The sequence below is a fragment of the Erpetoichthys calabaricus genome, chromosome 7 (genome assembly GCF_900747795.2).
Source record: "Erpetoichthys calabaricus chromosome 7, fErpCal1.3, whole genome shotgun sequence".
Lineage (NCBI taxonomy): Eukaryota > Metazoa > Chordata > Cladistia > Polypteriformes > Polypteridae > Erpetoichthys > Erpetoichthys calabaricus.
The window spans coordinates 8231090-8507245 of NC_041400.2; the positions used below are offsets into that span (position 1 = coordinate 8231090).

General features: G+C 41.7%; 4 protein-coding genes across 4 annotated transcripts in view; 1 reads left to right on the forward strand and 3 right to left on the reverse strand.

Annotated features, from left to right (window-relative positions):
* The window catches only part of tek (TEK tyrosine kinase, endothelial), a 113105-nt gene extending 27805 nt beyond the window's left edge, over positions 1 to 85300 (forward strand). The window contains exons 5-22 of the mRNA XM_028805049.2: positions 2981 to 3112; positions 3969 to 4106; positions 8186 to 8311; positions 8584 to 8738; positions 12273 to 12417; positions 18682 to 18972; positions 23226 to 23534; positions 26183 to 26340; positions 35272 to 35482; positions 47982 to 48092; positions 59105 to 59295; positions 60086 to 60199; positions 63682 to 63752; positions 70796 to 70836; positions 76379 to 76475; positions 77501 to 77600; positions 81225 to 81309; positions 84224 to 85300. Of these exons, the coding sequence (XP_028660882.2) occupies positions 2981 to 3112; positions 3969 to 4106; positions 8186 to 8311; positions 8584 to 8738; positions 12273 to 12417; positions 18682 to 18972; positions 23226 to 23534; positions 26183 to 26340; positions 35272 to 35482; positions 47982 to 48092; positions 59105 to 59295; positions 60086 to 60199; positions 63682 to 63752; positions 70796 to 70836; positions 76379 to 76475; positions 77501 to 77600; positions 81225 to 81299 (2465 nt within the window). The 3' untranslated portion in view covers positions 81300 to 81309; positions 84224 to 85300. The remainder of the gene's footprint in view (positions 1 to 2980; positions 3113 to 3968; positions 4107 to 8185; positions 8312 to 8583; positions 8739 to 12272; positions 12418 to 18681; positions 18973 to 23225; positions 23535 to 26182; positions 26341 to 35271; positions 35483 to 47981; positions 48093 to 59104; positions 59296 to 60085; positions 60200 to 63681; positions 63753 to 70795; positions 70837 to 76378; positions 76476 to 77500; positions 77601 to 81224; positions 81310 to 84223) is intronic.
* Positions 85301 to 96702: 11402 nt separating this feature from the next.
* On the reverse strand, positions 96703 to 130467 carry LOC114654476 (RNA exonuclease 1 homolog). The gene is made up of 16 exons (XM_028805048.2): positions 130207 to 130467; positions 121274 to 122559; positions 121080 to 121175; positions 120510 to 120720; positions 115016 to 115167; positions 114316 to 114453; positions 114073 to 114181; positions 113880 to 113939; positions 113477 to 113623; positions 113181 to 113294; positions 109877 to 109950; positions 109615 to 109725; positions 107916 to 108031; positions 106943 to 107081; positions 101768 to 101888; positions 96703 to 97546 (listed from the first exon to the last, which is right to left on the reverse strand). The coding sequence occupies exons 1-16, from the start codon at positions 130346 to 130348 to the stop codon at positions 97455 to 97457; spliced, it is 3108 nt and encodes a 1035-aa protein (XP_028660881.1). The 5' UTR covers positions 130349 to 130467; the 3' UTR covers positions 96703 to 97454.
* Positions 130468 to 149437: 18970 nt separating this feature from the next.
* On the reverse strand, positions 149438 to 239893 carry LOC114654474 (MOB kinase activator 3B). The gene is made up of 4 exons (XM_028805046.2): positions 239543 to 239893; positions 208809 to 209397; positions 163111 to 163313; positions 149438 to 156357 (listed from the first exon to the last, which is right to left on the reverse strand). The coding sequence occupies exons 2-4, from the start codon at positions 209224 to 209226 to the stop codon at positions 156328 to 156330; spliced, it is 651 nt and encodes a 216-aa protein (XP_028660879.1). The 5' UTR covers positions 209227 to 209397; positions 239543 to 239893; the 3' UTR covers positions 149438 to 156327.
* Positions 239894 to 252217: 12324 nt separating this feature from the next.
* Positions 252218 to 274703, reverse strand: thap1 (THAP domain containing, apoptosis associated protein 1). Its single transcript, XM_028805045.2, has 3 exons — positions 274489 to 274703; positions 263706 to 263901; positions 252218 to 252968 (listed from the first exon to the last, which is right to left on the reverse strand). Exons 1-3 carry the CDS (start codon positions 274557 to 274559, stop codon positions 252558 to 252560), a joined length of 678 nt encoding a protein of 225 aa, XP_028660878.1. The 5' UTR covers positions 274560 to 274703; the 3' UTR covers positions 252218 to 252557.
* Positions 274704 to 276156: the final 1453 nt, after the last annotated feature.

Genomic DNA, 276156 nt, shown 5'->3' on the forward strand with positions numbered 1-276156 from the left:
GATTGACGTTAAGTTATACTCAAAATAACCATCAAGAAATTAACAAATGAGGACATCATAGTTTTTATTCCATTCTTGAATAATCATTACATGTTGAAAAATACCAACGCACCAGATTCCTATAACCGTCTCACCTATAAACTAAAACAGGGCTACACGGCAGGGTGGAGCCTCTCCTGCTAGAAACAACACAAGTTAGGAAGGAACACCAGCAGAGTAGGGGCTTTGATGTTATCAGTCAGTCCTGACATAAGGCTATGCACCTCGGGAGAAAAACAGAATTCCTGATAAGATTCTGGGTAAAAGAGGGAGAAGGCACACATTTTTCACAGAATGAATAGATAGATAGATAGATAGATAGATAGATAGATAGATAGATAGATAGATAGATAGATAGATAGATAGATAGATAGATAGATAGATAGATAGATAGATAGATAGATAGATAGATAGATAGATAGATAGATAGATATGAAAGGCACTATGATAGATAGATAGATAGATAGATAGATAGATAGATAGATAGATAGATAGATAGATAGATAGATAGATAGATAGATAGATAGATAGATAGATATGAAAGGCACTATGATAGATAGATAGATAGATAGATAGATAGATAGATAGATAGATAGATAGATAGATAGATAGATAGATAGATAGATAGATAGATATGAAAGGCACTATGATAGATAGATAGATAGATAGATAGATAGATAGATAGATAGATAGATAGATAGATAGATAGATAGATAGATAGATAGATAGATAGATATGAAAGGCACTATGATAGATAGATAGATAGATAGATAGATAGATAGATAGATAGATAGATAGATAGATAGATAGATAGATAGATAGATAGATAGATAGATAGATAGATAGATATGAAAGGCACTATGATAGATAGATAGATAATTTTAACGTAGTTGGCAGGATTAGATAGATAGATAGATAGATAGATAGATAGATAGATAGATAGATAGATAGATAGATAGATATGAAAGGCACTATGATAGATAGATAGATAGATAGATAGATAGATAGATAGATAGATAGATAGATATGAAAGGCACTATGATAGATAGATAGATAGATAGATAGATAGATAGATAGATAGATAGATAGATAGATAGATAGATAGATAGATAGATATGAAAGGCACTATGATAGATAGATAGATAGATAGATAGATAGATAGATAGATAGATAGATAGATAGATAGATAGATAGATAGATAGATAGATAGATAGATAGATAATTTTAACGTAGTTGGCAGGATTAGATAGATAGATAGATAGATAGATAGATAGATAGATAGATAGATAGATAGATAGATAGATAGATAGATAGATAGATAGATAGATAGATAGATAATTTTAACGTAGTTGGCAGGATTAGATAGATAGATAGATAGATAGATAGATAGATAGATAGATAGATAGATAGATAGATAGATAGATAGATAGATAGATAGATAGATAGATAGATAGATAGATAGATATGAAAGGCACTATGATAGATAGATAGATAGATAGATAGATAGATAGATAGATAGATAGATAGATAGATAGATAGATAGATAGATAGATAGATAGATAGATAGATAGATTTAGCGTAGTTGGCAGGATTAGATTGATAGATAGATAAAGTTAACTAAGTAAGGAAAGGACTTGATCTGACTTGATTTCATTTGTTTTGTCAGAAAGGGAAATGTAGAGTTTTACAGAAGCTCAAGAAGCTTTACAACAAACAACAGTAACCTTCCTCAAACATGTGCAAGAACTAAAAAAAGTAGAAAAATGTCTAACCTGGCTAATGATCACAGTCCCAGTCCCAGTGAGGCACTATAAAGGCTTATTGTCTTTTGGTATTAAGGAGTCCCTGCAGCTTTTCTTGCCTCAGTTCTGCTGAATAATTCATTGGCTGAAAGTCCTCAGTGTTAGTGTTTCACGGAGAGGATGTTCAGCGTTGTTCACAAAGGCACTCAGTTTTGTCTCCACTGCTACCCCCAGCTGGTCCACACTGTGCTCGATAACCGAGCGTGCCTTCTTAATCAGCTTGTTGGTTCGGTGGGCCTCTCTTAAAGTGATCTTGCCGGCTCATCACAGTGTAGATAACTGCACTGGCCATCACAGAGTTATAGAAGATGTGAAAGATGTCTCTACCCATGTTAATGGAGTGCATTCTCTTAAGAGACAGAAGAAGAGTCTGCTCTGCCCTTTCATATTTAGTTCCTATGTGTTATTAGACCAGTCCAGCCTGTCATTGATGTGAACCCCTAAGTATTTGCAGCAGATCTAAGTAGCATTAGGTGATGAATCTACTAACTAACAATTTTGATTTAAAATCACAAATGGATGGTGTCTTTCATCTCAAATGAAATGATGATGATGATGATTGCACTATCTGTGGAGCAGTTTCACTAATTGGAAAACTGAGCAGAATCTGTGATCATTTTCAGAGAAAAAGTAAAGCGTGCTTTGTTTTTTTAGTGTACACCGCAGTTAACTCTTTGAGGTAATCTACTAGCATGGACACCTTCCATTTTGCACAGATCCCCTGCAGTGTGTTTGCTCTTTCGGTGGTAAGACAGGAGGGTGGTCATCTTTACAATAACTGTTTAAAACTTGTGTGAATGTAATCCTAGTACCTCAGGTATCAGAATTACATAGTTGAAAAGTATAACATTTCCAACAATCAGCCTGTTGTTTTAATTCTATACATTATTCTTACAAGTATTGTTTTGCATAAATTAAACACAGACACTGCTGCAAATCAGGATTCCACAAATACACATTTACAAGAAGTCAAATATAACGCAGTGAATCCCTATACTCTAATTTATATCTTTTTCTATCCAGATGGTTCAGAATGTTTAAAAAAAGAGAATCTTTTCTAGACACTAGCTTGAATTCATGTTTTCTTACTGTTTCTGAAAGTCATTTTTACTGTTGCCATTTTTAATAATCCCCTTAAGATTGTCCTGCTGGAAAATGGGGCCCTGACTGCACTCAAATCTGCACAGACTGTAAAAATGGAGGAATGTGTCACGACGAGACGGGAGAATGCATATGTCCGCCAGGATTTATGGGCGATATGTGTGAAATAGGTATGTTAATCTGCAAAAAAAAAAAAAAAAAAAATAGAATTATCTGGGGGGCTATCGTCATTTTTTTGCTGTCTTGTTGAGTGGTGGTGCACCTGCCTACAGGACTCACCCAGTTTTAAATGACTGTTCATTTCACAATAAGCCAGGCTTAGAGGTTCGGTAAAAGATCTGTGATCAGCCTGGCAAGAGCTGCTACAGTGCCTTCAGAAAGTATTCAGACCCCTTCACTTTTTTGCATTTTGTTATGTTGCAGCCTTTTGTTGAAAGGCCAGTACAGTAGCAGTAAGGAGACAACGGTTCGCCTCCCGGGTCATCCCTGCGTGGAGTTTGCATGTTCTCCCCGTGTCTGCGTGGGTTTCCTCCCACAGTCCAAAGACATGCAGGTTAGGTGCATTGGTGATCCTACATTGTTTCTAGTGTGTGTGTGTGTGTGTGTGTGTGCCCTGTGGTGGGCTGGCGCCCTGCCTGGGGTTTGTTTCCTGCCTTGTGCCCTGTGCTGACTGGGATTGGCTCCAGCAGACCCCCGTGACCCTGTAGTTAGGATATAGTGGGTTGGAAAATGACTGACTGACTGACTTTTGTTGAAAATCATTTGAATTCTTCTCTCCGTCATCAAGCAACACTCAATACCATAGAAAGTGAAAGCAAGAACTGAATTTCAGAACATTTTGCTATTATCACAAAAGTTAGAAAAACCTGAAATCTCACGCTAACATAAGAGTTTAGACGGGACAGGGGATAAAATGATCAAATATGAGACATGTCCCATATATAAGGGACATCTGGCAACCCTAGGTTATCCTCATTCTGAGCAAAATAGCACCGGTAACCTTAACAAAATGTAATTATATTTCAGCTTGTGGCATGGGCAGATATGGCAAAACCTGCAAAGAAACCTGTGAAAATGGATCCTGCCGGTCTCTTGTTTTCTGTCTACGGGATCCTTATGGATGTTCCTGTGCCACAGGATGGAGTGGACTCGAGTGCAACCAGTGTAAGTTATTTGTGATTTATACACATACACAGGCTTGACTTGATAAATAGATAAATCAAAGCCATCATTTTCTTTTTTTAACTCATTATTGGCCCTAAATTGTCCCATCCTGACATTTTTTTTTTTTTTTTGGAAAAGCGCTGTGGCAATTTTGAATGTATATTTACAAGAAAATGTAGCTGACCTGACTAAACGTTAAATATCTTGACTTTGTACAGTTTGTGATAGATCACAAGTCAAAATGAATTTTGAAATCACTGCTTTCGGTTTTCATTTTCATTTTCTATACTGTTCTGAGTTGGGGTTATAAAGAAATCAAATGTTTTATGAAAAACAAATGAAAATGTGGGCCGCTGGAGGTACAGGGAGGGGGGATGTTTAATTTGACTGTGCAGGTAAAATCAAATAGAACACTGACAGAAGTATAATGGTTTCTGAAAAATGATTTGCTGGATTGGCCAAAAATGAGAAATGCCCACACCTGCAGTGTCAAAAAAAATAGGAAATGGGCTTAAAATGCCCTCTTTTTTTCAACTTTTTTTTGCAAAAGTTCACTGACGACACTGCTATCGTGCGGCTACAACAGGAGTGGGCAGGAGGAGGAGTATAGGGACCTAATCAATGAGTTTGTTAAATGGTGCGACTCAAACCACCTACACCTGAACACCAGAAAAACCAAAGAGCTGGTGGTGGATTTTAGGAGGACCAGACCCCTCATGGACCGCATGATCATCAAAGGTGACTGTGTGCAGATGGTGCAGACCTATAAATATCTGGGAGTGCAGCTGGACGATAAATTGGACTGGACTGCCAATACTGATGCTCTGTGTAAGAAAGAACAGAGCCAACTATACTTCCTTAGAAGGCTGGCGTCCTTCAACATCTGCAATAAGATGCTGCAGATGTTCTATCAGACGGTTGTGGTGAGCGCCCTCTTCTACGCGATGGTGTGCTGGGGAGGCCGCATAAAGAAGAGGGACGCCTCACGCCTGGACAAACTGGTGAGGAAGGCAGGCTCTATTGTTGGCATGGAGCTGGACAGTTTGACATCTGTGGCAGAGCGACGGGCGCTGAGCAGACTCCTGTCAATCATGGACAATCCACTGCATCTACTGAACAGGATCATCTCCAGACTGAGGAGCAGCTTCAGCGACAGACTGCTGTCACCGTCCTGCTCCACTAACAGACTGAGGAGATCGTTCCTCCACCACACTATGTGACTCTTCAGTTCCACCTGGGGGGGTAAACGTTAAAATTATACAAAGTTATTGTCTGTTATACCTGCATTGTTATCACTCTTTAATTTAATATTGTTTTTTTGTATCAGTAAGGCGCTGCTGGAGTATGTGAATTTCCCCTTAGGATTAATAAAGTATCTATCTATCTATCTATCTATCTATCTATCTATCTATCTATCTATCTATCTATCTATCTATCTATCTATCTATCTATCTATCTATCTATCTATCTATCTATCTCTTTTGCTTCATTGTGATCACCTTTGTTTAAAGCAAGTGACCTGGTCTTGTAGGCTTAAAGATATTGTCACCTACAGTGCATCCAGAAAGTATTCACAGCGCATCACTTTTTCCACATTTTGTTATGTTACAGCCTTATTCCAAAATGGATTAAATTCATTTTTTTCCTCAGAATTCTACACACAACACCCCATAATGACAACGTGAAAAAAGTTTACTTGAGGTTTTTGCAAATTTATTAAAAAATAAAAAAACTGAGAAATCCCATGTCCATAAGTATTCACAGCCTTTGCTCAATACTTTGTCGATGCCCCTTTGGCAGCAATTCCAGCCTCAAGTCTTGTTGAATATGATGCCACAAGCTTGGCACACCTATCCTTGGCCAGTTTCGCCCATTCCTCTTTGCAGCACCTCTCAAGCTCCATCAGGTTGGATGGGAAGCGTCGGTGCACAGACATTTTAAGATCTCTCCAGAGATGTTCAATCGGATTCAAGTCTGGGCTCTGGCTGGGCCACTCAAGGACATTCACAGAGTTGTCCTGAAGCCACTCCTTTGATATCTTGGCTGTGTGCTTAGGGTCATTGTCCTGCTGAAAGATGAACCGTCGCCCCAGTCTGAGGTCAAGAACGCTCTGGAGCAGGTTTTCATCCAGGATGTCTCTGTACGTTGCTGCAGTCATCTTTCCCTTTATCCTGACTAGTCTCCCAGTCCCTGCCACTGAAAAACATCCCCACAGCATGATGCTGCCACCACCATTCTTCACTGTATGGATGGTATTGGCCTGGTGATGAGCGGTGCCTGGTTTCCTGCAAATGTGACGCCTGGCATTCACACCAAAGAGTTCAATCTTTGTCTCATCAGACCAGAGAATTTTCTTTCTCATGGTCTGAGAGTCCTTCAGGTGACTTTTGGCAAACTCCAGGCGGGCTGCCATGTGCCTTTTACTAAGGAGTGGCTTCCGTCTGGCCACTCTACCATACAGGCCTGATTGGTGGATTGCTGCAGAGATGGTTGTCCTTCTGGAAGGTTCTCCTCTCTCCACAGATGACTTCTGGAGCTCTGACAGAGTGACCATCGGGTTCTTGGTCACCTCCCTGACTAAGGCCCTTCTCCCCTGATCGCTCAGTTTAGATGGCCGGCCATCTCTAGGAAGAGTCCTGGTGGTTTTGAACTTCTTCCACTTATGGATGATGGAGGCCACTGTGCTCATTGGGGCCTTCAAAGCAGCAGAAATTTTTCTGTAACCTTCCCCAGATTTGTGCCTCGAGACAATCCTGTCTCGGAGGTCTACAGACAATTTCTTTGACTTCATGCTTGGTTTGTGCTCTGACATGAACTGTCAACTGTGGGACCTTCTATAGACAGGTGTGTGCCTTTCCAAATCATGTCCAGTCAACTGAATTTACCACAGGTGGACTCCAATGAAGCTGCAGAAACATCTCAAGGATGATCAGGGGAAACAGGATGCACCTGAGCTCAATTTGGAGCTTCATGGCAAAGGCTGTGAATACTTACTGTATGTACATGTGCTTTCTCAATTTTTTTATTTTTAATAAATTTGCAAAAAACCTCAAGTAAACTTTTTTCACGTTGTCATTATGGGGTGTTGTGTGTAGAATTCTGAGGAAAAAAATGAATTTAATCCATTTTGGAATAAGGCTGTAACATAACAAAATGTGGACGAAGTGATGAAGCGCTGGGAATACTTTCTGGATGCACTGTATCTGTCCCCAGGTATATTTACACATGCAGATACTTTTATATAACTCTGCTGTGCTTGTGTTGGATGTACTGTTGGTCAAATACAAATGTAGTGTCAGAAAAGGCCAGTATCTCCCCCTGGATGCTAGATTGTAGCCTCCCTGGGTTGCAGTGGTGCCTCGGACTATATTGCACCCGACCCGACACAGATTGGACACGGGAGGAACATGTTAAATAAAACAAATATTTAGTTTTCTTCGTCTATGGGCTACGCCTTCCTTGTACCCACAGACCCAACACAGTCCCAAGCTCTTCTTCTCTCTTCCACCACCACTCCTCCTCCTCCTCCTCCGCAAGCTTTGTCCTCCTTCCACCCGATTCTGGCCACTGAGTTGTGGTCGCTGGCTCCCTTTTATTGTGTTTGATTGCCAACATCTGGCTACACTTCTGGGTAAGGTGAAACCAGTGCCCAAAAGGGGCCGGCAGCTCCTGTAACAGCACCCCCTGGTGGCGCCTGCGTAACCCCACAGAGTTGCACAGAACTCCAACCCCCATGAAGCCCTGGGGGAGTCCGAGGCACCGCTGCAACCCAGGGAGGCTGCCATCTAGCATCCAGGGGGAGATACTGGGCTTCCCACCCTTGTCCCTCTGGCAGATGTGGTGAAGGGGCCAGGCATGGGCCCCGGCCATCCGTCACAGTAGATATTAAAAGTTAGAATAAAGTTTGTACTTGAAGAGAAAAATAAATGTGTGTTTTTGAGTCACACACTGTAAATATAGTCCAATACTTACTTTTAAAATCTTGTTACACTTTGCACATAAGTATACCTCACCTAAAGCTTGCTTCCAATTGATATGTTTTTAAATATATTTGTATATTGTGATTTCTGGTCTTTCAGCGTGCCCAGTTAATTATTATGGAGCTGACTGTAAACTGAAATGCCAATGTAAGGAAGAGGAGATATGTGATCGTTTTAAAGGATGCCTCTGTGCTGGTGGGAATGGAATAAACTGTGGAATACCAGGTAAGTGTCCTCCCACCGTCCAAAGACATGCAGGTTAGGTGCATTGGCGATTCTAAATTGTCCCTGGTGTGTGCTTGGTGTGTGCTTGGTGTGTGTGTGTGCCCTGCGGTGGGCTGGCGCCCTGCCCGGTGTTTGTTTCCTGCCTTGCGCCCTGTGCTGGCTGGGATTGGCTCCCGGAATCCCGAGTTGTTTCATCGTGTAGTGGGTGCGGCAACGCGCTGTACCAGTGCAGGCTCCCCAACTTGACTTGACTTGCTTACCTTCTGTTGCAGACTTTCCAAATGCAGTCCCAAAAATTACTAGTTCACCGTTGCCAGTGGAGCTGAATATTGGAACATCAGTCATTCTCAACTGTTCTGCCACCAGCTACCCTCCACCTCTGCATGGCGAAATTGTGCTGTTAAAGCCAAACAAGAAAACACTTGAAGTAGGTCCTTGTTAAGTCTGTTTATCTTGTACATTTAACTAGTAAAGTTAAATAAAATACTGTATGTAGATAGAGGAACACATTTTCTGGCTCCACCATGATCTTGGATATCTAGCTGGGCATGTTTTTCAAACTTTTGGGAACCTGATGTTATATGTCAAGAGAGGGTTTAGTGACTAGGCATCTAATGCCTGCTGGGTATTTTATGCAGAAACCTTGGGTTCAGAACAGTCTCTTATTTAGTTTGTTTTTACAAAGCTTGGTTCATACAGGGAGATTCACTCGAAAAAGACCCCGAAAATTCTGTAATAAATCTCATTAGGACGAAGCAATCTGAACGAAACAACATGCAATGTGCTTCTCCGTACAGTGCATCTGGAAAGTATTCACAGCTCATCACTTTTTCCACATTTTGTTATGTTACAGCCTTATTCCAAAATGGATTAAATTCATTTTTTTCCTCAGAATTCTACACACAACACCCCATAATGACAACGTGAAAAAAGTTTACTTGAGGTTTTTTGCAAATTTATTAAAAATAAAAAAATTGAGAAAGCACATGTACATAAGTATTCACAGCCTTTGCCATGAAGCTCAAAATTGAGCTCAGGTGCATCCTGTTTCCCCTGATCATCATTGAGATGTTTCTGCAGCTTCATTGGAGTCCACCTGTGGTAAATTCAGTTGACTGGACATGATTTGGAAAGGCACACACCTGTCTATAGAAGGTCCCACAGTTGACAGTTCATGTCAGAGCACAAACCAAGCATGAAGTCAAAGGAATTGTCTGTAGACCTCCGAGACAGGATTGTCTCGAGGCACAAATCTGGGGAAGGTTACAGAAAAATTTCTGCTGCTCTGAAGGTCCCAATGACCACAGTGGCCTCCATCATCCGTAATGTGGAAGAAGTTCAAAACCACCAGGACTCTTCCTAGAGCTGGCCAGCCATCTAAACTGAGCGATCCGGGGAGAAGGGCCTTAGTCAGGGAGGTGACCAAGAACCCGATGGTCACTCTGTCAGAGCTCCAGAGGTCCTCTGTGGAGAGAGGAGAACCTTCCAGAAGGACAACCATCTCTGCAGCAATCCACCAATCAGGCCTGTATGGTAGTGACCAGACGGAAGCCACTCCTTAGTAAAAGGCACATGGCAGCCTGCCTGGAGTTTGCCAAAAGGCACCTGAAGGACTCTCAGACCATGAGAAAGAAAATTCTCTGGTCTGATGAGACAAAGATTGAACTCTTTGGTGTGAATGCCAGGCATCACGTTTGGAGGAAACCAGGCACCGCTCATCACCAGGCCAATACCATCCCTACAGTGAAGCATGGTGGTGGCAGCATCATGCTGTGGGGACTGGGAGACTAGTCAGGATAAAGGGAAAGATGACTGCAGCAATGTACAGAGACATCCTGGATGAAAACCTGCTCCAGAGCGCTCTTGACCTCAGACTGGGGTGACGGTTCATCTTTCAACAGGACAACGACCCTAAGCACACAGCCAAGATATCAAAGGAGTGGCTTCAGGACAACTCTGTGAATGTCCTTGAGTGGCCCAGCCAGAGCCCAGACTTGAATCCGATTGAACAAAGAGGGAAAAGATGAATTGAATCCATTTTAGAATAATGCTGTAACATAACAAAATGTGGAAAAAGTGATGCGCTGTGAATACTTTCCGGATGTACTGTATATGGAGCTTCGAACAAGCCGGGATACCCCTGTGTCAGAGCGATGAGGTAGGTGCCAGACAGCCATTGCAACGTTTAACCTCCATTTTGCAACTTCTGGGTGCATACCACCCGTACCCCTTCACTCCGTCACTCGACTTCTCATCAGGGTGGTGGTGTACAGTATTGAGCAGCGCATCTTAAGGGTGCAAACCTATTGGGTCACCAATTCGTTTAAGCGATGCCAGAATCTACCAGATGATCATGAGTTACTTCTGGCAAGATGGAGCAAAGTGTCACACATTCACACTTCTTTGGCCACAGGGTCATTTCAAAGGATCTTTGGCCACCACGGTCACCGGGTCTGACAACACCAGACTTCTTCCTTTGGGGTCTGCTCAACGGAAAAGTCTGTCGGAACAAGCCTCGTACTGTGGAAGAGTTGAAGGAAAACATCCAACGTGAAATTGATTCCATTTCCCTCAAGACGCTTGCTGATACGTTCAGAAACATGCAGCGTCACGTCTGGCAGAAATGGAAACCACTTCCAGCATCGCATGTCATGCAATCGATTACACAGACGTCAAAGTACAGAGCGGATTTTTGTGGTTCAGATTACTTCAACCTAACGAGAGTTACAACGGAATGTTGGGGGCCTCTTTCGAGTGAATCTCCCTAAATTATTTTGTTGAAGTAAGACCTGCGTTTGTAAATAAAAAGTGTATTTATTTCCTTTCATTGACTATTTTGTTCAGGTAGGTGCTCATTTTTTGTATACTTTTCTGTGTGGTTCTCTATAGATTGTTAAATCACTATTACTTTTACTGTACATTCAGAGTTTTCCAACTCTTTAACTTTTTCACATTTTATTATGTTGCGTCCTTGTTCTACAATCATTTAAGTTCATTCTTCCTCACATCAAGCAGCACTCAATATCCATCCATCCATCCATTTTCTAACCCGCTGAATCCGAACACAGGGTCACGGGGGTCTGCTGGAGCAAATCCCAGCCAACACAGGGCACAAGGCAGGAACCAATCCTGGGCAGGGTGCCAACCCACCGCAGGACACACACACACACACCCACACACCAAGCACACACTAGGGCCAATTTAGAATCGCCAATCCACCTAACCTGCATGTCTTTGGACTGTGGGAGGAAACCCACGCAGACACGGGGAGAACATGCAAACTCCACACAGGGATGACCCGGGAAGCGAACCCAGGTCCCCAGATCTCCCAACTGCGAGGCAGAAGCGCTACCCACTGCGCCATCGTGCCGCCCATGCACTCAATATCCCAGAATCATAATGCAAAAACAGTCAGTCAGTATCCAACCCACTATATCCTAACAAAGGGTCACGGGGGTCCGCTGGAGCCAATCCCAGCCAGCACAGTGTGCAAGGCAGGAACAAACCCTGGGGAGGGTTCCAGCCCACCGCAGGGCACACACACACACCAAGCACACACATTAGGGACAATTTAGGGTCGCCAATGCACCTAACCTGCATGTCTTTGGACTGTGGGAGGAAACCCACGCAGACACGGGGAGAACATGCAAACTCCACGCAGGGAGAACCTGGGAAGCGAACCACAGGTCTCCTTACTGCAAGATAGCAGCGCTACCCACCGCGCCACCGTGGAGCCCCTAATGCAAAAACAGTATTGTTGGAATTAAACAAAAAACTGAACTATTGATAAAAATAACAGAATAATTACAGTAAATTCTAAATTAAATAACAGAGGGGACACAATAAGGAGTGTATAATGGCACAGGTTTTATTGTTACAGCAGATCTGATTTTGTGCATTTCAATCTGAGTGGTAGGCTACTGCCAACCTTTCTGACTCTTTTCTTGTTTTTTGCTGTCAGCCAGAAGATACTAGAACAACGTGGTCTGAATCCACGGCTATTTTTATTGTCAAGAAGCCCGAGCCCCAAGATTCTGGAACCTGGACATGCAGTGTGAAAACTGCTTTTGGAAAAGATGAAAGTTCTTTTCACATAAACATCCGAGGTAAGAAAAAATGAAATAAATGCAAAATTAGGAGAGGCACAATACGTAAATGCACATGTGCCCCTAAGTTGAGTTAAGGGTTTTGTGTTAGTCAGTCAGTCATTCACCAACCCGCTATATGCTAACACAGTGTCACGGGGGTCTGCAGGAGCCAATCCCAGCCAGCACAGGGCGCAAAGCAGGAAACAAATCCCGGGCAGGGTGCCAGCCCACCGCAGGGCACAAACACACCAAGCACACACTAGGGACAATTTAGGATCGCCAATGCCCCAGACTGATGTTTAATTGATTATGTTGACCTCTTCTGTAATAGATAAAAACATCTGTTAAGCAAATAAATGTAAATTTGAATCCATGACCTTTGAACTATCACTTGGCCTGTATTAATGTGAGGTAAAACTTTAAAGGATGTCTCCAATTCCTTTGGTCAAATACTGATAAAAGATCTCCAATACATTTTTACTTATTTATTTTAGAAAATCAGTCAGTCATTTTCCAACCCGTTATATCCTAACTACAGGGTCACGGGGGTCTGCAGGAGCCAATCCCAGGGCGCAAGGCAGGAACAAATCCCGGGCAGGGTGCCAGCCCACCGCAGGGCACACACTAGGGACAATTTAGGATCACCAATGCACCTAACCTGCATGTCTTTGGACTGTGGGAGGAAACCCACGCAGACACGGGGAGAACATGCAAACTCCACGCAGGAAGGACCCGGGAAGTGAACCCAAGTCTCCTTACTGCGAGGCAGTAGTGCTACCCACTGCGCCATCGTGCCGCACCATTTTGTGTTATGTAGAGCAAAAAAGTTCTTAACAGTTTTACATGAAAGAAGAGCAAAATATTACTACAAAAATACAATTTCTGACCAACCTGTTTATTATTTTGTTATTTTATAGCTGTGTAAGCCCATGCTGTAAAAAGCCCGGGCTCCTAGAAACTATTGAAATCATCAGGAAAAAAAATTGAAATGAAGAGTCTGGCGGTTTCGTTTTGCGGATGTGCTCGCCCCTCTTGTCTATCAGCGGCTAAGCGAGTTTGTCCTTCATCAGGGGTTTCACTTTGACGACGGAGTCGCTTTCTTTCAGCTTCATGCTGTAGCCTCGTACTTCTTTCTTCTTCCGACTCGTTAACTTGGGGCCGCCTTGTCGGCTCTTTGAGCTTCATGCTGTAGCCTCGCACTTCCAGGCCAGACAGACAGACAGACAGACACATGCACTTCCACGCATAGACGATTATATATAAGATTTTGAATGTGGTCGAAAAGTCAATGTTGTGGCGGAGTGGTGGCTCTGATGCTAGGGATCTGCACTGGCAATCAGAAGGTTGCCGGTTCGAATCCTGTAAATGCCAAAAGGGACTCTGCTCTGTTGGGCCCTTGAGGCCCTTAACCTGCAATTGCTGAACGCTTTGAGTAGTGAGAAAAACGCTACATAAATGCAAAGAATTATTAATGTTGTGTCACAACTCAGTAAACTCAGGTAGCACTGTTATCCCTCAATTGCCCCTTGAGAGCTCCCACTTCGAAGGGAAGTGTTTTGTGTTGGTAGAGTAATACGAGGTGTGATCAAAAAGTTCGGTGAATGTTGATGCAGAGCGCCATCCAAAAGCAACGCCAAACAATTCAATGACATGTCCATCCTAGAGCCGAGTTTGTGACAAGTTTCAACTTGTGTGATATCGTCACTCGTTTGTGAGCCACTGTTGCGTGTTTTTTAAGTTTGTTGCTAATAGCGGATATCGAGCAACGCATTAACAGGAAATTTTGTTTCAAATTGCATAAAGCTCAAGAAACCCATGAGATGTTAAAATCAGTTTATGGTGACACTGCACCGACAATTAACACTGTTTACAAGTGGCTTGATGGATTTCGTAATGAATCTGACTCGATTGAAGACAAGAAAAGATCAGGACGTCCTTCAACATCCATAACGGAGGAAACAGTTTCATTCTTCATCATGACAACGCTCCTTGTCACACAATCCCTTCTAGTACGACAATTTGTCGAATAAAAACATTTCGCTGTGTCCGCATCCTCCTTATTCGCCGGATCTGACACCGTGCGACTTCTGGCTGTTCCCTAAATTGAAAATGACCATGAAAGGCAAACAATTTCAATCCATTGAGGACATCCAGGCAGCCACGATACTCTCGAAAGAAAATGTCCAGAACTGCTTCACAAAGTGGCAGGAGCGTTGGGAGACGTGCATTCGAAGTGGAGGAGAGTATTTTGGGGGTGAGTAGTAGTTGGAAATTTTTTACTGCAATAAACGTTTCTTTTTTAAAACATTCACCGTATTTTTTGATCACATCTCGTATTTTACTCTGCTTTCCCCTTTTGTATTATTAATAAGTAGCCTTTGTCAGAATGCCTCAAATCTCACAGACTTATCACTGTTTATAAGGTACTGTACCATATAACTTCTCCCCACCTTCCCTTCTACATTTGTAACCTCAGGCAATTAGGTGTAGTAAAAGATGAGCAGGAGTTAAGTTACACTTTAAATAATGTATTTTTGATAATATTCATAAATAATAACAATGAGCAAAGTACAAGTGAATACTGGCAACCATACAACCTGATAAATGCTGATGTGTAGTTTCAGGCGGCACACAGACTTGGTTACTTAAAATGTCTCGAGTTAAGGCCTCATTTGTGGTCAGCTTACTTCAGAACGGGCCACACGCCTGACTCAATATGGCTGCCGAGTCGTGATCTTCATTGTGTTGTCCTCCTTAGTTCATGGTGTATGAGATGCTTCTTCATCAGTTGGTAAGACAGAGAGAGGGGGATAAAGCAAGCAAATGTATCGATTTTCTGTCCAACCCCCTACAGCCAATAGGGTGTCACGGTACTTAAAGGCTTCTGATACAAGCCAATTCCAAACAGCCATACTTCAGACCAATGGGGCGCACAGTACCTTTTACACCTGCCCCCAAAACCATGTGTTATGGTAAAGTGTGCCAGCTATGCAGTCTGGCTTTCCTTCAGGGGTTGACTGAGAGAATCCTGCAGAGAAACGTTTGCCAAACTTGTTTGAGGCACTCCCTCCAACCCTGTCGTAAAATTCACCTAGCGCAGCGTTTCTCAACCTTGAAGTATTTGCGACCCGAGTTTTCATAACAGTTTTAATCTCACCCCCCTAACGTTTTTTTGAAAGGAGCCCACATATACCAATTTGTTCTTTTTTAATTAATGATATATCATAGATGCATATTTTATTATACCTACTTAACTTTTATCGACATTTATCTAACTCTATATTTATTTTTATAGTATCGGAATGTAGTTTAAGTTAATTTGTTTTGGTTTCAATAGATGTATTTTTCATATTTTCAATTCTTGTTCTCTTTTTTTCACATCTTCGCACCCCCTCCCCCCCCCCCCATGGGGGCCCGCCCCACAGTTTGAGAACCACTGATCTAGGGGGTAAACATGAATGCTTCTCACTAATGTAACACTAATATTACATTTGCTTTGCCTTAGTTACAAATAAAGACATAAAAAATAGATAGATAGATAGATAGATAGATAGATAGATAGATAGATAGATAGATAGATAGATAGATAGATAGATAGATAGATAGATAGATAGATAGATAGATAGATAGATAGATAGATAGATAGATAGATAGATAGATAGATAGATAGATAGATATTTTATTAATCCCAATGGGAAATTCACATTCTCCAGCAGCAGCATACTGATACAATAAACAATATTAAATTAAAGATTGATAATAATGCAGGTAAAAAACAGACAATAACTTTGTATAATGTTAAATGTTAACGTTTACCCCCCGGGTGGAATTGAAGAGTCGCATAGTTTGGGGGAGGAACGATCTCCTCAGTCTGTCAGTGGAGCAGGACGGTGACAGCAGTCTGTCGCTGAAGCTGCTCCTCTGTCTGGAGATGATCCTGTTCAGTGGATGCAGTGGATTCTCCATGATTGACAGGAGTCTGCTCAGCGCCCGTCGCTCTGCCACAGATGTCAAACTGTCCAGCTTCATGCCAACAATAGAGCCTGCCTTCCTCACCAGTTTGTCCAGGCGTGAGGCGTCTTTCTTCTTAATGCTGCCTCCCCAGTACACCACCGCATAGAAGAGGGCGCTCACCACAACCGTCTGGTAGAACATCTGCAGCATCTTATTGCAGATGTTGAAGGACGCCAGCCTTCTAATGAAGTATAGTCGGCTCTGTCCTTTCTTGCACAGAGCATCAGTATTGGCAGTCCAGTCCAATTTATCATCCAGCTGCACTCCCAGGTATTTATAGGTCTGTACCCTCTGCACACAGTCACCTCTGATGATCACGGGGTCCATGATGGGCCTGGTCCTCCTAAAATCCACCACCAGCTCTTTGGTTTTGCTGGTGTTCAGGTGTAGTTGGTTTGAGTCGCACCATTTAACAAAGTCATAGATTAGGTTCCTATACTCCTCCTCCAGCCCATTCCTGATGCAGCCCATGACAGCAGTGTCGTCAGCGAACTTTTGCACGTGGCAGGACTCTGAATTGTATTGGAAGTCCGATGTATTTTGGCTGAACAGGACCGGAGAAAGTACAGTCCCCTGTGGCGCTCCTGTGCTGCTGACCACAATGTCAGACCTGCAGTTCCCGAGACGCACATACTGAGGTCTGTCTGTAAGATAGTCCACAATCCATGACACCAGGTATGAATCTACTCCCCATCTCTGTCAGCTTGTCCCTAAGGAGCAGAGGTTGGATTGTGTTGAAGGCGCTAGAGAAGTCTAGAAACATAATTCTTTTTTAATTATTTATCAACTTGTATGCAAAATTTCACACCACAACAGAATTCATAAGAAATTTCCCAGTGGGAATCCTTATATTTTCCTTTTGTCCAAAAGCATGTGAGTGCAGCATTTGAGATATGAGGGAGCCCATGTTGTTCCTTTACTCATTTATGCTGGTGTTGAATACACTGGTATTTAACTCCAAAATGTTTGAGCAAATATACATAAAATGTCTTATTTATGTGATGAAGCCATTTTGGTTTTAATTTTTCTTAGCCACTACGAGGGATTTTTCAGCCCTTTTAATGGCAATTTTTGGGGTTTCTAGAGGTGAGGATTCTCTTTTTCTTAGTTCAGAATCAGAAAACTTTATTAATCCCAAGGAAAATTGTTTAATGTTATTGGACATCAAATTCACATTAATGAAATTATTTTACAGCATTTCTGACACTATTTTTTTTGGATTATATTAACGACTTTTTGGCTGCGGCACTTTGATTGTTGTGTTTTGTTTTTGTTTTTTTGATGAATGAGCAGCTTGACTTACTAGTTTTGATCTTTACGTATCTTGTTTCCTGGTCCACCTCACAAAAACTCTCTCTTTCTCTCAAGATAGTTTAGATCAGCGGTTCTCAAACTGTGGGGCTGGACCCCCTAGGGGGGTGCAAAGTAACAAAAAAGGGGGGCGTGAAGATGTGAAAAAAAGAGAACAATTATTGAAAATATGAAAAATACATCTATGGAAACCAAAACAAATTATCTTAAACTACATTGTGGTACTTGAAAAATAAATAGAGTTAGATAAATGTCGATACAAGTTAAGTAGGTATAATAAAATATGCATCTATGATATATCATTAATTAAAAAAGAACAAATTGGTATTAGTGGGCTCCTTTCAAAAAAACGTTAGGGGGGCGAGATTAAAACTGTTATGAAAACTCGAGTCGCAAATACTTAAAGGTTGAATAACGCTGGTTTAGATTATTTAAGAATTGTCCCGTTCCTAATAAGTGAAAAGCCAAATTGTCATAAATTCCGTTAATATTATATACAGTAGGTGTTTAAATAGGTTTTGATACATTCATTTAAAGTTATCGTGTTATTAGAAAGCCTGCTGATTGGTCACAATATATATTCAGTTTTTTGATAGGATCAAATTTTTACTAAGACTGTCTTTCAATTTAATGGTAATAAAGTGTGTTTCTGATTTAGCTAATATACAGAAAGGAAAGCTAGGCAAGCATGTGTATCGGTGTGACAATGACGCCTGTGGCCTTGCCGTGCACACTGTTTATGTCACTAACGTGCAGTGCTGCAAATACTGAAATTATTTTAAGCAAACAATAACAGCAAGCCCACAAAAACAGTAGACGCCATCTAGAAACATGTTAAGAATTTTGAAAATCCTGACTGTATTAACTTACGGTAATTTCTTGTATAATTAAGATTTGTAAGAAAATGTGCTCCATGTTAAAAAGAAAAATTAAGGAATTTTTGATTTAATCTTGTAGAACTTCCTAAACCCTCTGCTGTTAAGATAATTCCAGTCAGCATGACAACTCTGAACATCTCATGGGAGCCTGTGGATGGACTTCCAAAAGAGGAGACTACATACAAGATTGAATATTTTAAAATGAAGGATGGGCCTAATGATTCTGTATCACTGAAGGAAGTCTGGAGTAACACAGCATGTGAAATTCCTGGATTGGAGCCTAAACAGAAGTATAGCTGCAAAGTCTGCGTCAAATATAAATCTTCATTACAATGCAGTGAACCTGTGGCAGCATGGACATTCAGCAATGGTAAGTTACGGACGGCGGTCACAATTATTGATGTGATATTTGTCAAAAGTACAATTTCCCGCTGGAGACAAATAAAGTTCTTTCTATTGTATCCGTCTTTATTCCCAATTTCTGTGTTTGCTTTGCTTTTAAAACAAATTGCAGAGCCTGCACAGCTCTCACCTTGCTAGTAAGATGGATATCATCATCTCTATATATATTGTCACAAAAATGACCATCAGACATTGAAAGGGTTTGGGGCAGCCACCCGTATAATTGTTCCCGGCTGCAAAACTGATTCAGCAACAAAGACATGTTCATTCAACTGAGTCCAAAACAGAACTGACTCTCTGGAGACAAACTGGCAGCTTTAAAGGCCAGTGGCGGAAGTGATGTCATCGATACCGGAACCGGAAGTGACGTCATTGGCTGCCCCAGAGCCAGGTGGGATTTCCCTAGATTGGTCTGCAAAAGATCGAGAGGGAAAATTAGTGCACTTCGCCACCCCCTGGTCTGGCATGGAATCACATGTATTCAAATCCTTTAGTTGTCTCCTAAACACACGTGTGTGACAATATATATATAAAATCCAACGCCTGTCTGCCCACTTTCACGAGAGAATGAGATTTACATTGTTTTTTTTCTATAATTTTCTTGAACATTCTGGTTGATTTCGCAACTTCTCTCATTGTGTGAATCATAGTGTGCTTGCAGGAGCGATATATTCACATTATTCTGAGACAAAGGCTGCGGGCTGAGGGGGGGGGAGAAGCGTGACATCCTGAGTGGGGAGTTGGACAGGGCCTTCCTCGCTGTCCTGTTTCACTACTACATGGGCGGAGACGGCTAATATATATATATATATATATATATATATATATATATATATATACTAGCAAAATACCCGCGCTTCGCAGCGGAGAAGTAGTGTGTTAAAGAGGTTATGAAAAAGTAAAGGAAACATTTTAAAAATAACGTAACATGACTGTCAATGTAATTGTGTTGTCATTGTTATGAGTGTTGCTGTCATATATATATATACATATACATATACACATATAGATAGATAGATAGATAGATAGATAGATAGATAGATAGATAGATAGATAGATAGATAGATAGATAGATAGATAGATAGATAGATAGATAGATAGATACCGGTAGATAGATACTTTATTAATCCCAATGGGAAATTCACATATTATTTATATTTATCTGATTATATGGGGTGGTTACCTACCAGGTAATGGGCACCGTGGCGGATGTTAGCAGACTTGCTGGCCAACCACAAGCGTTACCTGGTAGGTAACCACCCACACAATCAGATTGTGACACAGACTACGAATGCCATGAATGTAATTACCCCGATCTACATGCTGTCAAATAAACGAACCACACGCCGTGGCGCAACATTAGGGGCTTCGCCTCTGGCGCTGACGTCAGAGGTTCGATTCCCGAGAGGGAGTGCAGTAGAGTGTGTACGCCTGATGAGCCCAGAATGAGGGCGAAACACATGTCGCGTACTCTTTGCATTATTTGACAGTAAACTATTTCAACCATATATATATATATATATATATATATATATATATATATATATATATATATATATATATATAAATATATAAATATATAAAATCCAACGTATGTCTGTCTGTCTTTCTGTCTGTCCGTCCGCTTTTCACGAGTGAACTACTTAACGTGTTTAGATTGGGTTTTTTTCTATAATCTTCTTGAACATTCCGGTTGATTTTGCGACTTCTCTCATCGTGCTAAGAATCAGAGTTCGCTTGCAGGAGTGATATATTCTCGCTAATCTGAGACAGTGGCTGTGGGCCGAGAGGATGGGGAAGCGTGATGTCAGGAGTGGGGAGCTGGGCAGAACCCTCCTCGCTGTCCTGTTTTGCTACTACATGGGTGGAGCCACAGGGGATGACTAGTATATATATATATATATATATATATATATATATATATATAAAATCCAACGTCTGTCTGTCTGTCTGTTCGCTTTCACGAGTGAACTACTTCACGGATTTAGATCGGGTTTTTTTCTATAATTTGCTTGAACATTCCAGTTGATTTTGCGACTTCTCTCGTTGCATTATAGTTTCCTTGTGGCACTGATTTTTTTGCGCGAATCCAAGAGACACACAGCGGGCCGAGCGGAGGGGGGTGGGCCCCTCATTACTCATGCACCAGCCTCAGAGCGTATCTTAAATCTGCTTTGCTAGCGATTGAGAGAACTACTTAACGAATTTAGATCTTTTTTTTTCTAGAATTTGCTTGAGCATTCCGGTTGATTTTGCGACTTCACTCATCGTGCTAAGAATCAGAGTTCGCTTGCAGGAGTGATATATTCGCGCTGATCCGAGAGAGAGGGTGTGGGCTGAGGGGACGGGGAAGCGTGGAGTAAGAAGCCAGCAAGGCATGCCGGGATATGTAGTCCAGCAGAGCAGCCCTGCTGGGGTCACTGGGTGCCAGGAGAAGGTGCTGTATGGAGACAAGCTCCCTATTATGGACTTCAATGCGAGCCGGAAGTGATTTCATCGGGTGGTCGCCCTGGCACCGGAAGTACTCCCTGGTCTGTAATAAAAGAGATCGCATTCCCTTGTTCAAGCGAGTCGGAGCTTTGAGGTAGTGGAGCAACGCTTGAGTGGAGAAGGGCAGTGTGGCAGTGAGAAAAAGAGAGATATTGTGTGAGAGAGAGGGAGACCTGTATTTGCTTGTGCTTATGTCACATTTTGGAAATAGTTAAAATAAAAACCTTTGATTATTTGAACCCGGGACTGTACAACAGTGTTCGTGTTAGGGTTTGGGGCTCACTGACGCACTGGGTTTATCACACTAGCTTTACCCCATTACCCCAATTTTGGCTTCCCTTCACTGGCTTCCAGTTCGTTTTCGAATCCATTTTAAGATCCTTGTATTTGGTTTTAAATCCTTTGATGGTTGGGCCCCATTTTATCTGTCGAAACTGCTGCACCCCTTATGTCCCGTCTCGCCCTCTCAGGTCAGCAGACCAAACACTTTTACTTGTTCCTAAGGACGCGATGTAAACTCAGAGGTGGTCGGGTTTTATCAGTTGCAGCTCCAAAACTCTGGAACGATTTGCTGTTGCGCGTTAGACAGGCTCCATCACTTGCTGTCTTTAAAAACACACTTTTACTCCCTGGCTTTTAACCCCAGTATGATATGTTGACTATCTGTGTACTTTTTATTATGAATTTCATGAGCTCTTATGTGTTTATGTGTTTCTGTTTCTTTTACCCTTTGGTTTTTGTGTGTCTGATATGTTGGGTTTTATCGTACAGCTCTTTGGTCAGCCATGATGATGTTTTTAAAGTGCTTTATAAATAAACAAATAAATAAAACTAGCTGTGCTACCCGTCTAAGGCGGGCTGAGATGAAAATAATCGATGTAGACCTCAGGATTAACACATGCGGTGCACCATGGAATGCATATGTCTCTGTTATTTGCCATTTGAGATGGGATTCATAAAAGTAGTTGTAATGTTTATGATGCACCATCTGCTGGAATGACAAATGGAATGCATTTTATTACTAAAAATGTTTGTGATGCCCCATCATTTGGAACGGCAGAGGCACAGCAACCGGATGGACACACAGACAGACACGCAGACACTCATCCTTTTATTAAGGTGTATAACGGATTTAAAATAGTGAAGTGCATGCCATGTGGCCATCAGATCTTGGCTCTCTAACTGGAATGCTGCCTCACTTGGGTCACAAATGTGAACGCCTTCTCTGTATGTGTTTGTGTCATCCTTTCTGGACTCCCATTTGTAGAGACGTATTTTCTGCTACAGTATCCTGACAATGCTGAATTTTCCCACCCACTACCCTGAATTAGATTAAGCAGGTTTAAAACACTGCATGTTACTGTAGGCCTTGGCTCCTTTGTGAGCCTAAATGAATTAAGACCAACACAGTGGATATTATGGAAGAGTTTTATATTTAATCAATTAAAATGTGATTTCATAATTACTTTAGTATAAAAAAACAAACTAAAATGATATCCTAAGGAAGAAATCTGTTGAGAGCTTTTATACTCACAACAATACTGGTCACCAAGCACCAGTACTGGAAAGAAACCATTTCTATAAAATGCAAAGTTGGCTGTGCTTCTTTATATTGTATAAGGAAAATTACTACACAGGGTACTTCTAGCAGTGGGATAAAGTAACAGAACATCAGACACCTCACATAAAAATATTACTTACAATAACTTGCTTTATGTGTTTCTCCTACAGTCATCCCACCTCCTCCTTACAATATGAGAAGCAGCAATGTGACAGACTCTTCTGCTGTTGTTTCCTGGTGCCTAGAGGAGGGAAACTCCATCTCTGCTGTAGTTATCCGCTTTAATGGTACCAGAACTGAGGACTACAGCCAGCAGATTACCATAAATGTCTGGGAAAATTCCATCTCACAGTTTCAGTTGAATGGACTGAAGTCCGGGAAGACCTACAGGGTGGAGATGTGGGCAAAAAACAACATGGGAGAAAGCATGGGTAACCCACATGTGGAGCTAACAACAGGAAAACAAAGGGATCACTCTAGTGAGTTGTTTCATCATTCATACCATCTGATTATTACTAAAATTATTATCCATTTGACAGAAAGCTTTACACACTTCAGTAAAAGGGGAATAGTCACTGAACGTACATATTTGTGCTTTCAAGTTCGGGGTCTCTGTGACAAGTCTTTATGACAAGCCCACGAGTTCGATAAGTGCTACTAGTCCAAGGCGCTTTATACAAAGCTGTGTCATCGATCACAAGGTGAATGAGAAATGGAAACTGAGACAGCAGCCTTAAAAGTGTTTCATATGTACACCACCAAATAGAGACCTTGTCACATATTGGGCTGGTGTTTGTTTAATTATTAATAATGAATTAATCTAAATACAAGTTAACACAAACACTGAGGATTACTTGAATTTTTTTTATATTTTAAATACACCAACATTAGTGGAATTTAGCAGTCACAGTTATGTGTAAATTGGATCAGTCCAAACTCATACTTATCAAAAATAAGAATATGCAATATTCAATATGGGATAGCACTATTATAATGGCATATTAAATTCATTAGATGATAAGGGACAATAGCTCATATTCCTATCTATCTATCTATCTATCTATCTATCTATCTATCTATCTATCTATCTATCTATCTATCTATCTATCTATCTATCTATCTATCTATCTATTATATAGAGCCTTTCATATCTATCTATCTATGTAATCTTGCCAACTACGCTAAAATTATCACTCTACTATTATATACACCCTTTCATATCTATCTATCTATCTATCTATCTATCTATCTATCTATCTATCTATCTATCTATCTATCTATCTATCTATCTATCTATCTAATCTTGCTAACTACGCTAAAATTATCACTCTACTATTATATAGAGCCTTTCATATCTATCTATCTATCTATCTAATCTTGCCAACTACGCTAAAATTATCACTCTACTATTATATAGAGCCTTTCATATCTATCTATCTATCTATCTATCTATCTATCTATCTATCTATCTATCTATCTATCTATCTATCTATTATATAGAGCCTTTCATATCTATCTATCTATCTATCTATCTATCTATCTATCTAATCTTGCTAACTACGCTAAAATTATCACTCTACTATTATATAGAGCCTTTCATATCTATCTATCTATCTATCTATCTATCTATCTATCTATCTATCTATCTATCTATCTATCTATCTATCTATCTATCTATCTATCTATCTATCTATCTATCTATCTATCTATCTATCTAATCTTGCCAACTACGCTAAAATTATCACTCTACTATTATATAGAGCCTTTCATATCTATCTATCTATCTATCTATCTATCTATCTATCTATCTATCTATCTATCTATCTATCTATCTATCTATCTATCTATCTATCTATTATATAGTGCCTTTCATATTATCTATCTATCTATCTATCTATCTATCTATCTATCTATCTATCTATCTATCTATCTATCTATCTATTATATAGTGCCTTTCATATCTATCTATCTATCTATAAGAGGATGCTCCCAAAGGCTCCTGGGTGATTTAGCTCCATAACAAAGAGCTGATCATTCTTTTATCAATGCAGCATGTTAACCCACTTTTGATTTCAGCAGGAGATGTCATCATTTTGACTTGCAGATGCTCGTTTGTTTTATCAAGTCCTCCCATTAATTATTTAATCTCCTGGATAATCAACCATTTAAACGAGCACATTTAGTCTTGGTGAAAAGGTCCCTTACCATCAAGAGCCCCTGGCTGAGCACCCAGAATGCCCGCTATTGGTAGATCTATCGATAAGATGTATAATTTTTCCCATAAAGTCTTCCATGAAAGTAAAAGACCATGCCCCCCCGTAAAATATGTTGTCCACCAACTAATACTAGCAGAATTTTCAGATCAACATACAGCAGCTTGATAATCCTGAATGGATTCTCCTTATCTCTTTTAAAGACTGAACAATAGAATAATTTTGACAAGAACAGGACAATAAACCTTTTCAATACTACTTTATTTATCGAATTTGTCCAAAATAACATTAAGTCACGTTTTGAAGGTCCTTAAAGTTCTACTCTTTACCACACTACCTGGTAATTTAGTCCTCCTATCTGTGACAGTGTGAAGAAAAACTTTCTCCTTTTTGTTTAAAATCTACCTTTAACAAGCTTCCATCCGTGTCACCGTCTTCATATTGGAGAACCTATTTTAAAGTTGCAGCCAGAGCTGGGGTATCATAAGCTTCAGCACTTATTAGGGGCTTCACCCATCCTTTCTGATAATGCCATTAACTTCAATATATGCATTAGAAGGAAAAGTGGGACATTCACCCATGGAGTTTTTGCACATCTGTCCATTCATGTCAGAAAGTAGAATGGGAGGAAGAAGGGTTTGTTGAAGATCAGGGGCTGGAAACTTAAATCCATTGAATGGGTTGGGTTGGCGCTCAAAGATCAGGAACTAGAGCTCCGGAAAAAAATCTCCTCCAGGAAAGCACAACACCCATATATATATATACTGCATATACACACATGCTGTTATACTGTATATTGTTGATTTAACAGATCCGCGTGATTTTGTATTACAGGTGGCCTGCCATATTGCTTTTCTGTGGTTTACTAAAGATTGACAAGTTGTTCTCCTTCTATTTCTGTGTTTCTCTCTTAGGATTTCCTTTTCACGGTGACAGTAACATGCTGCTCATTGCAATCCTGGGCTCAGCAGCAATGACATGTGTTACCATTCTGTTGGCTTTCTGCATTGTGCTGCAGCTCAAGAGGGCCACCTTCCAGAACAGAATGGTCCAAGCGTTCCAGAATGGAATGGTATGCGCAATACTGTTACTTTAATTCACAAATAAAAACGGTTCTGTGATGGCCTGTCGTGGCTGTGTCCATCCTGAACCCATTGCCATTGAAGACCTCTCACATTTTCTTGTTTTGCAACTTTCGTGATTCTCCTGACAATGTCTTAGAAAGATTTTCATAAGATATCTAATTTATAATGGTTATGATTATGAAGCATTTTTACTTAATATACATTTTTGTTGGGGGACATGGTGGCGCAGTGGGTAGTGCTGCTGCCTCGCAGTAAGGAGACCTGGGTTCATTTCCCGGGGTCCTCCCAGTGTGGAGTTTGCATGTTCTCCCAGTGTCTGCGTGGGTTTCCTTCTACAGTCCAAAGACAGGCAGGTTAGGTGCATTGGCGGAAACACTGATCTAGGGAGAGCTTAGGTTGGAAGAGGTGTTGGTGAGGCCAGCAGGGGGCGCTCATCCTGTGGTGTGTTTGTGGATCCCAAAGCCCTATGGGAACCAGCCTTGATGGGGACAGACACCAAGACAGTTTATGTCCAAAACACACACAGTTTTATTTGTTTTATCAATACAGTGCACCAATCACTCACGGTCCTTCGTTCTTTTAGTTTTTTCTGGCCGCCTCCACTCCCCTCTCGTAAGCTTCGTCTCGCTCCTTCCCAACTCCGGTTCGTCGACTGGAGTGAGTCGGCACCTTTTATACAGTACCCGGATGTGCTCCAGGTGCTCCTTGATGATCTTCCTGCAGAACTTCCAGGTGTGGCGGAAGTACTGCCTGAGCACCCAGAAGCACACTAGGTGTATTTGCCTCCTGGCCTGGCAGCACTCCCTGTTGTGGTGGAAGTGCTGCAGTCCATGTCTTTGGGAATGTCTGAGAGGACCCTGGTGGTGGTCACATGCCCCAATCGAGTGGAGCTTCCCAGCTCTGAACGTGTGGCCCACATGTGAACCAAGGCGGCTGCCCTCTCGTGTCCCGGGGGACGTATTGGTCCTCTTCTGGTCCTTCCACTTTCCAAGCATCCCAGTGGTGCAGAAACCTAAGCCATCAGTCACATCCCCAAAGGTAAAAATTGGCACCATCCTTTGAATGAGATGTAAAACTGAGGTCCTGATTCTGTGGGGTCATAAAAGATCCCCTGGCATACTTTTTGTCCCCTACTTTAACCGCCACTTTATCGTGGTGGAGGGGTTTGCATGTCCCAATGATCCTAGGAGCTCTGTTGTCCGGGGCTATATGCCCCTGGTAGGGTCACCCAAGGCAAACTGGTCCTAGGTGAGGGATGAGACGAAGAGCAGTTCAAACCTCCTATGATGAATGAAAACTTTGAATGGCGTTTTCCCTTGCCCAGACGCGGGTCACCGAGGACCCCCTCTGAAGCCAGGCCTGGAGGTGGGGCTCGATGGCGAGCGCCTGCACCCATGGGGCTCGGCCGGACACAGCCCGAAGAGGCAACGTGGGTCCCCCTTCCCATGGGCTCACCACCTATGAGAGGGGCCAAGGAGGTCGGGTGCAGTGTGAGTTGGGTGGTGGCCGAAGGCGGGGACCTTGGCGGTCCGATCCTCGGCTACAGAAGCTGGCTCTTGGGACGTGGAATGTCACCTCTCTGAAGGGGAAGGAGCCTGAGCTAGTGTGTGAGGTTGAGAGGTTCTGGCTAGATATAGTCGGACTCACCTCGACGCACAGCTTGGACTCTGGAACCAATCTCCTTGAGAGGGGCTGGACTCTGTACCACTCTGGAGTTGCCCCCGGTGAGAGGCGCCGAGCGGGTGTGGGTATACTTATTGCCCCCCGACTTGGAGCCTTTACATTGGGGTTTTACCTCGGTGGACGAGAGGGTAGCCTAACTTCGCATTCGGGTGGGGGGACGGGTCCTAACTGTTGTTTGTGCGTATGCACCGAACAGCAGTTCAGAGTACCCACCCTTTTTGGAGTCCCTGGAGGGGGTTCTAGAGGGCATACCTTCTGGGGACTCCCTCGTACTGCTGGGGGACTTCAATGCTCACGTGGGCAATGACAGTGAGACCTGGAAAGGCGTGATTGGGAGGAATGGCCCCCCCGATCTGAACCCGAGTGGTGTTTTGTTATTGGACTTCTGTGCTCGTCACGGATTGTCCATAACGAACACCATGTTCAAGCATAGGGGTGTTCATATGTGCACTTGGCACCAGGACACCCTAGGCCTCAGTTCGATGATTGACTTTGTGGTCGTGTCGTCGGACTTGCGGCCACATGTCTTGGACACTCGGGTGAAGAGAGGGGCGGAGCTGTCAACTGATCACCACCTGGTGGTGAGTTGGCTTCGATGGTGGGGGAGGATGCTGGTCAGGCGTGGTAGGCCCAAACGTGTTGTGAGGGTCTGCTGGGAACGTCTGGCAGAGCCCCCTGTCAGAAGTAGCTTCAACTCCCACCTCCGGCAGAACTTCGACCACATCCCGAGGGAGGTGGGGGACATTGAGTCCGAATGGGCCATGTTCCGTGCCTCTATTGTTGAGGCGGCTGATCGGAGCTGTGGCCGTAAGGTGGTCGGTGACTGTCGTGGCGGCAATCCCCGAACCCGTTGGTGGACACCGGCGGTGAGGGATGCCATCAAGCTGAAGAAGGAGTCCTACCGGTCCCTTTTGTCCTGTGGGACTCTGGAGGCAGCTAATAGGTACCGGCAGGCCAAGCGGAATGCGGCTTTGGTGGTTGCTGAGGCAAAAACTCAGGCGTGGGAGGAGTTTGGGGAGGCCATGGAGAACGACTTTCGGACGGCTTCGAGGAGATTCTGGTCCACCATCCGGCGTCTCAGGAGGGGGAAGCAGTGCAGTGTCAACACTGTATATGGTGGGGATGGTGCGCTGCTGACCTCGACTCGGGACGTTGTGGGTCGGTGGGGGGAATACTTCGAAGACCTCCTCAATCCCATTAACATGCCTTCCAATGAGGAAGCAGAGCCTGGGGACTCAGAGGTGGGCTCCCCCATCTCTGGGACTGAGGGCACCGAGGTGGTCAAAAAACTCCTTGGTGTCAGGGCCCCGGGGGTGGATGAGATACGCCCGGAGTTCCTCAACACTCTGGATGTTGTAGGACTGTCTTGGCTGACACGCCTCTGCAACATCGCATGGACATCAGGGACAGTGCCTCTGGATTGGCAGACTGGGGTGGGGTCCAATTACAGAGGGATCACACTCCTCAGCCTCCCTGGAAAAGTCTATTTGGGGGTCCTGGAGAGGAGGGTCGAGCCTCGGATTCAGGAGGAACAGTGTGGTTTTCGTCCTGGTCGCGGAACAGTGGACCAGCTCTACACCCTTAGCAGGGTCCTGGAGGGTGCATGGGAGTTTGCCCAACCAGTCTACATGTGTTTTGTGGACTTGGAAAAGGCATTCGACCGTGTCCCTTGGGGAATCTTGTGGGGGGTGCTCCGGGAGTATGGGGTACCGGATCCCCTGATAAGGGCTGTTCGGTCCCTGTACGATCAGTGCCAGAGCTTGGTCCGCATTGCCGGCAGTAAGTCGAACCCGTTTCCAGTGAGAGTTGGACTCCGCCAGGGCTGCCCTTTGTCACCGATTCTGTTCATAACTTTTATGTACAGAATTTCTAGGCGCAGCCAGGGTGTTGAGGGGGTCCGGTTTGGTGGACTCAGGATTGGGTCACTGCTTTTTGCAGATGATGTTGTCCTGTTTGCTTCATCAGGCCGTGATCTTCAGCTCTCTCTAGATCGGTTCACAGCTGAGTGTGAAGTGGCTGGGATGGGAATCAGCACCTCCAAATCCGAGACCATGGTCCTCAGCCGGAAAAGGGTGGAGTGCCCTCTCAGGGTTGGTAGCGAGATCCTGCCCCAAGTGGAGGAGTTCAAGTATCTCGGAGTCTTGTTCACGAGTGAGGGAAGAATGGAGCGTGAGATCAACAGGCGGATCGGTGCGGCATCCGCAGTAATGCGGGCTCTGCATCGGTCTGTCGTGGTGAAAAAGGAGCTGAGCCGCAAGGCGAAGCTCTCAATTTACCAGTCGATCTATGTTCCTACCCTCACCTATGGTCATGAGCTATGGGTAGTGACCGAAAGAACGAGATCGCGAATACAAGCGGCTGAAATGAGTTTCCTCCGCAGGGTGTCTGGGCTTTCCCTTAAAGATAGGGTGAGAAGCTCAGTCATCCGGGAGGAGCTCAGAGAAGAGCCGCTGCTCCTCCGCATTGAGAGCAGTCAGATGAGGTGTTCCGGGCACGTCCAACTGGGAGGAGGACCCGGGGAAGACTCAGGACACGCTGGAGGGACTATGTCTCTCGGCTGGCCTGGGAACGCCTTGGGATTCTCCCAGAAGAGCTAGAAGAAGTGGCCGGGGACAGGGAAGTCTGGGCATCTCTGCTCAAGCTGCTGCCCCCGCGACCCGACCTCGGATAAGCGGGAGACAATGGATGGATGGATGGATGGATGGATGGCATATTTTGTAAAAAGTTAGGGTGCTTCCTGATGTCCTGGCTAAATCGCCCATAACACCTTGGTCATTCTGGCCCCTTAATCATCCCCTATCCATTATAGAATAGAATAGAATGCCTTTAATTGTCACTATACACATGTACAATGAGATTAAAAGCAGCTCCTTCAGTGCAGACATACAGTACTGTGCAAAAGTTTTAGGCAGGTGTGAAAAAATGCTGTAAACAAAGAATGCTTTCAGAAATATAAATAATGATTGTTTATTGTTATCAGTTTACAAAATGAGAAGTGAGCGAACAAAAGAAAAATCTAAATCAAATCAATATTTGGTGTTCCTACCTTTTGCCTTCAAACCAGCATCAATTCTTATAGGTCCACTTGCACAAAGTCAGGGATTTTGTAGGATTCTAGTCAGGTGTCTGATCAACCAATTCTAGCAAACAGGTGCTGATGATCATCAATGTCACACGTAGGTTGAAACACAGTCATTAACTGAAACAGAAACAGCTTCAAACTGGGTGAGGAACAGCCAAACTCTGGTACCAAGGTGAGGTTGTGGAAGACAGTTTCATGTCATGGCGAGATTGAGCACAGCAACAAGACACAAGGTAGTTCTACTGCATCAGCAAGGTCTCTCCCAGACAAAGATTTCAAAGCAGACTGGGGTTTCAAGATGTGCTGTTCAAGCTCTTTTGAAGAAGCACAAAGAAACGGGCAACGTTGAGGATCGTAGACGCAGTGGTAGGCCAAGGAAACTTAGTGCAGCAGATGAAAGACACATCGAGCTTATTACCCTTCGAAATAGGAAGATGTCCAGCAGTGCCATCAGCTCAGAACTGGCAGAAACCAGTGGGACCCAGGTACACCCATCTACTGTCCGGAGAAGTCTGGCCAGAAGTGGTCTTCATGGAAGAGTTGCAGCCAAAAAGCCATACCTCCGACGTGGAAACAAGGCCAAGCGACTCAAGTATGCACGAAAACATAGGAACTGGGGTGCAGAAAAATGGCAGCAGGTGGTCTGGACTGATAAGTCAAAATTTGAAATATTTGGCTGTAGCAGAAGGCAGTTTGTTCGTCGAAGGGCTGGAGAGCGGTACAATAATGAGTGTCTGCAGGCAGCAGTGAAGCATGGTGGAGATTCCTTGAACATTTGGGGCTGCATTTCTGCAAATGGAGTTGGAGATTTGGTCAGGATTAGTGGCGTTCTCAATGCTGAGAAATACAGGCAGATACTTATCCATCATGCAATATCATCAGGGAGACATATGATTGGCCCCAAATTTATTCTGCAGCAGGACAACGACCCCAAACATACAGCCAAAGTCATTAAGAACTATCTTCAGCGTAAAGAAGAACAAGAAGTCCTGGAAGTGATGGTATGGCCCCCACAGAGCCCTGATCTCAACATCATCGAGTGTGTCTGGGATTACATGAAGAGACAGAAGGATGTGAGGAAGCCTACATCCACAGAAGATCTGTGCTTAGTTCTCCAAGATATTTGGAACAACCTACCAGCCAAGTTCCTTCAAAAACTATATGCAAGTGTACCTAGAAGAATTGATGCTGTTTTGAAGGCAAAGGGTGGTCACACCAAATATTGATTTGATTTAGATTTCTCTTTTGTTCATTCACTGCATTTTGTTGATTGATGAAAATAAATGATTAACACTTCCATTTTGGAAAGCATTCTTTGTTTACAGCATTTTTTCACACCTGCCTAAAACTTTTGCACAATACTGTATATGTAAAACACAACAAGTAAATAAACAAATAAACAAATGCTGCAAAGAAGTTGCAGAAAGGTTCTGTGACGGTATATACATATGATAGATGCTTTATTGATCCCAAGGGGAAATTCACATACTCCAGCAGCAGCATACTGATAAAGACAATAATAAATTAAAGAGTGATAACAATGCAGGTGTACAGACAGACAATAACTTTATATAATGTTAACGTTTACCCCCCCTGGGTGGAATTGAAGAGTCGCATAGTGTGGTGGATGAACGATCTCCTCAGTCTGTCAGTGGAGCTGCTCCTCTGTCTGGAGATGATCCTGTTCAGTGGCTCCAGTGGATTCTCCATGACTGACAGGAGTCTGCTCAGCGCCCGTCGCTCTGCCACGGATGTCAAACTGTCCAGCTCCATGCCTACGATAGAGCCTGCCTTCCTCACCAGTTTGTCCAGGCGTGAGGTGTCCTTCTTCTTTATGCTGCCTCCCCAGCACACCACCGCGTAGAAGAGGGCGCTCGCCACAACCGTCTGATAGAACATCTGCAGCATCTTATTGCAGATGTTGAAGGACGCCATCCTTCTAAGGAAGTATAGTCGGCTCTGTCCTCTCTTGCACAGAGCATCAGTATTGGCAGTCCAGTCTAATTTATCATCCAGCTGCACTCCCAGGTATTTATAGGTCTGTACCCTCTGCACACAGTCACCTCTGATGATCACGGGGTCCATGAGGGGTCTGGGCCTCCTAAAAATCCACCACCAGCTCTTTGGTTTTGCTGGTGTTCAGTTGTAGGTGGTTTGAGTCGCACCATTTAACAAAGTCCTTGATGAGGTTCCTATACTCCTCCTCCTGCCCACTCCTGATGCAGCTCACGATAGCAGTGTCGTCAGCGAACTTTTGCACGTGGCAGGACTCCGAGTTGTATTGGAAGTCTGATGTATTTTGGCTGAACAGGACCAGAGAAAGTACAGTCCCCTGCTGCACTCCTGTGTTGCTGACCACAATGTCAGACCTGCAGTTCCTGAGACGCACATACTGAGGTCTGTCTGTAAGATAGTCCACGATCCATGACACCAGGTATGAATCTACTACTCCCATCTCTGTCAGCTTGTCCCTGAGGAGCAGAGGTTGGATGGTGGTGTAGGTGTTAGAAAAGTCTAGAAACATAATTCTTACAGCACCACTGCCTCTGTCCAAGTGGGAGAGGGATCAGTGTAGCTTGTAGATGATGGCATCCTCCGCTCCCACCTTCTCCTGGTATGTGAACTGCAGAGGGTCGAGGGCGTGATGGACCTGTGGCCTCAGGTGGTGAAGCAGGACCTGCTCCATGGTCTTCATCACATGTGACGTCAGAGCGACAGGCCGAAAGAGTAATAACTATTGAACCATTGTGTTATTGCATATAATTTAAATATTGCACAATAATGATGATCATGTGCAGCGAGTAGTGGATGTTGGACCCTGAGAGTAATGATATTGTACAGTATACAGCTATTACACAGTTATTATCAATACCATTTAGATATTGGATATTGCACAGTTGATGGATAGAAGGAAGTCCAGCGGTTGGGGGGTTAGACTGTGTAGTCAGTGCATGTGTGAGTTTAAAATGGTTATGGCTTTTGGGAAAAAACTGTTTTTGAGTCTCTTTGTCCTTGTTGTGATGCACCTGTAGCGCCTCCCTGAGGGCAGATCACAGATCAGAGCCAGGGTGGCAGCTGTCCTTGATGATGTTTTTTGCTCTGCTGGGGTAGTGGGAAGTGTAAATGTCCATCAAGGACGGGAGAGGGCAGCCAATGATCTTCTGTGCTGCCTTTACTACTTGCTGAATTATTATTATTGACTACCTTGGCTAAATCGCCCATCGCATGTCGGTTATTCTGACCCCCTTAATCATCCCCTGCCCATTATTGACTAACTATTTCTTTCACTAACTATTCCTCCCACAGTCCAAAGACATGCAGGTTAGGTGGATTGGCAATTCTAAATTGTCCCTAGTGTGTGCTTGGTGTGTTTGTGTGTGTCCTGCGGTGGGTTGGCACCCTGCCCGGGATTGGTTCCTGCCTTGTGCCCTGTGTTGGCTGGGATTGGCTCCAGCAGACCCCCGTGACCCTGTGTTCAGATTCAGCGGGTTGGAAAATGGATGGATGGATGGATATTTCTTTCACAGTGAGACAATAGTTTTATGACCAGATATGAGGATTGTTTGCATCTCTCGACTGACACAGACAACCTGACTACAGACCCTCATTGTATTAAAAAACTCATCGGAAATTTCAAAAGTGTTTGTTGGACAGTTATCTTATCCAAAGATCTTGACCAGACATTGTTCTCCTCCCTTGCTTAATGAATCTTAGCCTGAAGAGGTCTATTAATTGTTTACATTTAAGATGTCTCACTTAAAGTTTTTCCAATGTTTTATCTGTCCTGGTGTCGATATAAACACAGGGAACTCCACTTTCTGTGTTACATCTCACCTGAAGAAGGGGTCTGAGTGGCCTCAATAGCTTGCATATTGTTTTAGTTAGCCAATAAAAGGGGTCATTTTGCTTGATTTCTCACCCCCTTCACCACCTAATAACTAATGTGTGACGAGCATTTTTGTGCAAAATGGTTGCTGTTGCATCATCCAGGTGAGTGCTGCACATTGGTGGCGGCTGAAGTGGCTCCCCACTCTCTATTTAGAAACGCTATATAAATGCAATGTCTTCTTTGTAATTGTTACACACTCTGTATCTGACGCTGGCACCGGGTGATTCTGCCTAAAACACGTTTTTTCTTTTCTTCTTTTTGCAGAGAGAAGAGCCGGTGGTTCAGTTTAATTCTGGGACCCTCACAATGTCAAATAAAAATAAGTCTAGGCCAAAGCCATTAGTCTATCCCGTCCTGGAATGGAATGATATTAAATTTCAAGATGTGATTGGGGAAGGAAATTTCGGTCAAGTCTTAAAGGCCCGCATTAAAAAAGATGGACTCCGAATGGATGCTGCTATTAAAAGAATGAAAGGTAAAGATTTTAAGCCAAGGTAATCTTTATACACCTATTTACAGACTTCTTGTAGAATGTGTGTACACTGTATTTATACAGATTAGCAAAAAATGATTTTGCTTATCAGTAGACAATTGTTAGTTTCGCAGATTATGAGTTTCATTAAGTAATACGTCATCTTTAATGTAAAGCAGTGTGAGCATTATGAAATTGTACTTAGAGTAATCTAGACAAGGATATGCCATTCAGCCCAACAACGCTTGCCAGTGTTTTTTAACGAATTCTTTAAAATAAAATCAATTAAAGTTTTGAAGGTCCCGAAAGTCCTGCTGTCTACCAAACTGCTTGGTCACTTACTCTATGTGTCTGTGATTCTCTGTGTAAAGAAAAACTTCATAATGTTTGTGTAAAATTTACCCTTAACAAGTTTCCAACTGTGTCCCCATGTCCTTGGTGACCTCATTTTAAAGTCACCGCCTCGATCCACTGCACTAATTCCCTTCATAATTTTAAACACTTCAGTCAGGTCTCCTCTTAATCTTCCTTTTCTTAAACTGTAAAGGCTCAGCTCTTTTAATCTTCCCTTATAACTCATCCCCTGCAGTCCTTTTCTCTGGATTTTTTTCCAGCGTTTCTATGTTTTATTTTTATTTTTAAACTGCACCCAGTACTCCAGATGAGGCCTCACCAGTGTGTTTTAAAGCTTCAGCATAACCTCCTGTGACTTGAACTCCACACGTCAAGGCACTATATAATCTGACATTCTGTTAGCCTCCTTAATGGCTTCTGAACACTGTCTGGCAGTTGATAGCTTAGAGTTCACTACGACTCCTAAGACCTTCTCATAAGGTGTACTTTCCATTTTCTGACCGCCCATTGTGTATTCAAAGCTCACATTTTTACTCTTTATGTGTAATATTTCATATTTACTGACATTAAATTTCATTGTCCACAAATCTGCCCAAGCCTGTCTGCTATCCAAGTCCTTCTGTGATGATATAATGGATTCCAAATTATCTGCTAATCCACCTATCTTGGTATCATCTGCTAACTTCACCAGCTTGTTACTTATATTCCTCTCTAAATCATTTATTTATATATTAAAAATAGCAGCGTCCTCAGCACTGATCCCTGCTGGACTCCACACATCAAGGCGCTATATAACCTGCCATTCTGTTAGCCTTCTTAATGGCTTCTGAACACTGTCTGCCAGTTGATTATGTTGAGTCCACTACGACTCCTAAGTCTTGATCATAAGGTGGACTTTCGATTTTCAGACCCCCCCCATTGTGTATTCACATTTTTACTTCCTATGTGTAATACTTTTCATTTACTTCAATTAAATTTCATCTGCCACCAATCTACCCAGGGGAAGCACAGTGGGTAGTGCTGCTGCCTCGCAGTTAGGAGTCCCGGGTTCGCTTTCCGGATCTTCCCTGCGTGGAGTTTGCATGTTCTCCCCGTGTCTGCATGGGTTTACCCCCACAGTCCAAAGATACGCAGGTTAGGTGCATTGGTGACCCGAAATTGTCCCTAGTGTGTGCTTGGTGTGTGTGTGTGTGTGTGCCCAGGGTTTGTTTCCTGCCTTGTGCCCTGTGCTGACTGGGATTGGCTCCTGCAGACCCCCGTGACCCTGTTTTAGGATATAGCGCACGGGTGGGCAAATTCAGTCCTTGAGGACCGCAGTGGTTGCAGGTTTTTGTTCCAACCCAGTTGCTTAATTAAAAACCAATCCTTGTCAATTATTTTATTTCATGGCTTGTTAGTGCTTTAACTCTGCCATGTCAAGTCATTCTCATGTCCTAGATTTATTTTCCTTTCTAAGGATATCATCCAAATGATTTGAAGTCTAAAACAGACGAGTTATTCTCAGTGCTTCACTTTTTTCTCTTCACTTTCCTTCCAAGTATTTAATTAAACCCAATAGTGCATGATAAATACAAACAATGCCGGTTTCTTTTGTCATTTGCATCTTATTGCTAATAAGGAGCAATTAAAAACCAAGACTACAGCTGTTTAAAACTAAAATAAGCAATAAGGGTCCAAATCTTAATGAGCGACACAACTAAAGTGAAGCAGAAGTGTTACTCGAGCAATAAGGGCTTCTTATTAAGCAATTGGGTTGGAACAAAAACCTGCAGCCACTGCGGCCCTCCAGGACTGAATCTGCCCACCCCTGAAGCGGGTTGGGAAAATGACATGACATGACCAATCTACCCCAAGCCTGTATGCTGTCTATGTCCCTCTGTATTCAACAGATTTTAGATTATCTGCCAATCCACCTATCTTGGTATCACCTGCAAATTTAACCATGTTGTCATTTAAATTCCAATCCAAATCATTCATATATTAAAAATGACCACTGTGGAGCAGCACTCTTAACATCTCCCAGTTTTGAGAAGGTTCCTCTCATCTTCACCCTCTGTGTCAGTTCTGCACCCATATGTACTGTACATGCCACACTGTGAACTCCCACTTCTTTCAGTTTGATGCCCACCCTCTCATGTGGTGCCTTGCCAAACTACCATGGAAAGTATTTACTTCTCTGTTAAAGTGCAGATTACCTGAATACATCTTAGCATTACAAAAAGCATACCAAGGAGCTCCTAGAGTGCAGCATATCATCCATTTCTTAAATTACTCTTACACTCTAATAACCTTATATGGTTTAATATTATTCCTAATACAATGAATACGGGACTGATGTTTCTGTTGGTGACTAACGCCACATGTTTTCATCTACTACAGCTGACTTCTCAATCTTCATTTCTGTACAATGCTTTTTTTTAAACATTTTATAACACAACTAGACATTAAGGCGGAGTGGTGGCTCTGAGGCTAAGGATCTGTGCTGGTATCCAGAAGGTTGCTGGTTCGAATCCTCGTCACAGCCAAAAGAGATCCTACTCTGCTGGGCCCTTGAGCAAGACCCTTAACCTAAAATTGCCCAGGGGCGCTGTACAATGGCTGACCCTGCGCTCTGACCCCAAGGGGTATGCGAAAACTAACAAATTCCTAATACAAGAAATTGTATAAGGCGAAATAAAGAAAGAAATAAAGAAATAAAGAACAAAAAGCCCGTTACAATAACGGGCGCTAGAACAGTAGTCCATAAACATTATTAGGAACACTCTATATTAAATGGCAAGGGACCTTTTACCTCATTCAATTTTTTCCGTAAAATGTCTATAATTTTCTCTGACAGTAATACTGGCTTTGCTGTCCGTAATATGCGTTTAATTTTCTGTCACAACAGTGGGCAATCAGCAGATTCTCCCCAGCAACTGATGTAATGTGTGCAAAAATAAATCTACTTTTACTTTACACTTTACCGGGCCAAGCTTCGTAATCGCAAATCTGACATCCTCAGAGTGAACACTTGCACAACAATGGGGAAGCTGGTCTCCGCGTCTCAGTACCTGATTGGATTTTTTCGTGTTTTCTGTTTTAGGTCTTACCTCATTTACCGAAATCCGATTGGATCTGCCGAGTGATATTTTATAGGTCCCGCCCTCTCTGTCTTGTGTGACGCGTCAGGCGGCCTTTGAAGCACCGTGCCCCGCGCATGCGCACTTCACCAGAAGACACACACACACGGACACTGGACACACACAGGGGTTTAATTAAAGAGGATATGTGCTAAGGTGGATTCTATTTATCACCATACCAGTAACGGCGCACTGCACAATAACGTGCAGTGAATACTCTTAACGTATAGTTTTCCTCCTCTTTCTCTGTACGTTTAGCCTTCGTTTGCTCAGAGGTTGATGCGCTTGCTGCTTCCTGAGCAGTTCTTCTTCTCTCCACCCTAGCGGTCCTCTTCTTCTCTTCTTCCGGCGGCATCTTTTCGCATTAAAACTGATTAAGTCAGTGCTTATGTTGCAATTACTGAGTACGTTTTCCTTAATTTTTCAGTTAAACTGGCACTTAAATCATTCTTGAGGCAGATTGAAGACTTAAGATATGAAGAGGTAGGGGAAGTGACGACGAAAGTGGTAGGGATGAGAACGGCGCCCGTACGCTTGCGCCACATGGCCGGCCTGCTGGCCGCTGCCGAGAATTGATTCTACAATAAAATAAAGTAAAAATAAAAAGAGGAATAAACATCATCACCCTGAAAGTGGATAGAGGATGTCACATAGTATAAATGTACAAAATTTCAGGTCAATCGATCAAACGTTTTGCAAGCTACAGGGGATTTAAAATCCTGGACAGACAAACGGACAGCCACGGTTGCGTATTATATAAGAAGATGATGTTTTATCATGCACCCTGAAACCTTAATAATACCACATGACCTAATTTAACCCACATGCAGTGTTTGGAAATGCAACTTGACCCTAACCCTAACCCTAACCTTTGATATAAGAATACTAAATATGATCACAGTAGCATTGTTGTACGTACCTTTTATAAAAAGTATTACCTTTAGTCATATTTCATTATTGATAGATGATTCTTTTTTTGATCATCATCATCAGTTTAAAAGCCATTTTCAGTTGTCCCCCAAATTTTTGCCTCGACTCTTTGCGGTCCTTGGCTTTCTTTGAGGTCAGACCCATACTTTTTATAAAGTCTGACACCACCTCCAACCACATCTTCTTCTCTCTGTCTTTTCCTCTTCCTTTCTACCTCTACCTTCACCCAATCATCCACCACTTCTGCTCCACAAGCCCAAATCACCTTAGTGTGTTTCTTCTCAGCACGCCTCTTGCCTCTATACCAAAGGTTACATATACACTATCTCTCTATCATAAAAAAATATTGAAAGGAGACACTTTCACGTCCCGGAAGATGAGTCTTCATGCCGAGAGATGTAACCACGACCCTGTGAGACAAGAGCTTATGCAAAGAGATTTGGAAAAGTCCTGCCCACATAACCACGCACATGGTTCAATCATTTCTAATTTGTGTGAAAAGATAACATCATCCTAAAGTTTGCAGACGACATCGCAGTAATAGGACACATCGGTGCTGGGGATGAGGCGGCCTACAGGAGGGAGGTGGCCAGTCTGGTGTCATGGTGTGAGGACCACAACCTCACCCTCAACACAGACAAGATGAAGGAGATGATAGTGGACATGAGGGAGGAGAGGAGACCTCACTGGCCACTGTTCATCCAAGGGCTTGAAGTGGAGAGGGTGAGCAGCATTAAATACCTGGGCGTCTACATCAGTGAGGACCTCACTTGGACACTTAACACCACACAGCTGGTCAACAGGGCTCAGCAGCAGCTATACTTTCTGAGGAGGCTGAAGAAGTTTGGTACGTCGACTAAGATCCTCTGCAACTTTTACAGCTGCATTGTTGAGAGCGTCTTGACCAGCTGCATCACCATGTGGTACGGCAACACTATTGCTATGGACTGCAAACGCCTGCAGAGAGTGGTAAAGACTGCTGAGAACATCACCAGGACCCCACTGCTCTCTCTGCAGAGCATCTACAACTGCAGGGTCCGCAGGAGACCTGCCTCGATCCTCAGGGACCCCAACCACCCCCAACATGAACTGTTCACACTTCTACCCTCAGGCAGGAGGTAAAGGAGTATGAAATGCAGGACATCCAGGCTAAAGAACTCTTTCTTCCCCAAGGCCATTAGACTCCTAAATAACTGACTGGAGTTTATAACCGCGGTCCACCTCATTCTACCGACCTCACACAACTGTATTTGACTTGTCCATCACACACCTACCTGCACAATTACACTTTATACTTCTTTTCTGGTTTTATACTTCATGCTGCCTCTGTTACTTATTATCTATCTGCTACTTATTATTTATGTTTATCTTTATACATTGTTTTTGTCATTTGGTGTGGACAGCAAATGAATGCTGTTGAACTTGAATGCTGTTGTCAGACACATTTCTTGTACAATACAATACAATACAATACAATTTATTTTTGTATAACCCAAAATCACACAAGAAGTGCCGCAATGGGCTTTAACAGGCCCTGCCTCTTGACAGCCCCCCAGCTTTGACTCTCTAAGAAGACGAGGAAAAACTCCCAAAAAAAAAACTCTTGTAGGGAAAAAATGGAAGAAACCTCCGGAAAGGCAATTCAAAGAGAGACCCCTTTCCAGGTAGGTTGAGCGTGCAGTGGGTGTCAAAAAGAAGGGCGTCAATACAATACAATACACAGAACAGAACAAATCCTCACTACAGTATAAAAATAAAAATTTTACAAGTACGGACCACAATTTAACAAGTGGTGTCCGCTTTCTGAACAAGACCCCAAATACCTTCTCTACAACTATAAATGCATAATGCAGGTTCTTTCCTTTCTCCTGATGCGTTTCTTTCCTTTGTCCGACAATAAAGACAGCATCTATTGTTCTTTTCTCCGGCCTGAAACCAAACTGCATTTAACTATCTCGTGATCCCTAATTAATTTTTCAACCTCCTTAATTACCTGCTCCAAAAACATAATTGCTTAATAAGACCCACACCCCAATCGTCCACCACTTCACCCTATTTTCCCATCATACTCCCAATATTCCAAGGTGCATTGCTTATATTTTCTCCTTCACACCTCTTACTCACTGATTCACCTTTGTCTCCCATGCCACCAAAAGCAGCCTTTCCACAGTGCGTCAGGTCGAGGACAATCATAAATTGGGCTTTCACCACCTGGTCTAACCCAAATTTCTGTATAATGTAGACACGTTTAGGGCACTGACGGGATACTATGGGCTGTACCCCAGCCAAGCCTTCTAACTCATCATCAAGGCTGTATTTGAGTGTAATGTCTTTACAATCGGATGCCCTTCCTGGTGCCAAACTTGTTTTGTGACACACAAGAGGCCTGGCGCCCTTATTCTGACCTCAGATCACAGGGGTATTCTGCGGTGCTAATTATGAAAATGGCTGCTAAATCAGTGATGATATCAATGATGATGAAAATGGCTCTTTCAGTTTCAGCCTCATAATTTTTAGGTGGGGTGACCATATGATGATTCAGATAAGTGAAATTTAATTGCATGTTGAACAATTATAAAGTCAGAAACACTTTGTGTTAATTGTTGTAAAAGTAAAGTGAACTTTTACCTTGTACATGTTTCTTTTTGTCCTTTACCAGATGCACTTTCCCAATACAGTGGAACCTCGGTTCATGAACGTCTCTGAACACGTACAAATCGGGTTACGACCAAAAAGTCTGTTCACGACCACACACTTGGGTGACGAACAAGCCAGTTTCTCTTCCCTTCCAGTTCGTACGCGCCGATGATTTACGCACGTGTTCAGTCTCTCCCTGTGCATTCGCTGTGACTTCTTTGTGCTCTATTTCGTTTCCCTTCTGGTTCATACGCGCCGATGATTTCCGCACGTGTTCAGTCTCTCCCTGTGCATTCGCTGTGAACTCTTTGTGCTCTATTTCGTTTCCCTTCCAGTTCGTACGCGCCAATGATTTACGCACGTGTTCAGTCTCTCCCTGTGCATTCGCTGTGAACTCTTTGTGCTCTATTTCGTTTCCCTTCTGGTTCGTACGCGCCAATGATTTACGCACGTGTTCAGTCTGTCCCTGTGCATTCGCTGTGAACTCTTTGTGCTCTATTTCATTTCCCTTCCAGTTCATACGCGCCGATGATTTACGCACGTGTTCAGTCTCTCCCTGTGCATTCGCTGTGACTTCTTTGTGCTCTATTTCGTTTCCCTTCCGGTTCGTACGCGCCGATGATTTACGCACGTGTTCAGTCTCTCCCTGTGCATTCGCTGTGACTTCTTTGTGCTCTATTTCGTTTCCCTTCCGGTTCGTACGCGCCGATGATTTCCGCACGTGTTCAGTCTCTCCCTGTGCATTCGCTGTGAACTCTTTGTGCTCTATTTCGTTTCCCTTCTGGTTCGTACGCGCCGATGATTTACGCACGTGTTCAGTCTGTCCCTGTGCATTCGCTGTGAACTCTTTGTGCTCTATTTCATTTCCCTTCCAGTTCATACGCGCCGATGATTTACGCACGTGTTCAGTCTCTCCCTGTGCATTCGCTGTGACTTCTTTGTGCTCTATTTCGTTTCCCTTCCGGTTCATACGCGCCGATGATTTACGCACGTGTTCAGTCTCTCCCTGTGCATTCGCTGTGACCTCTTTGTGCTCTATTTCGTTTCCCTTCCGGTTCGTACGCACCAATGATTTCCGCATGTGTTCAGTCTCTCCCTGTGCATCTGCTGTGAACTCTTTGTGCTCTATTTCTTTTCCTCTTTTCCCTTTTGGTTCATACGTGCCAGTGATTTACACACGTGTTCAGTCTCTCCCTGTACAGTACATCGTTCTCAGTCAGACATGCATCGCGCAGATGGACTTTACCTCAAAACTGTAACCTCTTCTCCACCCAGTTCCTCCTCACTTCCTTCATGCCAGAACTCGACTCATGAAAGGTTACTTTTCTTGGTTGTTTATGGTTAGTTTTTGTATAAATTACGGATTTTTCAAATGTTCATTTATTTCCCTGTGCTTAAAACTCATTAAAAAAAAGTGTTTACACTTTAAGTGTGTTCGTAAGGCTGTAGCGTGAACTTGCAATGTTAGTTTTCTCTGTTCAAGGTTTTCTAGTTTACTATTTCTAGTTTTTTAGTTTACTATTGCACTGTGCATTCTATGGTATAATTAACTATTTTTGTGCTTAAAAATCTTTAAAAAAATATATTTACATACAGTTTGTACGGTCCGGAACGGATTAATTGTATTTACATACAATCCTATGGGGGGAAATTACTTCGGGTCACGACCAAATCGGGTTGTGACCAGAGTTTTGGAACGAATTACAGTCGTGACCCGAGGTTCCACTGTACATCATATTTAGCATTTGCCTTAATTAAGATAAGAAAATTCACCATATTATTTGAAAATGAAATAGATTCTTCTGTATTCATAAAGTCATATCATAATAATGGGTGGCACGGTGGCGCAGTGGGTAGCGCTGCTGCCTCGCAGTTGGGAGATCTGGTGACCTGGGTTTGCTTCCCGGGTCCTCTCTGTGTGGAGTTTGCATGTTCTCCCCATGTCTGTGTGGGTTTCCTCCGGGCGCTCCGGTTTCCTCCCACAGTCCAAAGACATGCAGGTTAGGTGGATTGGCAATTCTAAATTGGCCCTAGTGTGTGCTTGGTGTGTGGGTGTGTTTGTGTGTGTCCTGCGGTGGGTTGGCACCCTGCCCAGGATTGTTTCCTGCCTTGTGCCCTGTGTTGGCTGGGATTGGCTCCAGCAGACCCCCGTGACCCTGTGTTCGGATTCAGCGGGTTGGAAAATGGATGGATGGATATCATAATAATTGTTAGAATCCACTAAAAAAAATGTAGTTACATGTTTTTCTGCTTGTTTATACAACTCACTCACACAAATTTAATCCACTGCAGGCATATTTATCCATGGAGGACAGAATAAAACAGAAAGCCCCGACCTGGGTCCAGTCTCCTGTCCAATCATGCCTACCTTCTTATCTGTACCCTGCCTGGAAGTCAGAATAGTAAATACTTAGAAATTCCAAGTATTTTCAAGAATTTTCATGTGAGGCAAGAGTCAAGTTTCATATTTTGTCTCGAAAAAAAATATGTCTTCACATGTCTGTTTTGTTGAAAGAGAAACAAAACTGAAAATAACAGATGTCTTACTTTCAGCTTTATACTGAATCTGTGCATTGACCGCTCTCTAACCTGAGATATGAATCTTCTATCCAGAGATGTATTTGTACCCCTTGATAGGAATTAAAGGACCTAGAAGGTAAAGTTGCTGTCTCTTTCCAATATGTTTAAAATCCATCCATCCATCCACCCAAACCCGCTTATCCAGAGCAGGGCTGCAGGGCAGCTGGAGCCCATCCCAGCAATCACTGGGTGCAGGTCAGGAACACTTCCTGGACACAAACACTCACTCACACTCACACACATACACACATACTAGGGCAAGTTTGAACAACGTTAATCCTCTAGCATGACAAAAATTTGTATGAATAACTTTTCAAAACTTGGGTGACAAAATTAACATATTCAATTATGAACATATTATTTATGTCAGAAGTATTTGCATGCTGCAGTTACCCCCATCCTTAAAAAACCTGACCTGGATCCTTCCTTTCTCTCTCTAGTTACAGGCCGGTCTCTAATCTCCCTTTTTTGGCTAAGGTGATGGTTGCTCCACAACTCCATGCTTTTCTTCTAGATAATACACTCTATTTGCACACAGCACAGCACTGAGACGGCTCTTCTCCGTGTAGTCAATGATTTTCTCTGGTCTGTAGACTGTGGTTCACTTAATATTCTCCTCCTTCTTGACTTAAGTGCAGCATTTGACACTGTTAACCATGAAATCCTCCTGTCATGTCTCTTTGCTGTAGGCATCTCTGGCTTAGCAATTCAATGGCTCAGGTCTTATCTCTCTAATAGGCAACAGTTTGACACACTCGGCCGATAAAAACCCTCCACCTCACCTGTGTCGCGTGGTGTCCCTCAGGGTTCAGTCCTTGCGCATTTACTTTTTCTACTTTATATCCTTCCTTTGGGTGAGATTATTCGCAGACATGGCCTTAACTTCCACTGTTATGCAGACGATAGACAATTACAGTACATCTCAGTACAGACTCTCCTCCCAGCACACTCACTGACTGCATCACTGATCTTAAGTTATGGATGGAAAATCACTTTCTCAAACTTAATGCCAATAAAACTGAAGTGTTACTGGTAGGTCCAAAATCACAACTTTCTAAGGCACCCAATTTCTCTATTTCTGTTGATGGTCCACTTGTCAAACCTGCTCCTGTTGTCAGAAATCTGGGTGTTTGGTTTGATTCATCACTTAACTTTGAGCTACACAATAGGTCTCTTTCCAAAATTTAATTCTGTCATCTCTGTCATGTTGCCCACCTCCGTCCATGTTTGTCCTTGTCTGATGCTCAAACTCTGGTTCATTGTTTCACAATGTCTCGTATTGATTACTGTAATTCTCTCTTCATTGGCCTTACTGCTAAATCTGTAGATAGATAGATAGATAGATAGATAGATAGATAGATAGATAGATAGATAGATAGATAGATAGATAGATAGATAGATAGATAGATAGATAGATAGATAGATAGATAGATAGATAGATAGATAGATAGATACGAAAGGCACTATATAATGATAGATAGATAGAGACAGACAGACAGACAGACAGACAGACAGACAGACAGACAGATAGATAGATAGATAGATAGATAGATAGATAAGCGTAGTTGGCAGGATTAGATAGATAGATAGATAGATAGATAGATAGATAGATAGATAGATAGATAGATAGATAGATAGATAGATAGATAGATAGATAGATAGATAGATAGATAGATAGATACTTTATTAATCCCAAGGGGAAATTCACATACTCCAGCAGCAACTTACTGATACAAAAAACAATATTAAAGATTGATAATAATGCAGGTAAAAACAGACAATAACTTTATATAATGTTAATGTTTAACCCGGGTGGAACTGAAGAGTCGCATAGTTTGGGGGAAGAACGATCTTCTCAGTACAGTACAGAATGTATGTACAGAACCTACAGTACATTCAGAACTCCGCAGCCACACAAAGCGTTCTGCTCACGTCTCCCTTTGTTCTCTCCCAGCTTCACTGGTTACCGGTTCCATCAAGGAGTAAATTCAAGATCCTGCTTCTCACCTTCAAAGCCCTACATAACCTCACCCTCCTCTACCTCCCTCAGCTCTGAGCTCCTTACACCGCTTGTCGCTCTCTCAGGTCCTCAGCAGTCATCTCCTTACTGTCCCGCACACCAGACTCTCCACCCTGGCAGGCAGCTCCTTCAGTGCTATAGCCCCTCAACTCTGAAACTCTCTACCTCAGTCTCTCTGAGTTTGCTCCTCTTTCTGCACCTTTAAATCTCAACTGAAAACTTTCCTCTTCTATAAACTTTTGTCATCTGTATAATTTTTTTTTTTGCTCACTCTGTATGTAAAGTGAGCTTGAGTTTGTGAAAGGCACTCTATAAATGTAACTTATTATTATTATTATTATCCTTTGGTACTGTGTCTCTCCGGAAAATCCTTGGGTACTGTTGGTTTGACTTTGTGTTGCTCATGGAGTCCCGAGTGAGGCACATGACCTGCATTGTGAGGGAGCGTCAGTTACACCACTACGGCCATGTGGCGTGATTACCCGAGGGTGATCCGGCTCGCAGGACCCTCATTGTTGGGGACCCAAGTGGCTGGACTAAGTCAAGGGGCTGCTCACGTAACACCTGGCTGCGGCAGATAGAGGGTCATTTCCGGAGGGTGGGACTGGACCGCGTGTCAGCCTGGGGGGGTTTGCCAACTGGGATCCCGAGTTGTTTCATCGTGTAGAGGGTGCAGCAATGCCATGTACCAGTGCACGCTCCCCAACTTGACTTGACTTGATTATCACATGATGTAATAGACTGTTCTAATGCCATTTTTTACTTGTGCCTTTCACCCCTGTAAAATCTTTGCCGTAGAATTATTTGTATGTTTTCAATTAACTCATTCAGACAAGTTGTGCTTTTCTGCTATGTCTTGTAGAATACGCCTCTAAAGATGACCACAGAGACTTTGCGGGTGAACTCGAAGTCCTATGCAAACTTGGAAGTCATCCCAACATCATTAATTTGCTGGGAGCCTGTGAGCACAAAGGTATAGTACTTAGTTGTATTTTGAAGGGCAGGGCCGTCTTAACGCATGGGCGCCTGGGCAGTTGCCCACAATCATAGGGGTCCCATGCTAATCTATGTATGTTGTGACTTACTGAATGGTTGTGTAATAATAATAATACATTTTATTTATATTGATCTGTCCGCTTTTGGGAGGATGATTGACTGCCAAGGTCAAAGGTCAACCCAGGTAGGTCAAGATCAACAATCAAGTAACCTGTAGTCTGAAATTTGGTACACATATACTACGCTGAAACTCTGCACTGCAGATTTACAGTAATCCCTCGCTACTTCGCAGTTCACTTTTCGCGGATTCACGACTTCGCGGATTTTATATGTAAGCATATCTAAATATATAACGCGGATTTTTCGCTGCTTCGCGGGTTTCTGCGGACAATGGGTCTTTTTATTTCTGGTACTTGCTCCCTCAGTTGGTTTGCCCAGTTGATTTCATACAAGAGATGCTATTGGCGGATGGCTGAGAAGCTACCCAATCAGAGCACGCAGTTAAGTTCCTTTGTGCTGATTGGCTCAGCGACGGAGTGCTGCATTAACCAGGAAGTCTCATCTCACTCATTCAGCATTAACGTGCTACTGCTTCAGGGGCCGTGTCCAAGCGCCAACAGAAGATGCAAATGATTGCAGAAAAGGTAAAAGTTTTGGATATGTTGAAGGAAGGAAACAGCTACACCGCTGCAGGACACCATTACGGCATGAGTCCATGATTCTTTTTATTTAAAAAGGAGGAAAAGCATATAAGATCTACGGCCGCAGTGTCCTTTAACCAGGGCGCAAAATGAGTTGCAAGTGGACGTGATAAGACAGTAGTCTGGATGGAATCTGCTTTAGGAATCTTTGCAACAAGGTCGACGACGTCATGACCGCCTACAAGCTGCTACGTGTACTTCGCTATACAGTAAGTGTAAACTTATCTACCGATTTCATATTGCTTAGCAGTTGTCCCTGTTTTTAATAGAGTAAAGGGTGGGTTGTAAACAATACAGGGAGGGTTTAAAAACGTCCAAATACACGTTAAATAATTAAATAAATATGGTGTCCCTACTTCACCGAAATTCAGTTATCGTGGTCGGCCTTGGGACCTATCTCCCGCGATAAGTCAGGGATTACTATATATTAAAGTTTTGGAATTGTTCTTCTTTTTATTTTTATTTTATTTTATTGGAGAATCAACTCTCAGCAGTGGCCGGCAGGGCAGGCTGTGCGACGCATGTGTACGGGTGCCGTTCTCATCCCCTACCACCTTCGCTGTCACTTCCTGTACCTCAGGGGTGTCAAACTCCAGGCCTGGTGGGCCGCAGTGGCTGCAGGTTTTCATTCTCACCCTTTTCCTAAATTAGCTTTCACTGCTAATTAACTCCTTTTCCTTTTTCATTTTAATAGCCCTGTTTTAAAGGATTCGGTCCTCTGAATTGATTTGTTTCTTCATTAAATGGCAGCCAAACAGAAATGAGACGTGAAACAAGCCGACAGACGACCAGCTAAATTGGGGCTGCAAACTCCAACCAGTTTCTTAACTCTTAGAGGGCTGAATATTTTTTCCATTTTTCTGAAAAGCACACAAAGCAATGGTTTCACACATAGATCAATATAAAATGTCTTTTGCTGCATGCCAGGGCTGCTGTCAGCGCCCGTTCAGTGTCTCTGGCAGCAGTGGCTACAATGCAGCAGCTCAAGGACCAGCAGGAATACGCAATGGCTGTCTGTCATCTGTCTGGATGGGTGCCTGGCTGTCTCCGCACAGCAGTATCAGTCGCAGTGTGATGCAATCTGGTTTGTACCTCTTGTCATCGCTAAGAGGCTGTCCTCCCTGGTGAGGTGCGTAGCTGCATTAGCTACACGGACATGTTCAGCACCACGATCAGCTGATGCTGGCCGTTCACATTCATTTTCGATGCTCCAGATCACTTACATTAAAATCCGCCAACTAAGAGTCTGACTCAGTGATATGAAACACAAAATGTCGTCCACAGAGTATTTTGCTTTGTGCATTCGTTTTGGTCTTTCACCAGATGTCGATGCGACTTGTGGGGTTGTTTGCTCTTTGCTACTCATGCACGTGCTGGAAATCTCGGTCAAATTAACGAAGCTAACTTTAAAGAGAGTCGAACTAAAACATAATGGCAAGTTTTGTCACAGTTTACAGCTGATTCCCGTCCTCTACCCCTGAATTTCGACAAAAGTCGACATCCGCCCTGAAAGAGTTAATGAGAAGCCCATTCGTGCTGTTAATTAAGCCCGTTATTGAAAATCATGACCTGTTGCTGCTCTCATTCTGCCACAGCAGACATTTTCAAAACTGTTGATTTTCTGTTTTTTCTAAGAACGCCGTCAAGATGTTATGGTGACCTGAGCAGATCAACCTCACTGAGACCTCCACCTTTCTTCATTTTCAGATATTGTTAGACGGGCACAGGTGAGCTGGTCATGTGGCGGCTTGTTTTGAGTCTCATTATTGTTTGGCTGCTAATTAAGGAAAAACTGATCACTTATTAAGAAGATGGTTAGAATGAAAACCTGCAGCCACTGCAACCCTCCGGGACTGGAGTTCGACACCCCTGCTCTACCTCTTCATATCTTAAATTATTCCTGAAGCAGATTGAAGACTTAAGTGGCAGCTTAAGTGAAAAATTAAGAAAAACGTACTAAGTAATGGCGACACAAACACTGACTTAATCAGTTTTAAAGCGAGAAGATGCCGACGGAAGAAGAGAAGAAGCGGGCCGCTAGGGTGGAGAAAAGAAGAAATGCTCAGGAAACAGCAAGCACATCAACCTCTGAGCAAACGAATGATAAACGTACAGAGAAAGAGAATGAAAACTGTAAGTTAAGAGTATTCACTACACGTTATTGTGTAGTCTGCCGTTACTGGTATGGTGATAAATAGAATCCACCTTAGCACATATTGTGTTATAAAATCTTTAAAAAAACCATTGTACAGAAATGAAGATTGAGAAGTTAGCTGTAGTAGATGAAAAGATGTGGCGTGAGTCACCAACAGAAACATCAGCCTCTTATTCAAAACCATAAACTGTATTCATTGTATTGTTTTTATTAGGAATAATGTTAAACCACTGTGGTGGGCTGGCGCCCTGCCCGGGGTTTGTTTCCTGTCTTGTGCCCTGTGTTGGCTGGGATTGGTTCCAGCAGACCCCCGTGACCCTGTGTTAGGGTATAGCGGGTTGGATAATGGATGGATGGATAATATTAAACCATATAAGGTTATTAGAGTGTAAGAGTAATTTAAGAAATGGATGATGTGCTGCACTCTAGGAGCTCCTTGGTATGCTTTTTGTAATGCTAAGATGTTTTCAGGTAATCTGCACTTTAACAGAGAAGTAAATACTTTCCATGGTAGTTTGGCAAGGCACCACATGAGAGGGTGGGCATCAAATGAAAAGAAGTGGGAGTTCACAGTGTGGCATGTACATATGGGTGCAAAATTGGCGCAGAGGGGGATGAGGAGAGGAATCTTCTCAAGACTGGGAGATGTTAAGAGTGCTGCTCCACAGTGGTCATTTTTAATATATGTGGTGCAGTGCGCCGTTACTCGTTAAAATATATGAGTCAATTTAAATAGGTCTAAATATTTTCTATTGTAATAGACATTTGTAATAGAAATTCTCACTCTCTGATAGAGGTTCATAGTCAATGATCAAAAAATCAAAACTTACACCATATTTGTAATTAATGACCTTGCAATAGTCTAAAACAATACCCCATGTGCTTATTTTTGAAATTTGTCATTTTTAACCTTATGGGACTGGCTCTGAGAGGACTAGGATTACAAGTAAAGAATGAAAGATATGATCATATTTGTGATTAGCAACATTAAAATAGTTTACAACTACACTCCACGTTCCTATAATACCATTCCACATTTTTTCAAAGTTTTGTGAAAAGGAGTTATACTGAGCCCTTGTACCCATTCAGCGGGTGAACCCTTGGGGTTGGTTGATGTGGCATATGCACAACATCAGCTCCTTCTGATAATCTTTACTGAAGTCACCTATTGGTTAACTTTATCATAATGTCATTTTCAGCCCAAACAAGGTCCAAAAATGGCCTAAAATGAGTTTTTTGGGGTCTTGTGGGCCCCAAAAAGCTTGAGGTCTTGCGTAACTGGACATTAAGACGCGTTAAATGTTATATCAAATGTGCAGGTTTTCTTGAACGGTGAGTATGACAAAAAAAATGAAGCAATTTCAAAGCGGTCAGTAGCCATGAACGCAAAACTTTTATCATACAATTCAAGCCGATGGTGACCGATGCTCTGCAACAGGTGGCACAGTGGTAGTGCTGCTGCTTTGCAGTAAGGAGACTGTGGAAGATTGTGGGTTCGCTTCCCGGTTCCTCCCTGTGTGGATAGCGCTTTGAGTACTGAGAAAAGTGCTATATAAATGTAATGAATTATTATTTATTATTATTATTATTATTATTAACAGAAATCGATATGAGAAATGTCAATGAGAATTTTTTTTTTGCCTAAATATTGTTAAATAGATGTTTCCAGAAAAATCAGTGTACATTGGAGGTATCTACACTACTCCAAATTATTGAATTGAGGTGTTCCAATCACTTCCATGGCCACAGGGGTGTGACATCGAGCACCTCGGCATGCAGATGGCTTCTACAAATATTTGTGAAAGAATGGGTCGCTCTCAGGAGCTCAGTGAATTCAAGCCTGGTATCGTGATAGGATGGCACCTGTGCAAGAAGTCCATTTGTGAAATGTCCTCGCTATTATCTATCTATCTATCTATCTATCTATCTATCTATCTATCTATCTATCTATCTATCTATCTATCTATCTATCTATCTATCTATCTATCTATCCATCATATAGTGCCATTCATATCTATCTATCTATCTATCTATCTATCTATCTATCTATCTATCTATCTATCTATCTATCTATCTATCTATCTATCTATCTATAATATAGTACCTTTCACATCTATCTATCTATCTACAGTGGTGTGAAAAACTATTTGCCCCCTTCCTGATTTCTTATTCTTTTGCATGTTTGTCACACAAAATGTTTCTGATCATCAAACACATTTAACCATTAGTCAAATATAACACAAGTAAACACAAAATGCAGTTTTTAAATGATGGTTTTTATTATTTAGGGAGAAAAAAAATCCAAACCTACGTGGCCCTGTGTGAAAAAGTAATTGCCCCCTTGTTAAAAAATAACCTAACTGTGGTGTATCACACCTGAGTTCAATTTCCGTAGCCACCCCCAGGCCTGATTACTGCCACACCTGTTTCAATCAAGAAATCACTTAAATAGGAGCTACCTGACACAGAGAAGTAGACCAAAAGCACCTCAAAAGCTAGACATCATGCCAAGATCCAAAGAAATTCAGGAACAAATGAGAACAGAAGTAATTGAGATCTATCAGTCTGGTAAAGGTTATAAAGCCATTTCTAAAGCTTTGGGACTCCAGCGAACCACAGTGAGAGCCATTATCCACAAATGGCAAAGACATGGAACAGTGGTGAACCTTCCCAGGAGTGGCCGGCCGACCAAAATTACCCCAAGAGCGCAGAGACGACTCATCCGAGAGGTCACAAAAGACCCCAGGGCAACGTCTAAAGAACTGCAGGCCTCACTTGCCTCAATTAAGGTCAGTGTTCACGGACTCCACCATAAGAAAGAGACTGGGCAAAAACAGCCTGCATGGCAGATTTCCAAGACGCAAACCACTGTTAAGCAAAAAGAACATTAGGGCTCGTCTCAATTTTGCTAAGAAACATCTCAATGATTGCCAAGACTTTTGGGAAAATACCTTGTGGACTGATGAGACAAAAGTTGAACTTTTTGGAAGGCAAATGTCCCGTTACATCTGGCGTAAAAGGAACACAGCATTTCAGAAAAAGAACATCATACCAACAGTAAAATATGGTGGTGGTAGTGTAATGGTCTGGGGTTGTTTTGCTGCTTCAGGACCTGGAAGGCTTGCTGTGATAGATGGAACCATGAATTCTACTGTCTACCAAAAAATCCTGAAGGAGAATGTCCGGCCATCTGTTCGTCAACTCAAGCTGAAGCGATCTTGAGTGCTGCAACAGGACAATGACCCAAAACACACCAGCAAATCCACCTCTGAATGGCTGAAGAAAAACAAAATGAAGACTTTGGAGTGGCCTAGTCAAAGTCCTGACCTGAATCCAATTGAGATGCTATGGCATGACCTTAAAAAGGCGGTTCATGCTAGAAAACCCTCAAATAAAGCTGAATTACAACAATTTTGCAAAGATGAGTGGGCCAAAATGCCTCCAGAGCGCTGTAAAAGACTCATTGCAAGTTATCGCAAACGCTTGATTGCAGTTATTGCTGCTAAGGGTGGCCCAACCAGTTATTAGGTTCAGGGGGCAATTACTTTTTCACACAGGGCCATGTAGGTTTGGATTTTTTTTTCTCCCTAAATAATAAAAACCATCATTTAAAAACTGCATTTTGTGTTTACTTGTGTTATATTTGACTAATGGTTAAATGTGTTTGATGATCAGAAACATTTTGTGTGACAAACATGCAAAAGAATAAGAAATCAGGAAGGGGGCAAATAGTTTTTCACACCACTCTATCTATCTATCTATCTATCTATCTATCTATCTATCTATCATCCATCCATTTTCTGACCCGCTGAATCCGAACACAGGGTCACGGAGGTCTGCTGGAGCCAATCCCAGCCAACACAGGGCACAAGGCAGGAACCAATCTCGGGCAGGGTGCCAACCCACCGCAGTCTATCTATCTATAATATAGCGCCTTTCACATCTATCTATCTATCTATCTATCTATCTATCTATCTATCTATCTATCTATCTATCTATCTATCTATCTATCTATCTATCTATCTATCTATATAATATAGTGCCTTTCACATCTATCTATCTATCTATCTATCTATCTATCTATCTATCTATCTATCTATCTATCTATCTATCTATCTATCTATCTATCTATCTATCTATCTATCTATCTATCTATCTATCTATCTATCTATCTATCTACGAAATATCCCACGGTCAACTGTTAGTGGTGTTATAAGAAAGTGGAAGTAATTGGGAATAACAGCAACTCATCCACGATGTGGTAGGTCACGTCAAATCACAGAGTGGGGACAGCACATGCTGAGGGCGCCCACTTTCTGCAGAGTCAATAGCTACAGACCTCCATAAACTCAGGAACAGTGCAGTGTAGAGAGACAGAGCTTCATGGAAAGGGTTTCCATGGCCGAGCAGCTGCACCCAAGCCTGACCTCACCAAGTGCAATGCAAAGTGTCAGACGCAGTGGTGCAAAGCAGAGTAGTGGAGACATATCCTCTGGAGTGACGAATCACGTAATCCGATGGACGAGTCTGGCCAGCAGAACGTTACTCGCCTGACAGCATTGTGCTAAGTGTAAAATTTGGTGGAGGGGGGATTATGGTGTGTGGCTGTTTTTTAGAGTTTGGGCTTGGTCCCTTAATCCCAGTGAAAGGAACTCTTAATGCTTCAGCATATTGTCACAGGTGGCTGGGGGTGGTACCCAGCCGGGACACCCCGGAGGGCCGGAGGAGGACTTACGCCTCCCCCAGACCACGTGGGGGCGACCGCCCTGGTGGCTTTAGGGACCACGGGTACAGAACTTTGAAACTCAACCCTATAGGGGCCCGTGGTCACCGCCAGGGGGCGCCCCAATGCCTGAGGAGCCCTGGCCCTCAGAACTTCTGCCACACCCGGAAATGCTTGGGGAAGGAAGAACCAGGGACACCCGGAGTGCTTCCGGGTGAGCAGCCGGCACTTCCGCCACACTGGGGAGTGCCGGCGGAAGATTGTTGGGAGGCACCTGGAGCACATCCGGGTGGTCATAAAAGGGGCCGCCTCCCTCCGTTCAGTGGCTTGAGTCAGGAGTGGAGAAGGACGGAGCTCGGGAGGAGAGGCCAGGAGGTGGCCTGAAGAGAAAGAGGCATTATAAAGAGGCCTGGACTTTGGGGGGAGTTTTGGGGGATTGTCTGCTTCACTACTTTAGTTAATAATGTATAATAAACGTGTTGTGGGTGAAGCAACAATGTTCGTCTGTCTGTGGCCAGGCCATGTTCCACAATATGAAGCCAGTTTGGACAATTTCATGCTCCCAACTTTGGGGGGGGAAGAGTTTGGGGATGGCCCATTCCTCTTCCAACACGACTGCGCATGCACCAGTGCACAAATCAATGTCTAAAAAGAAATGGATGAGCAAGTTTGGTGTGGCCTGAACAGAATCCTGACCTCAACCAGACAGAACGCCTTTGGGATGAATTTGAGCAGAGACTGACAGCGAGCCAGACCTTCTCGTCCAACATCAGTGCCTGACCTCACAAATGGTCTCCTGGGGCCTCATGTATAACGCCGTGCGTAGAACTCACACTATAACATGGCGTAAGCACAAAAGCGGGAATGTGCGTACGCACAGAAAAATCCAGATGCAGGAATCTGTACGCACGCAAACTTTCACTTTCTTCCACTACATAAATCCCGATCAGCGTGAAAAGTAACGCACGTGCACGCGCCTTCTGTCCCGCCCCAACTCCTCCCAGAATTACGCCTCTTTTGAATATGCAAATCAATATAAATAGCCTTCTGTGAAAAGACAATGGGAAAAGCACAGGGGAAAATATAAGAATTTCAGCGAATACCAAGTGGAGGCAAAGGAAAAACGTACTATTTGTTGGTTTAAACTGTGGGATAAACAACAAAAGGAAGTTGATCGAGTGACAGAGTGTCGGAGAAACTCGAAGGCTCAACTTCACAAAGTCGCACAGTGCCCAAAATAAAAAAGAAATCACATATCAAAGTCGCCGTGAAAAGGCAAGTCGTAGCCCACCGTCTGAGTGTCATATGAAAGCTTATTAGGGTACAAACAAAAAACATAGGCACACAGTGGGGAAAAAAGCACGAAATGTCAACTTTAATCTCGAAATTTCCACTTTAATCATTTTGTCATTAAAGTAGAACATCATAAACTTCATCTTAAAATCGTTTATTTTACTAGTTTCTCAAGTAGCACTTTAAATGCTTTGTTCTGTATTTGATCTTCTATGTGCTCTATGTGTGTGAATCACTACCTGCTTCTGTTCTTTCTCTTTCTCCGACAGGACACAGAATCCATTACATTAGTGATATTACAGCTCTCTGAATAATTAAAATACTGAGATGTATACATGATATCTTTTTCATGATGATAGGAATGAAAGCATGTTATTAAACATGGGAACACGGTGGCGCAGTGATTGTTCATATCTCACGCAAGAGGCTTGCTGCGCCATGTGCGATCTTCGATGAAATAATTTATTACAGAAGTACTGTCTCTTTCAAATGTACTAACCTCCAATTCCTGTGCTTACTTTTCTTTCTCCAAATACCCAATCACCACAATCAGCTCTGTAATAGACGTGAAGCCATTTGTAAGCTTAGAACGCCGATTCTTCAAAACTTTTAAGGAACATTGAAAAATCTTCGTAGTACATGTTTAATTATTCTATCCGTCTATCCTTCCAGTGTCGCGTCAGCACCAGCAATAATACAACGCAATGCAGGAACAATCCCTGAACTAGCTAGCGCTGCGGCACCGTGTCCTCACATGTTTAATTATTAACAATACAGATTATTTAAATGAAGTTAAAGTTTCATCTGTATACTATAAGCAATATATTTTGCTGCATTTCATCTTAAAAATTATATCGTCATCATACGCGCTTTATAAAGTGGCGCAGGTTGTGCAATATTATAACTGTAGTGCAAGTTTACAGTGAGGTAATTGTACTTATAAGTACAAACAGTTCTACAGGGAGCGCTTGATTGAATGCGTTTATAGTTCTTGGGATGAAACTGTTTCTGAAACGCAAGGTCCGTACAGGAAAGGCTTTGACGCATCTTGCCGTGGCTGAGGTAGTGTGTGCTTGAAACTGTATACCGATAATTCTCTTTCCGATCAGCTGCTGCTGTGATTCCCCACTCAGATACAGTGATATAAATACTCCGAGTGGTGCAGTGAGAGTAATATGGAAAAAGATGATCTGCTGTGGCAACACCTAACGGGAGCAGCTGAAAGAAGAAGAAGATGCAGTGAGCGTAACAACGCTAAAGCAGTTATGGTATTTGGAATACTATGGCTATTCCCTGGACCATTATATTGCTACAGGTTAATTACAATCAGATGCATTACACTAATAAAGAATATGCAGTTAGTTTCAGTGTATTTATAAAGCCGCGTCAGGAATGTGGGTCTAAGAAAGAAAGGGTAACCACACAGGAACAGTAGCACTGCTTTGATGCTGGGTGCCGCCAGTCTGCAAAACCGAGCGGAGAAATTGCGTACGCCAGGGTATGAGGTACCGTGGAAATGTGCGTGGCTTTACACCAAGTTTAGGTTTTATACATTGTGATTTGAGCATGGAAACGTTCGTACGCAACATTTCTGTGCGTACGCACCGTTTATACATGAGGCCCCTGGTCACAAATTCCATAAACACACTCCTACATCTTATGGGAGGCCTTCCCAGATGAGATGAAGCTGTTAGAGCTGCAAAGGGTGGGACGACTCCAGATTAAAGCCTATGGATTAAGAATGTGATTTCATTAAAGCTTATGTGTGTGTAAAGACAGGCGTCCCAATACTCTTGGTAATATAGTGCATTGACCAATGCTTTAGCAAAAAATGTGTGTGTTTTGTGTGTTGTGAGCAAATAACTGGATCATTTACATGTGGATTTATCTTTTTCCGTGAAGGTTTTTCATATCGTCATTGATCCCCATTACCTTGTATTATACAGTATGATAAACTTTTTTTACCTCCACAAGATTAAAACATTTTCTTTGACGTCACTACAAAACATATGGGGAAGGTAACATATAAAAAATATAATCATATTTGGGTGGAGTATTCCTTGAACAAATGGTTAGCATTTTGTCAGCTTATTACGGAATATCTTTGTTTTGTCCAGGATACCTATACTTAGCAATTGAATATGCTCCACATGGAAACCTGTTGGATTTTCTGCGGAAGAGCAGAGTGCTGGAGACGGACCCCGCCTTTGCCATCGCAAACAGCACAGCCTCCACCTTGTCATCTCAGCAGCTTCTGCAGTTTGCTGCTGATGTGGCTAGAGGCATGGACTACCTCAGTCAGAAACAGGTCTGTTTGAGATGTCTTATTCTTTGGTAGTACTATAGTGCATACCTGAATGATAATTGCTCAATGTCGATTTATTAAAGCTGCACATCCTGGTATTTCTTTCATTTATGAGGAAGGTCTACAGGACGGTAGTGAGACCAGCTATGTTATATGGGTTGGAGACCGTGGCACTGACCAGAAAGCAGGAGACAGAGCTGGAGGTGACAGAGTTAAAGATGTTAAGATTTGCATTGTGTGTGACGAAGATGGACAGGATTACAAATGAGGACATTAGAGGGTCAGCTCAGGTGGGACGGTTGGGAGACAAAGTCAGAGAGGTGAGATTGCGTTGGTTTGGACCTGTGCAGAGGAGAGATGAGGGGTATATTGGGAGAAGGACGTTAAGGATAGAGCTGCCAGGCAAGAGGAGAAGAGGAAGGCCAAAGAGAAGGTTTATGGATGTACTGAGAGAGGACATGCAAGTGATGAGTGTAACAGAGCAAGATGACGAGGACAGAAGGATATGGAAAAGGATAATCCGCTGCGGAAACCGAACCTGTTCTCACCCTGATAATATCTCGCACTGCCACCTGGTGGAATCCTCCAGATTTACGTCAAGTACGCCCACAAGTATAAACAGTACAACGCTTGCGTAGCAGGAGCATCCACTGGAGCATGTATCGTGTCGCGTGAAGTATAAACCCGGCCTTAATGGGAACAGCTGAAAGAAGAAGAGGAAAATCAGGACAATTTACTTGTTTAGACTATATATAAATATCTATATTGAGCTGAATTTATTTATTCTGTTCAGTTTATTCACAGAGATTTAGCTGCCAGAAACATTCTTGTAGGCGAAAACTTTGTTGCAAAGATTGCTGACTTTGGATTATCCAGAGGACAAGAAGTGTATGTGAAGAAAACAATGGTGAGTATAAAATAATGATTTATAGTCGTTCATACTCTTTATGTGAGACATACTAAGGTGCTCAATAGGGCAGATAAAAGATAATTGCGAAAATACACACGTCCCTGTACTCCATTTATTCACAGCCTGTCTGCATACATGTCTGCGTGTATTGCATTACATCTCCCATTTTGAATCTAAGCACATTTGTGGCTCAATGATTCAGGAATTGGGAACTTTACAAAATGTATATTAGGAATATGATGTCCTGGTGGATGTCAGACACCATCAAGGGTATGTGTTGTTATTTTTTTTTTATTTTATTTTATTATACTTTATTAATCCTGAAGGAAATTACTTCGTTTTTCACATACCCCTTGGGGGTCAGAGCGCAGCACTGGGGCGTCATCAAAAGTGCCTGAAGGGCTATTTACAGACACCCTCCCTGCCAACCATATCAAGTGACGGACAGTCCAGCAGGCCAACCCGACTGTCAGGTTATGCAGCCTTGCTACAAAATCACCTTAAATATGTCACAACAAAAACAGAAAACACAGGGTTTTCTCTCCTTACTCTAATTTCTCTCACCACCGCACTGCCCTCCTCCAGTCAAGTGTTGCCTCTCTACCTCCCAGCTCCAACTCACCTGGATAAGGGAGTGCGGCCCCTTTTATTACAGACCCAGGAGTACCTCTGGTGCCAGGGCAATTGCCTGATGGATGCACTTCCGGGTTACACGGAAGCAGGACGGTGACAGCAGTCTGCTGCTCCTCTGTCTGGAGATGATCCTGTTCAGTGGATGCAGTGGATTCTCCATGATTGACAGGAGTCTGCTCAGCGCCCGTCGCTCTGCCATAGATGTCAAACTGTCCAGCTCTGTGCCTACAATAGAGCCTGCCTTCCTCACCAGTTTGATAGCCCTGTTTTTAAGGATTCGGCCATCTGAATTTATTCCTTTCTTCATTAAATGACAGCCAAACAGAATTGAGACATGAAACGAGCCAACAAATAACCAGCTAAACTGCGGCTTCAAACTCCAACCAATTTCACTCCAACCAGTTTCTTAATAAGAAGCCAATTTTTGCTGTTAATTAAGCCCGTTATTTAATTCTACAGCTTGTTGCTGCTCTCATTCTGCCAAAGCACACATTTCCAAAACTGTTGATTTTCTGTTTTTTTCTAAGAACATCGTCAAGATGTTTTGGTGACCTGAGAGATCAGCCTTACTGACACCTTCACCTTTCTTTATTTTCTAATATTTTGTGATGGGCACAGGTGAGCTGCTCCTGTGGTGGCTTGTTTTGTGTCTCACTATTATTTGGCTGCTAATTAAGGAAAAAGAAAATACTAAGGGGTCTGAGTCAAGTTAATTAAAATGAATGCTAAAGAAGTTAATTGGCAGCAAAAACTGGTCACTAATTAAGAAGATGGTTAGAATGAAAACCTGCAGCCACTGCAGTCCTCCAGGCCTGGAGTTCGACACCCGTGGTCTAGTGGCTCTGTGTTCAAACTGCACTAAATTGACATCTGATTCAGGAGTGATCTTAATATGAAGGTATTCCTGTCTATAATCCTCAGCAAATTCAATGAGGTGCAGAAAACGGATGAGGACAGTTTTATTGTCCATGAAAACACTAAGCCAGGGGTGTCCAACTCCGGACCTGATGGGCTGCAGTGGCTGCAGGTTTTCATTCTAACACTTCTCTTAATCAATGACCAGTTTTTTACTGCTAATTAACTTCTTTCCCTTTCATTTTAATAGCCCTGTTTTTAAGAATTCAGTCCTCTGAATTGATTCATTTCTTCATTAAATGGCAGCCAAACAGAAATTAGATGTAAAAAGAGCCAACAGATGACTCCAATCAGTTGCTTAATAAGAAGTCAATTCTTGCTGTTAATTAAAGCCAATATTGTGACTCATTGCTGCTCTCATTCTGTCATAGCAGATTTTTCTGTTTTCTCTAAGACCACCATCAAGATAGATAGATAGATAGATAGATAGATAGATAGATAGATAGATAGATAGATAGATAGATAGATAGATAGATATGAAAGGCACTATAGATAGATAGATAGATAGATAGATAGATAGATAGATAGATAGATAGATAGATAGATAGATAGATAGATAGATAGATAGATAGATAGATAGATAGATAGATAGATAGATACTTTATTAATCCCAAGGGGAAATTCACAATGTCAATGTGGTATATTGTGAATTAAGGTTTTAAATAAAGTTGTTATAAACCAGATAACCAAGTAAATATATGAATAAATAAAGGGTGTGGTTAGTAACGGAGAGTAATGGAGACGGGCGTCTTTCATAAAGTTCTGTTTCATGTGCTCTAATAAATTAAACGCTTTTCTGAGTTAACCATCTGCCTTGCACTGAATCATTTACGGAAGCTTCCAGAGCGAATAAAGAATATTACAGTCAAGATGCTTTGGTGACCGGAGCAGACCAACATGACTGAGACCTTCACCTTTCTTTATTTTCAGGTGAGCTGGTCATGTGGCAGCTTGTTTTGAGTCTCATTATTGTTTGGCTGCTCGTTTGGGAAAAAGAAACAACTAAGGGGTCCGAGTCAAGTGAATTAAAACTAAAGGCAAAATAAGTTAATCAGCAGAAAAAAGGGCTCACTGATTAAGAAGATGGTTAGAATGAAAACCTGCAGCCGCTGTGGCCCACGGGGACTGGAGTTGGACATCCCCTGGTCCACAGACTCCAAGGTTAGGCGACCTGGCAACACTAAATTGGCCCGGGTGTGTGTTTGGTATGTGGAATTGCGTGTGGGTGTTCTCCCTGCAATGTACTGGCAGCACCCCCCAACCTGGCTCTGGGCTAAGCAGGTAAAACAATGACATGACCTTTTCAGGTTGTCCTTTTTTTAATATGGATATGCAAAAGATGCGTTGACATCATATGGAGATATCTGGTGTCATCAGCAAAAATGGCTCACTAATGAAGAAGATGGTTAAAATTAAAACCTGCAGCCACTGCGGCCCACCAGGACGGGAGCTGGATACCCCTGCACTAAGCAGTACCACTAAAAAGAAAGACGCTACTGTAATTATATTTTTAAGTGGCTGATATTTATTCTAAATAATAGCTCTGGTATCCCATGGCTCTGAATTGAATTAGGCAGGTTTAAAACTGTTATGTTTGATAGAAATCTATATCTGAAAATTTGTAAAATCAATTATGTAATTTTATATTACGCTATAATTCATGGAGATCTACTGTATATTTGAAAGTTTGTAGAATCAACTAACTATATTCTAAAGATAAAAGTGCACAAGGTTAAGTATAGATGTCAGAATCTGGAAATAAAATTTGCGTAGGAACTGGAAACCCCATAATGGAAAAACAAATTTTCACAGGTTGTAGCCATTCTGTTTCTAATTCATATATAAATACAGCAGTACAGTTTGCAATGATATAGAAGTTATCATTTAAGTTGCTATAGACAACAATTTCAACAATCTTTCCTTTTCAACAGGGACGGCTGCCAGTTCGATGGATGGCGATCGAGTCTTTGAATTACAGTGTCTACACGACTAATAGTGATGTGTAAGTGCGCAGCTGTTTTAATCACAATGCTAACCTGACTCACTTTCAAAAGAAGTGCAGGCCTCATTCTGCTAATCCCCAAAGATATACTTTGGAGTGAAATCCTTTTTTGTATATCATTTCCGTTATCATCATTATATATAATACGCTACTGTGGCTGTTCGTTCGTCTGTCCAGGATTTTAAATCACCTGTAGCTCACAAACCGTTTGCCCTAATGATCTGAAATTTGGTACACACGTCCTACATGACCTCTATTATCCGCTTTCAGGGTGGTGATTGACCTCCAAGATTATTCCTCATTTTATTTTTATTTTATTTTATTATAGAATCAACTCTCAGCAGCGGCCAGCAGGGCAGTCATGTGGCGTATGCGTACAGGCGCCGTTCTCATTCCCTACCACCTTCGCCGTCACTTCCTCTACCTCTTCATATCTTAAATCATTCTTGAAGCAGATTGAAGATTTAAGTGCCAGCTTAAGTGAAAAATTAAGAAAAACATATTAAGTAATTGCAACACAAGCACTGACTTAATCAGATTAAATGCAAAAAGATGGCGAAGAAAGAAGAGAAGAGGGGAGCTAGGGTGAAGAAAAAAAGAGCTGCTCAGGAACCTCTGAGCAAATGAATGCTAAACATACAGAGAAAGAGGATGAAAACTAGGAATGCTGGAGTCAAGTGTATTCACGGCACGTTATTGTACAGTCCGCCGTTACTGTATTTTAATAGATAGAAAAACCCAATACTCAGAAAACACACTGATGGGTGCCATCATCTTAAATAGGTGCTGCCTTCTACTACCAGAGCTGGAGAAGACATAGATAGATAGATAAATAGATAGATAGATAGATAGATAGATAGATAGATAGATAGATAGATAGATAGATAGATAGATAGATAGATAGATAGATAGATAGATAGATAGATAGATAGATAGATATGAAAGGCACTATATGTTAGATAGATAGATAGATAGATAGATAGATAGATAGATAGATAGATAGATAGATAGATAGATAGATAGATAGATAGATAGATAGATAGATAGATAGATATATGAAAGGCACTATATGTTAGATAGATAGATAGATAGATAGATAGATAGATAGATAGATAGATAGATAGATAGATAGATAGATAGATAGATAGATAGATAGATAGATATGAAAGGCACTATATGTTAGATAGATAGATAGATAGATAGATAGATAGATAGATAGATAGATAGATAGATAGATAGATAGATAGATAGATAGATAGATAGATAGATAGATAGATAGATAGATAGATAGATACTTTATTAATCCCCAAGGAGAAATTCACAACAGCATACTGATTAAAAACAATATTAAATTAAAGAGTGATAACAATGTCACTGAAGCTGCTCCTCTGTCTGGAGATAATCCTGTTCAGTGGATGCAGTGGATTCTCCATGATTGACAGGAGTCTGCTCAGCGCCCGTCGCTCTGCCACGGATGTCAAACTGCCCAGCTCCGTGCCTACAATAGAGCCTGCCTTCCTCACCAGTTTGTCCAGGCGTGAGGCATCCCTCTTCTTAATGCTGCCTCTCCAGCACACCACAGCGTAGAAGAGGGCGCTCGCCACAACTGTCTGATAGAACATCTGCAGCATCTTATTGCAGATGTTGAAGGACGCCAGTCTTCTAATGAAGTATAGTCGGCTCTGTCCTCTCTTGCACAGAGCATCAGTATTGGCAGTCCAGTCTAATTTATCATCCAGCTGCACTCCCAGGTATTTATAGGTCTGCACCCTCTGCACATAGTCACCTCTGATGATTACTGGGTCTGTGAAGGGTCTGGGCCTCCTAAAATCCACCACCAGCTCCTTGGTTTTGCTGGTGTTCAGGTGTAGGTGGTTTGAGTCGCACCATTAAACAAAGTCCTTGATGAGGTTCCTATACTCCTCCTCCTGCCCACTCCTGATGCAGCCTACGATAGCAGCATCGTCAGCGAACTTTTGTAGGTGGCAGGACTCCGAGTTGTATTGGAAGTCTGATGTATATAGGCTGAACATGACCGGAGAAAGTACAGTCCCCTGCAGCGCTCCTGTGTTGCTGACCACAATGTCAGACCTGCAGTTCCCGAGACGCACATACTGAGGTCTGTCTTTAAGATAGTCCACGATCCATGCCACTAGGTATGAATCTACTCCCATCTCTGTCAGCTTGTCCCTAAGGAGCAGAGTTTGGATTGTATTGAAGGCGCTAGAGAAGTCCAGAAACATAATTCTTACAGCACCACTACCTCTCTCCAAGTGAGACAGGGATCGGTGTAGCATATAGATGATGGCATCCTCCGCTCCCACCTTCTCCTGGTATGCGAACTGCAGAGGGTCGAGGGCGTGATGGACCTGTGGACTCAGGTGATGAAGCAGCAGCCACTCCATGGTCTTCATCACATGTGATGTATATGTAATAATACACATAGTTGCTGTATGTAGAAAGAATGGATTTGTAAATGGTTTGTCTGTTCACGGCTTTGAACATTTTTAGATATTTCTAATTAAAAGAAAATTTTGCAGAACTATTTCATGATGAATAGGAAAGGTTATAAGCATTTTGCAGAATCCTTAACTGTAGACCACCTTTATGAAGTCTATTGCAATTACAGCTGTAATGCTTTCTGTAGAAATACAAAACAACATATTGTACAGAGACAAGATCACATTTTTTCTGATAAATGTTCAAACAAAGCTAATACAATGCTAGTTATCCATGTAATGTGAACACACTTCACTGGCTGCACACATTATTCCGTATTCATACTTAAGATTGTACCTCCTTTTTGTTATAGTTTTCTTTCTTTTGAAAGTTTCTTAGTTTTCCCATGCTCCCCTATTATTAAATTATTACTTACTAGACATTTAGCCCGTTACAATAACGGGCGCTAGAACAGTAGTGCATAAACAGTAGTAGAAACAGTCTATATTAAATGGCAAGGGACTTTGACCTCATTCTGTTTGTTGGTCGTATTTTTCGTTCTTTCAGCCTTTCTTTTGTTGTTTACTTGCTGAGCTGACCGTTCTTCGTGGGCTGCCGCTGTGTATTGTGTGTCTTTAATTTTCTGTGACAGTAATTCTGTCTTGTACATCTGCTGGCTTGCACGTCCGTAATATACCTTTAATTTTCTCTGGTGGTAATACAGGCGTGCGCGTCGGTAATATGCCTTTAATTTTCTCAGACAGTAATACTGGCTTGTATGTGGCTGTAATATGCGTCACTGTATTGTGTACCTTTAATTTCCTCTCGCAGTAATACTGGTTTGTATTTCCGTAAAACGCCTAGAATTTTGTCTGACAGTAATATCGCGCATCGCACCGTGCCCTGCGCATGCGCACTTCGCCAGAAGACACACACACACGGACACCTGGACGAAAACAGGGATTTTATTAAAGAGGATTATTTGGCTGACACCTTTATCCAAGGTGACTTAAAACAATTGTGTCATTAACTTGGGGTTTGTAAGCCCAATCAGTCCCAAAAATGACAAACAAATGCCCACGGTTTGGGACAGGTTGGGTAATGGGGGCTGGAGGAGACTATCAAGCCCAGCTAGGCAGGAAAGGGCAACATGGGATCTTTATAAATATAAGATGTGCTCAATGAGAAAATAAGCTCAGAAGAGCACAAAGGCAATAGAAGCTACATGAAACAAAAAGGCAATCCAAGGCAAACTTGTCACAATACACAACTGCAGAAGACAAAGTCAAAAACAAGGCATAAGGTCAAAAATCCACTACTTTCACATAAAACTCCGAAGAATCACAAAAAGAAACTCACATTCAATACATCACAAGGGATTGTGGGATTTCCTCAGCCTTTATAGGGCTGAGTGCGGCCGCCTCTTGACAGGGTTAGTCAGGTGGCCCTGCCTCTTGGGGAACCACCCACAAGATACATGGAACGTAACAGAACAAGCACAGACACACTGAAATGAAACAATACACAGAACAATGCAGATAATTATCACCAGGAACATTAAGAATCAAGAATGGACAAAAAGACGTTAAAAATAAATTTGAACACCAGTGAGAGGAGGAACCCTAGCTGAAATACGGTTAGGTCCATAAATATTTGGACAGAGACAACTTTTTTCTCATTTTGGTTCTGTACATTACCACAATGAATTTTAAATGAAACAACTCAGATGCAGTTGAAGTGCAGACTTTCAGCTTTAATTCAGTGGGGTGAACAAAACGATTGTATAAAAATGGGAGGCAACTAAAGTCATTTTTTGAACACAATCCCTTCAGTTCAGGGGCTCAAAAGTAATTGGACAATTGACTCAAAGGCTATTTCATGGGCAGGTGTGTTCAAGTCCGTCGTTATGTCCTTATCAATGAAGCAAATAAAAGGCCTGGAGTTGATTTGAGGTGTGGTGCTTGCATGTGGAAGATTTTGCTGTGAACAGACAACATGCGGTCAAAGGAGCTCTCCATGCAGGTGAAAGAAGCCATCCTTAAGCTGCGAAAACAGAAAAAACCCATCTGAGGAATTGCTACAATATTACGAGTGGCAAAATCTACAGTTTGGTACATCCTGAGAAAGAAAGCAAGCACTGGTGAACTCAGCAACGCAAAAAGACCTGGACGTCCATGGAAGACAACAGTGGTGGATGATCGCAGAATCATTTCCATGGTGAAGAGAAACCCCTTCACAACAGCCATACAAGTGAACAACACTCTCCAGGGGGTAGGCGTATCGATATCCAAGTCTACCATAAAGAGAAGACTGCATGAAAGTAAATACAGAGGGTGTATTGCAAGGTGCAAGCCACTCATAAGCCTCAAGAACAGAAAGGCTAGATTGGACTTTGCTAAAGAACATCTAAAAAAGCCAGCACAGTTCTGGAAAAACATTCTTTGGACAGATGAAACCAAGATCAACCTCTACCAGAATGATGGCAAGAAAAAAGTATGGAGAAGGCGTGGAACAGCTCATTATCCAAAGCATAGCACATCATCTGTAAAACACGGTGGAGGGAGGCAGTGTGATGGCTTGGGTGTGCATGGCTGCCAGTGGCACTGGGACACTCGTGTTTATTGATGATGTGACACAGGACAGAAGCAGCCGAATGAATTCTGAGGTGTTCAGAGACATACTGTCTGCTCAAATGCAGCTAAATACAGCAGTCAAATTGATTCATGATACAGATGGACAATGACCCAAAACATATAGCCAAAGCAACCCAGGAGTTTATTAAAGCAAAGAAGTGGAAAATTCTTGAATGGCCAAGTCAGTCACCTGATCTTAACCCAATTGAGCAGGCATTTCACTTGTTGAAGAGTAAACTTCAGACAGAAAGGCCCACAAACAAACAGCAACTGAAAGCCGCTGCAGTAAAGGCCTGGCAGAGCATTAAAAAGGAGGAAACCCAACATCTGGTGATGTCCAGGAGTTCAAGACTTCAGGCTGTCATTGCCAGCAAAGGGTTTTCAACCAAGTATTAGAAATGAACATTTGATTTCCAGTTATTGAATTTGTCCAATTACTTTTGAGCCCCTGAAATGAAGGGATTGTGTTCAAAAAATGCTTTAGTTGCCTCACATTTTTATGCAATCGTTTTGTTCACCCCACTGAATTAAAGCTGAAAGTCTGCACTTCAACTGCATCGGAGTTGTTTCATTTAAAATTCATTGTGGTGATGTACAGAACCAAAATTAGAAAAAAGTTGTCTCTGTCCAAATATTTATGGACCTAACTGTATGTGAGTCTGGTTACATTTCTTTCATTTCTCTAATTGGAGCACAGACAGGTAAAGTGAGTTGCTCCTGGAATAGCAGGATTTGAATCTACAATTGCAGGGTTTGAGGTCCAAAGTCTTAACCCCCACAGCACACTGCCTGCTTATTTGCTTTGGATTTTATCTGAAATTTTGAGTTCCTTTCTGCTCAATCTTTCATCTTTATCTGAAGAGTCCTATTTATATCCCTCTGTTGCCTTAATTCCTTGCTGAGGCATTACTTAACTCCTTCTTTTTGTTATTTGGTTGCCTTTTGTGATCACCTTTATGAGTTTTGTGAACCAGTTTTGTTTGATTTTCTGCTTCGGGATTTTGGCTCTTGCTTTCTTCATTTTTTAATTGGTTTTGACGACTTGGTTTTGTTATTTCTGGATTGCCTTAGTTGTTTTGCTCTTTACTTTGATATTTTGGGTTTTATTAAAAGTATATTATTCTTTAATTGTAGTCTGTCTTTCAGAAATAAAAAAAAAATTTTGGGATTTTTCTTATTTAATTTAATAAATGTAATAAAAAATTGTTTTTTGGGGGTCATGGGGGCTTTTGAGGTTCTTCCCTCCCATTTTTGTGCTTTGAGTATTTTTAAAGATAGTATGATCATGGAAGGAGATTAGCTGAATATTAACTGTATTCATAATCATCACATGGTAGTGTAACACAGCCACTCTCACTGCTGCCTCACGAATCGCTCAGCCTTTTACTGTCTGTGTGGAGTTTGCCAAGTTTTGCTGGTTTCCTCTGATTACTCCAGTTTTCCTCCCGCATCCCTAAAGAAACACATCCATTAATCCATTATCAAACCCGCTATATACTAACTACAGGGTCACGGGGGTCTGCTGGAGCCAATCCCAGCCAACAAACCCCGGGCAGGCTGCCAGCCCACCGCAGGGCACACACACACTAGGGACAATTTAGGATCGCCAATCCACCTAACCTGCATGTCTTTGGACTGTGGGAGGAAACCCACGCAGACACGGGGAGAACATGCAAACTCCAGGCAGGGAGGACCCGGGAAGCGAACCCTGGTCTCCTAACTGTGAAGCAGCAGCGCTACCCACTGCACCACCATGCCGCCCTAAAGAAACACAATTTAGGTTAATCATTGACTTTGACTTAGTCTGAGTTTGATTGTGTGGGTGTGTGTGTGTCCTGTCATACATCAGGTGTTGTTGGGATATTTTCTGGCTTCCTACAATCCTGAATTGATTTAAGCAGATTTGAGTAATTCTGAACATATGACTATCAGAATATATCATTATCTCATTTCCATTTCTCTTTTTCTCAGTTGGTCCTTTGGTATACTTCTATGGGAGATTGTAAGCTTAGGTAAGTAACATGTTCAGCCAAACTCAATCTTGAGACTATGGTTGATTTTATAAAGTCTAGTGTTGTTGATGCCAATCTTCTTCTTCTTCTTCTTCTTCTTCTTTCGGCTGCTCCTGTTAGGGGTTTCCACAGTGGATTATCTTTTTCCATATCCTTCTGTCCTCGTCATCTTGTTCTGTCACACCCATCACCTGCATGTCCTCTCTCAGCACATCCATAAACCTTCTCTTAGGCCTTCCTCTTCTCCTCTTGCCTGGCAGCTCTATCCTTAGCATCCTTCTCCCAATATACCCCTCGTCTCTCCTCTGCAGATGTCCAAACCAACGCAATCTCGCCTCTCTGGCTTTGACTCCCAACCTGAGCTGACCCTCTAATGTCCTCATTTCTAATCCTGTCCATCCTCGTCACACCCAATGCAAATTTTAGCATCTTTAACTCTGCTACCTCCAGCTCTGTCTCCTGCTTTCTGGTCAGTGCCACCGTCTCCAACCCATATAACATAGCTGGTCTCACTACCGTCCTATAGACCTTCCCTGTCACTCTTGCTGATACCCGTCTGTCACAAATCACTCCTGACACTTTTCTCCACCCATTCCACCCTGCCTGCACTCTCTTCTTCAAATCTCTTCCACAATCCCCATTACTCTGTACTGTTGATCTCAAGTATTTAAACTCATCCACCTTCGTCAACTCTACTCCCTGCATCCTCACCATTCCACTGACCTCCGTCTCATTTACACACCATTGATCCATCCATCCTGTTCTGCTTTTCTGAGATCGGGTCGCGGGGGCAGCAGCTTGAGCAGAGATGCCCAGACTTCCCTCTCCCTGGCCACTTCTACTAGCTCTTCTGGGGGAATCCCGAGGCATTCCCAGGCCAGCTGAGAGACACAGCTGGGTCTTCTCCGGGGCCTCCTCCTAGTTAGACATGCCCGGAACACCTCACCAGGGAGGCATCTGGGAGGCATCCCGATCAGAAGCCCAAGCCACTTCATCAATGGCTCTACTCTGAGCTCCTCCCGGATGACCGAGCTTCTCACCTTACCTTTAAGGGAAAGCCCAGACACCCTGCGGAGGAAACAAATTTCAGCCGCTTGTATTCGCGATCTCGTTCTTTCGGTCAATACCCATAGCTCATGACCATAGGTGAGGGTAGGAACGTAGATCGACCGGTAAATTGAGAGCTTTGCCTTCCGGCTCAGCTCCTTCTTCACCAAGACAGACCGATGACAGAGCCCACATCACTGTGGACAACGCACCGATCCGCCCGTTGATCTCACGCTCCATTCTTCCCTCACTTGTGAACAAGACCCTGAGATAACTTGAACTCCTCTACTTGGGGCAGGATCTCGCTCCCAACCCCAAGAGGGCACTCCACCCTTTTCTGGCTTTTACACACATGTAATTAATTGTTGTTGATGCCAACCATTTTTATAATGTATATCCAATTTATTTTCAACTATTGAAGTATGATACATGATAACGTTTGCTAGTTATGGACTTGAAGGATTAAGACATACTGGATATCTGACTGTTTTGAAGACTTTTTACAATGGACAGTGATCAAGCAAGATTGTCAGAGCAGTGACCTGCGGTAACCCATTTAGAGACCCACCAGCAACACACTACCAATATAAACAACAGCGGCTCACGTCCCACTGGTAGCAGCCCACAACTCAGTAGTTGAGAAACACTGATTCAGACCAATCTGCACTTTGCAAAGCTCCATCTATGCCACTTGGTGGCCCTGCAGTTCTTGTCAAGGACACCATGATAGGTCCTACTTTACATCCTATGGGAGACCAATCATTTCACAAATGCCTAAACTTTTCTTTTAGGGTGATAGTCTGTCATTTCCAATGGCTATCAGACCTCAAGGTTGGTTTAATGATTTAGTTTTTTATTGATTATTATTTGATGGCATTCGTATAACAAGGAATTTACATCCTTCTAGAAAGCTACTAGAAAGTGATGTTAGTGCAATATCTCTGCATTCTATTGTTATGGAGTTCTGTGGTGACTCAACTCAATTTCAATGTCAAACGTGCAACTTTTCTCAGCTCACAACTTGCCTCATTGAAATTAAAACCTGGGTGGAGCAGAACTCTTTAAAATTAAATTGCAACAAAACGGAACGCCTGCAAATTGGCACTAAAGCGCTATTTAAGACAATGAGCTCCTTCACAGTCACTCTTGACGGCGATCTCATCAGACCTTCTTCTGATGCAAGGAATCTTGGTGTCATCTTTGATTCCTCCCTTTTTTATTCTCCCCGCATAAACCACATTAAGAAACTTTCTTCCTTTCACCTCCATAACATATCCTGTGTTCGATCATTCCTCTCCTTTTCTAATGCTGAGAAACTCGTCCATTCTTTTATCACATCCTGCATCAATTATTATAACTCACTGCTGGCAGGTTGCCCCTTCTAATCTTATATCACAGCTCCAGTTGATTCAAAACTCGGCTGCAAGAGTCCTTAGACGAACCAGCAGCAGCGAGCACATCACACACATCCTGCTCCGCCGGCACTGGCTCCCTGTGTCTTACAGGATTGAATATCAAATTATATTAATGACCTACAAAGCTTTAAATGGCCTTGCACTGCACTACATCAGTGACCTTCTAAATCACTAAGCTAAGGTCCTCTGATTCTGGTAATCTTCTTGTGCCCCACACTAATCTACACTCTATGGGTGACAGCAGGGCCTTCAGCTCCATAGCACCCAGACTTTGGAATGAAATCCCAAAATTAATGAGATCAGCCGACTCCATTCATTCTTCAAACTCATCTATTTAGGAAGGCTTTTAACTTAACTTAACATTCTGCCCTTTCTTTCAGTTTACCTCTCTGTTTATAATTTGTGTGTCTGTTATCACAAATTAGGTTGTTTGTTAGGTTTTTCTTTTAGTATTGAATTTAGTATTTTACTCTGGTTTATTGTCCTTTATTCTATTTAATGCTTTGTTATCTGTTTCAATGTTCTATTCAGGAAAACATTTGTATCCAATGCTGCATACAGTGCATCCGGAAAGTATTCACAGCACATCACTTTTTCCACATTTTGTTATGTTACAGCCTTATTCCAAAATGGATTAAATTAATTTTTTTCCTCAGAATTCTACACACAACACCCCATAATGACAACGTGAAAAAAGTTTACTTGAGGTTTTTGCATATTTATTAAAAATAAAAAACTGATAAATCCCATGTCCATAAGTATTCACAGCCTTTGCTCAATACTTTGTCGATGCACCTCTGGCAGCAATTACAGCCTCAAGTCTTGTTGAATATGATGCCACAAGCTTGGCACACCTATCCTTGGCCAGTTTCACCCATTCCTCTTTGCAGCACCTCTCAAGCTCCATCAGGTTGGATGGGAAGCGTCGGTGCACAGCCATTTTAAGATCTCTCCAGAGATGTTCAATCGGATTCAAGTCTGGGCTCTGGCTGGGCCACTCAAGGACATTCACAGAGTTGTCCTGAAGCCACTCCTTTGATATCTTGGCTGTGTGCTTAGGGTCGTTGTCCTGCTGAAAGATGAACCGTCGCCCCAGTCTGAGGTCAAGAGCGCTCTGGAGCAGGTTTTCATCCAGGATGTCTCTGTACATTGCTGCAGTCATCTTTCCCTTTATCCTGACTAGTCTCCCAGTCCCCACAGCATGATGCTGCCACCACCATGCTTCACTGTAGGGATGGTATTGGCCTGGTGATGAGCGGTGCCTGGTTTCCTCCAAACGTGACGCCTGGCATTCACACCAAAGAGTTCAATCTTTGTCTCATCAGACCAGAGAATTTTCTTTCTCATGGTCTGAGAGTACTTCAGGTGACTTTTGGCAAACTCCAGGCGGGCTGCCATGTGCCTTTTACTAAGGAGTGGCTTACGTCTGGCCACTCTACCATACAGGCCTGATTGGTGGATTGCTGCAGAGATGGTTGTCCTTCTGGAAGGTTCTCCTCTCTCCACAGAGGACCTCTGGAGCTCTGACAGAGTGACCACCGGGTTCTTGGTCACCTCCCTGACTAAGGCCCTTCTCCCCCGATCGCTCAGTTTAGATGTCCGGCCAGCTCTAGGAAGAGTCCTGGTGGTTTCAAACTTCTTCCACTTATGGATGATGGAGGCCACTGTGCTCATTGGGACCTTCAAAGCAGCAGAAATTTTTCTGTAAGCTTCCCCAGATTTGTGCCTCGAGACAATCTTGTCTCGGAGGTCTACAGACAATTCCTTTGACTTCATGCTTGGTTTGTGCTCTGACATGAACTGTCAACTGTGGGACCTTCTATAGACAGGTGTGTGCCTTTCCAAATCAGGTCCAGTCAACTGAATTGACCACAGGTGGACTCCAATGAAGCTGTAGAAACATCTCAAGGATGATCAGGGGAAACAGGATGCACCTCAGCTCAATTTCGAGCTTCACGGCAAAGGCTGTGAATACTTATGTACATGTGCTTTATCAATGTTTTTATTTTTAATAAATTTGCAAAAACCTCAAGTAAACGTTTTTCACGTTGTCATTATGGGGTGTTGTGTGTAGAATTCTGAGGAAAAAAATGAATTTAATCCATTTTGGAATAAGGCTGTGACATAACATCCATCCATCCATCCATTTTCCAACCCGCTGAATCCGAACACAGGGTCACGGGGGTCTGCTGGAGCCAATCCCAGCCAACACAGGGCACAAGGCAGGAACCAATCCCGGGCAGGGTGCCAACCCACCGCAGGACACACACAAACACACCCACACACCAAGCACACACTAGGGCCAATTTAGAATCGCCAATCCACCTAACCTGCATGTCTTTGGACTGTGGGAGGAAACCGGAGCGCCCGGAGGAAACTCACGCAGACACGGGGAGAACATGCAAACTCCACGCAGGGAGGACCCGGGAAGCGAACCCAGGTCCCTAGGTCTCCCAACTGTGAGGCAGCAGCGCTACCCATTTCTTTAAAATGAACCCAAAACAAACAATAATTTCTAGTATAAATGCATATGTATGAAAGAATCATCAGTTACAGAGTTGTTGCTCACCATTAATGATTCAGTTTGAACTCAAAAGAATCCTAATTGAAGTGAAAGAGAATTGTAAATCAGTATCTGCATTTGCAATTTACAGTCATATGAAAAAGTTTGGGACCCCTTCTTAATTCTTTGGATTTTTGTCCTTAGTGTGTACTTGGTGTGTGTGTGTGTGTGTGTGTGTGTGTGTGTGTGTGTGCCCTGCGGTGAGCTGGCGCCCTGCCCGGAGTTTGTTTCCTGCCTTGCACCCCTGTGTTGGCTGGGATTGGCTCCAGCAGACCCCCGTGACCCTGTAGTTAGGATATAGCGGGTTGGATAATGAGATGGATGGATGACTGGGTGGTTGGTATGTCTCAAGACGTAACAACTTTCTTTTAAAGAAGCCATGAAATTCAATAAATTGAAAAACAGACAATATTTTAAAATGTGCTCTCATTTGACTGCTCAGGCGCACACACGGTGTGCTAATTCATTTTCCTTTGTATTTCATGAATCCCAATGCTCTGTAACTGTCTGATTGAAGGTGGCACACCTTACTGTGGGATGACCTGCGCTGAACTGTATGAGAAGCTGCCTCAAGGATACCGACTGGAGAAACCCCTCAATTGTGACGATGAGGTGTAAGTTAAAAACAAACCAAGCTTACAAACGGAAATAGACTATTCGCTCCTTCTCATTTTAATAAATTTACAAAGACGTATTACATTTTTAAAATCCTGTCCTTGTCATTCTGGGATATTGAGTGTTGCTTGATGAGGCAAAAAAATGAATGCAACTGATTTTAGCTCATGACTTGCATAGTGAAATGTGAAGAACGTGAAGGGGTCTGACTACGTTCTGAACCCATTGTACAGTAATCCCTCGCTACTTCGCTGTTCACTTTTCACGGATTCACGACTTTGCGGATTTTATATGTAGGCATATCTAAATATATAACGCGGATTTTTCGCTGCTTCGCGGGTTTCTGTGGACAATGGGTCTTTTTACTTCTGGTATTTGCTTCCTCAGTTGGTTTGCCCAGTTGATTTCATACAGGAGATGCTATTGGCGGATTGCTGAGAAGCTACCCAATCAGAGCACGCAGTTAAGTTCCTGTGTGCTGCTGATTGGCTCAGCGACGGAGTGCTGCATTAACCAGGAAGTCTCATCTCACTCATTCAGCATTAACGTGCTCTTGCTACTGCATTCAGGGGATTATCACCTTCATCGTCATCATTTTTACTGCGCAGCATATTCATCACCATCATCACGTCATATATAGCTACGTGTACTTCGCTATACAGTAAGTGTAAACTTATCTACCGATTTCATATTGCTTAGCAGTTGTCCCTGTTATTAATAGAGTAAAGGGTGGGTTGTAAACAATACAGGGAGGGTTTAAAAATGTCCAAATACACGTTAAATAATTAAATAAATATGGTGTCCCTACTTCGCGGTAATTCAGTTACCGCGGTCGGCCTTGGAACCTATCTCCCGCGATAAGTGAGGGATTACTGTACATTTTATTGGAGACATGATTTAAAATAAATAAAAGTCAAAGTAAAATGATCAAAACATAATGAGCTTGTTATTTTTCACTTATAGTATTGAATAGAACTAAATACATGTGGTATTGTCTCTACTGATATCTTTATTTAATGGAAAGGTTTGACTTGATGAGGCAGTGCTGGCGTGAGAAGCCGTATGAACGACCATCATTTGCACAGATCCTGTTATCACTGAACAGAATGCTAGAAGAGAGAAAGGTATGTGATTCCTAAGTGGCTTTTAGTCACTGCATTCCTATAATTTGATCCTGTATTTTTTAGACAAACACACTATACTCTATTGCAAATACACGGAGTGGTCACTTATTTACGTACATCTATCAGCTACCATACTTTGTCCAAGACTGGTTTCTGTCTTGTGGTCATCCTGTGCCCCTAAAATGTGTTAAACAGGACTGAGTTTATAATCCAGGATCAGGTAGGAGCCACATTTTCCTTTGAAGTGCCGGATTCATCAAGGTCAGGTCAGGTCAGGTTGGGAAGCATAGACTGGTACAGCGCGTTGCCGCACCCTCCACATGACGAATCAACTCAGGATCCTGTTTGGCAACCACTCAGGCAGACACACAGTCCAATCCCATCCTCCAAAAACGACCCTCTACCTGCCACAGCCAGGTGTTACATGGGTGTCCCTTTGGCCTGGTCCAGCCACTCTGGTCCTCAAAAATGAGGATCCTGCGAGCCGGATCACTGTCGGGGAAATCGCGCCACATGGCCGTAGTGCCGTAACTGACGCTCCCTCACAATGCAGGTCATGTGCCTCATTCAACACTCCATGAGCAACACAAAGTCAAACCAGCGGGACCCAAGGATTCTCCAAAGAGACACACGTGAAGGAGTCTTCATCTCAGGTCACTGGATAGCATCCATGTCTCACAAACAGGGAGCACCAGCACTCTAAAGATTTGGACCTTCATCCTTTAGCAGAGATACCAGGAGTGCCACACACCCCATCTCCAGTGACCTCATGACTCCCCATGCTCTCCCAATCCGTCTACTGACTTCATAGGAAGAGTCACCAGAGACATGAATGTCACTGCTGGGGTAAGTAAACCTCTTGACGAGGTCGACACTCTCTGTGCAGACAGACACACTGCTGATGGCCGTGCCCAAGAGGTCATTAAAGGCCTGGATCTTGGGGCTCAAAATATTCCTTAAGTGTGTTGATTCATGCAGATTCAGTAGCACCATGCAGTTTCTACAGATTGTTCAGCCACACATTTCTACTGTGAACCTTCTACTCATGGGATTCATTATGAAAAAAAACAGTGCAAACACTAGTAATGGGCGATTCAACAAGAGTGCGTGATGTCATAAGTACTATGTTTTGCAGGGAGATACAGTCATATGAAAAAGTTTGGGACCCCCTCTCAGCCTGCATAATAATTGACTCTCCTTTCAACAACAAAGATAACAGTGGTCTGTCTTTCACTTCCTAGGAACATCTTAGTACTGCGGTGTTTTCCGCACAAAGATTTTTAGTGACGCAGTATTTAGTTGTATGAAATTAAATCAAATGTGAAAAACTGGCTGTGCACAAATGTGGGTCCCCTTGTCATTGTGCTGATTTGAATGCCTGTCACTGCTCAATGCTGATTACTTGGTTGATGAGCTCATTAAGCCTTCATAGACAGGTGTGTCCCATCATGAGATATAAAGGGATTTAAGGTGGTCAATTACAAGTTGTGCTTCCTTCCCTTTGACTCTCCTCTGAAGAGTGACAGCATGGGATCATCAAAGCAACTCTCCAAAGATCTGGAAACAAAGATTGTTGAGTCTCCTGGTTTAGGAGAAGGCTACAAAAAGCCATCTCAGAGGTTTAAACTGTCAGTTTCTGTAACTGTAAGGAATGGAATCAGGAAATGGAAGGCCACAGGCACAGTTGCTGTTAAACCTGCAGGTCTGGCAGGCCAAGAAAAATACAAGAGCGGCATATATGCAGGATTGTGAGAATGGTGACAGACAACCACAGATCACCTCCAAAGACCTGCAAGAACATCTTGCTGCAGATGATGTATCTGTACATCGTTCTACAATTCAGCGCAATTTGCACAAAGAACATCTGTATGGCAGGGTGATGAGAAATAAGCCCTTTCTGCACTCACGCCACAAACAGAGTCGCTTGTTGTATGCCGATGCTCATTTAGACAAGCCATATACATTTTGGAACAAAGTGCTTTGGACTGATGAGACAAAAATGGAGTTATTTGGTCAGAACAAAAAGCACTTTGCACTTTGAAGAAGAACACCGCATTCCAAGAAAAACACCTGCTACCTACTGTCAAATTTGGTGGAGGTTCCATCATGCTGTGGGGCTGTGTGGCTAGTTCAGGGACTGGGGCCCTTGTTAAAGTCGAGGGTCAGATGAATTCAACCCAATATCAACAGATTTTTCAGGATAATGTTCAAGCATCAGTCACAAAGTTGAAGTTACGCAGGGGTTGGATATTCCAACAAGACAATGACCCAAAACACAGCTGGAAATCTACAAAGGCATTCATGCAGAGGGAGAAGTACAATGTTCTGGAATGGCCATCACAGTCCCCTGACTTGAATATCATCGAAAATCTATGGGATGATTTGAAGCAGGCTGTCCATCAAATTGAAGTGAACTGGAGAGATTTGGTATGAAGAATGGTCAACAATACCTCCATCCAGAATCAGACTCTCATCAAAGGCTATAGGAGGACAGCGTCTAGAGGTGTTAGATTTACAAAAGGAGCCTCAACTAAGTATTGATGTCATGTCTCTGTCGGGGTGCCCACATTTATGCACCTGTCTAATTTTGTTATGATGCATATTGTATATTTTCTGTTAATCCAATAAACTTAATGTCACTGCTGAAATCCTACTGTCTCCATAAGGCATGTCAGGTATTAAAAGGAAGTTCAGCCAATGACAAACAAAAACCCAAAGAATTAAGAAGGGGTCCCAAACTTTTTCATATGACTGTAAATTGCAAATGCAGATACTGATTTACAATTCTCTTCCACTTCAATTAGGATTCTTTTGAGTTCAAACTGAATCATTAACAGTGAGCAACAACTCTGTAACTGATGATTCTTTCATACATATGCATTTATACTAAAAATTGTTTGTTTTGAGCTCCTTTTAAAGAAATATATAAACAGTCTATTAAACTAATGCATCTATGTCCCATTGTACGTTCAAGTAATTAGTCACATAAAATGAAACATTATAAAATAATGTAGAATAAATTCTGTTTTTCTGTATTAGATTTTAAGGAAACTCTAGCATGTAAAATTGGAGTACGCTGGTTTAGTAAATGGATGAATGGGCTATTAATGAATAGGACAAGAAAAATCTTAATATTTGATGTATATGTAAGCAAAATCAGTCAGTCAGTCATTTTCCAACCCACTATATCCTAACACAGGGTCACGGGGGTCTGCTGGAGCCAATCCCAGCCAGCACATGGCGCAAGGCAGGAACAAATACCTAGGCAGGGTGCCAGCCCACCACAGGGCACACACACCCACACACCAAGCACACACTAGGGACAATTTAGGATCGCCAATCCACCTAACCTGCATGTCTTTGGACTGTGGGAGGAAACCCACGCAGACACGGGGAGAACATGTAAACTCCACGCAGGGCTCCTTACTGCGAGGCAGCAGCGCTACCCACTGCGCCACCATGCCACCCCTTGTAAGCAAAATAAAATATTTAATTATTAGCCTAAGCAACGCCAAATGGAAAATGTGCACAGGTTATTTTGTGGCATATATCAAAATCTTAATAACTTACATTTCTCTTGTTTGATAGCTCATAAATAAACATTTTCTTCATTTCATTTTACAGACCTATGTCAACACAACACTGTACGAGAAGTTTACGTATGCTGGCATTGACTGTTCAGCTGAAGAGGCCGGCTAAATCAAAAAAGGTAATTTGAAATAAAGGACTGACATGTGAAACGTTTATCTGACTTCATTAAGAGTTTGACTCTCAACCTTAAATCTGGAAGGAATGTGAATCAAGGTGTGTGTAGCTGCGTTTACCCAAAATGACTAAAGTTCAGCAGCTCTAGTTTGCAAAATGGGGTTTTGGTGTTAGCTTGATACGTTAAAATGATTCCACAGACAAAAAATGTTCATTTTTTAAAGCTATAGTAAAAATTCAAAGTGAAACAGTTCACACAAAAATAGAAAAAAGAAATTGATAAAGCAACGAAAGGAAAGTTCTTGTTGAACCATTTCCATGCTAACCATGGGACTAATTCCAAATACAAACGGACTCAATTAACACACAGGGGACAGAGCTGGAGGTGGCAGAGATAAAGATGATGAGATTTGCATTGGGTGTGACGAGGATGGACAGAAATGAGGACATTAGAGGGTCAGCTCAGGTTGGGAGACAAAGTCAGAGAGGCGAGATGGTGTTGGTTTGGACGTATGCAGAGGAGAGATGCTGAGTATATTGGGAGAAGGGTGCTAAGGATAGAGCCGATTGGTAAGAGGAGAAGAGGAAGGCCTAAGAGAAGGTTTATGGATGTGGTGAGAGAGGACATGCAGGTGATGGGTGTAACAGAGCAAGATGATGAGGACAGGATGATACTGAAGAAGATGATCTGCTGTGGCAACCCCTAACGGGTGCAGCCGAAAGAAGAAGAAGAAGATTACTGATTATAGCAGGAAATTCTATTTCATGTTCTATTTCATCTCTAATTATTTTATTAATTTACAGGGGGTTAAAGACTATACCATTTTCTAACAGCTATAAGAATTAGGGCGGAGTGGTGGCTCTGAGGCTAAGGATCTGTGCTGGTATCCCGAAGGTTGCCGGTTGCCGGTTCGAATCCCCGTCACTGGGCCCTTGAGCAAGACCCTTAACCTGTAATTTCTCCAGGGGCGCTGTACAATGGCTGACCCTGCACTCTGACCCCAAGGGGTATGCGAAAACTAACAAATTCCTAATACAAGAAATTGTATAAGGTGAAATAAAGAACAAAAAAATATATATATTGTATTCTGTTCTACTGACTCTACTTCGTTGGGCCCTTGAGCGAGGCCCTTAACCTGCAGTTGCTCCCTCCTGGCTATGACATTAATCCAGCTCTGCACATAGGCCCTCCAACCTGCAGGTGGCAGAATTTTTTTAATTTTGTTTTGTTCTTTATTTCGCCTTATACAATTTCTTGTATTAGGAATTTGTTAGTTTTCACATACCCCTTGGGGTCAGAGCACAGGGTCAGCCATTGTACAGCGCCCCTGGAGCAATTACAGGTTAAGGGTCTTGCTCAAGGGCCCAGCAGAGTAGGATCTCTTTTGGCAGTGACGGGGATTCGAACCAGCAACCTTTGGGATACCAGCGCAGATCCTTAGCCTCAGAGCCACCACTCCGCCACACTCCAGCCACCATTAAAAAACCTCCCATCTGAACTAGTGAGGTGCTGAGGTGCCACCCACTGCACGGCTGCACTCGGGTCCTAATCTGGGAACCTGAGTTGGTTTGTCATGTGGTGGGTGCGTCAACACACCATATCAGTGCCTGCTCCTAACCTCCTCCTACTTAAGCAAACACTAGTATGAATTTACAGTGCATCCGGAAAGTATTCACAGCACATCACTTTTTCCACATTTTGTTATTCCAAAATGGATTAAATTCATTTTTTTCCTCAGAATTCTACACACAACATCCCATAATGACAACGTGCAAAAAGTTTACTTGAGGTTTTTGCAAATTTAAAGGTCACACAAACAGCAGACTCCAATTCAAGTGATGCAAAAAAATCGATTGATATCCGATTGTCAATTGGTGGTTGTAGGGGTTCTGTGACTAGAAGTTCAACAGAGATTCTAACTCTCCATTGGGTACTTCATCCATCCAACTATACCTGTACATTATCCAACCTGCTATATCCTAACTACAGGGTCACGGGGGGTGTCTACTGAAGCCAATCCCAGCCAACACAGGACGCAAGGCAGGAAACAAACCCCGGGCAGGGCGCCAGCCCACCGCAGGGCTGGGTACTTCATGTTTAAGTTTAAGAAATCTTATGTTTAAGGGCAAAACCAGCTGTGTTGCCTGTCTAAGATGGGATGAAACTTAAGTAATCAACACAGACCTCAGAATTAAGGTTTCCAGTTCACCTAGCAAGGCATATGCCTCTGTTATATGGCATTTTGTATGGGATTCGTAAGAGCAGTTTTAATGTTTGTGATGCGGCATCTATTGGAATGACAAAGACATAGAAACCGGATAAACAAAGAGACACTTATCTGTTTATTAAGGTGAATTGTTGGCTTCTTTAATCCAGGATGGAGAGCAGGTCTGGAGTTTTGACAATAAATGATAGTGTCAGAAAATCCTGAATCATTAGATAGAACTTTATTTATTTATTTCTCTGTAAAGAGTCTACTCCTGAAGCAGTCATTACGGGTTCACGGCTGACTGAAACTGAAATGCTTTGTGGCGCTAGTCCATAGCAATATTTGGGAGGGAGGTAATCATTCATTAACAGTCAGTCAGTCAGGCAGGCAGGCATTGTCCAACCTGCTATATCCTAACACAGGGGCACGAGGGTCTGCTGGAGCCAATCCCAGCCAGCACAGGGCGCAAGGCAAGAACAAATCCCTGGTAGGGCGCCAACCCACCGCAGGGCACACACACACACACTAGGGGCAATTTCGGATCACCAATGCAGCTAACCTGCGTGTCTTTGGATTGTGGGAGGAAACCCATGCAGACACGGGGAGAACATGCAAACTCCACCCGGGAAGCGAACCCAGGTCTCCAACCTGGTGGCAGCAGCGCTACCACTGCGCTTAATGGTTTTTCACTTTTTTTTCTCTTATCAGACACAACTAAAGTGGTGTTGTAAGTGATCCGTGGGACACTTCCAGAAGAAGGCAACATCTTTGTTGGACTACAGAAAAAAAACAAGGTAATATAATTGGAATGTCGCATAAGGATTAAAAGACTAAATCAGCTACGTCAGTTACCGTGTGTTTTGGAAGACCAATCTGCCATGGACAGATATTTTCATGTTGCAAGTGTACATGCTCAAAAAGGCTTACGTGAAATGAAAGTTTTTGTAAAATAATCCAAAAAAATCAATCAAATTGAACTTACTGTACCTGGATTTTTAAGCCAATTTTCCCTGCAAGTCTGTGAATGCTGAATGTGTATTATATAACTGCTGGGCTATGGCGTCTTCTCACTTCCTCTCCAACAAACGCCCTTTGGTACCTCAATCTACTTTCGTACATCCTGAGATAACTACAGTAATATTTGTGACTTTTTGATCTCGACCTGCTCTTACATTTGCAGTTCATTGGGTACAAGGAGCCCCAAACAGTGGCATATTGTGACTCCTGCAAGACACTTCTAATAGTTTGTTTTTTTGTGATGGTGCCAACTGTGAAATAATCTGCATACAAAATCAATGTTTTGCTGCAAGTGGTCAAGCAAGATTGGCCCAAAGAGAGTGGCAACCGAGGTGACACTCAGGACTCGAGTGGTGAGGCTTTCTCTTTACATTTATGAAGCAATACAACATGCAGAAGATGATGTTCTAACTGAAACTTAGGCTGTTTTGTTAAGCAAATAATCTGAATATATTTTTTATAAAAGTAAGTACTGTTTATAAAAATATCCAACCTTTTGTTGACAGGATTTTATTTTCTCTTGCAGTGATGGCTGGCTTTGTTTATCCACTGCTGCTTCATGTAACACCATAGGACTGCTTAGCTGTGTTGCAAGTAAATTAAAAAATATATATATATATATATATATATCTGCTTGTATATCCATATGGCGTACCTAGAAATTAAGTGGAGAAATGTTTATTACTGACAATTGAAGAACTCTGTGCATTTTGTGTTACGCTGTACAAATGTTAATATGTTTATTTTTCAAACAGTAAGCACATTAATAATTCTTTACATTTATATAGCGCTTTTTCTCACTACTCAAAGCACCCAGCAATTGCAGGTTAAGGGCCTAACAGAGCAGAGTCCCTTTTGGCATTTACGGGATTCGAACCGGCAACCTTCCGATTGCCAGTGCAGATCCCTAGCCTCAGAGCCACACATTTTACTGCAATATCCAACTACAAACTCAACAACTAATGTCTCAGTTGTTTCAGTAAAATTATGAATTTGATTTGTTTAATCATTTTTACTATACAGCTAAATATCTTCTTCTATGATACGTCAATGCAGTCTGTCCAGGATCTTAAATCACCCGTAGCTCACAAACCGTTTGACTGATTGACCTGAAATTTGGCACACATACAGTACTGTGCAAAAGTTTTAGGCAGGTGTGAAAAAATGCTGTAAACAAAGAATGCTTTGAGAAATATAAATAAATAATGATTGTTTATTGTTGTCAATTTACAAAATGAGAAGTGAGCGAACAAAAGAAAAATCTAAATCAAATCAATATTTGGTGTTCCTACCTTTTGCCTTCACACCAGCATCAATTCTTATAGGTCCACTTGCACAAAGTCAGGGATTTTGTAGGATTCTAGTCAGGTGTCTGATCAACCAATTCTACCAAACAGGTGCTAATGATCATCAATGTCACACGTAGGTTGAAACACAGTCATTAACTGAAACAGAAACAGCTTCAAACTGGGTGAGGAACAGCCAAACTCTGGTACCAAGGTGAGGGTGTGGAAGTCAGTTTCATGTCATGGCAAGATTGAGCACAGCAACAAGACACAAGGTAGTTCTACTGCATCAGCAAGGTCTCCCCCAGACAAAGATTTCAAAGCAGACTGGGGTTTCAAGATGTGCTGTTCAAGCTCTTTTGAAGAAGCAGAAAGAAACGGGCAACGTTGAGGATCGTAGACGCAGTGGTCAGCCAAGGAAACTTAGTGCAGCAGATGAAAGACACATCAAGCTTATTACCCTTTGAAATCGGAAGATGTCCAGCAGTGCCATCAGCTCAGAACTGGCAGAAATCAGTGGGACCCAGGTACACCCATCTACTGTCTGGAGAAGTCTGGCCAGAAGTGGTCTTCATGGAAGAATTGCAGCCAAAAAGCCATACCTCCGACGTGGAAACAAGGCCAAGTGAGTCAAGTATGCATGAAAACATAGGAACTGGGGTGCAGAAAAATGACATCATGTGCTCTGGACTGATGAGTCAAAATTTGAAATATTTGGCTGTAGCAGAAGGCAGTTTGTTTGTCGAAGGGCTGGAGAGCGGTACAATAATGAGTGTCTGCAGGCAACAGTGAAGCATGGTGGAGGTTCCTTGAACATTTGGGGCTGCATTTCTGCAAATGGAGTTGGAGATTTGGTCAGGAGTAATGGTGTTCTCAATGCTGAGAAATACAGGCAGATACTTATCCATCATGCAGTACCATCAGGGAGGCGTATGATTGGCCTCAAATTTATTCTGCAGCAGGACAACGACCCCAAACATACAGCCAAAGTCATTAAGAACTATCTTCAGCGTAAAGAAGAACAAGAAGTCCTGGAAGTGATGGTATGGCCCCCACAGAGCCCTGATCTCAACATCATCGAGTGTGTCTGGGATTACATGAAGAGACAGAAGGATGTGAGGAAGCCGACATCCGCAGAAGATCTGGGGTTCGTTCTCCAAGATGTTTGGAACAACCTACCAGCCGACTTCCTTCAAAAACTGTGTGCAAGTGTACCTAGAAGAACTGATGCTGTTTTGAAGGCAAAGGGTGGTCACACCAAATATTGATTTGATTTAGATTTCTCTTTTGTTCATTCACTGCATTTTGTGGATTGATGAAAATAAATGATTAACACTTCCATTTTGGAAAGCAATCTTTGTTTACAGCATTTTTTCACACCTGCCTAAAACTTTTGCACAGTACTGTAGCTACTCTATTATAAACACCCTGACTGATGGGAGTGTTATTGTCTAGTATATACCCATCCTTCCATTATCCAACTCGCTATATCCTAACTACAGGGTCTGCTGGAGCCAAGGTTTTTCCTCTTTTCATTTTTATTTTATTATAAAATCAACTCTCGGCAGTGTCCGGCACATGCGTAAAGGCACCGTTCTCATTCCCTACCACCTTCCCCATCACTTCCTCTACTTCTTCATATCTTAAATCATTCTTGAGGCAGATTGAAGATTTAAGTGCCAGCTTAAGTGAAAAATTAAGAAAAACGTACTAAGTAATTCAATCCATCCATTATCCAACCCGCTATATCCTAATTACAGGGTCACGGGGGTCTGCTGGAGCCAATCTCAGCCAACACAGGGCCCAAGGCAGGAAACAAACCCTGGGCAGAGCGCCAGCCCACCGCAGACTTATAATATATAGGAAATATATTTATATTTCAATCAAAATGCAGGGATAATACATTGAAAACATATTTGTGATATATTTCAAATGTACATACAACTCAAATATAGCATACTTTTTGTATATTATATCCCAGAAGTCCAGTAAGATATACTTAAAATGAACTTAATAATGGGCAGCATGGTGGCACAGTGGGTAGCGCTGCTGCCCGGCAGTAAGGAGACCTGTGGTTCGCTTCCCGGATCCTCCCTGCGTGGAGTTTGCATGTTCTCCCTGTGTCTGCGTGGGTTTCCTCCCACAGTCCAAAGACATGCAGGTTAGGTGGATTGGCGTTTCTAAATTGGCCCTAGTGTGTGCTTGGTGTGTGGGTGTGTTTGTGTGTGTCCTGCGGTGGGTTGGCACCCTGCCCGGGATTGGTTCCTGCCTTGTGCCCTGTGTTGGCTGGGATTGGCTCCAGCAGACCCCCGTGACCCTGTGTTCGGATTCAGCGGGTTGGAAAATGGATGGATGGATGGATGGACACTAAAGTACTCAATGTATTTTTAATTAGTACATTTGTATTATCTGTGGTGGGCTGGCGCCCTGCTAGGGGTTTGTTTCCTGCCTTGGGCCCTGTGTTGGCTGGGATTGGCTCCAGCAGACCCCCGTGACCCTGTAGTTAGGATATAGCCGGTTGTATAATGGATGGATGGATGGACATTTGTATTATATTTTCTTTGCACTTATTTTTAGCACACAAAAACAATGTGTTAGAAATGTAATTTCCGATATTAAAGTATATTTTTAGTACAAGTAAGTTTATTTTATTTTTACCTGGGCTGACTTAATCAGTTTTAATGTAAAAAGATGCCAACGAAAGAAGAGAAGAAGCGGGCCGCTTCAACCTCTGAGCAAATGAATGCTAAACGTACAGAGAAAGAGGATAAAAAGTAGGAATGATCACGTCAAGTGGATTCACGGCATGTTATTGTACAGTCCGCCGTTACTGTATTTTAATAGATAGATACTTTATTAATCCCCAAGGAGAAATTCACAGCAGCATACTGATAAACAATATTAAATTGAAGAGTGATAACAATGCAGGTATAACAGACAGACAATATCTTTGAATAATGTTAACGTTTACCCCCCGAGTGGAATTGAAGAGTCACATAGTGTGGTGGAGGAACGATCTCCTCAGTCTGTCAGTGGAGCAGGACGGTGACAGCAGTCTGTCGCTGAAGCTGCTCCTCTGTCTGGAGATGATCCTGTTCAGTGGATGCAGTGGATTCTCCATGATTGACAGGAGTCTGCTCAGCGCACGTCGCTCTGCCACGGATGTCAAACTGTCCAGCTCTGTGCCTACAATAGAGCCTGCCTTCCTCACCAGTTTGTCCAGGCGTGAGACATCCCTCTTCTTTATGCTGCCTCCCCAGCACACCACCGCATAGAAGAGGTCGCTCGCCACAACCGTCTGATAGAACATCTGCAGCTTCTTATTGCAGATGTTGAAGGACACCAGCCTTCTAAGGAAGTATAGCCGGCTCTGTCCTCTCTTGCACAGAGCATCAGTATTGACAGTCCAGTCCAGTTTATCATCCAGCTGCACTCCCAGGTATGCGTTTTAATGCAAAAAGATGCCAACGAAAGAAGAGAAGATGCGGGCCGCTTCAACCTCTGAGCAAATGAATGCTAAACATACAGAGAAAGAGGATAAAAAGTAGGAATGATCAAGTCAAGTGGATTCATGGCACGTTATTGTGCAGTGCGCCGTTACTGGTTTAAAATAATTTCAAAGCACTGGGGTCAATGCTGCTGGAGTATGTGAATTTCCCCTTAGATAGATAGATACTTTATTAATCCCATCTATCTAATTTTATAAAAGTTGCAAATTAAATAAAGAGAGGTTAGGAGCAGACGCAGAAACAGCGCATTGCTGCACCCACCACTTGACAAACCAACTCAGGATCCCAGATTAGGACCCACGTGCAGCCATAATAAATAATAATTCATTACATTTATATAGCGCTTTTCTCAGTACTCAAAGCGCTATCCACACAGGGAGGAACCGGGAAGCGAACCCACAATCTTCCACAGTCTCCTTACTGCAAAGCAGCAGCACTACCACTGCGCCACCATGCAGCGGGTGACCCCTCAGCACCACACTAGTTCAGATGGAGTGGAGCAGTGGGAGTTTTTTTTTTTTTTTTAATGGTGGCTGGAGTGCCAATTCTGCCACCAACCCCCAGGTTTTTCCCAGCAGGTTGGAGGGTCAACATGCAGGGCTGGATTAACGTCATACCCAGGAGGGAGCAACTGCAGGTTAAGGACCTCGCTCAAGGCCCCAATGAAGTAGAGTCAGTAGAATAGAATACAATCTTCTTATGGCTGCTAGAATATGGTATAGTCTTTAACCCACTGCAAGGTAATAAAATAATTAGTAATGAAATAGAACTTTCTTGCTATAATTAGTAATACAGTGGGCCCAACAGAGTAGAGTCACTTTTGGAGTTTTACAGGATTCAAGCCAGCAAATGTCCGATTGCCAGTGCAGAGCCCTAGCCTCAAAGCCACCACTCTGCCCTAATGAAATAAAAGAGGCTTGAAATATGCATATGCAAATTTTCAAGCAAATGTTGGGATTTACAAAATAAATATATAAATAAATAAATACCAAATTAAAAAAAAAACACATCAGGGGAATGTGCATATATTTGCAGTGAATCTGACCCGTGCGTACGCAACATTTCAGAAAAAAAACTGGGAAACGACAACACCCTTGATAAAGTGTCACACTTGGCTCGCAGAGTTGCACAGATACACACAGGAGATGCTAGAGACAGAAACGTTATTCAAACAATTCCAACAAACATAAAAGTTTCTAGATCTGGGGACCTGGGTTCGTTTCCTGGGTCTTCCCTGCGTGGAGTTTGCATGTTCTCCCCGTGTCTGCGTGGGTTTCCTCCCACAGTCCAAAGACATGCAGGTTAGGTGGATTGGCGATTCTAAATTGGCCCTAGTGTGTGCTTGGTGTGTGTGTGTGTTTGTGTGTGTCCTGTGGTGGGTTGGCACCCTGCCCGGGATTGGTTCCTGCCTTGTGCCCTGTGTTGGCTGGGATTGCCTCCAGCAGACCCCCGTGACCCTGTGTTCAGATTCAGCGGGTTGGAAAATGGATGGATGGATGGATAAAAGTTTCTTTCAGGAGTGAATCGAGCTCCTTGTGTACCCGGAGGGCACAGCTCTGTCTCTCAATTAAAAGAGCAGAAAAATCTTCCTGTTCATCGGGGCGTGCCTCAGGAGCAGAGGATGTCTTGGGGGAGAAGAGAGACAAGGCAGTGAGACAAAAGGACAGCTGCTGTACAGGCTTTTAAATGTTCGAAGCGCCGCATGAGATGAAGATCACCCGGCACGGCCGGAGCAGCAGCAGCAGCAAGCCATCAGCTGATCGAGCAAAGAGGAGGTAAAAAAAACATTTGTTTTCCATTGAATCACTGTTTCGGAGGAGCGACCCCATCTCCTTGGGGCTGCAATCAGCCCCCCCTCTTCGCAAAAGTAGGAAAGTGCAGACAAATGACAACTCAGGCCTATAATAATTCATATTACTGAACCGTTATTGTAATGTGCGTTGACGTGACAAGCAAATGATGAATTTGATGCACAGACTGCATTTTAGTTCCGCTTTAAGAGGGACAATGCTGCGTGTTTGGACTTCATAATAATTTGTCAGTTTATATCGAGTTTATTCCAGTTGTCACTTCTCAGGGAACTGGCTAACAGGTCAGGATTATCTCAGCCATGTATGACTCCGTCATGACCACCATGCTGGAAGCCATTAACTGACTGGTGAGGCACTACATCCATTTTTCGTATGCTGTGGGTGCACATACATAAAATATAGCATGCTTTTGCCAACATGAAAAAGCAATTTGAAGCAGCATCCGGTTCTACTAATGTAACACTGGTCTACAAAAAAATATTTTTGTTTGCTACTGGGAACTTCAGAACAGCTCTTTATTAAGTTTTTTACACTGATTTCATATGTGAAATCGGAATTAAGCTAGCACGTCACGTTCTGACACTTTTGAATATCAATATATCAACACGATATCTGGAGTGAGTGGCGCAGTGGGTAGCGCTGCTTGCCTCGCAGTTGGGAGACCTGGGGACCTGGGTTCGCTTCCCGTGTCCTCCCTGCGTGGAGTTTGCATGTTCTCCCCGTGTCTGTGTGAGTTTCCTCCAGGTGCTCCAGTTTCCTCCCAGTCCAAAGACATGCAGGTTAGGTGGATTGGCGATTCTAAATTGGCCCTAGTGTGTGCTTGGTGTGTTTGTGTGTGTCCTGTGGTGGGTTGGCACCCTGCCCGGGATTGGTTCCTGCCTTGTGCCCTGTGTTGGCTGGGATTGGCTCCCGTGACCCTGTGTTCGGATTCAGCAGGTTAGAAAATGAATGGATGGATGGATATCTGGAGTTTGGACTCTGTCCCACCAAAATTGTTTTGATGTGTTTAGATAGATAGATAGATAGATAGATAGATAGATAGATGGGAAATTATTCTGAAAACAAACCAGAAGACAACACCAGAGACACGTTAAAGTCTATTTATGTCAATTTACCTCAATATAAAAGTGAAGTCAGCGTGCCTAAAAATGTTGGAGGCCCTCGCTTTTGCGCTTGTTCTGCACATCCGTCTCTCTTTGCAAGAACCAACAGTAGTCATTCATCATGCTCGGAGTGAATTTTTCTCGATTTTTCAGTTTTCCATCACCTTTATATCTTGATGAAATCCTTCCCCGTGCTCATCGCTGACATTGCCCAGATTTGGTGGAAAAAATGTAAAAAATGCGTCTTCAGTGACATTTGGGCTCCCATAAGCTGATATACTTTCAGCAGGTTCTCCACAAGCTCAGTATAATTCTCTGCTCTGTGACTGCCAAAAAAATTCTGGACAACCCGCACGAATGAGGGTGCGGATTCAGTGGGCTTCAGCTTAATTTTTGAACTCCTCATCAAGCATCAGTTCACGGATTTCAGGGCCAACAAAAACACCTTCCTCAATTTGGGCTTCACTTTTCTCGAGACCAAACTTATTTCTTAAATGCTGAAACGCATCGCCTTTACTGTCCAGTCACCCTAGTTGTCCAAGACCTGGAACATCATAACTAAAAAACGGGCCATGCTGGATGGAAATGGTTTTCAGATTTGGAGTCAGCAAGTGAAATTTGTTCAAGTACAGGTGAAAGAATCCCAGTAGCAAAATGCTTGTTGACCAGTGATAATCGGAGCCATTGACTGCACTCGTATTGCAAGAAGGGGACCAAGCGAGAAAGAAGCTGCAGTTGTTAAATGTAAGCAATGACATTCCATTGACACACAAGTCATCTGTGAGGATAAGATGAGACTGACAAACGGCGTGGCTTAGGGGCCAGACTCAAACTGCAATTCAATTATTTTGAAGCAAAGGGACGGTGCTGCATGTGGTGGCTGGCTTGGCATTAAGGTAACTGGCTGCACCCTCAGTGTTTTATATTGCCTGTACTATTTACTGTAACAGCAATCACGTCAATACATGTGCCAGGTGTTAGTGGCTACCCGCTCAGACACCGGTGCCTTTCCTGGACCCCCACAATACAGAGGAGAGGCGCTATAACACCAAGGCTGATCTCAGTTAAAGAGCGTAGCCAGATACTCTTGAATGCAAGTAGCAGGGTCTCGGGGTGTCAGATGGGAGGCTGCTCCACCCGCCAATGAAGTTCTGCAGCAACGGGATTGTATCTGTATGAGGGTGATGAGCCATCTTCATAGATAATTATTTTTGGGAGGCATGTGCACATACGCATATTTACAAGGTGATTGTGATCCACAAAGGAGTAAATTGTGCAGAAATACGTATGCACCAGGTTTTACAAGGCAGATATGCTTATATTCACTCTCAAATCCCCGCCAAGTGTTACAAATGTCTCCCATGGTGGGCGATCTTGTGTAATAAATGTAAAAAGCTTAGTACATCACTGTGCTTTGTGCAAATGTATTTTATAAAGCTACTTTTCTTTCTACTCGCATGCACAGTTGACACAGAGCCAGATTTAGCAAAGGGGCTCATCATTTCGAACTGCTAGGCAAGCATTAGAAGACAAGACAAGTTAGGGACAACTGCAAAATGGACAGTCACACTGAGGATCATTGCATACTATTTTTGTGTGTCAATGTCAGCATGACATTGTATTGCCTTGTTTGGAATGGCAGGATTCACACGTGGGAGCCTGCACACGAAGGAGGAGTATAAAGCCTTGGAACATTGCCCGGCGCACCTTTGAAGCTGACGACAGATGAACGATAACATCATCTGCTCCTAAAAATCCTTCCAACGCAGCGGTGAAAATTAGCAGACTCTACACATTGGGCCCCCACACCCGAACTGGGGTTCTTGCCATTGGCTTCCTTCATCTGTTATGCAGCATAAGCCATCATTAAAGAAAGCGAAGTTATTTCTCCTATGTGATTTCTTACTGGGGGCAACATAGTGGCGCACTGGGTAACGCTGCTGCCTCACAGTAAGGAGATCTGGGTTCGCTTCCCAGGTCCTCCCTGTGTGGAGTTTGCATGTTCTCCGTGTGGCTGCGTGGGTTTCCTCCCACAGTCCAAAAACATGCAGGTTAGGTTGTGTGTGTGTGTGTGTGCCCTGCAGTGGGCTGGCACCCTGCCCGGGGTTTGTTTCCTAGCTTGGGCCCTGCTGGGATTGGCTCCAGTAGACCCCCCCCGTGACCCTGTAATTAGGATATAGTGGGCTGGATTTCTTACTGCCATATCACTAAAGGAAGGGTATCACTTTTTAATATTATATCTATATAGATTCGGGTTATGGAACACGCCGCAGTTACAAAAGAACTCATTCCAACAAGGGAGCTAACAGCTCCTGCTGGATACACCTTGGCTACAGGTTTTAGTTCCAGCCACTTCCTTAATAAGTAGCCAATTATAGCTGCCAATGAAAAAATACTACACCCCAAAAATATTTATTTTACTTAACCCACATGGTGTATAGAAGAAAAGAAGAAGGAAAAAAAAATACTCATCTTTTCATGGAAAATGTAGATCATGTTTCTAATTGACGCCTGTGGTGACCAACACAGACGAAACATTAAACAAAAATGTCCATTAAAAAAAAAAAATTATTATTTGTGTCACACAAAACTGCTCCTCACACGCAGGAATACAGCCAAATGGAATAAGTGATGAAGGAATGGAGTAGACAGCACCAGTTTAAGGACCTTCAAACCTCAGCTTAATGTTAAGATTGGCAAACTTGAGCAGAGTCTTAGCAAAATTGTGCTAAAAAGGAAAAATAAATAAATAAATAATGCTAACACACTCTTGAGATCAGCTCTCCATCTACAGGTGCTGGTCATAAAATTAGAATATCATGACAAAGTTGATTTATTTCAGTAATTCCATTCAAAAAGTGAAACTTGTATATTAGATTCATTCATTACACACAGACTAATGTATTTCAAATGTTTATTTCTTTTAATGTTGATGATTATAACTGACAACTAATGAAAGTCCCAAATTCAGTATCTCGGAAAATTAGAATATTGTGAAAACGTTCAATATTGAAGACACCTGGTGCCACACTCTAATCAGCTAATTAACTCAAAAGCCTTTAAATGGCCTCTCAGTCGAGTTCTGTAGGCTACACAATCATGGGGAAGACTGCTGACTTGACAGTTGTCCAAAAGACGACCATTAACACCTCGCACAAGGAGGACAAGACACAAAAGGTCATTGCTAAAGAGGCTGGCTGTTCACAGAGCTCTGTGTCCAAGCACATTAATAGAGAGGCGAAGGGAAGGACAAGATGTGGTAGAAAAAAGTGGACAAGCAATAGGGATAACCGCACCCTGGAGAGGATTGTGAAACAAAACCCATTCAAAAATGTGGGGGAGATTCACAAAGAGTGGACTGCAGCTGGAGTCAGTGCTTCAAGAACCACCACACACAGACGTATGCAAGACATGGGTTTCAGCTGTCACATTCCTTGTGTCAAGCCACTCTTGAACAAGAGACAGCATCAGAAGCGTCTCGCCTTTGTGGGCGAGTGGGCCAAAGTTATGTTCTCTGATGAAAGTAAATTTTGCATTTCCTTTGGAAATCAAGGTCCCAGAGTCTGGAGGAAGAGAGGAGAGGCACAGAATCCACATTGCGTGAGGTCCGGTGTAAAGTTTCCACAGTCAGCGATGGTTTGGGGTGCCATGTTATCTGCTGGTGTTGGTCCATTGTGTTTTCTGAGGTCCAAGGTCAACGCAGCCGTCTATCAGGAAGTTTTAGAGCACTTCATGCTTCTTGCTGCTGACGAACTTTATGGAGATGCAGATTTCATTTTCCAACAGGACCTGGCACCTGCAGAGAGTGCCAAAGCTACCAGTACCAGGTTTAAGGACCATGGTATCCCTGTTCTTGATTGGCCAGCAAACTCGCCTGACCTTAACCCCATTGAAAATCTATGGGGTATTGTGAAGAGGAAGATGCAATACGCCAGACCCAACCATTCAGAAGAGCTGAAGGCCACTGTCAGAGCAACATGGGCTCTCATAACACCTGAGCAGTGCCACAGACTGATCGACTCCATGCCACGCCGCATTGCTGCAGTAATCCAGGCCAAAGGAGCCCCAACTAAATATTGAGTGCTGTACATGCTCATACTTCTCATGTTCATACCTTTCAGTTGGCCAACATTTCTAAAAATCCTTTTTTTGCATTGGTCTTAACTGATATTCTAATTTTCCGAGATACTGAATTTGTGACTTTCATTAGTTGTCAGTTATAATCATCAGCAGTAAAAGAAATAAACATTTGATTAAACATCAGTCTGTGTGTAATGAATGAATCTAATATACAAGTTTCACTTTTTGAATGGAATTACTGGAATAAATCAACTTTGTCATGATATTCTAATTTTATGACCAGCACCTGTACTGCTGGCATTGAAAGTTATATCTAAATAACAAACTTGATGGTGAAGCAAGGTAGGCACCACAACACAGTTAAGAGTGGGGACAGTCAAGACACAAGGACAATAGAAAGAAAACCCACTTTAATTTTTGATTAACAGATGGTGACGAGAGCACAAAAGCAACAGCTTACATCAAACAGAAGATCATCCTGTAAAACACAATGGTGCAGGGTCACAGCGTAACAGGCTAAAGGCAGGGGGTATTGAACAAACTCATGGCAAGTGCGATGGGTGATTTTTGGTCTTTCCCTAAATTTGTTTCAAGTGCATTTGTATTCCCTCTACTACGTGAATATCTAACCATCCACTGCCTTTTGGAGGTAGCGGCTCAGACCAGCGTGTTGGCTTAAGCACAGCTTTTAGAACGTGAAAGACATGGTTCAGGCTCCCACGGGTGGCTTCCTAAAGAACTGAGAAAAGAGTAAATCACAACTTCTCTAAAAAACTGCAGCTGATGCAGTCTTGGTTGCTCCATAGAGCTGAAATTGTGATTGCGGGGTCGTGGGGTCCAAAAAAAACAAAAAACGCACACAAGGCACTCAAGTATTTTAATGAGCAGCTTACATGTTGACGTCTTTAACTGCATGAGTTGTATCCAATGTATTAAATTTATCAAACATTTGAAATTAAAGTTAGCCTAAGCTAGGCATATTGCTTATAGTCAAGTAATTTCACTCTGGTATCCTTCTGCTACAGTTTAATATAAACTTCAAAAAACAAAACCAAAAAAAGCTTCACATCGAATATGTGCACAGTTGCAGATATTTTCATTCAAGTAGATATGGAGGAGCCAAAAAAATAAAGTCACCATCGCTTTCCTTTTGCATCCTCTTTTACTTTCCAAAGCATCAGCTCCATACAAGCTGTAGCATCTTCACTGGAATCATGACCTCCCACTGCAAATTCAAAGTAAGATAAAACTTAAAGGGGTTTTCCGGTTAGAGGGAGACAACTTAAAATCTTTTACAAAATCCACTTAAAATGGAAAAAACAAAGGCCTGAAGAAACCCAGTCCCCATTAATTATAATTTTTTTCAGAAACTGTACACTAAAAAGTCTCTTATCTTACTAAAAACCTTCAGTTAAACACTTGAATTACCAAAGCCCACGAAAACTTGTAATCCTGGCCCACCTTAAATCCCTTTGCACCTCTCCAACAGCATCTTTTGTGTTGTAAATGGGTCGATCAACAAAAGCAGATGCTATCCCATTCCCCTACCAACATAGAAATGGCAGAAAGTTCTCAGTTCAAGTCTGTTTACCTGCATGCGAGTTGCCTAGCGTTGTATAGTCCGGCATCGTCCAACCAACTATATCCTAACATGGGGGGGTCTACTGGAGCCAATCCCAGCCAGCATAGGGTGCAAGGCAAGAACAAATTCCTGGGCAGGGTGCCAGCCCAGCACCGGGCACGCACACACGAGAATTTTAGGATTGTCAATGCAGTGAACCTGCAGGTCTTTGGACTGTGGGAGGAAACCCATGCGGACAACATGCAAACTCCACACTGGGAGGACCCGGGAAGCAAACCCAGGTCTCCTTACTGCGAGGCTACCACTGCCCCCGTGCTGGGCAGAGTTGTATAGGGTAAATAATATTGTTATTTGGAATACATGCATGGGGAATGGGATAGCAGGCAGCTTTAGTTGATCGACACATTTGCAACACAAAAACAGGTGCGAAGGGATTTAACGTGGGCTGGGATTAGGAGTTTTTTTGTAGGCTTTGGTAATTCTAGTGACAAAAGGTGGAGTGAACAGGACTTTAAGAACTGGATCTGGCAACAGATGCTTGATTTAATTCTGTTACCAATAGTTTCAGAGAATTCCTGGCCATTTGGGCTAGTGCACTCATTTAGAAACGACATTTTCACAGCCACCTCTGGCTTTAAAAATTTGTACAATTTGTATAAAGTAAAGGACATACCAGCAAGCAAGCAAGCCAGCCTTTGCCAAGCATCGACAAGAGGTGACAAAGCCTGCAGTGCCTAGAAAGCGGGATTATGCGATTACAGTTTACTGTACGAGTGTGGTAGAGGGACATAAGAACTTTATGACAAGGCCATTTTTCATTCTTTAACCCTAGTGTCATCTTTACTTTGCAACCTTTCTAACATTCCTAACCAAAAAATTAGTTTGCCATGGCATTTGGGGTAGTTTAGGTCCACCCTTGACTTTACTGAATTTTTCCACTGCATTTTGGGGAGTTTATAACTCACAAAAAACCAACACCCAAAATGCCATTGTCTGAACACGTCTCGGCCGAAATATTGGATTGAACGTCAAGGCACGTTCAATAGTTTCCAAAACATCCACATTTTTGTAGAGCTGTTGAAAATTACACTGCAATGTCCTTCGGGTCAAGTATAACCTCCCATTTTAAGCTTGAACTTATGTAAAATTTCACACCGAGACAAATGTATGATCTACTTTACTAGACTTTGTGGCGCTTAAGGAGATTTGGTCATTCACAACCAATAAATTTCCTAAAATGTCACTTGTTATAAAAAAACTTCAGCTACTAGGACAGGTTAAGAGAGAGTGTCCAAAACATACAGCGGGGAAATAAGAATTGAATGCTTCAATGTTTTTCTCAGTAAAAATTTCAAATGGGGCTATTAACATGAAATTTGAAGCCAGATGATCGATAACCCAATTTACACATACAAAAGAAATCAAAAAAAAGTCCATAAAAATTGTGTAATAAAGTAGAATGACACAGGGAAAATTAAGTACAAATGAATACCAGCTGGTTTAGCCCTAACTGATGTCCTATAAAAAGGTTTCTCATTCCCAAGGTGTCACACAAGAAGCATCTCATGATGGGTAAAAGCAAAGAGCTCTCTCAAGACCATCGCAACCATATTGTTACAAAAAAAACAAAAAAAACAAAAAACAAACAACATACTGACAGAATTGGCTACAGACTTAAACTTCTGAATGTTCTGGATTATGGCCCCAACAGTGTTCACTGGAAGTGGAAAGATCATTTCACCATAAAACCGGCCATGACGAGGTGCTCCTTGCAAGATTTGATGGAGGAGTCAAAAGAATAATCAGAAGAGTCATCCAAGAGACAAGGACCATTCATAGTGAGCTTCAGAAAGACCTGGAATTAGCAAGTCCAGTTGTTTCAAAGAAAACAAATAATGCACTCTTGCGTCATGACTCCACTGCTGGAAAAAAAAGCACGCTGAAGCTCATTTAGAGTTTGCTGCACAACATTTGGACAAGCCTATGAAATACTGGGGGAGAAGAGAGTCTGGTCAAAGGAGACCAAAATGGAACTCATCGGATGTCACTGCACACACCATGTTTGGAGGAGAAATGGCACTGCACCTCACCCCAAAAAACACCACAGGTGTTAACACGGTAGGGAGCTGACAGACTTCATATAAATTGAAGTAAGGATGAATGCAGAAAATGTACTGGGCCGTTCTTGAGAAGAACCTGTTGCTATCTACCAGGACGCTGAAGATGAAACGAGGGGGGACATTTCAGCAAGAACCACAGAACGGCCCAGTCAATCACCGGACTTGAATCCAATTGAAGATCCATGGAAAGACCTGGGGCCTCATGTATAAAACTGTGCGTACGCACAGAAATGTTGCGCAAGAACGTTTCCACGTTCAAATCGCGCTGTATAAAAACCTACACTTGGCGTAAAGCCACGCACTTTTCCAAGCATTTAATGTGCTACTTTAGTTACGATGGGATTTGAGAAACTAGTAAATTAAATGATTTTAAGATGAAGTTTATGATGTTCTACTTTAATCACGTAGATTATTTTGTCATTAAAGTGGAAAGATTAATGTTGACATTTCGTGCTTTCCCCGACACTGTGTGCCTTTTTTTTTTCCCCTACGAGTCGCCTTTTCACGCCAACTTTGAAACGTGACAACTTTTTTTTATTTCCGGCACTGTGCGACTTTGTGAACTTGAGCTTTCGAGTTTCTCCGACACTCTGTCACTCGATCAGCTTCCTTTTGTTGCTTATACCACTGTTTAAACCAACAAATAGTACGTTTTTCTTTGCCTCCATTTGGTATTCGCTGATATTTTTATTTTTCCCTCGTACTTTTGCCATTGCCTTTTCACAGAACGCTGGGCTGAAGGGCTATTTATATTGATTTGCATATTCAAAGAGGCGTAATTCTGGTAAGAGTTGGGGTGGGACAGCAAGCGTGTGCACGTGCGTTTATTTCCACGCTGAGCGGGATTGATGTAGCGGAAGGTGGCGAACGCACAGATTCCTGCATCTGGATTTTTCTGTGCGTAAGCACATTTTGGCTTTTGTGCTTACGTCATGTTATAGTGCGAATTCTACACATGGCGTTATGCATGAGGCCCCTGAAGATCAGAGTTCAAAAGGAGAGGCCCTGGAACCTTTGAAGGACCGTTTGGGCAAAACACACACCCGAGTAATGCATGCGACTGGTTTCTCCATGTAGAAGAGGTCTTGAAGAAGTCGTTACATGGTAGTGAAGCCTTTGGTATTAAAATTTCAGTACACGTGTTCAATACTTATTCCTTGTGTCATTCCACAATTTTACAGACTTGATTTCTTTGTATGTGTGGTTTACCTGGGTTGCTACAGACATATGGTGAAAGTTTCAGGTCAATAGCCCTATTAGAAATATAATTTACGGATAAAAATGTTAACTCGTTCAATACTGATTGTCCCCGCTGTACTACCACCACCAACCTGGAAGGCATAGCATGGAGTTAGCACTTGATGGGGATTTTTAAAATTTATTTGGGGGACGACCAACACTCACGGTAACATTTCACAATTAAATCAGTGACTAGCACCGAAAATGAAATTTGCTTGGATTTTCTACATTACAGTAGAATATTTGGTTAAATAGCTTTGAGAAAGCAATGCTACAAGTGATCCAAAGTCAGAAGGGGCTAGAATCCATCAAGGCAACTCTACGTAGAGAATTCATTTTTAACTGGCAGGGAAAGCAGCCCCATCAACACCTTTCCCACTCCAAGGGTGAATGTTTACAAGACCACACTCTTGGTTTCAGCATAAAACTGTTAGACAATTTCAAAATGTGTACATTAAAGACTTCCTCTCCCAGCCCCATTTACATGACACATCACACAACCTACCATTTTCTTGTATGATTCGTCTAAGGTATTCTGCCATAAGTGTCCTAAGTGCTCTTTTATTGGGTAGACCCAAACGATGTGGAAATACAATAGACGTGTCAACAACAGTGCTGTGAAGGAGCTGAAAAAAATCAATTCAAGAGGTCATTAAACAATGCAAGTTTGTCCCAATATTTATGAAAGAGCCTCTACATTTTCTACCAATTCCTACAATTGATTCTTGGGCTGCTACCTCTTTTTAATGAGCCAGTCACCATTAAGATTACTTCATACATTCATTTTAGTCTAAATTTATATAGCACATTTTTTATACAATGAAGGTAGGTCACAAAGTGTTAAAATCACTTGCAAAGGTAAAAGTTCTTAAGTCTCAATATTTACAGCAGACTTGAACACATCCTCCAATGTAAATAAGTGATTTATTGCAAGTCCCGGGTTCTTCTTTACTTTTATTCTATGGTAATTATTGTTCCCAATTTTAATTTAGTGTTATTCTCTTTCTCCATCACGTAAAGCACTTTGAGCTACATTCAAGTGAAGTTGGCAAGCATGCACTGGTATAGCACGTTGCCACACCCACTACTCATCGAAATGGCTCGGGATCCCGGTTGGCAACCCCCACCCCAAGAGCAGAAACGTGGTCCAGTCCTACCCTCTGGAAATGACTCTGCCACAGCCAGGTATTACGTGGGCGACCCCTTGGCCTGGTCCAGCCACTTGAGTCCCCAACAGTGAGGATCTTATGAGCTGGATCACCCTCGGGGAAACGCACCACATGGCAGTAGTGCCGTAAGTGATGCTCCCTCACAATGCCGGTCATGTGCCTCATTCGAGACTCCGTGAGCAACACAAAGTCAAACCAGCAGTACCCAAGGATTTTCTGGAGAGAGAGTACTGGAGGAATCCAATCTTCACCTCAGGTTACTGGATAGCGTCCATGTCTCAACTACAGTGGTGTGAAAAACTATTTGCCCCCTTCCCGATTTCTTATTCTTTTGCATGTTTGTCACACAAAATGTTTCTGATCATCAAACACATTTAACCATTAGTCAAATATAACACAAGTAAACACAAAATGCAGTTTGTAAATGGTGGTTTTTATTATTTAGGGAGAAAAAAAAATCCAAACCTACATGGCCCTGTGTGAAAAAGTAATTGCCCCCTGAACCTAATAACTGGTTGGGCCACCCTTAGCAGCAATAACTGCAATCAAGCGTTTGCGATAACTTGCAATGAGTCTTTTACAGCGCTCTGGAGGAATTTTGGCCCACTCATCTTTGCAAAATTGATGTCATTCAGCTTTATTTGAGGGTTTTCTAGCATGAACCGCCTTTTTAAGGTCATGCCATAGCATCTCAATTGGATTCAGGTCAGGACTTTGACTAGGCCACTCCAAAGTCTTCATTTTGTTTTTCTTCAGCCATTCAGAGGTGGATTTGCTGGTGTGTTTTGGGTCATTGTCCTGTTGCAGCACCCAAGATCGCTTCAGCTTGAGTTGATGAACAGATGGCCGGACATTCTCCTTCAGGATTTTTTGGTAGACAGTAGAATTCATGGTTCCATCTATCACAGCAAGCCTTCCAGGTCCTGAAGCAGCAAAACAACCCCAGACCATCACACTACCACCACCATATTTTACTGTTGGTATGATGTTCTTTTTCTGAAATGCTGTGTTCCTTTTACGCCAGATGTAACGGGACATTTGCCTTCCAAAAAGTTCAACTTTTGACTCAGCAGTCCACAAGGTATTTTCCCAAAAGTCTTGGCAATCATTGAGATGTTTCTTAGCAAAATTGAGACGAGCCCTAATGTTCTTTTTGCTTAACAGTGGTTTGCGTCTTGGAAATCTGCCATGCAGGCCGTTTTTGCCCAGTCTCTTTCTTATGGTGGAGTCGTGAACACTGACCTTAATTGAGGCAAGTGAGGCCTGCAGTTCTTTAGACGTTGTCCTGGGGTCTTTTGTGACCTCTCGGATGAGTCGTCTCTGCGCTCTTGGGGTAATTTTGGTCGGCCGGCCACTCCTGGGAAGGTTCACCACTGTTGCATGTTTTTGCCATTTGTGGATAATGGCTCTCACTGTGATTCGCTGGAGTCCCAAAGCTTTAGAAATGTCTTTATAACCTTTACCAGACTGATAGATCTCAATTACTGCTGTTCTCATTTGTTCCTGAATTTCTTTGGATCTTGGCATGATGTCTAGCTTTTGAGGTGCTTTTGGTCTACTTCTCTGTGTCAGGCAGCTCCTATTTAAGTGATTTCTTGATTGAAACAGGTGTGGCAGTAATCAGGCCTGGGGGTGGCTACGGAAATTGAACTCAGGTGTGATACACCACAGTTAGGTTATTTTTTAACAAGGGGGCAATTACTTTTTCACACAGGGCCATGTAAGTTTGGATTTTTTTTTCTCCCTAAATAATAAAAACCACCATTTACAAACTGCATTTTGTGTTTACTTGTGTTATATTTGACTAATGGTTAAATGTATTTGATGATCAGAAACATTTTGTGTGACAAACATGCAAAAGAATAAGAAATCAGGAAGGGGGCAAATATTTTTTCACACCACTGTATATAGTAAGACAGGAAGCACCAGGACTCTGAAGACTTGGACCTTCGTCCTTTGGCATAGATATCAGGAGCGCCACACATCCCTTTCCAGCAACCTCATGACAAACCACTCTCCCAATCCGTCTAACCAACTTCACAGGAAGAGTCAGAGACATGAATGTCACTGCCAAGGTAAGTAAACCTCTTGACGAGGTCGACACTCTGCAGACAGAGACACTGATGATGGTCATGCCCAAGAGGCCATTAAAGGCCTGGCTCTTTTGTTTTTATCCAGGACACTCACAAGCCCAGACACTCTGTCTCGAGTGCCGCGATCAGAACCTCCATCGACTCCGTGAAGATCACAGCAAAGTCAAGATCTGTGAATCTTTCTCCAACAGATGATCCACAGCTGCTGGACCCCACGACCCTGCCCAACACCCAGTCCATACAAGCATTGAACAGAGTAGGAGCAGAACACACTGCTGACGAACCCCAGAATCAACTGGGGAAAAAAAACGCAGAGGTCCTGCCTCCACTCTGCACAGCACTCACAGTACCAGTGTACAGGCCAGCCATGATATCCAGTAACCTCGAGGGGATCCCGTGAGCCCTCAGGATGTCCCACAGGGCAGCTCGATCGATTTGAGCTACATTGTATGAAAATGTGCTCTAGAAATAAAATGTTGTGAATATAAAGCTATACAGACCATGTCAAAATACCCCACCACCATTGTTTTTCAGCACAGTTCCACAATTTGGGAATACCAGGTGGTTTTCATGTTTAGTTCTTTGGGACCTCTGGAGGTGGAGGGATTTTATTCCAACCAACCAGTCTGAACTTTTAACTGATCTCATTGTTGAGTGAACTCTATTTTGACAGAGTAAGGAAGTCTTAAATGGTTAGGTTTCCTTTACCAATGACAAAAGAAACCGATGAAATTAAAAGTTGTAGTTGCAATATGTAGTATTTGCCACTCTATCGAAATTAGGGTCTCCAACTGCAGTCCTGCAGAACTACTATGGCTACAGCTTTTCATTCCAGCCCTTTTCTTAAATTAGTGACCACGGTTTGCTGTGAACCGATTTTTTCCTTCACTTTAAATCAACTGGTTTCTTTTAGCATTCAGGTCTACTAAATTGCTTCTATTTTTCCACCCCTCCATTATCCAACCTGCTATATCCTAACACAGGGTCATGGGGGTCTTCTGGAGTTAATCCCAGCCAACACATGGCGCAAGGCAGGAAACAAACCCCGGGTAGGGCACACACACCAAGCACACACTATGGACAATTTAGGATCACCAATGCATCTAACCTGCATGTCTGGACTGTGGGAGCAAACCCACCCAGACACAGGAATCTTCTATCCCCCCCCCCCCCAAATGGCAGCCAAACAAAAATGGTGAGACAGAATAGCAGCTAAATCGGGGCCTCAAACTACAACTTTAATTAGAAACCAGTTCCATTTGTTAAACCAATTGATTCCTTAGATTGTTGGTGCCCTCATTCTGCCTTGGCAGAAACTTCCAAAAAACCAACCCGATGATGTGCCTTCGTCTAGGAACACAGTAATGTTGATCTGCTGTGGTCTACAAAAGTCTGAGACCTGTACCTTTAAAATTTTCAGATATTGTATGGTTAATACACTTTGAGATTCAAACTGAGCCAACACATGACCAGCATTGTTTGGATGCGAATTAAGGAAAAATTTAATTAAGGGGTGTGAGTTTAAATAGCAGGTTTGTTAAGGCAAAAAGTTAATTAGCAGGAAAATACTTGTCACGATTTAAGAAAAGGGTTAGATTGAAAACCTGCAGCAACTGCAGTGCTTTAGGAGTGGAGTTGCAGGCCCCCGATCTGAACAAAAAACGGGCTTGATGGACCAATTGGATACAGAAGACATTTGACAAATGAGAAATGACCAGAGTTTTAAAAAAAAAAAAAAAGTACTAAATGATCTGCGACACATACACATATGTTTAGAATACATACATTTGTACAAGACCTGCTGAAAGTTATTTTGGCAGCTGTGACAATACAAGTATTGTAAAAATTGGGCTTTAATCAAATTAGTGATTGGAACAGGGGAGCCTGAAAAGGAGCACATGGAATATATCCCATCAAGCCTGTGGCTATGATAAATGCCTGCAACTCCTCCGACAAACACAAACATCCTAATGAAATAGTATAAGAAAATGTATTCGTCCATGGCTTCTCCTTGGTGGTATCTGTATTGTATACGGTAGTGTATATTAGGACTAAAAGCTGCCTTTAAAGTCATTAATCCTTTTTTTCCCTGTACACGATTTATGTTGTCTTAAGATCTCTGGTTACTGGGAAAAGATAGGTATAGGCTCAAAGTATGAGCTGCAATCAAAAGGATATTCGCAGGGAGCATGAATCTCACTAGAATACAAAAAGATTTAAGACACACACCATACTATAATAATCAAAATTAATCTGATGTGTTCACCAAGTCTAAGGAGGGTTTTCAATCATCTAAAAATTAAAATGGTGGAATCAATTGGATAGCTTGCTACAGAGCAGTTAGGCTCACACAAAAGCATTTATATATTTCACTTCTGAACAAATCCTTTTCAGCAGTAGAATGAAAAAAACACCTACCTTAAGTGCAAATAGATCATTTTCAAAACTATGACCAATTAAGATCGTTTCAGCACTGAACAGATTCAGCAGTACAGCCTGAACATCACGGATTGTTGAAGAGGCTTGCTTCAAATCTTCCTCAGCGACTCCAGAAAATCTAATTAAAAATGAACATACAGTTGAGAGATTTCCTCTGAATACCTTTCCCTTTGTCCATCCATCCATTATCCAACCCGCTATATCCTAACTACAGGGTCACGGGGGTCTGCTGGAGCCAATCCCAGCCAGCACAGGGCACAAGGCAAGAAACAAACCCAAGGAAGGGTGCCAGCCCACCGCAGGGCACACACACACACCAAGCGGACATTAGGGACAATTTAGAAAATCGCCAATGCACTTAATCTGCATTTCTTTGGACTGTGAGAGGAAACCCACGCAGACACGGGGAGAACATGCAAACTCCATGCAGGGAGGACCTGGGAAGCAAACCCAGGTGTCCTTACTGCGAGGCAGCAGCACTACCCACTGCGCCACCATGCCGCCGCTTTCACTTTGTATTATGCCGAAATATATTAAAAACTGAACAATACCTTGAGAATTAGACATTTATACTGGTAATAAGAGGTTATACCCATAACCACTAGCATCTTCAAAACAGCATTTAAAACTGGGATAATAGAGAAGTGACAGTGCCAGAAAGGCCTACATTCTTTCCATGGCATACTTTAAAACACTAGAACAGATTCATTCCATTCATCACAGAATCAGACCTCAGTTCATAAAAAAGTTAAATATAAATGTGATGCAGAGAATTTCTGCAATACACCACACAGAGTTGGAGTGCATATATAGCATCGAGGTTAACACCTCTTCCATGGTTCCCCACCAACAGATTCCATTAGCACCCTCCAGCTTTAACCCAGAACTACACTAAACAGTTTTGAGAACTGCACTTCGAGGCTTCATTACCTTTTACCTTAAAAAAAATTACCTGGTGTTGTAGTCAAGGACTTCATTATCAGTTTTCACAAAAGTATCATATACAACTTGAAGCCCAGGGTTTACAACTGTAACTCTTGCAAGTTCAAGACCTTGAGTGGTATAGCACTATAAACAAAAAGGGAGAATGCATGCATATATACTACCAAAAATACAACCAGTCTTAAAAAAAAGGATATTTTAAAATTTACACGATTTCTTCACAATCCTAGCTTATATTAAATTTACCACATGAAACTGTTCTTCAATGGGGCTGAAAGTGTTTGGGGTCCAAATATGAAAAACTGCCTGAAACACCCACGACTCGCCACAGCTTTCACATAGGAGGCATCTTTGTTATTCAATAAAAGAAAGCTTGAAATTCAGATTCTAAATTTTTCTTGAGGCAAGAATACATTCCTTGTTCGCTTGTCTGTGCTCAGCAGCAATTGTGGGTGGAGTTTTGACAATTCTCTCTCCCCCGTCCCCCCCAAGCATACCTTGAATGCTGGCACACATTCCCGCCACTCCAAAATTTCTTCAGTTTGCTATTTTGTAAACGTTGCATTCTGCCAATGTTAATTCTTTGCATTTATATAGCGCTTTTCTCACTACTCAAAGCACTCCGCAATCGCAGGTTAAGGGCCTTGCTCAAGGGCCCCAACAGAACAGAGTTCCTATTGGCATTTACGGGATTCGAACCGGCAACCTTCCGATTGCCAATGCAGATCCCTAGCCTCAGAGCCACCACTCTGCATGTGAAATGTTATAGGCATATATTTAGTTTTAAATCAGGTCAAAGTTTAGTACCGATGTTTTAACATCTGAGTGGTAGTGCAGAGCAGTCATTCCAGCCTCTCTGAGGCACAGGCTGCACATCCTCCCTATGCATTTATGGGCAGATGTCGGTCGTTGTCGTTAACTGTGGGTAGTACTAATTGATGCAGGATACTGAAAATGTCTCGGTAATACTTGGACTAACATTTTTTGTTAATGGACGTTATGTGCTGTGAAGTAAGTTACACCTATCCCCCTTTTATCGGGGTACACAACTTGTGTATGAAAGCATAAAGACGGAGTTACCATCAGATTTTTTTTTTTTTACCCCCAGTAGTTAGTCCATCTGTTGACAGACAAATTCTCATCTAGGTATCAACATTCAAGAACAAAAACAGTGCTTGGAGAGGATTTTTCAAGGTGAAGAGTATATGCTGGAGGAAACTACACTCCATGGGCTGAAAGGTTGCCACAGAGGAAGACTAGTAGTGAGGTGAAGCACACACACAGTCAGTCTCCTTTTAAAAGGGCTCTGACTCCAAGACGTTTAGCTTTTTCCTTCCTAAAAATGGTAGATACCACGGTTTTATAATATGTATGATGACCTCTTAAGACACAGAGCAATACCGGACAACACCCTTGGGATTTGGAGGAGGTAAATCCTTGGGTAAGTTTAATAGTTTTTGGTTTCATACTAGAACCCTGGCCACCATTAACCCCACTGTTAACTACTAAACAAATTAGGTACGCAACATTTTATAAAATATTTTAACACAATTAGGTGGCAAAATTAATGTTTATTCCTAATGCTGATCGCACATTACCACACAACAAACCACCTGGATTGGGACCAGAGTGGAATAACCATGGTATATAAATTGAAAAATACAAAAAAAATTATCCTTGGACTATTAGTATCCCCTCCAGATTCTCACCATTTCACAATCAACTGCAAAAACACCAGGGTTCCCATTATTAGGGATTGGCTTGGAAAAAGTCTTCACAAAGCCTCCAACGTTGTCCCTCTGACCATCATGTACATGGAACTGTTTGGTGTAGTAGAAAAGAAGTGAAGGGGGGGGGGGGGGAAGGAGGAAAAAAAAAATTAAAATTCAGGGCATTTTTCTAAACAGAAACTAAAACCCCTTTGTCACTTTCACTCCAAAACTGGTTTGGAAATCGCAAGCACCAAGATACCTGAAAAGTCTCACAGCCAGGGGTTCCCACTGCTCCTTCACAGCAGCTGTAACGACAGTCTATGCCACCGGGTACTACAAAGACAAGATTGAAAAGGAAACAACACTTAAAAATGGAAAAAAAATTGTGCAAATAGTGTAGCACGAGTCTATTTCAGGAGAAATTGGTCTCCTCTTCACCTTTACATTAGTCAAGTTGATTTTTTTTATTAAATGAGAATGCTGTAAAAAGAATTTTCAGTCTATGCTAAATAAATGACCTGTACTGTATCTGGTTAACATTTTAAACCTGTCCAGGCATTGTTTGTGCGTTGCACCCACCGTGTTTGCTAGGATAGGAGCCAGCTGACCTGCTCAGCATAAAGTGGATTAGAAAATGGAGGAATAGTTCTGAACACAATAGGATTATTCTAATCTACTCAAATGTGGACAACCTCATCTGTACCCTTCAGAATTACAGTTTAAAATGCTTCATTTAAACAAAGTCAAATACTACAGTGGTGGGAAGTTTGGGATTGGTAGGGTGGGACTTCATTCCCTATTGAAGTTTTCAAAACTGTGTGCTTTTACCTGTTAAGTCTTCAGGTTCACTTTATAAAGTGAATTAGTTTGACAAAACACATTTGAAAGTCATGCTGGTTTGTAATGCTGCAGAAAATATTCTAAAGTACAGCCCGTTACTGTTTTAAAACACACATCCCAGAGATGTAGAAGTGACATTAGCCAAGTTCATTCAATAAAAAGGCAGACCAGAACAAGAATGCTTGCAGTTTTGGTGTAAGCAAAATAATCCAGTCAAATCAAGTTGGGGAGCATGCACTGGTACAGTTTGTTGCCGCTCCCACTACACGACTAAACAACTCAGGATCCCCATTGGCAACACCCCCCACCACAAGCAGACCCGCGGTCCTGTTCCACCCTCCGGAAATGACCCTCGATCTGCCACAGCCAGGTGTTATGTGGGTGACCCCTTGGCCTGGTCTAGCCACTCGGGTCCCCAACAATGAGGATCTTACAGCACTATGGCTATGTGGTGCGTTCCCCCCCCCTCTGTGGGTGATCCAGCTCGTAATTGATGCTCCCTCTCAATGCAGGGAATATGCCTCATTCAGGACTCCATGAGCAGCACAAAGTCAAACCAATGGTACCAAAGTATTTTATAGAGAGACAGCACCAAACGAGTCCAGTCTTCGTCTCAGGTCACTGGATAGCATCCATGTCTCGCAACCATATAGCAAGACAGGAAGCACCAGGACTCTAAAGACTTGCAGCTTTGTCCTTTTGCATAGATATCGGGAGCGCCACACACCCCTTTCCAACGACCTCATGACCCCCCAAGTTCTCCCAATCCGTCTACTGACTTTCATAGGAAGAGTCACTGTTGAGGCAAGTAAACCTCTCAATGAGGTCGACACTCTCTCTGCAGAGAGACACTGCGGATGGCCGTGCCCAAGAGGTCATTAAAGGCCTGGCTCTTGGTTTTTAATCAGGACCCTCACACTCCTTGCTCAGTTTCTCAAGAGCCCCCACGAGAGCTTCCACCGACTCCAAAGATCACAGCATTATCAAGATCAGTGAATCTTTCACCAACAGATGCCCCACAGCCACTGGACCCCATGACCCTGCAAGCATTGAACAGTAGGAGCAGAACAGACCCCAGAATCAACTGGGGGAGGAAAAAAACCACCAAACCAACCCACAGGTTCTGCGTCCACTCTGCACAGCACTCACAGTACCAGTGTACAGGCTGGCCAGGATATCCAACAACCTCGAGGGGATCCCGTGAACCCGCAGGATGTCCCACACATTGTGGAAAGGAGGCTCAATTTTTAAAATGTGTGGTGCGTTTATATTCCTATTTAAAACGGATACACACTTAAAAGTTGTAAGCAAGAGATTGTAGAGCTCATAATGGAATTGTACTTTTGATGTGCTTTTAGGAAGCATGTTGTATATTAGGAGAAAATTTGAGGGCTGAGGAGACTTGTAAAAATCTCGTAGTATACAGCAAGTATTCTATTTTACACAAGATTCCAGGGAGGGTATCACAATTAGTTTGGCAACACTAAAATTCACATTGTATTTAGCTACATGGTAGTGTTAAGAGTAGCCTCAGTGACAAGACCGACCACCGATAACAGTAGTCAAATTTTACTACGATGAAACTCTTGGTTTGACACGATACCATGCTGTTTTAGTAATTTTCCACATTAGAATTGCCTCCAAAAAAAAGTGCAAGTATAATTTAGGTTTGGAGGTGGTGCCAGCACCCTGGGTAATACTTCTAGCACTGCTGCCTCACAGTAAGGAGATCAGGGTTCACATTCTGGATCCTTCCTGCATGGAGTTTTCATGTTTTCACCACATCTGTCTGGGTTTCCTCCAGTTGCTCTGGTTTCTTACCATTGTCCAAAGACATGCAGGTTAAGTGAAATGGAGATGCTAACTTGTCCCTTGTGTGCATTGATGTGTGGTTGTCCTGCAATGGACTGATTGCTCAGTCCTGGTTTTGTTCTCACTTGCGTCCTATGCTAGCTGGGATTGGCTCCAGCAACCCTGGTTTGGATAAGCAGGACATTTCGGAAGGCTTATTCCTTGAAGCTTGCCACTTTCAAAAGCATCCCAACGATCACAGGTATCAGTCGATTCAAGATGGTCGTCTGGTAAAAGTGAACCAACCAAGAATAAGCTTGCAGTGTAGACACGTCTGGTTTCTCTACAAACTACAGAGATATGCAAGTCAAGATGAAAGTTCTTTACTGCCTCACCAAAACAAATTTCGTTAGAAGTTGTCAAGGGTTTAGGGTTCTTTCTCACCTGATCAGAAAGGTCCTGCAGGAATGCAAGGGGACAATGTTGTGCATGTCCACACAAGGTTAATAGACTATGTTATTGATTAGGGACAATAAAAAAAAAAAAAAAAAAACACCACTTGAGGCATGTACAGTGCCTTCTATAAAAAAAAAAAGGTACAAACACAAAAACCACTTGCTTGCTAAGGAGCAGCATTTTGCCTTTATCATGTTAGCATAGGTTTTAATCTAAAAATTAATGCGCTTATATGACCAGGATTGGGGTTCCCCAATTGGAGGGGGAGAGAAGGCATCAATACAGTGCATTGCTGTACCCACCAGATTAGGACTTGAGTGCAACCACGCAACGGGTGACACCTCAGCACCACACTAGTTCAGATGAAGTTGAACAGTGGGAGGTTTTTGTATGAGATAGTACCAATTTAAAAATCTTCATATCTAAAGAACATTATTGCTACACCACCTTCCAGACCCACAAAAACCCACACCTACCTTTTCTCTTAAGGACTCTGCCAGAATGGTAGGTGCACTCCTCCTTTCGAACATGCTTTCCACATGCGGTCACAGAATAGGTTGCTCCACACCGGCAACATATTCTTTTAAAGGCTTAGAAAGCAAAAAACACATACGGTAAGAAGATGGTTCACCTGTTCAAGTATTTTTGGCCAAATTTAATCAGATACATTTAGAAGGTGATGCAAGATTGCCAAGAAGTTTGAATAAAGATCTTGAGACTTACAAAAGAAACAAAAATCACCTTATCAAGCCAGTGACCAAACGCTACTTACCATCATAAACAGTCTTCTTAGGTTCTTTGCAACATATTGCGTTTCCTGGCTTTTCAGGATGCTGAACAGGAAAGCCACCAGCTCTTAACATTTCCCAGGATAGGACATGTTCTTTTAACTGTTCATAAAATGATGTCCAAGTAGAGTCTGAAACAAACACGTAGCCCTCACAAAAATCAGATTTTGATGTCTTCTTCCCTACAAGCTTAGAATTTTAAGCAATCCAGCTATTACAAACAAAAACCACTCAACAGTTTAGTTTTCAAATAAACTTGCTAGCTTCAACTCAAAGAATTAGTAAGCCACAACCACCATCTTCACAAGCATAAGCAATTAAGTGCAGCTTTATATTCTTGCAATGGTGGGATGCACTTAAAAAAAAAAAAAAAAAAAAATCAGTTACCGATAAATCCTCCTACATCGCCAACAGATGTTTCACCTCTGGTCATTTGTAGGTCTTCAGCTTCCATTACAGAAAGTTAAAGGGGGTGGGAAGACAAAAAGAGTTAAAGAAAGAAACCTAGTGCAATTTAGAAAGGTATCATTCATGCCTCATAGTGCCAATGTACACATCTAGTAAAGGTTTATGAAATTACATAAACAGCTGGTTTGGTTCTTAATCTTCTTAAGGGCATTCACAGCAATACTCAAATATTTCATTTTGTTGCTGCTACGGTCAAACACGGCTTTTTCTTCGTTCAGTGCCTATTATGGGAAATGAGAAGTTTAATGGGTTTAAGAGATTCCTGTGGTAAAACACCTTTTTGAAAACTGCAGCACGTTTTGGCCAAGCTTAATTTTTTTTTAAATACATCTCCAAAAAACCCATCAATACAAACCTTTTCGAAAGCCTCCTGAACAGTCGAGGAGGTTTTAAGAAACTCTTCAACAAAACAATTAACATAACGCTGTCTCACGTCATGTGGAACCTTCGAAGTGCTCACAACAGCTTTCGTTTTCCTACGACTGGAGACTGCCTATAACAATGAGAACTTTATAAACAGAAATAAAAATTTACAAGAACTATTGGCATTTAAAACTCATTGGACCTTTGAAAGACTTAAATTAGTTAAACTGCTGGAACAAGTACAATTTTAGGCATGAAAAATTCCCCGAGATGAAGTTTACACTGGTCTACTAATCTTGAATGATCTTTTGAGACGCTATCCAGCTTAATAAAAAAGGAGAAGGGACTGTGTCCATTCAATTGCTAGGTTTTTCATTCCAGTAGATATTAGTAATACTTTATTACTACAAAAATGTAGTGTCATCTGTTGACATAAAATGCATTGAATTTGTTATTCCTATATCCATTCCAAAACAGATTCCAATATATTGGTGCACTGCAAAGGTTAATGAAACATTAACAACGCAGAGGTCTACACTGACTTCTTAGATTTCAACCCGTTTTAGAACTGTCCGTTTGAGATGGACAATTCCCACTGCTCATCTTGCCGCTTCAAAAACAAGTATGAAAGCGCCAGTGCTAGCATTTTAAAGGCAAAAATTCTTGAATATAGCAAGTAAAGTAAAAAATACCTTGGCAGGGGTGAAGGTTGTTCTGTGCACAGACTGTGTGGCAGGGACACTTGTTACTCCATTAGGAACGGTGCTCTCTGGTATAACAACTTGCATGTTGGCACCCCATGGAGAAATGGCCAATGCAGGAACTTGCACCATATTTAAACAAACTGAGAAGGAAGATGCCACATTTTAAAATTAAAATATACTCCCCTCCCACTCCTTGATATTCAATTTAGTGTACAGGGTTAGTGAATGCCTGAAAAACTTGTTCAGTTTGGAACAGCAATTTAGGGATATGCAACATTGAAATAAAAAAAAAAATAAAAGGGTGTTGGGAAGTTTTTCAAAATGGATCCAGAAAGACAGATTTTTAAATGATGCACTTCATTTTTGGCTTGGATTTAAACACAGAACAGGCTCTAAAAATAAAAATTACTCAAGCAAAGTTTAGTGTAAAATCCAAAAGGGGTCTCTTAACTGGGCTGGAATTATAAACAGAATCCATCACCTCTTCTCCCAAGAAATTATGCACATCTAATTAGCCTTTTGACAATTATAATCCAGATGTGGCATTCTTTGTGCAAAGAATTAAAACACAAACAATACCATTGTGCAATGTCTTGTTTGTGTTTTAAATTCTTAATTTTTGAAATTATTTGTACGTCATGTTACACTGTGGACCCTGAACTTCGCAATTTCATCTATCTGTATACACTTGTATATGGTTGAGATGACAATACAGTTCACTTTGACTTTGGAATCATTGGAGTCAAAGTACCTACAAAAAAAGAATTCACCCCTTGGACATTTTCATATTGTTATGCAACACTGAATCATAGAGAGCTTAAAATTGACTGACATTGGTCAGCAGATTTACATCACTTTGCAGAGATCCATTTTCACATCAACATTAAAATATAAAAATAAATTAAATCAATCAAATCGGTGGCCCACTTTAAAATGACCTCTAACCCATTGGTTCAGCAAATTGACTTAGGGGACCCATTGAAGTAATTGTGTGACTGCCTGTCTAGTCAAGGTGTTTCAATGGACTGCAGTATAAATGTATCCAACTAATTTTATTTGTATTGCACTTTATATTTTAGCAATCTCAAAGTGCTAGAGTGTCAAAATAAAATTCTATAAAATACTTAACAAAATGTCTTTCTAAAAAGATGAGTTTAGGTTTCGTTTAAAAGCATCAGCCGACTGTGGGGCTCTCCGGTAATCAGGGAGGGTGTTCCACAGCCTCGGCGCCACAGATGAAAAAGCCTGATCACCCATGCTGTCGAGCTTAGTTCTAGGCAATTCGAGGGCATTAGTGTGTACAGAGTGGAGGGTACATGAGAAGTTGAGGGGTGAGAAGGGGGGCATGTCCATAAATGCACCGATGGGTAAGGAGGGAGACCTTGTACTCAGAGTAGGACAGGGAGCCAGTGAAGGGTTTTCAGGATGGGGGTGATGCGATCAAGCTTTCGCACCCGCATCAGGATCCTGGCAGTGCTGTTCTGAATATACTGAAGTCTCTGGATACTCTTGCCAGGAATCCAGATGAGTGCATTACAGTAATCCAGCCTGGAGGAGCACTCATCTACCAGGGTGAGTGTTGAGCAGAGTTTGGCGATGTTCTTGAGGCGATAGACGACTTACGGAGGTGTTTGATGTGGGTGTCAAAGGCGAGTTGCGAGTCCATTTTAACACCCAAATTGGTGACAGATGTGGAAAGGGGGATGTTTTGGCCAGAGAAAGTAATACTGGTGATGGCAGAAGAGTGGAGATGGTGTGGTGTGCCAACTAAGTTGGCTTTTTTTGGAGCTGTTCAGCTGAAGAAGTGGAGCCTCATCTATGCCTCTATCTCCTCCAGGCAGGTAGTCAGTGTAGATGTTGGCAGAGGAGCAATAGAGGAGGTGGGGGTAGTCCTGAGGTAAAGCCGAGTGTCATCGGCATAGCAATGGAAAGATAAACCATGTCCGTTAATGACAATTCCAATCGGGAGCATGTAGATAGTGAACAGGATGGGGCCTAGCACAGAACCCCGCAGGAAACCACAGGTGATGTGGGGGTGATATTTTGTGCTACCCAGGGCGACATGCTCAGTTCTGCCGGTCAGGTATGATGTTAACCAGTTGTAAACATTTCCTGAGAGTCCAATAGTGTATTGCAGGCGGTGAATGAGGATGTTGTGGTCTATTGTGTCAGAAGCAGCTCTCCGGTCAAGGAGGATGAGTAGAGAAGGGGAACCAGTATCTGCTGTCATTAGAAGGTTATTCGCGACCCTGACCAAGGCTGTTTTGGTGCTATGGCCAGGGTGGAAACCAGACAAATCTTTTCAAACAGGTTATTCAGTTTGAGGTGATCATGAAGTTGTGCTGCAACTGTTTTTTCCAGAACTTGGAGAAAAATGGAAGATTGAAGATGGGCCTATAGTTGGAGAACTTCAGGATCCAGGGTGGGTTTTTACAGTAGATGTCTGATGACAGCAGTTTAAGTGCAGAAGGAATATGGCCAGCCAGAAGGGAATGATTTATAATCCTGGTGATAAGTGGAGAGACGGCAGAGATGTTGGCCCTCTGCAGGGCTGAGGGAAAAGGGTCCAGGGAACTGGTAGACTGTTTCATTTTCCTGAGGACGTCCTCCACCTCTTCCCATGTGGCAACAGAGAAGAAGCAAAAAGGGGCTGGACACTCTCAGACAGTGGGTCGACAGTTGGGAAGGGCAGGATATCCTTAGTGGAGAGGTGTAAGCAGAGGTTATCAACTTTGTTTGGGAAAAAAAAATTGATGTGCATGTTGCACCTCTCATCGGTGGCCTCGGAGTGAACGGGTGGAGGTTTGAGAAGGCGATTTATAGTTGAAAAAAGTTTTGGGATTCCTGGAGCGGTTTCTGACAATGGTGGAATAGAACCTGGACTGTGCAACTTTCAGAGCTTCTGCATACACCCTCATGTTCTCTGTAAGCCTGTTTGTGGACAGTCAGCCCAGAGGCCTTGAGCCACCGCTCAAGGACACGCCCAGCCGCCTTCATTTTTCAAGGCTTGCAGGTATACCAAGGTGCGGAGCATGAGAATGAGACAGACCTGGATGTTAAGGGGGCATGGAAGTCCAGGAGACTGCTCAGGGACTGGTTGTAGAAATCCACAAGGTTAGCAATAGAGGGAGCTGATGTTCTTCAGATTTCTGAAATGGATGTCGTTTTGGTTTGGTTTTTTTGGGGGGGTTGGAGAAAAAGGGCAGCTCCATTGACACTGTTTTGTGGTCTGAAATACCAAGATCGTATACCTGTAGGTTACTGATTGGGGCAGAGTTTGAAATTACCAAGTCAAGTGTGTGACTGCTGGAATGTGTAGGGACATCAACATGTTGTAGTTTGAGAGAATCTAGCAGTTTAAGGAAGTGAACAGTGAGAACCTTTGGGATTATCAACATGAATATTTAGATCTCCTAGGATTATGATGTTGGCAGAGGTAGCACAGAGTGTTGTGAGAAGATCAGTCATTTCCAGAATGAAGGCAGAGTTGGGTTTTGGAGGTTGATAAAGGAGAACAGTCATGGGACAAGGGGGCTTACATTTAAATGCAAGGCACTTGCAGGAAGATGTTGCAGTTATTGAGATAGGACCTGGGGTTGTCCCCTGATGGTGGATGATAGCTAGGCCACCACCAGACCCAGTGCTGTGAGCTGCCTCCAAGTAACTGTAGCCAGGCTTCATTTAGGGCAGAGTAAACCTCTGACTGGTGCCAGGTTTCTGTCAGACACATGAAGCCAAGTCCTTTCTCCCGGATGTGTTCTTCAATCAGTATGGATTTATTGCAGATGGATTGAGAGTTGAACAGTTCAAATTTGAACAGTGACTGGAGTAAATCTCTGTTCAGGGTGCAAAACATTAAAATCCACTCTACGCAGCTTAGAAACCACTCCACAAAATAAATCCAGCTGGGGATGCGAGGATCTCACAGTGTTTTAATGGCTCGGGTGTTTCCCCATGCTGGAGTGCAGAGATCTCGCGATACTTCCAGTGTTGATAGTAGTTGGATCAACGGTGCTCCGATGACACTTCAGACGTACGACAGGTGACCAAAGATGGAATGTTGGTAGCAGAGCACTTTGGCTTGTTATGGAAGATGAACGTTCGACCAGAGCCTCTGAGTGTAATGAGCACAGAGAAGGAGTCCAAGTTCTTTAATGATGGGGGATGTTAATTTCAGGAGTGGTTGCGGGATTAAGTCGGCGGAGTTGTGAGCTGGAATAGGGAGGGAGGGATGCTATCCAGACAGCGCCGTAAAATCCAAAGCAGATGGTAAAACCATATATCCGGGCAACAGGCGAGTAGACAGCTAAAACTTGATAAAAACCGTAAAATCCATGTCAGACGGTAAAACAGTACAAGAAAGCTTTCAGAAAAGGTATGAAACTTTCTAACTAAAACTGTAAATTAGTAATAAGTAGTATTAGAATCGGAGAGGACGCTGGCTTTGAATGTTCGCCGCTTCTCCCTCTAACTATAGCTTATATGATGTCTTGGTCAAGTATATCAACAAGGTCCGGCTTGGGAGTAAATATAGTAGCCTAACCCACACAATGAAGGCGAACAAACAGTCCAAGCAACTCCAAAAAAAGCACAAGTTAGGGGTTGGAGACAATAACCAAGTCACCAAATATCCCTTGTCTAGTTAAATTTGGTGGGGGGGGGGGTAACATAGCATAGATTTAAATCTGTTACAGCAGGCCATCTACAGAAAAAGTGCAATTTTGCAAGAACAGGACTAGCAAGGGAGGCCACCAAGAGACCTGCACAAGTCACAAACTATGGTGGAGATTAGGGACTATTTAGACATAATGCAGGATACATCACTAGTCTGCTTCATAGGAGAGAAATAATATGCACCGAACATCTTAGCAGAAGGCATATGAGAGATTGAAATCCAAGAAGGAGACCAAAATGGAGCTTAGGCCAGTTACACAGTGCATATACACATGCATCAAAAACACACCAGCTCTCCAGTTAAGTATGCTGGGGGCAGCGTGCGATGTTGGGATGCTTCTCTGCAGGAGACCCTAGAAGGCTTGAGGGTAAAATGAATGCAGCGAAACAAGGGAAACCCTGGAGGAAAACAAAAGCAACATTACACCTTAGAAGCAAAATGCTCTCCAGCAAGACAATTCCAAGCATAAAGCGTCACAGGAATTGCAAACAAATGTTAATATACAGTTATGAAAAGAATGGAGAAAGTGTCCAGATGTATAAGAGACAAAGACTTAAAGCGGTCATAGCAGCCAAAGGTACATCTAAATGCTGATCTGATGAGGTGAATACTTGTGAACAATTGCTGTGTTTTACACTTTGTAGTCTCTTCATTTTGACATTTGATCTCAAAGTAAAGAATCCTCTTATTAGCAAATTAAAACCACTGTAATTCAATTAAAACTGCCAAGATGAACACTTTTGGTAGGCACCACATCCGCCGACTCAAAGCACATTACTGAAATGTGTTCTAATTAAAAATACTTACCAATTTGTCCAGTATTTGGCAGCACAGGAGGGTGAGGATCAGCGACAATTTTTCGTTGACTATTACTTGCAGCAATAAATGCCTGGCCACCTTTCACTGCAGCAGTGAGAACCGTAGCCTTATGCTGCAACTGCTGGATGCGTGAAGGATTACCCACATGGGACATTGGTCCCCTGAATGGCACAATTATCTGCTGTCTGTTCGATTTGACCTGTGTAGAGAATAAAAAGTAACACTTTCCCCAGTTATCAAGCGCCGATCAAATACAGCAAGAGGTGTAAGGATTTAAGAGATATTTACTACCATAAGTGTTAATAAATCAATGAAGGACAATGGGGGTTATGCTGGACAGAAGACCATCTTAAGACTTGCTCTATAGTTTGAATTCTTAAAAATGTATTCAGACAGTTGTTAGTTATGGGGGTAGGCTTTAAGGTCTCATTTTAGACCAAACATTAAAACAGCAACTGGTTACAAATACATAAATGAAACAAAACAAGCATGTGGAGATACGATACTAGCTTTCAAATCCCCATTTCCTAACCTAGAATCAGTAAGCAATGACATTACATTATACTTTGACACATGTGCAACTCTCTTCTTCTGCCCTGGGAGTAAAGTCTCTTTTCTCTCCAATTCTCTTTGATCTGCATTAAATTCATTTTCCTAGGAAGGAGGAGGAGGAGGAGGAAGAAAAAAGTAATGTGAAAATGCAATTTTTGGCACAATCTCAAACAACATCTTTTAAAATGTGGGTTACTTACAGCATGGGCATTTGCTTCCTGGTTCAACGCATTATCTTCCAGTTTCATCTCGTTGGACTCCATAAAAATTCGATAACATTCCTCCATTGGGTCAGTATCAGACAAATCAAGCTCCATATCAGAGTAGTTTGCTTTAGATTCTGAATCACTCTTACCATTTTGCTCAGTTTCAACACTAGGGCTATGCTGCTGGTCAGATGAGGTACTCGTGCATTCTACAGCTGAGGTTTCATCAAACCATTCTTCTACTTGAACAGGCAAACCAAGACTTTCCTCCGTTAGCAAGCTCACTTCCATTTCAAGTTCATCCTTCATAACTCTCTTTTCAGTTTCACCAGTTGCTTTCTCAGATTTCACTTTTAGTGATAAACTTTTATTAGTGGTCTGAAATGCAGCATTGCTTGGAGTTGTGACCAGTGTCCCACATCCAGATACATTCGGGTCTTCTCCAAAAGAGCCAGTCATACTTTCTGCAGATGAACCTAGTAAACTATCCACAACACAAGATTCTGTTTCACTCCATTCAAAGAATTCTTCAACATCAGCATCAAACTTTTCCAACAACTGGCATTCACCTTCATCCTTAGAAACTCCAGGGAGGAAACTAGAAGATTTTGGAACCGCTTTACTTTCCATGCATAATGAAGATGATAATCCCTTTTGTTCAGTGGTCCCATGAAGTCCAACATCACAATCTCCATTTTTACGTCTTTTAGAGGCATGGGAACGCTTCTCATTCAATGGTGGGAGATCAATAATGAGTGTATCAGAGTCTTCACCTTCCATCTCTTGCTTGGATACCTTACATTTAGAAATGGCCTTTTCTTTTACTGCATCTTTCTTAACCCTTTTAACACCCTTGGTCTCCATGTCACACTGCTTTCCACTGCTGTACCCAAGATCAGCAGAATAATTGGACAATGGATCATATTCTAGGTCAGTCGCCGGTTTGGATTTATCCAACACATATTTAGTTTTTGTGGCTACAGTCGAGATCTTTTCATTTCTACACTGACCCATTTTCTTTCCTTCCGCTTCAATGGAGTGAACCTTTACTTCTGCATAATCTTCTAGTGTAGGGGTAGCGACAAAGGAACTTTTTCTTTTTATGCTTTTATAGTGAGACAATTTCTTCTGTTCTTGTTCGACTTCAGATTTTACCATCTCAATTGCTTTATTGATTTTCTCCAGTTCAGAAAGGGCAGCTGCTTTGACTTGCAATTCATGCGGCATAGTTTGATTTCTGGGTGTACTCTTCAAGGGCCTCACCTTGGTCTTTTCCACCTCTACATGGAAGGAAAAGGCATACTTAAAAACTAAAACCCAATCCCAAGCAAAAAACACATTTTACAAAGGCAATTACTATAGCTTAGAGCGGCGATTTCCAACGTGGGGCACATGCCCCACTATGGGTCAATTCGAGAATTTAGGAACATTCATTTATAAAATGAACACACAGAAATTCACTAAATGAGAGATATACATTATATATAATTAGAAGGGATGGTGAAGAACTGGTGGGTTGGCACCCTGCCCGGGATTGGTTCCTGCCTTGTGCCCTGTGTTGGCTGGGATTGGCTCCAGCAGACCCCCCGTGACCCTGTGTTCGGATTCAGCGGGTTGGAAAATGGATGGATGGATGGATGGATGGTGAAGAACTCCGATTTTACTACTGGCTTGGGTTTTTCTACTTCAAAATCGTTTTTACCGTTAAAAATATATACATTTTATAATCATTGTTACAATTCATAACAAATACAAAAATGATCAAAATATTATAGAAAAAAGCTGTCCTTAAAAGTTTATATTTATGAATATCATCTCTTATTATATGTTGTCAAAACTATTTGCTGGATTTTCATATTACTTCATTATTTAACAATTTTAGTGATTTGTCAGTACTTCAACTATCCTTTCCCTCTTGTTTCCATGTTCTTTGGAAGCGTGTTTAGACTAAATTAATGACATTATAGGCTTCCTCCATGCGAGTACTGTAGTACACTTTTTGAATAGGTAAGAATAAAGAATAAGGTATGTTACAGTGGGGGACATCATGATTTTAGAGAGGAATAGGTGGGGCACGGCCTAAAAATGGTTGGGAACCACTGGCCTGGAGCAAAGATCTCCAACTCCATTTCAAGGAGGCTGCAGTTCTGTTTTTTAATTTACATTTTTTCCTTAAGCAGTCAGTTAAGAGCAAGTACTGAACTGGAGAAAAATTTTTTTAATACATATCTCAGAATATTATAAAATGTTTAATGTTAAGGGAGACTGCCAACAAGGACTTGATTTTCACTTTAATCAAACAATTAAAATTGTCTTTTGGTGCAAATTGTGTGCTCTTATTAAAAAAAATAAGTCACTGTTGCACTTTTAGGGTTTAAGATGGGTAGATACAAACAGCACAGACAGACAGACATCTTGGGAGGGAAAGTAGGAAAATAAGATCTTCTCAGAAGACAATTTAACGTCACGCGAGACAAGGCATTGAGACATTTTAAACAAGTTCACGGACATCTAGCAGTTGTTGGAACGTTTTTCGCAGACATACTTCACGTGCTCCCAGCTCTTAAAACAACGACAAGCAGAACAGACAGCTTGCCAGCAGATGATCTGAGCACCTCTCCTTAGCGTGCATTCAGCCCCATCCTTCACAACGCAAGCGGCAGAGACACAAAGTGGCAAAAGGACAGCTTCGGTTTTTAAACGATCGACACGGAGCGCAGCAAACTGCACACACGGCTCGCCCAAAAAAAAAAAAAAAAAAAACACAACACACACACACCACAAGCAGCATTATACGTCCTGTGAGAAAGATTTAACCATGCCCGGAAATAAAGGACAAGTATTGTTTTTATAAATGTTTTAAAAGGTAAAAGTGAAAATGCTGCATATGTAAACAATTCTCACAAAAAATCTCTAAATTGTATATCTGATAAATCAAACCCTGGGGTTGGGCGAGGAAAGCCCCCTAGTGTGTGTAAGTATTAAACATGTGGGTTTTTGTTTCTACTCAACTAAGATAGAGAGATGGAGATATCTACTCTTAGTTGAGTAGAAGCAAAAACCCACATGTTTAACAGTACTGGTCAGGATTAACCAGATTTATAAAGAATTTCAAGCCTGAGAGACACTCCATGTTAACATGGAGGTCACGTACAACAGAAGGAAGGTTCAGGGACACAGCAACACTATACTTTAGCTGAAGGACAGACTTAAACCTAGTCTAAAGCAGGGCAACCCCTGACTCATGAAGCGATTCTAGAATGAATTATAAGTAGGGAACTTTAACACTTTTCATAATCGGGGTCTTATTACACCGGGGGAGGAACTTGGATTTTAGGACCAGCATGAAAACAGAGTGTGGGGACAAAAAGGAAAAGGAAGGTCTTGGTGCCACCTTAAAGATATTACTCCCAGAAGTATTTAGACCCAGACAATTCATAAATGAGCACTCACTTCATAAATCTCCAGCAGGCACTCCTGTTACACTTTGGCTAGACAAGGAGATTATGGAGAACCTAATTATGTAATTACCAGGTGTGTCTCTAACCCTTACACCCCTCCACCCATGTCTAAGTAAACCTCAGAAAGAAGGTTATAATTTTTTATATTATATATTAGTCCAATATTGAAATCCCTGGCTGGTCCACCTTGCATGAATTTCATCATGACAACTCCTAATGCGACTCAGTAGTGTTATGCCCCCGCCACCTTGTGCATAGATGTATGCCCAACATCATCCAAGCATGCTCCTGGTAAGATGTTAGATGGTGCCTGGGTAAATCTCCTCCCAGACCTGGATCAGGGTTTCAGTGAGCTCCTGGACAGTCTGTGGCTCTACCTACTGGTGTCAGATGCACAGAACCTCTAGGATGTTGCGTCTCAGTTGGATTCAGGTCTGGGGGAAAATGTGCAAGCCAGTCAATGGCATCAATGCCTTAGTCATTCAGGAACTGCTTGCACACTCATGCGGCCACATGACGCCAGCAGGAACCCAGAGCCCACTGCATCAACACAAGGTATGACAATGGCTCAGAGGATTTAATCCTGGTACCAAACAGCAGTCAGGGTACCACTGCCTAGCATGTGGAGGTCTGTGCGACCCTCCATAGATATGCTTCCGTAGACCAAATGTGACCCACCTCCAAACCAATCATGCTGGATGATGTTGCAGGCTGCATTAATATCATGGGGGGTGAAAATTGGGCTAATAACCTGTCCTCATAAAAAAAATGAAAACCGTTATGGAAACAAGCAGAATCTCAACAATGAAGTATTACCCAAGCCAAAATTAAATTCAACTTTTAAAATGAATATTTGTGGCAAAGTTTTCCTGTCATGACGACAATTGAACGATTCATTTTTTGATACAATATTTATGCCAAATGAAATGCAATGCAAAGGAGCACTGTATTTGACATCCCTTAGATCACAAGCCAAACTAAAAGCAAAGCTTATTCATTGCATTGCACCTTTTCTTGGAGTATTAATTGTGCCAAAATTAATGCCATTTGATTGATTTTAAATTTAAGAGGCGAGGCAGGAGGGCTCACTGAAAGATTTATCGTCTGAGTAATTAGTCTAACATTGCTACTATTATTGGGATCATATCTTAAATCGCAAACAAATATATTTGTCAGTGTTAATTTGACCACCAAGCTGGGATTTTAAAAAGTGTTTATTGTATTAGCCAGATTAAGTGCATGTCACGTTTGGGAGGAATTAAGAATCTTCCGATAGCCCATTACTGAAGTGCAGGTGGTGCAGTGGTAGCACCGCTGCCTTGCGGTAAGGAATCATGTCCTCCCTGTGTGGAAGTGCTTTGGAGTACGGAGAAAAGCACTATATAAAAATAAGGAATTTTTCAGTTTAAAAAAAAAAAAAAAAAAAATAGAACTTTAGTTTTACATAAATCCTTTAATATAGTAGTCAGAATTAAAGACACGCCCTCATTCTGCCAATTCAAACTATTTTGAATGCTCTCCAATAATGCAGATACTGCTGCGACATCTGTCAGGCAAGGAAGATCAAAAGTTTCAATCCAAGACCGTTATATCTACTAATTGGTGTGCTGGAGGTGTGTTGATTAGCACTTGCAAGCAAGAATTTCACAGTACTCCGTCCATGACAAGAGTTCTCAAAAACCTTTGGTTCATAGATTTCAATATGGATTGAGAACATACAATCATGAGACTCTTGGATTAGTCTTTCGCTTTAATTTAGTTCTGGTATTATTAACATGTGATCATGGAAAGTAATGCAATTCTACACACTGCATACCATATGAAAGAGTCAGGAATATTTGCTGGATTTCAATTAGAACATAAACCTGTGCTATAATTAAAATACAGTATACAAATGTGTTGCATGTCAGATTATTCTCCTCCACAACCCCCTTCCAGAGGTGCACATAAAATTAAAATATGTAAACATTAGGGTGGAGATTAAAATATTTATGAAAGTCAGGGTTTAATAAGTACATTTGCAACAGTGATGTCATTAGGTACAATGCCAAAGTGGGGCGAGTCAAAACAAAAGGCACTTACAGGCTTCTGCATCCATACTGAGCTGGGTTTCTTGTCCTGACATTTTAAAATACAAAGAATACATTTAAACAACTTGATATTGGCTAACCCTAGCAAGCTTGACAGACTGAGTCTCCTCTCATATGTCAAAATTCTTAAAACATCAGTCTCCTGAAAGGTAGTGTTAGAACTATTCTCAATATTCACAGCATAATCTTTCAAACGCCAAGCTGTTCCCTTTGAATTAAGGTTGTTAATTATCTTTTTTTTTTTTGTAAAAACTGTATGGAGTGTTATTTCATTTTAAAAAATTCAATAAATCCCTTTTTGGTTAGGAAACCAACCAAAAGGGTTCCAAAAAAATGACCCAGCGGGGCAAGACACTACCCACTTACCTGGCAACAAGTAAACATACTTTGGGTCATTTTATCTTCAGGTCATTTAGTTTGTCGAGGACCTTTAAGCATTAACCATTACAAAGCGAGGTGTAAAATACATTTAATACCTGAAACGTTAAAAAGCACCAATGAAAACGTCATATTCAGTGGCGGTCCGCCCCGGGCAGCACTTTTTGAGGGCGGCATTATTGGCCAAAAGGCGGAGTACAATTCGTGTGTAACCAGCAGGGTTCGAAAAAAATATCACTCATGAATGAAAAGTAAAATTTTTACATTTTATCCACAAATGCTTCAAAAATCAATTTTCAGACTGTCCTTCTGTGACGGCATCAGACACAGCAGTTGAAATTTATGAGGCAATAACGAAAACAAACGTTACACCGATAATTTCTTGGAAGATAAACAACTAATTTACAATTTATAATTTCGTTTCGTTACCAATCCGAATGCGTTCTTGCTCTGCGTATAAAACATCCCCACATTATCACTTGTACTCTACACTGGTTCTGGTTTTCGCAGCGTAATTATATTAAACTAATAGTATAGACGCACTGATAAGCCGTGTTCTATATTCTTGTCTAGTTGATGCTTATAAATATGTGAAAAAATTGCAGTTTCTGCATATATGAATCAATTTATGCAAAAATTTATTTTTTCTCTATATGTCATTTTAAATTTTCTATTTAAATAGTGAAAAGTCAAGCAAAAAGGACCCCTTTTATTGGCTAACTAAAAAGATTACAATATGCAAGCTTTCGCGGCAACTCAGGCCCCTTCTTCAGGCAAGATGTAATCTATTTAAATAGGTTAACACAGGGGTAGGCAACGTCGGTCCTGGAGTGCCACAGTATGTGCAGGTTTTTGTTCCAACCCAGTTCCTTAACGAGAACTCAATTATTGCTGATGAAGCACATATTGCTTAAGTGACATTTTAATGCTTCATTTTAGTGGTCTCGCTTGTTAAGGTTCTCCAACCTTAATTGCTTATTTCAATCTTAAACTGCTGCAATCAGTGTTTTAATTGCTCCTTATTAGCAATAAGATGTAAAACAGGGGTAGGCAATGTCGGTCCTGGTGAGCCGCAGTGGCTACAGGTTTTCATTCAACCCAATTGCTTAATTAGAAACCAATCATTGCCAATCTCAGACCTTATTTAAATTTTGTGGCTTGTTAGTCTGTGCAATGTAAGGCTTTTATATCGTAGATTTTTTTCCTTTCCAAGGATATCATCCAAATGATTTGAAGCCTAAAACAGATCATTTTCAGTCTGTCACATTTTTCTATTAAGTGTTTTATTAAATCAAACCGTGCATGATGAACACACACAGATGTAATTGGAAAAAAGCTAGCTGGAGAACTGCTGGCTGCTTTGTCTTTTACATCTTATTGCTAATAAGGAGCAATTAAAACACTGAATGCAGCAGTTTAAGATTGAAATAAGCAATTAAGGTTGGAGAACCTTAACAAGCGAGACCACTAAAATGAAGCATTAAAATGTCACTTAAGCAATATGTGCTTCATCAGCAATAATTGAGTTCTCGTTAAGGAACTGGGTTGGAACAAAAACCTGCACATACTGTGGCACTCCAGGACCGACGTTGCCTACCCCTGGGTTAACATAACATATGTTGGAGGTCGGAAAATTGAAGCACCGTCCCGCCCCGAGCGGCACGAACTCGAGCTACGCCACTGGTCATATTTTAATACAACTTAACAGTTCCTTTATAATACACACCTGCAGAAGTGCCGTTAGTACACAGAGTACCGTACCTTTCATAGGGGCCAATCCGTCCGACCTGCAGCGAGTCTCCACTGCCCAGTCATGATAACCAAGAATTCATTCACCGCACAGTCCCACACAGTCCTGCCACATACCGGACACTCGTGATGTGCGAGACGTACCGGTAACAGCCAACATATTAAAATTTACGGACAAGGACATTTAAAGCCCGCTCTGTAACATCGTTGGATTTTGTTTTCCTCGATAGTAACATTTTCTTAACCCTGGAACTCCCGTGTGACGTTACAGAACGGTGAAGATGGACATCCTGGTCTGCATGTGAATTTCCCATTGGGATTAATAAAGTATCTATCAGTCAGAAAACGCATCGGTAGGCACGGAGTTACTGCAGAGCCGTAACGTAGGTTGTACGAACTGTGCACCCGCACCAGGCGCCGATCGACGATGTAGTTTCGGATTAAAACGAAAAAAAAATTACTGAAAAAATTAGTAAAACAATTTATTGATATTCCCTTTACTTTTTACGATTTTGTAAACAACGTGAGCATTGAAATATGTTCATATGGTCTTTTATATTCACAGCCGAATTATTGGAAATAAAAGTGCAGTTCTAAGTAAAATAAAATGAGAATGACGCACTGCTGAAAACCCCCAAGCCACTAATATGTAAACGCCCAACTAAGCGGTACATTTGCATTTTTATACATTTTGTAATTTTTTGAAAATATTGTAAAATGTTTTGTTAAACAATTTTTTGATTTGCTCCCCTTCCCCCAGCACAACACATACAGTATCACAATGTGCGGGGAAGTCTGATGCGTACAATTTGTATTTATTGACAGATTGATGAAATTTGATAGCTTCAAAGGACCGTATTTGGAATTCGGATACTTTGATTAGGCCCGATAGGGCACAAAGAGTTTGGCTGTTACAACCGGCCGAAATTTTATTATTTTTTTCAATAGTGTAGTTTATCAACAGTATTGTAATTTATGTAAATAAAATTCAAATACATTGCGTCCTTTATGAATAAAATAAGTTTGAAATAGGCGCTCTTCTTGAATAAAACACTTTTGGCATCGGCCGTCGTTATGCCACGCTACGGCGCTGATAACTAGCACCATCAGTGTTCCCGGAGAATAGTTGGAGAAGTCGATTTCTTCCAGTTACATAAATTACCGAGCATAAAACGATAAAAACAATCGCCGATCTGAAAAGCGCCCGCCGTTCACGGTTCAACTTCGCGCCATGCGCATGCGTACTTACCCACATTCCCCAGCGGTGCCACGTGATCCAACGCGCGTTCCGCTTCGCGGTCATGTTTGTAATGACAGTATGGCCGTTCGCACCTTCCTCGTTTGAAAAAGGGGCAGTCTATACGGATGAACAGCTTGGACGAAGGTAACATTAAGTACCGCTGGCACACACTTCATGCGCATACTTCATTAAGAACCAACAGTGTTTAAGCAACGTCTGCCGCAATAATTCCGAACTATGGTATGCAGCTGGTAGCCCGCCTGTTACATGAAGTCCGCTAATTGAGTAATTTAAACGTTTTCACGTGATTCGCCGCAAACGTGCAGATTAATTAAGTAGATTTTAAAATTCATGGGAGGACTTGTTGGATCAATTTAAGAGGGTATGGAAATGATCATCTTATTAAAAATGTGTTGGAGGATTGCTGGGAAGATCACACATCAAATAAAATTAGGTGGATGTGTGCTCAAGATTCATGGGTTTAATGATTTAAACAATAAGTCCGACTGTAGCTTAAGCTTGGTTATTTCCAATGTCTGTAGTTGATCGAATTCCGTATGATGTAATTAATAAAGTGATTCTCAGAGTCAGCACTGAGGATTCTCCATAGCTGCAGGTGTTTGTTCCAACCAGGTTCTCAATTGGCAAGCAGGTGGCAACTGTGTTCAATGACCAATCTCTAAGGCAGGGGTGGGCAAAGTCATTCCTGGAGGGCCGCCGTGGCTGCAGGTTTTTGTTCCAACCCAATTTCTTAATAAAGAAGCACTTATTGCTCTAGAACACTTCTGCTTCATTTTAGTTATCTCCCTCATTAAGATTTTGAACCCTTATTGCTTATTTATGTCTTAAACAGCCGCATTCTCAGTTTTTAATTGCTCCTTATTAGCAATAAGATGCAAATGACAAAAGAAACCAACAGTTATCCATTTTGCTTGTTACCCTTTACGCCTGTGTGTATTTATCAGGCACTATTTGGTTTAATTAAATACTTGGAAGGAAAGAGAAGAGAAAAAAGTGAAGGATTGAGAATTACTCATCTGTTTTACACTTCAAAGTATTTGGATGATATCCTTAGAATGGAAAAAAAAATCTAGGATATGAGAATGAATTGACATAGCAGACAAAGCACTAACAAGCCATGAAATGTAATTATTGGCAAGGATTGTTTTCTAATTAAGCAACTGGGTTGGAACAAAAACCTGCGGCTCTCCAGGAATGACTTTGCCCACCCCTGCTCTAAGGCATGATGAAAAAGAAACTAGGAATCTCTGTATAATGTCATCGCCTCTTTTGCATATACATATTAAAAAAGGACAACCTAAAAAGGTCATGTCATTGTTTAACCTGCTTAATCCAGAGCCAGCTCAAGCTGGGTGGGGGGAACTGGAGCCTATCCCAGCCAGCACAGGGCTCAAGGTAGGGGCAAACCATGGACAGGGTGCCGCCAGTCCATTGCATGGAGAACACCCACACGCAATTACACATACCAGGGCCAATTTAGTGTTGCCAGCTTGCCTAACATTGGAGTCTGTAAACAATGGGAGGAAACCTCTGTAGACATAGGGAGAACATGCAAACTCCATACAGGAAACAATCCTGGTCTGCATACTGCAAGGCAGCAATGTAACTACTGTGTCACGGTGCCATCATAACTAAAAAGGTTTTACTGAAATTTCAACACATCATGGTGCATACAAATATCCATCCATCCATTATAGATTATGTAGATTATACACATCTATACATATTCATTTATTGGTAAAAGTAAAAAAGGGCAGTTTTAGTACATATTAAGTAAAAGTAACGTAGAAAAATAAATTTTTTTGGTTCTGATTGTTAGTGTGGATTGCTTTGAAGTTATATGATTTTAATTTTTCATTTTGTTTTTGTGCGGACATTGCTTTTTATGTCATACAAATTAGCATAGAAGTGTGTCTTGCAGTAAAGAAAAGGGGTACTCAAGTCCAGTAGTGGAGGTCCACAGTGGGTGCAGGATTTCACTCCAACCAGTTTTGTAATGAGAAGCCAGGCCAAGCAGATAATGAAACTTGGTATTCAGATATGACTTCATATAACTACTTCATATATGTATATACATTTATGTACAGTGTGTATATATACATATATATATATATATATATATATATATATATATATATATATATATATATATATATATATACACACAGTACTGTGCAAAAGTTTTAGGCAGGTATGAAAAAATGCTGTAAACAAAGAATGCTTTCAGAAATATAAATAATGATTGTTTATTGTTATCAATTTACAAAATGAGAAGTGAGCGAACAAAAGAAAAATCTAAATCAAATTAATATTTGGTGTTACTACCTTTTGCCTTCAAACCAGCATCAATTCTTATAGGTCCACTTGCACAAAGTCAGGGATTTTGTAGGATTCTAGTCAGGTGTTTGATCAACCAATTCTACCAAACAGGTGCTAATGATCATCAATGTCACACGTAGGTTGAAACACAGTCATTAACTGAAACAGAAACAGCTGTGTAGGAGGCTTAAAACTGGGTGAGGAACAACCAAACTCTGCTACCAAGGTGAGGTTGTGGAAGACAGTTTCATGTCATGGCAAGATTGAGCACAGCAACAAGACACAAGGTAGTTCTACTGCATCAGCAAGGTCTCTCCCAGACAAAGATTTCAAAGCAGACTGGGGTTTCAAGATGTGCTGTTCAAGGTCTTTTGAAGAAGCACAAAGAAACGGGCAACGTTGAGGATCGTAGACGCAGTGGTCATCCAAGGAAACTTAGTGCAGCAGATGAAAGACACATCAAGCTTATTACCCTTCGAAATCAGAAGATGTCCAGCAGTGCCATCAGCTCAGAACTGGCAGAAACCAGTGGGACCCAGGTACACCCATCTACTGTCCGGAGAAGTCTGGCCAGAAGTGGTCTTCATGGAAGAGTTGCAGCCAAAAAGCCATACCTCCGACGTTGAAACAAGGCCAAGCGATTCAAATATGCACGAAAACATAGGAACTGGGGTGCAGAAAAATGGCAGCAGGTGCTCTGGACTGATGAGTCAAAATTTGAAATATTTGGCTGTAGCAGAAGGCAGTTTGTTTGTCGAAGGGCTGGAGAGCGGTACAATAATGAGTGTCTGCAGGCAACAGTGAAACATGGTTGAGGTTCCTTGAACGTTTGGGGCTGCATTTCTGCAAATGGAGTTGGAGATTTGGTCAGGATTAATGGTGTTCTCAATGCTGAGAAATACAGGCAGATACTTATCCATCATGCAATACCATCAGGGAGGCGTATGATTGGCCCCAAATTTATTTTGCAGCAGGACGACGACCCCAAACATGCAGCCAAAGTCATTAAGAACTATCTTCAGCATAAAGAAGAACAAGAAGTCCTGGAAGTGATGGTATGGCCCCCACCGAGCCCTGATCTCAACATCATCGAGTGTGTCTGGGATTACATGAAGAGACAGAAGGATGTGAGGAAGCCGACATCCGCAGAAGATCTGGGGTTAGTTCTCCAAGATGTTTGGAACAACCTACTAGCAGAGTTCCTTCAAAAACTGTTTGCAAGTGTACCTAGAACACTAGAAGAATTGATGCTGTTTTGAAGGCAAAGGGTGGTCACACCAAATATTGATTTGATTTACATTTCTCTTTTGTTCATTCCCTGCATTTTGTTGATTGATGAAAATAAACGATTAACACTTCTATTTTTGAAATTTTTTTTACATTTGGCAAATGTTTAAACCACTGCTACCAATAGACAAATTGATGTCACAAACAGTGCAACAAGCTAATGTATCTTTATTTTTAATAGGCATAAGGCAAGGGTACACCTTTATGTATTCTGAAAAAATTTTTTTAGATGCTTCTCCATTTTGTCATAATGTGTACATGAACATTGAAAAAGTAAAGTGCAGCACTTTGGATGCATGCGTGGCATATGAGCAGTGAGCAGACCTTTGGCAAAATGAAGGGGTTCACTCAGAGAACAAAACAGTGGAAATTAAAATAAATAAATTGTAACAGGATATTTCCAAAATAACTGGGACAAAGAGGGATTTCCGGGAGACTAGGGATCACTTGCAGGAGTATGGGAGATGGCCCTGTTTTCCTGGTGACTTGGAATGGCTGCCATGGGTGGAAAAAATTATGCCACCTAGGGTTTATATTATTTGGCTGATGCCATTTCTCCAAGACCGCTTGCAGCATTTCAGATACAATCAAGTTACATTTCTTTTGTTCTTCCCTTTGGAGCACAGGCAGGTAAAATGACATGCTCATGGTCACACAGTGTCAGTATCTGGTCGCACAACCTTAGTGTTTAAAGTCCAAAGCCTTAACCACATATGCACTTATGCAGCTGTTGATATGTTTAGTTTCTTACTCAGGATAAAGAATATTAAAATTGATCAGTCTAACTGAAGATTGATTTGTTATTGGAAATCAATAAGATAGTATTTTGCCTGCAAAATATAGGTTTATATGAGTGATTCTTGTAGGTTCCTGCACTTAAGGGAGTGGAAAAGGATGAGAGGGTTGATTGTAAAGCTAAAAATGTTGTTAAAGGTCTATTGAGTCTTTTTTTCCCTTCTTTTCTTTGTATTTGTATCATTCCTTTGTTTTCTCTGTATTGATTTTGAAGTAAAATTAAAGTGCAGCTTTTTGGATGCATGTGTGGCATGTGTGCAGTGAATGAATCTGCTGTAAAATGAACAGAATAGTGATAGAATGGAGTAGTGAAAATGTTCAAAAATTGTACTGGGGTATTGCCGAAATAACTGTTGTATCTGTTATGTTATTGTTTTTTGTTTTGATTGAGTAGCATGTCATTGTAATTTACACTTTTTGAAAATAAAAAAATTAAAACAAGGTCTATTGAGGATATAGAAATTTCATTTAGCAAATCAGAAGCTAAAGAATTAACTGAATCAAAAATGACTGGAATTTGACAAAACTTGTGAGGTAATAATAGAAAAGGGGCAAATCTGTACAGAATAAATAAAAGTGTTGGATTTGTGGGGAAAGGTGGAAAAACAAGGAGGGGGGATCATTTTGACAAGATTTAAGAATTGGACACACAGAAAATAGCAACCCCATATAAAAATGGTTATAGCTGTGGAAGAAGAAGGATTACTTATTTTGCTATATCTAACTGGAAAACATCATTCAGGGTTGTACAGACACTTATCAATGTGAAACCTGTAGAAATGAAATATGTTGATCTTCTTCTTCTTCTTTCGGCTGCTCCCGTTAGGAGTCGCCCCAGCGGATCATCTTCTTCCATATTTTTCTGTCCTCTGCATCTTGCTCTGTTACACCCATCACCTACATGTCCTCTCTCATCACGAAATATGTTCATACGAAGCATAAAAAGAAGAAAGCATTTAAATTTAGGCATCAATACAAGCATTGGAGTGGGTGGGTTTGCTGGGAAAACTTTGTTTAGTCATGGAAGTAACTTTAGTTCATATCATAGGATTTTTTTTTATTTGAAATCTGCAGTGCTTTTTGCGGTAATTTAATTTAAGTCAAAATAATGGTGTTTACCTCACTCTATTCCATCACTATAAGTGGGTCTGACATCTAACATAAAAAGATAAGGAAGAAGAAACAAAGGTGACAGTCAATGATGGGCAAAAATGGCAAATTGATCCGTTTAAAATTAAATCTGCAACACAATAAAGTGTGTAAAAAGTGAAGGGGCCTGAATGCCTTCTGAATCCTCTGTATATGCTTTGTAGGATGTCTCCCTCTTGTGGTGCAAATCAACAGATACATTATTAACGACCTACAATACACCACTGTCATCCATTCATCCATTATCCAACCTGCTACATCCTAACTACAGGGTCACGGGGGGGTCTGCTGGAGCCAATCCCAGCCAACACAGGACGCAAGGCAGCAAACAAACCCCGGGCAGTGCGCCAGCCCACCGCAGACACCACTGTCATTTATTTATTTATTTAGCTGATAACTTTATCAACAACAACTTATAAATCACAAGTGCATAGTATAATTTGGAGTTCTCACTTTATATATATTTGGTAGTCACTACAGCCTACTTTTACTTTCTCATGAATAAAATGTACCTTGACACATTTATTTTATAGTTCAATGTAATGACAGGTTAAACCTTTTAACAAATTGTACACTGTGGGGGGGTAGCTGGGCGCTGTACCCAGCCGGGACGCTTAGATATGTCGGGAGAGGGACTTCGCCTCTCCTGGACCACGAGAGTGCGGCTGCCCTGGTTTGTATGGGGGCCACGGGAACTGAGCTTGGAAGCTCAACCCTATAGGGGCCTGTGGTCACCGCCAGGGGGCGCCCAGAAGACTGTGAAGCCCTGGATGTCAGCACTTCCGCCACACCTGGAGGTGCTGGTGGAAGTATTACCAGGGACACCTGGAGTGCTTCCCAGTGCTCATACAGCACTTCCGCCTCACCAGGAAGTGCTACAGGAAGCTCATCGGGAGGCACCTGGAGCACATCTGGGTGGGAATAAAAGGGGCCACCTTCCTCCAGTCATCAGCTAAAGTCGGGTGGAAGAGGATGAAGCTCGGAGGAGAGGAGAGGAGTGGAGGCGGTGAAGCAAGGCTGGATATTGAAGAGGCCTGGACTGAGGGTGATTGGTTCAGGGGCACTGGGTTGTGTGCAGGACTTTTGTAAATAGTACTGTAAATAAAACGTATGTGGTGTTTGGAACATTGGTGTCTGCCTGTCTTTGTCGAGGCTGATCTTCCACAACACATAATAATACAACATTCACAAACTTGTTTAAGCCCATTCACGTTCATCAGGATACTGCACATAGTAAGTGATGGGTTTTCTAGATTTGTTTTCAATAACTGCATTTCATTTCATTAACATCAGCGCTTTTTGTAATCATGTAATATTTAATTCAGTTTTTAATTTTTCTCATCATTCCATCTCTCCATCTTTTTTCAGAATATACTTCGTCTATTACAATCACAGCAACCTTAAGAGAAAATGTAGTAAACCATTCCAGATGGGAAGCTAGCAGGTCAATATGACCGTTTGAATTGGAAAAGGCATTTTTGAAGCACAAGTAAGCACACTAAGAATATGACTGGGTGGAAAAGTGAACCCTGTCCCTGGATCAATGAGTCAGCAGCTCAAGTGCTAACCACTGCAACACCCTTTTTTTCTTAAGATGAAAAACTCAAACCTGCTTTCCCCAGTTCATGGTGATGGGATGTGCGCCTGTTCTTGCAACATCAGGCTCTGGACAAGGTGTCAGTCCATCATTCAAACTCACATGGCACTGATTCTGTTAAATTTCAGTCGATCATAGAAAATTCTATCCATCCATTATCTAACCCGCTATATCCTAACTATAGGGTCATGGGGGTCTGCTGGAGCCAATCTCAGCCAACACAGGGCGCAAGGCAGGAAACAAACCCCGGGCAGGGCACCAGCCCACCACAGGGCACACACACCAAGCACACACTACTAGGGACAATTTAGAATCGCACCTAACTGCATGTCTTTGGACTGTGGTAGGAAACCGGAGCACCTGGAGTAAACCCACGCAGACACAGGGAGAACATGCAAACTCCACGCAGAGATGACCGGGTTTCCTAACTGTGAGGCAGCAGCGCTACCCATTGTGCCACCGTGCCGCCTACAAAATTCCAAGCATGTTCATATTTATCAACTGTCAATGTGTCAATATTACAGGGCCATAAGATTATATTTTGTTAGGCATATGGTTAAAATGGCAAACGGAAGGCTACAGTGTTTTGTTTACTGTTTTATTTGGTAAGGGAAATTAATTTGCATTAAATATTGACAAACTTTATGTTTGTTGATGTTTTTAGTCTTTTCTCAGATATTTAAAAAACAGGTAATACATTGACTGTACATTTAATTTTTGTCAAATTTTTTTAGAGAAAAGCCAAGCAAAATGACACCTTTTATTGGCTAACTAAAAAGATTACAATATGCAAGCTTTCGAGACAACTCAGGCCCCTTCTTCAGGCAAGACTCAGAAGGGGCCTAAGTTGCCTCGAAAGCTTGCATATTGTAATCTTTTTAGTTAGCCAATAAAAGGTGTCATTTTTCTTGGCTTTTGTCTACATTCATAATGGCTAACAGGGTACAACACCCTAGTAACAGTTTTAATTAAATAATGGCTTGTTTTGTTGAATGATTGTCACTTTTATTTTAATTGTCGTGGTAAAGAGTTAAACTGTTGACATACTAGTAATAGTTATAGAAACAGAGCCAGGACTCTTGTCTGTCCATTTATCCATCCACTTTCTGAACCTAGGTTTTGTGATACAGAGTGACAACAATACAGACTTGGCAGCCACAAGCCCGAGGCCGTAGACCACCCTGGAGTGGAAAGACATTTATACAATAAGCATGCTTAATATTTAGATTTCATATTTAACAATTTGACTGACTTTTACCCCCATTCCCTGCCAATCAAGATCATTTGTAAGGATTTTTGTCCTTTAAGTCTTTTATGACTAAAGGCTATCATTGCAATCTGTCTGTTATTTTGTTGTGAACCCCTGCTTTTAAAGTAATCCCTAAATCACTTAGAGACCTGTTTTATATTTTGCTCATTGGTGACCTATATTAGAGTGTTAAAATTTAAGAGCATTTTATAATGGAGCTATGTTTATGCTGTTTTCTTTGGGGATGATCAGTTGCTGTATTTTCTGTCTGTGTAATGTACAACACAACTAAATTGTGCTAAACAAAGACTGGCATGAATGACACATCACTAGCCAATTCTATTAATAATGGTGCATTTTATTTATATAGCATCTTTGCCATGCTCAGTTTTATGTACAGTACATTATTACATTTATCAACAGTATCCATCCATCCATCCATTTTCTAACCCGCTGAATCCGAACACAGGGTCACGGGGGTCTGCTGGAGCCAATCCCAGCCAACACAGGGCACAAGGCAGGAAACAATCCAGGGCAGGGTGCCAACCCACCGCAGTATCAACAGTATGTTGGATGCTTTTTAGGAGCTGATGATTCAAAAGCAGGTTTTCATTCCCTAAAGAATCACTGCTAAAGTAGGTATGTATTCTAAAATTCTTTAAAACAAAACACACCTCTTATTGTTGTTGTTAGAAAATATATAATTTACCAGTATGATTTACCTTGACATAACTTTATATTTTCAAACCCCCTTAATCCAGTTCAGGGTCTTGGGGCTGGAGTGTTTCCTGGTAGATAGGAAACAGCCTTGAATAAAATTTCAGCCCATCTCATCGTCTACTTAAGCAGGTACCCACATTCACACAAGGCCGATGCACGTCTTAAGGGATGTGGGAGGAAAAGTTGAGTACTTGTAGAAAACACAAGGGAAAACAACTAAGCATTTCACTACATATTGCGCTGGTTGTTTAATTTGTATGTGACAAATAAGATTTGACTTTGAGTTTGAACCTGCAAAAACCTACACCGGCAATATACAGGCTTGGGATTCAAAGCCAGGTCTCTAGAACTATCAAGGCAACAGTACTACCCACCGTACAAGTAATGTTAAATTACAATGTTAAAGATTTATTTGCATGACATTATTTCATTATGTATGCACTTTACATATTTTATTTTAAAGACTAAAACTTCAATTCAAATGGATAGACCACTGATTATTTTTCATGTGCTATGAATATTTAAAAGGAATAACACAAACCTTTGATCAAATATATTACACCTTGTTTCTTAATTTTACAAATGTATGATATATAAAATCATTTTGATTATTTAAGTGATTTCAAACCAGTTTCATAATTTACCTAATTATGTTGTTTCACTCCTTCATTACAGCAATATAACCTTGTTGTGTACAGCTGTCCAAGCATAGCATGATTTACAGAAAGTGCATTCCAACATTTCACGTACAAACAGATTCTCCAACTTACTTAGAGACACCCGGAGAGCAAGGTGAAGCTATGACCTCACATTTTTTGGTCTTTAGTGTATTCTTAGTTATATCATGTCCCCCAGCCTCTGGTCTTTTCCTCTTCTCTTTGATGAGCTACAAATATATTTGCAGCCTTTTTAATATGAAGTGCATTTTGTTTGTATCTCAGAAATTAGTTGTGCAGGTCAATACAGTTTAATACCAGGGTGCTCCACAGATTTAGTATATCTCACAGCTTCATCTCGGTTCTGTAGTATTTGGGGTGACGTTTGTGCTGTTGAGTTAAATATCCACTAGTAAGTGACAAATCAACATAATGTAGAAGCATGGCCTATTTGTTATGGCCTGATTTAGTTTTCAGTTTCCATCCAGGCTAGTCAACAAGCTTTAGTTTCATGAGGGCACCAAGCATGGTGTTCAGCATGATCTCTCACTCGGTTTCCATTAAACACCCCATCCCATCTTTAAAGTTTAGCAGATGGAAGCTCGGAGCAACTTTCTTTTTGAGCCAAAGCAATACATTCCTCATATATGCGGAATAAGGTAAATACAGAAGCCACAATAAGGGAGCCTCCAAGAATATACCACCAATTAAAAATCCCAAAGGAAACAGCTTTGATGATGCAGTAAAGTCCAAACCCCACCATGGCCATAAGGGAAAAAATCTGGATGCACACCGGGGGACCGGTGTGTTTGTTAATCATTGCTGAAGTCTGGAAAAATATTCCCCTTTTACTGCTTGATAGTTTTGGCAACCAGAAAATGCAGCAAAGAGTGCATGCAAGCAAAGAAGATTCATCGGCTAAACCATCACTCCACTTAATATATCGCAGGCTGGCTATCATGAAAATCCACTGAGATGGGATAAGGCATCACTTTGTGAAAATTCATTAGCCTTTATGAGGATTGTAAACCTAAACCTTAGATCTCTAATCTGTTTTTTTGTTTTAATGCCTCAAATGCCAGATTGAAAAATATTCTGTTTAGTTTTTGATGCAGCTTGAAATATAGTACTAGCCATTAACGATTTTGATTTAGTTTTATATTACTGTATATATTTCTTCACATTTCTTTTGTTTCATGTGTCAAGAAAAAAGGTATGAATATATTTAAAAGTAAGGATACAGAGATTTAAGTATGCAGAATTAATATACAGTATAGTCTCCCTTTGTCTACATAGGTTTTCCTCCCACATGCAGAAACACCGAATGAATAATTTATTGGTTTAAGTATTGCGATGGCCTGACATCCCGTCCTGGGTTGGCTGCAGCCTTTCACCTGAGGCTGCTGAGAGAGATTTAATTTTATTGATTTTATTGTTATCACACAACATTCCATACAAATAGACCAATTGTTACAAAAATAGGATTGAAAACAAATCAGCCCCCACCCCTGAGAAAGAGAGCATGGCCAGCTGAGTAAAACTTAAAGCTAGTAAAAATAAGTAAATACTGTAGATGAATTAATAAGTCAATAAAGATACATGGAGAAGAAAAAGAAATAGGGAGAGAATCTGCTTCCTCAGTGCTTTAAAAGCTTATTCTAAAATGTTATTGATTAAATCCTGCCAGGTTTTGAAAAAATTGTGCACAGATCCTCTAAGTGAGAATTTTATTTTTTTCCAATTTCAAATAGTATATAACATCAGTTACCCACTGACTTAAAAGAGGAGAGTTAGGATTCTTCCAGTTGAGCAAGATAAGCCTACGTACCAACAGTGTAGTAAAGGCAATCACAGTTTGTTTGTCCTTCTCCACTTTAAGCCCATCTAGAAGTACACCAAACACAGCTGTTAATGGGTTAGGAGGGATTGTGACACCAAGGCTGTCTGAAAGTCATTTAAACATTTTGGTCCAGAATGATGTTATTTTGGTGCAGGCCCAAAACATGTGACCCAGTGAGGCTTGAGCTCGATTGCAGCGTTCACAGGTTGGATCTCGCCCTGAAAACATTTTGGACAAATTTAAATGAGACAGATGTGCTCGATATATAATTTTGAGTTGAATAATTGTATGCTTTGCACATATGTAGCTCGAGTGAATTCTCTACATTGCTACCTTCCACTCCTTTTCTGAGATATTGTATGATAGATCCTTTTCCCACTGTCCTCTTGGATCTTTGAAAGGGAGGGGCTGTCAAATGATTTTATATATTGCAGAAATGCTGTCTGAGTCCTCGAAACTGAGCAATATTCTTTCCAGCATAGAGGGAGGTGGGAGGTGAGGAAAATTGGGCAGGTTTTGTTTGACAAAGTTTCTAATTTGAAGGCAGTGAAAGAAATATATTGCTGGAAAGTTAAATTTGGAATGTGATTGTTCATAGGATGCAAAGACATTGTCTATGTACAGATCTCTTAAGTGATTTTGATGTTCACCCATTCCTTTCCCTGAAGTCCACTTATGTAAGCACATGAAATGGATATTTAGTTCTTTTTCAGTTATAGATATAAGTTTATGATTGTGAAGATGAAATATGCAAAATGAGATTTTATGTCTCATATTCACACTAAACATAGTAACAGATGTTCCATCATATCTTAGGATCTGATATTCAGTAATACAAGGATTACATTCCTTATTGCAGACTGATTACACGAGGTGCATTAGTTGATTAGCTAAACCTGGGAACCATAGTGTATGTTTAATCTGGGAGGGATTTAAGCCTCTTAATACTACTATAACTGTCTCATAATAAATCAGTTTAAGCTAGTGATTGCTACAGATACTTTTTTTCCATTAAGTTAAAGAAGAATTACTTTTCTTTCATAACAATTAATTATCATCATAATTTGCATCGAAGTCTGCCATTAATTGCTGTCTCACCCAGTTATAATCATTGCCACTTGCCTAATGCTGCTGGGATAGATCTCTACTCTCTGCAGTCTTATGATGGGTTAGCAAGTTGGGAAAAAGGATGGAGAGGTCGGTGAATTCCTGAAAGGAGTTGAAGGGAAGAGAAGACCTTTGTCAGTATTTAATGTGTCAAACCGAGTTAAGTAGGGTGGCAAAGGAGTTAAGGTGTTGGACTGTAAACCAAATGGCCTGGTTTAATCCAAAACACATCTCTAATTCATTATCAATTCACTTAACCTGTTTATGGAAATGACTTGGACGACAGTTATGTGAATATTTAGGTGGTGTTCAATTCAAAGAGTGTGTATTATATCTAAATTGTGTCAAATTAATTTCCCATTATAATAATAGAAAAATTGTGATGACAACAAGCCATTCATCCCAACAAGCTTGTTCATGCTGTAAGAGCCATTTGCTAGTTATTTAAGTTATATAAATGTTTACCTAAATATTAATGCATAGTCTATGGCAGGTTCCTACAACCTCCGATAAGTTGAATAGAATTGGTATATTCTAATTATTTCTAGCTTCTCTGTCTATACATTATACAAAGTTAGTGACCTGCCTTGCCCAGTGTAAGGTGTTGAGGGCACATGGTTTTAAACCGGGCCTTGCGTACCTTACGTGTCAAGTAACATGGAAGACAACAAGCTCTATTGAATGTGCAGTGCCTTACATTTAAAGCGTATGGAAGATAAAGTTAAGCATCCTTAAGTATAGAAACAACTAAAGTTTAACGAGAAAAGTTAAGTTTTAAGAAGATACATTTTTTCTAATATTTTTGCCTTTTATTCTACGTATGTAACAACCTTTTTTCTTTATTCTTGTGTGGACTATTTGCTTTGAATTTTTACTAAATATTTTAAAACAAACTTTTGGACTGAGAGATTTCTTTCGGCACGCATTTTACCTGTGCTTGAACCCACCTTACACACCCTCAGCTACACATCCTATTCACCGATATTGTCTAAAATAACATAAACTCGAGATCTGAAGGCCCCTAAAGTCCTACTCTCCACCACACTACTTGCTCATTTATTCCATCTGTGTGTGGTTCTTTGCCATAAAGAAAAGGTTTCTAACATTTGTGCAAAATCTGCCCTTAATAAGTTTCAGACTGTGTCCCTGTGTTCTTGTTGTAGAATTTATTTTAAAGTAACAACCTGTGGTCTACTGTACTAATTCCCTTTATTCTTTTAAACACTTCATTTATTTCCTATCTTAATCTTTGTCTGCTAAATTCAATCTCTTCCCATATCTTATACCCCCTGCAATCAGCCTAATCTCACTTTTTTGGACTTTCTCTATTGCTTGTATGACTTTTTTGTAATGTGACATCAAAACTGAACACAGTACTCCAGGTAAGGCCTCACTTGTGCATTATATAACTTAAGTATACTGTACCTCCCTAGATTTATACACCACACATTATGCTACATAACCTAATATCTTGTTAGCTTTATTGACTGCTTCAACACACTGTCTGGATGTAGATAATGATGAGTCCACTATGACTTCCAGGTTCTTCTCATAAGAGGTAGTTTCAAGTTTCAGAACACCCACTGTGTATTTAAATCTATAATTTCTAGTTCTTATGGGTAATACTTTACATTTAGTTAACATTAAATGTCATCCGCCACAAAGCTGTCCAAACCTGTATGTTATCCAGGTCGTTCTGTAACAAATTAGGTGATTCTCCATTATCTGCTCTTCCAGCTATTTTGGTATCATCTGCAGACTTAACCAGCTTACTAATTATATTCCTTGTCCAGATTGTTTATGTATATTAAAGAGAGTAACTACCAAAACTGATCTCTGAGAGACACCACTTTTAACATCACCTAATTCTGAAATTCATCTTTTATTTGTGAGACAATAGATGTGTGTGCATATGTGGAGTTATAAAGTCAATTTAATTTGTACATTAGAACATTAGAAAAAAATTTGATGAGAACAGGAACCCAACAAAGCTCTCCAGTCCATTCCCACCCATTACCTCCAAAACCACATCAAGTCAAGTTTTGAATGTCCCTAGAGTCCTGCTGTCCACCACCATTATGTCCCCGTGTTCTGGTTTAAGTCATTTTAAAGTAACAGTCCTAATCTATTGGACTAATTCCTTTCACAATTTTAAGCACTTCACTCTTGCTTAATCGCCATTTACTTAAACTGCAAAGGGTGAACTTCTTCAATCTTTCCTCATAACTAAAAGAACACTCCTTTTTGTAGCCCAGAGACCAAAACTGCACTCACTACTCCAGGTGAGGTCTCACTAGTGTGTTATAAAGCTTAAGCATGACCTGTTTTGACTTGCATTCCACACACTTGTATTCCACACATCAGGGTGCTGGATAACCTAACATTCCATTAGGCTTCTTAATCACTTCTGAACACTTATCTTGATGTTGATAGTGATAAGCCCACCATGACTTCTAGGTCTTTCTCATAAGGCGTACTTTGCCCTAATTCTTTTCCTCTTCTTGATCTCCAACAACATCCTACAGACCACCATCCTATGCTGCTTAACTACACTTGCCCCTGCCACCACTTTGCAGTCTTCAATCTCCTTCAGATCAACTCTTCTGCATAGGATGTAATCTACCTGTGTGCATCTTCCTCCACTCTTGTACGTAACCCTATGTTCCTCCCTCTTCTTAAAATACTTATTCACCACAGCCATGTCCATCCTTTTGGCAAAATCCACTATCCTCTGACCTTCTTCATTCCTTTCCTTGACACCATACCTATCCATCACATCCTCGTCTCCACTGTTCCCTTCACCAACATGCCCATTGAAATCCACTCCAGTCACCACTTTCTGTCCCTTGGGTACACTGTTCATCACTTCATCCAACTTACTCCAGAAATGTTCTTTCTCACCCATTGCACACCCAACTTGCGGTACATATGCACTAACAACATTCATCATCACACCTCCAAATTTCCAGCTTCATAATCATTAGTCCAGGGGTGGCCAACCAATCAGAGACCAAGAGCCACATTTTTTACTGTGTTACCGCAAAGAGCCACATCATACACATGGGCACACATGAACATCCAATCCCTTCCTCACACACACACACACCTCTGCTCAGCCAGATTTATTGTAAATGTCACACACCAACATGATAATGACAGAAATTAACTCCTACAGTACTAAAACCACAGGCCAGTCATTTTCAACAATGAACATTGTGTGCACTGTTTCACACACACAAACTCTCAGTTCAACCAAGTCCATAAACAAAAATATAATAATTTACAATAGCGTTTTTCTTTTACTATGCATGTTGCCTAGTGGGACTTCTGGCATTCCTTGCCTTGAACAATCCCCTTCAAATGTGGCTTGTATTCCGTTGTTGCCACTCGAAGCAATTCTTTCACATGGGTGTCAGTCAGAACAGATCGATGCTTTGATTTCACGTGTTTCAGAGTGGAAAACACAGACTCGCAGACGTATGTTGACCCAAATATTGACAGTATCTTAAGCGCAGTCCGTTTGACATTGAGGTATTTTTCCATTGACTTTTCCAGAACTCAATGGTCCCTTCCCTTAAAGCAGGTTTCAGTTGGTCCTCCTCACAAAGATTGATCATCTCCAACTCAGCCGCAGCCTCATCTGTGACTAGCGGGGCTTTCAAACAGTCAGTCTCCGCATTAAATGGGTCAACGAGGAACGTAATCTGTGGCCTTTTCAGTTGTAGATCATGGAACTTGGTCACAAAGCTTTCGTGCAGGTTTTCAACCAGTGTTGCATATCTGGCTCTTTGCTTATTCAGGGCGGCGCTGATGACTTGCACGCTGGCTTTTAGAAGAGCTGGAAAATGCGTTAAATCTCCCTTTTGAATATGCGCCTTGAACAGCTTCAGTTTGTTGACAAACGCAAACACACTTTGCACCAGGTCAGGCAGCATTTTTAACTTACCCTGCAGGGTCAGGTTCAGTCTGTCCAAGTGACACAGCATGTCGACCAAAAAGGCCAGATCCATAATCCACTTGAGGTTAGAGAGCTCGGGATAGTCCTTGTCGTTCTCTTCCATTAACAGTTTCACGGCATCCAAAAACTCAAAGAAGTGAGAGAGTACTTGGCCTTTTGACAGCCACCTCACCGTGCAGTGCAGCGGTAGGTCACCTGGAAGCCCTTGGTCCAGCTCAGCGATGAGATTCTTGAAATGCCTGTGGTTAAGCGCATGTGTGCGGATGTAGTTGATGATTTCCATCACAGGCTTCATGACGTTGTCTAAATTCAATGATTTAGACATGAGTTGCTCCCTGTGGATGATGCAGTGGAAATTCCAAAACTCTGGAAATGTTTGGTCAGCTTTGCACAGCCCCACAAGCCCGTTCACAGATCCGATCATGGCTGGCGCTCCATCCATGGCTATTGCAGTTAGTTTTGGTATGGGCAGATTTGCTTTCGCAAATACAGCCATCATTGTTTCTTTCACATCTATGCCACGGGTTTGTCTTTTAATGGCACAATATCAAGGAGTTCTTCTTTGATCACACAATCGTTTGACACAGACCGTGCAAATATTGCCAACTGAGGCTTGTCTTGTATGTCACAACTCTCATCCAATGCGACACTAAAATACTCACATGCTTGAAGGTCAGAGTGCAACTGTGATTCAATAGCCGTGTTAATGTCCAATATTCTGTGTTCAACATTGTGGCGGGACAGTTGGACGTCTGATACCATGCGTTTTAGTTTGTCATTTTCAGGAGACAAGATTTCAACAACGTCACCGACGCATTTTTTAACAAACTCCCCTTCATTGTATGGCTTTTTAGCCCGTGCAATGTTCCAAGCCAGTTGATACGATGCAAGCGTTACGGTCTCTGAGCGCTTCGTAAATTTTCAGAAAAACTTTATCTGCTTTTCTGCCTGAGTTTTCAAAGTGACCAACTTGTGCTTGCAAAGTTCAGTCCCTTTTGGAAATTCCTGGTCGATGTTAGCATGGAGTGAGCTGAAGTGGCGCTGAAGATTTGAAGCTTTGAAATGTGCTAATGACGCCTGACATATAAGGCAGAATGGCTTGCCATTACGTTCAACAAAAAAATATAAACTCTCCCGCTCTGTTAAAAACGTCCTGTGTTCATCTTCATATTTTCGTTTTGCTGTGCATTTTTTCCCTGCCATTTTGAGGGCGAACTTGACACAAATTGTTTACTTAAATGATCTAGCCCCTACTAGGAAACTTTGCGGTATTTTCATCTCACGCACATGCGTATTTGACGAAAATATCGTATTGAACTCAAGCGAAGTGAACACGAACATTAAAAAAAAAAACACAAACACAAACTTCGATATGAACGTAAGAGCCGCATGACACCAGGCAAAGAGCCGCGGGTTGGCCACTCCTGCATTAGTCTGTCTGAAAATCTTTTCACCTCCAAAACACTCTTGACATACCGTTCCTTCAGAATAACTCCTACTCCATTTCTCCTTCTATCCACACCGTGAGAGAACAATTTGAATCCACCTCCGATCCACCTGGCCTTACTCCTTCCATTTAGTTTCTTGCTAGCACAATATATCAACCTTCCTTCTCAACTTCATATCGGCTAACTCTCTCCCCTTACCAGTCATACTGCCAACATTCAAAGTTCCTATCCTCAGTTCCACTTTCTTTACCTTCCTCCTGCTTCTGGACACGTCTCCCCCCTCTTCTTCTTCTTTGGCCAACTGTAGCCCAATTTCCGCCAGCACCCTGTTGACTAACAGTACTGGTGGCGGTCGTTGTTAACCCGGGGCTTGACCGATCCGGTATGGAAATTTGTATTGTTGTCCATATTTTACACCGGATGCCCTTCCTGACGTAACACTCCCCATTTATCCGGGCTTGGGACCAGCACGAAGAAACACACTGGTTTGTGCATCCCCTGTGGCTGGATTCCAGGGGGTTTTCCACAATCCCCATTATTTGCAGATTATGTTGTATTCTTGGTCTTATTGTACTTTGATCTCTAGGGCACACTAAAATGGTCTGCAACCGAGTGTAGTGGGGTGTGGTTGATTTGTGGCTCCTCCACAAATTTGAGGTCAAGGTCTTCTCTCAGAAAACAGTGACTTATTCCCAGCAGGCGAGGGGAGTGCAGCTGTATCTTAGGGTCCTGTTCACAAGTTGGGGTAAAGGGAAGGTGATAATGAGGTAGACAAACAAATTGGTGGCAGCAGCTGTAGTTTTACAAACTGTGTGCCAGATCATTGTTGTGAAGCAGAAATAAAAGGACATTGTAGTAAAAATGCCCACTGGTAAAAGCCCTTCTATAACTCCTCCGTACAGAAATAATAATATCATATAATTCTGTGATCCCTTTAAGCCAATTCATCATCACAAGGGACCAGAGCCTATCCTGACAGTGCTTGGCACAATGCAATGTGGCAATCCATTGCATTGCCCACTCATTGACACAACAGCACAAGGGTAAATTTTGAATTGCCAGTTAACCTAACGCACAGTAAATAACCAGACAGCCATAGTTTTAATTTTATTGATATGTTTTATGGGTTGATTACACTGTTTTATCAACCATCAAAAATATTTACATCCAGTAATGTCTAGAATACACAGTTGGACAATGTAAAAATAAAAATCATTATAGTTTATTCAAGCATATTTTTAATAATTACTTTTCAATCAAGATAATTGCCCAGTATTTTAGGAAATGTTTAATCAGTTTAACGCATGACTCTGACATTACAGATTAAAAGCCTTTCAATTTTCCTTATTTTTTTAGTAACATAAACAGCAATCTCGCAAGTCTTAATTTTTTTAAAAAGTCATGTAAAACATTTAGCTAACCAGTAATTTGAACACACAGGCAGAAGTAGTACCAATTAAAAAATATAGTGCAGGTGGGTCAGACACTACAAAATTTCAGTTGCATATTGTACTTTCTGCTGTCAGAAAAAAACATTTATAACATATATAATATTGCTTAATTACTTATGTTGAGAAGGCATTTTCTTTCTGATGACTTAATCTTGACAATTCATTTTACAGTCATTTTTCATACAATGTAGGTCTATCTGACCAATGATTGAGACAACCATTTTCTGCAACATACACTCTGAATGTTGCAATCAGAATATCTGAAAGGTCTGAATCTGAAATGAGTCTCCCACACAGTGTGTTTATGGGAAATGGTTTGGAACAATATCTTATGAAGCATAATAAGGCAGATATCTGGTAATTCATTTTATCCCCTAAAATTGTTTATTATCAAGGTTTGCCCAGGAATGATTTCCCTCTCCTTGGCCAGGTGAGGACCATGGCTGAGGGTGTCCAACTCCAATCCTGGAGTGCAACAGAGGCTGCATGTTTTCATTAGAACCATTTTCTTAATTAGTAACACGTTTTTGCTTCTGTTTCACTTCTTTTGTCTTAACTTAACTGACTTGCTTTTAAAGACTCAGTCCCCTTAATTCTTTCTTTTTTCCTATATTAGCAGACAAACAATCATTAGATACAAAATGAGCCAATATGTGACCAGCTAACCTGTATCCATCATACAGTATCTGTAAAAAAAGAAAAGTAACGGTCCCAGTAATATTGACCTGTTCTAGTCATCAAAACATTGCTCTTAGATTGAAGAAAATCAACAGTTTTAGAAATGTCTGCTGTAGCAGAATGATAGCAGCTACAATTCATAGAATTAAATAAAGGGTTTAATTAACAACAAGAATTGGCTTCTAATTAAGAAACTGGTTAGCGTGAAATTGGTTGGAGTCTGAGGCCCGGACTTAGCTGGCTCACTTCACATCTTATTTTTACTTGGCTGACATTTAAAGAAAAAGTAAGCAATAAAGAGGACTGAGCCTTAAAAACACAGCAATTTCAATGAAGGGAGAAGATGTCGGTTAACAGCAGAAATTGGTCACTGTTGAGAAAGTGGTGAGAAGGTGCGCTGCAGCCCTCCAGGTTCGGAGTTGGACATTAGAACTGTCACTTTGTTTCTTCCAACCAGCTGTGGAACCTCCTTCTCCCAGTTCCCAGGTTTATTTTTACCCAGTAATGATATGGAGGACAGTTTTTTTTTCTCCTCCATCATTAAATACCTACATCTTAATGCTGAGGGATTTAATAATCTCATGATCTGTTTGTATTATTAACATTTATACAAATTCTTAATTGCAAGGTGCTTAGCATAATTAAATTTTGAATATAGATGTCTCATACTTTATTAATTCACTTTTTGTGCATTATAGTTATAAATAAGTTTAAGCACTCAGCCAATACTCTATACAAAATAAATTAAACAGAACTGAATATAATTTTATACAACCATGCATGGTTGAAATGGTCTTTCTTTTTAATATGCTTACACAAAGGTTTCCAGACTCAAAAGAGGGCCATTTAAAGAAATTCCCCACACAAAAATGATAAATTTTTTAATATGTTACTTAACCCATAGTTTATAGTGGTGCTCCAGAAAAACTTTTAATCTCATTGTTTCATGCATAATGGAGAGAAAAAAAGTTTTTGACATAATAGAAGTCAGTAGTGACCAATACCTTACAACAGCAAATGATGTGAAAAATGTCTACGGAAAAAAGAAAAAAAAATCTCACGTTACTTGTTTTGCATAATTCACATGCCTGTTATCCAAATTGTATGATCAAAATGTGAAAAACTTCAGCTTTTTTGCTAAAATACTGTTAAATAGTTACTTCCAGAATAACCTGCGAACATCCTAAACATGAAACTAAGACTCATGGGAGTTACTTTTTGAATTTAAGACAAGACACTTGAGTAATGATTAAGGGGGAGAGGTGGCTCTTCAATTAAAAAAATCAATCCCATGAACGTTTTTCATACTCTTGTACAGCATTGGTCACTATTTGCTTCTTCTACATCAGACTTTTCTCTTTCAGTTCTGCATGACTTTAATTCAAATGGTGAATCCCATGAGTTTTAGTTTCATGTTTATGATGTTCACAAATTATTCCTGAAATAACTATTTAACAATGTTTTAGCAAAACAGCATGCGTTTCGAACATTTTCGTGATACAAATTGGATAAGTGACATGTGGATTGTGCGGCACAAGTAACATTTGTTTTGTTTTGTTTTTTTGTTTTTTTCCTGACCATGGGCACTTTTCACATTATTTGCTATTGTGCAGCATTGGTCATGACTGGCTTCTGTTACATCATCAACACTTTCTCTCCATTCTGCCTGAAAATATGAGTTTAAACAATTTCCTCAGTAACCACAGCAAAGCACATGGGGTAAAAATCTTTAAAAAATACCAATTTTCAGAGGTGTATTTCTTTAAAGAACTCGGCTCCTCACAGCTGTTGTTACAAGAATATATTATTTAGAAACAAATTAAAAGAACAAAAGTCTATATTTGGTTAGAATCTGGTTTCAAACACTGTAAGTTCACTCCTGGAAAGTGTTAAAATGTTTAAAAACATCTGAATGTATCTGATTCCGATCCTCATTTTCAAAGCTCGGAATATCAGAAGTTGACCTATCCAAAAAATACTCTGCCTTCTGAAAATACTCACAACTCTTCACTTTTTTCACATTTTGTTATGTTACAGCCTTGTGGTAAAATTATTTAAATGTATTTTATATAACAAAAAATGAAATATCAGTTTGACACAAGTGTGCAAACCCAAACTCGGTACTAACTCTTTGCTGTGAGTTGGTGCAGGATGCTTCAACTCTCATGTCCTACTTTGAGGTAGGACAAATTCTTATCCTAGTCAAACTATTAGTGCAATTCCTAGGAATAATTCTGAGATGCTTTATAAATGGCACTGGTCTTTGAAAGCAACAAAAGGCTCAGGGTTGCAAGATCTCAGGGGACAAAGGGGACACAATGTGCTTTCAAGATCCTGAGATTTCTAAAGCCTCATTCATACCTGAAAGTACTTAGTTGAAGCCCCTTTGGTGACAACTCCAGCCTGAAGTCTTGTTAGGTCTGACGCAACAAACGTCACACACGTGGATGTGGGGATTTTCTGACACTCTTAATAGATTTGCAAAAAAATTCTAAAACTCTGTTTTTGCTTTGTCATTCTGGGTTACTGAGTGTTGCTTGATGAGGGAAAAATTAATTCAAGTGATTTTAGCAAAAGGCTAGAACAGAGCGAAATGTGAAGGTCTGAATACTGTCTGAAGCTACCAGAACATCCCTCAAGAACTGCAGTTTACAGTTGTTCAGTGAAGAACAATTACGGAAATGCACAGATGGTGGAAAACAAAGATTAAACTACTGGCTTCAGTTAGATGATAAAAAGAGGAAAGCATTTCTTACATTTGGCTTCATTGCCAGGGTTTACATTTTTCTTTATATTTCATGTAAGGATAACACTGAAAACAATATGATGTGATTAAATTTACAACACCGCTACAGAAATACAGTAGACTGACTAATTAAGGCACTACTGTGTAGGTAAAATATTTTTAACTCATTCACTTCAAGTTTTAAGAAAAGATATGCAAAGTATTACAGATAGCCCAGTGTCAAAGAGTCTTGCTCCCCATTGTTCTGAAAAGTGACAGGCCAAGACTGCTGTTTAAATATGGATAACAGATACAGACAATGATCAGAATTTTTTGACACGCTTACTGATTTTTTAAATTGCACACAATTGTCAAGTAAAATTTAACCTGATGTACTACTCACTACTCACTCACTTGAGACAACCACTTACAATTAAAAAAAGTAAAAGAAGTCTACAAATGTAAAAATAAAAAAGTAAAATAAATAAGTAATTATGCAAATAAATAAAAGTACTGTGAAATGGGACAATAAATAAATAATTACAACATGAAATGTGAGTATTAAATAGGTTTTGGTTACTAATTTTGTAACAAAATAGGTTTTGGTTACTAATTTCTTTATGCATTTATTGAATTATTTCTTCACTTACTTGTTTCAGTGACACACCACACAACAAGAAATAAGCCCAGAAATGAAAACTGTCACTTTTCACTCATCAAAGTTGAGAAGGTGGGCTGGCTCTACCAAGCACTCTTTTTTTTTTTGAGTTGTGAGTCATCCGCAGAGTGGATGTATGCGCTTTGCTTGACTTTGGGACCCTGTGGCTCAAGTTCTCATTTGAAGTTGTGACTCTGCACGTCAGATACAAGTTTCCCAGAATTACTGTACAAAGCAGCCATTTTAATTCAAATTAATCATTAGGAGTCTGCATCTGAAGTGTTTCCTGTAAATGTGACTCTTGATGGCACTTGAAGGTTTACTCCCACTCTGCCAGTGATTCACCAATGAAAAAACAGAACTCGCTAGTACCTGCCCGCTCAACTTTGACAAGTAAAAGTTTTCACTTCAGGACTTTTTATTTTCATGTTGCATGAAGTGTCACTGAAATAAATAAATGAAGAAATAAATAAATGCATAAAAAAATGCAACAAAATTATTTTCTATGACACATTTAATTATTTATACTAACATTTAATGTTGGTTGTAACTATTTATTGCCACATTTAATTGTACTTTTATTTTTTTTACCTGTTTGTTTAATTTTGTCTGAATATTCCTCTGTAAATTTGGGAATGTATTTTGCTCTGTATATGGCACAATATGGTTCAGGAAGACAGGTGCTAGCTTGAAAATATGCACACTAGGGACCCACTATAGCCCAGCTGTGATTGTAATCATGGATATGAAATTATTTGGTTATATATACTTAGTGCTGAGTGTCCACTTGATTAGATTTGTTCTTGTCATTAATGCACACAACCAAACATGTGCCTGCAGCACAAATTGGTGGAGGATGATGTTGTTTATGACGGGCAGTGCTATTCTTAATACTTTCAATGTTCCCGTATTTCTGTTCAAAATATTTCTTGGGTGCAGTAAATTAAATGGCCTGATGTGAGCACTGAGTGGAACAGCTGGCATGTACAAAGATGCCTTTGTAACACCCAAAGCTGCTGCCATTTACTTGGCTGTAGACAGAATTAGTCGCATGCATTGATCTTGTGCATGGGAGGCTTTTAATGGATGATCCCAGATCACCTCTTAAAATTGTCACAATCTGGCAGATAACACTTACAACTGGCCAGCTTTAACTGCTGATCAGAAGTCCTTGGTTTCTCCATAATGTAGACATTACTATTTAACCATGCAACTCCAAATTTGAAAAATTAAGTTACATTTTTCAGCCTGTGTGTGTTTTTTTTCCTCTCCGATAGAAAGTGTTAACAAAATTATTTAATCCCAGCAAGCAATGAGCGCATCCCCGGATTGATGGATGTAATCATTACACATCCATTTTGGCAAGGTGTCCTCAGAATTTGATGGAAGTTTCGGGCACACACATTGCATCGCATGAAGTATAAACCCAGTCTTAGGCGCCCTACTTTTCAGCTGACGATCTTGACTAGGGCTTATTTTTGGGGTAGGGCTTATATTACAGAGTAGCCTGAAAATCGTGCTAGGGCTTATTTTTAGAGTAGGTCTTATTTTTGGGGATATACGGTATTAACTTAAAGAACAGAATGTTAAATACTTATTGGGAATGTGGCAGTCCGGTTGTGTTTGTAGGAACTAAACTAAAGCAAAGATATGCACAGATTCAAGCTGATGCCAAGGATATGACAGATTTACCTCTTTCCTTTACACTCCAGCAGTCTCCAACCTGACTCTGTCTGCTAACATGCTCTTTAAAATGGACCCAGAGCTCACCACTCTTTATTGACCAGATGTAAGCAACCCCACTACACTTGACCTTATAGAGGGCTTTTCCAACCTGGACTCTCCTCTTTTTCATATTTTTTTTGTATTTATTTATAGACTAATATTTCCAAGAGACTTCCAGTTCAACATAATGACAAGAATGCTGCTCACAAATAATGTGCAGAAGCCAAAGTTCCACAGTTGGTGTTGTTTCTTGTTGGGAAAACTGATTAGCCAATGGTGAGTTGAAGTTATGTGATCATGCCACTTATTAATGCTCATCACACACAAGACTCATGGCTGCGTCTCCATGTTTAATAAATAGCAAACATTAATAAGTTTAGTGCTGTTTAGAAAGATATTGGTATAAATCAGATGAATCTTTCTATTTCCCGATGGACTGATTGTACAAGATGTCATTACATTAGATAGGACATAATACAAATTTGTACGGTGAGCTTTGTGGTAAAAATTCACACGAAGGCTCAGTTTTCTTTGTTGATTAATGTCCGACTTTTTTAGTGTGCTAAAAAAAAAAAATCTCTTGGGGCTGCCATATTGGATACTAGCGGTAGAACCATGGCACAGTTGCTGAATCTCATTATTTCTTCTCATACTGAGAGTGGTAGAAACGCCATATCAATGTTCTCTTCAACTGCTTGTGTCTCTCCCAGAAAATAAAATGTTTTATCATTCGTTTGGGCCAGCTCATCAGTGACACATTCTTGCTGTCATCTCTTTCTGTTAAAGTAAAAACAAAAAACTCAATGTAAGATACATTTCCAGGATCTACATGCACTATTGACATACCACTATTTAAGAGTCAATGCAGTGTAATTTTAGAGACAAACACAAGATGGTAGTGTAACAAGCCTAGTTTCTTGTTTTCATTTTCATAGTTTACACTTTTTTGCTGTTTATATGTATAAATACACACAGGCTATCAGAAAAGATTGCCTGAATTTCAGAATGTCATATCACTTTAAATGCTAAACTAGACAGTTCGAAAATGTGTAACATTTCTCAAAAAGAATCATATTTTCATTTCATTTTAACATGACAACATATCATCCTCACATCTTCTTTATCCAATTCAATGTCACAGGGGTACTAGAGCCTATCCATTTGCCACAAGACAGGGACACTTCTTGGATGGAGTACCAGACCATTGTGAGATCCACTAACATACATTGCTGTGTTGAAAGATGAACCATCATCCAAGTTTGACGTTATATGTACTCTGGATCAGGTTTTCTTCAAAGACCTGTCTGTATTTGGATGCATTCATCCTTCCCTTAACACTAACCAGTCTCCCTATTCTTGCCACTGAGAAGCAAAACCCCATAGCATAATGCTGCCACCAACCTGCTTCACCGTAACGATAATATTAAGCAGATGAAGAGTAGTACCTGGTCTTCACCAGAAATAATGCTTGGAGTTCTGCCCAAATTGTTTTGATAATCTCTTTCCTCCTGCTATTAGAGAAACTGTCCTATGTTGCTGAGATGGTTTCCATTCATACAGGATTCCCCATCACAGCAGAGGACTTCTAAAGTTGTTAGAGTGACCATTTGGTTCATGGTCACCTCCCTGACCAAGGCCCAATTACTCAGTTTGGAAGAGTCTTGGTGGTTTCACAATTCTTCCATTTGAAGGTTATGCTTCTGCTTCTGGCAACACTCAAAGCTTTAGAAAAGGTTTAGAAAATGTTTTATCCCTTTGCCCTGATTTATGCCTCACCACAATTTTATCTGTTGAGAGTTACTAGGACTTCATGACTTGGTTTTTGTCCTGACATGCAGTGTGAATTGTGGGAACTTCTATACATATGTGCTGTTCTAAACAATGTCCAATCAATTCAGTTTACCACAAGTGGACTCAAGCTTCAGAAACATTCCAGGTAGGACTGAAGCAAACAGGATGAACCTGACCCCAATTTGCAGTGCAACGGAATAGGGGTCTGAATACTTGTATGAATGAAAGATGTCATTTTTTTATTTTTAATTACCGTATTTTTCGCTCCATAAGACGCACTTTTTTTTCCCCAAAAGTGGATGGAAATGTCTGTGTATCTTATGGAGCAAATATTGCGTTACACACCATGATGTGTATTACCTAACCTGTCAGCGGTAGCGACAGCTGTTAGAAGAGGAAGTGGTAGGCCCCTGGGGACGCTTAACACTAGAATTACCAAAGCCTACGAAAAAACTCTTTTCTCAGCTCAAGTCTGTTTACCTGCATGTCAGTTGCTTAGAGTTGTATAGAGTGAGAAGTCAACTGAGGTGAACTCGGATGATGACGAGCGTTCTGTATCGGAGAAAGAATGCATGTTGCACTTTTGCCGTCGCTGTACTTTGTATATGTACACGGAAGCTCTGCAGTCTACTTGTGACTTTACGCTATAGGAAGATAAGTAAATAAATCAAGGTAAGTAACATTCGACCTGGCTCTTATATACAAAGTACAGCGACGGCAGCTTCCACCTGCAGCTATAGACTCTTCAGTACGCGAGCGACTCTCCACGCTCGTGTTTAGATCTGGACAGTGTATGTGCCCAAAAAAGAAGTCTGATTGCATTTTCGTACCATTGCTTATGAACTGAAGTGTCAGCATGCACTTTTCGTGGCATTACACGTGTATTTTTTGAGCATGCCCATGTCGATCAATTACAGGAAGCTCTGCAGTCTACTTGTGACTTTACGCTGTAGGAAAACTAAGTAAATAAATCAAGGTAAATAACATTCGATCTGGCTTTTATATAAGTAACATATAAATGTTAATGTTATGGGCACATGCACCGTCCAGATCTAAACACTAACGTGGAGAGTTGCTTGCGTACTGAAAAGTCTATAGCTGCTGCAAGTGGAAGCTGCCATTAGCAATGCCTTAGATGGAACTGAAGATAGTATCATATATGAAGACAGCGAAGAAAGTGATATCAGTGATTGTAAGCAACTGAGCTTCATAAATTCTGACACTAGCAATGAGGAGCTCTTGGGGTTTGCAGAATACTAGAAGAGTGCTTGAACCTTAAAGTCTCCTCATTTGTTAATGACAGTGATGATGGTTCTTAATACCGCTGTTGACTTTACATGGTTGAAATATTATTCTGCTATATTTTATTAAATATCATTTGATTCAGAATATTTTTTTCTTGTTTTCCTCCTCTAAAACTAGGTTCGTCTTATGGTCAGGTGTGTCTTAAGGAGTGAAAAACACAGTAATTTGCAAACCTTTGTGAGGACATGATTTCACTTGTCATTATGGGCTATTGAGTGTAGATTGATAGGCAAAAATTGCAAATATATACATTTAAAATTAAATCTGCTAAACAATAAAGTGTGCAGAAAGTGAAGGGGTCTGAATACTTTCTGAATTCAACATTGTCACACAAGTGCGCATGGGAAGTAGCAAAAGGGCTTGAGTAAGGGCAGTTCTGAGTCATACCGGGATGTGGCAGAGTGCACGGACTCTTTTTCTCCCTTTCCTGCAGACAATTTACGGGAGTTTCCGCCTGGCCCTCATGACGTCACTTCCGGGACGAGCCTATGGAAGAAGACCTTGCCGGCTTCGGCCCCTGTGATGTCACGTCTGGGCTCGAACCTATGACTGAAGACCTTCATGAGCCCGACCCCTTTGATCTCACTTCCCGTCTACCCCTTTAACAGCCTCCACCTTTTCCCTATTCCATCAGTTCTGTTTTAGACTCGGTTTTGTGCACAGCAGTGCTATCATTTAAACGTCAATTTGCAGCCAGGAAACCAAATATACGGGTGGCTGCCCCAAACATTGCTATGGCTCTTTGTGGAGTTTGTGACAACATATAAGTCAATTCAATTCAGTTTTATTGTCCAAAGAGGGAAATTTAGTTTGTCAGCAGGTTTAACAGAGAGACCAAAACATAATATTACAAACACATCAACAGAGAAGACAGCCATCAAATATAAACTTTGTACAATTTTATAAAATATTGCAGTGAGCATAATACTTGTGGTGAAGCATTAGATCAAGCATATTAGACATAATAATTAAACATTCAACATCAACTTGACTAATGATTGATGCAAATGCTAATCCTATGATTTAAGCCTATGGATGTTAATTAAAAAAATTAAACTTAATTAGAAGATTAATAGCAGTTGGAATGAAACAGTATTTAATCTGGTTGTTTTTTTATCCTTGGACCTGATGGCAGCAATTGGAATTGTGAATTTAGAGGGTAAGTCCTGTCTGCTTTCCGTAATCCTTGCTTATTAAACAAGATTTGCGTGTTGAAACCTTATTATTATTATTATTATTTTTTTTACAGTTTGATTTTGTTCTGTTTTTGTTGCTTACATTAAGAATTTCAATTTCAAACCAGGCCAGCAGAACATAAGTAAAGACAGGCTGAATACAAGAGATATAATAGAAGGGCTCACATTAAAAAGCTCCTTAAACAGATGAGGTGCTGCTGTGCCTTTTTGCAGAAGGCTTTATTTGTCAGTTTTATATATACTGTAGTGTACATAGCCCTGCAGACGTATTCAGACCCTTGACAAATTCTCTGATTTTACTGAATAACAAAACCTAACCTAAACTTTTATTATTTTTTTTAAACACTGAAAATCAAAATTAGTTTATGTAATCCTGTTTTATGTTAGAAAATAAAGCTTACTTACTTTTAATCCGACTCAGAGGCACACTTAGCTATGTATTTATGTACACTGTACACAGCTTTCAAAATGTACTGTATTATTTTCCAGGTAGCATTGAGCCTGAGGTACAAAATAAACCTATACAGGACACCAGTTTATCTTGGGGCACACACACACTCACACAGCACACTACACTGGCATGGCCTAAACTACATAACTTTTTAGGAGTACATAGGAACAACATACATAGTCTGCCTAGGTTACCAATGCTATGAAGGTTAGGGCTAATGCAGTTTTTTAAGCTTAAAATATACTGTATTTAAAATAGTAAACCTGTTTAATAATAGTTACAACAATAATGAAAACAGAATGTGTATAGTAGAACACATGACAAAAGATATTTTATGGTACTGACTAGATACAGTCAGTTTCATATTCACAGCTGAGCTGTGTTACCACTTCAAGGTGAAGCCTTTGTAAATAATGATGTTGATCTATTAGTTGATGATTTATTAAATGAAAAAGTATGACCAAGGAAACTGGCAAATAATCAGATTTTGTAATGAAAAGCCACAAAGAGCACAGTTATTGGTTGTTTAATCCAGGCTTGGCCCATTTTTTTATTTAACTATAAGAGCTCAGTTTCAGTCCCCAGCCACCCAAAATGGGTCACTATTCACTAGAATTGTCAATATACTGTATATAAGTCTCACTGCTTACCTGATCCTTTAAAGAAAACAAAAAGACATCTCAAGTAAATACCCATCTGAAAGTAGCACGTTTCACCCTTGGACTGAAGTTCATAGTTTTATATCTGAAAAAAAAGCTAAGTTTGAAAGCTGCAAGACCCACAGTCGAGATTTCAGGTCGTAAATTAACCACTTTCCCCACATAGATCCCAAGACAGGACCAGGGTAGCTTGACCAGAAATTTGGTGGTGTTGATTCATTTTCACTGACAAAGACAATCCATCTTTTTCTGGGTCAACAGCACTTTTATTAGTCAACGTTTGAAATGAGAATCACTGGGGGAGGGCAGGGTCCTAGATGTTTTGTAAAAAGTTGATGACCACCAACATTCCAAAGAGTCTTCAGTTTGTTTATGACCCAAGTCCTTTTGTTTCACCATGCCAGGCTCATTTAGCTCCTTTGTAATTAGGCTGCTGAACCTTTTGTTTTTCCCACAATTGCATAACAATTTCCCTCTGGCTCAGATAAAGATTAGCGCCTGTGTTTAAGAGTCTGTTCAATTTCCAGACATTTTTCATATAATTACTCCTGCCAAACAAACGAAAAAAACATTAAAAGTCCAACACTTACTTGTGCAAACTTAGATAGTTGCATATTAATTGCCCACGTCTCAGGGTCACTCACACTAACATCAATGCATTTGAGTTAAAGCTGTCCTGTCATTTTATGTGCTGGAACTGGACATTCCACGACTTACTTCACGCATAAATCAAGAAAGTAGATTCCCAAGAATTATACCAGGTCTTGGATAGTGATTAGTGATCCCTGATAAATTTGCTTCACGTCAAGTTCAGCGAAAACTTGAAAATGTTCTGAAATTTCTGAGAAGCCTGCAAAAGGCATTGAAGTCAGTGGGGAACGAGAAACTGAACTAATTTTTTTTTTGAGTAGATAATGATGGTGCAAAGGTCTTTTAAGTGTCCCTGAGGTCTAGGGAAGTGTCAGCAAACTATGCTGAACCAATTTGTGTGGTCGTAAATGTGACCTGAGCTGTGACCAATTATTGTGGCCATAAATGTGACAAGAGCAGTGAGGCAGTGGTGCTAACCACCCTGATGTCATGCTTCTGTGAGAAAAATATCCTCTAAGTCCATAATACTTAAGTCCTTTATCTCTCTCTGCATCTCTTGATCTCCTATCACTCCAACTAACTTAACACTCACATAGCCTGTGATATAATGGGTCAGCGTTATAAACTTTGTGGAATGGGGGGTGGCTGTCCCTGTCACTAAGCAATCAGCTTTACCTAGCAAGTAGTATAACATGCTTAATCCAGCAGTGAAGACACAATGTACAATGAATCTGTGCTATACAACAAAGTACTTTCATAATATTTGCATTATGGTCAGCTAATGTACCCCTCAAATAAAAATACAAGTTTTTATTTTAATGCATGCAGTGTGGAAGGCTGGAGTACTCATCGAGTTATGACATCAAATGCCTGAAGCAGATTGGCAGTGATCTTAAACTATGCATGCATGAAAATTCTTCACATGGCTGTTTCAGGTCTATGATGTCCTGCTAACTTTGCAAAGCATCATGGGGTACTGAGAAAAAATGTTTGTCTAAGCCAGACACACAGTGAATTTCTAGGAAAGTATTCGGGAAACAAAGTCACCAACGAATACAACATATTTACTATGAAAAGCGCTTTGGCCACTAACCATGACTGTGGTCATCACTTTGGCTACATTGTCCACTTTTTCAAATGGATATTGTATCTTGTCACAAAACACATTATCTTAATCTGGTTGCTGAAACATCACAGTGACTTCAATTTTCTCCGGTGGTCTATAGTTCTTAATGTAAACGTAGTAGAGCTTCTTTGGGATGAGGAGGAACAGAAGTTCAAAGCATGAATGTGTAGCCGAAAATTCTGAAGAAGTTGTGTGATGTTTATCAAGTCAGCTGTTGTGCCACAGTAATGAAAATAGGCATAGAAAAAATAATTGCAATAGGAACCAAGAAACAAGAGACCATTAATTCAAAAAACAAGCACAGGTCAAAACCAGGAAATCAAAAAGAACAAAAACACTAAAGTCAGCTCTTTAAGAAAGAATTAAAGTATCAAAAAAATAAAATCACGTAGGGATCATGAGAATACCTACCAATGGCTCCAGCTCCTTACGGTCTAGAAAATTGAATTCAGTTCCAAAGTAATAAAAGTGCTTGTAGCAGGTGTTGACATGGGCCTCGGCACCCATTAAGATCATTCGGTCAAAGTGGTGAATATAGACGTGAACAAAAACTCGAAAAAGGCGGCACAGGATCTTCTTGCAGATTGGAATGAAGTTCTTTGGGAAAGGAACACCTAGAGAGATAGAGAGAGAAAGAAACAAAAATCAACAAGGACTTAGCTGATGTTAAATCTCGGATAATAATGTCTGCTTATTTGGTGTGGCCCCTCCCTTATGTGTCTGCTGCTTCCACCTGTAGCGTTCCTTTGGCCTGCTATTCAGCCCTGGTCCCTCTATCCTGTGTCTGCCCAAAACTCTCCTTTTACCAGCTCTTTGCCCCTAGAACCTCTTGCTCTACAGCTCTAATTAAGTAGCAGTAATACAATGAAAGGAGCAGAGAAAATAAAAATGCTGACACATTGTGACCAACGTACATGTACATTTCACAATAAAAACCCTATGAACTATATTCCTCTGGTTGAGTTCCTGTAGTTTAATCACTTTTATTTTGTGATTGTGATTTTGGGTCTCTGTAGCTGTACTGCCAAAGGTGGAAAATGGCAGGCCACACGGGCTGATTAAAGAAAGGATTGGGAGACAATAACACGCAAGTGTCAAAACTGGAAAGACACTACAGTCGACCCTTGATATACGACTGGCCTGACATGCGAACAACTTGCTTTACGACCAAAACTTTTGTTTTGAATTACGACCAACATCTTGCATTACGACCCGAATGCGGTCACGTGTATCCGCTTGTGCAATTGTAAACAAACAGCCGAGAGCGTTTGTAAGCGTCAGTCAGAGCCCAGATACATGTGTTTGTGGACGTAATTTCGGTGATTTATATAATTTATTTCGATAATTGCTAAGGAAGGAAGCGAAGGAAACGAATATAAAGAAAACGATCACAATCAAAACGAAGAAGGAAATTGTGTGGAAATATGAGAGTGGTGTTCTTGTGACCGATCTCGCTAATATGTACAGCATGTCGAAATCCACCATCTCGACAATTTTACAAAGAAAAGATTTGTATAAGGAAACTCCTTCCAAACAATAACCACCTTCCATTTCATTCTCCTCCTCCTCCCTTCCTGCAGCCCAAAGATGTCAAATTAAATGGTGAGTACAGTATGAAATTGTTGTTTCTGGTAGGCTAGGCATTTTTTATAACTTTTTGGTTAGTACATTACAAAATGTATTTGTGTTTTTGGTAAATTATGCACATTATACAACCCTTTTCTATTAAAAAAAGTTAAGTAAGTGTTGCTGTGGGCGGTTTGGAACACATTAAGGGCATTTCCATTATTCCTTATGTGAAAAATAGTCTTAACTTACAACCAACTTGAGTTATAAACAGCCCTCGCGAACGAATTGAGTTTGTAAGTCAAGGATCCACTGTATATGTAAAATGTACATGCTAACATTGGATTATAAATCAAACTAACAATGCAGTCCCTTGGCCATTTCTCCACACAAGCAACATCTGTGAGCAGTAGTTCAAATATGTTGGTTAAAGGTCACAGTTCAGTCACATTTGCTGACACTTACCAGAGTATAGAAAATAGCAGTTTACTGTAGTTTTAGAAAAATACCAAGTCAAAAAATGTCAATTTGTCTCTGTAGCACACTGTTTTCCTCACAGTAAATTGGTCTTTAATGAAATCACAGGTGTGACATGCCCCCTCACAGAATACAGCATTTTAACAACCAGTTATAAAATTTGGATTCTTGCAAATGTCACCATTAAATCAACTTGATATTAGAAAAATAAATAAAAATCATAATGACAAATTAAATAGAAAAAAATTTCCCTTAAATGCTGACACTAACCTTTTATTTGTAACAGACTAGGGGACTTCACCCCCTGCTTGCTTCGTTCGCCAACCCCCGTGTTTAGTTTTCCGGATACACACTTCAAAGATTTTTTTTCTGTGAATTGTTGCTATTTCATTAGTTTCACTTTTATTTCAGAACTTCTGTAAAAACAATATTTGTAATCTTGCGAGTCCCACTATGCTGAATCTTTTTAATGAGGTCAGGACAGGTTTCTCTGTTTGGAATTTCAGCACAGACAAAATGATCTACATCATCAGCAGTTAATAATTTTTTTTTACAAAGTAAAAAAGTAAGTAGAGTTCTGCATTGGACTCCTGTCTGTAAAGTCGTGCTATTTTCCTCTCACAGTTCCAAAAGTACATGGGGTTACCAAGGTGGTACCCCAGCTTTTGTCTAGATTTTTGAACAAGGGCTAGAAAGAACATTTTTGACATTTTTACCTGGGGTAAATTTAGCTTTTTAAATAAGCAGACAGATAAATATATATACATTAACAAAGTAACCAATAAATCCATGTCCGGTAAACTCCGTTTTTGAAATTCTCAAGATTCTTTATTTGTCACATGCATAGCTTTACAGGACAACACGCAGTTAAATACATCCTGATCCGCTTATCAAAAACTGTGCAAAGTTAGAAGAATATCAGTTAGATTAACAAAAAGTCATAGATTGAAAGATAACAGTATAGTAGGACATAATAAATAAGTAAAATTATGTGAATAAAGTAGAATTAAGTGTTAAGGTGCAATAGTGTAGTAATTATTGTGTCAAAACCAAAGTAAGACTGGTGCATAGTTAAATGAGGCAGTTTGTTTGCGCTACTGCGATCTTTACTTTCTTTTATTATATTTTCAAATTTTCCTACTTTCATATCCTTTAACTTTCTCCACATGTGTATAGCGCCTTTCTAATTTCCCTGGTTTCATAGTCTCTAACCTGCTCTGCATGTGTTTAGCGCCAACGTTTGCAAACGTCTTTAAGAAGTTCTACTTTGTCTTTTAATTCTGAGCCGGATTGGACGTGCTTTTTTTTAATTCCACTTGTTCCGGGCTGATAATTACTTTCTTTATTTTCTGAATTTGCACCTCGATTATTCTTTTTGCTCATTTTTCTGTCCAACGCATTTGATTCTCTTTTCTCCACGCTGCTTTCTTCTTCGCTTATATGTTGACATTTAATTTATAACGTACTGTCCTTATACGGTTTATATGCGCTGAGAGCCGTGGATCTGTGTGTGCTCAAATCCTTCACAAGACTGAATGTTTTGCTGCCTATTGTCCTATTTGATAGATTGTCAGTAAGGCATGTCTTTGGTCTCGCGGGTAGATTGTAAGTAGGGCGTGTCTTTGGTCTCGCGGGTCTTCAAAATATCTTCCGAGAAGATCACGTATCGTAGAATTGCTTTTTGTTTTCCAGGACAGGATTTCTTTTTATAATAGATACATTATTCACAGAGTAATTCCAATGATAGATCTGACTGATCATCGTACAGGTAGCTGTTGTTCCTACTTCCTGCCTACTGCACCTCCACCAATGCTCATGTGTTCTACTGACCCAAGGCGAGACAATGAAAATTTGTAAATGGTATCGGGAGAAAAGAAGTGGTCAGAAAACAGGCACAGGTCAATACCAAAGGACTGCTGACTGATCATCAAATAATATTCCAAAGATCTAATGTCAGAAGTACAATTTGTTTAAAAAACCAGTAAGATGGTCGGTGAATATAGCTATGTGTAATCAAATAAAAAGCAAAGAAGTTGACAAAACTCTTGTATCCAACTTCCACAGGGTCAGATTCCAACCATCCTTTTGGCATCTAGCTGCTAGATCTGAATACTTTGATCTTTACCCCTCATGTACCACAGACATTCCTTCCTCCCTCAGCTCAATAATAAGGACCTTCTGTGCAGCTGTTGACCACATCACGATGTCTGGCCTGAGAATAGTTGTTGTGATCTCAGTTGGAAAAACACACTGCCTCCTGAGGTCTACACACATTTCCCATACCTTACCAGAAGGGAGCAGGGATGTTGGTTTTCTTGCTGCACTCTCTCATACCTGTCTTTATGAACTGTACGTATTTGGGTTTTGCAACATTTTAAGGTGTTATTTGCCTTCACCCTGCAGCTCTCCAGAAACTCGGCTAGCTTTTTCAGGACCTGCTTGCACTGCCACTTGAAACACCCTGTGTCAGTGCAACCTTGCATCCTGAAATGATCTGTTGTAGGCTTGAATTACTATTGTTACAGAGTAGGCAGTTGTTTTTACTTCCTAACCAGTGACAGAGGTTCCGGGGTGCACAGTAGGGTATCATAGGGTGCCCTTCTGAGGAAGCTTAGCTGTGCTTATGGGTTTTTCCATATATCTACCCAGCCAATCCCTCTACTTATGGTAGTTTTCCAGGCTCCCTGACAGCACTGTGGCACTGTTTTCACTAAGTAGCACTCTTGCTATACTCTGGTGACCTCCTCCACAATCATGGTCTTCCTCTGCATGACTGGCTTGCATTCTTCAGCGAACCACTCTGCCTTGTAGCCTACTTATGGTTTAGTCCACTTCCTTCAAGCCAGAGCAGGTGGCCAACTTCACATTCTTCACAAGATGATCAGTGGATTACCTTGGGTCTAGGATGAGGCAGTGTTCTTCTTTTCTTCTATTCGAGGCTAAAGGATTTTAGCAGGATCTTTAAGTTTTCTTACCAAAGAGGCCAGAGTCGGAGAGGCAGTAGGGCAGGCACTTATCTAGTTAATAAATCACTATCTGGCAGCAAAACATCATTTTGAGATGCCCTTTGTGGATACACCGCAAATTCATGGTATAATATAAAGCCTGTAATTTACTATCTCAATGCTGTAGCCTGAATGCAGCTCTAAAAAGTACCTATATTGTGGAACAAAACAAATAATTATCTACAATTATGGTGAAGAACACCTTACTTAGAAATCAAATCTGTTCACAAAATGGTAATAATTATTCACAAAAGGTTATGTTTTTAGGTGAAGTTGAAATTCAGGTTCAAGTCCAGTGGTTAGATTTATAAAACTTGCATACGCACAAAAACAGACTCAAAATGTGCATACACAGCTTTCCATGCAATTATCGGGATTTATAAAAGAAAACTTGACCGCAAAACTTATATTTATAGCAGCTGTCATCTATCCGTACAAAACATTTCAGAGAACCTGGAAAATGAAGATACCCTTGATCAAGTAAGGGAATACAGCCAAACCAGCTAAAGGACAACTCATACATTGAATAATTCCCATCACCAAGGTGTTATTAGAAAATGCATTGACATGACAAATATATTAGACCTTAAAAGTGATGAATACGATGTACAGACTGTATTTCTGTTCTCTTTCAAGAAGGTCAATGCTGCATATTTGAACTGAACACATTTTTTGGTTTTTGATAAGTTTCTATTGGCCAACTGATAAGTCAGGAATATCTCAGCCAAGCTTGACTTTGTCATGCCTGCCATTAACCAGCCAGTGAGGTGCTACATCCAGTTTTTGTATGGTGCGGGTGAACTTACATAAAACACAACGTTTTACTAAGATAAAAAGGCAATTTGCAGCAATGTTCGGTTCTCTTAACATAATCGGAGTAGTTTACTACACTCATATTACAATAGGGGCATCTAGCGAGAATGAAGCTGCGTTTGTTTACTGTAAGCACTTACATTCCATTAATGCACAAGCCATACATGATGCCAAGATGAGACAAATGTCATGGCTTGCTTGCCTAGATTATCCTGAGATTTATTTATTTTGAGGCAAAGTAGCTTTGGCAGATGTGATAGTACTTTATACAATGGCTGGCCTGTTGGCAAAGTAACTTTTTGAACCCTCAGTTTTTCATATGACTTGTACTATTAATTATAATAGCAATCATGTCCTTACATGTGATAGCCAGGTAATAGTGGCTACCTGCTCTGATGCTGGCACCTTACGCCTTTAACGGACTCTCAGAACACAGAGAACAGGCAATATAATGCTGCGCATGATCTGGCTGAACTTGTGTGGTCAGTTGCGGAGCGCAGCCAGATACTCTTGAATGCAGACGGTGGGGTCTTGATGCATCAGGAGGGAGGCTGCTCTACCAGCCAATGAAGTTCTGGAGAATTGTGATTGCATGTGTTTGAGGTGTAAAAGATAAGATACAACACAGATGAAGGGGTGTATAATAAATGTGCACTGAATAATTTGCACGAAAATAAATAGTATCGTCTTTCCAGAAACAAGTCCATGTGCAAGACTGGCTCAAATAGTGGTCATTATGTGGGTTCTGCTTGGGAAGGGGAGGCGCTTAGTGCATTAATGAGAGTGTCTTCAGGGGTTCCTTGACTTTCAGCTTCTCTGGTCTGCAGATAAAAGAGGAGAATATGTGAATGACAGTACCCTCTCACATCCTGGGGTGGGATTACATTTGGTGCACAGGCCCTGGGTGGGACTGCCCCATACTCAGGCATGTGTGACAGAAGTTGATCAGCATAGTCCATGTATGGTTGTTTTGAGGCGGCAACCAGGAGGAATTTAAGGGGCAGTCACAAACGCACACCTACAACATGACTAATATATAAACGTAAATTTTGTAGAAAGGTGTATAAGCCAAAATAAAAATCTGATTTATAAAATCCGGAGTACATATTTTTCTGTTTTTAGGCATTTGCAGATTTTCATACTTGAATCCATGCAAGGACTCAGGTCTCCGATCTTGGTTCAAAACAATACTACCTACTGTAGCCTCCACTAGCTTTATATAGTCTTAGAAATGTTTCTGACACAACTAAATTATATATACTGTAGGCTATACAGTGGTGTGAAAAACTATTTGCCCCCTTCCTGATTTCTTATTCTTTTGCATGTTTGTCACACAAAATGTTTCTGATCATCAAACACATTTAACCATTAGTCAAATATAACACAAGTAAACACAAAATGCAGTTTTTAAATGATGGTTTTTATTATTTAGGGAGAAAAAAAATCCAAACCTACATGGCCCTGTGTGAAAAAGTAATTGCCCCCTTGTTAAAAAATAACCTAACTGTGGTGTATCACACCTGAGTTCAATTTCCGTAGCCACCCCCAGGCCTTATTACTGCCACACCTGTTTCAATCAAGAAATCACTTAAATAGGAGCTGCCTGACACAGAGAAGTAGACCAAAAGCACCTCAAAAGCTAGACATCATGCCAAGATCCAAAGAAATTCAGGAACAAATGAGAACAGAAGTAATTGAGATCTATCAGTCTGGTAAAGGTTATAAAGCCATTTCTAAAGCTTTGGGACTCCAGCGAACCACAGTGAGAGCCATTATCCACAAATGGCAAAAACATGGAACAGTGGTGAACCTTCCCAGGAGTGGCCGGCCGACCAAAATTACCCCAAGAGCGCAGAGACGACTCATCCGAGAGGTCACAAAAGACCCCAGGACAACATCTAAAGAACTGCAGGCCTCACTTGCCTCAATTAAGGTCAGTGTTCACGACTCCACCATAAGAAAGAGACTGGGCAAAAACGGCCTGCATGGCAGATTTCCAAGACGCAAACCACTGTTAAGCAAAAAGAACATTAGGGCTCGTCTCAATTTTGCTAAGAAACATCTCAATGATTGCCAAGACTTTTGGGAAAATACCTTGTGGACTGATGAGACAAAAGTTGAACTTTTTGGAAGGCAAATGTCCCGTTACATCTGGCGTAAAAGGAACACAGCATTTCAGAAAAAGAACATCATACCAACAGTAAAATATGGTGGTGGTAGTGTGATGGTCTGGGGTTGTTTTGCTGCTTCAGGACCTGGAAGGCTTGCTGTGATAGATGGAACCATGAATTCTACTGTCTACCAAAAAATCCTGAAGGAGAATGTCCGGCCATCTGTTCGTCAACTCAAGCTGAAGCGATCTTGGGTGCTGCAACAGGACAATGACCCAAAACACACCAGCAAATCCACCTCTGAATGGCTGAAGAAAAACAAAATGAAGACTTTGGAGTGGCCTAGTCAAAGTCCTGACCTGAATCCAATTGAGATGCTATGGCATGACCTTAAAAAGGCGGTTCATGCTAGAATACCCTCAAATAAAGCTGAATTACAACAATTTTGCAAAGATGAGTGGGCCAAAATTCCTCCAGAGCGCTGTAAAAGACTCATTGCAAGTTATCGCAAACGCTTGATTGCAGTTATTGCTGCTAAGGGTGGCCCAACCAGTTATTAGGTTCAGGGGGCAATTACTTTTTCACACAGGGCCATGTAGGTTTGGATTTTTTTTTCTCCCTAAATAATAAAAACCACCATTTACAAACTGCATTTTGTGTTTACTTGTGTTATATTTGACTAATGGTTAAATGTGTTTGATGATCAGAAACATTTTGTGTGACAAACATGCAAAAGAATAAGAAATCAGGAAGGGGGCAAATAGTTTTTCACACCACTGTATATATATTTTGTGAAGTACCTATTTAACATGTTAGTTGCTAACAAAACAGTATAAGTGGATATAGTGTTTGGTATACATTTCCTGTTTAATACAAGGATGCCAGTGGCAACATGGAAAATCACAGTGGAGCATTCACAGTTATTCCTAAATGTCAGTCACCTAAGAAATATTTACTGGGACTGCTTGGTTTTTATGGAGTAAGGAACACTTTACTTCTATAATGAACACTGGTGCTGTCATTTCCCTGTTCTATGTCCAAACTGGTGACATGGATGCCAGGGATCTGTCATTTGAAACCTTAGAATTCTGTTTTAAAATAACCCATAAACTCTTGTGGCTAAATTGATGAGGCTGCTGGTTAGGACCCTCAGTGTATAGAAGGGGGTTTGAAGGGCCTTAGACCAAGTCAGAAATGACTTAACCTGTGTAAACGGCAGTGGGCTAGAGTCACAGAGCCAGATGTATAATATATATATGTCTGGAGACCACCATGAGTGAATTCTGCTTAAAAGTGGATGGGACCAATTAGGCAATTCACTGGGCTCCACATTTCTAAACCAATCCATCGTCTCCTGAAGGCAGAGTTCAAAAAAGAGGCAGTGATTTTGAATAGCAAAATGGTCTAGTCAATCTGGTCTGACAGAGAGCAAGCTTTTGCATACAATGAATTGTCTACAGCAGAAAAGTTTCCTAAAAAGAACCTGATTAAATACAAAAATATGTGGCATGTGTACGAAGAGCACATTGCATGTGTTGAAAAACAAACATAACTTGTTGCAAGGGAAAAATCTTTCTGCGGAATGAGGTTATACTTTAACTTTCGCACACATCACTGGAGTGAACGATGCACTGCCTGTGGCTGTTTGTGATCAGTGTTGGTAAAAATTAAGACGGTATAGTCAGAGTCAATGAGGTACGATAAACGGACAGCTATGTTTGTGGGGAAAAAAAAAAGCTTTTCAGTATCTGTTTGTATTGAACAGCGTGCTGTCACACCAAGTGAAAAGGAGGTGAAAAGAGCTCCCGTTAAACAAGGTCTTTTTGCTATTGATAATGAAATGCCATAAGAGAAGCAGATTTCGGGACACGATACACTGGAAACAGTTAATGTGCCAGTAAACACTCTAGCATTACCACAAACCACGGATGATTGTGCACAGTGTACACCAATAATGAAAGTAAGTTAACATTACTTTCTAATAGGAAATGTCAAACACACCATAATATAATATAGATTTTTGATTTGATATACTTTGTTAATTTTCACATGACCTTTGGGGGTCAGAGCACAGGGTCTGCCATTGGGGCAATTTTTATGGTTTAAAAAAGGATTTGAACTGGCAACCTTCTAGATACCAGTGCATATCCTTAGCCCCACAGCCACCAGTACTCCTCATAGTCAGCAGTGCTTTAACACGTGCTGTATATAGACCACAATACCCCTCTAAAGACTAGTTGCTGTTCCTATACCAAGGAGGGATTTAAAACATAAGTAACATGATAGTTAGAATTAGATACTAACCCTCACCTATTCAGTTTCTCTTCTCGGTACTCAAATGTGGCACTTGGTGCCACGGCCCACCTGCCAAGTTGTTTTGCCTGCCTAAGGTAAAGTCATCCCTGATGGAGGATCGCAGGAATCGTGGGATTGGCTGGCCCAACACTGTTTCAGCCGTGGAATGGCCAAATGGGGGAGGCAGCTTGATGGATGAGATCTCCAGGAGTCTAAAATTATCCAAATCTTATTATGTGATATCATGCACTGTTAAATTCTGCCCCGTACTTCTAAAAAATTTTATTTTTTATTGAGGATTTGTTCTGTTCTGTGTATTGTGTTGTATTGACCCTCTTCTTTTGACCCCCACTGCACGCCCAACCTACCTGGAAAGGGGTCTCTCTTTGAACTGCCTTTCCCAAGGTTTCTTCCATTTTTTCCCTACTAGGTTTTTTTTGGGAGTTTTTCCTTGTCTTCTTAGAGAGTCAAGGCTGGGAGGCTGTCAAGAGGCAGGGCCTGTTAAAGCCCATTGCGGCACTTCCTGTGTGATTTTGGGCTATACGAAAATAAACTGTATTGTATTGTATTGTACTAGTCCAGTGGTTCTCAAACTGTGGGGCGCGCCCCCTAGAAGTAACAAAAAAGGGGGCGCGAATGTTGCCATATATGTGGTGTAATTTCGCTATTTGTAGGAAAATTTTAAACTTGTAGTGGTGTGTCGGCAGCAAAAAATATAGGAATTAATTTTATTAGGGTTTCAAAAAAATGTTAGGGGGGCGCGATTAAAACTGTTATGAAAACTCAGGTCGCAAATACTTAAAGGTTGAGAAACACTGCACTAGTCAAAGTGATAGAGAGACATATAAATTAATCTTTAAGCTTTCCTGAATTTGTGTTACTCTGCTCTTTAGTGGACGGCAGCAATTGTAGCTTTTATTTTCTTTCAGTGTCAAGTCTTTTGTTCAGTTTCTTTTATAACTTGCTTCACTTGTGTTTTCGACTGCATTGTGGCCGTTTCAAGTGTGCAGAATGGAGGAAATTGGGGGGCAGGATTTTAGGAAGAAACCCTGTAGACAAAGACTTTTTAGCAGCGGATTTCTCTGCTGTTGACTGCAAACTTTTTAATGAGTTGTCCCCAGATTTGTATACTCATTAGATAATCACGTCTGGCACCCACGAGATAAGTAGTGGACTGACAGACTGTCCAAAGTTAATACTTGTACATATTATAACCAGGATAGGTTGTAGGTCTCTGTGACCCTGGCAAAGAGAAAGTGGGTTTTAATACGGATAGATATTCAGCAAGAAATTCAAGTAATTAAAATGGCAATAGATTTTAATCTACAGTAGTATTTGTTTAGAAAAATACCATTTATTATTATGTGTCAGTTTTTCAATTGGATGTTCAAGCTAAAACAATGCATGTCACTACTTTTCCCACAGCTTATCTCACTTAAACAGCCCACAACGCAGCCATGTAATTGTTATTGTTTTAGTTGTCTTCATCCTTATTAATGTGTCTGTATTAATGCTAAGCTTTGTCTCTGTCCATCTTAGTCATGAAGCATTCTTCTAGTGAAGTTTCTGACTTCTGCTCCAGCAAAATGACAAACAAAACATTGCCCCCTAAGCCACTGACTTTTACAAGGAGGAGTGGACCTTTGAACAGCAGCCAAATATAAAACCTTCTCAAAAATATGCCAGTCTCGTTTTGCGTGTTTAATCATTAAAGTGAAAGAAAGCAGCTTGAACCACGTAGGCGCCCAGCAAATTTCCATCTGAGACGCAACATCTGTTAAGGATCCTAGTGCACACTGAGCTAATATTTTGCTCTAGAGGCTTTTAAATATAATCATTTATTCATTTTGTAGGCTCATATTTTACTGTTCCAAAAGATATACTGCACCTACAGTAAGTATTCAGCCCCCTTTACATTTTTCACATTTCGTTATGTTGCAGCCTTGTGCTACAATCATTTAAATTCATATTGTCTCTCGTCATGCAACACTCAATACCTCTGATTGACAAAGCGAAAACAGAATTTTAGAAATCTTTCCAAATGCATTAAAGAAATAATAACAACTATCCCATTGACACAAGCACCCAGACTCTTTACTTAGTACTTAGTTGAAGCACCTTTGGCAGCAATCAAAGCTTGGAGTTTTCTCTGGTTTGCAGTAACAAGCTTTACACACCTGGATTTGGGTATTTTCTGCCATTTTGTCCTGCAGATCTTCTCAAGTGGTGTCAGGTTGCATGGAGGCCATCAGTGAAGAGATATTGAGATCTCTACAGAGACAATCGATTAGGTTTCAGTTTGAGTTCTGGCTCGGCAACTCGGTAACATTCCCGGAGTTGACCCTAAGTTACTCTGGTAAGTCTTTGCTTTGTGCAGAGTCATTGGCCAGTTGGAAGGTGAATCTTTGGGCCTTAGCACATTGGAACAGTTTTTTCACTAAGAATATCTCTGTAGTTTGCTCTTTTCAGCTTTCCTTCAACTCTGTCTAATCTCACAGTCCCTGATGCTGGAAAACAACTCCATAGCATGACGCTGCAACTGCCTGTTAGGCCGGGTTTATGCTTCACACAACGCACGCTGCAGCGGACGCTCCTACTACACAAGCGTTTTACCGTTTATACGAGTGCACATACTTTACGTAAATCTGGAAGAATCCACCAGGTGGCAGTGCAAGATATTATCACAGTGAGAACAGGTTAGGCTTCGCTGTGTTGTGAATTGCCTGGAACACCCATTAAATTCCGATGACACCTTGCCGCAATATCTCTGAAAAGGATGTTTAATGATTAAATCCATCAATCCAGGGATGTGTCCATTCCAGCTAGCATTGGGTACGAGACAGAAACAATCTCTAGACAGGGCATCAGCTCATCGCAAGGTGAATACAAGCACTCACATTCACTGGCGTCATTGTAGTGTCACCAAATCTGCATATCTTTGGAAGGAAACCGGAGCTCATGGTGGAAACCCAGCAGGAAAACATGCAAACTCCAGGCAGGGAACACCAGCAGCGTGACTCCCCGAGAGATAGCAGCCCTACCGCTCCGCCACCGTGTCACCCCCATGCGTGTAATTATTAACAGTATTCATTATTTAAACAAATTAATGATTTATGTGTAAAATGTAACATATATACTTTAATGCATTTCATCATGAAAGTGATATCAAGTATAAATCTAAAGATTCTAAATTTGCAGAGAGTTGGAATATCATACATTTAATGTGTTCTTTGTGGTGATCTATTGCCATTTGCTGCTGCTGTCAGGTCAGGAGGAAGTCCCAGAAGCTCGTAGCGATTAAAAACTGGGGTGATGTTTACGACGGTCTGCTTTAATGATACAGTAAACTATGTGGTTAAAGTGGACATTTTGAGATTAAGGCTGAAATTTCCACTTTAATCACAAAATACACCTTTTCACCATGTCCTTAATTTTTTTTCTCTGTGGCTCAAATACAGTGCTGTACATTATGTTGCTGTTGTGAAGTTGCAAAAAAACAGACGGCACAGAAGATGATATGTGAGACTTTTAAAATGTATCGTGTCATTACGATGGGGAATATGAGACGCTTAAATATAAAAACACCACGAATGCATCTGTATGTTGGCATTTTGCTTCACCACATCGAACCATTCCCGTAGGATCCACATAGCAGCTTTCTGTCACGTGCAGATAGTAAACAGAGACTCTGACATCACATTCCAACTTTTATCACACTGCACCCCCCGACTTTTTGCTGGTACTGCAACTCGTGCATGCGTTGCGTTAAATTCTGAGGACCTGCTCAGAGGACATGTCAAATGAACGCTGGAAACGCATGGCAGCCATAATGCGTGCACGTACGTGTTCTGAGCATGAAGTATAAATGAGCTCTTAGAATGGTACTGCACAGGTGATGAGTGGTGCCTATTTTCTTCCAGATGTGACACTTAGATTTGAGGCCAAACAGTTTCATTTTGGTTTCTTTAGAGCAGAGAATCTTGTTTGTCATAGTCTGGGACTCCTTATTGCAAACTCCAAGTGGGTTTATATGTGTTGTCTGCCATAAAGCCCCAGATTAGTTGAGTGCTGTAATGGTGATTGTCCTTCAAGAAGTTTCTCAGCCAGAGTGAGCACTCTCTTTCTATGTCAGTTCTCCTCTGATTGCTTAGTTTGGCAGGGTGGCCAGCTCCAATGAGAGTCATGGTTATTCCAAACGTGTTCCTTTTAAGATTTATGGACGCCACTGTGCTCTCTGGAACTTTCAATGCAGCAGAAATTCTTTGTAGGCTTTCCTAGATCTATGTCTCGACACAATCCTGTCTAGGTTTTGAAGGCAATTCCTTCCACTTTACGGCTTGGTCAATTTTAGGATCTTCTATAGACAGGGGAGTACCTTTCCTAAACAGCGCAACCAAGTGAACTGACCACAGATGGACTCTACTGTAGAGAAAGTGTAGAAACATCTTAGTGATGATCAACTGCACGTATGACATTGTGGTCAGCAACACAGGAGCGCCACAGGGGACTGTACTTTCTCCGGTCCTGTTCAGCCTATATACATCGGACTTCCAATACAACTCGGAGTCCTGCCATGTGCAAAAGTTCGCTGATGACACTGCTATCGTGGGCTGCATCAGGAATGGGCTGGAGGAGGAGTATAGGGACCTAATCAATGACTTTGTTAAATGGTGCGACTCAAACCACCTACACCTGAACACCAGCAAAACCAAAGAGCTGGTGGTGGATTTTAGGAGGCCCAGACCCCTCATAGACCCAGTGATCATCAAAAGTGACTGTGTGCAGATAGTGCAGACCTATAAATATCTGGGAGTGCAGCTGGATGATAAACTGGACTGGACTGCCAATACTGATGCGCTGTGCAAGAAAGGACAGAGCCGGTTATACTACCTTAGAAGGCTGGCGTCCTTCAACATCTGCAATAAGATGCTGCAGATGTTCTATCAGACGGTTGTGGCGAGCGCCCTCTTCTACGCAGTGGTGTGCTGGGGAGGCAGCATTAAGAGGAAAGACGCCTCACGTCTGGACAAACTGGTGAGGAAGGTAGGCTCTATTGTAGGCACGGAGCTGGACAGTTTAACATCTGTGGCAGAGCGAAGGGCGCTCAGCAGGCTCCTATCAATTATGGAGAATCCACTGCATCCACTTAATAGTATCATCTCCAGACAGAAGAGCAGCTTCAGCGACAGACTGCTGTCACTGTCCTGCTCCACTGACAGATTGAGGAGATCGTTCCTCCCCCAAACTATGCGACTCTTTAATTCCATCCGGGGGGGGGGGGGGGGTAAACGTTAACATTTAACATTATACATAGTTATTGTCTGTTTTTCACCTGCATTATTATCATTCTTTAATTTAATATTATTTATTGTATCAGTATGCTGCTGCTGAAGAATGTGAATTTCCCATTGGGATTAATAAAGTATCTATCTATCTATCTAACTGAATGCAAGGTGCCTGAGCCAAATCTCAAGCATAATTGCAAAGGGCTTGAATACTTAATGTAATATTTCAATTTTTAAAATTTTAATAATTTTGCATAAATTCCAAATTTCCCGTTTTAGCTTTCATAATTTTTCCATTTTCAATTCAGCCTTGACCAATTCAGTATCATGGGATGCCAGAGCTGCTAATTCTGTAGGTTCAGGCTCAAGATAAAAACCCCAAATGGATTATTAGTGTACTACAACATCACTCATTAACCTACTTTAACTCCATTTATTGGAAAGTGGGATGAAAACCCACACAAGCAAAGAGATAACACTCCACATAGGCAGCGCCTGGGCAGTGATATAAACCAAAGTCCCAGGACTCGTGAGGCGGCAGCAGCCTCCTTGCACCACTGAAATAATGATTTCCTTCGCTGTAACTCATAAAAAGAAAAAAACATAGTCGAATTTAAATAAATAAACCCATAAAAACATTTTTTCTTTTCCTGATGAGGCCCTGGGCAAGGCATTTTTAAATATTTGTCACCCAGCAGGCTGAAGGACACAAATTTAGCTTCTCTAAAGGTGGACGGAATGCAGCATTTTAGACTTTATTGCAGCAGGCAACACTCTGGCTTCCTTCCTACCAGGAAATATGGAGCTGGGATCAAAGCTCCAGAAACCTGTGTGCCAGAAACCCAGCAGCTGTCTCCTGTGTTGACCAGCCCCCCTCTGCTCCCAGCCGGGACAGGCCTTACCTCCACTCTGGTTGTGCCAGATGTTCAAGCTTCATAGCCCTCATTAGGCAGTGACACAGAAAGAGATGCTCTAATAGACATCAGGCAAGGATCTTTGAAATCTCCCAGGGAATCCCCTTATTGTTTTGTAAACACTACATATACAGCATACTCAGTGATGTAAAATGATGAACTATATTTATATTCTTTACTGTATGCAACAATAGAAGCACCACGGCTGATGCAGATTTCCTTTGTGATTTTAAATCTTTACTTACATTTATTTATTTACCCAACGCCTTTATCCAAAACGACTTAAAACATTTGAGATACCATTAGTTACATTTCTTTTTCCAATTAGAGCACAGGCAAGTGAAGTGACTTGTTCAGGGTCACACAGTGTCAGTGGCGGGATTTGAACTGAGAGCCTCAAGGTTTAAGGTCTAAAGCCGTAACCACTGAGCCACACTGCTTGCTTATTAGTTCTTCATTGAGCATTCCAACCCCCCCAACTTCAATGACTTTTCCTTATAACAGCTGTATTACAAATGGCCATTTACTTGTAACTCTAAAATTCTATTCAGATACTGTAGCATGAATGATTGTATTTTTGTAATCATCCAATTGTTTGGATCAAGTCACTTGCAGAAATTCTCTGATAATTCTGCACTAATGGGGTGTCTTGACAAGGACAATGAGACAGAGGAGAGGAGTCAGATGGAGAACTTTGAGAATTTTCTGCAATTCCACATAAGACAAACAAAGGAACTGCTTATTACTTTAACCACACCAAAGAGCTTCTACACCCGATTACCATTCAAGGAAATGTGGTGTATTGCTACAAGAACTTGGGGGTCCACATCAATGACAGGATAGACTCGTTTCGTAACACACAGAAACTGTAGAAAAGCTGCTGAGCAGACATTGTTCTTAGGAATCTGCACTCCTTTAATACGAGTAATGACATTTTTTACTTGTTCTAGAACAGGGGTGGGCAATATCAGTCCTGGAGAGCCACAGTGGCTGCAGGTTTTTCTTCCAACTCAGTTTCTTAATGAGAAGTCAATTATTGCTGATGAAGCACTTACTGCTTAAGTGACATTTTGATGCTTCATTTTGGTGGTCGGGGTGGCACGGTGGCGCAGTGGGTAGCGCTGCTGCCTCGCAGTTGGGAGACCTGGGGACCTGGGTTCGCTTCCCGGGTCCTCCCTGCGTGGAGTTTTCATGTTCTCCCCGTGTCTGCGTGGGTTTCCTCCGGGCGCTCCGGTTTCCTCCCACAGTCCAAAGACATGATGGTTAGGTGGATTGGCGATTCTAAATTGGCCCTAGTGTGTGCTTGGTGTGTTTGTGTGTGTCCTGCGGTGGGTTGGCACCCTGCCCGGGATTAGTTCCTGCCTTGTGCCCTGTGTTGGCTGGGATTGGCTCCAGCAGACCCCTGTGTTCGGATTCAGCGGGTTGGAAAATGGATGGATGGATGGATTTTAGTGGTCTCGCTTGTTAAGGTTCCCCATCCTTAACTGCTTATTTCAATCTTGAACTGCTGCATTCCCTGTTTTAATGGCTCCTTATTAGCAATAAGATGTAAATGACAAAGCAGCCAGCAGTTCTATTTTCTTTTTTTCCATTTACATCTGTGTGTATTCATCATGCACTGTTTGATTTAATAAAACACTTAAAAGAAAAATGTAACAGACTGAAGATTACCCGTTTTAGGCTTCAAATCATTTGGAGTATATCCTTGGAAAGGAAAAAAATCTGATATAAGAACCTAACATTGCAGACTAACAAGCCATAAAATTAAATAAGGTCTGAGATTGGCAAGGATTGGCTTCTAATTAAACAATAGGGTTGGAATGAAAACCTGCAGCCCCTGCGGCTCTCCAGGACTGACATTGCCCACCCCTGTTCTAGAACATTGTGATAGCTGGTATGATGTGCTGATCTGGTAACATCACTTCACAAGAGGCCCACCGAATCAACAAGCTAATTAAAAAGCCAGGCTCAGTTTTGGGACACACTCTGGGCCCCCTGAAGGTAGTAGCAATGGAGAGAATGAAGACAAAACTGAGTGCAATTGTGAACAATGCTGCACATCCTCTCTGTGACACACCAACATTGACAGCTTTCAGCCAAGAAACTATTCAGCAGAAGTGTGTCAGGAAACACTACTGAAGCTACATTATAATAAGACTGATATGCGTTAAATGACTGCTCATTTTATCTTTAGCCAAGTCCAAAGTTTTCTTTCTTTTTAGCTTTCTTTTGTCTTAGTCATTCTGGTAAGTATTTTAGAGGGGCTGCTGTTTGCTATAATATAATATAATATAATATAATATAATATAATATAATATAATAATTGGTCTTCTGTAAAAAATCTGATTTCCCCATGGGGACCTACCATCTACCTATCCATTTATCTGTATGTGAAGTGCTGTCTCTCTCTCTCTCTCTCCTAGAGATAATTACATAATAATAAGAAAAAGAATACTACTTGTAATCACTTGCATTGCTTCAATATCTATATTTGTTTGTGTAAAATATGTATAATAAAAAAAAGTCATAGACTAATTGCAAAACTGTAGTTATATCAGTTAATCATTGGCAGTGAGCTCCCCACTCAACAGTTTGTCCACATATTAGGTTTTTCATAATTTTATTTTCCACCTACCAGTGATGAGTCAGGTCCAAAGTGGAAATGCACCCCTTGAAGCCTCCACTGCACAGACCTTGCTTATAAACAAAACAAAATACTAAACCGTTTTTCTCCTTAGGTCATCACGCACAATATTTAAGAAACACAATTCCACATTGAGTTAAAAGGCAGCTGTCTTTTCAGTCAACAATCTAGCATCCCCATGACCGTGCTTACAGCCTTTGAGCAATAGACAGTATTTTAAACAAGGCCTCCCACAGCTCTGTTTACATAAAAGTCCTCATTGTCTCTGATAAGAATGCTGAATACAAGCTAACATGCTTGTCACATCATATTTCTGGTTGTTTATCTGCGTGTTTATAAACTAAACATGTGTCTACCTCTTTAAACACTCATTCCTAATATTTCCACATAAAGAATTAAACACACAAAATGGATTCATTTAATGGGTCGCTGTCTAATTTAAAGTGGGGCAGCAACCCTTGATTAAAACCACCACAGTTCCCTGGGTGACTTGGCTATTTAACAGAGAGCTGATGAAACTTTTAACAGTGCAGCGCTTGGACACCCAGTAGTTTAATTCCCTGTGCTAATTTGGGCATAACCTTTATTGTTTCATTGAGCAGGGGTTGGAGTTTGTTGCCCCCCTTGGTCATTTCAGCACCTAGAGACTCGATTGTTTTATCATTCCACGAATTGATGAAAAGGTCCCTTGCCTTCATGGGCCCCTGGTCACACACTCAGAATGCCCTGATGGTAGATCTGCCCCTGAGTGGGTTACCAAAACTAGAAAGCTCTATGGCATTTCTTAAGTTACTGCATGAATTGTCAGAGTGAGTACTGGACACGGATCTTAATCATTCAGACGTATTATATATATTTTTTTAACAGTGGATTCAGAAAGTATTTAGAGCCCCATCACTTCCTGCACACTTTATTGTGTTGTAGATGTAATTTTAAATGGAATTTTGCCCATCCATCACCACTAAATAACACATAATGGCAAAGTGAAAACAAGTTTAAAATAGATCTGTATTCCCAATCAAAAATTGAAATCACCCTTATATAAGTATTCAGACCCTTTTCTGTGCCACCCCAAATTGTGCTCAGGTGCCTCCTGTTTGCTTTAATTCTTCTTGAGATGTTTCTAGAACTTGATTGGAGTCCACTTGTGGCAAACTAAATGGATCAAATATCATTTAGAAAGGCTCATATGTTCCTGTGTATAGAAGGTCCCACAATTCACACTGCATGTCAGGAGAAAAACCAAGCCATGAAGTCAAAACAACTTTCTATAGACCTCCACGATCAAATTGTGGTGATGCATAAATTAGGGCAAGCGGATACAGCCTCTTTCTAAAGCTTTGAGTGTTCCCAGAGGCACAGTGACCATTATAATTGTGAGATGGAAAACGCCTGTGACCACTGTGACTTGTCCTAGAGTTGGCTTTCTGGCCAAATTGAGTAATCACACAAAAAGGACCTTGATCAGGGTGGTGACCAAGAACCAAATGGTCACTCTAACAGACCTTCAGAAGTTCTCTGCTGAGATGGGGGAGCCTGTCAAAAGGACCACCACCTCAGTAGCACTCCATCAATTAGGCCTTTATGGTACAGCAACTAAACAAAAGCCACTCTGAGTAAATGGCATATGACAACCAGAATTTAAAGGACTTTAAGAGCTTGAGGAAAAAGATTCTCTAGTCTAATGAGACAAAAATTGAATTCATTGGGTAGAACTCCAAGCGAAATGTCATAGAAACCAGGCACTGCTCATTGCCTGCCTAATGCTGTCCCTATGGTGAAGCATGGTGTTGCCAGCATCATGCTGTGGTGCCACTTCTCGGTGTCAGGGACAGGAAAATGGGTCAGAATCGAGGAAAGGATGAATGTAGCCAAATACAGAGTGGTCCATGAAGAAAACCTGCTCCACAGTGAATGCCACCTCAAACTGTGGCGGCATTTCACTTCTCAACACGACAGCAACTCACAGCCTATAGTGAAGATAATGCTGGATTGGCTTCAAGACACGTTCTCAAGAGTGTCCTTGAGTGACCCAGCCAAAGCCAAGACTTAAACTCCTTAGAACATTTGTGGAGAGACCTGAAGATGGCAGTTTACGGACGCTTCCCATCCAGTCTAACAGAGCTTGAGATGATCTGCCAGGAAGAATGGGATAAACTGTCCAAATCCAGGTGTGCAAAGCTTGGGGAGCCCTACCCAAGAAAAGCTGAAACTGGAATTGCTGCCAAAGTGGCTTCCACACAGGTATGAATTAGTGATTTCAGTTTTTGATTTCCGACCCTTTCTGAAAACTTGCTTTCACTTTGTTATTATACATTACTGAGTGTGGAATGATGGGCAAAAATGGAAAATTTCCTCAATTTAAAATTAAATCTATAACACAATAAAGATTGCAGAAAAGGTCTGAATACTTTCTGCATCCACTGTATATTGTCGTCAACCGTAAGTAAACACAGCACCTCGGACAAAATGTTGGGGTGCCTACCAGGCCGCCGAGTTTACTTTGTTGATGTACGTAGCAAACTAACAATCGCACTTTGGCACCAAATATAACAGAAATCAATACAGCCTTCGACTATTCTAATATTTCACGCAGGAAATTGTCAGACTTCCTTCTATTAGGTGGGTCATCTTCCAAATGAGCCACCACCTTCTGTAAGCACCCTGTTTTTATATCTCCTGAAAAGGAAGGGGTTAGTTGCCTTTACTGGGCGGCTTCTCGAAGCTGGGTGTGGAAAAGGAGACAAGGTAGTTAGCGATCACACCTACTGGTGTCCCAGGGTGGTAGTGCTTACCTTTGACAAGGCCAGCTAATGACCCTGTGATGTGCATGCATGACAATATGCATTCTCAGCATTTTGGGGAGCTGTTACTCTGAAATATCTCTACTTTTCTTATTGAATTTATCTGTAAACATTGGGTAAAAGGTGGAAACCAACCCAGGAACAGGTTATTTTTATTTGTGTTGTTCACAAAAAGCTATAAGGTAAAGTGTGGGTGTGGCGACCACTCATTAATTACAAAGACATTGACATCTGCATGATGAAGAACTATTGTTGGGCAATTACGCACAAACTTCTGCATTGAGAGCAGTTAATTACCTATCCCATCTATCTAAAGGGCACAGTGCAGGCTGTGCTATCGTTTATCAACATATCTTCAAGCTTTCTGGGCGGATGCTTTGCCTTGCTAAATGATTGCCATGGGCAAACATCTGATTTCCTGGCTGCATCAACAGAGATTACACTCCTGTGATGGCGGCTTTATGTTCAAGAAAGGCTAACTTAAGATATCGACTGTGACGAGCTTAAACTGTATTTGAAAACCCAGACACAAATTATAATTAAACTAATTAATTAAGACATCAGTAAAAGAAAAAAATGGTGACGCGTTGCATGTTGATTAGCACATGCAACTAAGAATTTCACTGGCTTTGTCAGCTCTGAGTCAGATTAAGTGGGTCTGATGATGAATGGCTAGACTTAAAACACACAAATGTGAAAAGCATGATGTGATGTACAGTATGTATTGCATTTAGTGTAGTGAATTTATACCTGACTGAAACAATTTGTTTTATACAAAATATGTTCCAAACTTCACACGTGAACCGGGGTCTCCTTGTTGCAAAGTAACAGCGCTACTACCTTGCCACTGTGTTAACTTCTTAATCTTACATTCCTGTCATTATTTAAGATTTTATTATCTGCTTTCATTTTACATACACATGCAACTTTTCTTTTCTTAATACAGTAGAACCCAAATTTAGCATTCCTATAGTTGACCTTTTACTTTTTTAAATAGATAGATAGATAGATAGATAGATAGATAGATAGATAGATAGATAGATAGATAGATAGATAGATAGATAGATAGATAGATAGATAGATAGATACTTTATTAATCCCAAGGGGAAATTCACATACTCCAGTAGCAGTATACTGATACAAAAATACAGTATTAAATTAAAGAGTAATAAAAATGCAGGTAAAAACAGAAAATGGTGGCAACAGCTAGTTTTCCTAAAGTAATATTTAAGTCATTTGCTGTATTACAGAAAAAGTGACATATATGTTTAACAAGTGTTTACAAAAAAAAAAGAAACATTATGTTTAAATGGTAAATTTTTAGGGCGGCACGGTGGCATAGTGGTAGCGCTGCTGCCTCGCAGTAAGGAGACCCGAGTCCACTTCCCGGGTCCTCCCTGCGTGGAGTTTGCATGTTCTCCCTGTGTCTGCGTGGGTTTCTTCCGGGTGCTCCGGTTTCCTCCCACAGTCCAAAGACATGCAGGTTATGTGCATTGGCGATTCTAAATTGTCCCTAGTGTGTGTGTCCTGCAGTGGGTTGACGCCCTGCCCGGGATTTGTTCCTTCCTTGCGGTCTGTTTTGGCTGGGATTGGCTCCAGCAGACCCCAGTGACTCTAGTCAGTCATTTTCCAACCCGCTATATCCTGACTGGTATATTTTTAAACAAATCCAGCATTTAATAATTTCACATTAACCAGTTAAATGAAGGTTGTATACTGTACTGTATGTAAACCAAATTCTGAACCTGCAGTTGGCAACACAATATACATGCTTCAGCACAGTGTTATTAATCAAAATTAATGATTGCAATTATAATATCAAGAGCAATAATTGTCAGTTATGAATTTTTTGGTAACCCCTAGATCTATTTTATATTTGTATATCTACATAAGCCCTCCAAGCCTGTCTTTAAGGAACAGCACACTGTAATAGGGGAAATTGAACTGAAGCAGCCATCTGTCCACCCAGTCCAGCTGTGAGTCACTGACACATTAAGATTCTTCCCTTTTCACATTCACCACAGAGGCATGTATTCAGAACATTTTCTGCAAATGTTGAATTGCTAAGACGGCCCGTACCAGGAGGTCTTGATTTCATACAGTGTTCTTCTAAGAGTTATTGTTTTGCTACTGCAGGACCAGGATGACAATGAAAGGGCACATAGAGGTTAAAACCCACACTCACTCTCACTCTCACTGTGACCAATTCAGAATCACCAGTTAACCTAACCAACACATTTTTGGGAATGTGGTGAAGGAAAAAAAAACATAGCATGCCAAGGAAAACATATGCAGACACTACATGAATTGAACCCATGATGCTGTATCTGTAAGGCATGCCTTGTGGTTGTTGGGTTACTGGTAGCTGGGAGGCTGCAATGACATATTATCTGTCTATCCAGCCAGTAATTTGGTACATGGCTTAATCTAATTTCAGGGTCACATGGACCCTATCCCAGCAGCAACGGGTGCAAAAATGAGAGCAAGATTTGGATAAGGATCAGTTCAATGCAAAGTACACTTATGAGGGTAATTAAATACTGATACGCACTTTTGAGATCATTTTTGTTTCGTTTGGCTGTACAACTTTCCCCGAGCACATTTGGAAACATGATGTGTCTGTGGTCACAGTGGTAAAATTTTAACCTTGATTAGTCAGTTTCTGTTGTTGTTCTGTAGGAGTACACATGTCCGCTCTGCTGTCTGTTTGCCCCAAAGAACAGTGGCAAGCAGTTGTCCGCTTATTGTGGGCTGAAATCGGAATCATGAGTCTGAACCTGATAGATAGATAGATAGATAGATAGATAGATAGATAGATAGATAGATAGATAGATAGATAGATAGATAGATAGATAGATAGATAGATAGATAGATAGATAGATAGATAGATAGATAGATAGATAGATAGATAGATAGATAGATAGATAGATAGATAGATAGATAGATAGATAGATAGATAGATAGATAGATACTTTATTAATCCCAAGGGGAAATTCACATACTCCAGCAGCAGCATACTGATAAAAAACAATATTAAATTAAAGAGTAATAAAAATGCAGGTATAACAGACAATAACTTTGTATAATGTTAACATTTACCCCTCCTACCGGGTGAAATTGAAGAGTCGCATAGTGTGGGGGAGGAAGGATCTCCTCAGTCTGTCAGTGGAGCAGGACGGTGACAGCAGTCTGTCGCTGAAGTTGCTCCTATGTCTGGAGATGATCCTGTTCAGTGGATGCAGTGGATTCTCCATGATTGACAGGAGTCTGCTCAGCGCCCGTCGCTCTGCTACAGATGTCAAACTGTCTAGCTCCGTGCCTACAATAGAGCCTGCCTTCCTCACCAGTTTGTCCAGGCATGAGACGTCCTTCTTCTTTATGCTGCCTTCCCAGCACACCACTGCATAGAAGAGGGCGCTCGCCACTACCGTCTGATAGAACATGTTGATGTTGAAGGACACCAGCCTTCTAAGGAAGTATAGTCGGCTCTGTCCTCTCTTACACAGAGTATCAGTATTGGCAGTCCAGTCCAGTTTATCATCCAGCTGCACTCCCAGGTATTTATAGGTCTGCACCCTCTGCACACAGTCACCTCTGATAATCACGGGGTCCAGGAGGGGCCTGTGTCTCCTAAAAACCACCACCAGCTCCTTGGTTTTGCTGGTGTTCAGGTGTAGGTGGTTTGAGTCACACAGATAATCATATATGAACCTGCTTAATGTCGTCGTTGGTAGTGGACGGAAGTCCAGCTCCTTCTCCATGCTTAACACTTGTCTGGCCATGTTTGAACTTATCCATTGATTTCTAAATGCTCCACCATAGTAAAACTCTGTCTCCATATTGTGCAGAAAGCCTTCTATGGATTATGGCCCCTAGTACACCTTCAGCCAATAAAAAGGCTATCACTGCTCTTCTGACTGATATATGAGAAACTGACTGATCAAGGTCAAAATTTGTGACTACTACCATTGTGATCGCAGACACATGTCCACATGTGAGCGGGGAAAGCTGTACAGCCAACCCTAAATGATCACAAGACTGGACATATTTATTTGAATCTGAGACTTGTCTGGGTGAAGTTGCGTCTGAGGTTTAAGGTTCTATTACACCCCCTACAAATCACACCTGCTTTTGAGTTTCACGAGCCAACAGTCATAACCCCATCCATCTATCTATTGTCACGCATGCACGCCTGAGGATCTCCCAAAGGGTTCAGGTTATCCCAGCATTACTGACGCTGGGCAGGAGGTGGCACTGTTGCTAACCGTATCTCTGATTTCCTGTACAGCATGGAGGCTGTCGGCAGGAAACAACAATGCATGACTCTGCCCTCACACAGCATTGGTGAGCAGGTAGATATAAACTTTGAGATTATAGATCATGGTCATTATTTGGACCTAGGAAAAAGAGAGAGAGAGGGGGAAAGATGGAGCTCTTCTCATAGACGATAACTGAACTCCAAACAAGAAGTGTACTATTTATATTGTTACCTTACTAGATCTCTTTTTTGTTTTGTTCGGATTTAAATGGGGAATTGCTGGGTTGCTTCACATTCTTCAGTTCACACTATCCACTTACTTGAACCACTTAATTTAATTGTACATTCCTACGCATCTTATTCTAGTAGCACTGAAATCTTGTCGAAGCTGCACTGGACGCTAAGCACAAACAAATGCACAAGGTTCACTCACATAGACACCGATAATGGACCAATTGACAGTTGTTAAATAAGTTAATGAGCTTGTCTTTTGGGATGTACAAGAAAGTAGAATATCTGAAAGAAACCTACGATGACATGTCATAAATAGGGATGATTCAAACCCAGGTCCATGGAGGTGTAAGGAACTAGCAACTGGCCACTATGTGTTATGCTATCTGAGTCTCAAAGTTGCATCTTCTAAAATGGTTCACAATTTTGGCAAGCCTGGGTATAAGAGAACATTAAGCATTCAAACTTGGGAAAACCTATATGTAAAAGAATCATTGGCATCTATGTATGTTATGAATGTGCAGTTTTGCATGATAGTAATGCCATCTGCTGCACTCCAAGAAATTCTTTTTAAACCGGAGGGAGCATAAGGAGCTGAATGCTGGCAGACTGAACACTGTCACCTCAAACTCTTCAAGTGTTTTACTGGGCAGATGACACCAGCATGACTAAATTCCTCACATACTTGGCACACAGCCTTGCACATTTACGAGGTTTACCAGGCAGACACAACACGTGTAAATAAAAGGCAGATTGTTGGAGATTAACCTGGTGCCAGTGTACAGGATGTTGGCAAGCTTTCCATCTCATTCTTTTAGAAAGTAATATAGCAGTTTCTGACTGGATCCCATTCTCTGTTCAATTAGTAAAGGGTGGGCTTTTCTGAAAGAGGGGGAACTAATCCAGGATGTGTCCAGATTCCTCTTGTATTTGCTGTTGTGCACAAAGTGTGTCTGCTTTGGTGCAGCATTGCAGTATCAGCTATTCGATGAAACCTTTGAAAAGGCCATTGAAGACACTCCATGTCCACCACTTCCAGGAAGCAGGAAGGGTGTGCCAAGTTCAACAAGTGGTCTCTGCAGATCATTCTTCATAATCCGTATCCATGTGTTTTTAAGTAAACTAAACCAATTGCTTGGATGGCAGGCTGGTTTTTCTTTAATCTCTTTTTTATGTGTCTCCCTAAAGTATTTGTTACAATTAATCTGTATGCCTATCCTATGATTTTGATATGCAAGGAATTCAATTCTGTTATTTACTTTGTGTTTTAAACCATCCTGAGATGTAATATTTTTAGTGTTATGCCATGACGCTGTTTTGTTTACACATGGGCACCGACATTTTCAAACATATGTGTTGCTTGTTCTAACTTTCTATGTGTAATAGTTTACTATCATTTATATTAAATTTCATCTGCCCAAGGCAGTATGCTGTCCAGGACTCTCTATAATGATTCAACCAATTCTAAATTATCTGCCAGTTCACCTAGCTTGGTATAATCTGCAAACTTAACCAGCTTATTGTTTATATTGCTATCCAGATCATTTCCATATGTGAATTTCCCCTTGGGATTAATAAAGTATCTATCTATCTATCTATATATATTGAAAAGATCAGCGGCCCCAGCACGGACCCCTTGAGGGTCACCACTCTTAACATAAGGCAATTCTAATAAGGTTCCTCGTACCATCACCCTCTGTTTAATGTGTCGGAACCAATTCTTCACTCATCTAAACACAACACCCTGAACTCCAACTTCTCTTAACCCTTAAACCGCCGGAACCGGCTATAGTCGGTTCCCAATGCAGTTTGCCAGCACACTGGAGCCGAGTATATTCAGTAACGTACATTCGTTGAATGCTGCAACCGGCTAAAGTCGTTTCCCAGTGCAATTTGCCAGCATGCAGTAGCTGATCAGTCAGTGATGTACATTCGTTGACAAGCCAGCTCATGACCCCCTGCAGCATCACTGTCCCTAGGATTCAGCCGCTGCACTAGAATAGCCTGCAAGCGTCAGCATTGGCCTCTGTGTGCTTGCTGGCAGCCAGTTCAAGCGCAGTTGGCTCGATAATTTACTGAGTTTCATCAATGGCGTCAGTTGCACCTTGTACTTATTGTTCCAGTAGTTTTTTTTTTATAGTTTTTACAGTTCATTGGCAGTGTGTAAAATGATCAGTGTTGCAGTAATAGTGATGCTCTTTGCATGAAAAAAATGTGTTCCATTAAAATTTCACTTTTTACTTTGTGAATAGTGACATTTATTTAAAAAGTGCAGCAAAAAAGTATTTTGCGCCAAGGGGTGCATTAATTCCCAACTATGTGGCAGTTAAGGGTTAACCTAATTTCCAACCTTTCATATGGGATCTTTGATAGCTTGATACAAACAGCATGCAGATGGGAGGTTGAGCAACTGGCTCTCTGGTGTAGCCAGTTTTGGATACCTTCACATTTCTGGGATCCATAATCTCCCAGGACTTGAAATAGGAGACCAATTTAGGGCCCAGTGAATGTACTTCCTGCGACAACTGACAAAGTTCAACCTTCTACAGGAGCTGCTGATTCAGTTCTATATAGCAGTTATTGAATCTGTTCTCAGCTCATCCATAACAGTGAGGTTTGGAAGAGTGACTAAAACATGACAGAAAGAGGCTACAATGAATAGTCAGGTTGGCCAAAAATATCATAGGTGTCAGTCTGTCCACTTTACAGGAGCTGTACTATTCTAGAGTCATGACATGGGCAGGGAAAATCATTACCAGCCCCTCACATCCAGACCACCACCTTTTTAAACTTCTTCCATCAGCCAGACATTATAGATTAATATACATCAAAACAAGCAGATATAAAAACAGTTTTTTTCCCCGCAGGCCATCAAGCTCACGGATGGTTAATTCAACTTTATCAGCAACCTCCAGGCCTCCCAGTGTCTTGCATGTTTACATATTATTAATGTGTGTTTTTCAGTGTTTATTCCAGCATTTCATGCACTGAGTTACACTCAGCATTTTGTATGCATATATATTTACATATTTATATTTACACTAGTTGTGTAAGGCCGTGCTGTAAAAAGCCCGGGCTCCTAGAAACTATTGAAATTGTCAGAAAAACAATTGCAGAGTCGACAGTTTTGATTTGGGGATGTGCTCGCCCCCCTTGTCTATCATCGGCTAAGCGACTTTCTCTCTCCGTTGAGGTTTCATTTTGCCGATGTGCTCGCCTCACTTATATATTAGTGGCTAAATGAGTTTGTCTTTCGTTGGTGGTTTCACTTTGGAGACGGAGTCACAAAGTTGATTTATTTCAGTAATTCCATTCAAAAAGTGAAACTTGTATATTAGATTCATTCATTACACACAGACTGATGTATTTCAAATGTTTATTTCTTTTAATGTTGATGATTATAACTGACAACTAATGAAAGTCCCAAATTCAGTATCTCGGAAAATTAGAATATCAATTAAGACCAATGCAAAAAAAGGATTTTTAGAAATGTTGGCCAACTGAAAGGTATGAACATGGAAAGTATGAGCATGTACAGCACTCAATATTTAGTTGGGGCTCCTTTGGCCTGGACTACTGCAGCAATGCGGCGTGGTATGGAGTCGATCAGTCTGTGGCACTGCTCAGGTGTTATGAGAGCCCATGTCACCCAGAAGTCAAAAGGAGTGCAGACAGTTATGGGGTCTGTCTGCATGCAATAGAGAGACCCAGACTGTCGCTGGACTCCAGAGCAGAAGGAAGACCAGGTCTCCACAAACAGTGTAGGACGTGAGCCTGTTCACTCACGTGTGGTGAAGGGCCTCTCTCTGCAGCGTTGACCTCGGCTGAGTGCAAGGCGAAGCAGAACTTCCCATTCTGTTTCCATGTCTGCAGGGCACGGATGCGAGAAGGGGAGCAACACTGTTATAAATGCTTTAGCCTGCTTAGGAGGCCAGTAGATGCCAAGAGATGGCATCGGCGCAGCGCTTCCCTGTCTCTTTCTTGTTTTATTTTTTAAGGGCGCAGCCGTGGACCAGGTTACATCGAGTCCCCAACATGGAGGAAGACAGCCCTCACAGGATGGGCCTCTTCGCTCCATAAGGCTCAGCTGAGGGAGGGGCAATGTGGCAGACAGCTGGGGCCCTTATCTTCCCTGGAACCATAAAGGGCAACCCCCCTGTCTTGCAGAGGAGCCACGGGTTTGGAGCATGGATGCTCAACCCTTGCGGGGCCCGTGGCTTCTGTGAGGGGGTGCCTGGATGTTTACTAGGCCCTATTTGGCAGCACTTCCGCTATGCCCGGAAGTGCTGCCAGAAGAAGGTCGTTGGACACCTGGGGCCTCATGTATAACGCCGTGCGTAGAACTCACTATAACATGGCGTAAGCACAAAAGCAGGAATGTGCGTATGCACAGAAAAATCCAGATGCAGGAATTTGTACGTACGTAAACTTCTACGTTCTTCCGCTACATAAATCCCGATCAGCGTGAAAAGTAACGCACGTGCACGCGCCTTCTGTCCCGCCACCAATTCCTCCCAGAATTACGCCTCTTTGAATATGCAAATCAATATAAATAACCTTCTGTGAAAAGACAATGGGAAAAGCACGGGGGAAAATATAAGAATTTCAGCGAATACCATGTGAAGGCAAAGGAAAAACATACTATTTGTTGGTTTAAACAGTAATATAATCAACAAAAGAAAGTTGATCAAGTGACAGAGTGTCGGAGAAACTCGAAAGCTCAAGTTCACACAGTCGCACAGTGCCCGAAATAAAAAAAAAGTCACATATCAAAGTCGCTGTGAAAACACGAGTCGTAGTCCACCGTCTGAGTGTCATATGAAAGCTTATTAGGGTACAGACAAAAAAAAAATAGGCACACAGTGGGGAAAAAAGCATGAAATGTCAACTTTAATCTCGAAATTTCCACTTTAATCACGTAGTTTATTTTGCCATTAAAGTAGAACATCATAAACTTCATCTTAAAATCGTTTAATTTACTATTTTCTCAAATCCCATTGTAACTAAAGTACACGTTAAATGCTTTGTTCCGTATTTGATCTTCTATGTGCTCTGTGTGTGAATCACTACCTACTTCTTAAACGGGCTTTCTCTTTCTCCGACAGGACACATAATCCATTACATTCGTGATATTACAGCTCTCTGAATAATTAAAGTACTGAGATGTATACAGTAATCCCTCGCTATATCGCGCTTCGCCTTTCGCGGCTTCACTCTATCGCGGATTTTATATGTAAGCATATTTAAATATAGATTTTGTGCTGGTTTGCGGATTTCTGCGGACAATGGGTCTTTTAATTTCTGGTACATGCTTCCTCAGTTGGTTTGCCCAGTTGATTTCATACAAGGGATGCTATTGGCAGATGGCTGAGAAGCTACCCAGCTTACTTTTCTCTCTCTCTCTCTTGCGCTGACATTCTCTGATCCTGATGTAGGGGGATTGAGCAGGGGGACTGTTCGCACACCTAGACGATACGGACGCTCGTCTAAAAATGCTGAAAGATTATCTTCATGTTGCTCCCTTCTGTGCAGCTGCTTCGTGAAGCGACATGCTGCACGGTGCTTTGCATACTTAAAAGCTCGAAGGGCATGTATTGATTTTTGATTATTTGTTTTTCTCTGTCTCTCTCTCTCTCTGTTTCTGTGCTCCTGACGGAGGGGGTGTGAGCTGCCACCTTCAACAGCTTTGTGCCGTGGTGCTTCGCATACTTACAAGCCAAACAGCCCTATTGATTTGTTTGCTTTTCTCTCTCTTCCTGACACGCACTCCTTTGAAGAGGAAGATATGTTTGCATTCTTTTAATTGTGAGACGGAACTGTCATCTCTGTCTTATCATGGAGCACAGTTTAAACTTTTGAAAAAGAGACAAATGTTTGTTTGCAGTGTTTGAATAAAGCTCCTGTCTCTCTACAACCTCCTGTGTTTCTGCGCAAATCTGTGATCTAAGCATGACAATATAATAAATAACCATATAAACATATGGTTTCTACTTCGCGGATTTTCACCTTTCGCGGGGGGTTCTGGAACGCAACCCCCGCGATGGAGGAGGGATTACTGTACGTGATATCTTTTTCATGATGATAGGAATGAAAGCATGTTATTAAACATGGGAACACGGTGGCGCAGTGCTTGTTCATATCTCACGCAAGAGGCCTGCTGCGCCATGCGTGACCTTCGATGAAATAATTTATCACAGCAGTACTGTCTCTTTCAAACGTACTAACCTCCAATTCCTGTGCTTACTTTTCTTTCTCCAAATACCCAATCGCCACACAATCAGCTCTGTAATAGACGTGACGCCATCTGTAAGCTTAGAACGCCGATTCTTCAAAACTTTTAAGGAACATTGAAATATCTTCGTAGTACATGTTTAATTATTCTATCCATCTATCCTTCCAGTGTCGCGTCAGCACCAGCAAGAATACAACGCAATGCAGGAACAATCCCTGAACTAGCTAGCACTGTGGCACCGTGTCCTCACATGTTTAATTATTAACAATACAGATTATTTAAATGAAGTTAAAGTTTTATCTGTATAATATAATCAACATATTTGTCTGCATTTCATCTTAAAAATGATATCATCATCATATGTAAATACGCGCTTTATAAAGTGGCGCAGGTTGTGCAATATTATAACTGTAGTGCAAGTTTACAGTGAGGTAATTGTACTTATAAGTACAAACAGTTCTACAAGGAGCACTTGATGGACTAACTGAGTGCGTTTAGAGTTTTTGGGATGAAACGTTTTCTAAACCGCGAAGTCCGTACAGGAAAGTCTCTGAAACGTTTTGCCATGGCTAAGGCAGCATCTGCTTCATGCTGTATACCGATAATTCTCTTTCCAATTAGCTGCTGCTGTGATTCCCCACTCAGTAACAGTGATATAAATACTCCGAGTGGTGCAGTGAGAGTAATATGGAAAAAGATGATCTGCTGTGGCAACCCTTAATGGGAGCAGCTGAAAGAAGAAGAAGATGCAGTGACAGTAACAACGCTAAAGCAGTTATGGTATTTGGAATACTATGGCTATTCCCTGGACCATAATATTGCTACAGGTTAATTACAATCAGATGCATTACACTAATAAACAATATGCAGTTAGTTTCAGTGTATTTATAAAGCCGCGTCAGGAATGTGGGTCTAAGAAAGAAAGGGTAACCACACAGGAACAGTAGCACTGCTTTGACGCTGAGTGCCGCCAGTCTGAAAAACCAAGCGGAGAAATTGCCTACGCCAAGGTATGAGGTACCGTGGAAATGTGCGTGGCTTTACACCAAGTTTAGGTTTTATACATCGCGATTTGAGCGTGGAAACGTTCGTACGCAACATTTCTGTGCGTACGCACCGTTTATACATGAGGCCCCTGGAGTCTTTCCGGGTGTCCCATGAATGGGGCCAGCCGCCACTACTTTGAGGCCAGAGTTGGGAGGAAGAAGGATGAAGCTTGTGAGGAGGAGTGGAGGCAGAAGGACTGGCAGAAGGAAGGAAAGACAAGGACTGCCATTGTCTATTTTGGTGCTCTCTTGTGCTGTGCTCTGGGAAGTGAGAAAAAGCATCTCCCTGTTGTAAATAAAGAGTGTTGTGTATTGCACCTGCATCTCTGCCTGTCTGTGTCGGGTTAGGGTGGTTGCACGCACCCTGGTGGTCCACACTGCTCTTAATACAACTTTGCTATTCTTCTCCCACCATTCCTCCACATTCTCAAATGGCTGCACCTCATTTCAGACATTCTCCCTAAACCTATTCCTAAGCCCTTCCTCTTTTAATGTCCACCATTTTATCTTTGGTGCTGCATGCTCTGGTTTTATTCTCCTGCTGATTCTGATCTCCCAGTCCATCACCACCACTTTATGCTGCACTGTCAAACTTGCGTCATGTATGACTGTACTGTTCTTTGTCTTTCAAATGAGATCTTTTACACCTTAGAAAGTCTATTGGGCTTTCACTACTGTAAGTCACAAGCAGATTTATTTTCAGATGCTATGACAAAATCTACCATCTCCTCCCCTCCCCTATTATATTGTCCATGGATTTCTATTTGTGTTTATTTAATCTGTAACAAATAAAAAAATAAGTGATAAACCTAAAATATTCTTCTATCCCTTTAACATAAGCATCCCAAACTGACCCCACCTGTTTTTGTGCAGGCCGCGGCAGTGCCAGTCTGGCAAACTCCTCCTCAGAGACTGAGAGCCTAACACCCCTCATTCCAAGAGCTTGAAGACCCGCTGTGAGGTGGCGCAGGGAAAGCAGGACAAGATGACATCCAACACAAAATAAACACCATCTGTCCTGTTCACACTTAATAAGAATACCCCAAAAAATCTATTTTTAGCAAGCTGCACTAAGTCTTGCTAATATGTTGGCACGCCGAGATGATGAATTAGCTTCTCTTCCCTGATGGAAATTCTAATTTCAACAATTGTTTTTAAAATGTATAGGAAGGGAGCACTCGGAAATGCCAAGGATGTGTGCGCTTGTGTGTTCAAATCTGGCAGTTTCTTACAAAATGACAATACATATAAATGAAATGAAAGGAAAAGAGAACTTGAGTGAATCACACACACACACACAAAAAAAAACGAGGGCAGCTATTGTCCATTCTCTTTAGCATTCGAGCCCATTACATAACCCTGTCACTCACCCGTAAAGGCAGCCAGCCGTTAACAGGATCTTTGCCTGGCTAGTGGCGGCACGGAAAATAAAAAGGAACAGAACCTCTAATTAATGGTTAAAGTGCACTGGTGAAAGGGAGTTCCAACAAAATTAAATTTAGCATAAGGGCATGTGATTTAGGCCAAAATGGCGTGACCTGCAATCCTTGCGGTAGCAAAAGCAGCCTTCTTAACAGTGGTAAGAAAAATGGCGTGAACCCTTTGGAATGACCTCATTTTCTGTGTTGATAAGATTATCTCTACTGATGACTCAGATGAAGATCAAACACAATATAGTTACGCTAATAACTCACAATTCTAATATTTCATGTCTCAAACACATCTATCAAACATTCACAGGGTGCTGTCGAAAAATTAAGTGAAGCCCTGGATTTAAAAACTAGTCAGACCTTCCTTGGCAGCAGTAACCTCAAAAAAGCACTTCCAGGATTAGTGAACCAGACCCACACAACATTCAGGAGGAATCTTGAACTATTCTTCATTACAGATTTGCTTCAGCTCAGCCACATTCTGATGTGAATCTCTCTCATTTTTTAGAACATCAGAACAACCTGGACGAGAACAGGCCATTCAGATCAACAAAGCTCACAAGACCTATCCACTTCATTCTTCTAAAATAACACCAAGTCAAGTTTTAAAGATCTTTAAAAGTCCTACAGTCTACCATACCACTTGGTCATTTATTCAGTGTGTCTATGGTTCTCTGTCCTAATGTTTGTGTGAAATTCACCCCCAAAAGTTTTCAACTGTGTCCCTGTGTCCTTGGTGAATTTATTCACAATCACCACTATTTGGACAGCCTCTCAAATTGTTAGGGGTATGCTTTTAGAGGTTACTTTTGCTTCTCTTGTTTTTGACTTGACTCACATTTTTGACTTTGATTTTTGTCTCGCAGTTTGTCTTTCCTATCAGTGCGGCTGACTTTTCAGTTAGGACTTCGCCTTTTTATTCCCATTACTACTATTAAATTGTGAATTTCCCATTGGGATTAATAAAGTATCTATCTATCTATCTCAGATATTTTTTTGCTACCTTGCCTAGCATAATAATGACCTAATTACCGGTGGGTGTGTATCCTTTTTTTCTTGTATGTCCAAAATTGGACAGGATATTTATATGCACGACCAAAACAGCTGAACTAGGTGTGTCTGAGATGTTTTATTCGTGAATGCTGAACACCTACACTGGTCCAGGATGTTTCCCAGAAGTGTGTCGGGGCAACAGAGCCATTAAGAGTAAAGGTTTCCATGCTGTTCTCTCTCTCTGCCATTTTCCATCCTGAGAAGAGAAGCCCACACCATGCCGATTGTTTCTGCCACACCATGTGAAAGCAAAGATTAAGCCATACCAGTGACTAATCAACATAAGACAGATAACCACCTGTGAGTAAGCATATGAATGCAAGATAAGTTGCTACTTACTTTGTAATGGTATTTTTGTCACACTCATTTTATTCTGCTTATTTTCTTTCTGGGCATAATTAGAAATCTTACAGTAATTTATGAGGTTTGAGACATAAAAAACAAGACTGTGCCCGTAACTGTTTTTATTTAACAAATTCCGAAAATTAATTATGATCACCTTGTAAATAGTTCCCTTCTGATTTGACACATAACTTCATGCGATGCTGCCAACATTCAAAGCAATTCCACAAATCATTTTCTGAAAGGCTGTTGAGGATCTCTTATCGTTTTTGCTGTCACATCTTCTACAGACAAAAAAAAATGGGTTCCTCATTTTTGAATCTTGGTGTCATTTTTGATTCCTCCCTCTCTTATTCCGCCCACATAAATCACATTAAGAAACTTTCTTGCTTTCACCTACGTAACATATCCCGTGTTCGCTCCTTCCTCTCCTTTTCTAACGCTGAGAAACTTGTCCATGCTTTTATCACATCCCGCATCGATTATTGTAATTCCCTACTGGCAGGTGCCCCTTCTAATCTTATATCACAGCTCCAGCTTATTCAAAATTCGGCTGCAAGAGTCCTTACAAGGACCAGCAGCAGCAAGCACATCACACCCATCCTGCTCCACCTTCACTGGCTCCCTGTGTCTTACAGAATCGAATATAAAATCCTACTAATAACCTACAAAGCCTTAAATGACCTGCACCAAGCTACATCAGTGACCTTCTCCATCACTGTGTGCATGTCCACACACTAAGGTCCTCTGCTACACTCCATAGGTGACAGGGCCTTCAGCTGTATAGTGCCCAGACTCTGGAATGACCTACCGAAATTAATCCGGTCAGCTGACTCCATGAATTCTTTTAAAAAAACAACTCAAAACTCATCTGTTCAAGAAGGCTTTTAGCTCTACTTGACTTTACTATCCTTCTCTCAGTTTACCTCCATGTCAGGATGCTCATGTAACCTGTGTGTGTGTGTGTGTGTGTGTGTGCGAGACCATCAATTATGTTGTCAGTTAGGCTTTTTTCTCTGAATTTACTATCTTAATCTTCTTTATTTATTTATCTGCTTTGTACAATGCTATATACTGTATACCGAGCCATTCTATCTTAAACTCTGTGAAGTGCCTTGAGCATGGGAAATGTGCTATATAAATAAAATGTATTGTTATTATTATTATTATTACAATAAAAGTGCAATTTCCTGCAGAAAATATGGTCCAAAAATGGCCCACATGTAAGGGTTTTTTTAGGTCTATGGGAACAAAATAGGAGGGATCCAAAAAACTTGACATCTAGCATAACTAGACTAGACTCAGTTTTGTCAGGATTTACCAGAGAAAAATAACTGAACTGATTTCAAAGTCTTCATAAACAATTCTTAGGAGTACAAAAAAGATTTGAGCATAAATTCTAATCATAAAACTCTTTGGAGACATTTGACGCAACCTTTCAACTGTTGTAAGTGACACACAATTGTGTTAGAAGACTATGACAATGGGAGACACCAAACACCCCATAACAGCATAATAGTGTTGCAGTAAAATGGGAAAAATCTTGAAGTTTCTAAATTTACACTAGAAACACAAACTAATGAATTCCAAATCCCCTAGATCAATACACATCATATAAATTAATCCAGGAAATCCCATAAAATCTTAATAAAGGTACAGATCATACCAATGGTAGGAATTCTGGAATGACTCATCACAAAACACTACAAGGCTTTTTTAGAACTTAATATCGGAACATATCTTAGCAGAGAGTCGGCGTCTTTGGATTTTCCATGTTGTAAGATTCTTGGGTTACCATATTTATGCCAAGTATTTTGTCAAATGATACCTCACCTACTGAGACATCAATAAGACTGACTGTGAACAAACCGTGAATAAAAGGTAATTTATTTTATTTTCTCTGAAGAAATATGCAGCAAACTAAAACCACATTCATTAAAATTTTAACCACAAAGGCGGATGGATTCTTAAATACATGTCCCTGCCTGAAACACTGTTGAGTAAACGGGAAAGCCACGAAGCAGACTGTTGCCATGCATTGTTGCACTCCTGTAGAAGAAGCCGCAGGCCCATTAAAAAAATTAATAAACTCCACGGATCAATCACCAGCTGCCCCGTGACCCTGCCCTGGATATACAGGTTAGGACGATGGAAGAATGGAGGAATCCTACCGTTTAGCTGATGCCTGTTCCAGCAACAGCAAGCACATGGCAGGAACCCACCCTGGAGTGGGTCATCAATTCACCGCAGAGCATACTGATGCATACACACTCAGACTGGATCCATTTAAAATCAACCTAATATGCTAGTGTTTTTGGGAAGTTGGAGAAATTCCATCCAGAGACGGGAAGATTGTACAAAATCCACATAGGCAGTAAGCAGGCTGGGATTTCCAGTCAGGATTCTGGATCTGTCACCACCTTGTCATCCTGTATTAACAATGTGACACAGAATTTCGATGATACTTGAGCAAAATCATATATTTCTTACAGTCAAGTGATCTTACGGTGGATCCAAATGCTCCACATTGTGTTACCTTCTCAAAAGGTTTTAAAGCAAGTAATGGCAATTTTGACAAATGTGAATGGATACTTACTTGCCGGCAGTAAGTCGAACCCGTTTCCAGTGAGAGTTGGACTCCGCCAGGGCTGCCCTTTGTCACCAATTGTGTTCATAACTTTTATGGACAGATTTTCTAGGCGCACCCAGGGTGTTGAGGGGGTCTGGTTTGGTGGACTCAGGATTGGGTCACTGCTTTTTGCAGATGATGTTGTCCCGTTTGCTTCATCAGACCGTGATCTTCAGCTCTCTCTGGATCGGTTCGCAGCTGAGTGTGAAGCGGCTGGGATGGGAATCAGCACCTCCAAATCCGAGACCATGGTCCTCAGCCGGAAAAGGGTGGAGTGCCCTCTCAGGGTTGGGAGTGAGATCCTGCCCCAAGTGAAGGAGTTCAAGTATCTCGTGGTCTTGTTCATGAGTGAGCTAAGAATGGAGCGTGAGATCGACAGGCGGATCGGTGCGGCATCCGCAGTAATGCGGGCGCTGCATCGGTCTGTCGTAGTGAAAAAGGAGCTGAGCCATAAGGCAAAGCTCTCAATTTACCAGTCGATCTATGTTCCTACCCTCACCTATGGTCATGAGCTATGGGTAGTGACCGAAAGAATGAGATCGCGAATACAAGCAGCTGAAATGAGTTTTCTCCGCAGGGTGTCTAGGCTCTCCCTTAAAGACAGGGTGAGAAGCTCAGTCATCCAGGAGGGGAGCAGAGTAGAGGCGCTGCTCCTCCACATCGAGAGGAATCAGATGAGGTGGCTTGGGCATCTGATCAGGATGCCTCCTGGACGCCTCCCTGGTGAGGTGTTCCGGGCACGTCCAACCGGGAGGAGGCCCCGGGGAAGACCCAGGACACGCTGGAGGGACTATGTCTCCCGGCTGGCCTGGGAACGCCTCGGGATTCTCCCGAAAGAGCTAGAAGAAGTGGCCGGAGAGAGGGAAGTCTGGGCATCTCTGCTCAAGCTGCTGCCCCCGTGACCCAACCTTGGATAAGCAGAAGAGGATGGATGGATACACACTCAATGAGAAAATTATTAGGAACACCCATACGCCTGCTTACCCATACAATTATCTAATTAGCCACTGACAGCAGTGCAGTGCATACAGTTTAGAAGATTCGGGTGAAGAGCTTCAGTTAATGTTCACATCAAACACCAGAATGGGGAAAAAAAATGTGACCCCGGTAGTTTCAACCATGGCATGATTGCTGGTGCCATATGGACTGTTTTTTGTATTTCTATAGCTACTTATCTCCTGGGATGTTTGTGCACAGTAGTCACCAGAGCTTACTCAGAATTACGCGAAAGACAAAAAAAATTCAGGGAGCGGACATTCCATCAACCGAAACACTTTATTGATGAGAGTGGTCAGAGGAGAATGAAGTGAAAGAAGGGCTACAATAACTCAGATAACCACGCTGTGGTGAGCAGAAAAGCTCCCCAGAAAACACAAAATGTCAAACCTTAAGGCAAATAGGTTACAACAGCAGAAGATCACATCAGGTTTCACTCCTGTCAGGTAAGAAGAGAAAGCTATGCCAACAAGCCGCCTCCCCCGATTGGCCATTCTACAGCTGGGCTTCTACCCGATGATTCCAGAGCACCTTTAACTGAGATGACTTTTCCATAGGCAGGCAAACAACTTGGCAGTGGAGCAGTGGCACCAAGTGCCACATGAGGATACTGTTACGATCAAGTGGCAGCTACGTGCAGCTTAGAGCACAGTATTCTACTTTATGTTTTCCTTCTTCATTTTCTCCCACTAGTTTGAATATTATTATTATTTTTATTATTATTATTATTATTATTACTAGGTGGCTTAGCCCCCTGCTTGCTTCAGTCACCAACAACCCCTCACAGCCAGCCACACCCCCAGGCCAGCGCTATGCAACAGCCACTTCACGTCTCTGCTGCTCACGTTGTGAAGAGGGGGGCTGAACGCACACCCCAAGGAGATGCGGTCACTCCTCCGAAACCCCCTCTTAAACGGTGATACAATGGGAAACAAATCCAGGTTGTTGTTTTTTTAACCTCCTCTTTGCGCAATCAGCTGCTGGCTTGCTGCTGCTGCCGTGCCGCGTGATCTGCATCTTGAGTGGCACTTCAAACATTTAAAAGCCTGTACAGCAGCTGTCCTTTTGTCTCACTGCCTTGTCTCTCTTCTCCCCGAGGCATCCTCTGCTCCTGTTGGGGGTCCCGCTCCCAAGGCGTGCCCCTATGATGAGGAAGATTTTCTATTCTTTTAATTGAGAGACGGAACTGTCCCCTCCGATTACACATGGAGCTCGATTCACTCCTGAAAGAGACTTACGTTTGTTTGAAGTGTTTGAATAACGTTTCTGTCTCTAAAATCTCCTTTGTATCTGTGCAACTCTGTGACCCAAGCATGACAGCATATGTGGATTTCACTTTCACCAAACAACAAATCTTTTAATTCTCACGGATATGCCTCTTCATTGGGAAGAAACACTTCTTTTCCCTGATGGCAACACAAATTAGACGATCTACAAGTCTGCAACTTAAAGTTTAAATCCAAACAATATATTCGATCTCGTAGACCCCAGTGACCCTGTGTTCGGATTCAGTGGGTTGGAAAATGGATGGATGGATGAATATTCGATCTCTATTCACTGTTCCGTTATTTCACCGAGTAATAATTTCCATTTCTTTGTGCTAAGCTGATCTTTACTATCATTTTTTTGAGGCTTTCAAATTTTCATACTTCCATTATCTCTAACCTGCTCTGCATGTGTACTGCGCCAGCGTTTTTGAATTCTTTACAACGTTCTACTTTGTCATCTACTGTTTGTCTTATTTCCGGGCGTGGTTAAATCTCTTGGCACAAAGTCTCGTCTCACGGGACATGAAAATGTCGCTCTAAGAAAATCACGTCTCGTCTCTTTTCCCAAGATGTTTTTAATTTTAATGGAGAGATTATTATTATTATGTGGGAATAAAAAAGCCTTAGCATTACTATCAGAGTGGTAATTTACAGCAAGGGGTGCCATAAAAACTGCCAGATGTGAATTCCTGCCCTTAGCTGGGACTGAGACTAGAACATTTCGTAAATACTAATTATATACTACTCTGAGGTAAGACAAAGTCTTCTTCTAGTGTGACTTTTAGTGCAATTCCTAGGGGTAATTCTGAGACGCTTGGTAAATATGGACCCTGAGGCTGCAGTGGGCATGACCTCACCAAAACTGTACAATTGAAGATTTGAGAAAGGTAGCTTAGTGAGAGGAATCTCAATTTCTGCTAGTAGGGTCAGAATGTGGTGCCAGCTGCATGAATCCACACACCCAACCTGACTTTTGTTAACAGTTCAGACTGGTGGTGACGGTGGTGGTGCTGTAAAAGTGTGGGGAATGTTTCCTTGGTACACTTTTGACCCATTCGTACCAATTAATCATCTCTTGAATGCCACAGAGTATTGTTGCTGAAAATGTGAATCCCTTCATGGTCACAATTTACAGATGGCTACGTCCAGCATCGGTAATGCACTATGGAACAAAGCAAACTGATTTAATGAACATGACAACAAACCCACATTCTTCAGTGGCCTTCTCTAAACCCAACAGAACACCTTTGGGATGTGAATTTCCCCATGGGATTAATAAAGTATCTATCTCTCTATCTATCTATCTATCTATCTGGTAGAATGGGAAATTGGAAACAGGAATGTGCACATGACAAATCGGCAGAGTTTGCGAGATGCAATCATGTCGACATACAGTAGACCAGAATCACAAAGGAACATCTTGAAGGATCCATGCTATGACGAATTGAGGCTCTCTTGAGAGCAAAAGGAGGCCCCACCCAGCATTAGTATGGTGGTCCTAAGAATTTGGTCAGTGGATGTATAAGTTTATTGGGGGTGGAGGGGGTTAGTCACTGACCAATACAGCAAACTAAGAAGCAATCAGGTTCATGTGGAGTGAGCTACTGTTACAATGTAACATCACAGCACCTCCGAATGCTAATTATTCTGTCATCTGGCCTCTCCCCAGTGATGAACGCATTCTTTGTTGGCAGATGACAGATCAGCTTCCGGGCTCCCGTGCTGTGCAGAAGTGGCGTAAGAGGAGTTTAAGAGCAGCAATCCCAAGTATGTCTTTTAAAAAGGCTGTATCCTTTATGCTGATATTTAGGAATTTTTATAGGAAAAAGGGTTATAAAGCTGGCTGCCCGCCCACCACTTCCCGTATGTCTTAGTCAAATGGAACTTTAGGAAAAACTTCTCAGAGAAGCAGACAAAATAGCTGGTAGGAGACCATTTATAGGGAGCTCCCGGTTTTCCAAGTACAGCTGGACATGACCCGCAGCTGCCTCTCCCTTCACCACATCCTGTCATACTTCCCGATTCAATCCTTCAGCTCTACCGCTCATCCATTCAGGAACATAATAGATGGAAACAAAACCAAATTAAACGCTGTGGATTTAAATGCAGAAGAGTTCTAATGCTCATACTGCAGATTACAGTTAGTGGAGTATCTTATTCTGATTGGATTAACAGCAATACAAAACTGTGATGGGCACTCGGTTTGGAAATCTTAACAACAACATGCACCAAGCCCCTGGCATTCATTTATGGTGGCTTCACCCGACAAGAATGAAATGCATTTCGAGTATGGGCACATGGGGTTATTAAGTGGTTGTGTGTGTTTTTACTTTTTCTGTACTGGAAGATTTCAGGGTACAGATGAGCTCTGTTCCTAAGGACAGTCACAATCTGATTTTGTGTGTAACTCCGGACTTACACCGCCAATGTCCGTGCATGGAGAAATTAGCAAAAATGTATAATGCTTTATTATTTGTACTACAGGAAAACGTTTCAAACATATTATTAAAAAGACAGTGTGGCAACATTACTGTGCTTTAAATAACAAAACAAATAATTTTCTAGGGGTTGACAATATTAGCAAAATTATATACCATGATGTGTACAAAATTTTGGACAGTAGCAGATATATATCAAGGTATAGACCTAAAAATCTAAAAAATGTCTTAAATGAAGTCCTTCCGACTTAATCTATAGCAGATTTTGTATGTTTGGGTCCAGCCAGTACGTGGACGGCAGGCGGCCATCTAGGAAAATGTTTGTGTTGCTGCTGAAAGAGGTGTTGGTGAGACCAGCAGGGGGCGCTTGCCCTGTGGTCTGAACGTGGATCCCAATGCCCCAGTGCAATTATGAGGAATCTGTGCTGTAAATATGGCGCCATCCCTCAGATGAGACGTAAAAACGAGGTCCTGAATCTCTGTGTTCATAAAAGATTCCTGCGCATCCTTTGTAAAGAGTAAGGTGTATGCCAATGTCCAGGCTAAATTGCCCACCATGTTCTAGTGATAGATAGATAGATAGATAGATAGATAGATAGATAGATAGATAGATAGATAGATAGATAGATAGATAGATAGATAGATAGATAGATAGATAGATATTAAAGGCAATATATAATAGATAGATAGATCTTTCACGGGGGTGAAAGCAAAAATGACTCTATACCAGGGATGGGCAAAGTCATTCCTGGAGGGCCGCAGTGGCAGCAGGTTTTTGTTCCAACCCAGTTGCTTAATAAGAAGCACTTATTGCTCAAGTAACACTTCTGCTTCATTTTAGTTGCCTCGGTTGTTAATATTTTGAACCCTTATTGCTTATTTAGTCTTAACCCTTTGCGGTCGTTAGGCCAGAAAACTGGCCTTAGTAAAAAGTGCGCTATAGGTCGTCAGGCCACCAAGTTTCTGACCGATTTGCACAGTCGCCTGGTCGAGAAAAGTGGCCTGTGTTATTCCTACTTGCTTGAAAAAAATAACTGCTGTAATTATTGGCGTTTTTTCAATAATTAATTACGACTAATGTAGCGTGACGTTGAAAATTAAATACGACTGCAAAGGGTTAAACAGCTGTTGTCTTAGTTTTTAATGGCTCCTTATTAGCAATAAGATGCAAATGACAAAAGAAAGCAGCATTTCTCCTTTTAGTTTATTACCATTTACGCCAGTGTGTATTTATTGTGCACTATTTGGTTTAATTAAATATTTGGAAGGAAAGTGAAGAGAAAAAAGTGAAAAATTGAGTCCATTTTAGACTTCAAATCATTTGGATGATATCCTTAGAAAGTAAAAAAAATCTAGGATATGAGAATGGCCTGACATGGCAGAGTTAAACCACTAACAAGCCATGCAATTTAATTATTGGCAAAGATTATGTTTTAATTAAGCAACTGGGTTAGAGCAAAAACCTGCAGCCACTGCGGCCCTCCAGGACTGACTTTGCCCACCCCTGCTCTATACTGTATTCAAATCAAAACTACTTTGCTAGTGTGTGTGAGAGCCACTAGTTCGAAATGATTTGAAATTCAGTTGAAAAGATAGATTTTGATATTTTTTGTGTTCATTCACAGGAATGGATTGGTCATAAGCTGAGACCACCATAATTGCAGACCCACCTGTATATAGTTTTACAAAAAAGCTTTGGAATGGAGTGAAAATTTTGACTCTTGAGATTTCAACAAAGTTACCGATTTCAAACATCCTTGAACGTGACTGAACATTTGCAACAGAGTTCTAATAGACGTGTAAGTTATGAAGTGGTTATGTGTCACATAATATAGGAGAAAATATTTTAATGGGGTCAAAACTTAAGACTTTGCGATTTCAGTGAACATCCACATTTTGAGCATTCCCGAACATGATTTGATCATTTATAAAAAAAAAAATGTATAAAAAATAGCTTATGTGATTATGTGTCTTTATTACTTTTTTAATGTTGTCTGGGAGGACAATGTATATTTTATTCTCCGAACCTGACCCGCTCACCATCCCACAAATTTTCCATTTCAATGCAGCATACATCATAACATAATGGTGTGTGGTATAAAATCTTGTAGAGAATAGCGAGAATCAACCAGGCAAACAGACAGGCCAAAATTTCAATGTAAATCAGAAAATCCCAAATGGCTGTAAAACTTGTTAGCCCTCAGTCTTCAGGAATGTTTGAATGTGACATTAAACCAATTTGTTTTTATACCCTGGCATTCACAGCACTTACCTATACACGTTGGGAAGAGGTCTTCATTGTTGATCTGAACCTCAATCCACTCCATAAGTAGGGTCATGTACTGAGGTGCAGGCAAAGCCGTGGGCTTCTTGTATTTCCAGTCATCTTGCCACCGGTACTCATACCTGGGACCCCCAGACATGATTGGACACGTCTTCTCTGTGCAAAATTCACAGATAGTGCCATAGATCAGGTTAATTCTGTTAAAAAAGTCCACCACGTGCACAGCCACCCAGTCGTTGAGATCTTCACCTTGAGGGAGCTGCACGGCTGCTTTCAGGTCCACCCCCGAGCTCAATGAGGCCTGAGCCTTTTTGTGCAACTCAAAGCGCTGCGTGCCAGGCTCAAATTTGCGCTTGGGCCTGAACGTCTTGTCCTTGTTAAAGACTTGCTTCAGGGCTATTGACATGGCTGAGCAGAATCTTGCTTTATGGATTGTTATTAATGAAGAAAGACAAAAAAGCTCTTCGGGATTGTTGAAAATAAAAAAATAAATAAAGATAAAAAAAGCCCACTAACAGTCGTTGGCAGTGAAAGGAAAGATCCACGCAGGCTGCTCCTCAAGACCCCCTCTCCTTTCCTGTAAAAGTAAAGTCAAGTGTTTATTAGAATACACGTTGGAATTATTATCAAGAGTAAAATAAAATAAAAATCTGAATTAGTGCAAGATGCTCCAATTTGGGGAGTTCATAACAAAATGTTTTGTTTTTGCCTCATGAGGTAGACGTACATAATAAACCAGAAGAGCTTTGACACACTGCGATGGACTTGCACCCTGCCCAGGGTTTATTCCTGCCTTGCACCCTATGCTATAGCTGTGGTAGGCTCCAGCACCCCCCATGACCCTGTTCAGGACTGAACTGACTGAGTTGAGTCAAATATATGAAATATTAAAATGTGTGCCTTAATTTAAATGTTTAAATTCAAAATGTTCTCAATTGTAATAGAAATGTTTCAATTTGTTTTACTCTCTGATTGGTCCATAGAGAGCTAGTAAAGGATCAAAGATCAAAGATAACCTCATATTCATAATCACTGACCATGACATAGTCTGAAACGATACCCCACATGCCTATGCTTGAAATGGTCATTTTAAACCTTCTGGGAGTCACTCATAAAGGGCAAGAACCACCAGTAAAAAATCAGATATCAAAAAATATGATTGTATTAATAGTCACTGAACTTGTAATAGCATTAAAGGACACTCTATATGCCAATATACCCCCCCCCCCCCTTTTTTTTTTCCAAAATTTGAGAGAGTAGGGAACAGGTCAAGGAGACCCTGCAGTGGTGGAGATCTGCTCTAGAGAGGAGATGAATGAAGGTCAGTAGGACCACCAAGACAGAATACATGTGTGTGAATGAGAGCGACGTCAGTGGAATGGGGAGGATGCAGGGAGTAGAGATGGTGAAGGTGGAGAAGTTTAAATACTTGGGATCAACAGTACAGAGTAATGGGGAGTGTAGAAGAGAGTGCAGGCAGGGTGGAGTGGCTGGAGAAGAGTGTCAGGAGTGATTTGTGACAGATGGGCATCAGCAAGAGTGAAAGGGAAGGTCTACAGGACGGTAGTGAGACCAGCTGTGTTATATGGGTTGGAGACGGTGGCACAGGAGACAGAGCTGGAGGTGGCAGAGTTAAAGATGCTAAGATTTGCATTGGGTGTGATGAGGATGGACAAGATTAGAAATGAGGACATTAGAGGGTCAGCTCAGGTTGGACAGTTTGGAGACAAAGTCAAGAGAGGTGAGATTGTGTTGGTTTGGACATGTGCAGAGGAGAGATGAGGGGTATATTGGGAGAAGGGTGCTAAGAATAGAGCTGTCAGGAAAGAGGAAAAGAGGAAGACCTAAGGGAAGGTTTATGGATGTGATGAGAGAGGACATGCAGGTGATGGGTGTGACAGAACAAGATGACAAGAACAGGAAGATATGGAATAAAATGATCTACTGTGGTGACCCCAAACGGGAGCAGCCAATAAAAAGATGAAAAGTAGCAACTTTCACGTATCATATCCCATTATGGGGTGGATCCACCCCTAGGGTCTGCACAACTTCAAAACCTTCTGGTCGTTTTTTGCTTAATACACCTATAGCTTTTCTCTTTATCGTAAGGGTGTAATTTCCTGCTCAAAATATGGTCCTAAAAATGATATTTTTGTTCAGGTCTACAGGGACAAAAATATGGGAGAACCCCAAAAAACTCAACATCTTCCATAAGTAGACATCCAGATGAGTCGAACAGTATATTGTATCTACTCGTAGTAATGAGTAAGGAGCAGCTGGACCAAAAAATAACCTGAAGTGATTTCAAAGCATTCAGAAGTCATTCTTAAATACGCCTCGGTGTGGTGGAGATGGTACTGGAGTAGATGAAGCTACAGGTATCGTGTACCAAAACACATAATAAAACCAAGGAGGCCAAAATATTTTAAAAAAATCACTTCTGCTGAATGATTCATTGGCTGAAAGCCCTCAGTGTTGGTATGTCATGGACAGGATGTGCAGCATTGTTCATAATGACACTCAGTTTTGCTTTAATTCTCTCCTCCTCTACTAACTCCAAGGGATCTGGAGTGTGTCCCATACCTGAGCCTGCCATTTCAATTGGCTTGTTGATTTGGTGGGCCTGTCTTGAAGTGATGTCACCAGCTCAGCACACCACAGTGTACAAAAATCACTTGTGTCATGAACTAGTCAGAGTCAGTCTTTGGGGATGTCATGTTAAGAGCCTTCCAACACGACTAAAGACAAAATCAAACCTGTTTGAGGGTGCATATCACAGACCACCTGGAGCGAGTTTTTGGGGAATGTCAAATTAGAGCCCACTGCTACGACTAAAGACAAAATCAAACCCGTTTGAGGAGTGCATGTCACACCAGGTGGAGTGAGTCACTAAACACGTCATATTAGAGCGCACCACTACAACTAAATACAAAATTAAATCCGTTTGATGGGGCATATCACAGACCAGCTACAGTAAGTCATTGGAGTTGTCATATATTAGAGCCCACTGCTACGACTAATGACATGACTGAGCAGCCTGTCTTGAAGTGATGTCACCAGCACACCGCAGTGTACAAAATCACACTGACATCACAAAGTTGTAGAAGATGTGAAGGATGTCACTACCCACAATAAAGGAACACAGTCTCCTAAGGATGAGGAGCTGGCTCTGCCCTTTCTTCCATAGTTCCTCAGTGTTCCAAGACCAGTCCAACCTGTCATTGATGTGGACCAAAAGTACTTGTAGGAGTGCACCACCTCTACATCCACTCCCTGTATAGTGATCGGACATAGAGGCAGTTTGGTGTAAAGAAAACTCCATAACTAGTTCCTTGTTTTTGCTTGGTTGAATGCTTTCTGAGACCACCGTCCCTACTGTACCACCCTATTTGCTCTCAGTCATCCAGATTTAAAATGAGTCTCCCATGGCCAACTTGAAAGCAGACAACTGTTCTTGTAGAAGGGAAAAAAAAAAAACGAGGCAAGTGGTCAATGACAGATGGCAAGTCGTTAGCATGGAAACCCCGCTCGGAAGAGCAAGTGGCCCAGTCATTTCCCACTTGGTTATGCAGATGGAATCATACAAACAATTGTTGTTAGCTATTTTGAGTTCTTTCCTTCTCATGCAATGGACGTGGCATGAAAGAAATGCCACTACAGCCAGCTCATCAGTTTAAACAATGTGCCCGTAATGTTGATCCCGTCTCTCTCTGTCTTTGCTACTGCTGAATGAAGGCTGAATGATCTGCTGTCATTTGGTTTTGGATTTAAATAACATTAAACTCATAGTAACGTAACATTCTCACACCTACTTAAACCAGCATAGGGGTGTTGGAGGCATAAAGCCTCTCTAGGCAGGACTGCGCACAAGGCAGGGACAAATACAAGGCCACCTCTGACCCAGAAAATGCCTCCGTAACTCACCTGAAGTGCACTGAGCTTATGAGTTGTGCAAGGTGGTGATAAAAGGATTAGGGTTAGTCTCGTCAGACTTGACAGAATGACTTCAGCAGATGCCCCATCATGTGACCCATTTTTGGGTACGTCAAGACTTTTTTTTTTGGAGGGGGATGTCATATTAGAGCCCACCACTACGACTAAAGACAAAAGCAAACCTGTTTGAGATGGCATAACGCAGACCAGCTGGAGCAAGTCGTTGGGATGTCATATTAGAGCCCACCACTACGACTAAAGACATGATTGAGCAGCGTGTGTCATGGACTAGTTGGAGTGGGTTGTTGAAGATTCGTAAGAAGCCCACCGCTACGACTAAAGACAAAAGCAAACCTGTTTGAGATGGAATAACGCAGACCAGCTGGAGTAAGCTATTGGGGATGTCATATTAGAGCCCACCACTACGACTAAAGACAAAAGCAAACCTGTTTGAGGGGGCATATCACACCAGGTGGAGCAAGTCACTAAACATGTCATATTAGAGCCCACCACTGTGACTAAAGACAAAAGCAAACCTGTTTAAGGGGGTGTATCACAGACCAGCTGGAGCAAGTCATTGGGATGTCATATTAGAGCCCACCACTATGACTAAAGACACGATTGAGCAGCGTGTGTCATGGACTAGTTGGAGTGAGTTGTTGGAGATTTCATATTAGGACCCCACCGCTATGACTATACAAAATCAAACTGACTTGCTAAGATTATATAAATAAAGGCAAAGACTGAAAATTGCTGGGAAAAAGTCGGCCCATGTCAGATGACCTTTATGCTGCTGGGATGGACCCGTTTGAGAATGGATAAATTACGGCCAACAAGCCATAAAATAGCAACACTCAGTCATAGCCAGGATTGACATTTTGTTTTTTTGTTTTCCCTTGCCCACCCCCCATCTCCCCCTGACAGTTTCCCACGTCTTTTTATTTCAGTCTTGAGAATGTCGCCAGGCTGGACACTCCACCCGCAGCTTTGTGCCTTTTCCTCTTCCTCCCGGTAGCTTGATGTACAGGACAGACAGCTTCTTTATCAGGATGATTTAAAAGGCAGAGGGCTGCATTACTCGCATTTCCTTCTGATAAATATCAGACATGCCAAACAAATACACAAGCAGTCGTGAACTCCGCAGTGCCCTTTAAACCCCTACACACCTTTGAAATTTGCACAGCAGAAAAAAGAATCCATACATCCAAGGATCCATTTCCTGGACCTCTTTATCCATTTCAGATTCACAAGAAGCTCTAAATAAGAAGAACGAAAATCAGCGACCCTGAGCATTTCACTTAATATCCAAGTCTGTAATAAAAAAGGCAAGCTAAGGTCGAAACCGAAAGTCAATCCTACATTTCAGAACAAACTGGAAACAAAATTGAGAACAAGAAAAAAAAAAAAAAAAAAAACACGCATAGTCAAAGGGAGCAAAAGTCTGAATTAGCGTAAGCCACCTGAGTTTGGGGCGTTTATAAGAAATGCATTGATTTGCTTCATGAAGTGGAATACATAATAAACAAGAATCATTGTGTCAAATAATTGAAATTTTAAAACGTGTGCTTCGATTGAAAAGTTTACAGTCTACATTGTCTTGATTGCAATAGAAATGTGTCACCCTCTAATAGAGGTCCATAGGGGGCTAGACCCCTAGTAAAGGATCAAAAATCAAAAACAACATCATATTTGTATCACTGACCTTGAAATAGTCTAAAACGATACCCCACATGCCTATGTTTGAAATTTATCATTTTTAATATTCTGGGTGTGGGTCTTAGTGGGCTCGGACCACCAGAAAAGAATTTAATATCAAAACAATTATAATATTTGTGATCAGCAACCTTGAAATAGCATAAAACCACACTCCACATGCTTATATACCAGATGCGACTTTTTGAAGTTTTGTGTGAAGGAGTAACTTTGACCCCTCATAACCCATTACGCGGTTAGCTGATGTGGCCTGCACTTCTTCAAGTCCTGCTGATCATTTCTGCTGAAGGCACCTATTGCTGTCCTCTTTATCATGAGGTAATATGGGTTATTTTTGTTATATGTTCATAAAATATGTATTCTAGATGAAAAGATGAATATGAGACTAAAGTACAGAAAGTTAGATTTTATTTCTGGACAAGATTTTATATAGAACATAAACAATATAGAAAAAAAGTCTGAATTAGCGTAAGCCACCCGAGGTGTTCAGTAGTTATTCTCTGTTGGACATACTGTATTCAGCATTAACCTTTGTGGTGCGTCATCTATTGTAATGTATTTTGTAATTCATATAGTAATAAAATGCATTACTACAAATGTTTGTGATGCACCACCTGTTGGAATGACAAATGCAATGTGTGTGTGTGTCTGTTATATGCCATTTGTTATGGCATTCGTAAAAGCCATGTTAAAGTTTGTGATTCACAAGCTATTGGAATGACAAACGGATGGTGCACTGCAAACGTTAACGCTGAAATCTATATTGATTACTTAGATTTCAATGATGGGTAGTACAACTGGTTCACCTTAATAAAAGGATAAGTGAGTATCTGTGTGTCTGTCTGATTGCTAGGTCTCTGTCATTCTAACAGATGGCACATTTGAAGCATTTGTAATAATAAAATGCATGACATTTGTCATTTCAACAGATGGCACATCACAAACATTATCACTGCTTTTACAAATCCCATACCTAATGGCATATAACAGAGACATATGTATTGCATTTGTCATTCCAATAGACGGTGCATTACAAACGTTTGTAGTAATGCATTTCATTACTACAAATGTTTGTGATGTGCCATCTATTGGAATGACAAATAGAGGGTGCACTGCAAAAGTTAACGCTGAGGTCTACATTGATTACTTAGATTCCAGTGATGGGTAGTACAGCTGGTTCACCTTAATAAAAGGAAAAGTATCTGAGTATCTGTGTGTCCGTCTGATTGGTATGTCTCTGTCATTCCAACAGATGGCACATTTGAAGCATTTGTAATAATAAAATGCATTACATTTGTCATTTCAACATATGGCACATCACAAACATTAACACTGATTTTACGAATCCCATACCTAACGGCATATAACGGAGACATATGCATTGCAATTGTCATTCCAATAGATGGTGCATTACAAACATTTCACCTGGTTTTTTGGATTATTTATTTATGTACTGTTTTATTGAACATTGCACTGTGGACACTTTTTGGTTTTGTGTTTGACTGTTTTTAATAAAAGCACATGAGCACTTTCCACCATCCCCTAGCTCCATCTGAGATTTGTCTCGTCATAACTATCGATGGTGTTGGGTTCTAGAGACCCCCACATGTGAAGAGGGAGTCTGGAGGAGACCGGCACCATCAAAGAGTATCCATGGAACAGTCCTTTAAGACATCGGAAAAAAAGCATGAAAATGACACACTAACGTCACTGAGCCTGATTTTCACAATGGCACTAAAGCTGTGACAAAGCAGCTTTACCAACTGGGCCACCATCCCTTATAAAAATTCATAGTTACCAAAAAAAAATTCTACATCTCATGTGGCGCAAAAGTGTACTTCCTCCAGTAAATCCCTGCATTTCATTCACCCGAGGGGGCCGCTAATAAGAAAATAACAAAGCCCTGTTCCGGGCCGCTAATGAACACTGACACTTCTGGCCAAGAACCAAAAGCTGGAGACAAAGCCAAAGTCTGAAATGCCTGTGGTGGCTACTGCTTCAATGCTTTGTGAGGATTTAAATACTTTTACACCACAGGACAAGTTGTAAACCAGAATCGTGGGTGAGGGGACATCGACTTCTGCCCATGGTGCATTTTTTTTTTTTGCCTTGGGGGTGCTGAAGAAATGAACCTCGCAGCTGGAGTGGGAACACACTTCTTAGTCCTGGAGGTCAGCGGCACAGTGCACCCCTCAGCATCAGTCCATTCACTGTAGGCTGGGTCTGCAACCCACTAGCCACGGGGCCTGAAGCGGGAGCTTAACTCATATATGCCACTAGAGAGCTCTGTCATTATCATCATCTTTGGTGTGAAGACTCGGCATTAGTATCAGAAAACTACAAAATATATCATCATGACAGCTGATTTGCAGCAAGGGGTGCTGTAAAATGGCAACATCATGAATTTTCAGAAGTGGCCTCCTGCTCCTCGCCGGGACTGGGACATGGGCACTTCAGATGTAGGACAAATTCTTATCCTAGTGTGATTTTTAGTACAATTCCTAGGTTTCATTTTGAGACACTTGATAAATATGGACCTTGAACTCAACTTTTTTGTGTATCACAATAGTTGTATTAATTCGTTACTCTGTTTTGGCTGCTATTTTGTTTTGTTTGTCAAGAGTTTGCTGCCAGTTTGCGACCACCATTATGACACCAGCAGCCACTTCAGAAGTGCTGCATTACCTTGTAGTCTGTATGTGGATCCCAATGCCCCCCAGTGCAGTGACAGGGACACTTGTGCTGTAAAAATGATGCAGTCCTTTGGATGAGATGTAAAGCTGAGGTCCTGACTCTCTGTGGTCGTTAAAGATCCCTGGGCATCCTTTGTAAAGAGTAGGGGGTATCCCAATGCCCTAGCTAAATTGCCCTCTTCAACCTAGTCATTCTGGCCCCCTAATCAACCCCAATCTCTAATTAGCTATCTTCTCTCACCCCATCACCACTTAATAACTAAAGTAGGTTGCGCTTACTGGTGCAAAAATGACACCATCCTTGAGACGTAAAACCGAGGTCCTGACTCTCTGTGGTCATAAAAGATCCCTGGGCATCCTTCATAAAGAGTAGGGTGTATCCTGGTGTCCTGACTAAATTGCCCACCATGGCTCAGCCATTCTGGCCCCCTAATCATCTCCTGTCTCTTATTGACTGTCTTTCACCACCTAAGAGCTAATATGTGGTGAGCACACTGGCACAAAAATGGCTGCAGTCACATTATCCAGGTAGATGCTGCACGTTAGTGGTGGGTGAAGTGGCTCCCCACTCACTGAAGTACTTTGAGTTGTGATAAGAGAGAGGTTGGGAGCATGCGCTGATAACCAGTTGCAACACCCACCACACATCGAACCACCTGGATTGGGACCCCAAGGGTAATGGGTGATAGGGGTGGGCGGTATGACCAAAATTTTATATCATGGTATTTTTCTAAATTATCCCGGTTTCACGGTATTGGACGGTATTTTTTTCCACATGCATGAGTGAATGTTAACCACATTTTCCACTGCAATTACTGCAGTAGACTGACTAAGAATAACCTATTCCACTGTTATGAGAATTGTACATTGTACAAAAAAACATTTTAATGTGCACACAAGTATTAATACAGGTTTGCATGGCCCCATAAATTGATAGTTTTTAAGGGGGTGACACTAATGAAGAGAAGGAATCACACTGCAAGACAGTTGCAGTCAAAATATAGAACCTTTTTATTGAACACATTTTGCAAAAACTTAAACTATGATTTTGACAACATATTTTCAACCATCCAAAGAGGTATTTAGACTTAGGAAAATATCCAGAAGTGCTTGTCAAAAGTTGTATTGCACTGAACATGTCTTAGAAAAGGAATAAATAAATATTTTTTGTAAAACAACTACACTTTCTGTTAATGTTAACAATCTCTGTCCACTGACACGTTAAAGTGACTTTTTCATCAACTTTACCATCAATAAACTGCATAATATTTAAACTAATAAATAATAATAAAATAAATAATAGTATTATTACTGATAGCTGCACTATTACTTCAAGACTTCAAGCCCAGGTGCATTACACAGTATTCACCAAATTAAAACAAAAAATAAAATAAAACAAGTACAACTTTGTGATGACATCCTTACCAACTGTACCATCATTTAGGCAAACTGCATTAATAGATAGATAGATAGATAGATAGATAGATAGATAGATAGATAGATAGATAGATAGATAGATAGATAGATAGATAGATAGATAGATAGATAGATAGATAGATAGATGTGAAACGTGTTAACTTAGATAGATAGATAGATAGATAGATAGATAGATAGATAGATAGATAGATAGATAGATAGATAGATAGATAGATACTTTATTAATCCCAATGGGAAATTCACATTCTTCAGCAGCAGCATACTGATACAATAAATAATATTAAATTAAAGAATGATAATAATACAGGTGAAAAAAACAAACAATAACTATGTATAATGTTAAATATTAACGTTTACCCCCCCTGGTGGAATTAAAGAGTCGCATAGTTTGGGGGAGGAACGATCTCCTCAATCTGTCTGTGGAGCAGGACAGTGACAGCAGTCTGTCGCTGAAGCTGCTCTTCTGTCTGGAGATGACATTATTTAGTGGATGCAGTGGATTCTCCATAATTGATAGGAGCCTGAATAATATGCTTTAATAAGCTTTAATATGGGCCTTGCTTCAAGCTAAGCTATATACATAAATAAAATAACTGCAACTTGCATTTACTGTATAATGCTATTTGTGGTATAGCCCTACGGAAGTGCATTAGGGCCACGTTGAAGAAAAAAAAATACAGTAAAGAGGGAAGAAAAAAAACAAACTACCGGTATATGTCAAGAATAAAGTCGACATGCTGACTTTATTCTCGACATTTCCACTTTAATTTTGACGCTTATGTCAAGATTAAAGTCAACATTTCCACTTTATTTTCATAGTTTACTTCATAATTAAAGTAGAATGTCATAAACTAAACTTCATCCTAAAATCAATGTTTAATTTATGACGGAGTTTGAAAACATGTCGTCACACTATTACACAGTACCCAGGTACATTACACTGTATTGAAAACAAGTACAACTTGGCTTGCAGTATTATCCAGTAGTATAGAAACAGTATTTACACATCTGACCTTTTAAAACTAAAGTATCTCCAGGCTCTCTGTCCATTTTCACCACGCAGCATTCCTATGCTACCGCCCACTATTTGGTGGTGTAGCAGTGAAAAAGAGCCCTAGTGCAACAAATCTGTGTTTAGCGGTGTAGCAGTGAAAAAGGTCCCCACTTGAACAGTTTCCCGCTGCGCCACGTTCCGAACATCGTTTAGGCAATTTAAACCGGTGTTGCGGTATAAGAAAAATCCATATCATAAAAAAAATAAAAAACGGTTTTCGGTATGAACCGGTATACCGCCCAGCACTAGTGGGCAACACCTCAACACCACACTGGAACAGCGTGAGGTTTTATTACAGTGGCTGGAGTGCCAGTCCTGCCACCAACCCCCAAGTTGTCCCTGTAAGTTGGAGGACCTGCTTGCAGATTAAAGCGCTATATAAATGTGAACAATTATTAATATTAACTGCTCACGTTTCTAGTGGTGTGTTCTCATAGGTCATCGACTCAACCGTTTAAAAGGTCGGCTGAAAGTTTATTCCCTTATCTGAGTTGCAGATAGAAACCCCTTTATCCAAACTTCCTAAGGGTTGCTAATGTGGTCTGAATTGACGGTACACATACATTAACTACAGTAAAGGGAATGGGGAAATGGTGGTAAAGAATTAAACACTGCTGATAAACCGCTGACTTTACACCAACCCCTAGTATTAAACTTTTCCTATTTAAATTTGGCCTATACAGTGGCACTATGCATGCAAATATTCAGGATTATTTTGCAGCATAATGTTATTTTATCCACTAGAAGTCAGTAGAATATTGTTTCAAGTGTGCTGTTCAGGGTTAACGGCGGAGTGGTGGCTCTGAGGCTAGGGATCTGCACTGGCAATCGGAAGGTTGCCAGTTCAAATCCGTAAATGCCAATAGGGACTCTGCTCTGTTGGGCCCTTGAGCAAGGCCCTTAACCTGCAATTGTTGAGCGCTTTGAGTAATGAGAAAAGCACTATATAAATGCAAAGAATTATTATTATTAAAGCGGATCATTATATATCATGTGGACTCTGACTTAGGCTTAACTACATTTACATGGAATTCCAAGCCTGGTATAAAATTAATTCCATCCAAATAGGACTTTAGAGTGGCAAAATGCATACAAATATTATTTTTTTTAGCATCATAATGTTATTTTATCCACTAGATGGCAGTAGAATAGTGTCCTGAGTGCTGTACAGGATTAACATTGTAAAGCAGATCATTATTAGTCACTCCGAGTCTAACTCAGACGTAACCACATTTACATAGAATTCCAAGCCTGGTATAAAACTAATTCCATCCAAGTACGACTTCAGCGGGGCAAAATGCATACAAATTTGTGATTATTTTGCAGCATAATGTTTTTTTTTTGGTACACTGTATTAAACCCCAAGGGAAGCCACTAGATGGCAGTAGAATATTGTCCTTAGTGCTGCTCAGGCACAACACCATAAAACGGATCATTACTTGTCACTCCAAGTCTGACTTGTGTTTAACCACATTTACGTAGAATTCCAAGCCTGGTATCAAACTAATCACATCCAAAAAGGACAATAGAGTTGCAAAATGCATACAAATGAATATTCATGATTATTTCACAGCATAATGTTATTTTATTTATTTTATTGGTACACTGTATTAAACCCTGAGCAGAGCCACTAGATGGCAGTAGAATATTGTCCTTAGCGCTGCTCAGGCACAACACCATAAAACGGATCATTACTTGTCACTCCGAGTCTGACTTGTGCTTAACCACATTTACATAGAATTCCAAACCTGGTATAAAACTAATTCCATCCAAAAAGAACTTCAGCTGAGCAAAATACATACAAATATTTGTGATTATTTTGCGGGATGTTATTTTTTTGGTACACTGTATTAATCCCAGAGGGAAGCCACTAGATGGCAGTAGAATGCTGTATGGGCTTAACACTGTAAAGCAGAGCATTACATGTCACCCAGAATTTGGCTCGGGTTTAACCTCATTTACATTGAATTCTGAGTCAGATTCATTCTTGGGGTTAACATCAAGGATTTTAAGAAGATTTTATTTATGTTGTTTATTTGTTTATTTAATTTTTTTTTTTTTCTGCAGTGGGCTGGCGCCCTGCCCAGGGTTTGTTTCCTGCCTTGCGCCCTGTGTTAGCTGGGATTGGCTCCAGCAGACCCCCGTGACCCTGTAGTTAGGATATAGCGAGTTGGATGATGGATGGATGTTTATTTTCTAGGTCACTGAACATTAAGCCTGCAGAATGTCATTTTGTTAATACAAAAATGAGATAGATAGATAGATAGATAGATAGATAGATAGATAGATAGATAGATAGATAGATAGATAGATAGATAGATAGATAGATAGATAGATAGATAGATAGATAGATAGATAGATAGATAGATAGATACGTACGTACATACGTTCATACATACGTTCATTCATACATACATACATACATACATACATACATACATACATACATACATACACATACATTATTAATCCCAAGGGGAAATTCACAATGAATGGGTAACAGTTCAATTGTAAAAAATAAATTTTTAATATACCTGTAAATGAAAATTAATTAGAATGGCGACATTGGTGATTGATGTTGGGCCTTAAAAAAGAAACCTATTTGGGACATCCCTACATGCTATTGTGTTTCTAAATCTGTCTAAGCGCCCTGAGCCTGCCCTCCCTAAAGTGTACCAAATGAGAATACCAAAAACGTAACATCACACTCTGAAGGCTGCACACACAGTCGAATTCGGGGTCACGAGAGAGCATGGACAGGGCCCAACCATACACACTCCCATGGGGCCAATGTAGACTCTACAATGAACTTCACTCCCACACATTCTTGGGGATGCAGGAGGAAAATTGGATTACTTGGAGTGAAAAACACACACATGGACACGGGCTGATTGTGCAAACTCCAATCATACCAAGGACATTGGATCACCGAGGCAGCAGCACCAATCACTGTGCCACTCTGCCACCCCAATATAAGACTAAGCTGAATTCAACAAAATTAAAGTGCTGCGTCAGCCCAACAGGCAGAGCTTGAAAAGGAAGGTCTGATAACAAAGGGATGAATAAATCAGTTCTGGGCACTTATTTGAATATTGTGACGGCAAGCGGAAGGCCTGGTAACCTCCACAAGGCCCAATGCCGAATGCCTTACTGAGACGCGGCAGCACCTCCTGAAAGTAAAGGGTTAACGCCCTGTAGCGGGCCTGACGTGAGCGAGTCCTCCCTGAATAAAGACGCCGTTCATTCTAAGAAGAAAGCCGAGAATTGTGCAAACTCAAGCCCACACATGCAAAAATGTTTGAAAGAAATCTCTGCATCATCCACCACAAGGATAAAAAAAGAAAAGAAAGTCAGACGTCCTTGGCAGCCTCAATGCGTGATGACCACAGTGTTCTTTTTCGCTTTCTGTATCATTTGCCTTTTATAAGAAATCACCTGATCGGTTCCAAAAGTGGCTTTAATAGATTTCTTTCTATATATCAGCAGAAGTGACACTCCATATCCAGCGATGGTAACGGGTTGTACTTTTTATGGTTCACTGCCAGTGATGATTTGAGCTCTAAACATCTGACTGTCTGCCCAGCTGGCCTGTTTTAAAAAAGACTCAGCATAAGGGAGACACCAACTTATCAAGCGACTCGGAATTACTTCTAGGAAACTGCACTAAGAATCTGACGGGGATAAGAATTAGGACACGAGAAGTAGTGATGAAGTGTCCTCCACCCAATGCCAGGTAGGACAATAAAGGACATGATGGTTTTACAGCACCCCAAGCCACAAAGTTATACTTAAAGGTGGCGTTTCATAGTGTCCTTGGAAATCTTGATGACGCTTCAGAGTTTTCTGTTCCCATTACTTTGTTCTTCTAAGTGACCAAGTACTGCGGTAGAAGGTTGGACTTTAAGGACCTTCAAAACACGACTTGATTTGATTTTTAGAAGAATTGAGTGCATAGGACTGGCAAACTATGTTGGGCTGAATGGCCTGTTCATGTCGAGATTGTTCTAATTCTACTGACGCTATGGCTTCACCACAAAGATGATAATAATTGTAGATGGATGGTTCCTTACCCTCCAAGCAGACAGATAAGCATCCCAGCCACACTGGGGGGGGGAAGAGAGGTTCCAGACCCGGAAGTGATGGCCAGAGAGGATGGATGGACAGCCCACCAGGAAGAAGAGGATGCCGCTGGGGAATCTTTATGATGGCAGCGGCCCTGGATATCGGTGACAGAGCAGGGGCATGCTGGGAGATGTAATCTGGAAGGGCAGTCCAGCTGGGGTCCATGGGTGCCACAAGAGGGTGCTGTAGGGAGACGCGTTCCCTACCATCTTGGATTTCCGTATGACCTGGAAGTACTTCTAACGGGCAGTAGGGCAGGTCCTCAATATAAGGGACCGCACTCACTTATCCTGAGCTGGGAGGACAGACAGCAACACTCAAATGGAGGAGGGTAGTGCGGTGGTGAGAGGAATTGGGACGAGAAGTAGTGAGGAGAGAGATTACTCGTGTTTTCTAGTTTGTGCTTGCTACTTTTGGAGGTATTTTGTGTAATAAGCACATCCTTTATTTGAACCCGGGACTCTGAGTGTGATCGTGTTTGGGGTTTGGTGACGGCTCGGTTCCTTCACAAATATTAAAAGAAGAAGAAGAAGAAAAGAAGGAAAACATAATAAGGTAGGATACCGCACTGAGCTTCACGGGTTGCCACTCTACAACAACATCAAGAATAAGACTGTGACGAGCACCAGAATGGAAAGACCAAGACACACACACCGAAAAAAAGTTAAGCCCAATAACTGGCATGTTTCCTTCAAAATAAACATTGGACTACTCCGGGACCCTTGATAAATACAGGCACTGATCTTGAATACAAAGCTGCGGTCGCCATAAAAGTGCGACAGAGTTCAAGTGTATGGTCACGTGTACAAAATTTTTAAATTTTCCTCACGTGTCTCCTCAGAACAGTGATAATAAAATCGGTATCGACACACACAAAAATAGTGTGGACTGTAGGGGGAGCTGGTGCATCACCCCAAACCAGTGGCGGACCGTGCATTTCACACTTAGGCCTTCAGTAGTGCTCCGTCTGAATCAACCCGCCCCTCAAAAACTAATTTATGGTTATAAAAACCGTCTTAATATGCAGAAATACAATATAAAGAGCCGTTGCATCGCAGATAGATAACTCGTGTAGACACAATAAATGCCTTTATTGAATAGACAAACCAGGGGTGAACAAGTTCCTTTCTACTGCAGCTACAGCCCGCGACACACATAAAAAACATCAATAATAACTCATAAACTTGCAATATTATTTAGGAAAATCACAACATTTTACTCACCAAAAATTCGGATTATTTGTAAACAAAATCCATCCTCCTGTCTTTCCTCAAAAACAGTTCAATTACTCTGTCGTACAGATTATCCGTGTGCTTCAGTTCCATCACGAAGTCCCTTTCTATCGCCACCGAAGCTAATGCTGAAAGTCAAACCTGCCCTGTCGTATTTCCGGCATAAGTTTTAATTCGCTTTAGGGCTGAAAATGTCTGCTCGACAGAAGCAGTGCACACGGGAATGGTCACCGCCTAACATACCAATGTGTACAGCTGCCCCATGATGCTCTCATTCAGATTTTTATATTACACCATCCTATCCAATCAACGGGTCTGAATACGGTGACGTTGCCGTACACCTGCTAGAGAGCCCTAGTGAAACCAACTCAAAATCTGATTGGTTGAAGCAACAGTTTAATCGACATTTATTTTGTGTTAGAGGGCCTGCAGAACGGATTGTGAAGGCCTCCCGGGCAGACATCTTTGACTTTGACCCTGCCTGGCAACAAATGATGGCTGAAATGTGATTGGTTAAATGCTTTAATACGAAAATACATGTCTGGAAGCAGCACAGCCATCGGAAAAGCTATGAAAGGAAGCGGGCAGACTATTTGGAATTATTTAATAAGTATTCATGGACAAAATATAATTAACATCAGTTTGTGATTCAGATATTTTTTTTAGGCCAGCAGAGAAGGCCTTGCAGGCCCTGACGGCCCACCACTGCCCCAAACCCATATGACGACCGGGAGAATCAAAGCAAGAAAATGAAAGGGCATTTATTACAGAAGCAGGCGAAAAATAAATGCAAATGCCAAAGAAACGCAGGAGTGTTCCAAATAACAAAACCTGAGCATCCTTGCCTTCCTAATTATCCCTCGCTAGGTCTGCCTCACCATGTCAGCCTTCTCCCTTCACCTCTGACCTCTTTGTCTGTTGAGCCATTGGCAGTGGTTACTTCTCATCTCCAAGCCTCCTCTAAACTGAAAGCAGGGACATTTTAAGTTTGAGTCCAGGAAACCTTCTGTGTAAGCTTTGAGAACGAGAGATCCAGAGATCAGTAGGTACCCCTAATGAATCCCCCTTAGTGGCGTCACATTTCCCTACAGGAACACAGCAACAGAGAAAGCGTGTCGAATAGCCAAAATAAATACTAGGCAGTGGTGCTGTAAGAATTATGTTTCTAGACTTCTCTAGCGCCTTCAACACCATCCAACCTCTGCTCCTTAGGGACAAGCTGACAGAGATGGGAGTAGATTCATACCTGGTGTCATGGACAGTGGACTATCTTACAGACAGACCTCAGTATGTGCATCTTGGGAACTGCAGGTCTGACATTGTGGTCATCAACACAGGAGTGCCGCAGGGGACTGTACTTTCTCCGGTCCTGTTCAGACTATATACATCGGACTTCCAATACAACTCGGAGTCCTGCCACGTGCAAAAGTTCGTTGACGACACTGCTATCGTGGGCTGCATCAGGAGTGGGCAGGAGGAGGAGTATAGGAACCTAATCAAGGACTTTGTTAAATGGTGTGACTCAAACCACCTACAACTGAACACCAGCAAAACCAAGGAGCTGGTGGTGGACTTTAGGAGGCCCAGGCCCCTCATGGACCCCATGATCATCAGAGGTGACTGTGTGCAGATGGTGCAGACCTATAAATACCTGGGAGTGCAGCTGGATGATAAATTAGACTGGACTGCCAATACTGATGCTCTGTGCAAGAGAGGACAGAGCCGACTATACTTCATTAGAAGGCTGGTGTCCTTCAACATCTGCGATAAGATGCTGCAGATGTTCTATCAGACGGTTGTGGCGAGCGCCCTCTTCTACGCGGTGGTGTGCTGGGGAGGCAGCATAAAGAAGAGGGACGCCTCACACCTGGACAAACTGGTGAGAAAGGCAGGCTCTATTGTAGGCACGGAGCTGGACAGTTTGACATCCGTGGCAGAGCGACGGGCGCTGAGCAGACTCCTGTCAATCATGGAGAATCCACTGCATCCACTGAACAGGGTCATCTCCAGACAGAGGAGCAGCTTCAGTGACAGACTGCTGTCACCATCCTGCTCCACTGACAGATTGAGGAGATCGTTCCTCCCCCACACTATGCGACTCTACAATTCCACCCAGGGGGGTAAACGTTAACATTATATAAAGTTATTGTCTGTTTTTTCCTGAATTGTTATCACTCTTTAATTTAATATTGTCTTTATCAGTATGCTGCTGGAGTATGTGAATTTCCCATTGGGATTAATAAAGTATCTATCTATCTATCTATCTATCTATTACAACTGAACAAATGATAATAAGTCTTTACTGTGGCCCTCACTTACCGTTAAAGAGTCCAAAGGAGAACAAACCAAGATTGTGGGTGATTTCAAATATCGAGGATCAGTGGTTGCCAATACAGTCAACAATGTTAGAACTTGAAAGGCCCAATCCCAGGGAACCTTCTAGAAGTTAAAAAGTTGTAGCGGATGCCACATGTGCTATTATTCCGTGGGCAGTTTGCCGCCTCTTTGGGTGCATTGCAGGGAAGAAGGACGCTGTAAATACACCTTTATTTAGGGGGAGGTCATAACTCGGTCAGGGCGGTTGGTGTTGAAAACTTAAAAACCGGAAAAGAAGGAGAGAAAGAGAGACATCTTGTGGTGGAGCAAAGAGAAGAGACGAGGTAGCGCCAAGTAAAGTATCTGCTCGAACAAGTTCTTATTTGAAGACTCGGCGACACAAGGGAGACACGTCTCGTGAAGACGGACTTTTTTTCTTTGATTTCGCTAACGAATACTTGGAACGGTAGGATTAAACTTTGTTGTTATCGGCTCGACGGCCAGCGTATTCTAGTAGGGTTTTTGCCCTGAACAATAAGAACAGTAAACCCATTTGGACAAACTGGTTTCTCTTATTTATGAACATCGCGCACTTAAACCAGGAAGGGAGATTTTCGATTGCTATGTATTTGTTTGTTTGTTTTTTCCATCCATCCATCCATTTTCCAACCCGCTGAATCCGAACACAGGGTCACGGGGGTCTGCTGGAGCCAATCCCAGCCAACACAGGGCACAAGGCAGGAACCAATCCCGGGCAGGGTGCCAGCCCACCGCAGGACACACACAAACACACCCACACACCAAGCACACACTAGGGCCAATTTAGAATCGCCAATCCACCTAACTTGCATGTCTTTGGACTGTGGGAGGAAACCCACGCAGACACGGGGAGAACATGCAAACTCCACGCAGGGAGGACCCAGGAAGCAAACCCAGGTCCCCAGGTCACCCAATTGCGAGGCAGCAGCACTACCCACTGCGCCACCGTGCCGCCCTTGTTTGTTTTTTTCATATGTAAAATAACATATGTGTTATTCTTTTGCTTCTTCTTTATTTTGTGACTAGACAAAGAGCCCGTTTCGACAACGTAAGATGAAACGGGCACGAGTGGAATAATATAATATATAATAAGTATAAGCACCACAAACCTGATATAGGTGTATTGAATGAATGTGTAATTAGGCCTTGAGCTGTAGTCGAAATCGCCTTTCAGGCCTCTAGAGCTTTAATCGAAGTCACCTTTCTCTTTGAATTTTTGCGGCCGTAAATCCGCCACCTGCCGCGATGTCGGTCTCGTAAGGTTTTTCGGGCAGCTGCGCAGAAGGTGACTGCGCATTCGGCTTCGCATGGACGTGAGTGAGTGAGGAGACTGGCAAATTATGTACTAAGATATGGCTTGTTGTTAATGCTAAGCTGGGACTGGTGGTGGGGGGTCAATAAAAGGACAAGTGTTGGTCACGTTGCCGATAGATTTTAGATATTGAACTGCTTTACACTACCAGTTTTCTAATCGTGCTGTAACCCGGGGTTTAGTTGTTCTCCCGGGGCAGCGGTACAAAGTACCTGGAAAGCCAACTTACCAACTCAAGTCATGATCCGTATATTTAATGCCTCGTGCCTGAGCATTCTTCTGCATGGTTGGCAAAACTCGGACTCTGATCGAAAAATTACGAGAACTCTAGAGAGTTACGCAACAAATTGCTACAGAATCGTACTGAAAATAAAGCATACTGACCACATCTCAAAAACACTGAAATCTACAGTCGTCTAAAACTAAAACTGGTATCGGAACTCGTCGTTAAGAGGCAACTCATATGGATAGGCCACATGCTCTGATGAAACCCTGAAGAACCGATAAGAAAGTACAGTAATCCCTCGCTATATCGCGCTTCGACTTTCGCGGCTTCACTCTTATATGTAAGCATATTTAAATATATATCGCGGATTTTTCGCTGGTTCGTGGGTTTCAGTGGACAATGGGTCTTTTAATTTCTGGAACATGCTTCCTCAGTTGGTTTGCCCAGTTGATTTCATACAAGGGACGCTATTGGCAGATGGCTGAGAAGCTACCCAATCAGAGCGCGTATTACGTATTAAATTAAACTCCTCAAATATATTGTGAGCAGGGGGGCTGTTCGCACCCCTAGAGGATATGGACGCTCCTCTAAAAAAACGCTGAAAGAATACCTTCACATTGCTCCCTTCCTTGCGGCTACTTTGTCACGCGATATGCTTCCCGCAGGGTGCTTCGCATACTTAAAAGATTGAACGGCACCTATCAGTTTTTGATTGCTTTTCTCTCTCTCTCTGACATTCTCTGCTCCTGTCGCGCACTCCTTTGAAGAGGAAGATATATCTGCATTCTTTTAATTGTGAGCTGGAACTGTCATCTCTGTCTTGTCAAGGAGCACAATTTAAACTTTTGAAAAAGAGACAAAGGGTGGCACAGTGGTAGCGCTGCTGCCTCGCAGTTAGGAGACCCCGGTTCGCTTCTCAGGTCCTCCCTGCGTGGAGTTTGCATGTTCTCCCCGTGTCTGCGTGGGTTTCCTCCAGGCGCTCCGGTTTCCTCCCACAGTCCATGGGTGGATTGGCAATTCTAAATTGGCCCTAGTGTGTGCTTGGTGTGTGGGTGTGTTTGTGTGTGCCCTGCGGTGGGTTGGCACCCTGCCCGGGATTGGTTCCTGCCTTGTGCCCTGTGTTGGCTGGGATTGGCTCCAGCAGACCCCCGTGACCCTGTGTTCGGATTCAGCGGGTTGGAAAATGGATGGATGGATGGAAAAGAGACAAAAGTTTGTTTGCAGTCTTTGAATAAAGTTCCTGTCTCTCTACAACCTACTGTGTTTCTGTGCAAATCTGTGACCCAAGCATGACAATATAAAAATAAACCATATAAACGTATGGTTTCTGCTTCGTGGATTTTCACCTTTTGTGGGGGGGTTCTGGAACACAACCCCCGCGATCGAGGAGGGATCACTGTACGCCCTATATGAACCATCTGAGAGGTTTGAAATGCCTTAAGTGGGTCATGCAATAACAACGATGGTGGAGCACATCGCCAATATCATCGATGACGATCTTAAACTGTCTCCAGCTGAAATCGAGCGAGAAGCGCAAGATCGGGAGTCATGGAGGAAACTTGTTCTCACCTGAACAAACTCTGTCTAAAGATAGCAGAACTTGGACTCTGAGCGAACAAATCACGAGAACTCTAGAGAGTTACGCAACAAATTGCCCTTTAAGGGAGAGGTCATAACTCGGTCAGGGCGGTTGGTGTTGAAAACTTAAAAACCGGGAAAGAAGGGGAGAAAGAGAGACATCTTGATCTATCTATCTATCTACTTTATTAATCCCAACGGGAAATTCACATACTCAGCAGCAGCATACTGATACAAAAAAACAATATTAAAGAGTGATAACAATGCAGGTATACAGACAGACAATATCTTTGTATAATGTTAACATTTCCCCCCCCCCCCCCCATACCCCAGTGTATGTAAACACTGTAAAGTTTCTAAACTCTTTTGGGGCTCCCCCCAATGGGACAACATGCCGAAGAGCATCCCAAAGTGCGATCGCCGCGTCTATGGAAGATAAGACTGTCGATAAGCCGGGACAACTGCAGGCTCCCACCACTGTGGTGGCTTGCCGCAAAAAGAAATCCAAAAAGATCGCGGTCATGTTATGAGCACCTGCCATCGATGGGAGATGCAGGGAATGGGATGACTTGGCCATCAAACTGGCCATGACCCTGCTACAATAAATAACCGTGCTGTTCCTGTTTCAAACTAAATAAAGTTGGTTTCACTAAAATACTGAGACCCAGCCTCGTGTTTGGGGACAGAGACTCGCATGTCACAACACAATAATAATTCATTACATTTATATAGTGCTTTTCTCAGTACTCAAAGCGCTAACGATAACTTGAGTACGCATTCACTGAGGTCAACCACATTTTGCATACAAGTATTAGGTACAAAACGAAGATTTCTATCAACGTTTGGGCTATTTCCGCTAACCGGAAGTGGTACTTTTTTTATTCATGCAGCTACAGAGTCTGCTTTATTCAACTTTACTTTTATAATAATTGTTCAATATTTTATTCATTTGTTTTGATTTGTTGTTGATGGTACTTTAATGTTCAGAATATAAAACTATAATCATTGTCTTACGGTTTACTCCTCAAATATCCATCCTCATATCTGAGTATACGAAAAAGTCGAGGGGAGACCACTCCCGATTTTTTCATCTTAAAAACTAGGGGGCTTAGCCCCCTGCTCACTTCGCTCACATCCCCCCACCCCTCGGCATTAGCTTCGTGCCAGCCACTTCACGTCTCTGCCGCTCGCGTACGTGGATTTCACTTTCACCAAACAACAAATCTTTTAATTCTCACAGATACGCCTCTTCTTTTCCCTGATGGCAACATGAATTAGACGATCTACAAGTCTCTGACTTAAAGTTTAAATCAGAACAATATATTCGATCTCTTTTCGCTGTTCCATTATTTCATTGAGTAATAATTTCCATTTCTTTGCGCTAATGCGATCTTTACTATGATTTTTTTTGAGACTTTTGAATTTTAGTACTTCCATTATCTCTAACCTGCTCTGCATGTGTATCGCGCCAACGTTTTTGAATTTTTTTACGACATTCTACTTTGTTATCTACTCTTTGTCTTTTATTTCCAGCTCCAGGCCTGGTTAAGTCTCTTGACACAAAGTCTCATTTCATAGGACGTGAAAGTATCTCTCTGAAAATGTTGCTTCTCATCCCAGGCTAAAAACTCTCGTCTTGTCCCAGGATTTTTTTATTATAGTAGAAAGATGTTGGAAAGTTAAGGTGTTTTCTAAATATGCAGGATGCTGAGAAATTAATTCATTTATTTATCTCTAGTAATGTCAACTACTGCAATGCGGTGTTCACTGGTTGTTCAAATTGTTCTTTATACAGCTTTCAGTAAATTCAAAATGCTAGTGCAAGAATTATTACAAGAACTAAAAAGTACAAACTCATAACCCCTGTCCTCAAGTCCTTACACTGGCTCCCGGTTAAGTATAGAGCTGATTGATTTCAAAATCCTTCTTTTAACCTATAAAGCCTTAACGACAGGTGGCAGTGCTCCTCAGGGCTGAAGCTGATTAGGACACCCACAGGGTGACATGGGAGATAGAGTCCAGAAATGCAGCCCTTTCGGGGTCTTTGGGTACTGCAAGGGGGCACTACTGGGGCAGGATTGCCCTGATTTCTGCACAACTTGGAGCCCCACCTGCTGTGTGCTCCTGGTAGGCCCATTCACCCGGTACCATCCATTATGGCCTCCTGGGTGGGAAAGAATCCATCATTTATCCCTGCCAGGATGCCTGTCCTTGCTCCCTGGCACCTGCATTGTATACTCAGTTGTGTAAATTTGCACTCAAGTTACTAGTACGCTGCTGCTGCAGACATTGCGCACAACTTTTCTCTCCCCCGTGCATTCGTGTGATGTGATGTGACGATAAGGTGACTTGACTTGACTTGTACTCTGGGAACGTTTAGATCTTTGTGAACTCTGCTGAGTTTAATGGCCTGTTCGTATCAAGGCTTTTCCTTATGAAGTTGTTTATGCAACAGTTCTTCAAAACTAAACTTGCGGCACCCTGGATTTTAAAAATAATCCCAAAACTTCTGAAGGCAGAAGAAAATGATTGTTATGAATCACGAGCCGAGGGTTAGCGGAGGCCTTTAATTACACAAAGGAGTGTTTTTAGATGGTCCGCTATTACTCCGCTCAGACAGGTGAGGGCTGCTTCAGATGGCACCGACTTCAGAGCCTCTTCACTTTCTGCCCTCTTTATTGTGTTGCCGATTTCATTTGAAACGGATACGCTTGATATTTTCATTCATCGGTCCAAACTCAGTAACGAATAATGACAAAGTGACAACACCTCTACAGAAAAGGTCTGCAAGAAGTATTCAGACCCTCCAAGGTGCCTCCTGCTTGCTTTGATTCTCCTGGAGATGTTTCTAGAACTTGATTGGAGTCCACCACTGGCAAACTGAATTGACCGGACGTCATTCAGAAAGGCACACGTGTACCTGTGGATAGAAGGTCCCAGAATTCACATTGCGTGCGAGCCATGACGTCCAAAGAACTCAATGTGAGCAAATTGTGGGCAAGGGCAAGGGGATCCAACTATTTCTAAAGCTGTGAGTGTTCCCAGGAGCACAAGGGCTCGAGAATTTGAGACCACCAGGACTCGTTCTAAAGTGGACCATCAAGCTAAATTGAGTAATCGAGCAAGAAGGACCTTGTAACAAGGACCCAACTGTTACTTTATGAGAGCGTTCAGAGGTCCTCTGCTGAGATGGGAGAACCTTCTGGAAGGATGACCATCTGAGCAGCACTCTATCAGCCAGGCAATGTAAAGGCTGGCTGTGGTCTGTGCAAGAGTCAGTAAAAGCTGTAACTCAAAGTGTCTGCCCAGCCCGGCCCGTTATTTTTAAGGTGGGCTGTAAAGTCTGTCACTGATAAGGGTGTCTGTCCTCCTAAGGGCCCTGCCTGGTGAGGAAAAAATTTAAAAGATAGAAAAGAGACAGCAACCAAATGACAACCAGCAATTTAAAGTAAACAGGCCATCTTCCAGTCGGTGCAAACCAGAAGATCACAGCAGGCAGTTTCCCAGCCACCAGGGCCATTTAAAACGAGACTAAAAGTCAGACCAAAAAAGAGGGTGTTAATCAATCTATAGCCACCCACCCAAATAACAAACTGACCTTTAAACACTCGCAGTCCGTCTCACTCACTCGCACTTGAAGGGCAATGAGGGCTGCGCAGGAAACACTTGTCACCTGAATGACTTGGTGACGCGTGTCCAAATCTGCCTTAATGCAGCACTGGGACGAGGAATTAAACAGAGAAGCAGCTTGACTCCTTATTTCACTACAGCCAACGGTATTAACATGTACAGTGCATCCGGAAAGTATTCACAGCACATCACTTTTTCCACATTTTGTTATGTTACAGCCTTATTCCAAAATGGATTCAATTCATTTTTTTCCTCAGAATTCTACACACAACACCCCATAATGACAACGTGAAAAAAGTTTACTTGAGGTTTTTGCAAATTTATTAAAAATGGTTGTTAATTTAAAGTAACAAACAGCAACTGAAAGCCGCTGCAGTAAAGGCCTGGCAGAGCATTAAAAAGGAGGAAACCCAACATCTGGTGATGTCCAGGAGTTCAAGACTTCAGGCTGTCATTGCCACCAAAGGGTTTTCAACCAAGTATTAGAAATGAACATTTGATTTCCAGTTATTTAATTTGTCCAATTACTTTTCAGCCCCTGAAATGAAGGGATTGTGTTCAAAAAATGCTTTAGTTGCCTCACATTTTTATGCAATCGTTTTGTTCACCCCACTGAATTAAAGCTGAAAGTCTGCACTTCAACTGCATCGGAGTTGTTTCATTTCAAATTCATTGTGTTAATGTACAGAACCAAAATGAGAAAAAAAAGTTGTCTCTGTCCAAATATTTAGGGACCTAACTGTATATATGAAAGGTGTGATATAAGAGAAAGATGCCTAGATAAATTCATACATATCTAGGAGTGAAAATCACTGGGGTATGGATGGATAAATAGATACGCAAGGCACTATGCGATAGACACAGGCTGACACATAAGAATTATGTTATATAATAGCCATACAGATATAATCTCAACATATAAAATAACAGGTAGATACATACAGTAGATATGTAACATCAAGACATGGAAGGCACTATATTATAAAAGGTAAATATCTTGATATATTACTTACTTTATACATTGTTACTTAGTATTGCCTAATCCATCCATCCATTTTCCAACCCGCTGAATCCAAACACAGGGTCATGGGGGTCTGCTGGAGCCAATCCCAGCCAACACAGGGCACAAGGCAGGAACCAATCCCGGGCAGGGTGCCAACCCACCGCAGGACACACACACACACACCAAGCACACACTAGGGCCAATTTAGAATCACCAGTCCACCTAACCTGCATGTCTTTGGACTGTGGGAGGAAACCAACGCAGACACGGGGAGAACATGCAAACTCCATGCAGGGTGGACGCGGGAAGCGAACCCGGATCTCCTAACTGTGAGGCAGCAGCGCTACCCACTGCACCACCGTGCCGCCCTTTGCCTAATCTTATTTTTATATTTTTCTTTTTTCTTTCTTTGCCCAGTGGGGGCTGGGTGGTCTTGTGGCCTTGGTACCCCTGCACATTTTTTTTTTCTCCAGCCCTCTGGGTTGTTTTTTTTTGTTGTTGTGTTTTTCTGTCCTCCCTGGCCATCGGACGTTATTTTATTTTTTGTTACTTAGCATTGCCTAATTTTATTTTTAGATTTTTCTTTTTTCTTTCTTCATCATTTGTATGAAAACGTAGAAATAAATGTTGTTGTTGATATGAAAGGCGCTATATAACACAGATGGACAGACTGACAGACAGCACTTCATAATTGACTCAGACACGGCCCCTGCCCTACATACAGTATGTTACCAGTTAGGTCACCAGTGGGTGGCAGGGTGCTATAAACTGGTTTCATTTGCTTCAGTCTCAACGGAGAGGCCTGGCCAAGTGAGCTAAGAGAGTGGAAAGTGGCGGGGGTCCCAGATGCCTTTTTGCAGTGTGGACAGACAGCTGTCTTGGTTTTGATGGCTCTCTTGTGGGAATTGCAAACCAAACACATTCAGTCTCACATAAAAGGCGCTTGATGGCTGCACTTCCACCTCTTGAATTTAAACAGCAAAGCCTCAGAGCAACAAAAAAGAAAAGCAAAGAGAAAGAGCCACAAGTGTCTGTTTTCAATAGAGTGGCCTCCCCGGCTCCTCGTCCAGCCGTTTTATAATCTGCTTATCCTCTTCAGGATCACTGGGGTGACTTGGGCTGAGAAGCACAACGCTGACACAACTGGGGTCTCGTTGAATGGAATGACAGGCAGACAGATGCTATTTGCCAATCACCCCCACAGCCCTGAGACAAATTGTAATGAATGTCTTTGCCTGCACAGAATTCTCGAGTGACCCCCTCTGCCCCTCCAGCCTTTGTTCACTGGGCGCTCCTTTGAAAGCCTGAGCTCAGGCTCTTTGGATTCTCATTCCTGCTGCCCCTCAATCTCATTACTTGACTGAGGGTCTCCAAGTCTGAACTCACAGAGGAGACCCTACACCAACGTACGCGACACATCAGCCAACCAATAAAAGGAATTTCAACACGAATAGAATGGCATCGCAACTACCACCTCATGACCAGCCGAAACCCACAACTGAACCCACCGCCCTGACCCCCCAACACACACACTCACAAACCCAACCTGCACTGACCAGCTGTCAGCTTCTTAACATGGATTTAGGAGGGGCTGAAAACACACCGACCAGACCACAGACCCCATGTTTGGGAGGGTGTACCCCCGAGAATTCAGCTTTCTTTCCGCATTTTAACAATGTGCAGGACAGGCAAGCAGAGGACAGAAAAGTGTATCATGTCCAGGGTGGGCTCCTGCTCTGTACCAGATGCAACCAGGATGAGCCAGGGGACTCTAAACTATAGTAGACTCTTAGTAAAATATCATATGGGATAGATAGATAGATAGATAGATAGATAGATAGATAGATAGATAGATAGATAGATAGATAGATAGATAGATAGATAGATAGATAGATAGATAGATAGATAGATATGTAAGGCACTATATAATCTAGATAGATATGTATGAAAGGCACTATATAATAGATAGATAGATAGATAGATAGATAGATAGATAGATAGATAGATAGATATGAAAGGCACTATATAATCTAGATAGATAGGTATGAAAGGCACTATATAATCTAGACAGATATGTATGAAAGGCACTATATAATAGATAGATAGATAGATAGATAGATAGATATAGATAGATAGATAGATAGATATGAAAGGCACTAAATTTAGATAGATATGAAAGGCACTATATAATAGATAGGTATGAAAGGCACTATATAATAGATAGATAGATAGATAGATAGATAGATATGAAAGGCACTAAATAATCTAGATAGATATGTATGAAAGGCACTATATAATAGATAGATAGATATGAAAGGCACTATATAATCTAGATAGATAGGTATGAAAGGCACTATATAATCTAGATAGATATGTATGAAAGGCACTATATAATAGATAGATAGATAGATAGATAGATAGATAGATAGATAGATATGAAAGGCACTATATAATCTAGATAGATAGGTATGAAAGGCACTATATAATCTAGATAGATATGTATGAAAGGCACTATATAATAGATAGATAGATAGATAGATAGATAGATAGATATGAAAGGCACTATATAATCTAGATAGATAGGTATGAAAGGCACTATATAATCTAGACAGATATGTATGAAAGGCACTATATAATAGATAGATAGATAGATAGATATGAAAGGCACTAAATTTAGATAGATATGAAAGGCACTATATAATAGATAGGTATGAAAGGCACTATATAATAGATAGATAGATAGATAGATAGATAGATAGATAGATAGATAGATAGATAGATATGAAAGGCACTAAATTTAGATAGATATGAAAGGCACTATATAATAGATAGGTATGAAAGGCACTATATAATAGATAGATAGATAGATAGATAGATAGATAGATAGATAGATAGATATGAAAGGCACTAAATTTAGATAGATATGAAAGGCACTATATAATAGATAGGTATGAAAGGCACTATATAATAGATAGATAGATAGATAGATAGATAGATAGATAGATAGATAGATAGATATGAAAGGCACTAAATTTAGATATGAAAGGCACTATATAATAGATAGGTATGAAAGGCACTATATAATAGATAGATAGATAGATAGATAGATAGATATGAAAGGCACTAAATTTAGATAGATATGAAAGGCACTATATAATAGATAGGTATGAAAGGCACTATATAATAGATAGATAGATAGATAGATAGATAGATAGATAGATAGATAGATAGATAGATATGAAAGGCGCTATACAACAGACAGATGGATTGTTTTACATCGCTGGTCCATCAACTACTGACAGGACCTCCATGGCGGTTAAGAAGCCACCGACTAACTCGATTTTCAGTCCCGACTCCTCTTCCCGAATCTGCGAGTTTTCCTGGACCCTTAAAGCCAGCCGCCCCCTCATCCCGCAGTCCTAAAGTGTCCCTGATGTCGTCACAGCAGTCTGCTCCGCTCCCACCGACGCTCCGTAATCTCCTGTAAATCTTTTTGCAGACGCGAGCAATTCAAAGTGTCGGGGGGCGACGCACGTGACCGCCCTTGTTACGAAATCAGGCGCCGTGGTAGGTGGGGGTCGCGCTGGGCTCCTCGAACTCGGGATTCGTGCAATAACAGCGGGAAGCGAACTGAGTAAACATCACGGCATCTCGTAATAATAATAATGATATAATAACAATAACAGATGATCGGTTAGGTCACGCCAGCCCATCCATCCGGCCGCTTTGACCGGTACAGAATCGCCAGACAGGTCCCAGCAAGTGCCGCCCGGGACGGGACGCCATTCCGCCGCTTGGTACACTCGTCCACACCTACGCCACGGGAGAGGCAGAATGCGATCGCCGTGAAGTGCGAGTCCAGCCCTGTCCAGTCACGGCAAGCTCCACAGCTGTGCTTAACTTCGTTTACTTTCACTTCTAAACGGCAGAAGTCTCCTCGCTTTTGATTCACTAGCAGCCATTCCGCGAGCGCTTGATTGCCTGCCTTATCCCGTGTGTGAGCTCTCGATTTCGGTAAATCAAACGACATTCATGATGGCACAAATTAACCAACAATCTCTGGGAGGACAGCACCGATCAGGCGACTGTGTAACCAGGCTGCCCCACACGTGTCCAAGAACTGAGCCGCTACGTAATTTTTGAGAGATCCATATGAACAGAGTAGTTACTAATTAAACGTGCGCGACAGAAAGGGGCTCACTGGACTCAAACAAACAGCCAGGTGCTGACATCGTAACGCTTGGACCCCCACAACGGGGCCACCATCCCGCACCCAGGGAAAAGGAGACACGAGAACTACGACAGCCAGCCCTGCGCCGCCCTGTCAGCTGCGTCTTTCTTTCCTCTGGTAGGATAGGCACTAGTTTAGGGATACTCTTGGTGCCACCGCGCATCAAGATTTAAAAAATAGAAGAAAGTAAGTAAGAAACTTACCCGCGTGCACTGTAAAAACACACCGAAGCGGAGATGGCGTGAATCCACACATCAGTGCGGGATGCTCCGCGGCTACGATCTGCTGAGGTTTTAAATCCCACAGCGGCGCAGCCCGCGCTCGAGTGAACTACAAAGAAACAACAACTTGTGTCTGGGAAAGCAAAACACACGCGCGCAACTCTCGGGAGAAAGCGTCCCGCAAAATCGAGACACCTAGTGGCCATGTCTGGGAATGCAACTGTAAACTTAGGGTTTGAAATAACAGCGAAGTGCTGCTTAACCTCTCCGGGGCGTCCGAACAGGTCTAATGGCCGTTTTGTTTTAATGTGTAAATCTACGATTTCCTATTCCATCGTGTTGTGTACGCGGCTTTGAAAATAAATAAATAACGAGTACATAGGCTCATTGACATCTGAAGCCCCTCATGCAAACCAAATAGTAATGCCATTGATTAATCCAGACTAGGATCGTGAGGGGCTGGAGCCTATCATAACGACCATAGGGCACAAGACAGAAACAAACCCTGGACAAGGCACCAGTCCATCACAGGATGAATTCGCACATCCGGGACAATTTAGTGTCGCTAATTCACCAAACATGAGTGTCTTTGGATAGTTGCGGGAAACTGGAGTACACAGAGGAAGCCCAAACGGATAAGGGGGAAAGACGTATACCCCTTGTAAGGACCCCGGTCTCCTCACTGCGCCACCCCAAACCAAGTAGTATACGTATACAGTAGTAACAAGACTGGGATGAATACTTGGAGATGGGTTCCTGCAGTTCGATTAATAAACTATGAATAGTTTGGGTTACTCCTTTTACTTTGAACTAAAAGACGGCCATTTGGACCCACAAAACAAAACAAGAAGTTAGCAAGAGTTCGAAGTTCAGCCCTCCTTGACCGCCAGGTCAGTTTCAGAAGGCAGCTTTCGAAGTGGCTCAGTTTTATGGCGTCGGTGAGAGAAGGTGCGGTGCCTTCCGGGGTGCAGTGGGCGGGGCTTGGACTCCATACTTGAGTGGCTATTACGTCAGTCAGTCATTTTCCAACCTGCTATATCCTAACACAGGGTCACGGGTGTCAGCTGGAGCCAATCCCAGCCGACACAGGGTGCAAGGCAGGGACAAACCCAACGGGTATCCTTCAATAAGGGCACGCACAAAAAGGCGACCTTCAAAAGGGCGACCTCAATTGGGCACGGCGAATAAAAGCGCACATAAATAAAAGCGATCTTCAAAAGGGCGACCTCAATTGAGCGCCGAATAAAGGCAAACGCAACAAAATTATTACAGAAAATGTATTAGATAAAGGCAATGATTGAACGTATAAAAAGGTGAAAGCAAGAATATTAAAACATCCAATTAATTAATGCATGAACTTCTAACGAACTATTTCTAAAGCTCTCTATATTTTGTTGTTTTCAAAATTACAGAAAATTAGATTAAGGCAATGACTGAATGTATAAAAAGGTGAAAGCAAGTTACACTTGAAGCTGTAGATTATGTGCAATGCCACGTAGATATTCGAGATGCGGTCTATCAGCATAATCAAGGACAATTAATTTAATTCGCTCCGAAGTGTCTCTGTAGGTGTCTACTACGAGTAGATCTGCACCTTTGTTGCTCTTCACATATTCCAGAGCCATTTCAACTAAATTATCTACGAACGCCTTTATTTACCGTGCTCAATTGAGGTCGCCCTTTTGAAGGTCGCCTTTATTCGCCGCGCCCAATTGAGGTCGCCCTTTTGAAGGTCGCCTTTTTGTGCGCGCCCTTATTGAATAGAACCATCCAAGGCAGGGAGCCAGACCACTGCAGGATACCCACACACCAAGCACACACTATGTGCTACGGGGAAAAGAGAAGACAGTGTTAGCATCAGCGCCCCCTCTCACCCGCTCCTGATCACAGGAGAGCGCACCTGCGTGACAATATCTACACACCCGCGTTGACTAAATCCTCAAAATGCACCTGAATGAATACGCGCTTTATGTTAGGCGCTAAGATTCATTCTCTTTTACGGCGTGTGTCATGTAAACAGCGTGTCACGTACAGTATGTAACGTCGTATGTTAGCCGTCAATGTATTAGTTGTGGGATTGTGCCCCGAGTCTGTTCTTGGTGATCAGTGCTATACGGAAATAAATTGCGTTGTACTGAATTCACCACCTTATTTAATGGATGTGGCACAACATTCTTTTAAGTTATAAAATTACAAAAAAAGCCCAAGCAAATAATGATACTTGCATTCTGTATATAGCAAACACGTTTTAATGACTCTAACGGTAGTTTGTTCTTTTTTTTAAACTGTTCAGGTGAGGATGACAACCTTTTCAAGGTAAGGCACTCATACCCACTGGTCATGGCGTGGGGCAGTCGTGACGTGTGGCACATTGATCGGCACTTGTAAAGAACAATTTCAATGTAGTCTTTACACCAGAAAATAATGACCATATACACAGCTTTGAATTGTCGTGAACTGCATATGGCCTCTCTTTTGTTCCAGGTGCTGCTAGCGCCTGTCTGGATGGATGGATGCGCAAGAATGACGACTGAGTGCCCACCAGCTGGTCGTCTGTCCTCGGACCGCGTCTTTACAAGAAGAGTAGCATGGCGCACACGTCAGGATCCAGTTCTGGACAGGTTGTAAGCCATCAGAAGACACACACACACAAAATTACAAACACTCCCATAGACCTACACACAGCCCAATACACTCGCACACAAACACACTCACATATAAGCACACACTCCCATAAACTCGCACATACATACGCACAAACACTGCCACACACCTGCAGACACTCAGGCCCCAAACGCACACACAAACTTTCACACACTCCCATACCCTCACTCATACAGACCCACAGATACTCGCACCCCTACACATACACACTCACACACATTCCCTCATACCTGAACAGCGCCGTGCTGCGCCTGCCCGACTTTGCCAAGCGGAAGTTTTTCAGTACTGCGGTGGGTTGGCACCCTGCCCGGGATTGGTTCCTGCCTTGTGCCCTGTGTTGGCTGGGATTGGCTCCAGCAGACCCCCGTGACCCTGTGTTCGGATTCAGCGGGTTGGAAAATGGATGGATGGATGGATGGTAATGCGCTGTCCATAGCCGATGTTAAAGAGTGACCCCTGGTGGTGTAATATATGTATTTTTCTTTCTATGGTAAGAAAAGCTGATTTCTTTCACAAAAGGCAAAAGACCAAGAACAAGGGATTTTTTTATCTAATTTTTTACAAAAAAATAAATTAAATAATAATAACTCCAGAAAGTAAAGGGAGGCATAATGGGAAAGAGGCATGGTGGGACAGTGGTTAGTACTGTTGCCTTACAGCTCCATGTGGTCAGTGTGTGTGTAATGCAGCGTTTCTCAACCTTTAAGTAGTTGTGACCCGAGTTTTCATAACAGTTTTAATCGCGCCCCCCTAACGTTTTTTTGAAAGGAGCCCACTAATACCAATTTCTTCTTTGTTAATTAATGATATATCCATCCATCCATTTTCCAACCCGCTGAATCTGAACACAGGGTCATGGGGGTCTGCTGGAGTCAATCCCAGCCAACACAGGGCCCAAGGCAGGAATCAATCCCGGGCAGGGTGCCAACCCACCGCAGTAATGATATATCATAGATGCATATTTTATTATACAGTGCATCCAGATAGTACTCACAGCGCTTCATCACTTTTTCCACATTTTGTTATGTTACAGCCTTATTCCAAAATGGATTAAATTCATTTTTTTCCCAGGAATTTTACACACAACACCCCATAATAACAACATGAAAAAAGTTTACTTGAGGTTTTTGCAAATTTATTAAAAATAAAAAAACTGAGAAATCCCATGTCCATAAGTATTCACAGCCTTTGCTCAATACTTTGTCGATGCCCCTTTGGCAGCAATTCCAGCCTCAAGTCTTTTTGAATATGATGCCACAAGCTTGGCACACCTATCCTTGGCCAGTTTGGCCCATTCCTCTTTGCAGCACCTCTCAAGCTCCATCGGGTTGGATGGGAAGCGTCGGTGCACAGCCATTTTAAGATCTCTCTTGAGATGTTCAATCGGATTCAAGTCTGGGCTCTGGCTGGGCCACTCAAGGACATTCACAGAGTTGTCCTGAAGCCACTCCATTGACATCTTGGCTGTGTGCTTAGGGTCGTTGTCCTGCTGAAAGATGAACCGTCGCCCCAGTCTGAGGTCAAGAGCGCTCTGGAGCAGGTTTTCATCCAGGATGTCTCTGTACTTTGCTGCAGTCATCTTTCCCTTTATCCTGACTAGTCTCCCAGTCCCTGCCGCTGAAAACATCCCCACAGCATGATGCTGCCACCACCATGCTTCACTGTAGGAATGGCATTGACCTGGTGATGAGCGGTGCCTGGTTTCCTCCAAATGTGACGCCTGGCATTCACACCAAAGAGTTCAATCTTTGTCTCATCAGACCAGAGAATTTTCTTTCTCATGGTCTGAGAGTCCTTCAGGTGCCTTTTGGCAAACTCCAGGCGGGCTGCCATGTGCCTTTTACTAAGGAGTGGTTTCCGTCTGGCCACTCTACCATACAGGCATGATTGGTGGATTGCTGCAGAGATGGTTGTCCTTCTGGAAGGTTCTCCTCTCTCCACAGAGGACCTCTGGAGCTCTGACAGAGTGACCATCGGGTTCTTGGTCACCTCCCTGACTAAGGCCCTTCTCCCCCGATCGCTCAGTTTAGATGGCCGGCCAACTCTAGGAAGAGTCCTGGTGGTTTTGAACTTCTTCCACTTATGGATGATGGAGGCCACTGTGCTCATTGGGACCTTCAAAGCAGCAGAAATGTTTCTGTAACCTTCCCCAGATTTGTGCCTGGAGACAATCCTGTCTCGGAGGTCTACAGACAATTCCTTTGACTTCATGCTTGGTTTGTGCTCTGACATGAACTGTCAACTGTGGGACCTTCTATAGACAGGTGTGTGCCTTTCCAAATCAGGTCCAGTCAACTGAATTGACCACAGGTGGACTCCAATGAAGCTGCAGAAACATCTCAAGGATGATCAGGGGAAACAGGATGGACCTGAGCTCAATTTGGAGCTTCATGGCAAAGGCTGTGAATACTTATGGACATGTGCTTTCTCAATTTTTTTATTTTTAATAAATTTGCAAAAACCTCAAGTAAACTTTTTTCACGTTGTCATTATGGGGTGTTGTGTGTAGAATTCTCAGGAAAAAATGAATTTAATCCATTTTGGAATAAGGCTGTAACATAACAAAATGTGGAAAAAGTGATGCGCTGGGAATACTTTCTGGATGCACTGTAACTACTTAACTTTTATCGACATTTATCTAACTCTATATTTATTTTTCTAGCATCAGAATGTAGTTTAAGTTAATTTATTTTGGTTTCAATAGATGCATTTTTCATATTTCCATATATTTGTTTTCTTTTTGTCACATCTTTGCGCCCCCCTTTTTGTTACTTCGCACCCCCCTAGGGGGGCCCGCCCCACAGTTTGAGAACCACTGGTGTAACGTGACTGCCATTCCATTTTATATTTGTGGAGCTTCCCTAGAGACCCCCTCAGAGGTGTACAGGATGGACGCCTTTACCTGCTCACAAACGTTTGTCTACCATACCGATGTTTTGACTCTGGTGGCCAAGTACAGCTGCGGTGGGTTGGCACCCCGCCCGGGATTGGTTCCTGCCTTGTGCCCTGTGTTGGCTGGGATTGGCTCCAGCAGACCCCCGTGACCCTGTGTTCGGATTCAGCGGGTTGGAAAATGGATGGATGGGCCAAGTACAGGCTCCTCGATGACATTACAGGGCTGAGGGGTCTGTCACTGGAGGCCTGCAGCCAGAGCCACCTCTACATATCCCACATATGCACAGGGTTAGGCTAAATGGACAACTCCAAACTGGATTGGCATTGGTAAATGTGTGTGTGTGCCCGTTCCCAATTTGCTTTTTGGCATTAATAGTAAGTGCTGAATGCTGAATTGAATTAAACCAATTTAAAAATGAATCACCGGATCAATAAACTTCATTACATTTTTGAACGTTGTCCTTAATGTTCTGATTATATTGAGCTGTAAAACTTAACCCAAATTACCTTCCAGTCCTCTAATAAAGATGGTGCATATAATGCAAGTTAAACGTTTCCATTTTGGCAACAGTGTTTTGTTAGCAGTGATCAGCCTGTGCTTCCTGTTTTAAGCTCCTTGCGTTATGTGCCTGACGCTCAGCAGATGGCACTGGGCTACTTCTTTCTTTTTCCTATTATGGAAGTCCTTGTCACGGTCGACGATCAACAAAACACAATACTTACAACTTGATTATGAACTCAGAAGACATATACTCGGTGACATGTCCTGGGGGATTAGCAGTAGATGGGCTTGCATGGACCACGCTTATGTTACAATACACTTGTGTGCCTACTCAGCAGATGGCGTCACCTTTCTTTCAGCCACATCACTTTGTCGATGACGGTACTTTCCCAAGGTTGCCACAACTTTTTGGACTTTTCAGAATGTGTCGGTTCATAAGCTTTTGAATAATATGAAGATTGAAGGTCCTGCCCCAGTAGTTCACAAGAAACCGTGCCATTTATGCTTCACGCTCACGTTCTTCTTCCTATTTCGGAGTTCTTCACCACGTTCGATTGTCAATGATAATGAATTCGGAAGACATATGTAGTGAGTCCTCGGGGAATATCAATAGGTATGCTTGTGGGGTCAAAGTTTTCATTATAATATATAAATATGTAATTTGCCACACACGTGTGCATGGGGGGCAGTCAAAGGGCTTAACTGAGGGTAAGATGTCAGCTCGAGGGTTGATAAGGTTGCCCTAACCTCTCTCCTTCTTCTCCTACAGATCCACAGAAGGGAAACTCGTTTAAACCAGCACCAACTTCCGCCCTCCTTTCCAGACCACGCCCTCCTACTGACCTCACTTCCGCCCTTCCCCGCATGGACCCGCCTCTTCCTGCCCAGCTACTATAACAGTCCACACCTTCCTTCCTCAGTTAGTCTATTTGGGACTCTGTCTTTTTCGACTACTCGGTGGATCCCCAAACCTTTCTCTTTCTCTTGCCCTTCTGTTACAAATTATATTACAACTAGCCGTGTAAGCCCGTGCTGTAAGAACCCCGGGGTCCTAGAAACTATTGAAATTGTCAGGAAAAAAATTGAAATGTAGAGATGTCAGGTAATTGAAAGGAACAACTCTGGGCGTCTCTCTGCTAGGAGGATTCATTTTGCCCGATGTGCTCGCCTCGCTTGTGTATTAGCGGTGGAAGGGAAAGTAAAAGGGATACCGTGTTGCAGATGTTAGCAGCTAAACAACTTTGTCTTTCTTCGGAGGTTTCGTTTTGCCGATGTGCTGACCTCACTTGTGTATCCTCGGAGGTGGAGCCCTTAGACCGACTCCACCACTCCCTTCCGGGCCGGACACACAGACACACACACACACACTTCCACGTGGAGGTGTTTATATATCAGACAATAAATAATATAAACTGCTCAAAAAAATGAAAGGAACACTTGGAAAACACATCAGATCTCAATAGGAAAGACAATCCTGCAGGCTCTCTCTACTGACATGGACTGATGTGGTGATGTGTGAGGAACGAAAGGATGGAAATGAAATGATCAACCGACAGAGAGAGGGCTGAACTCAAGGACACCCCAAAAATCAAAGGGAAAGGCAGGCAGGTGAGTCCATTGTGCCGACATTTCATTGCAGCAACTCCAAATCGTACTTAGTAGTTTGTATGCCCCCCTCCCAGGCCTGACAACGTCCTAATGAGACAACGGATGGTGTCCTGGAGGATCTCCTCCTAGATCTGGACCAGGACATCACTGAGCTCCTGGACAGGCTGAGGTGTCGGATGGACCCAAACATAATGTCCCACCTGGGGGTGTTCTGTTGGATTGAGGTCAGGCGAGTGAGGTGGGGGGGCTGGGGGGCAGTCAATGGTGTCAATTCCTTCATTCGCCACATGAGGCCGGGCATTGTTGTGGACCAGGAGGAACACAGAAGCCATAGGGTCTGACGATGGGCCCAAGGATTTCATCCCGATACCTAATGGCAGTCAAGGTGCCGTTGTCTGGCCTGTAGAGGTCTGTGTGTCCCTCTATGGATATGCCATCCCAGATATACCATCACTGACCCCTCAACCAAACCAGTCATGCTGAACGATGTGACAAGCAGCATAATGTTCTCCACGGCTTCTCCAGACTCTTTCACGTCTGTCACATGTGCTCAGGGTGAACTTGCTCTCATCTGTGAAAAGCATAGGGTGCCTGCCAGTGGTGGAGCTGCCAATTCTGGTATTCTGTGGCAGATGCCAATCGAGCTCCACGGTGCCCACTAAATGACGCTGGGCCCTCAGGCCACACTCATGAAGTCTGTTTCTGATTGTTTGGTCAGAGACATTCACACCAGTGGCCTGCCTGCCTGCTGGAGGTCATTTTGTAGGCTCTGGCAGTGCTCATCCTGTTCCTCCTTGCCTAAAGGAGCAGATACCGGTGGGTCCTGCTGATGGGTTAAGGACCTTCTACGAGGGGCCCTGTCCAGCTCTCCCAGAGGAACTGTCTGTCTCCTGGAATTTCCTCCATGCCCTAGAGACTGTGCTGGCAGACACAGCAAACCTTCTGGCAATGCCACGTATTGATGTGCCATCCTGGAGAAGTTGGACTACCTGTGGCACCTCTGTAGGGTCCAGGTATGGCCTCATGCTACCAGTAGTGACACTGACCGTAGCCAAATGAAAACGAGTGACAGAACAGATGAGGGGGGAAAAATGTCAGTGACCTCCCTCCACCTGTTAAACCATTCATTCCTGTTTTGGGGGTCATCTCATTGTTGCCCCACTAGATAGATAGATAGATAGATAGATAGATAGATAGATAGATAGATAGATAGATAGATAGATAGATAGATAGATAGATAGATAGATAGATAGATAGATAGATAGATAGATACTTTATTAATCCCAAGGAGAAATTCACAAGTGTGAAGTGCACCAAAGCTGCTGAAACTGATGAACAAGCCCCTCTGCTACTTCACTGACCAGATCAATAGCCCACAAGTGTCATTGACTTGATGCTATACTCGGCTTAAGAAGGGGTCCTTTTAATTTTTTTGAGTAGAATATAATAAACTGTTCTGGCCACCAGTAGGATAGTCAGCAGATAACGCAATAATTATTTTCTTTCTTTTACGGTTGTTCATCACGTCATCACCTTATATGATTTGCTTCACGCTCAGCAGATGTTCCCGCTCTTCTTTTTCTTTCATGTCACCTTCTGGGTCAGTTGGCCATTTTGAAACACAACACCCCAGGTCACTGTCCCAAGGGTTTTACCACCTCAACCGTTTCACGTCATAAGGTTTCAATTAAGACCAAGATCGCAATTCTAACGTGAATGGTCCGTGACTAACTGAGTTAGCCTTAGCATTTTATATATGTAGATACAGCTGAAGTGAGAAGTTTCCATATGCTTACGGTCAGTCATCAGTCAGTCAGTCATTATCCAACCCGCTACATCACGGGGGTCTGCTGGAGCCAATCCCAGCCAGCACAGGGCACAAGGCAGGAACAAATCCCGGGCAGGGCACCAGCCCACCGCAGGGCACACACACACCCACACCCACACACCAAGCACCCACTAGAGACTATTTATGCACCTAACCTGCATGCCTTTGGACTTGGGGAGGAAACCCATGCAGACACGGGGAGAACATGCAAACTCCACACAGGGAGGACCCTGGAAGTGAACCACTGTGCCACCCTATGCTTATAGTGAATTCTTTAAAACTCACTTATTACTCCACAGATTTTATACTAACAAACTATAAATTATCATTTAAGACATCTATTTTGTGCAGGGCAAAAGTCATTTTTTCCAACAATGTTCACAGACTTCAGAGTATTTCACCTTTTATTGACAATATCATAATTCCACTGGGACACAAGTTTACATGCACTTTGCTAACTGGTCCTGGAAAATTCCAGAAAGTGATGTCAAGCCTTTAGGCAATTAGACAATTAGCTTCTGATAGCCATTTAGCCTAACTGGAGTCAACATGTGGATGTGTGTTAAGCTCAACCATCAAAATCGCTGCCTCTTTGCTGGACATACAAGAGAAATCAGACAAGAGCTCAGAAAAAACATTGTGGACCTCCACAAATCTCGTTCATCCTTGGGAACAATTTCCAAATGCCTGAAGGTTCCACGTTCGTCTGTACAAATGTGAGTATACACACCATGGGACCACAGAGCTGTCATACCACTCAGGTAGAAGACGCATTCTGTCTCAAAGAGAAGAACGGACTTTGGTACGAAAAGTGCAAATCAGTCCTAGAAGAACAGCAAAGGTCCTTGTGAAGATGCTGGAGGACACAGGTAGAGAAGTATCGATATCCAAAGTAAAACCGAGTCCGACATCAACATAACCTGAAAGGCTGCTCAGTAAGGAAGAAGCCACCACTACAAAGTGGCCATAAAAAAAAGCCAGATTGTAGTTTGCAATGGCACATGGGGGCAAAGATCTCACCTTCTGGAGAAATGTCTTCTGGTCCGATGGCCATAATGACCATCATTATGTTAGGAGAACAAAGGGTGAGGCTTGTAAGCCAAAGAACACCATCTCAACCGTCAAGCATCATGTTGTGGGGGCTGCAGGAGGGACTGGTGGACTTCACAAAGTAGATGGCATCACGAGGAAGGAGAATGATGGAGATAAGCTGCAACAACATGTCAAGAGCTCAGCAAGGAATGTGATGCTCAGTCTCCTATGGGTCTTCCAACTGGACAAGGACCCCAAGCAGACCACCAAAGTTGTGGCAAAATGGCTTAAGGACAAGGTCAAGGTACTGGAGCTGCCATCACAAAGCCATGACCTCAAATCTAATTGAAAACTGAAGTTACACCTGTTCTGTGTGGAGGAATGGGCCCAAAACTCCAGCAACGTATTGTAAGAAGCTTGTGGAAGGCGACCCAAGACATTTGGCTCAAATTAAACAATTTAAAGGCAATGCCAGCAAATATGAACAAAGTGGATGTCAACCTGTGACCCACTGGAATTGTGATCTAGTGAAGAAAAAGTGAAAGACTCTGAGGTCTGTGAACACTGGCGGAAAAAAATGACTTTAGTCCTACACAAAGTAGACATCTTAAATGATACGTCAAACTTCTAGCTTGTTTGTATCAAATCTGTGGAGGGGTCAGAGAGCGAGTTTTAAAGAATCCCACCAAAGAGTATGGAAACGTCTGACTTCAACTGTAGATACGATTATGAAATGTAAGGAGCAGACAGTTAGGATCTGTCACCGATATCCCACTCTCACTTCTCCGTAGCCTCCTCAGTGTTATGTTTATGGGTCTAAAATGTTGAATTTGTTTCAACAATAAAACGTTACGACATGTAAGAGAAACGTGTCAATGCCAAAACGTCAACATGAATCCATTAGGAAATGCAGGGCGAGTGCTCACCGCTGCGGGTTTAGTACGCGTCCCTCGTGTCACTTGCTTCGAAACGGTCACCAATACACAGCTGGACGTCACAATCGGGACAACACAAGCGCATTTTCTTATATTTTTAATGTCACTGCCTGATCTGCATGACTGATGTGCCCCTTGTGTTACTGTAGGCAACCACATCACGACCCTTAGTGACCTCCACATTTCCCCTGACGTGAACACTGATGGTTACTAAACTGTGAGAAGGAGGTGGCGGGGGGGACGTGTGTGTAGTTGTGGGCTGAGGCGGGGAGCAGGACCAGGTGGACAACCATCTGGTCAACGTGCTATGGAAGCATCTGTGGCTGCTCCAGGGCAGAAGGTGTGGGGGAGATGAGATGAATGTGACGGCAGAGGTTACTACGGTCTGGTTAACTCCAGAACTTTCTCCTAGAAGAGATCAATGTGATCAGTTCTTAGTGGGCTAACGTATTTCTTCTCCTTCCACTTGATTGCAATCATTTTGCCTTAGTGCCACTACAGCGTCACACATATCGAGAAGGTTCGGTCGTTCAGTGACGCATGTATCAGTTTCATGGTCCGTGTGTCAGTGTCTGATGACAACTCTCTTCGTCGCCATGATCTATTGAGTCAACTAATGCTTTGCTTTCTGTTTCTTCTAAAAGTGACCCTTACAGCTTCTCGTTTACACGCCATTGTGTTTTGTTTTGAAGGCTCCACCCCACTCATGAATATTAACGAGTTACCTTAGAGTGGCAAAAGCATATAGAGATAGCTGATTTTTGCAGTGTGATATTATTTCATCCACCAGATGGCAGCAGAGTATCATCCCAAGCGTTATTAAGGCTTAACTCTTTTAAGCAGAAGCACATCACCCCTACTTGGACTCGGGCTTAACCGTACTGGCACAGAATTCTGAGTTTGACTCGACCGTCAAGGAGGTTAAACACATCACATTTATCATTTACAGTTTACCGAGTGTAGATCTTTTTAAAATGAATGGAGTGTGCTGGAAGTGAAGGGCTGTCTGAAGACCTTCTGAATGCACTGTACATCTGAATGACCTCATTTGGATTTATGGACCTATGAATATTTTCTGCAGTCGATTTTGTTTAATGGACTTTAGACTTTCCAGGTCCCAACTCCTGCGTCACTCACCCGTTAACAGTTACGGTGATTGTTTCTTGCACCTCCTATTTATTTTTTAAACTTGGTGTACTGTTACATTTTATTCAAAGAACAGCAGATTTGGGTTTGTAAATGAAATACCCTTTTCACCATACCTGGACTGAACGGCTACATTTCAAACATGGACGATTCATGACACTGTAAACCAGCCCTGCGTGTCAGAAAGAACAAAAACGGCAATAACTGTTAATGACAGAGCAATAAATGGGCAGAATGGATCTTCACGTTCCAAATATTTTGTGCACTCCCTGTGAAGCCGTGGGGTGTTAGCATCCAAGGTTATGCTAAGTGAGCATTGGGGTCTCCAGCATGTAGTGTCTTTCTTTATAAATAAACCAGTCAGTGTGCAGACAACTTGAAAAGTTCTCAGTATCCGTCAATGGGTTCGATGCTTTTAAGCACATCGTACAACTCCTTCGGAAGGATGACATAACTCTCGGACGTTACGTCTTTGTCCTTCTGAAACTCACGGAGAGCTTTCATTTTTTCCAACTGCCTTTCCTGACGTCTGCATTTCTGCTGCACAGTCTTTAATTTCTTACGCAGTTTTTCAACCTGTTCCTCCAGCTGCTGGATCCTCTTCTTTTGTTGCACGGTGTCCTCCACTGTGTAGTTGTGATCACAGGAGATGGACTGATTGGGGAGCAGGGCCGGGTGGACCACCATCTGGACAACGTGCTGGGGGAGCATCTGCGGCTGCTCCAGAGCAGGAGGTGGGCGATGAGGTGAAAGCGGAGGTGGAGGCTCCTGCAGTTCAGTTAACTCCAGAGCCTTCTCCTAAAAGAGATCAGTGGAAATGATATAATTCATGCGTTTACAACATCTTTATAAATGAACAAGAAACATTCAGTAGGGACACCCTGATAAGGGGGTTTTAGGACTGACCAGCGATGTCTTATTACTGAATCGGCCAATACCGTTCACTGCTGTCATGTTACTGGACTGATTAATAAAGTCATCGATGTTGTGTTACTGGATCAACCGGTACCGATCATCGACATCATGTTACTGGATTGACCGGTACTGATCACCAACATTGTGTTACTGAATTGACAGATACAATCATCGACGTCGTGTTACTGGATCAACCAGAACTGATCACTGACATTGTGTTACTGGATCGACCAATACAATCATCAACATGAAGTTAAGGAATCGAACTATACAATCATTGACATCATGTTACTGGATCGACCGACACAATCATCGATGTCGTGTTACTGGATCGACTGATACAATCATCAACATCATGTTACTGGATGGACCAGAACTGATCACTGACATTGTGTTACTGAATCAACCGATACAATCATCAACGTCTAGTTACTGAATCGAACTATACAATCAATGATGTCGTGTTACTGGATCAACCGATACAATCATCGACATCGTGTTACTGGATCGACTGTCACTGATCATCGACATTGTGTTACTGGATTGATCGGTACTGATCACCAACATCTTGTTACTGGATCGACCGATACAATCATCAATGTCATGTTACTGGATCAACCGATACAATCATTGACATCGTGTTACTGGATCAACCAGAACTGATCACTGACATTGTGTTACTAGATCTACTGATATATTCATCAACATCAAGTTGCTGGATCGACCGATACAATCATCGACATTGTGTTACTGGATCGACCGGTACAATCATCAATGTCAAGTTACTGAATCGAACTATACAATTATGGACATCGTGTTACTGAATCGACCAATTCAATCATCAATGTCGTGTTACTAGATCGACCGATACAATCATTGACATCGTGTTACTGGATCGACCAGAACTGATCACTGACATTGTGTTACTAGATCTACCGATACATTCATCAACATTAAGTTACTGAATCGAACTATACAATCATTGATGTCGTGTTACTGGATCGACTGATACAATCATCGACATTGTGTTACTGGATCGACCGGTACAATCATCAACGTCAAGTTACTGAATCGAACTATACAATTATGGACATCGTGTTACTGAATTGACCGATTCAATCATCAATGTCGTGTTACTGGATGGACCAGAACTGATCACTGACATTGTGTTACTGAATCGACCGATACAATCATCAACGTCAAGTTACTGAATCGAACTATACAATCATCGATGTCGTGTTACTGGATCAACTGATACAATCATCGACATTGTGTTACTGGATCGACCAGTACTGATCACTGACATTGTGTTACTGGATCGACCGATACAATCATCGATGTCGTGTTACTGGATCGACCGATACAATCATTGACATCGTGTTACTGGATCGACCAGAACTGATCACCAACATCGTGTTACTGGACTGACCGATACAATCATCAATGTCATGTTACTAGATCAGCTGATACAGATTTCAACTTTTTTTTCTCTCTTTAAAAAACGTTTCCTCTAAGCTCCTGCATAAGCAGATGCGGAGAAGCCTCATGTCCCTTTGATGTTTTTTTTATAATTACACTATAGACCACAGGAGTTACCTGTTCATTTTGTATTAACAACATGAAATTCTGTGGGCTTATTGCTCAGTGAACATAACAAAAAATTCCTTCAAACAGACTTTTTTAAACTAATAGAAGATGTCCAGAAAATATTTATCCATAATATATGGTGGTCCACAATACACACACATATGTACATGTGAGAGAGAGAGGGAGGGATGTGACCAGGATAGGAATATAAATAACAAGATGGTGTGCAGATGATACCAAGCTCTATGGATTGGCACAGAAGGACTTGGACAGCAGACAGGCTTGGGCAGATTTGTGGCAGAAGAAATTTAATGTCAGTAAATGTAAAGAATTACACATAGGAAGTAAAAATGTGAGGTTTGAATACACAATGGGCGGTCTGAAAATAAGGAGTCCACCTTATGAGAAGGACTTAGGGGTCATAGTGGACTCTAAGCTATCGACTTCCAGACAGCGTTCCAAAGCCATTAAGACGGCTAACAGAATGTCAGGTTATATGGCGCCTTGATGTGTGGAGTACAAGTCACAGGAGGTTCTGCTGAAGTTTTATAACACAGTGGTGAGGCCTCATCTGGAGTACTGGGTGCAGTTTGGGTTTCCAGGCTACAAAATGGACATAGCAGCAGTAGAAAAGGTCCGGAGAAGAGCAACTAGGCTGATTCGGGGCTACAGGGGCTAAGTTATGAAGAAAGATTAAATGAGCTGAGACTTTACAGAGAGTATAAGGAGACCTAATGGAAGTGTTTAAAATTATGAAGGGAATTAGTGCAGTGGATCGAAACATCCATCCATCCATTATCCAACCTGCTGAATCCGAACACAGGGTCACGGGGGTCTGCTGGAGCCAATCCCAGCCAACACAGGGCACAAGGCAGGAACCAATCCCGGGCAGGGTGCCAACCCACCGCAGGTGGATCGAAACAATGACTTTAAAATGAGTTTAGAGAACATGGGGACACTGGTGGAAACTTATTAAGTGTAAATGTTGTACAAACATTAGGAAGTTTTTCTTCACACAGAGAACCACAGACAACTGAAATAAATTAGCAAGTAATGAGGTAGACAGGAGGACTTTAGCGACTTTGAAAACTGATGTTATTTTGAAAGAATTACATGGAGAGGACTGGCCAGCTGTTTAATGCCGAATGGCCTGTTCATGTCCATACAGTGACACTCGTGCTGGTTAGTGTTACAAAGAACTTGCATGTTGAAAACAGTGAGCTTCTCCCTTGAGCAAGGGTGGAAACACTTTTAAGAGGCCTCCTGGGTACAGAATAAAACATGCAGACCAAAGCATGGAATTACAATCAGTGTACCTAACATGAATGGCTGCCCAAACTGTCTGAGAAAACACAATCATGAGATAAGGCACAGAAAATTGTTCATTGCATGGCAGGGTGTTGTTTCCAGTCTTGTGATACTCTGGGAGCGAGTACGTACGCACTGTCTTTTTACATTATTCACATACCAATTTGTTGTTGCTCTCCAGTATATCTTTTTCAAATATACTTTACATACCTGAAGAATAAGCTTAAACACATGGGTCACAAACAGCAAACACTCCTGATTGGCACTTTTATAACACAGGAACTTTTTTTTCCAAAATCAGGGACTTTTTAGAAACTCAGGAACTTGTGCTGCATTCCCACCTTAGGAAATCGGCCCAATGTTGCATCACCCCAGTACCAAAGGTATCACGTCCTAGTGAGCTGAATGACTTCCGGCCTGTCGTTCTGACATCACATGTGATGAAGACCATGGAGCGGCTGCTGCTTCACCACCTGAGTCCACAGGTCCATCACGCCCTCGACCCTCTGCAGTTCGCATACCAGGAGAAGGTGGGAGCGGATGATGCCATCATCTACATGCTCCACCGATCCCTCTCCCACTTGGACAGAGGCAGTGGTGCTGTAAGAATTATGTTTCTAGACTTCTCTAGCACCTTCAACACCATCCAACCTCTGCTCCTCAGGGACAAGCTGACAGAGATGGGCGTAGATTCATACCTGGTGTCATGGATTGTGGACTATCTTACAAACAGACCTCAGTATGTGCGTCTCGGGAACTGCAGGTCTGACATTGTGGTCAGCAACACAGGAGCGCCGCAGGGGACTGTACTTTCTCCGGTCCTGTTCAGCCAAAATACATCAGACTTCCAATACAACTCGGAGTCCTGCCACGTGCAAAAGTTCGCTGACGACACTGCTATTGTGGGCTGCATCAGGAGTGGGCAGGAGGAGTATAGGAACCTAATCAAGGACTTTGTTAAATGGTGTGACACCTGAACACCAGCAAAACCAAGGAGCTGGTGGTGGATTTTAGGAGGACCAGGCCCATCATGGACCCCGTGATCATCAGAGGTGACTGTGTGCAGATGGTGCAGACCTATAAATACCTGGGAGTGCAGCTGGATGATAAATTGGACTTGACTGCCAATACTGATGATCTGTGCAAGAGAGGACAGAGCCGACTATACTTCCTTAGAAGGCTGGCGTCCTTCAACATCTGCAATAAGATGCTGCAGATGTTCTATCAGACGGTTGTGGCGAGCGCCCTCTTCTGTATGGTGGTGTGCTGGGGAGGCAGCATAAAGAAGAGGGACGCCTCACGCCTGGACAAACTGGTGAGGAAGGCAGGCTCTATTGTAGGCACGGAGCTGGACAGTTTGACATGTGTGGCAGAGCGACGGGCGCTGAGCAGACTCCTGTCAATCATGGAGAATCCACTGCATCCACTGAACAGGATCATCTCCAGACAGAGGAGCAGCTTCAGAGACAGACTGCTGTCACCGTCCTGCTCCACTGACAGACTGAGGAGATCGCTCCTCCCCCAAACTATGCGACTCTTCAATTCCTCCATGGGTAAACAGTAACATTATCCTTATATATAATTTGATAGTCTCCATATGTATGGTGTTTGCATCAATACATGTATGTATGGTGTTCGTGTTAATACAAGTTAGAACCATGCAATGGGACTCTGCCTCTGTAGTTAGAACATAACGCGGCAAACACAGACTCAGTATTGCATCATTGGCTAAGAATGTTCAAATGCTACAGTGACGCCGCTGGAAATGTTTCAGAGATGGAAGAAGGCAGTCCACGAAATGTTACTTATATGGGAGGAATTATTTATTAATAATAATAATAATAATAATAATTATTATTATTAGTATTATTTAATAATTGCCTTTATTAGTGTATAAATGGATATAAATAATTACATTTAAACGATTCACCAAAATCTGTTGTATGTAAACGATATTGTTTTAAATGTTATTGTTCTTTCATCAGAAAACCCAATTTCCACGTCTACGTGTATTAGTTTAAATGGCACTTTTGCCAATCGCAATATGGCGGACGCGCTGACGTATCGTGTCAACTGGGCAACACAGTGAATGCGCCGTCTATCTATATATTCTATGATTTGTTCGCTTTCCGACGTAGTGTAAATAAAGTAAATTCATCTCACTGTGGTGCGTATTCCGTATGTAATATCATGTAACACATTATAACTCTCTTGCTTTACGCGACTATACCCATGCCACCGGAAAAAAGACGTACAATTCCACGGTCCACTTCAGATGCCAGAGAAAAGTCTATTTCAAGGGCGTCTCAAACGCCACAGCAGACACAATCCAAAGTGGACGAACTTACAATAAAATGTGAATCAGAAAACTGTTTGTTCTATTTCTATGTTCTCTTTCTTTCATTTGGGAAATTCACCAGTTATAGATTCCTGGGCAACACCGGGTAGTCCTGCTAGTAGAGTTATTGTCTGTTATAATTGCATTGTTATCACTCTTTAATTTAATATTGTTTTTTATCAGTATGCTGCTGCTGGAGTATGTGAATTTCCCCTTGGGATTAATAAAGTATCTATCTATCTATCTATCTATTATATAGTGCCTTTCATATCTATCTATCTATCTCATTTGTAGTTCCTGGTACTTATTATTTGAGCTCCTCCTCCAGGGTACGTACTTTTCTTTCAACTAGGAACTATCGTGGGTGTGGCTCGGATGATGAACTGAGCTGATTGGTTGACCACGAGCACTGACCCCACCCTTCAAACCTGATAGTAGTTTGGACTTCAGAGAGTTATTGGTGAAGATGGGGTGCCGCACTTCAGCACCGTGGTGCCTCCCTGGTATGTTGTGCCATGCACCACATCAAAGCAATAATCCCCTGTGTGGAGATATAGCCTCTGCTATCTTAATAATGGTGGGGAATTTATTTAATTAGAGATTGGGGGATATTTTGGCTTAACTTGTAAACCCCACCCAATGTTCTGTTAGTCCCAGCACTGCCATAATGTCAGTCACCAGAGGATCATCTTCTCCACTGTACTATTCTGCAGTTCTTTACTTATATTATACACACTACTATCCACATAATAGTGAAACAGGACAAACTTTAAAAATCAATAAAAAAATATAAAAAAATGTCATTTTTGGCCAAGCAGAAGGTAGGTACACTCCGACGTCAAATGTTGGCACTGTATCTAATCGTGTTCAGTTCTGACGGGAGAGCGTCACCTATGTGTGGCCGTGATATCTCTTCCAATTAGCAGCTACCCTCAAAAACACACATAGCTCTGATCTCTCTCTCTCAAAAACGTCAAACGTTACTCCTTAACAATCTCTAGATGATAACGTCTGCTGAACAAACAGGTATTGCTAGCTAAACGGAGCCAAGGTACACATGGCGAGAGGTAGAGCGACTCGAATGGAGGCTGGCGCGTGAGTTAGGAGAGTCCTGTCTGCTTCCCCCTCCCATCAGCCCGCAGCCTCTCTCTCGGATTTGCACAAATAAATGGGTACCTCAGGCGAACTATGATACTTAGTGCAACTAGAGAAGTCACAAAATAAACCGAAATGTTCAAGCAAATTATAGAAAGAAACCTGATCTGAATCCGTTAAGTAGTTCTCTCGTGAAAAGCGGACAGACATACAGACAGATGATGATGTGTGTATATATATATATATATATATATATATATATAAATATATATATATATATTGCATAGTTTACTGTCAAATAATGCAAAGAGTACGCAACACGTGTTTCGCCCTTATTTGGGCTCATCAGGCGTACACACTCTACTGCTCCCCTTGCAGGGATAGAACCTCGGACGTCAGTGTCAGAGTCGAATTCCCTTTACACTGCACCACGGCATTTGGTTCATTTATTTGACAGCCTGTAGAGCGGAGTAATTACAGTGATCCCTCGCTATATCGCGCTTCGTCTTTCGCGGCTTCACTCCATCGCGGATTTTAAATGTAAGCATATGTGAATATATATCGCGGATTTTAAATGTAAGCATATGTGAATATATATCGCGGATTTTAAATGTAAGCATATGTGAATATATATCGCGGATTTTAAATGTAAGCATATGTGAATATATATCGCGGATTTTAAATGTAAGCATATGTGAATATATATCGCGGATTTTTCACTGCTTCGCGGATGTCTGCGGTCTACAGTACGTGTGCTTCCTCTGTTGATTTGCCCATTTGAATTCAAACAAGGGACGCATTTGAATTCAAACAAGGGACGCTATTGGCGGATGGCTGAGAAGCTACCCAATCAGAGCACGCGGTTAAGCTCCTGGGTGCTGTGCTAACTCTCGAGCATCTCGCGACCATTCTACGAATGGCAAAAGATCTCCAGACATCAGTTGAAGAATGGGACCCGCAAATGATTCATTCTTTGCAATTTAAAAATGCTCTTGACGGTGCCACGGAAGTGTATAGGAACCTCTTTACACAAATGAAAAAGCAGCGCCAGCAACTGCCCATCACGATGTTCCTTACATGCAAAACACTGCCTAGTACGCCTTCAGTGGAAGAAGACGACGGCGGTGCTACACAGTCGCCTGAAGAGGCTCCTTTAGAACAGCTGTGACAGTGCAGTAAATGTCATCGTTATCTGACAAGTTGGTGAGTACCCAAAACTATTTTTCTACGTACTTAGTACATGTATGTACGTTTATTGTAACTGTGCACACATTTTATACAATTTTTTCCTTGCATTGTTGGTATTTATTGCCGGTGGCCTGTCTATCGTAATGGCTGTGACAAATGTGATATCGGAGACGCTCTTCAGTATCTTTAAAATAACATTTTGCTTTTATGTACAGCATTTACATGTTATAGATTTTTCACGTATTTTTATATTACCTACTCAATAACAATATGTTTAAAACTGTATTATGTATTAAATAAAACTCCTCAATGATATACAATACGTATGTTTGTGAGTAGTATATAAACTGTGTTTACATACATAATTTCAACAAATCTTACCTAATAACTAAGAGAATATAAAGGGTTTATGCTGTATAACTGTACGGGGAATATTTATAAACCATGTGGGAGAGTTTATAAAGGACTTAAAATATATAAAAATAAACCTCATACTTCGCGGATTTTCTTATCTCGCGGGTGGCTCTGGAAGGCAGCCCCTGCGATGGAGGAGGGATTACTGTACATTCATTGCATTCATAGTCTGAATCACAATCTGATTGTATGGGTGGTTACCTACCAGGTAACGCATGTGGTTGGTCTGCCATTCGGTAAACATCCGCCACGGTGCCCTCTACAGGTTAATAACTATGGGTGGCAGAGCTGTCAGAGTGATAACACCTAAAATTTGGAATTCTCTCCCTCTCAGCCTTTGCGAGGAAAAATCTATTATTAATCTCAAACTCCTGTTAAAAACACATCTTTTCAGTGAGAGTTATTCTTTTTCGTGTATGTAAGTAACTTCTACTGTCATGTTAATGTGTGTATTGAATTGTAAAGTGTCCTTGAGTGTATGAAAGGCGCTATATAAATAAAACTTATTATTAAAATAAGACCACAAGAAATTTGACAAACAAGTGGAGATCATTCATTCCATCAAGCCCGTTTGTTTAACTAATACCTAAGATGTCCCCCACATCTCATCCAGATCCTTCTTAAAGATTCTCAAGGTTTCTGCTTCAACTCCATGAGACTGGAGTTTGTTTATGCATGAAGCCCCATCCAATCAGCTGACACTCAAGCACAAAGCCCTGCCCAGCTTGCTGCCACCCAAGTGTTTAGCCCCACCCACTCCACTGCCATTGAAGTGTTTAATCCCACCCAGCCTGCTGCTTCTCTAAAACATCAGACCACAAGAAATTTGACAAATGAGAGAAGACCATTCAGTCCATCAAGCGCACATGTTAAGCTAATAGCTAAGCTGTCCCCCATATCTTCTCCAGATCCTCCTTAAATGTTGTCAAGGTTTCTGCTTCAACTCCATGTCTCGTTAGTTTGTTTCACAGTCCCACAACTCTCTGCACAATGAAGCGCTTCCTGGCTTCAGTTTTAAATCCATCCATCCATTATCCAACCTGCTATATCCTAATTACAGGGACACGGGGGTCTGCTGGAGCCAATCCCAGCCAACACAGAGAGCAAGGCATGAACAAACCCTGGACAGGACGCCAGCCCACCGCAGGGCACACACACACACACCTACAATTTTAGGATCGCCAATCCACCTAACCTGCATGTCTTTGGACTGTGGGAGGAAACCCACACAGACACGGGGAGAACATGCAAACTCCACGCAGGGAGGACCTGGGAAGCGAACCCGGGTCTCCTAACTGCGAGGCAGCAGCGCTATCACTGCACCACCGTGCCGCCGTTTTAAAAGCACTTCCCCTTACCTTCCACTGATGTCCCCGAATACCTGATTCACCGTTAGGCTAAAAGAATGTTGCTGGATCTCCTTTATCAATACCTTTGATAATTTCAGAGACCTGAATGAGGTCTCCATGCAGTCTCCCCTGCTCGAAACTAAACAGGTTTAATTCTCCGAGTCTGTCAGAGTAGGACATGTTCTTAACTCCCATGATGCACTTGGTTGTTCTCCTCTGCACAGATTCAAGTGCTGTTATGTCTTTCTTGTACTGTGGTGACCAGAATTGCACACAACACTCCAGATGTGGTCTTACTAATGCATTATACAGTTTGCGCATAATAAATTCAACAGTTTTTATGAAATAACCTAACATTTTATTTGCCTTTTTAAATTGTTTCTGTGTATTTCTTAATTAGTGAAACTGTTGTGTGAACATAAACCCCTAAACCCTTTTTTTTGTTTTGTTTTTTTTTTGTTGTTGTTCTTTATTTCACCTTATACAATTTCTTGTATTAGGAATTTGTTAGTTTTTGCATACCCATTGGGGTCAGAGCGCAGGGTCAGCCATTGTACAACGCCCCTGGAGCAATTGAAGGTTAAGAGTCTTGCTCAAGGGCCCAGCAGAGTAGGATCTCTTTTGGCAGTGACGGGGATTTGAACCGGCAACCTTCTGGACACCAGCACAGATCCTTAACCTCAGAGCCACCACTCCGCCCCTTTTCAAAGTTTGCTTCCTGTAACTCATCTTGTATTTATAATTGATGTTCCTTTTGCACATGTTTAGCACTTTTTTATATTAAGACTGCATTTTTCAGGTGTTCACCCAGGTCTGAATCAACAGCATTGTGAGCTCTTACTTGAGGATGTGGTGGGTGGCAATGTTCCCTCTAAGCTGAGCGCATGAGCGATTGCTCACACGAATTCAGAGCGTCGCTCATACTTCCCGCACAATCGCTCATTCCAACGGCGTCGCTCGTACTTATCGCACGATCGCTCACTCCGATCGTTGGAGTTGGTGCTCATAAATTTTTGGCTTAAACAAAATGTCGCTCATAAACAATGTTTTTTGCTCACTATATGCTACTCCTTAGAGGGAACATTGGTGGGTGGTGCAGCGAGATCAGGAGTTCCTTGTACCTTTGATGTGACTACAAATTACAAGAGATTCATAAATGTGATTCAGTTTGAAAATTGTTTTGTTGTAAAAAGACTTTCACATTATTTAACGTGAACACAAACACAGGTTTGCATTCAATACCAACTACTACTTCAAACTGGAATACTATGAAGGAAACCCCTGAAAATAAACGTCATAGCGTCATAGTTTTAGCAAACATTCTGTCAGTTAGTTAGTTACCTTTTCACTTTCCACGCTGAAGCAGAAGAGGGACGGCACGGCGCTCTCTTTCAGCACGCGGTTGTTGCACTCTCGCTTAAAGCAGTCCTTTGTGAAATGTTGTGAGCAGATATTGCTGTACTTTGTGGGCTTGAAGTTGTTTCTTCTCATTGCTGCCACCCACTTGTCACAGACATCTGGGCGGGCGAGAGGGAACCTGCAGGTGGAAAAAAGAAAGAAGAATGTAAAGTAATGCATTGGTTTATAGAAATCAATACTAATTTGAAATGTTTAATATTCATTTAAAGGAATTCACCAAAAAAATGTATATATATATATATATATATATATATATATATATATATATATATATATATATATATATATATATATATATGCATCTCTGCCACTGGTGTTGTGAAGAGGGGGGCCGAACGCACCCAAAGGAGACGCGGTCGCTCCTCCGAAACCCCCTCTTAAACGGTGACACAATGGGAAACAAATAGTTTTTTTTTTACCTCCTCTTTGCTCGATCAGCTGCTGCTATTGCTGCTGTACCATGTGATCTGCATCTTGATAGATAGATAGATAGATAGATAGATAGATAGATAGATAGATAGATAGATAGATAGATAGATAGATAGATAGATATTGGGATTAATAAAGTATCTATCTATCTATCTATCTATCTAGATAGATAGATAGATACTTTATTAATCCCAAGGGGAAATTCACATATTCATAATATGTCATATTCACAATTCACATCTCATCTTGCGCAGCGCTTCCAACATTTAAAAGCCTGTACAGCAGCTGTTCTACTCTTTGTCTTTTATTTCTGGCCCCGGACCTGGTTAAATCTTTTGGCACAAAGTCTTGTCTCGTGGGTCATGAGTTCTTGATATTTTTTAGTTTAGAATTTTAAAACGGAATAAGAATCTGAAAATCTATCCATCCATCATCCAACCCGCTATATCCTAACTACAGGGTCACGGGGGTCTGCTGGAGCCAATCCCAGCCAACACAGGGGGCAAGGCAGGAAACAAACCCTGGGCAGGGCGCCAGCCCACCGCAGATCTGAAAATCTAACAACATCACATTAAAGTTTGATAAATTCTGAAAAGAATGATACCAAACATATACATGGAGGTTTTAAAATAAGCCAGATTTAAAGCATGACATAAAAACGTCACTGTTGCATTTTTAGGCTTAGGATTATATATATATATATATATATATATATATATATACATACAGTGGAACCTCGGTTTGCGAGTAACTTGGTTTACGAGTATTTTGCAAGACGAGCTAAAATTTTTAATAAATTTTGACTTGATAAACAAGCGAGGTCTTGCAGTACGAGTAGTCTGTACAGTGTACGCTTTGTCTGCTGATCGTCATGTGATCACAACTGAGCTAATGGTTCTTCTCTCTCTCTCGCTGCAGGATTGTGGGCAATCGTCTCCTATTCTCCGTCTGAGTCGGCGTGTCTCACTCATATAGTCAACATCAGTACGAGCGTATACCGTTTACTACAGCATTGTGACTCTGTGTTTGTGTGTGTACGCGCGCGTCTGTGTGCTGTGACGTGCGAGTCATTGGCATGCGCCCCAAAACACTAGGCCAAGTCTCAGTACTTTAGCAACACCAGCTTTATTCAGCTTGAAACAGCAACAGCGCGGTTATTTATTGTAGCGGGATCTGCCACTCTCCTATACACAGACACAGCAGTTGGGCAGGATCGTGGGCCAAGTAGTACTGTGCCCTGCGTATTTATAATGTTCCTTGTTCTTTGTATCACCCATCGACGGCAGGCGCTTATAGCATGTCCGCGATCTTTTTGGATTTGCTTTTACATTGAACTGCTACAGCGCTGGGAGACTGTGATTGCTTTGGGACGCTCTTCTGCGTGTAGATAGATAGATAGATACTTTATTAATCCCGATGGGAAATTCACATTCTTCAGCAGCAGCATACTGATACAATAACTAATATTAAAGAATGATAATAATACAGGTGAAAAAAACAGACAATAACTATGTATAATGTTAAATATTAACGTTTACCCCCCCTGGTGGAATTAAAGAGTCGCATAGTTTGGGGGAGGAACGATCTCCTCAATCTGTCTGTGGAGCAGGACAGTGACAGCGTGTGTCCCGTTGGGTGGAATCCCACAAGAGTTTAGAAACTCACTCACACCAGCCGTGATTCTTTTCAAAGATAAAGTGCAGGTTAATTTGTTTTATGTATTTTTACTTTATATTTTGTATTAATCATTTTTATATGAATAGTTTTGGGTTGTGGAAGAAATCATCTGAGTTTCCATTATTTCTGATGGGGAAATTCACTTTGATATACGGGTGCTTTGGACTGCAAGCACATTTCTGGAACGAATTATGCTCGCAAACCAAGGTTCCACTGTATTTATATATATATATATATATATATATATATATACATATATACTAGACAAAGAGCCTGTTTCGACAACGTAAGATGAAATGGGCACAAGTGGAATAGTATAATATATAATAAGTATAAGCACCACAAACCTGATATAGGTGTATTGAATGAATGCGTAATTAGGCCTCGAGCTGTAGTCGAAATCGCTTTTCAGGCCTCTAGAGCTTTAATTGAAGTCGCCTTTCTCTTTGAATTTTCACGGCCGTAAATCCGCGCCTGCCGCGATGTCGACCTCGTAAGGTTTTTCGGGCAGCTGCGCAGAAGGTGACTGCACATTCGGTTTCGGACAGACGTGAGTGAGGAGACTGGCGAATTATGTATTAAGATATATATACTGTATATATATACTGTATATATATATATATATATATATATATATATATATATATATATATATATATATATATATATATATTAGTAGATAATTACAAGAATACCTGAGCCGTTAGGCCGGGTTTATACTTCACATGACGCGACGCATGCTCCAGCGGACGCTCCTGCTATGCAACTGCTGTACTGTTTATGCTTGCGTGCGCACTTTATGTAAATCTGGAAGAATCCACCAGGTGGCAGTGTGAGATGTCATCACGGTGAGAACAGGTTCGGCTTCGCTGTGTTGTGAATTGCCTAGAACAGCTGTTAAATTCCTATGACACCTTACCGCAGTATCTCCGTAAATGTTGTTTAATGATTAAATCCATCAATCCAGGGATGTGTCCATTCCAGCAAGCATTGGGCACGAGGCAGAAACAATCTCTAGACGGGGCATCAGCTCATCGCAAGGTGAACACAAGCACTCACATACACACTGGTGTCATTTTAGTGTCACCAAATCTGCATATCTTTGGAAGGAAACCGGAGCTCACGGTGGAAACCCAACAGGGAACACCAGCGACGTGACTCCCTGTGAGACAGCAGTGCTACCGCTCCACCACCGTGTCACTCCCAAGTGTGTAATTATTATTTCATTTAAATAATGAATACTGTTAAACGATTTATCTGTAAAATGTAATATACATACTTTAATGCATTTCATCATGAAAGTGATATCAAGTATAAATCTAAGGATTCTAAATGTGCAGAGAGTTGGAATATCATACATTTAATGTGTTCTGTGTGGTGATCTATTGCTGTTTGCCGCTGCTGTCAGGTCAGGAGGAAACCCCAGAAATAACAGATGGCACAGAAGACGGTATGTGAGACTTTTAAAACGTATCGTGTCATTACGATCGGGAAAATGCGACTGTTGAATATAAAAGCACCACGAATCTGTATGTCAGCATTTTGCTTCACCACATCGAACCATTCATCAAACATCGAAGCGCGCACACTGATCTCGTAGGATCCGCATAGCAGCCTTCTGTCACATGTAGACAGTAAACAGAGACTCTGACGTCACATTCCAACTTTAATCAAACTGCGCCCCCCGACTCTTTGCTGGTACTGCAACTCACGGAGGTGTTGCGTTAATTTCTGAGGACCTGCTCAGAGGATGTGTCAAATGAACGCTGGGACCGCGTGGCAGCCATAATGCGTGCGCGTTCTGAGCGTGAAGTATAAATCGAGCCCTTAGAGTCACCCGTCACTCATTTTTCTCAGTACTTCAAGGGTCTAAACGCAACAAAGGTCATGTTTGCTAAAATTGTTGATGTTATATGTAAAACACTGCCCAGAAATAAAAGCTGACATTTGGTATTTTAGTCTCATATTCCTCTTTTCAAGCAGAATACCTTCATTCTTTCATCTTCCAACCCTTTTATATCCTGAGCAGTGTCCCAGGGAAGCTGGAGCCTATCCCAGCAAGCACAGACGCAAGGCAGGAATAATCCCTGGACAGGATGCCAGCCCATAGCAGGGTGAACATAGAGACACACACACTAGATGGGCTTAAATTGGAAAAGGACAAACAAACCGTAGCTGCCTTTACTTCACTATTGGCACGTTGACTTGTGTTGCTAAACTGGAAGAATCCCAGGCCAGCTCTTTTAAGTTACTGGGTAACTGATGTTTTATACTCACTTAGAGGATCTGTGAAAAAATTTTTTTAAAAACCTGGCCAGGACCTGATCAGTAACATTTTAGAATAAGCATTTAAATTGTGTGTGTTCAGGGGGGACTCCTTTCCTTCTTTATTACTCTCAACAGTTTTGCGCTGGCTGATGGCCTTCCTCTGTTTCTCATGGGTGGGGAGTGAGGATGACGTGAGGAAGACTCCAAACTCAAAATCCGGTCCAGACGGAGTCTCAGGTCGCGTTTTAAAAACATGTTGCGACCAGCTAGCTGCCGTCTTTACTGATATTTTTAACACGCCTCTGAGAGTTTCATCGGTCCCCACCAGCTTCAAGCACACTGCCATCATCCCTGTCCCAAAGAAAAGTAAAGTAGACTTCCCTAATGATTACGGACCGGTAGCACTTACTCCCATAGCCATGAAGTGCTTTGAGAGGCTGGTGTTAGAACACATCAAGGACATCATCCCTGACAGTCTGGACCCCCTCCAGTTTGCCTACCGTTGCAACAGGCCCACTGAGGATGCCATCTCCATAACACTTCACACCACCCTGTCTCATCTGGAGAACAACAACTGTTATACCAGGCTGCTGTTTGTGGACTACAGCTCTGCATTTAACCCCTTGTAGACGAGTGTCACAAAATCGCTTCAAACCACTTGCAGCCTGAATGCAGCCGAGGTGGCATATGTATCCCGCCAATGCCGGTCATTGTGTATTTGAAACGTACCAAGGATCGTATTGGAAGCACTGGTCACGCCATCTAGCAGTCATAGTGGATACTACATCCACCTGATGGAAGCGAAGTGTTGGTGTGGCCATGCACGTGGATTTTGGCAGCTAATTTCGAGATATTGTTCAAATTTGAGGAAAGTTGTGCTAAGATAAAAATACGTACCAACTTATTGTTTGATTGTGTGTTCAAATGAACAATCGCCCCTTAATTTAGCAACTGCTTGACAGCAAAAACACAAATTTAATTTTTTATATAATTATAAACAAATTTAGGCAACAAGGGGTTAACACAGTCATTAAATTCCAGCTTATCGCTAATCTCCTGGATCTGGGGGCTTAGCTCTTCACTGTGCAACTGGGTACTGGGCTTCCTCACCGGCAGACCTCAGCAAGTGCGTATTGGTGGACAAACCTCCTCCATCATCATCATCATCATCATCAACACTGACACCCTGCAGGGCAGCGTGCTGAGCCCCCTGCTTTACTCTCTCTACACCCATGACTGCGTAGCTAAGTAGTGCTCCTGCTTTGCAGTAAGGAGACTGTGGAAGATTGTGGGTTCGCTTCTCGGTTCCTCCCTGTGTGGATAGCACTTTGAGTACTGAGAAATACTGCTATCGTGGATCTGCATCAGGAGTGGGCAGGAGGAGGAGTATAGGGACCTAATCAAGGACTTTGTTAAATGGTGTGACTCAAACCACCTACACCTGAACACCAGCAAAACCAAGGAGCTGGTGGTGGATTTTAGGAGGACCAGGCCCCTCATGAACCCCGTGATCATCAGAGGTGACTGTGTGCAGATGGTACAGACCTATAAATACCTGGGAGTGCAGCTGGATGATAAACTGGACTGGACTGCCAATACTGATGCTCTGTGCAAGAGAGGACAGAGCCGGTTATACTTCCTTAGAAGGCTGGCGTCCTTCAACATCTGCAATAAGATGCTGCAGAAGTCCTACCAGCCAGTTGTGGCGAACGCCCTCTTCTATGCGGTGGTGTGCTGGGGAGGCAGCATTAAGAAGAAAGACGCCTCACGCCTGGACAAACTGGTGAGGAAGGCAGGCTCTATTGTAGGCACAGAGCTGGACAGTCTGACATCTGTGGCAGAGCGACGGGCGCTGAGCAGACTCCTGTCAATCATGGAGAATCCACTGAACAGGATCATCTCCAGACAGAGGAGCAGCTTCAGTGACAGACTGCTGTCATCGTCCTGCTCAACTGACAGACTGAGGAGATCGTTCCTCCACCAAACTATGCGACTCTTCAATTCCACCGGGGTGGTAAACGTTAACATTATACAAAGTATTGCTCTTGAAAATTATAGACCCATCTCTAACCTGCCTTTCTTAAGTAAAATTCTAGAGAAGGCAGTCATTATGCAGTTAAATGAGCACCTCAATAAACATGCTATTCTTGATAAATTTCAGTCAGGTTTTAGAACAAATCACAGCACAGAAACTGCACTCGTTAAAGTAGTAAATGACTTGTAGGTTAATGCAGACAGAGGCCATTTATCTGTTCTCATCCTCTTAGATTTGAGTGCCGCATTTGACACCATTGATCATAATATTCTTAAGAATCGCCTTAGTCAATGGGTGGGCCTCTCTGGCAGTGTCTTAAACTGGTTTGAATCCTACCTGGCAGGGAGAAAATTCTTTGTTAGTTGTGGTAATTATAACTCAAAGACGCATGATATCCTATATGGTGTTCCACAAGGCTCTATCCTGGGTCCGCTGCTCTTCTCAATCTACATGCTTCCATTAGGTCAGATTATCTCGGGACATAACGTGAGCTACCACAGCTATGCTGATGACACACAGCTGTATTTATCAATAGCACCTGATGACCCCAAATCTCTTGATTCGCTAACACAATGTCTAACCTGTATCTCAGAATGGATGAATAGTAACTTTCTCAAATTAAATAAAGAAAAAACCGAAATCTTAGTGATTGGCAATAATGGATACAATGAGGCTATTAGAAATAAACTGGATGCATTAGGATTAAAAGTCAAATCAGAGGTAAAAAGCTTAGGGGTAACCGTTGATTGTAATCTGAATTTTAAATCGCATATTAATAAAATCACTAGGACAGCATTTTTTCACCTAAGGAACATAGCAAAAGTTAGACCTCTTATATCATCGAAAGATGCAGAGAAATTAGTTCATGCGTTTGTCTTTAGTCGGCTAGATTACTGTAATGCACCCCTCTCAGGACTACCCAAAAAAGACATCAATCGTTTGCAGTTAGTGCAGAATGCAGCTGCTAGAATCCTTACCAGGAAAAGAAAATCCGAACACATTTCTCCAGTTTTGATGTCACTACACTGGTTACCTGTGTCATTCAGAATTGACTTTAAAATTCTGCTTATGGTTTATAAAGCTTTAAATAATCTCGCCCCGTCTTATATATCGGAATGTCTGACACCTTATATTCCAAATCGCAACCTCAGATCCTCAACTGAGTGTCTCCTTAGAATTCCAAGAGCAAAACTTAAAAGAAGTGGTGAGGTGGCCTTCTGCTGTTATGCACCTAAAATCTGGAATAGCCTGCCAGTAGGAATTCGCCAGGCTAATACAGTGGAGCACTTTAAAAAACTACTGAAAACACATTACTGTAACATGGCCTTCTCATAACTTCACTGTAATTTAATCCTGACACTCTGTATATCCAATTCATTATAATAACTATTCATTCAAAATTTGTACTAACCCCTACTCTCTCTTCTGTTTTCTTTTCCGGTGTCCTATTGGTGGTGGCTTGTGCCACCACCATCTACCCAAAGCACCATGATGTTCCAACAATGATGGATGGATTAAAAGCCAGAAGTCTGTATAACCATCAGCATCAAGTGACTCCGTGCGAACAATAACTACAAAGAGGACTATTTCATTTATGTTAGGTAGAATGCCCAAAGGGGACTGGGTGGTCTCGTGGCCTGGAACCCCTACAGATTTTATTTTTTTCTCCAGCCTTCTGGAGTTTTTTTTTTTTTTTTTTCTGTCCACCCTGGCCATCGGACCTTACTCCTTTTTATGTTAACTAAGGTTGTCTTATTTTAATTTCTTATTTGTCTTTTATTCTTCTTTTCTTCATTATGTAAAGCACTTTGAGCTACTTTTTGTATGAAAATGTGCTATATAAATAAATGTTGTTGTTGTTGTTGTTGTTGTCTGTTATACCTGCATTGTTATCACTCTTTAATTTAATATTGTTATTATCAGTATGCTGCTGCTGGAGTATGGGAATTTCCCCTTGGGATTAATAAAGTATCTATCTATCTATCTATCTATCTAAAAGCACTACATAAATGTAATGAATTATTATGATTAGTAGTAGTAGTACAGCTCTAACACCATCCTCAAGTTTGCTGACGATACCACTTTAACAGGTCTGACCAGCGAGGACAATGAGATGGCCTACAGGGAGGAGGTCAGACTCCTGGCAGAATAGTGTCAGGACAACAACCTCACCCTCAACGTTAGCAAAACTAAGGAGATGATTGTGGATTTCCACAAACAGGCAACAGAGCACAGCCCCATCTACATCGGAGGTGAGGCTCTGGGGCAGGTCAGCAGCTTTAGGTTCCTCGGAGTCACACTCACTGATGACCTTAATTGGTCAAGTCACACTGCGGCAGTAGTCAAGAAAGCCCAACACCGCCTCTACTTCCTCAGGAGACTGAATAAGGCCCAGATGCCCCCCACAACCCTTTGCAGATCCTACAGGTGTACTGTGGAGTCCATCCTGACAGGAGGCATCACATCGTGGTGCAGCAACTGCTCAGTTCAGGACTGCAGGGCTCTGCAGCGGGTGGTGAATACGGCACAGCAGATCACGGGCACACAGCTCCCTACGATCCATGACATCCACACTACACGCTGTCTCAGGAAAGTGATGCGTATCAGGCGGGACCCCAGCCACCCTGCACTGTCACTTGTCACCCTCTTCCCATCGGGGAAGCGACTAAAGTCCATTCGGATGAGCACCTCCAGGTTCAGGAACAGTTTCTACCCAACTGCAATCAGACTCACGAACAATCAGTAACCTTGTGTCACCTCCACTGCTACCTGCACATATACTTCTGCCACTGTCTCTGTTTATTCCTAGGATTCTGGTTTTATTTATTTACTTATTTATATTCATTTATTTATTGTGTGTTTCTTTTCTTTTTTTCTGTCTATGTTCACTGTCCGCGGGGGCACATGCAAGCAAGCATTTCATTGTACATGGTACTTGTACTTTTACACATAACAAGAATGGACTTGAATTTAGTTTTGTTAAGTTTTGACTTGATTGTATGGAATGTTATATGCTTTTAATAAATTCAATAAAAATGAAAGTAAAAAAAAGACACACACACACAGGACAATTTAATATTGTCAGTCCACCTAACCTGCAGGGAGGAAACACACAGAGACACAAGGAAAACATGCAAACTCCAAGCAGAGAAGATCTGGAACATGAACCCTAGCCTCCTTGTTTTATGACTATGTAACAAACATAACCCATATTACTATACTGGCCAAGTATTTTTTGCTTCTCGTTTTAGATTTACTGTATACAGTGCCAGTCCTAGGTTATTTTGCGCCATAGGCCAAGCTTATTAGTGTGCCAACCGACTGTTCAGTAGCTAACCTGTGCAGCTGGGCCCCCCTATGATCTATGCCCTAGGTGAATGAGGGCACAGTATATACACACAGACCCCCCACACAGGTACTGTACATATTTGAAAACTCTTATTACAAATGTGTTTAACAAATGGACCGTAACATGACTGTGACACTTTATTGCTTTTTTAGTCATCTCCTTAATCTGATTTGCTTTTTTTTTGTTCCAATATCGGCAGTCTATGAGTTTTACAGTTTTACATATTTATTTATTTTTACTGTGAAAATTTTTTTTCATTGCACGTTTGTTGGCTTCGACTTAACATTCAGATCTGGGCTAACTTCTGCGCTATTTAGCCCCTCATCCTCATCCTCATAACCAGTACCAGAATACACGCAGTTTTAAAAAACCGTGCGGTTGGAAAGGCGATTCACAAATTAAAAATCACTAAAGCATGTCATCCTTTCCAAAATAATGGGTTTACTTTATAATGTACTGACAAAGGCATAAAGCCCCAATCTCTTATGTAAAAGCATACACCCGAGAACAATCCCTGCCATTTCATTCCAAGTTAAATTTCTGTCAATCGTAAAAATCCCAACAGGTGCGGCACAGCTCCACAAGATACGAATGATTTCCGTTCTTTTTTTCCAAGTCCTGCCCTGTCTTCTGCCGTCCTATGCTGCACCTGCCTAAACCACCGCCCGGGACAGGTAGCAGCATCAGTCGCCTGCGTGTCCAGCCGTCCCTCTCACGCAGATCGAACTAACTACAGCTGTGACAAGCAAGCATGCAGCCAGTTGTGCGCCATGTGGCTACCCTCAGATCTGGCAACAACGAGGGCGTACAGGATAATGATGACATGACCCTGGATAAGGGGTCTTCTTTTGGAGTGATTTAACCCCCCGAGCACTGCACGATCACCCTTGCTTACCTTACCGTTCTTATCCACGCACGCGAGGGCATGCGGCAATAGTTCAACTTACTTGTGAAAAGAAATGTTTTTGTCTTTGTGGTATCTGTTTTTACATCCGTAAGCAGAGCACGACTGCACCATCGTTCCTTAAGCCTCCGCGCCAACTCCAGTGAGAAATAAATCGGCGAAAGAAGGAAGGAACTATCCATCCATCGATTAGACTTGGCTTAATTACGATTCTCCTCTGACAAGTCGAGGCTCCAGTCACCAAAATGGCTGCCGCGGCTTCGCTTCAGCGCACGTGACAGAAGCTAAGGTCCACTATTGGATAAAGAGTCGGAAGGGGGTGGAGTGTTTCCTGTGAAAAATCTAGCATCACCGACTCGTGTTGTGTCGCACTTGGTATGACAGGCACGACTCGGATGCTATCCGACAAAACTTGACACTGAAGCATAAAAAAAGTAAGTAATGCGCTATAAGATAATTAGAAATTTAAAATCTTCTTGTCGTAATTATAATGTTTTTTTACTTACAAGTAAAAAAAATAATAAAATAAAGTGTGTTATTGGAATGAGCATCCATCCATTTTCTGGAACAGACTGGAGCAATATAACCTGGTACGAACCATCCATTATAACTTTTAATATCTCTGAAATTCAACGGATAATATTATACTAGACCTGGGGGTCCCCTGGGGCTGCAGGGTTTTGTTCCAAGCAGTTACAGAGTCATTTTTTCCGTTTATTGATGTCATAGTTAAATTAGCTGTCTGTTTTATTTTTTCTCTTATTTTGCATTCAAAAAAGTGCATTAGTATTAAAGTCGCATGTAGATTTTTTAACTGTATTTTTACCATGGCTGTTGATAGAACTAGATAGAAGAAACTGGTTGGGATGAAGACTCGCAGTCACAGGGGTCCTCCAGGACTGAGCTTGACAGCCAATATATAACTATAGGACTAAACCAGTGGTTCCCAAACTGGGTGCTGAGGACCCCCCTGCTGCGGCTGCAGGTTTTTGTTCTAAACAACTTGTGTTTTTAATTGGACTCCTAGCCTTATCAAATGAGCTGTTATTTCCCAGTTTCTGTGTTTTGGGGTCCATGTAGAAATTACAAAACAAAGTTTGGTACATTTTTAATAAAATGTACTGCAGTTATATGGGGGTAATGCGCGCGCGTGTGCGTGTGTGTGTGGGTGTGTGTTTTAATAACATTTTCATTCAGATTTTTTATTCTGGTTATTTAATCCGTTATTTACTAATTTGTGGGTCTTATGCTGACGTGATTGCAGCCTTTCATTTTTTAGCGTTGTTTGCCGGGTGTCTGCTCTGCTTGTTTTTAATTGTCGTTTGTTAGCATACAGTGAAGGGAGCAAACGACACAGAATAAAGGGCAAAATTAATAGGAAAACAATTTTTAAAAATTCAGCATTTAAAGCTACAGTATAGCAAAAAAAAATCTAAAAGTAAAAATCATACTCATATGCTTTTATGAATGAAGAATAAGAGAAGAGAAAAAAAGGGCAGCTAATTAAATGAGATGTGAATCTTGTTGGAATAAAAACCTGGAGACACAGTGGGTCTCCGCTTACAGGGCCGTCTTAACAGCATCATGCTCCCCCAACCCCGTGTAAAATAGTACACTAGGGGGCATGTTTTGATAGCAAAACAGAAACATAAACCTTGTGGACCCCCAACATTCCTAGGGCCCCTGGCTAGTGCCCATTATGATGGCCCTG

Bases quoted from the DNA above. Each gene is read 5' to 3' on its own strand.
- LOC114654476 (XM_028805048.2), bottom strand. From the start codon at position 130,348: ATGTTACCTTCGTCCAAGCTGTTCATCCGTATAGACTGCCCCTTTTTC. The intron at 115,168-120,509 runs GTAAGTATTTTT...CTTCCTTCTCAG, and splicing joins GCCAAATACTGGACAAATTG to TTTGTTTAAATATGGTGCAA. The intron at 113,295-113,476 runs GTAAGTAGCGTT...TTGCTTTCTAAG, and splicing joins TAAGAAGACTGTTTATGATG to CCTTTAAAAGAATATGTTGC.
- LOC114654474 (XM_028805046.2), bottom strand. From the start codon at position 209,226: ATGTCAATAGCCCTGAAGCAAGTCTTTAACAAGGACAAGACGTTCAGG. The intron at 163,314-208,808 runs GTAAGTGCTGTG...CTATCTCTCTAG, and splicing joins CCTCTTCCCAACGTGTATAG to GTGTTCCTTTCCCAAAGAAC. The intron at 156,358-163,110 runs GTAGGTATTCTC...TTACTTTAACAG, and splicing joins GTAAGGAGCTGGAGCCATTG to AAAGAGATGACAGCAAGAAT.
- thap1 (XM_028805045.2), bottom strand. From the start codon at position 274,559: ATGGTGCAGTCGTGCTCTGCTTACGGATGTAAAAACAGATACCACAAA. The intron at 263,902-274,488 runs GTAAGTTGAACT...TTCCACCTGCAG, and splicing joins AAAAACATTTCTTTTCACAA to GTTCCCTCTCGCCCGCCCAG. The intron at 252,969-263,705 runs GTAACTAACTAA...GATCTCTTTTAG, and splicing joins TCAGCGTGGAAAGTGAAAAG to GAGAAGGCTCTGGAGTTAAC.